A 252750-nucleotide genomic window follows, 5' to 3' on the forward strand; every position below is an offset into this window, starting at 1 on the left:
CAACAAATTTTAGCAACATTTTCACTTTTGCTCTTTTACAATGAACTAAACATTGTGAATTTTTTTTCTGTTTAAAACACCAATGTAAACCAATGAAACAACACTAGCCATGAAAGTTGACATTTTGTTTGGATTTTTGCTGGATTTTCCTGTTGCTTCATTGATGTCAAAATATCCATAGACGTGTCAAAATATAAATGGCCGACTGAAAATAAATTTGCTGATGACATTCATGCTCCTCTGGGACTTTTAGCAACCGTATGGCCTTATAACACCTGTAGCGCAACCCTCGGGACAATTTTTATTGTATCCTATATTGTAGCCTCACTGCTGTTGATGCTCTAAAAGTAGCAAAACTGTTTTTGTGTTGTGGTGCCGTTTCCATGGTCAGGAAAGAACCTTTGAGCTCAACGTGAGTGTGTCGTTTGCTCTCTTTAAGGCTGCTTTATTGGCTCTTGTTGAAACTGCAGCCTCCGTACGCCTTTAGCACGGATTTAGACATTTAATCTTGTTCTTGTGTCATGTTTTGTCTGATTTCAGTAGCAGTGTAGCTTGTAAAGCTGTCAGACACATTAAGTATTTATTTGTCTGTCAGTGCCGCAGTGAAGCAAACAGTTAGCAGTGGAAGCTGCAACCGTCAAGGCCACCAGAGAGAGCCCACCTCAGTCTTCAATACATAACTGTTTATCACATCCCCTTGTTCACGCTGTGCTATGTATGTGCATACATTTTTTTCCCCACTGGCAATAAAAATTCTTCAGCAGAAGCAGGAAAATATGGACTACAGTCGTCCCTCGTGTGTCCCCACCCCCCCAAAGCAAATCACACCCAGAACACATTATCGTAAAGCCACATGATCTGCTGCAGAATGTGAAGAAAATGGCAGAAACTTTACAGGTCAGCCATGCTATGGTGTGTGATTTTTGTCAGTCTTGAGGTTTGATCTTTATCTTTAAGGGATTTCGTTCTTACTGGTTGGATGTTTTTGTCTCTCTGCTTAAAGAAATGTGTGCCAAAAGAAACTCTTCTATAAATGTATTTCAGATATTCAAGGATTCCCCTCCCCTGAATTATCCTTGCATTATGCTTCTCCTTTATACCCATGTCTATTCATGGCAGTTAAACTGCAACACATTTTCTCAGCAGTATGTCCAACAGGTCATTTGTCCGTGTATATTGTTCTGGGTCAAGGGCTCAGTTCAGGACAATGCTGTCTTGCTCCTCTCGCATTACTGTGCTTAGTTACAAAAGAAGCTGATGGCATGGCTTTAGTCAGGGTCAAACACTGTCGTCCATCTCTGTATATCAAATTCCATGTTGACTGCAGAGAGGTATGATTTAGCTCTCATTATGGTTCAGTGCAGGTGGACAGTACATGTGCAGTACAAGGCGCTGGTCGAAAACTGCATAACAGTCAGTCAGTCAGTGGTGTGTGTGTGTGTGTGTGTGTGTGTGTGTGCCTCTACCTGACTCCTCGTGTTAGACAGAAGGACATTGTGACAAATTCAAGCTCTAATTTCACAGGTAATGGACAATAAGAGACAAGTCAAATTTTCAGGATTCGTTTTTCTATAATGAAGGAGTGCTCCTTTGGTATGGTAAGATTTAAGAAGTGGTGGTTTGGTTATTGTCAGGACTTTCTGTTTACCACATTCCCCACACTGGCAGATTATAGCCACTAGTGGCTCCGGGTGGACACTCTGTTCCTGAGACCCACTTCTTTATTAGAGTGATTGTTGGGACTGAGGCTACTGGCAGGCACTGGTGTGGTAAATGGGATAGCAAATTTGATTTGCTATGTTTGATCTTTTTAGAAAGTATTCCCATCTTCTCAAACTCTACAAAGCCGTCTAAAGCCTTGCCTTAGCTCTTGCTGAGCTCTTCTGACAAGTTACATGATAAAACTTACCTGGTGAAAATGTTTTGGTTTTTTTTCTTCCTGTTTTCTATGTTTTTTGGGGGTGATTTTTGTTATTGGTACTAAGTACTGAATAGTTTTAAACTTTTGCCATGTAAACTAAAAGATTTAGAATCTTCTTCTTCTTCTTCTTCATCAACAAAGTTGCAGTCCACAAATTATTTACTGATTATTTACCATTAACATTTGAGAAAAGTGCCTGCATAAAAACGACATCAGAGATTCTGCAATATAAACCAACTGGCTTAAATGCACCATTGTTGAAAGAGCTGCGATGAGTAAATCTCTCCAAAAAAGGGTCTCTCTTCTGGCAGCCGTTGTTTAAATGTATGGCTGATTGGTGTTAAACCTGGCGAGGTTACTGCACTTTGTTCAGTGTCATTTCTGTTTACAAATATTTTTTCATTGTTTTGAGCTCTAAGTTGAAGTCACAGAAAATGTTCCAGTTATGCAAATAGAACACAAGCTTATAAGTTCTGAGGTATAAACTGGGCTTGTTTATGGAAAGTCATCACACAGACGATGTCCTGGTAAGACCACCATAAGCTTGTCGGCAATTTTTTAAAAACATCAAGCAACTCACTAATTCAGTATGAACTTGATTTATTGGACTGGTGTATTTAAGGAAAAACTGTGCCTCTATGAAGTCTACACATTCACCCCCCTGCACATCCCACTGTAGTTTAGATATGCATTCAAATGGATGTGGAGAAATGATCATGTCAGGGACGAGGCGAGTGAGACCCACTACAGAGAAGATGAGATTTCTACAGAACTGTTACAGCCAGAGGATATTTAGAGGAGTGGGTCTCCCCACCCCTCAGCAGGTCTTTACTGCTGATGCTCCCAACAGTAGATAGTAGAGACACAAGATGAACATTGGTGTGGGCTGCCAGAACTGTAACAAAAAGCCACAAACTAGCTATAATCTAAATGAACGCCTGGAATATTCTAGATAAAGTCAAAGCATTAGTAGCATTAAATCAGAACTGAAATGTTTCACAAAATAATTTGGCATAATTAATCTGTCATGTCGATAATCGATTATCACTTAAGCCAAAAATGCAGAAAAATCTTTGACTGCAGATTGTTTAAATGTATGAATTAGCAGCTTTGTTTAGTCTTTTGTGACTTTAATAATTTTTTTGCTTTTAATGTCTTTGGTGGACATGTGGGGACAGTAGCTTGGACTTCATCGTGATTGTAAATTTTGTGACATTTTATAAATGAAACAGTTCATCTCTATGAGCAAATTAGTCAAAAATTTTTATTATGTCGCAACTTTATATCAAACTGCATTGGTCATAAAATAAATAAGGGGCCTGTTTTCCTAAAAGTGAGCTTCAAGAATGCATGTGAACAGCTGTGGACATCTTTCAACCTGAAATGTTGTGCGACCTGTGACTACTTTTAAAAAAAACATCTTCAGCAATTTAACATGAGTCACATGAAATGAGCTCAAATGCATCATATCGGTGTGTTTATTCAATACACTTCTACTGGCTTTGTAGATTTACATCTCTGAGGATCCCAGACATCTTCTCGTCAGAACTTGATTGCACACTTTATAGAGGACTTTCAGTGAGCCTGCAGACTGCTCACTGAAAGTCTCTCCTCAATCCCCTAATTCATTCTCATCACAGTAAGTGAAAGTGAGAGGACATTTGAGTCCCTTAAAGGCAAAGACAATTAAGAAATCTTGGATGATTTATTATCTGCTCCAAATACATTTTCTACTTCCCATCTGACTCCAATTTCACAACTTCTTTTAATTAAGGCTATAGGTTTTATCATAAACGCTCCTGCAGCTCCCGCTGCACTGTGCTGTTGTCAGTCTCACAGCCCTCACTTAAAGAAGCTTATGATACCATAAAACAAAGATTTATGATACCATTTCACTATCTGAAAGAAATATAAACCATCAATCTCATTTTCCTCTGGCAAAGAAAACATCTTGATCCGATCAGATCATGCCTGAATCAATTTGACAAATGAACTATAAGTAAACAAAGTATCAGACGCAAAGTAAGCTGATGTACAGCAAATAATGACTACGGTTGTATTCAGATTAATGCGACTCTTCCACAGTAGTGGTTTAAAGACAACTCACTGTTGTGCTGGCTTCTCTCTGGCCACAAATAATAAGTAAATATTTAAGGACTCTGGGTAACAACAGCAAAGGGTTGTGATCAACGGCAAACAGTTCATACCGTAACTCTCCTAAACAAAGTTCACTGAAAATTTGTTACCCAGTGACAACTGAATGACCAAACGAATGCAGAAACAACACAGAACATATTGTTATTTTAAAATGAATTTGTGAGTTGGAGATTGAATAATTGATCGATGAAATCTCTGAATAAATGTAGATCACAACGAACAATTTTGAAACACATTAATCACAATCAATCGAAAGTCGCCATGCTCCTGTAGTGTGACAAATTGATCTATGAGGTGCTAATTAGGATTAGATTAAGGTGATGGCAAGCAGTGACAGAGTGAAGGATGTACTTTCACTGTGATGAGAAACAGAGGGCATGACTAATAATGTTTTTAGCCCTTAAATCCTGCTTGTGACTGACACTTATGATAGCCTCTAGTGTTCATCATCAATAGAGATGTTTCTCGACATCCCAGAGAAGCTATTTCTCCCAAAGCTGAGAAATGATTTTCAGCTCTGAAATGGCCCCATACCGTCATGGCAGTTCTACGACGTTCTCTGCTGTCCCTCGTTTGTTTTTGCATTTCACAAATTTAATAACCGAGCAGGCTTCTGGAGCCTCAGTCTGATCTGTATCGAGAGTCCTCAGGCAGTTCTCAGGCTGACAAAACGCAGCAGCGTTGCACTCTTTATTGCACTTTTCTGTGGCTTTAGTGTTGTACTGGCAACTTCAGACTTCAGACAGACTATAGCTTCAGACTATTTGAAATAAATAAATTAAAAAAAAAAAAAACATGTGCTAAGTCATTTATTAGTTTCTGAAAAGTGGGAAAAAGTACATTTCCACCGAACTACTGTACCTCCGAGCTGTCTCTTTAACCAGATCACACACATTTAAGCTTCTGTTTGTGATCTTCTGATAATTAATGTATTTTTTCACTTTTCACTGATCCTCTGTACCTGTTTGGAGCCCCCCTAGTGAGGACTGCCCCCTACCTTGAAAACCTCTGGCCTATATTAAATACAAAGCCCGTATTGTGTGCTACTCAGTGTTGGAGCTAGATATTAAGAAGAAATGTTGAATATTAAGTAATTGAAACAGAACATTTTCCTGAAACGCATGTTTGACCTTTTTACCTCAAATTTAGTTTTGTTTTGACAAGATGACTCTGAACTCGTTTGCAGCATGGCAAAATGATATTTCCTGTTACGGTACCTGTGCCAAATGAGCCTATTCAGAAATATCTGTTGCTGAAGTGCTGCAGCTGTGCAGTGTGGTGAAGTGGCGCTTCTCTCAGAGAGCCTGCCTGCAGAAATTCATTACCTTGAAAGCAAGCGTGGCAAAGACCATGGGCAGGTGGTATGGGTGATTTCACATTTCTCCAGTGCCGGGTGAGTGAAGATGCCACTTTGTATTACCTTTCTGCAGTAGAAGAGCACACTGGCATGATCTGTCCGACTGTCAGTACACCTGAAATGAGCCAGTGTTGACAGCCAACTGATTAGATGAGGAGCTCCAAAGTCCACAGCAGTAATTTGTCTTCACTTTCTAACTGAAACTCGGATTGGAGCTTGTTTCCACTTGGTGTGAAACTGATTGGGTTTTTATAAATGATAGCCTAACAGCTGTTATCCAAATATATCTAATGTTGCAACAATAGTCACAAACATAGTAAGAGTTGTCTGGTTGAGCGTGTGAAGTGAATTGTCATCAGATCATTCAGGAATCCCAACAAAGAGAACATGGTTCATTTGAAGACGTGGAGCAAAGTGAGTCATTTTGTAACTCAGACCATTGTTTGCTATAAAACTGGGGTCATTACACATTCGTCATCAATGAGCCTCCACTCTTATGTATGTATGTATCGATGGATGAATGTAGTCAAGTCTGTTTAAAAAGAACCTTTAACATCTAACATCCTCATGTCATCTTTATCTGAAGTTGCATCTAAGCTCCTTCTCTAACACAGATACACTATATAGACAAAAGTATACAGACACACCTTTTTATGGGGCTGTTTTTCAGAGACATAGTTGGATGAGTTTGGTGTGGAAGAACTTGACTGACTCGCACAGAGCCCTGACCTCAACCCCAAAGAACACCTTTGGGATGAACAGGAATGGAGATTGTGAGCCAGGCCTTTTAGTCCAACATCAGTGTCTGACCTCACAAATGCTGTACTGCATGAATGGGCAAAAATTTCCACAGAAACACTCCAACATCTTGTGGAAAGCCTTCCTGGGTGTACCTCAGGTGTGCTTTGGAGAGACACATGCACACAGTTCATCACAGGTAGATATTTATTTCCAGCCTTCCACCATCACTCAGTCAACCCTGCTTCAAAAACACACTAACACACACTGTGCCCTCTATCCCATGGATGCAGGGTTGCCACCATTAAAATCCACTTTCCTGTCCTGGACACTTATCCTTTCCATTGTTTATACTGGGGCAACGCAGTGATTGTGCTAATCAGATGCAGTATACACCCTCACACAACCATATCTGCTGCTGAGGAGTCAGCAAAGAGATTAGAAGACAATACGTCCCAGCTCCCATTGCTCGCTATGAATGGGAATCCAATTTCATTTCAGATAAAATACATTATTTATATTGTCTCTTTTACACAAACATCAATAAAAAGTGTTACAGTGTGTAGCAGTGTTTTTAGCAATGTTTGTTACTGATGGTGTGCGATAAATGTAAATGTTCTGCAGACTGAATTTTCATTTATTCGCAGCTGGTGTCGCAAGGGCAATGAAATTAATGCTTGTGAAACACTGAAATGACCAGCCTGCCATATGCATGATGCAGCAAAGTTAGCTCACCAGCCAATATACTAGGAACTTAATTTATGCATAGGCATTGGAAAAAATGTAACTGAATGGCATTAGTGAATTAAAAATCCCAGAAAAGGATATGATGCACAAGTTGGTGATAAGGAAGTAATGATGTGGGGGAGAAAAAATAAAATTGGAAAGAAAGGGAAAGCCACAATATGTTTCCAGTACCCGGCCAATTTAAACCTGGCCTCAAGCAGTGGAGATGGAAAATGGCAAGAACTGTTTCTCATTAGCTAGGTGTCTTTTCCACACTCAGTGGATATGTAAATAAGGAGCATTGTGGAGAACAGAAATAAATAAAATAAATAATAATTTTAATCAGAGGCTGAAATTGAAATTTGTTCTCTCAATATCATATCTCGGTTTGCCAGTGCACCTCAGTGTAATATTCCAGACCATAAATTAAATACGTTTGAGACTGGCCAAGGGTCACAATCTCATCAGCTGTGTCCTAGAATAGGATTTCATTCAAATTTCATAGCCATGCAGTCATATTAAAAAAAAAAAACAGAATAAATGACAGTGTTTTTGTTCAAGGACAAACATTAAATTATTTACTTATTAATTTCTGAGCAAGTTCACCTTCGTAGCATAACTTTAGTACTTGTTTAATGTTTCTTTGCAGTAGATATTGTGAAAGTGATTTAAGTCGAGATATCTACCATTTTGAAATCCATTCTAACATGCTGATAAAGACGTTTCATTGAGGAGACACTTAATTAGAGTGAACAATTGGTGTACTGACACAGACACGATAAAGATCTGAAGGTGTTTGCATAGGAGATGCTGAGTGGGAAGCTGGATTGCTGTCCTGTACTCCTCGCATCCCCTCTGTGGTGAGCTAGTGAAGATGAGGAACTCGTTCTGACACAGGCTCAACCTCCCTCAGCACACCAGTCTTTTTTTCCTTATTATCTTAGTTTGATTCTGTACTCTCTTACCTGCACCTCTCCTGCATTTCACTCTCATTGCTGTTGCTGGTATGACACCTAAATTTCCCTTCAGGGATTAATAAAGGTTTGTCTTATCTTTACCTTATCTTTGTATCTCTGTTTCTGGTTTGTAATCATTGTCATAGAGTTTGTTGTCCAATACTATTTTTGCAGTTTCACTATTGCTTTTAGCAAAAACTTCAAAGGCCAACTGCTGTCATCAGCATTTGCTGGAAATGCGTTGAAAAGATAGAAAAACACTTTTGTGACCATCACTCCTTTGGATCCCAAATGGTGCAGTTTCTTCATTGCTCTTGTTATTTGATATATTTTTTAAACTAAAAAGAAAATTGAGGTTGACGTGGACTCTTAAATTATTTGTCTGGATCAGAATTGAGGTATCGACGTAACAGCTATAGGTTGTGATGGCAATAAATATTATATACCTTTATGTGAGAAGTAAATGACCCATGCTAATTTGACTTTCTCCCAAATGAGATCTTTATGCGAATCTATTATTAATTATCAAAGTCATTTGTCTGAAAAAAATACAGTTTTCAGTTAAAATATTCATGCAATATTCAGAGACTATTAAAAAGCCCATATTTTCCAGTGATATGGCCAAATGACATTTCCCAATTGATTTTTATGGCTGTAGTCAACACTGAAGAATTCAGCCATTACTCTGGATACCATATTTGTCAGGCATGAAACCTATAATGGCTTTTATCAAATGGACTTTAAACAGAGCACATGACGCTAGTCTGCACACATGCATCTCGCGCTGGTAATCCATAAGTGATTTATTTTACATCCCAAACAAGGACAGAATGTCAGTAGCTATTTACTTGCCAAAAACTATTCATCAAATTAAAGCCACTGTACTGCTGTGATCACAGAGGACACTTTATTAATGCTAATATTGTGAGCTTTGCCGCTTCGCCGCACAGCAATGTCTAAGGACACAGGGAGTGTTTAGATTCGTTGTTTATGCGCCAAACGTTTGCCATTAACCTGCAGTTTGTCTAATTAGCGTTACCAAGATGAACTGCTTTGGCATTGTTAAAAAATAATACATAAGCACAAAGAAGTTCGCTCCTTGTGAAACACCCTGTACATCGAGTGGATGCATTACATCCTCTCAGGGGCGACCGAGCATGTTCTCTTGTTAAGTGTGCTGAGCAATGCCAATTTTTTTTTTTTTTTTTTTTTTTTTAAATTCTCTCTGGCCAGCCAAAGCCTTGAGCGAGAGGCTGCAAAATAAGTGCATGATGGTAGACCTGTAAATGTCTGTGAGTCACTGCATCGTAAATCTCTTAACTTCAGAGGGGAGAACGAGGATGAGGTACTATCTCATGGGTGACATGTCAATTATTCCTCCCTCCCACCTCCACCCATTTTGTATGTGGCTACTTGCCATAAACGATACCAACCAACAGCTATCTCTGACATCTTGAATCTAAGCACATTTCTCATCACTGGACAGACACATGATTGATGAACTGTCCAGCTGTCGTCATCACCTGGGACCTGGATTACTCTTGATCTGAATAATTCATCCAACCTGTTTGTAATCTTCATCACTTTAACTTTGAGGCTCGGGTTGCTATTAAATTGGAAAACCTCAAGTCGCCGGCTACTCGTTTCTTCCTCTGCTTTCCCCTGACATGCAGACAGCTGCGATTACAATTAGAAGTAATTGCGTTTTTAAAATGGACGTGGAAGGCTGTGGATATTGACCAGCGGACGTTTCATCGGGCCACAGTCTGTCAGAGAGGTGACTGGTGTCATAGCAACCCACCACATCAAAACTGGCCCCCATCTGAAGGCTGTTTTAAAAGAAATTGCTGCTGTTTGCAGTTTGCTGTAGGTATGTGAGATGCTTAGCTGTCATTTTGTTTGCAATGCTGACAAGGGGAATGGAATTCACCACGGGGGAAATTTAGTGACTTAATACTTCACCTGCTCAACCTTGCCAAACAAAACTCATGGCATTTATTCGACGGTGATGCAATTACGATATAAATTTAAGCAGTGCTGTCAAGGCTACTTAGGAGCAGTGGATTCTGGAGACTTTTTATAATGTGTCACCTCCAATAGAGTTGTTGTTGTTTGCAGGAAAATGAACATTAGGAAATGTAAATCTGTGTAATGTGATCAAAATTGTTACTGCTTTGACAGTTTCTTCCCAAATTTCTTGTTGATCACACTCAGCATTAATTCCCCCTAAAGCAGCTGTTTGCTGTTATTAACCACCGGTGTGACAATGTGTATTGTCCTGTGGCTGTGATATGACTTACTGCATGAGGAGGAGGAGGAGGGCCATTTGGGTTGAAGTATAATTAATATGTTGATGATCGCATATTTTATCCCCGGACCCACAGTACTGCTGAGACTGTAATCAATATCTAAACCAGAGGAGTCATACATTACAGGACAATCGATGAGTTTGCACCCTGATTCAGTATCACTGTCATAGATGAACGTTGTAGAGGCAGCTAGATTCACAAACCGCTGTGATTTTTATGACATCTACAGCAGATCAACATATCGACGTCTCATATTTGATCACACAAATTGTTCTTCTTCTCTTCCTTTTAGAAATGTTTTTTTTTTGGTACGTATGAATAACATCCATGCGCTTTCAGGGCCTCTGAGCATCAACCTTAACCTTAGGCAGCTCCTAGTCTGTCATTCACTTAACAGATGAAACAGTGTCCAGCCCAATATCCAATACCCGGGCAAGGATATAGTCAGTATTAATCACAGGCCCAGGCTGACACAGAGAGAGTGAAGTCATCTGTATTCCCAACTGCCTTTTCAGGAGCATCACCCAATATGTAATTTAATACACAGACACTGGAGCACCTGTAACCTTGCCAAAGAGATAGGAATATGTCATCAGCTTTGACAGAATGTTTCCTGAAGTCTGTCAAATATAATCCCAGGATATAGGAGAATAAACGAAGTATAAACAGATAAACAGCCCTATTAATTTGAACACCTCTAGCGGATGAAAATTCACTTTTTATAGTGTGTTGCGATCTCTTTTATTCTCCAAAGGATGTCTTTGAGAGATTTTTTTTTTTTTCACATTTGTAGTACATTTTCCATTTGTTTGTGGAAAACTAAAAGCCGGTATCACAAACTACTGTCTTTTTGGATAATTTGCAGTATGTGGCCGTAACAGGGCAAAGCATTCCAGGTTGAAAAATAGGTGTCATGACCTGTCTTCACACCATCACACCCAACACACAAACAACCCATCTCATCAGTAATGCCTGAATGACATGTACACATGAGTGCTGCTCAGCCCCAAGGTCAGCCCTCAGCCTTGAGTTCTGCAGACCCCCCCACTTATAATTCTTCCACCAAGGGCCATGATGTAAAACCAAACTGTCACTGCAAAAGTGCCAGGAATGGTTGGGACCACAGTAGTTGCTGACCCAGTATTTGTAACCTCAGGTGTCTAGGCACAAAATTCCCAGAACAAAAATGTGTAACTAAATACAACAAATGTGAAAATGTCAGAGTCTCTTGGATTGACCTGAACTGAGATAATGACAAAAGATGGCTGGTGATGGCTTTGCAGTGTCTTGTCTTTGTGTGCATGGATACCCAAGCTTTTCAGGCAATATGGTGATAGTGGTGGGGGCTGTTAACTGCATGTCTGAGGACGTCCACAAAGATAAATTAGCAGCCTTGTAACACTGACAGCAGCCAGTCATCATCTGTTAGTGTGAAACTCATTCCTTCATACATCCGTGGGACACGGGAAATATTCTACTGAAAGTCATTCTGAGCATCAGCCGGTCATTCAGGGGGTTGTGGTCAGGAAACATTAATAGCCCACAGAAAGAATGGTCAGCATAAAAGTCTTCCCCTACAAATACGAAACAGTTACCGGATGATCAACAAACAAGGGAAAAGCAGATAGTGTGGGGTCACAGTGATGGAAATTACTGTAATTTGTTTATGAGTCAGTCTGCTTGATAAAGTGAATTACAGGACAGATGCGCATGGACATTCATGCAAGGCAGACATTAAAGATGTTTATATTATGCCATCTGCATTCATAAAGTGAATTACACTACTAAATTGGACTAAACCACCAATATTTTAGGGAAATATTACAACCTGTGGTACAAGTTCATTCACCATCTGTGATGCCAGTTTCTTTATTCAGCCATGACTATGTTTTTTGATTTTTATTTTTATTTTTTTTGACTGCTTGGGAGCTGCACAAGAAAACTGTTTACACAGCATCAAAATGTCATCAATTTCTTATTTAATAATGTGAACTTGTTTGCCTGTCTTCCCAGTAGCATTTATGTGGGGTTGTGTTTGTGCTCACCATATAAGTCCAATATTATTATACCACATTTTAGCTCAGTTTTGGTCTCCACCAGCTCTTTAGAAAAAATATCCAGCTCTTTAGCTGTTTAATGCTCAGGAATTTTCTCTAGCTTACTTTGGTTGCTGGACAGATAGCGTTCAGTGGATTTATCAGAATCAGCTGTCTGCTGTTACTGATGAGAAGAGTGATAAGATGCTGAAATGGGACATACAGTTGAAGTTGGCTGCAATTCCTACCATGGTACTGAGGGAATACCCAATGAAAAAATATTGACAATAAATATTTTGCCCATGTGCTCAGAATTAACATTTTGGCAGATAAATTGAAGAACAAAATTCTGGGTAGCATTATGTGTCTCCCAGCACATAATGTACAAATGCACTGTATGCAAGTTGCATATATTTGCAAGAGATAAGGATGCATTACAGATCTAAACCTCTTTTCTCATAACAGACAACATAAAAAAGTCACATTTGAGGTCTTTGTATTGGTCTAAATTTATTGATCAAGCACTGATTACTGATTGATCTGTTGAACTGTGCAATCAATATTTACCTCCAGCTACAGGAGGCTCCTTAAATGGCTAAGGGTACCTGAATATAAATGAAAGGCTTTTGTCAAGGTTCTGCATCAATAGCTGCTATTGATTTATTGTTTTTCCTTTCTCTTTTTGGGTCCACATCCTCTTCACTATAATAGAACCCCCCACAAATACACACACACACACACACACACACACACATTACTTAACCAGGAGCCACCATGCTGAGTCATTTGACATGGCAATCTTTCCTGAAGTCTATTAGGACTGCCAAGTCGACAATGTCAATTAGGGGAAGAAGAAGTTCCTCAAGCGTTGCATTCATTCAATCATATTATAAACAGTTTCACACTTTGCCATGTTCACTTGTTGCTGAAGAGTCTGTTTTCACTTCACTTTATTGTGGAGAGTGAATGTGCACAATGTATTCAAATATTTGAATGAAACAAATATGTTTGTGGGCTTCCCATCAGTTTTTGTTGGCTAAACTGATGTCATATGAGCTAATTTCAGATTGAATTTCAGGTGATTTTCAGTCATGACTCCTTAATAGTACAATAAGTAAGAAGTTCAAAGACACTGATCATGACTTTGAATAAAAATAACTGGAAAATCAAGGACAGTAATCAATCAGTATAAAGTACAAACAAATAAAGGATTTTTGTTCTTACTTATCAGAGAACATACATTATTTATTCAAACTCAGAACTCTCTCTATTAGGTGTGAATAATGATACCGTAAATCAAAGGAGAAACAGCCTCTCCTTCGTCCGTGCTGGCAGCCGTTCAATATCAACATCCACCGCAATGACGAGATCAGAAAGTGTCATTGTTGTTAATGGACAGCACCGATAATGGTTGTGGTTGGGAAACACCTGAAGTTGTTTCTGACCAAACTCACAATAGCATGCCGTGCAAGAAGAGGAGTCAGTGGATGAATCAGCATAGCGTGTGCACAAATACAAGCATTTCATTTTTTTTACAGATATGCTTGAAAATAACCCAGTCACCAACCTATATGTTAGCACTGTGAGGTTCTGCAAAAGATATGGTGTAACATTATGTTCTAGATTTGATTTTCTGTTTTAAGGTCACAATTCGATTTCAGTTTAATTTTCAATGTAAACATTTTTTTTCCAGCACTGACGGCTATGCCATCACATCTTGATATATAAAGATTAACAGATCACTGGTTTTGTCATAGCATAAAACCAGTGACATATAGGCTGCTTCACAATGAATGTACTACACACTACTGTAGGGGTCATCTGATATCCATCGAATCCACAGGTATATTTTCATCCACCTGCCACCCACATAAATCAGTTATTTTCTCCCACTGACAGACTTGCATTCACACGGACATTTCACTCCACCTCTACTGGTGACTCTGAGGACGGCTGCTTTACTGTGTGTGAACCCGGACCGTATTTGACCTTTTTGTATGTGCAGAAGAACACAGAACATTAATTAACGTTAGATCCTGTTGGCGTGTCAGGAGATTTATATAGACATGCTTTCTGCTGCTGGGGTATCACTGCTGCAGAAAACAATTAATATTTTCCTCCTCATTGATGTATTATTTCACCAACCTCCAACCAACTGGTTCAGACCATTTCCTGACAATTCTTCAAGAAATACAATTAGGGATCCCCTGGAAGTCTTCAGTAATGTTATGAGTTTTTGTAAAAAAAAAAACAACAACAACACTTTAAAAATGAAATTAAACTTAAGGCAATAGAACCCCTCTAAAAAATGTATTTCATGTACCTTAGTGCATGTTATAAGCAGCAGCAGAAAAGGCACAATGTATGCAGCCACCACACTTATTCTTGACGGTTCATTCTCGTTCGCTCCACCAACTTATTTGTACAGGAGAATCAATTTGAACCAGCTGTCTTCATGTTGCAGCAGACATACTGAAGTGAGAATAAATAAAAATATTCAAAGTGACAACCTGTTTGCCTCTCTGCAAATGCAGCAGCTATGCTTGGATTGAATTGGCGACTGGCAAATGAAACTGGTGCTCAAAAGGCGGAGTCCCCTGATTGGATGACAGATTGGAACTAAACCATATTTTTTTAGTTTCCCTCTTCTTGCAGAGAAGCTGTTCTATATGTCTCCAGTCTGATGCCTCATAGTATCTCCCTCCTCCCCTCCTTTTGTCCTTTTTTTCCATTTTCTATTTAAATAGAATAAAAAAGAATGAACACTTCTACAGTGATTAAAGTTGTGATTACAGGATCATATAGGCCATGTATGTATTTCCCACATGAACATATAAACTAATATACCTTTCACATCCTTTTTGCATTATTCTGTATGTCCTCTACTAGTAAAAATAGCCTGACCTTGGCACATGTCACTCAGTTTAGTGTTGCTGAAGGTAATCTATCTATTGATCTCTGTGCTACTTGATGAATGTTGTAAGCTTATACATGGATGTTCAAGGTCAATAATGACATTCGACTGAATGACTCCTTAATGGTGCAAACTTTACAGTGTTCATCTATTTACTGATTCCTTTGTTAAAACTGGAACAAGATTGGTCATGTTTTTTTCTCTGTTTCTCTGTTGTATGACCACAGCAAATTTATGAAAATGAATCATAAGTCCCTGAATGTAAAAATTAAATTAAACTCCTGGGAGGCTGCTGGGACAAAGTGATTGTTTCCTCAAGTGTTGGCTCCCAGTTTTGTCTTTATTATTTGTTGACAACTTCAGAAGAATAAATTACTATTCACACTTCAAAGCCACTGAGTTGTTAAGTGGATAGTGAATGCCAGTTTCCCAAACAAATTATGCCATATCATCCTTCCCCTGAATTTGGTAATAAGGGCATTTAATTTAAATTACATGAAATGAATTAGATTGCTACCCAGAGGATGATATAGCTTTTACTTTATCGAATGAAAACTGTTCTGCACAGCTAAAGCGAAGCCTGCTGAGCTGTAAATAATCATCATGTGCACACTCATAAAATCCACCATTACTGCAGTATTAAAGTAATTCATTTGACAAGGCTGCTCAGTACAGTTTCAAGCAATATTTCTCTGAGACAGAACATGTAAAACATACAGTCTACTGTTAGAGATGATGAGAAATTGTTTCCAGACCTGTGACAGACATTGTGTCTCTTTGCAGTTTTTAAAATGGATGGTCTGTTTTGTTTTTGCTTTGATGTATTTTAGGAAGCCATTTTAACACCTTGGCCACACATGAAAGAGTCTTTTGGCTAATTCTGGCATTTTTAACGATGTATGACCATCTGTCTGACATAAATCACACTGAAATAAACCTGATGTCACAAACAGATTTGGGACTGTGTTTGACTTAAAAGGTTTTTTTTTTGTGAATTGACTAAACATCAGCTCAAATAATTAAAATCAGTTTAGTTTGTTATAACTGTCATTGCTTTACTGCATGTAGTGCCTTTCTTTACAGAAAGTGTGGGAAGCTGATTTCATGAAAGTGAGTCTGCTTGCCATAGGAAACACCTGGTTTGCAAAGCTCATGACAGTGAAGAGACAGAAGAGACGTCGCATGGTCAAAGACAACTTGTCCTTTCACCTCTGGGTGGACACTGTGTTTATGAGAGGTGATTGCTTCAGACATTGTTTGATACAAGTACAATGAAAGGAGATTAACTAAATTCAGCACTTTCATTGCACAGCTGAGCCACCCATCCTCCATGGTTATCACACCATGCCAAAAGGATTGGCTACAGTAGGAATTCGTTCTTATTCCCATTTTGCAGCTATTTTTAGGGAATAGTGTCACTGGAGCTGTCGCTTACAAATATTGTTCCCTTAGTGGCAGCAGTGTTGTTTTCAGTGCCTTTAGCTTGGGCAGTTGTATTTAAAAACTTTATTCTAGAATGATAAGGTTGGTGACACTTAATACATGATATCTACTTTATGATTTAAGAATATATTTACTTTTACTCTAAAATTGTACACCAACATTCAGCAAAACAGTAGTCTCTGTAATATGAACAGTGCTGGAGAGCTGTGGTATGATGCAATGTCATTTTACCTTTAAGACGACGTAAAAATCCCTCAGTACAAGCCCTCTCAGAGGCTTATACCATAGACTTTATGCATTTTAGGCAAGTTAAGGTAAAGTCCACTTGCTACCCTTTTCCAGATCTTTAACTGCTGGCGACAAGAAGTATGAATCCTCCAGAGCATTGAGATTGGAAAGTTTCCACACGTAACATCTGTGTAAGTTACATACTGGACCACAAGTAGCTTCTAAAGGAGTTCTGATATCAGAAAACCTTTCTTGTACGTACATGTCTAGCTCTGATTTAAAGTGAGTACAGAACCCCCTCAGGCTCAAACATTCAACCTTTAATTATTTTATCTCATTATTATCAAATATGTGTGCAGTTGTTGCTCCCAAAGCTTTGCTCTTGTAATTTAAGTGTTGGATTTTTAGTGGCAGTGATGCCCACATAACAGGTAAAATGAACCATGCGGGATCATACATAATGAAAGAACTGCCATGGTCTTCATAGCACTTATTTAAACCAAGTGGGTCATTATGGTGATAAAGTGTCATAGCTCACTGAGGCTCTTTTATATCTCAATATCTGTAATTCTGTAATAATAAGAAGACAATGGATTTACTGGAAGTCAGCTTGTAGGTGTGACAAATGTCTTCTTTTCTGAACAATGGAAGCAGTGGACAAAACAAAACAAGCAGTTGTTTTCCCTTGATGGTAATTATGCTCCTTTCATGATCAGTCACAGCACACTGATGGCCGAACCCTCACAAACTCTGCTCAATTGATTGAGTTGAGTTGATTGAAGGACCCATTTCCCCGGGGATCTAATTATTAATTATCGTCTGTCTGGGAAACTTGGAGGGGTTCAGATTTCACGGATTCCAGTGACCTCGCAGACTGATTGGCGGCTGCCTGACAGTGGATGTTGGTGGTGCATTAAGCGTGGCCACTGTATTTCATGCCAGCTGATGTGCTTTGTGTCGGGACTTCTCACCTGCATCGACACACTGTAGAACCATTATTCAAAGCTGTCTCACTCTCACAGTCACTCTCACACAGGCAGCATTCAGAGACACTGTGAAGGTACCACAGTCACTTAGTGCACAATCTCAGCACAAGTTCAATCAATAATAGAGCCCGACTGATATATTGGCATATTGATATATATCACTATTGTTGTCCATTATGCACTTATATGGGCTGATATATGAACAAACAAAGTGTTTTGCCCTGATTAACTCACCCCTTCTCCATTTGTGTTTTCCAGCAGCAGCTACACCATCGGACATGGCAGACGTGATGAATGAGTTTTTCAGAGGTGAGTCATCATCACACTGTTGTTGGGTTAGTCAGGCGATTGATTAGGAAGATACTTTGCCTTTGATATAGTCAACAAAGACCTTTCAAGTAGAACATGACTTGGTATTAACTTTATTTTGGTACTCTGTGCCACTTGTGTATACAACTTATTGATGGAACCAGATGTTCATTTGAAAGTGGCACTGAGTTGTATCTCAGAGCAGCCGCTGTAGTGGTAATTACCATCTGTCAAGGATCGTACCAATATGTCGACTTTTAGAAAATCCATATGGGATTGCTGTATTCAACCAAATCGGTGAGACTTCCACTTTGACCCAGTGGTTTTGGGGAGAATGGAAATGTGGATGCTGGAAACGAAAAGAGGTCAATATTGTCAACCCATTTTTCCATGATTGTCCGACACAGAATTTCAAATAATCTCATGTACAGTGATACTAATTCTGTCTACATTTTAGTACTTTTGCTTTTGTTTGCCCAATTTGCAATTTGTGTGACCTTGCTGAAATCTCACCTGCACACCAGGTGCTGAGGAAACAAGGAAGACAATGTGGCATCAAGCTGAATGAGATTTTATTTTGGTATTTGTGGCACGAGGGCAGAAAACAACCTGTAATCCCCTTTTGCGTGTATTTTGTCCTCCTGGGTCTTACATCATTCTCATACACAACATTGCAGACTTTTTACAAAACTTTCTTCATCCATCAAATAATGCATAGTCTGGATTTGATGGGAGAGGTGAAGTCACAGCAATAACAAAAGCTGTTCTGCAGTATGACTTCCAATATCATGGCAGCGATCATAACGTAGGAGGCATCTCAACTCCACCTTATGACAGTCACAGACCATACTAATAATAATCATAATACAAAGTATTGTTAAAAAAAAAGGAGAAATAAATACCTACTACCTGCTTCACTGATGCGAGAGATTGGCCACAACACCTCAACAGACACCAGCACCATCCTTGCAATAATAATGGTTGGCTTTCTGCAAAGTCCCATCAGTGGATGTGCTCACACTAATAATGGGATCCAGTAACTTTCCATCCTAGTGGCTATCATGTAAGGCAGGTCTTTCTTTGATCGCTACTCAGTGTTTGCACTGGACACTCTAATTGGTCTTTGATAGGCTTTGGCTTTGATCAAGTCCAGCTGGCACAGCAGCTCCAGACTTCTCAAATACAATATCAGACTTCATCAGTGGTTTTGTCTTTTATCATGAGTGTATGTGTGCACAATCACAACCATCAGTCTTAGAAAAAAGTTTCAGACACCACACGAATTTACCGTGATTTATCCTGTGGTTAGGAGATTTGGGTGAAGGTATGTCAATGATGGCTGATTGTGGATGGCACTTCAGAGGCTCGTGTGGCTTCAGCACATCTCACTGCCCACTTCTGGAAGAAACCATCTTCATTCTTTATTGGAACCATTAAAGCAATGCATTGTCTTTGAGTGGCTCATAAACTGTAAAAAGTTTATAGATTGACTGACTTTTGGAGGCTTTGTTAAGTCATCCCCCCATCCCCAGTTGGATATAATTGATGTTAAGTGTTGAGCATTAACTTAATTAACCATGAGGCCTTTCTTTCTGGTTCCTACTGCCGGGAAGTATTCTAGACGAGCAGGAATCAGATATAGATACAGATAACCTCTCATATGGACAAAATGGCCAGACTGCCAAACTTTATCTGATTAAATGCAGATAAACAACAACAATCAGTATTAGTCAGTCATATTTTCTCTGTCAAGTACACACAGGGACAGAAATAATTGTTTTAAAAGACTAAAGCAGGTACAAGACTGAACTAAATGTCAAGCTACATTTTGTAATGAGGTTCATGTGACAAACTAGTCTCAGCAAGTCCAGAACTCACAGATGAAACTAATTAGTTCAACATTTTGGGGCATAATTGGTGCTTTTAAAATGTGGTAGTGGAGGGCGGTACACAAGAACCTTCAGTTGCAGACAGAGAGAAAGCAATTCATTTCCTGTTTGTTCTCTCAAAAATCAGCCATCTTTTTGATATAAATCACAATGGTGAGTGTGAAATCTATTTTTTGTTTTAAAAAAAAATCATTATCATTAGCTTTAATAATTATTTATTATTAATAATTATTGATATTGATAATAATTACCAATATTGGTTATATTGTAATAATTTGATCAGTGGTCTATTAAGGCTGATCAGAAGATCACACAAGAGTTTCTCTGCCAGCCATTAAAATGCTATAGTGTAATGCAGGAAATGAATACATTTATTTAGATTTATTAATTTATAATATATAAACAGATACATTTCTCGGCTCCAAAAAATACTCCAATTATTATTATTATTATTATTATTATTATGTAGCCTATAAAGTACTATTGATAAGTCAATTAGAAGTCAGTATCATTCATTAAAGAAGGTTTTAGCTTGGATGTGTTACACTTAAATAAAAGAATATTGTGGAAAATTAAACAATGACAGTTTACTTTATTCTCATCTGTTACATATGCAATCACTATGTGCTGCCTTAGACACCGCGAGATTCTCGTTTAAAGTAGATGTAAATAAAGACAAATCTAAGTCTGGGAGCAAACATACAGTATCACAATCACACACTGGCCAAAACACAACCTTGTCACAATTGGCTGATAAGATGATAAGCATTTTTCAGGTTAAAAATAGTTTTGTATGCACCCCCTAAAGCCTGTAGTAATCTGTACCCTGATATTTCTTGTGGAATAGAAGAAAAGCCCCTTTGGCTCAAAATTATGTTCTGGAATATGGTGTTCAGCATTTTGTATGATTTGCAAATCATGCACTTGCTCTCTATATAATAATGTGTATATAACTGTCATCTATGGAGGAAAGTGAGCTGTGGAGCTGTTTGATTATTCAGTGGCTTCATTTGTCTGATTTAAGATCCTCAGGATGTTTTAGTACAAGATCCAAACGTTTTATGATAGGAATTGTTTATTCACAGGCAAAGTTTTCAGTCTTTTTGGTTAAAAATCCAAAAACCTTAGTCTAATTGGCATCAAAGCCAATCATAGACAAAAAAAGCAACTTCCAACAACTCGATTTCTTTTTTTTCTTTTCTTTTTTTTTTTTTAGGTATTTTAAAACCAAAGTGTTGAATAACAATTTTATCTAAAACAACCCCTGAAACTTTTTACACTGGGAAGTGCACTTTGTCCCAAGAAGTTTACTCTCAGCCTAATATTCTCCCCAAAGTATCTACAATTAATTCTCTTAAGCAGTTTTGCTTTTACTACAACTTGAACGTCGCAAGAAATATTAAAATCCCTTTGATGTCGGGCTGATGCTGCCCACAACGTATGTTCCAGCTGAAGGAGTCAAACTGAGAACTGACTGCTGCAAACTTGCCATTGAAGTTAGACGACAGTCTCTTAGGATAGCACACTTTGAAGTTGATTCGGCACATGGGCGTTTATCACATAGTGCTGTACTTATTATTAATTAGCAAGTTTGTATGATGATCTAATCAGATATGAAATCTGTTGAACCTCGGAAGAGTGGTGTCACTATTGCTTTCGGTGCTGGGTTTTACAGCTGTTGCCAGCATGTCAGCATTGTTGTAGTTCAGTCTCAATGATGTCTGAGTTCAGATTGAGACATGCTGTCACAATTCATTGCGGTGGTATAAAGAGACCCTGGTGGTGCGCTGGGAGCACAAAACTAAAATTTGCAACACTCAAATACTTAACATTTAAATATGATGTTTAACTGAGAAGAGGAAACATGTTAAAGTATCAGTTTGTTATATTTGAGAAAATAAATATGAAGAATTTGGGATTTCCATAGCTCGTTTCCATAGCTAGTTCCAGAAGTCAGGGGATAAAATGGCTGCTTTTCCATCTCCAACACAGCATGCTGCAATACCTCAAGGCTAGAGTGTTTGGTCAGTTGACTCAAACAATATACAAAATCCCATAGAGACCCACTGTGACCAATAGATAGATCAAAACCAGAAACTAAGCCTGAGCATGTTTATCAGAGAGGCTCTTTAGATCAGTGCCCTTTCAAAGCAGCTTTAGTTTGCCCTCACTGGGCAATCGAGGGGAATTAGATGTCATTCTTTTTCTGTAAAATGAAAACCGCCTGTTTCTGAGAGTTAAGGCTTTGTGGGCTAACAGTAAAAATCAGCAGCGGCACTGAACGGAGTCCCTTTCTGCACAATGAGGATTATGGTATTAAATCTGCAATAACACACATTGTTGTTGATGTTGTGGGGGTGGATCCAACATATAACAGACTTATTAAAGTATTAATGTGATGCCACATATTTTCCTCTAAGGTTCAAGATAGAAACTTGGAGAAACTGCTTGAATAACTGACCAGATTATATTTACTTGTTGTTGGAGTAATTAGGTTGAGTCGTTTCGCAGACCTTCATTTTTTGAAAACTGTCAGGTTTCTAAGCCTCAACACTCTTAGTTAGTGTTATTATGCTTGTCAAGCTTTCTCTCAGGCACATATGCGGTATGATAACAGTAGCTAATTTGTGACTTGAAATTCTCTGTGGGTTTCAGACCAGTGGATCCTTGATTTCGGACTCAGGTAGATAAAAACCTTTGTGTGTCAAAAGCTACACAGCAGCACAACAAATGGATAATCATTTTGTCAGATAGTAGCATGCAAATCAATACTTCTTGGTCAATGCAAAGTTTGAGAACAAACTTGCTCATATTTCTGTGCAAGATAATGTTCGTTTTTTGGGGGGAGGGGGGGTTTGCCAAGAGCAAATGGACCTTTGGATTCAATTGTAGATACAGACTGAGCATTGGTTTTTCAGGTCTATATGGGACACATGCCTTTTGTATGCATTTGACGCAGCACTGAGAACAAAACCCAGGATGGTTATGATTGATGTCACCGTTCAGTATAATGGTCAAACCATGAAGCTGCCAGCTCAGATGATGAAAGTTAATTATCCAGGCATTCTGGGACATTTGTGGCTGTAGAGGATGAGACTGGACGGCAGGACCTACTGTACAGTAATAGAGACAAGAGACCGAGACCCTGACCTCCTCTGAGCCTTCCTGCACAGGCAAATAGATTATGACGCATGAGACATTATTAGATTTGTCCTTACAAAAGCAGACCTTGCCCTAGGAAACCGCCGTGTGCAAAATACTTGAGAGAACAGTCTCAAGCTCACTTTGCCAACATCCTAAAGCTTCGCTCACAGCTCAACATAGAGTCATTGCTGCTTGGATAAGACTAGAAAAATAGATGCTTGGGCTGTTTTAATAATGTCTGAGGTAAAGGTTTGACCTAATTGAGGTACCAGTGTGCAGGGTTTGAGTGTATTTATAATCATCTCTCTCACATTTTGTGGTAGCCCCCATTGGCCCATTTTAAATTATTCAGCTTTATATTAGGTTTTTGATTATCTTTTCATATGAATGTGAAGAATAATTAATAATAGTATTCAGAACTTTCTTTGGTCACTCTAGTAAAGGTATTCACTTTGCTTAATAATGAGAACTAAAGCTGCAAAGCACACAATGCCTCAGAAAGGTTGATTCTTAGTGTAAGTATTCACAAATATTTACAGAACCTTTTTAAACATTAACAGTTTCAAAAACTGTTCTCATCAATTCAATTCAGAGATACCAACACTCGCTATTTGCTGGCACATTTTACAGAAGGTGTGATGGGATGTATTTCCACTCACCTTAATAATATATTTATATAGTTAATAATTAATATATTATATTGCCAGTAGGGATTAAAGAGTGACTGCATCAGTCATTTCAGCAAGTGCCCAAAGACTATGTTATGAAGTGACAAAGCCGATTAGGAGCTGCAATAATGATGACGTGGAGCAAAGGAAGAAGTCAGGTGTTATAGAGCAGCAAGAGAGGACTTGGGTGGTTAAACACCTTGACACACATCTGACATCTGTGTCTTCAGCCATGTTGTCTTGTCTTAGTCAACACTTTCTGCTCCTGCTCCACATTTAAATACTTTTACTGTGGAGCACCCACAGGAAGTGCAGACCTTTTTAACCAACAGCTAACTGTAAAGTAATGAAAAGATCGGGGAATTTTTTCGGTGCCTTTTTGTTTAAAATATTGACGATGAGGAATGACAAGATGAATTGTAGCAACAGCTTACTGGACAGACAGGTGATACGTTGTCAGGGCGATTTGAACAAACCTCACATCTGCAACTCTACACATTTACATGGCCACACATGTCACACATACCTGCATCACAGGGTTCATTTCTGTGTGGAAGTTCATCTTCATATACCCATCCCCGAAAAAAGTGTTATTATGAGCTATCATGAATGGTGGATGACCCTGATCTTCACATGCAGACCCTCTGTAATTTCAGTTTTAGGGAGAGACATGATGAGCTTCAACACCCTTGATTTTCCTTCTGATTTCATCACACTGATTACTCAATAGTGCACAGACGCTGTTATTAGTGTAGTTAAGCCAAAAATGATTTTGTAGTCAACCAAAGAGGTTCTTAACTTTGAAGCAGCCAGGAAGTGTCTTGGCACCAGCATTACTGTCATGCAAATGTTTATGTCTCTACCAATACTGGGTACAAACTGCATCCTTAAGTTAAAGGCTATAGGACCTCACAAGTGTAGTACAGGACAGTTTATGCATTTTTATGACATATTGATCCAAAGGGGATTTCTTTAATCAGGGGTTGTTACATTACCAGTTGCACAGCATTTACAGTATAAGGAGGCGTTATGGCAATACAAGACAAGCATATGGATCTCTTAAACACCCTAACTTGGTCCACAATCGGATACCGGATTTAATATGATCCTTCAACTAATTTAACCTTACTAAAAGTAAAAATTAAGCTGCTATGTGCAGTATTTGGATTTGTGTAACATTTTGGCATCTTGTAACACCTCTTTATATTCAGGACTTGTATTCAGCTTCACACAGGCAAATGTGAGTTATTAGTGTTTCTGCTGTGACCATTGCTTTATCACTGAACTCTGCATATACAGGAACAAATAAATAGCTAATGTGTACTGAGTTCATTATTTAATGCGGCCTGTGTGAAACATGATTAATGTGCCATTCTAAGAAATATTTCTATATTAACTTGGTGCTTAGAAAGGCTGATAACATTTTGAATCAATGAGAGCCAAATGTTCACTCTTTCACAATAACAAGTTATCCTTGTGAAAATAGGAATAAATCACTGTTGGTGTAATGGATTATGCGGATACCAAGGCAACTGCACTTCTTCTATGCAGACCTGTCAGGTTAATTGAACTCCATCTCTCTGTGCCCTGTGCACATCTCCCCCTGGTCCATTCCCCACCCGGCGCAGGTTAATTGAACCACACAGACTAATGGCTGTTCTCAGATCTGCAAGTAAATGGGTCGTATTTCACGGTCACATGGCAACTTTATAAGAGCATTCATGTCACAGGTGGATGAATCCTGTTTTTTTTTATAGAGCCTTGTAATTGTGGGATAGTCAACCAGTGAAGTGACAATCTTTAACCTCGCACTCATTCAGTCATTTGCATTCATTAAGCTCTTCTGCAGGGTTTTAGAGAGCAGGTTCAATTAATATTCAGGCATATTTTCTGTAAGACACTTCAGTGGAGATGGAGAGATCACAAGCAGCTTTTTCCAAGCCTTTGAAGTGGAGCCAGAGAACAATTTAATAAGAACTAAACATTATTCTCAGCTCTCACATTTTGGAATGTCTAAATTTGTGGTTTTACGCCTATAAAGCAACAACATTTGAAGTGAACGTATAGCAGCATTGGGTGTTTTAATATCAACCAGATCCTTTTTATTTGTTTGAGTGTAAGTCACTGTTTCACAAGCTTTTCTGTGTTGTAGAAACATTACAACCAATCAAATCACTTGTCAGTCCACAGTGTAATGGGGATGAGACAAGAACAGCAAGTTCCACAAGGGACCGTTTACACGTGAACAGAATACGTGCCCTGCAAAATCAGTGTGACTCCACACGTTACATAAAGCTGTTTGTGTAAAGGGTCAGTCAGTGAGGAGTTCTGAGACTGTGTGACACATGGCATTTCAAACTGAAGGATATGAACTTGGGTGATATTGATTTTGCTGCGATGGGAAAATGTAACAGAGAGGGTGACTGTTGAGTTAAACATCAACAGTATGTCTCCACATCAATGATTAGTGCAAAGTCTATAAGATGCTGAAGTACTGAGAAATCATTTGTTTGACGATCATGTGATTGTGACAAAATCCGCACGAGCTTGTCAGACACACTGAAGGGTCTCAGTCTCCCCAGTCAGTATATTCAAACTAACAGTCTGGTCTGTCCCTTCCTGAATCAGTGTTATGTGACCAATCCAGTTTGGACCTCAAGTTCCTCTGGTAGTTGACCACCAGCTCGTTGATATTGATATTGAGCTTCAGATCATTGTTGCACAAGTTTTTTGGTATCATTATTGATAGTCTAAACCTCAAGGAGAGATTGCACGGGTGCTCAAAGGTTGCTTCAAGCTGCCCAGCACACACTTTCAGTACGATGTTGTCTGGCCAACTGGCTATGCAGTCTGGAGAGCTCTCTTCCTACCTTGCTGGCAAGGGTGGGGCATTGAATTGCGAAAGTCCTGCAGTGATTGACCTGCCATGGAAGGGAGTGGGGGGAAGGAGTGATGATGCGATGCCATCCAGTGTCAAGTTAAAGTAAATTAAAAAGAAGAAAAACAAGGAAAGTAGTGAGAAAGCTGCTGCAACAGGCTGCCAGCTGCCCGGAGCCTTCTTGAGAGGACAATAAGGCCGAATAATCATGATTTACCATCTTCACCGAGGAGCAACTATTTATGACAAGTTCAGGGGTTAAAGCTTTCATGTCACGTTGGACCAAGGAATCATCAAAGAAAAGGATTGCAAAGAAAAGTGATGAAAAGTAAAAAATGTGAGATGAGAAGAGAAGAGATTTTTAGAGCTATTACAGTAAATAAAGGGCAGAAAGGTGTGATTAGAGGTTGAGTATTGGTGCTCTTGGTACATCAAAGCTCCCTAAGATAGAAGCTATAGAAAATATAGCCAATATTGTACCTAAAGGGCACAGGAATAGTCATAATTAGTGTTCATTATCTGTCCATCAGAATCCATTGTTTGATATATTTTGAGGTTTTCAGATTTCTTCCCCACTGCTTTTAGCTTCTTTCTTTTAAACATGGTGAAATAACTAATAATAATAAAAAAAAATCACTCTTGATGGGTCATTTCCAGTGCACTGGCATGTATGTCTGTATGGCTACTTAAAGGTCCTTTTCTTCTTCAACAGCATGTTTGCCAGGCTGTAAGGAATTAGAAAGTCTATTGATAATATTGGTACATTGTGTCTTATTAGTATCAGAACCAAACAGAGGCTGTCGTATGGGATGCTTTATGATTTATTTTCAATTACTGTACTGTCAGAAGCAGAACAAAATAAGTATTTTTTCTTAGCCTCCGTGAGCTATTGTTAGACTCAACTGTCTGAAATGACTCTGCATTTAGTTTAAGCAGTGGCATTAGAACAGCAACAAATGTGCCGACACATCTTGGCACAGCAAGGAGGGAGCTCGTTTCTGCCACACCTTTGTTCATTACTGAAAACGTCCACTCTTGGCTTTTGTACCGCACCAAGCTGCCAGCCACAAGAGCTGAGTTTATTTATGCACACTAAAGAGCTTTCATTCCAGGTTTAAAGACAAAGTGTGGCCTTTTCTTCCTGCGCAGTGCTGGTGTCCATTACAGAGAGTCTACAGTATAATGACAGCATGAAAGTGTTGTGGATAACAGATGAAGCTCTTGTCAGGTGTGATGGCCGTGATATGAGTAAAACACATTTTTCTCTCTGCTATATGTCATGATAGTCAAGCTGTTTTAGCTTAGCTGAGGGGGAAATAGCAAACCTTACAAAATCTACCTGTTACTTATTACTTTTGTACTTATTATTATGTTTGTTTAATTCAAGTTTCCAGTGCACTGGCATGTATGTCTGTCCTCTATCTTTATGGCTCATCACTTTTTACTTGTTTGTTTAATTCGGTAAAAATAAAGTGCAAAAACATAATTTGTTGTCAATTTTACGGTGAATTATGTGCCAGGAAGTTTCTGCTCCAAGCCTAGAACTCAATTCTTTAGCCACAAGCACAATCCTCTCCGTAACCAAGTCATTTTTGTACCTTAAACTAAGTAAACTTTAATTGCAGTGATGTGAGATCAGAAAAGTTTCATTTTTTGCAAACAGATTTGTTATATGCTGACTAACAAACGTCAGATGAAAAAACTCCATTAGATTAAAAGATTAAAACCATCTGCTTAATATTTTGCAGGTCCCCCTTGTGCAGCAAAAACAGCTCTGACTTGTTAGGGGAACACAGAACCTCTGCGGGTATTTGTGGTCACCAGGATCAGAATGTTGGTTCCTTTGGGTCCTGTACATTGATGGTGAGAGCTCCAGGAAGGAGATGAGGTTGAGATGTGGAGAGACTGCGGGCCATTGTTGTGGTCCTTGAGACATTGCAGAGCTGATTTTGAAATGTGACGGGGTACAGTGTCCAGCTGGGGGGAAGCTGCTGCTGGCAGGATAAGCTGTTGCCATGAGGGGGGTGTATTTGGTCTGCATTGTTTAGGTGGGTGGTGCTGGTCAAAGCACATCCACATGATTGCCACAACTCAAGGTTTCCCTGCAGAACACTGCACTGTAAACAGATGATTAATGTTATTTACTTCACCTGTCAGTGGTATCAGTGTTGTGGCTGATCTGTGTACATTATTAATTCCATCCATCCATTTTCTATACCGCTTATCCGTCAGCATGGAGAACGTGGAGAATTTGTTGATATACAGTATTTTAATCCCTAAACTCACTCAGGATGCTTCCCTGAGGCTGCTCATGTCCATTTCCTAACCTTGCTGCTGGAAGACAAGTCTGCCCAGACCTTCAGAGCAGCTGCATGACCAGATATAACCCCACGCCACAGCCCAGTGTCCTGTTTCTAAGGTACTACTGCTAATGGTCAAGTGAACCGGCTGCCGTTACGCTCAAACTGGACTTTTCTTCCTCTCGGCTCACTGCGGATGGAATGACCTCCCAACTGCAGACACTTATAATTCCCTGTTATAGCATGAAAACTCATCTCTTCAGGGACAGGGAGCTGTTCACCTCCTTCTCAACCTCTCCATCCTTCTCATTCATGTATCTGCTTGCACCTATCATGCATATGAAATGAAAAACATTTTTCTTAAGTTCACTTTTCATACTTTGGACATATGTCTTCTTAATTAAACATTTATTAATATTAAATGAAAAACAGTGTCCAGAAAATGTCTAAAAAGGATGTCAATATAATGTAGATATTTTGGGTTTTAAGGGATTAATGACCTTTTTCTTTCCTAAAAGATGACCATTACTGTGAGAGCCCTACAACTTTAAAAAAAAAAATCATTTTAAAACTTGTTTGTCCAGCTTCACTTCTCCGTGGTTCATGTTAGGTCGCTCTCTCAGCACGGTGCGTGCCTGGAATAGAAGTCTTCTGGTCTGGAAGCTGCTCTTTCCAACGAGGCTTGCTTGTGTGTCTGGGGCCAAACAAATATACAAATGTCTATAGACTCCTCGGGGGAGCCACTGTAGCACGAACACAATGTGTCCTCTGGCCTGTTGTGTTTAGAAAACAAAGAGAAACCAGAATGTTTCTGCTGCCACTATGAGCAACTTTTTGTGTGCTCTTTAAAAATCCAGCAACTCTGAGAACAGAGGATCTGATCTCTCTGATGGTCGAAGCGCTCTGTCCTAAAGTTGAATACCTCAGTGACCTTTCTGCAGTCTAGATTTTTCACCAAAGGGAAATTGGACTACGTGGTAAAGCCTGTAATCGTTGGAAAAGGTCAATGACATATCTGTGAGCATAGTAGTGTGTATATTTTCCTCAACGTTTACTTTATCTTTCTTTAGGAGGATGACGTATTGGCTCCAGCATAATGGTTACTGGAATACAGAGTAGCTGGAGATGAAAAGATGAGATTTGGAGCAGATGATGTTCTGCTTCAGTGCATATTGAGATTTCAGAGAAAGGTTTTATACATTTGAGGGCTCACTGGCCACAGACCCTCCTCTCTGCCCCATCATGTGCTCACGCACTCAATAATGAAGGGATCATTTTTATTGATCCAGCAGTACAATAACTATCCCAGAGCAACGAGGGACTGAACTAAATCAGAATTTTAGAGACACACTTGAAATGCTTTGCTAACTGAGCTATGAGGGGGTGTTTTAGTTTAGGGCATTTTTAGGCATTCAGTGTCATTGATATCATGCAACTGTAACCAAACAGTTATGAGTAATGTTAGCAATTTGTTAAGTTTAATGTTAAAAACATAACCTATTTGCTGCTATTTTCATTTATATTTTAGGCATCAAAGCTAAGTATCAACTGTACCAACAGTTTTTGTTTCCTAGTTTTATTCACTAAATCTGCATCTGATCTTTACTGACAGGACAGAACATTACTTCAGCCATGTGCACAGCCTCAGATAGTGCTATGGATACATACAAATGTTAACAAAAATATTGTTATTAAATAACTGTAAATAGTGTTGTTACAATAGCTTCTAGCTGCATGGTTTTACATGGCTTGGAGCCATTCGCTCCAGCAGTAGGAGAGCACAGGTGGGCAGGAATTATCTGTTATTAACCAACACTCACACAGATGTGTTTTAACTTGAACACAACAGCTTCATGGAATCCAGGCTTTATGTGAATTAATTTGATCTTTTACATATGAATATATGAGACTTGCAGCAGTTGTTTTTTTGATTTTGCGGGTGGGTTAGTTTTTATATAACTCTTGCTGTTAACTCACCTGGTAATTGAAATGCTTCATGCCATGCTTTGCCTGTTGGTTCGGACCCTCCATGGAAGATTTCATGTATTTCATGGTGAACTCACAGTAGTTAAAACCAGACTGCAGGTAAATGATATGAACACGAACTGACTGTCATTGGTTATAGTGACTGTTCCTTTCAGACTGTTGCTGTACATCCTGTGGCTTTCCTGCTTGGGTCACTGTGATGTGCGAAGTGCAGCGAGGGTTTGTCTGATTTTCCTGATTCTGTGGGATGTTGCCCCTTCGAGTAAACACACGGTTAAACACAAAATATCAGTGCTTCATCATATGAATCGCATCCTTCTATATGTCAGCAGCGGTAAGATAGTGAATATTCACCTGTCAGGATCATGTGAATTTGATGGCTGTGTAATTCACTGTTGAAGGCAGCCAGGCAGGCACTTGGCCACAGAGTTTTAAGATTATATATTACAACATTGACATGGAAAAAATGTGCTATGACATGAGCTGTATCCGTAATATATGAGCAGTTACGGCTAGGTAAACTTCATAAATCAGTATTACAAGTCCTTGGCACATATATTTATTTATCCCCTCATACTGAAGGAGGATGCTACTCTGTTGAAGATGTCATTCTAAGTACATGTTGCCAATCACAGTTGAATGAATACTCATTCAACACATAACACAAGCACGTTTCCTTATCTGATTCTTTTGGTCTTTTCTTTTGCATACCGAATATTAAAAGTAATTTATAAAATGTTTGATATTTAGATACCTTCAATGTAATTACAAATATTTTCCTCGTGTCTAAACCTTTGTTTTGAACCACTATGTAGCTAATGTGGCCATTTTTCTTTAAATAATGTTTTTTCATAAGTACAATATGTGCAATATGTGAATCAAGGTAATATTTTAGTTGTAGTTTAGCAGAGGCAGTGGGATGATGGCTGTTAATTGACACAATCAGGTATAATAAGCACAGGTATAATACAGCATTTTCCTTAACCAAATGTCTGTTTTTAACTTGTTTTGCTCTTGCCCTGAATTCACCATATTAGTTTGCCATGAAGTCAAAGCAGAGCCATTTGGGTGATGAAATCCTAACAAGGTTAGGATGACCATCCTCTGTCGTATGACTAATTTGTTTTTGTTTTTTTCATGACTATTTAAAGATAATACATTCAGTGAGGCGAGCAGCACATTGGAAGACTGAAAAGGGGTGAGAAAAGTAAAATGTGTCAGTGAAGTCCAGTTGACAAAGGCATTTCTATCTATATTTTTTTAAATTATTGTCTAAGCACTAGTATTGATTAACTGGATGTGTAATTATGTTGCCCTAAATTAAAATACTTTAATTAAATGCGTTATATTTTAGAGCTTTATGTTCAGGACGGACAGACAGCTGTGACTGTCTAGGTTGTTAGAGTTTGAGCATCAATAAAATCTCAGTTGCAGAGACAGACGTCGGGCAATGTACTCCCCAGGACTCAGAGTTCAATATTGACTGTCAAAAATGACTCTGATTCACGAGTAATTGGACAGCAAAACACCAAAACCCATAACACCACACGCCCTCTGACCAAGCTTTTACAGTATGTGTGTGCTATGCAGGTGAAGCCTGTCAAAAACTAAACTAAAAACTAAAACCAAATTGTTTTTCACAGTTAGAAATTAACCGATTGTTTTGTCAGGCTTTTTTTTCCTGTACTTGTTTCAACAAATCAACCAGGAACAACAAGATGTGGAAAATACAAATGCTTTAAATCAACCAGTACGCTAAAATACAAAGTGACATTTTGTCCACTAATTGGCCTTTGTGAGTAATAATGTCCTTTGGAGGCAGGGGGAGTAGATATGATGTGGGTGATTTTAGTCACAGTAGTTTTGGAGTCAGGAGGTGAACACTGCTGCTCCACTGTGTGTTACTGTGGGTGCTGGAAAGACTGCTTAGCTGTTTTGCTCCTGCTGACATCCATGACAATCAGTGCAATAAGTCTGGGATGATAATTCATCCCTATTAGAATCAGTAACAGTGAGGTGTTAAAGTGAATTATTTTCACAGTCATCTAAAGCAGCCTCATTAAACTGTAAGAGAAATGTATCCCTGACATCAGACAGCATCTGTATGCTGATCTTAATGGAGAAATGTAAAAAATATTGCACTCTGGAGAAATTAGCATGCTTTAATATTCCGCCCAACATGTCTCAAATCTGCCTCTTCCCTCAGCTTATGATGTGTCATGCTTTGTTTTATAAATCAGTAATTAGCTGTAAGTTACTCTTTGCGACTTGCGATGAGATGATGTTTGTCAGTTGCAGCTTTCGTCTCAAGTCGATGCAAATTAGGTAGGTTGTGTATGAAAAAACTCACAGCTATTAAATGCAATTGTATCACAAAAGCCCAAGGGTGCACCCAATCTAGACAGAGGGGGTGAGCTCGTATATTATAATGCAATTATAATGAAAATGCTTTCTTAAAGTAACCGATATAAAGGGCTGAATATTTCATTGACTATAAAGAAATCGCAATATGGCAAAGAACAGCATTTAATCGCAGGAGCTTTGATAAAGGTGAAATGTCATTGTGGTGCTACAGATCATATTGACCAGATGTAAGGTGCTTGTTTGATTTTTTTTTTTTCTTCTATGAGAATGAAGTGCAAAATTATCATTCCCACTAAAAGCGTTGCCATATCACAAGCACAACATCTGTAAAAGTAGTGGCAATAATCACAGTTAACCAAAAAAATAAATAAATAAAATAAAAGTGCCAGCACAAACATGGCACACAATTAACGATGACAGAATGAGATAAGGTTGGTAGATTTTAAATAATACGGTAACTGCATAGTGGTAGAGAAACTGTGGTAGATTAAAAGTATTTGTCTGTCTCCCCGGTCGTCTTTCATAACCTGATAGACTTCTAGTCTGCAGTAGTGGAAAGTAACCAAGTACATTTACTCAAATCCTGTTACTTCTCAGTTAAAATTTTGCATAATGACATAGTGACTTCAAACAATGTTTGTTTGAAGACTAAACCAGGCTTTTTCACTTGTGACCAATGAATAATGTGGCTTTTTTTCATCATTTACCCTCTAAACTTCTCAAACGGTTTCATTTAGATAACTGTTCGAGGCTCAGCAGTGTCTAACCAAATATCTCAGAGAATAGCAAGGATTGGAGAAAGGTCCAAAATAAGTTAATAGAAATGTAGGTGTCAGAACTTTTGCTTTATCTTCTTTCCTCTCTCATTAACCGCCACATGACCCCTCACATTTATTTTGTCGCCCTTTGGATGGGCATGAGCTCGATGATGAGAACCACTGGACTAAACCAGCAATAAAGTAGTAAACTAGTAAACTAGTTAAAACTAACTCCGTGTTAACCAACTACAAAAGTAAAATGCCATGTTTCTGCAGCATGAGTACTTATCCTTTTATACTTTTAGTATATAAAAGTTGGAAATTTACTTTAATACTACATTAAATGCAGGACTTGTAATATATGTACAATAGTATTTTTACATGAACATATTAATACGTTTACCTGAGTAAATTATGTGAATACTTCTTCCTACACTTCAGGCCAGCAGCTTCTGTATCGTGATTCTGCATCGCCATCCTTGCTTGAGTCTTTGTCCCACCTTTGCCACATGTGTCAAAGTGATGTGGACGTGCCGACTACCCGATTTAAGTTTTAATCAATAGAGCTGACGGAATAAGAGAGTCTCCCACAACGGGGTTTGAATAAACAAGTGGCGTTCCCCTCACAAGTTCGGATTCACCCGTACAACTTTTACAAAGTTATAATCTCAAGTGAAACGAGTGAACTTTAAGAAGCATCAAGGTCTTTCATAATCAGCCGCTTTTGTATCTTTTCACAGGCCATACTGATAAGCCAGAACTGTTGAAATAAAGGTTCAGAAAGTCACTGCAGAACAGAAAAGCTGCTCTATCTGCTCTATCTCAAGTTTTGAGAAAGCAGGAGTGTGCACAGATATTCCTGAATGTGCGTTTATATATGCCAAGAAGCTATCTTCAGTAGGTAGTTTATAGATATGGCTGAGACTGAAGCCAAGTGAGCTGATTGCAGTAGATCCGGATGTTATTTAATAAGTTTGCTGAATTACCTCACGTCACGTTCTCCTTTATCACATCCACTCTCCCACATGCTCTCTCTCTACTCGCATGCTCTTGTGCTGAAATTAAAGCACAACTGAAAAATAGCTCCGTTCTAATTATGAGCTTTGCCACATGGGAATGTGCTGAGTGAAGCATGCACGGGTATTGTCCTGTCCAATAGCTGATTTGATATTGTTAAAAAAAATAGTGTTTTCATAGTTTTGCTTAAAGTAAAGTAAAATCTTAATTTCAAGTGCCCAAAATATTAAATTAGGGATGTAAAACAGGCTAGAGTTAAAAATAGATAAGCAATACTTGAATATTGTCTCAGCATAACACATGTAGTTATTATTCCTTCGATATGCCTTAGCTCAATCTGCAATCCCTGTCCTTTATTGAAAGACGAGTTTGACATCTTGGGAAATATGCTTATTTACTTTGTTGCTGAGCGTTAGATGAGGAGATTGATACAACTCTCATGAATAAAGTTTATTATGATTATTACTTTACAGTAAATATGAAGTCAGCATTTGTGGCCTGTTTGCTCAGCTTTTGCAAAATGACTGAAAACGGGGAAACAGCTAGCATGGCTCTCTCTGAAGGTAAGGAAATCCTCCTGCCAGCACATCTAAAGCTCATTGATTAATAGTATCTGATTAGTGTTTATTATATTTGGGTTTATTCTCAGCAAGGAAGCAAATATGCATATTTGTCAAAATGACAAATTATAAACATTTACCTTCTGTATAGCTAATTATTGCTAACACTTCATTTTATTGTTTATTTTTTAGAACACTGTAACATATACATCTCAATGTCCAAGGTAATTGATAACATACCTGGGACAGCTTTATGCTTAGTGGGTTTTGTATTTACAATATCTTCACTTAATTAGCTTCAAGGTGGATATACTCTAAACAGAGTGTCAATGCAAGGGCTATTGGTCCGTCACCACGGTTGTGTGCTGACAGGAACAATGACACTGATCTGACATACGTCACACCTCGTCAGGCCTCAGCTGCTTAAACACAAACCAAACCGTGTTTTGGTGTCTCTCGAGGATTCTGACAAAGCAGCGTAATTGGAAATCGAAATGTCCTACCACAAGGGGTGTGAAGATCAACAGGATGAAAGTGGAAATGGAAAAAAGAGTGGGGGAAAAAGAAAGGGACTAATAGATCAAAAAAAAAAAGAACTAGAAGTTAAAAGGGACTGAGTACTAGAGACCATCACATTGGACTGGAGAGCCTGATTGCCATGTTTCATAAATTAGGTATTCATAAAAGTTATCAGCTCACATTTGAATTGTCAAAACAACAGTGATGTTCCTGGAGCGTGAGTCGAAGAGGTTAAAGCAGGTCAGGTTTGCGTTAATTGGAACAGAATGATTGAGTTTGCTTGCATCCACAGGCTGTTAATTACTCACTTTTTGAGAGCCTGTTGCTCTTATCAGCTTTATTATTAGCTTGATGATGTTCTCAGTGTGAACTGCTGGTTCAGTAAAGGGTTGAAGAAAAGACCATAAAAGGAGCTCTAAATTATCCCGGGTTGGAAGATGATTTGCTCAGATGGTTCAGTGTGTTTTCTGCAGCAAAGCAAGTTTCCCTAAACTTTAGCTGTGGTGTGGTTTTGTGCCCTTTTTATCGTCCTTGTGTCCCAGTTAATAAAGTTCTAATGGATGTTTAGCCTTTGACTGTTTTTACTGTAACGGTATTACATATCCTTTGTTCTGACTTGGCTTGTTTCTGTTTTAAAGTTCAATCAGAACAGAGTGCTTCAACATAATTATAAAAACCCAAATCCATCAGTTCACCAATTTTTATGACAGCCTTCAAAAATCAATATTAAACTCCCTTCAGTGTGGGGAAAAGCAGCAGAGCAAAAGAAAAAAAAAAAACACTTGTAGAAACAGTTCCATTACTTTATTTGTGATGGTGAGCTGGTTCCAAAACCACTTTGAAAACCAACACAGAAAACTGAAATGGGAAAATTTTCCAAAATATGACCAAACGCCACATACACTAAAGCGTTCTTTCAGTTTGGAGCTTGTCAGCACATTTCGGTGTCAGTAGTTATACACTCAAGACTCAGAAAAAGAAGAGGGAAATGGTGACAGCTGGCCAAACTGCACAACCTACTTCTAAGCTTTCCAGAGTAGTGGAAAACTCAAATATCCCTTTGACTTTTACATTTTTGTGGTACCACTCACTTTTGACTCCGGTCACTGTTGCCCATAGTGTGAATCATGTGTGCATGTAGTGAAGCTGTGTGATGACAACAGTCTTTAACTGCTGATATGAAAAAGTTTCTGGCACTTTTGCTCAAAAATGTCAGCCACCTTTAGTGAAAACACCAGAAGTGATGCATTTTTTTGGCAGTAAACACAGTGGGCGGATGTGTCTTAGTGAACTGTGTTGTTTCTTTTCAATTCTGCTTTGTATTAAAGTCAGTCTTAACAAGATGAGACAGTGTTGCCACCAAGTGGTCTGTAAAAATAGTGGCCAAGATTTGTGGATGGGAGAAATAGCCTGCCAGGTGAATTCAATGTCGTAGACTAAATTTTATGTTGGTGACATTTTCAAGAACAGAATGATAAAATACAAGCAAGGTGTATTCCCCATGTGCCATGTCTGGTGACAACAAGTAAAATCAGAACAGGTAAAGACAAAGTCAGACTTTTGTCTGTGTAAATATTTGCCTCTGCTGCATGCTGTCCGTGCACCAATCAAGATTTAGCAACATTTGAATCTGAAGTCATTGGTTTGCGGTTTGGTTTCTGACCATCAAAAGTGATCGAACCACATTCACGCAGTCCTCATAAAGACTTTTTTGTATTTATTGCTATGGAGAAAAGTTTGAAAGTTGAATCCAGGTTTGCAAATTGCTGTACTGCTCATAGCTGAACAAAATGTGTTTGGGAAAATAATTTCTTGATTAATCATTTGGCCTATAAAGTGTCAGAGTAGTGAAAAATGTATATCCTCATTTTCCCTGAATCCAAAGTAATGGTGGGCGGGAGGGTATTTTTGCTTGACAGATTGCTTTAGATGATTTACTCAATTATCAAAATAGTTACTGATTATTTTCCTTTCTTTCGAGCGTCAAGAGGCCTGGATGGGGCACACAGGTTTCTTTACAGGAGGCAAGCAGCAGGGAGCCTTGACCCGCCAGATGACCCCGTCACTGAAGCGTTTCCATGGTTATAGAATGATGGACAGCTGAGTTCGGGGGTGAGGTCTGCAGGTCGTCCTCACTGTTCCCTCCCCCCTGGATTCCACACTGACACTAAGTACATCCTCAGCCTTGACAGACCATCCATCCTTCTCATCCCATGCTACACTTGTTTTCCCTCATCCTTCTCGTCCAGCTTTTTGTTACCACTCAAAGAAGAGGTCGCAACCTCACCAGACAAATGGAAACTGCGTCATATGTCTTTGGTAATCAGCAGGTGGTGGTGGTTGTTTTGAGAATCAGGTCAGCTTTGCAGATCATTTCCTGTATCTTACCAGCCTAATGATAAAGCTGTAGTAGGTTCATGTAGTCTCCGTGCACTTGCATTATTCTGTCATATTATTGTTATTATTAGAAAATTACCGCTGGACGTGGTCACTCATCTCTGTGAAAATCTTCACCGCACACAGCAAATACAAAACTTAAAGCTAAAGTAGAGTTTTTAAAACTCCTCCCAAACAGCTGAACCTGTGAAGGAAAAAAAGAAATGTTATCCTTATTAAAAGATGGTAAATGCTCCTAAGCATTTGTGACTGACTCTGATTAAAGCTGCAGATTTCAGTGAAATGTGCCTCTCTAATCAGTCCCAACAGACTGCTGGGTCAGATTCAACATCTGCTTTGCTGAGTCATCTAATAACTCAGTTCTCTGTTCTGCTTGATATCCTCAAATTATCATTCTCATTGCTCGCCGCATGTCCTTGCAGTGTTCCCTCGTTTGTGCTTGGCCCAGATTGTAATGTCTGATGTGCAGTTAAAAAACAGTCATGTCCAGCCTGAGGGACAGCTTTCTGAGATATTACATCACTGACTGAAGGGTAGTTGTCCGCAGAGTGACATTAAATATTGGTATATTGGTCTTTGGTTGGAAAATATTATTTCTATGGGTAATCCTTAAAGTTAAAATCCTTAATCCTTAAGAGTTTTTTTTTTAAAAAAAAAAAAAAAAAAAAAAAAAAAGTCTAAAGAGAATTAGGGTTGGATTTGGTTTGTATTTTATGTCATGGTTATAATGTGACTGTAAGGATGGTAATGATGTCAGTCAGTCTGTCTTTGGACCAAGCCGGAAATGTCTCAGCAGGTATGGATGGAGATGGATTTCCAAGAAATTTTCCATGGTGCCTTGAGAGTGAATAACAGTAAAAATTATCATTAACCAGGGAAATATCTCAACATCTTAATAACTTAATAACTTGTTCATTAGTACCTCCATGATGTTGACATTTGTATTTTTAAGAGAAATGTTTCAAAAACTATTGAATTGGGGATCGTTCTGTTAACTCTGGAGATTCCTTCTCATCTCAGTTCAAAATTTGTCCAAGACTTTGATTACTGTAATGACATTCCCATCAGCCTCACTTGTACTTTGTATTTAATGCTACTTAGCGAATGTTAGCGCACAGACACATTTAAATAGAAATGTCAGTGTTAGCATTGTTACTTTGAGCACATTAGCATGCTGACATTAGCATTTAGCTGTTAGCATGGGTGTTTTACATTTGGCATTCGCTTTTGATTTTCACTGTCAGGGTTATTACCTTGCCAAAGAGATTAGGAGCTTTTTGGTTTGTCTAACTTTGTGACAGGGTGTAGTATGGGCCAAGGAAGATACTTTGGAGGAGATCCAAATAGGTGGATGCATTAATTAATTTTTCACTTTTGGTAACATTGCAATATTGAGTGTTTGACCTGGGTAAATGCCAAATGCCATATGTGTTAAAATAATTAAAAAAAAAACGTTATGGAGCACATGGGGACAGTAATACCAGGGGAGAATTAGTACAACTGTAACACTGACATAACAACTCTTTTTTTTCTTGTAAGAATGTCTCCCATGTGAACATACAGTTTTCTGCACCAACTATTTTCTATAACAAGCTGTGATGTTCGTGATGATTTGTCATTTTAAAGATTCGATTTTTGTACATATGTGAATGATAAAGTGTTTTCTGGGTCTATAATTAAATGTATAGCTGAGATGATGAGACTTCAACTGGGGATAACCATATGTTGACATAACTGTTAATAGTTTTTGAAATAAGTCCAAACATTGAGTATATAGTGGTAGCAGGTTTGCACGTCATAGAGGAATGGACTGTTGGTCTTAGTGAAGATCTACACTCTATGAGTGTCCTTCTTGTTCTGAATGGTTAATTCATGAGCTTTTATCCTCTGAGCACAAATGATACCCGCACTGAAACATATCACTTTACATTATCTCATTACATTATATTATTGATCAAAAGTAATACCTTTCCAACAAAATAATAATTTTATTACTATCCACTTAGAGTACAATTCTTCTCAGCTGAGTAACTATTTGTCAGCATCACATACATTATCATTATCACCTGCAGTTAGGATCATCATTAAAATTAAGGCTCAAGGCAGTGGTAGTTGACATTGAAGTGATTTGTGAAACTTGATTTTGTCAGCAGGGGCATACTACTCTGCAGAGAGACATGAATCAGCAGTAGCGGCTGCCAAAATGACTGACAAAGTCACTCAATAACACAGCGAAGGCTGCTGAAAGTTGACACTTATGTCAAATTAGATAGATGTTGAGTTTGAACAGTCACAAAGAAAGTTGTCTTAATCAGCGCACACTGATATCAGGGATAGTGGTAGTGTGGTAACTGTCTCATCTCTCTTTTCTCGTCAGTTTTTCCATGCTCCCACATATGAACATGATTGCTTTAAACAATGAAAGAAGTTCTAATTTTCCAAATCACAAAATGGAAAGCCTTCTAAGTCAGACACAGTTCAACTATGTCATGATGCGTGCAGCCTTAGCTGTTTTAGGGAGTTATTTTCAAACTGTAGCCTTTAGAAACAGAGATGCATCATCTTCTACATTAAATAAACACTAAGACAAAAATTTAAAATGTATTTATGTCATTAAATTACTCAAAATCTTGCCGATGCCATCCGTGTTCAGTATGTAGTTATATACAGCAATATTGTTCAATTTCACCCAAAAATACTCACTTTCTTCACTTTCAGCTACACATAGTCATGTGAAACTTTTCTAACACCTTTACAGTTCACCTCAGCAGTAGCGATGCAGCCTACTGTGCAGTCTATAGGCATAAGCAGACCCTTTCATTTGTCTGCACTTTAAATCATTTTTGACAGTCTCATGATTAGAAGGAACATCAGTTCAGACTCATACTTACCTGACAAACGTGTCTCCAGCCTTCCTCTTAAAATCTTTTTTTTTTTTTTGACTTTCCTTGCATTTACTTCTTGTGTTTCATTAAAGCTAAATAGCTGTCTAGGTTTTGTTTTATGACATTTTCTCGTCCATAAAACACTGGAAGAAGACTTTGTGCAAGCATATGCCTGTTGTGGAGGAGTTAAACGATGCAAGACAATCACAAAAAGAGGCTTTTGTAGTATAATAACAGGAACACCTTAATCAGAGAAGGACGTGGCTTTATTTTCAGAAATCGGTTTCATTTCTAGCCCTTACCTGTGCTGTCGGTCTGAGTTGTGAGAGGCATACATCAGGCTATAAGCTGTGGATGCTCCCTGTTCCCATTACAGTGAATCAGCAGTGTATGAAACAATCCCATCTGCTGCACCGCCTGCTCCTTTTTATTGTCACACACGCTTCTGCTCCTGTAATGTGGAGTCATTTTGGTGTGTATTGATTCTATGTACGAATGGGAAGCTGTTGATTGGCGACTGGTATCTCCAGAGACAGAGAGAGAGCAGAAAGTTTTTCTCACTCTAAAATCAGGCTAATGACAAATATTATGTGAAAATCAGCAAGTGCTTACCAGTACTTAGATTAGAACAAACAAAAGTCTCCGATGACACACTGAAGTGTTGATGGCTGGTTTCCTGGCTTGGCAACAGCACTTGTAGTTTAATTACTATGACTAGATAGCGAACAGTCCGGAAATGGATTGGACTTACACTCACAGTTGTGTTGTTGTGTCCATGTATAGTTTTATGAAAAGCAATGTTTCCTATCAAAGTCACAGAAGTCATTCGACTAGAATAGACGTGCTCCGTTTAGTCCGTATCCTGTGATATCTGCATAATGGACATCACTGAACATATGACCTTTTAAAATATATTCTAATGGCAAATGAACAGCAACCTCACTTGATAAAAACTTCTATTGAACTGCTGTCACATGTTTTTCAATGAATATATCTTTGATGAACATTTTAAACAAATGAATTGAAATTGAATTCACTCATGCTGTTTGAGGACCCACATCTCATTTCATCCCTTTCTGATAAAAATAGCTAAAGTGAATCTAAATTAGCTCTGTGATTGATCTTATTGACTTTCTAAATGTCTCACTGCTCCCCTGGGGGAACATTAATATTCCTGAAAGAGCACAGAGCAACTGATTACCCAAATTATCTCATTGGCTCATTAGGCTCTGATGGCAGTTGACACTGCTGAGGCACTCAACACCAGTGGTAGAAATCATGTCACTCATGCTGTGAAATAACCGTACAGCTAATCAGAATTAGGAAATTACATCAAAACTCATTCAGTACATGCAGTATGTGTGTGTCACCATTATATCTCCACTAACAGCAAGTATTTTTGCTTTATATTACTCCCATTAAACAAATAAAGAAATTATTTTTGCAATGTCAACAAAAGCATAGGTTATAGATTATTACATCATATGACTGGTGGAAAGCTACTGGTGTTTACTTCACTGACACTGTTCATCACAGTTAATAATAATCTTGGACACATTCATGCCTGTGCATTTGTTTAAGTTACAGTCCACTGGAGTGGTGATGGCTTGTTACATCTATTGCAACCAATAAAACGAACATGTTGCCTATTACAGTGAATAGGACGTTTTCTGGTTACTAACAAATAAATATTTGTAAAAGTAACATGAAATTTTTTTCCTCACAACTCATGGCTAAATTTCCATGTCTCAGAGAAGATTTAATTCAAGTCTTTCTGTTCAACCAGTCTCAGGAAGCAAAGATCTGCAGAGATCTAATGCTTGCATCAGCATGCTAATCATGTGATTAGTACAAAAAAGTACAACTGAGTTTTGCAGATTTTTAGTCATGATAAAAAGTATTAGACAAATTCAAATTCTGACCCAATGACGGAGCTAGAAGAAAAGTTAAAGGATGACATTATTACAGTACATCAATGTGTACAATATGTGTACAAAACTTAACATCGCACCATATGGTATTTGATCAGATATTTCTCTCTGAACCAAACATTTCAAACCGGTGGTGCCACCAGAACCTCAAATTGCTGTCCAGAACCATATCCAAGTCAAGTCAATCCAAGCTGTAGATCTTCAGATATTTCAGTCTGGACCAAAGTCAACGACCCAACTGAACCACAGACGCTGTCAACTGTCTAGCCAAGCTGCCATGCTGCCGGTGTGACTTAACACTTCCCCTTGTGGCACATTTGTTAGGAAAATTTATTTTGTGACACCGGTGATTGACATTTTAAGTGGAAAAACAAATATAAATTAAGCATAGTGTTGATCCTCCAAAATTCATCACCTTCTTTAAGTCCAAACTTGGACTTCATCTCCAGCAGTCAGCATGAGTCTTCATGATAGCTTATAATTTGATGTTTATGTGAGCTCCGTCAAAGTTCCCCAAGATAATTTCCCTAAAGCCAAGAGTCTGTCCTAAGAAATTCCATGAATACTAATGCTCTGGTCTCTCGCTTCATAAGCCTCAGACTAATGCCCTTTCTGGAATATTGCTCGCCTTTGATAGGATTAGAGTTGTGTGTTTAGAAGGATAAAACCAATGAAACATATAAAGTGCGAGGGCTGCATTTATGGGCCAACCCTCACCAGAATTTTAACAGCAGAAATATCAAGAGAACGGGCTAAAGATCGATTTTAGCACTTCCCCTGATAATGTAAATGAGACTAAGTCAGCCATGGAGAATAACTTTGTTATGGTGTCAATATTAATCATTTTTTAGGTCAAACATGAATTTATCCTTTTAACGCATACTTGGGGCTCAAAGTCAGAAATTTCTGCAGCCTCCTGATGTAATTTAAAGAGATTTTAAAAAGGCTGTTTCATCAAGATGTGTTGAAATGTATTAATTTATGTTCTAAAATTAAATCTCTTTAACAGGAAGATATACTACTTAATAATGCTGTGCTATGCAGTTTCTTTTTCCAACTTCCATTAGAGTCCAGAAGAAATTCTACTTTTTAACAAAATATGTATCTGCAAGCAGACTTGTTAATCATTTCTGTGAATTGCACCATCAAAGCTCTAAAAACGTGGTCACTTAAATCTGCAAGAAAACAATATAAAAACTAAAAGTCTTAATTTTCAGTTAATGGCTGCACCTTTGTGAGCTGCTCTTGTTCCCGAAGCTTAATAAACTTAAGAGCAATAAACTCATCCACATCTTATTACCACTTCTGCCTAGTAAATACTGTTGTGTTCGGCCCCGCTTGTTTTCTTTAGGCAGTAGTAGTGCCTCTCCTTTGGAGCACTTTGCACTAATGAAAAGTTGTCATGTTAGCTCAGACCATGATGGATTGAAAGAACACAACCTCTTGAGAGATCTCTGGCACAGCACTGGGGGGAGATTACCGCTGCCAGTCCAAAGAGAGGAGGCATGTCTCTCCCAGAATAAAGGCCCCAGAGAAGTGATTGATGCCACTGAACCACAACCTCCAGGCAAAGCTCAATCTGGATAAGCCTCTCGTTGTCTCACTGGAAGCTCCAATATCAACACTTTGCTGATGGAATCAGGAAAAGTGAACACGATGATATCTCCGTATCATGTTATAGAGTATTCTCCAGGGTGCATGGCTGTGTAGAAATTTGCATTTTTGGTTAGAATTATATTATGTTCATAATTATTGTTGTATTTTTTTAATTGTAGTAATGCTGTAGCTACAACAATCACACTACCTGATACTTAAGAAATTGATAGCTAGTGATCCTTTCTAATTGGAGGTAACTTTTCTCTTTTCCAAACTCGAAACATCCTAATTAGTTTTCCAGTGCTGTAACTCGCCTGGCTGTCTGACTGAAATCCCAGTGAAAGTTTGGATTTGGCTGCTTCGCTGCTGCACATTGGCTCATTCACTTCCCCTCCTGACAGAACTTGCCAGAAAAGAGGCTCTTTTCCCTCCCGCAAAACTTTGCAAATCAGTGGAGAGTGCATATTATCCGCTATCAACCTTGACCAGCTGTTAAAAATAAAGCAGCAAATGCCAACTGGAAAACTAGTGTCTTGTTTAACACACACACACACACACACACAATAGAGAAAACATAATTCTTATCATAAGCATGAATGAATAAAATTTCTGTTTAAGAAACAGCGAGGTCATATCTCTAACATTTAACTACTCTTTATGGTCAGAGAGACACACTGACACAATGACCTTGTGTGACTTTTGAGAGATATGGGCATATAAATAAATAAGTAGTGCCTGATTTGCTATCAGGAGAGCACGTCAAGTGTCAGATCTATATACTTGAAAGATGGGTGAGAAATTAGGACCAAAAACTGTGTAATAAATTGCGGCCACTATGACATCACCCATTGGTTTGCTGTCTACTGTACTGAATCCTCAAGTTTGGTATTGTGTCTGTTGGGATCTTGGATTTTTGGAACCAAATGTGACCATATTTGAAAGGTGGAACTGCAAAGGGTACACATTGTGAACCAGTGAACGTGTCATCTTCGCAACTTGTCGACCACAAGGTAGCTAAGCCCAAAAGCATACCCTGCTTTGCATACTCTGCTCTGTGTGAAGAAGACTTGAAACATGTGACTGAGATGATGATCTCATTAGGAAAATGTTTACTGAGGTAAGAAATAAAGTGAAAAGTAGGGTCATTTTGTCGTAAGCTTACATAAAATCAGACTTCTTTTTGAAACCAATGTAGTCGCCCCCTGCTGGTCATGTAGAAGTCAGACTCCAGGAAGTCACTGCACCCAGACAAGAATTGCCTGTCTGAAGGATAAAAGTCATTTAAACCTCAAATTTCTGTTTTTATACTTTGGCTTTTGTACAGATTGAACAAACAAAAAGTATCATGTCCATTTGTCAGTTTAGAGGTGCTTGTATGCTGATTTTGTTACAGTTGGACAGCTGTCTCCCCCTGTTTTGAGTTTATGCTAATACTCTAACCTGCTGCTGGCTGTAGCTTCATATTACACTTGTGAGAGTGGTAATTTTTAATCATCTAACTGTTGCAAGGAAGCAAATTGGTCTCACCACCACCCACATGTATGTAAAACACTTTTGACACACACATTCATCATTCAAAACTCATATTTTGACTTACAGTGACTTGGACTTGCACTAAAAGACTTAAAATCACAGACTTCCTAATGCTAAAACAAACACTGTTGCATGTTAAACCTGATGCTAAGCAATCATTCAGTATAATTCAGTGGCCTACATCCTTGTTTTCAGCCGAAACCACCAAGAGCTCTCCCATGATTCACTCCAGCGCAGTGTGTGACAGCGCGCCGCATTAATCGCCGGGGTAAAGGGAAGACAGGCCTATTGACCAGAAGTCCAGCAGGATAGAGGGGCAGGACATACAAATCAAAGCTGTCCGGCCTCATATTGACCACGCTGTCCACAGAATCCGAGATTCATTTGCTGGGTGACGGGGGAAGGAGACGGGGGCTGAGTTCAGGAAGTCACAGGGATGTTACTCAGCTCATATCCTGCCAGACCTGCACGAAATCATGGCTGAGCATAAGGGCCACACTCCAATTAGAAGATAGTCCTTTTAAATAAAACCACACTGTGAACCAGGATTCAAAGCCTACATAGATGAGGCGACTGTGTTTCTACTTCTCATCTGAGTGCCTTTCGGCCCATGTGTGCAGGGTGGAGGCTCACTGGTGCAGCTCACAGGAGTGTATGACAAGTGATGAAGGTGTCGACCTGTTGATGGTTCGGGAATCAGCGAGCTTGTCTGTCTTTCTCGTCGCTCTCCATTACGGACTGTCCAGTAATGAAGACAAATGTAACGTAGAGGTCTGCGTTTACACACCGATAATCCTCAAAGCATAAGGAGACTGTCACAAGAGTTGACCATTTGTAAATCAGATTTTTGCACCTGTGTTTTGGGCAGTTTGAAAGAAGTCATGAAAAAAAGGTGTATGCGCTCGTACAAAGTGGCCATCACTATTTGACCTGGCTTAAATAGCCTGCTGTTGCCTGTTTAATCTTTCCCTCGTGTGATGGGAACAAGTGGCGAGATTCCTCATTAGTGAATCGATCTCGCAGTTGAAGCTCCGTTGTGCTTCTGTTTTTCTCTAATGTGCTTTATTGGCAGCTGATGCATCAGAACTAACTGACCTTCATTCACACGAGTAACTATATATACATACATATTTTTTTACATGTTCTCAGTTCAGTAAAGCAGGAAGAGACACGCTGTTTATTGTTTTCTACAGTTCACTGTGGAAGTCAAAATCCAAAGCTGTGATGAATTTGCACTCTGCTGCCAAGTTTGACAAGCAATCAGTGAAATGGAGTTTTAGGAAAGAATTGATGATTACGTTGAGATGTGAATATTACAATAGGAGTAGTACTGCATTAGTATTTTCAAGTGCCATTTTCACAGAACACATTCTGAAGTGTCTCGGTAGGAAAAGCACAGGTTTCGGTAATCAAAGAAAACATTGGCTGAATTTCATTTAGCTGCTTCAGCATCCTGAGCCGTCATTAATGTTATTAACACCTGCGCTTTTTCTACTTTGATAATCACTTCAATTCAATTTCAGTTCAGTTCATTTATATAGCAGCCCATGAGCAAGCACTTGGCAACAGCGGCGAGGAGAAGCTGCCAATCAGAAATGTGTCCTTATTGATTTCCAGTCCTAATGCTTAGTGCTGGTCATTTTTGCTGTTGTGCACTTTGATTTCAGGTTTTAATGTGAAAAACTTAAATCATAAAACATATAGGGCCATGGCTGTGTGACTCAAACATTCACTTGTATTTTCTTTCTGTTTTTTTCTGATTTTTTCACCCTTTGCACACATAATAAATGTATTGCTAATATAAATGTCCAATGCACTCTTTCCTGTGAAATTAGACTTTTTATTTTTGCCTACAGCCACCTGAAACTGACTGAAAACCCTGTATTAAAGAGTGCAGTCCCTGTCAGTCGTTGTGATAAAAAGGTGACAATAAATTTGAAGACTTCTTTTCATTCCTGATAGTTTTGCACCCAGTACATTCGTGACTTGTGACAGTGTGTGGCAGCTTTGTTGACGTATCAAACAATCCACCATTAATTATATATTCCCAACGTGAACATGGGAGCTACAACTGCTACCAGCGCTGTTGTTTAAGCCCAGGGGTCGGTCGTGACTGCCCCCTTGTGGGCAGAGTAGTGAATATCTTATTGGTGTTTCAGGGCCGTATATCCAGATGGTAACAGGTTCCCATTGCTGTGCCACTGTGCTTTTGAGCAAGAAAATACACACTTAATGAATCTATGGGAGAACTATTTATTTACATATTCTGAGTCTGTTAGTAATCGAATATAGCACGCGCAGTTATTCTGTTTGCGCTAAAGTGCCAAAATGCGGTTTAATTAATGGTGTTTACAAGCAGCACCACCGAGGACCACCTTATTTTAAAGCCGACGTGGTGACAGCTGACAGCTTTACACTTGAATGTGCGTCCACAGACCTCATCTTCGTGACACCTTCATCGTGCTGAAGGGGAGTGAGTGCGGGAGCGCACCGACGCACAGCCCGCTGCTCCCCACCGGGGGGGAGTTTCAGCTCTGACAGGATGTCACAGGTTTGTCTGGCAGACGACACGGAGGAGCACCGGGGGGAGACAAGAACAGGGACTGTCCATGACCAGTAAGCCTTTATCATCCTTCACTGTTTTCCCCGCACTGGCTGCATTTAACGGCCGTCGACAGCGCTTTTATTTCTATGTAACCCACGCGTTGCTATTTGCTTTCACCCATAGCGATGTGGTGCGCTTTTGCTGCACCCTTTTCATCGTTTTTACCCCCCGCCCAGGCTACACGGGCTAATGGCTGTGTATGGACATCCATTTGTATCCCCTTTAATTTATAAGACAAAAGAGTAAAAAGTGAATAAATCAGGCGATACGATGATGATGATGTTTCGGAGGCCTGACTGGGAACGGCTTCACATTCAGTGCATCAATACAATAACTTGATTAGCGTCTGATTTCAGGGGAAATCCACCTCCGTTCAGTGACATAGTGATCAATGACCAAAGCGCGGTGATCCTATAGATCTGGTTGTTCTCTAACTGTTTTACAAGATGTATTGATGAGCAGTGCAGTCATGAGATAATAGGTCTCTGGATAGATAGATAGATGGATAGATGTTTCCACACCATCGATATTGATGGTGATAATACAGTGAATTAGAGCCTTCCTATGAGCTAACAGTACAAAATACTCTTGAGAGACTGTTGACACGTAGGGACGCATCTTCTTGACCCCACCCTGTCTTCGTTTGTATAGGTGACCAACTGCTTTGGGCGATCAGTGGTCTCCTTGAGCTGATTGACCATGAGGAGATGCTGCCTTCAGGTGCTCATGGAGAAATGTGAGGGAGACTGAGCTAACACAGGAGACACCACTCAGCCTACCCTTTCAAGGACAGAAGTACTTGGCACCTCTCATCTGTAAGTATTATGTGTTTGTGTTGTGTAAGAAAGTTTCCGGTCAAATGCACAGAATTGAAAAGCGCAGTTTGTTTTAGGCCTGCGACTAAGGCTTCTTCACCTGCCAGTTACGTTTTGGATTAATTGCATATCTTCTATAAAATGTGTAAAAAAATGCTGATGAGAGTTCGCCAAAGCCCAAGCAAACGTTAAGCCAAAACCCAAAGATGTTCAGCCTGCTGTCAAATTCATCATCTAAAGACAAATGAAAGCAGGAAATCACCGCTGGACGAGGTGAAGTTTGGCATATACTTTCAAAATGACTCAACATATTTAGCACTATTTTATCAGATGGATACATCATTTATAATTCAGTGAGAAGTGACTGTATCCTCAGTGGCCTAAAGGTTACCGCATACGCCACATGGCTGCAGCATCGCCCTCTTCCTCTGTCTCGCCATACGTTTCCTGTCTTGCTCTTATATGTCAAACTGTTCAAAGGCAAAAATCCTTGAAAAGAAAAATCTCCAAAAAAAAAATAAAAAATGCCTGTAAACCCAATTTTGAGTCAATGACATGTTTTAGAGGTGTTGACTGTTGACACATGGTTAAATATCAATCAATGCATTTTCATTATTTTCTGTTATTTCTGTGATTGGTGTTGATGCTGCTTTTTACACAACACTACTCTCCTTAACCCTCCCAAATCCAATTTATTACCCATTCCAGTAGTATAGTGTCCAAATTATTGCATATCTTTCTGTCAGGGTCAGCACAAACTCAGTTCACTCAGTCGATCACACAGCTTCCAACGAGTGGAATCCAATCCGGTGTAAAGCTGTCCTGTGGTTTCTTCTTTTTGCTGTTCTGAAGAAGCATCCAGCTGTGAAGGGAAGGTGCCCTGAGGCCGAGCCATGGGCTGCGGGGGGAGCAGGACCGACGCCCTGGAGCCTCGGTACCTGGAGAGCTGGACCAAGGAGACGGAGTCGACGTGGCTCACCAGCACAGACACTGATATCCCCCTGTCGTCCATCCAGAGCATCCCCTCCGAGGGCTCTGAGGCCTGCTTCACCTCTGAGAAAACAATCACCCCTGGTAAGATGAATGAATTACTGCTGAGTGGAAGGATGAATGAATAAGTAATTGATTTCCTAGAAGGAATAGGCAGTAATTTAATTGCTGAACAAATGAATAATACATTTATATATACAGTACAATACTGAATTAGTTTCCCACTGCAGAATACAGTATATTTGCAATTTTAATGGTATTTTTTCCTTTTTTTTCTGCATCACATGTTCTGTGTTTTTATTTATAGGGTCTTTGCACCACATGTACATTCATCATTTTTAATTACCACATTATGAATATCAATTGATTAAGGAATCTCAGTTGACAATGAGTTCTCGGTTTCCAACCTGTCTAATATTGGTTATATTCACACTGCTTTGCATCACTTCAGGCTTTGAGGCATGTGCTGTATGTAATACGACAGCATTTAGCACTGAGCGCCTCTTTCTTTACACTCCTTACATCAAAGTGAACACCTATAGTCTATGTGCGATTCCCTGTGGGGGTAAAAAAAAAAAAATCCTCGAAATGTAACACGTTTTAGAGGTTTTGAGCATCTTATTCAAAGAAGAACCCATTATGCACAAGGAGAGTTGAAGCGAACATGGAAGACAAAGTGAAGGCCATCCTGCTGTTGCCAAGGGTTTTGTCTGACATAAAGAGGCATTAGAAACGATTGTTCCTCTTCTCGTGTGCAGGTAGTCACCACATACGGCTGCAAAACAGAGAGATCTGACCATAATTCTGCCATTCGTTGTGAATTCGTCTCTTGCACCGAAGTGCGGTTGTGTTTTCTTTGAAGCCAGACGGACATGAATCAGTAAATCATAACAGGCTGCACCAAAAGCCACTGCGCTCAAACGGGACTTGGCTCTCATGGCAACAGATACAGCTGTTAGTGAATACAGGAGTCGAGGAGCCTTGATGTAATTGTGAAGACGAATTCAGCGAAGCCCCACTCGGCAGAGATGAAACAGACTCACAATCGGCCAAGTGAATTGGCAGCTGGTATCACAAAGATCGCATCAAACGACGGTTCCAAAGTGATGTAGCGTGTGATGTTTTTTTTAACGCTGCAGTGCAGAATTTCCTTAAGAAATTATTTCTGCTTTTGTTGGTTCAGTCCCATTAACGGTACATGTGATCCTGGATATATCACGATTACACATTGCTAAGGAAGTATAAAATATGTGCCATCATCCAGTGCACTTAACCCCACTTAATGTGCACACCAAACACTGCTTCAGAGCAATACTCAGAGTGTTTTCTATGATTCAGCACACTTCACTGCCTCTCACTGTACGCTCTGACCTGTGACAAATGCTGTTTGAGTTACAAATCGCCCACTGCTACACTGCACAAGTCATACCTAACATATTATTAATACTGATACTAGCATGGCTGAAATTCGTATTTTTGGGTTGTTTTGACAGAACAATACTCAGAGAAGCCACAGTAATGAATAAAAGCTCTACGAATACACAAATAAGCCACTGTGTCCCCAATTTTGAATTATCCTGTCCCACAAAGCGTTTATTAAAGGTCAGCCTTTGACTTCTTTGCTTTAGAGATCCAGTCACCAATTAATCAGCTTTCATTATGTACTCCAAAAATGACACAGACGGAGCACTTGAATCAAAACTAATTCCAGTTTTTAGATGATATGGATCATCAGAATCAGAATCAGAATTCCTTTATTTATCCCTGGAGGGAAATTCTTGTTTTTACAGACATTGCACATGCAGTATTCCCGACCAAGAAAGGAGAAAAGTGCAGAGTATAAAAAATAGGATAAACTTAATAAAGATAGGATAAACAAAACTAAAATCTCAAAGTACAGGTATTTACAAAAAACTGTATTCAAATTTTTAAGAAAATTTAAAATACAGGTATGTACATGTGTAAAAAGCCAATATGTACATTGTATATATACAATGAGTGTGTCCGTCACAGTGCTGAGTTTAACAGTATCCCCAACAACATGGTTAATATGGGTAAATATCATAAGTTTCATATGTTTATTTATTCATCTTTTATCTCTGTCTTTTCTAGATAATTTCATTTAAAACATACCTTTAAAGGTTTGTTTTTCTTTTAAGATTTCTTCTTTTATTTCATTTGAATGGCGCCTGCATATTTCAACCTTGCTTGCACATGCTTCATGTGTAAATAAATGTGATAACCAGCAACCTGCGCACAGACTGCAGGTGTAAGTTATCAGGACAGACGTACGTATTTGGTGCATTAGGGATGATTCTGTGTATTTTTGTGAGCACAAACAACACAATGTAATGTGATGCTCACCGGGTCAGTAGCTTTGATTTGTTTACGGATCAGTGGCTCACACTGAGAGAGAAGGCAGCTCCCAGCGTGCACGTCTCCTCATCCTCATGGCATGGCCCAGTGCAAAGCTCACGTACAAGCTTTCTGATTTCCTGCGGTTTAGCTGCTCTGTGGTGGAGAAGCTGAGGCTTTTGCTTTGTTCCAGTTCCAGATTTCTTCGAGGACGGACTCCCTCTTCCCGCTCAGGCTTACCTGAAGGTCTGTTCGGCCGTGTCTGAAGCCAGTCTGAACGACGTGAGGCCCAGCAGCCCCCCTGCAGTACTGGGCTCACCAGCGAAGGAGGCGGTGCGGCCTTCGTCTGGCACCACAGTGCAGCGCAGAAGTGTCCTTCACACTGAAGAGATTGTAAGAGTCTCCGCTGGGGATTTCGAAATACTCCAAGTCAATTTAGAATATCACAGCTTCTTTTGTTTGTTTGTTTTAATACACTCGTTTATTGATGAGTTGTGTGAGAACTGCTTGGATAGTGAAAGGATCGACCATTGTTTTCAATTTTATGTTTAGAGCTGAAACATGCAGTCGCATAATGAGAAGTTGATTGTCAAAAAAGCAAGCAGCAAATATTTTGATGAGCCAATATTTGTTTTAGTGGATTTTTTGTTGTTGTTGTTGCTGAATGCCAAATATTTGCCTGCTCCAGCTTCTCTAACATGAACATTTGGATGCTTGTCTTTGTCACACATGATAGTAAACTGAATATATTTGGATATTTGGGCTCATGTTTGGACAAATCAACATTTAAAAAAAAAATCACCATGGTGGCAAGATAATCACCTTTTCTTGCCACCAACTGCAGTCTAACCAAACTTCATGTCAGTATTGTATTTTTCTAACTATTTAATTCTCCATTATTATCAGACAAAATGGCAGGACAACCGGATGTCGACCAAGCAGGTGACCATCACGGTCACACAGAGCATCCATCAGGTGGACAAGAACGGGAAGGTGAAGAAGTCCCTGACCACCTATGAGGTTATGAAACCTGTGGAAACGCTCAAACAGGTGGCCACACAAAACACCTGAGTGCAAGAGAGACTGGAAGAAGCCAAAGATAAAGATAACTGTGATATTAGTGAACTGACGGTATTTTTTGGGGAAAAAGTCTGATGTCTGATGAAAGCACAAGCAGGACGTGTGACTTTGCAGTGAGACTTTAAACTGGACAATCTGGTCATATTGAACAAATGGCTCCTCTTCTTCAAAATTAAGTTAATCTAGGCTGTGTTGTACTTAATACTTTAAGAAGTATTTCTGTAGTGCCTGTTGCAGTTATGTTTTCCTGTATTTTGACACACTGAAGACACGTGAAACTGTATGTTGGTCAAGACAAAACATGACATTTTACAATACGTGCAGTATCATACCCAAAATAAATGAAGCCACGGTATACCAGAGCAGAGAGCCAAATCATGAAAGCAGAATTATTACTTGGCACAACTGATTCAGAAACTAAAAGCTACTGCAGTATTATTTCACATCGCTGAATATTCACAAATTAGAAATATTTTCTAGTTTTGTCATGACACACAACACGTAGTTGCTGCTGTGCTACAATCTGTGTGGCTCAGCGAACTGATGTGATGATTGCACTAATTACAGTGGAGCCTGGACAGGAGTTTGTGATGACAATGTAAACGACTGTCTTACTACATCGTGCTGTTTTGTACAACACAGTGTTCAATTTTCTTATCTATTTGTTTGTGTTTTCCAATGACAATAAATTGAACAGAAACATTTAAAGGTCCTCGTAGTAAATTACTTCATGAAAAGCTGCATATCTATTTTAATGGGATTGTTGGCACGTTGACCAACTGTGGTGACAAAACAGGCACCTTTCTGGATGCAGCATACACAGCATGTAGCAGTGCAGCATCTTCCCTGGCAGCTTGCATTCAACAACTGATGAGGAGTTTCTAAGCTGTTCTTGGGGCTCAGTGACTGTAACAGCAGTTCTGGGGTCAGCTTTGCGCCGAAAGTGTGTGGATCTGTTTTTCATGGTCGTAATGTATTTGTCTTGATCGGAACGATGGCTCTTCCTTCTCCATCCACTCCTCCACACAGAAGTCCGGGAAGAAGTAACGGATTTCTCTTTGTGCCGACTCAACAGAATCTAGAGAGAATGGAAATCAAATTTAGGACGATTTCAAACATGTTCTCACTCGTCAGTACGCTGAGCATAAATTCTTAAGCTTAGCTGAAATGGTCGGGGGAAGTTCAGGGTTATTACGTCTTAGACTTTTGGTTTCTGACTTCTATGACAATATTCCATCATTCAAGTATTTTGCAATGCAACTTGCTTGAAGGAAAAGTTTAATTGTATCAATAGTTGAGTTTCTGTCCTATAATGACACTGTTACAGGGATTGTACGCCAAAGATCAACTTGGTGAATTTACTGTATGTTGATTTGACAGCCCATGTGTTCATGCATGGGTGTAGGACATGCTCTGAACCCGTTGGCTTACATACATAAATACATGACACTCCTACCTGAGCCATGAGTTGTATTGCGTGTGTCTGTGAGTCCAAACTGGGCCCTGATTGAAGCAGGTGAGGTGTATCTGGCTCTGAACACTTTGGTCGGTCCCATCAGTTCTCTCCAATGACGTATGGCATCCTCTCTGGCTAAAATGTAGGCCCTCATTGGACCACTGTGGCAAAGAATTCAATAACATAAGCATTCATTCCTGTCATTTTAAACACTGGATTCTTGTCTAACTCTGCTAGCATCCAGACAAAGCTTGTTGTAGCATGTACAGATTCACTACTGCGAGGAGACAAAAATGACAATGGGATTACAAGCACCTTTCGAAATCCAGTGGGGGCATGTGGTGCATATTGTGAGCAGGCTACACAGTAATTTTCAGACAGTTGCTCCAGGAGTACTGTGCTAAACACAGTACTGTTGTGACATTGTGACATTTCAGAAAATTATTTATTTGGTTCAGAGCTCCATCAGCTGAGGGGTGCTTTTTGTATGTTAGCCAGGTGGGTTATGTGTGGAGAAAATTTTCTGTTATTCCATTTTAAATGCATCAGATAGAAGTATCTTCATCATCAGTAGATAGAACAAGTATCCAAAGGCAGCAGTCATGGTTTGGGAAATATATATCTACAACTGATTACAAAAACGTTGGCTGTTTAAAACATAATGTGATAATTTGCTAATGCTTTCTGACATATAATCAGTTACAAAAAGTACAAACAAGACAAAATATTCAGAGTTTTATGTCATCAGCTTCATTAATTTTTGTAAATATGTGCTTATTCTGAATTTGATGTCAAGAACATGTTTGAAATCGGTTTGGAGAGAAACAACAACAACAGATGTGGAATGTTGTGGAGAGCTCAAAAAACACCTGTTTGGAACATCGCACAGGTAAACAGATTAACTGGTAACATAGGATATCAACAAAGGAGCTTCCTTGAAAGGATCGCACACACAGTCTCAGCATTTTTTGGAGGTGTGGGTGTATGGTGTCAGTGTGGGGGCTCACCTTGACATAAATTCAACAAGTCTTTGGAAGAAGAATCGTCCTAAGAAGCAAAACAAAAGCAATGTACACAAAGCTCAATACCTTAACATATCGGCACCATTTTTAACCACTTCGAATGCAGTTCCTCAAAGTGTGACTCAGGAAGAAACACTGCTATCAGAAATGATTTTCAATAATCCTATTTATGACAAAAGATATGGTAATATGACAGTGTGTGATGAGTTGTGTCCACACCTGAATGTTCGGCGTAAAACCTCTCAGAGTCCTGTCTCCTCCACACGAGATCTTTGCATCGAACAATCACAAAGTTGTCATCCAGGATTCTCTTGTGAAGAGCCTGAAAAAAAAATATTATTATTATTTAACCTTGTGCCATACTGCAGGCTAGAAGGAAAAGGGTAAACATTTTAATATTTTTGTGTCAACTGCTGATATTGGACCTGTCAGAAGGGTGATACTTACAAGCAATACCCTGATACAAAAGGTCATTCTCTCTATTAAGATGGCAACAGACTGGCCCAATTTATGTGGCTGTGAAAACTAATGGAACATCTCATGACTGACACAGATTTCATCACTGTGAGGCTTCGAGGCTTGTAAATCTCTCAAGACAGGATATAAATTATTCTTCACTGTTTGAATAAAACACTGAACAAGCCACTTCTTGAAATTGGTTTATTTGACAGTGTGGTTTAGAATTCAGTTTTTTAAATTGATTCCAAAGTCTAAATCTTCTAGCATAACTAAACTATGACATAACAAGGAATATTGTGGACTTAATCATCAAATACCGAATTAACTACGGATGTATAATATGGATTTCCCCCCTCGATACCAATACTGTTAATTATCTGCTTCTCCTGATAGCCATTTTCTCAAAAAAGAAGGTCATAGTCATATCAACCAGCAATATTTCACTGACTGCTGATAATAAGGCAATTTGAGATGTGAGCAATTTATGGTCCTCAGAGTTAACCTTGTTTATTTTACTGGTATTAAGGATTTTTTTACCTGCCTTTTTATTAACATTTTATATCTGAACTCTGACCTGCTTTGTACTTCAACCACTGCCTAACCCATCCTGATACACACCGTTCTGTCTTACATTAGCCTTAAATACACCACATAGAACCTCAACATGTTATTATCAACACTGCAATTCAGTATGTAAAGTCAAACTGTGACATACTTGGGGAAATGACTTTAAATGTTGTTCAGATCCATTCAAAGAAATAGTATACTGATACAACATAAATGGACAATAAAGGTAATATTTATATTTAATGGACTGCTGATGGTGTATGTGTATATTCTGCTCTTTTGCAAGATTAGATTAGTTAGTATTAGCAGACCATCCGTGTCTATCTGTGTCATCTTCTCACTGTCTGAAGGTCTGTAATCTGTTAATCCTGCCATACAGAAAGGTCAGAAAGATGCTCCACGGTGACATAACAGCCACAGACCTTCAAAATAAAAGACATAATTGAAACTGTTAAATGTGCTACTATAACACAGGTGGTGTGAGCTCACCTCTAACATCACAGGATGGGCTACAGCATCTGGTTTGATGACCGCCAGGGTGAGCTGCAGTACTTTGGACAAGCTGCGAGCTGTCAGTAACATTTTCTACAGGACAGAAATCATACTCCATAGGTCATTTGCGGTGTATCAACAGTTAGCTGCGGAAACGTGAGATGAGTCAGTTAACGGTTGATAAACAGCCTTAGCTAACTGTTTATCATGAAATCCAAACACAGCCAAATACATGCAAATACATACAATGTACGCCGAAAAAATGGGATCTTCGATACCGACGTAATTAATCTGTGAATGCTTATAAATGTTTTCTGCCGTTTTAGTTAAAGATACAAACCTCATTCAGATGTGATTTGTCTCCAAAACACAGGTCATTCTAAAGGGAGAACGACAAATGGAGCCGCCATGCTTTCGTTAATATAAAACAAATAAGTAAAAAGTCATTACAGTAACAAGTTATATTAATGAGGTTTGTGTCACTAGGCTACATACTGTAATATTAACGTAATTTTAAACGTGAATATACGTTCAATAACTGCTGGCACCGGTCAGTCCGTTAGCAAATACTGTCCCCAGAAACGAAAACGGCACATTTAGTTCCCACTGTGAGAGTGACGCCAAATTAAAATAATTATAAAAGCTCATAACAGAGTATTAGTTGTATTTTGTAAAATATTTCTTAAACTCAGACACATGAAGGTTTGACCACGTGAGGAGCTTTTTTAACATATATGCAGCTCTTGAGCCTCTGAAATGCTTCATGTATGTTTTTAGTGACCAGAATGACGCAAATGCTTGGTCCAACTCAGACTCAGATCCTTTAGGACAGCTGTCAATTCTGTTTCCATGCTCCTAAGATAACAGGTCACCAGAACACAGCACTACTGGAACTAAAGTGGAGTCAGTGAGTTGCAAAACGGCACTGCAGCGCAGTAGATTCTTTCCAGTTTAGTACTTATATTTCAATCCTCAAGTTAAATGTACTGATGTCAGATTGTCTCACTGGGGGTTTAAAGAGAAATTCCCCTGAGGTTCAGAGCTGCAAACAGGATGTCTTGTCTAAATGACAGTTCACTCCTTTAAAATATAGACCTGTAAGGCTTAGGTTATGGTGTCTCATTACCGAATAGATGCTCTGGAGTAGCTGACGTGCCAGCTACAAGCACAAACTGGAACGAGAGAGATTTTCGCCTTTGGAATTTCATCAGTGTGGGAGATCAGACATGCAGTATGAGTTACAAACACGGAGCAAATTCCAGCCATGCAAAATGGCCACACCCTTGAAAAGAAGAGGTGTGTGTGTGTGTGTGTGTGTGTCCATGTGTCTGGGGTTTGACATTCAGAGAGAGAGAGAGAGAGAGAATAGGAGTGAAGAAAAGGGGGTGGATGTCCCACATAGGTTTCTCCCACCTGCCCATGTCATGTGACTTGGGGTGACACCACAGCTGTTACCACCCATGAGGGAGATGGAGAGGACAAGAGGAGGCGTTTGGTGGGTGGGGGGTTGAATGGAGCACATTTCTGAGGATATAGCATTAAATGTACCTACAAACACTATACTTTATCTTGCATTATTATGTTTCATGCAGTTGTTATCAATGGTGGAAGAAGAACTCAGATCCTTATAAGTAAAAAGTCCTGTGGTAAAAATCATACTTAATATTATCAGCCAAATATGCATGAAATATTACAAGTAACAGTCCCTTGTGACTTAAAAGATTACATATTTGTATTGATGCATCAATGTGTAAATATCATTTTACTGTTGTTAGTTGTACATTATACAGCATGCAGTGAGGTATTTTAGTTCAGAGGTTCCCAACCTAGGGCTCTGGCCTCTCCAAAGCGTCGCAAGATAAATCTGAGGTATGATTAATAGGAGAGGAAAAAAAATTGCAAACTTTTTAGATCTTTCCTTAGTCATTCCTTTTCTGTGAAATATCAAAGAGTTTGATATTTTGGGGCCTTGATAAGTTATTTGATGAAGCCATTTGAGAAGTTTAGAAGGTAAATGTCCCTTCGGTAGAAATGCTGACAGCTCACACACATCTGATGCAAAACATGGAGCTTCTTTATGTTTTTCTTTTGTTGTCAGTGGTTACAAGTCCAAACATTTGGTAACCACTAATTTAATTTTGCAATCAATGCATTTTATGAGCTTTTTATGTAAGATCTGAAATGTAGCGACACCTGTCAGACAAATGTTGAACAGTGGAAGTATAACTTTTCCTTCTGAACTGTAGTGCAGTGAAATGATCAGGTAGCATATAAACTTCAAGTGGCTCAAAAATGTAAGTTCAGTAGATTAACGAGGGTAAATGTCTGTAGTGATGATTGACAGAGGTCACATGGGTTGACTCATTTTTGGGCCTTACTTGCATAGAGAGCTTAGAGATATTGTTTTGTGGCATTTTAATTACAGAGTTAACATTAGGGAAAATGAGATGTTGAGAGATAAGACGGACACGACATACAGCAAAGGTCCTCTGCCACATTTGAGCTGGGAATGTTGAAATTCGTGGTCAAGCACCTGAAACCTCACCTGCATTCATATAGCTCGTTACCTCATTGGTATGTATGTGTATGTATGGCTGCAGTTTCCACTTCTCAAACATTCTGATCTGACAAAGATCCATGTGTGACTGAAACACTGTCTTTACTAAACGTATGTGAATTTGCAGTACCTGAAACTCCCAGGCCACCCTAAGTCGCCCTGAGGATGTGAGAGTGCTTTTTTTTTTTTAATGCAGCAAGGGGAACGATCCATATCGTATCCATATCGAGATATTACATATCTCCGTAGATTGAGGATGAGGGAGCCAATAATGTGAGTGTATTTGGGAGCTCAAAAAGACCTTGTATGGTGTATTGTTTTCACAGGATGAACAGGTTTCAGGATGGATGGCAGGACAGAATTCACCACTGATCGTGACTGACTCTTGCCTTAAACATCCTGAAGTGGGCAGCTGATTCAGCGGACCCCCTCCCCCGCCTCTCTGTTTCATCTCGGCGTCTCTGCTGCTGCTGCTGCTGCTGCTGCTGCTGTTGTTCCTTCTGCCGCTCCTGCAGTTGTCGCTCCCTTTTGGTGTGGAGTCGGGCAGCTGACCGACGACCCCCACAGGCGCTCTGGGTGTCCATGAGCTACTCCACATTCATTCATCTAGCAGGAGCCACAGTAAAGGATCATGTGAATATATGTTGTACGTATCAGCACCATGGAGGAATGACATGGAATGTGATGGAAGACAAACTGTTGAGGTTTGGTGAGAAGTTGGATGACATTAAACAAATACATGTTGGTAATACTGAAAAATGGTATTTTTATAGTTAAAGAAAATGAGCTTGTACACAGATCTGATGTGTATTTGACACTTTGTTTAACTGCTCCCAGAGTTTCCTATACCATCCTTACAATGAGATGACATCAGATGAACTACAAATTCATAGGAACGTTTTTGGAACTAATTGTAGGGAAAAAATTGCTATTCAAAGAATTAAATGTTCACTATATTAAATAAATGATTATTGGTTTTAATGGAGCAGTTCTACCAAATTCCTCTGGAAATCAACTTTTAATAAATTACAGGAGATTTTTGCGGACCTGTAACATGAAGTGTTATCATATGTTTTTGCATACCATCTTACACTGTGAGACATTTAGATTATTTTTCCTGCACTGCATAGTTTCCTTTAAATTTCTTTTTATTGTTTGCGTGAAACCTTTTATACAATAATGCCCTGCTCTGTTTTGGTGAATCCTTTCTTTGACATGATCCAGCCTATGAGCAAGTTACATGCTGTCGTTTCTGCTTTTGTTTTCTATTAAACTTGTCCATTGTGATGTCTTGTCAACAATACTGTAAATATTATTACTGACTAGTGAGCCTTTTACGTTTTAAATAACGTTCTCAATACCAATACATTCAAATGACGTTAGAGTAAATTTCTAAGGTGTTTTCCTTTGGCAGTGTTATTGCAATTAAATAAATAACCTGGATTAATTATGACACTTGAAATCTCCTCTAATGTTCTACTGTAATATGGCCTCTAACTACCACAGTACACGCTTCAAACAGATTTTGACATTATTTGTGAGAAAATAATAAATACTCTGCTTTGACCTGTATACTGTGGTGTACACTGATCCTCCACGTCACACCTCACCTGTTACCACAGGCTGCCTGAAGATAACAACAGGGCCATTTAAAGTGTGGACACGCGACCCCGGCTCAACACCCAGACCCCTTTTATGTTCTAGTTGTTTGATTGGTGAGAAAAGTCTCAGATGCGTTTCCTGTTATGACACCTTCTGGAGCTTTTGCAACAGACCTGAGCATGATTACGGTGCCATATTTCCATCTCTTGTTCAACGCTTCCAGCAGCCATTAATGCTCTGATCTCACTTTCTGTCATTTATTCAAGTAGAGTTTTTGTGTCGTAGCTAAAAAAAAACGAATAGAGTTTCTTTATGTTAAGACGTCATCGTTTATTCACAGATCTAATGACCTCAAAGCATCCGTCTAAATCCTTTTGTGCCTTCTGTGAGTTACGGGAGTGAGTTGCCTTCACCTCTCCATCACCTGTTCACTCTTTTAGCCTAAATGGCGGTGACCTTTGACCTTTCTGCTGCATTGCTCCACCACACGGGACCAGGCTCCTTACAACAGCTGTGTCAACCTCGGCCCTGGCAACTGGTGTGCCCAGGGAAGGACAGAGAGTGGCATTAATGTCAGAGCACATAATGAGTCAGCAACACGGCGCTGTCTTATCTTTGTCAAGATCAGTTCCGTTTCACATGTTGGGTTACTCATTGAATCATTATTGTCCTTTACCAGTTTAAGATTTTCAGCTCTCACTGGCCTGTTGCTCTTTTCTTTATTTACTAAGAACTAAAACAAATACACATAGTAGCTTATAATCTCACAGCCATTTTTTTTTCATTTTTCTTTATTGTTTATTTGAGAACACAACCCCCGTCCTCCAGCATCTCAGAACTTATTCTTGCTTTTACAGAAAAATCTAGGAAAAAAGAAAAATTGAATCAAAGTTTTTTAAAGGTGATTGTAGTCACTTTCCAATTGATACATAAGGTTAGCTTTCCACCTCATACAGTGAGTTTTCTCCAAAGAACAGCGAGTTGATCTGCAAGGTTGTCTCATCCTGTGCATGTCTGGGAGCTGGTCTGGCGTCAGCTGTCGGTTTATTTATACCAGTAGAAATCTATGATATCCGCTGTTAAAGAAACTGCTCTGGGGTTAGTCAGCCTAACTCCTACCTGCCGTCCCGAGGGAAATTTTTTCCTCCTGCCAAGAAAAGAGTGTTGTGACCTCCCCACAAGCAGTGGGACATTGGCAACACGATAGATGGGTATGACAGAGGGGAACAAAGTGATTAGCAAACGGGGGCCCCGGTATGTGAACACGGGTTAAAAATAACCTCACTGACCCAATTTGTAGAAAATATGCAACACAACCACTGAGCTCCTGTGCTGTCTTCCTCCTAATCTGGTGTAATTGCTCTTAAAAAAATGACCTGATCTTATAATGAAGTGAAATTTGACATTGACCCACACTCATACCTTAGATAACAAGCATCTTTTATGGATGTTTTCATGTTATCCAATGGATGTATGAATGATCACCAGACTGATGATTGGACTTAAATAAATAAAACTGAAGAGGGGTTGACAGATGAAAAAAACAAATCACAGAGTAAGATGAGATCTTTTGCATGATTCATGACACATGATGAAAGAGAAGCAGATGATTCAACGAGAGTCTGTTGGTTGGCAAATCCTCCGCTTGTGAGCTGGTGTGCGACAGTGATCAGCTGTCCTGTTAAGAGGAACAGCAGGATTATGATTTGTGTCTTAACCATTGTGTCCGGTGTGAGCGGCCAAGAATCCCCTCAACAACAAAAGTTATCTGATATTCCTAGCACCCAGATATATCTTGCAAGACCTTGGTGCATAGCTGGCATTAGTGGAAATGTTGCATTTGTGATACGCCCTGGCTGGGGGCCATGGGAAATATTGAACAACTGTCGAATTTAGACAACATCCTGTGGCGGAGAAAAAACGGGGAGCTACAAAGATGCGATGGGGTGGCTATTTGTGGACTGCGAGTGCCTCGAAAATAGCGAGACTATTGGGTTTCAATATAAGCCCCCCTCTCTGAGCTCGAGCTTTCTGTGAATGAGGCCCGGGTTCCTATCACACCCAACCCCAGCGCTGATTTTAGAACACAGGTGTTGACCTTAGTGGAGCGACTTGTGCTTGCAGCAGAGGAAAATGAACCCCTGAGCTTGAGCCCGTTTGCCTCTACAGTGTTGGTTGCTCTCTGGTCACACAGATGCTTCAAAACAGTCATATAAGGATCTACATATTCCATATGATCACTTAATAACAGCAAGTGTAATGAAAGAACTCCGACACACCTAAATGGGTATGACAGATGAGAAATTGTTGCAACACTTTCATTACTAACTGACAGTTTAAGCTGAAAACTTTTTAAAATATATTTTCAAGAATTTCCTCTTGATTTTCTCCTTTCCACAAATGCAGTTTATGTTACATCCACTGCTGTTTTGTAAGTGTCATGGCGGCAGGATGGTCACCTTGTGGCCAGGGGAGAATTTATTGCTTAGTTTTTATGGTGCCATGAGAAGAGCCATATAACGTATTCACACTCCTCACATATCATTGAGTGTGCCTCATTAACAGAGGTTTACATCACAGTTTATCTAAGGATTTCACATGTTTGGCTGACTGTATTTTTGACATCATGTCATCTCATTAAAAAAAAATTGCTTTTGTCGGAGGCCTCTAAAGGCTTTGACAACAGTGAACGTCACTTTTTCCTATGCAGTAAATGATACAGTGAAACCGAAGTGAAGCTCGGACACCAAACGGGGATGAAACTCAACCTTGGCTTCAGCTGTGACTCGTGGCCTGCTGTAACTGCTGTTCTGACTGTACCCCAAACCCAATAAAACACGCCCATCGTGCAGTTGCTTCCTTGTTTCTTTGCCTCCCTCTTTTTCTTTCTCCCTTTTTCTTTCTTTTTTTTTTTTCTCCAAAATGGAGCCATTGACATTCAGTGTAAAAGAGAGGCAGGGTGGGGTGGGGGCTGAACAGAGGAACGGCAGGGGTGTAGGGTGTCTCAAGCCCAGTGTGAACAGCTGAGAGGTGTGATTTCACAGGCTGGCTCCCCCCTGTCAGGGCCCTGATTGGGCCGGACAGGAGGCGCAGGAGAGGCCCTGGCTTCTAAAAGACACCAACAGGTGGGAGGCCGCTTTGGAGGGGGGCGCTCCTGGCGGGATAGAAAAGGCCGATCTGCAAGGCCTGTTGTGGGCACAATCCACCGGCCAGATACGGAGGAGGATGGTTGATCGCAGGATAGCTGAGCTGAACAGAGGAGAGGGGCAGCATTAAGTTGGGAAATGGTTCCCAGGAAGCTAAGGGTTAGTTGGAGATGAGTTTTGGCTTTTAATGGGTGGAAAGGGACAGCTTCAGTGACAAGGAGTAAGACTGGTCTGAGAGTTAAGTCTTTTATGTGGTGTTTTTGGTCTTAGTGCCCCTTTTTAAATCTTCTCGTTTTGACAAACAGCTTTTTATAGGTATCTTTTCTTCTTTGGAAATGGTTAACATTTGACCTCTACAAGCAGGCTTTATAGAGACAAGCTTGTCTGTCGATTTAAAAAAGTCTTCCAGATTCAGAGGTTGCAGACTTCTGGTCCTTTGCTGATCACCATGTGTGTGAGTAAAATCGGCCATCAATCCAGGTGTTAAAAGTTTTCTGTAAGCTTTACGACAGATGCGGCACACTGTGGCAGAGCCTGACACCTCTGTCAGGTGAGGCGGGGGAGCTGAGGTGCGACACAGGAAAGAACCAGGACATTCTCACAGGAGCAATCACAGTCTAATCAAAGCAGAACTGCAAGTCTTTCTAACGGCCATTTGGTTCAGAGCTGCTTGATGTGGCAGCGGTTAGATATATCAAGGAAGTCACCAGTAGGCAGTGTAGGAGATGCTGCCTGAACCCAAAGTGGCCTCAAGCTCAACTCCAGCTACTCACCACAAGAAAACCTCAGGAGGAGATGCGGCAGAATTCAGTAAAGGTGAGTACAAACAATTACTTCGATTTCTTAATATTTCTGTTCTTAAAACTGTTTTATAAAGGAGATTTTTAGACAGTTGTTGGGGTCAAATGACTTTGCGTGGCGTAATGTTTAGGAAAGTGCACCTATGACTACTGGAAGTCAGAATTCGCCTCCTCCCTCCCTGAGTTATTTAAACACAATGGGGTTCAGCATCACCACATTGGCATGACCCATCAAAGAGCTACGTGGGCTGGTATTCAGCAGTGCTCGTCGTAAATTTCACAAATATTTTTCTTTCAGCGCTTGAAGGTCTGATTTTTTGTTTGTACTAAAAGACAACATAAGGAAAACTCAAGTAAACCACCTTTTAAAATAAAAACAAAACTGGAAATTTCCCCGTCTATCAACTGAAACCCAAATTTCTAGCAAGTCTGTGGGAGCTGCAGATGATCGAAGCCGCCATCACGTGTCCGTCTTCGCTCACTCTGTCATGGTTAACCGTTGTTAAGCCGGGTTGTTCCTGCTAAACTGCAACTGTGACTGTGAAAGGGTGCTTTGTGTCCGAGGAGTGGTGAATCCAGTTGTTGCCCCTTGTGAGGACATGCTTCCTTATATCCCCATATTAATACACCACTTATGGAATGTAAGGAAGTGTGTGGTTTCAAGGGGACTTGAGCACCAGCCGTACTGGGAAGACAAGATTTCATTCGTTGTTTAACAGTTAGAAAAGATGGGGCTTCATTCGGCACAATTGTCAGAGCAGAGCATGCCTTTGTTTTATGAGAGGGGGGATGTCAGGCTTCGTGAGTGTGTGTGTGTGCGTGCATGTGTGTGTGTGTGTGTGTGACAGGACAACAGGTGAAAGGCCTGTTCCCTCTCCGTCAGCTCAGGCACGTGTGCAGTTAGCATTACTCCCAGGGATCTGCTGATCGGGTCTCAGGGACTTCTTGAAAAATTCCTCCCCTGCCCCAATGGCTGACAGTCAAGGAGGATTGACGGACCACAGCTGTCACCCATTATAGCAACCACAGGACTCTCAAAAAAGGAAGAGGGAGGGCAGAGATGTGAAGCTGTCATTGAGGGTGAAGGTTCACTCCTGTAGGCTGGATTTGGAAGGAAACAGGGCGTTGACACTGGCTGTGTCAGGATTCCCAGCCCTCTAAATAGGAACTATCTGCTTGGTAACATGGTGACTGCTATGTTGTAACTATGCAGGATATGTCAGTAGTGATGATCTTTCTCTCTCTCTGTGTTCCATCAGGTAAGACTGAGGAGGACATGACGGCCTGACAGCTCGCAGATGATGTCCACCTTCCATTTCCACTCTTTCTCTTCTCTCACTTCTATCTTTTTCCTACCCATGTAATCCTCCTTTTCCCCCCTTGTTCTCACCGCATGCCCTCCCCTCCTTGGCTCTTTCTGGCTCTGCCTCTTGCAGCTGAAGCAACACGCCTTGCTGTGGCTGGTCAAACGGAACCAAGTCAGGTGTTTCTGTGAGGTTTGGTCCCCTTCAACCAGCTACTGCGTCGTGAATTCAGTCAGCAGACACCAGCGTGGAATCAAAGACACAGTGGCGTTGTAGCGTACGCTGCATCCTTTAGAGGTGGTAGTCTGTTGACAGTGATTATTATTATTTCTTTCCCTTAGTGGTTTTGCTGTTTCCTGTATTGCAATGGATGTTAATAAAAAATCAATGACAACATGCAGTGGTGACTTAAAATTTGCTCGAAAGGTGTTGGAATTTTAAAAAATAAGTATAATAATAAATAAATAAGTGCAAAGGACAAATTTTAGTCAAATTTCCTCATACAAGCCCTTTTTAACCTGGGCTTTTCTTGTTTTTGATTACTGTATGTCATGTGTAAGTGGCGTAATTATACTTGAGTACAAGTGTTATTCTGATAATGAGTAGTCATTTTTGAACGGTTGTGTATGATGATAATATTTCTTCTAGGTAACTCATACAAAAAAAAAAAAAGTGCTTCCACCAGAAAGTCTAGCTTGACCCAAGAGATGTGGTGTGTAGTCACGTTCCTCAATGTTGAAATGAACATTTGTGTTTTCTTTTGTCAAAAACAAACAAAAATAAGAAAAACAATTTTGTATTAATGTTTAATCTGAAGAATGAAATGTGGGTAGCCACCCACAGCGGTATATAAAGTCTAGAGCAGACACATACTTCGTTACACAACAAGCCCACACAGTCAACATACAAAAATGTTAATTTCTTTGGCTACCATTATCACCACACAAAAATGGATAACACACGAAATCTCCACTTTCCTACAACAGATATTTCACCCTCTTTTATTTGCTTGTTTGTTTGCTTGTTTTACATCAGGTTGAAAAGATCAATCTAAGATTAAACTACATACCAATCCAGAGTCTGAACTTTAAAGAGACCAACCTGTTAGTATTAAAATTGCATGTTTGATACCCATATTTCATACCCATTCCTACCACCCATCCACAAATTCATTCATTGTAAAGTGAGTTGCAAGGAAGTCAGCAAATCCACAAAAATGTAAATGAAAAGAACATAATTTAAAAAAAAAGAAGATTATGCTGCCATGTGTTACTTGTTAGGTGCAATGAACTGCATGTTGTGCCATTTGTACTTTATGTGGTAAAGTTGGCTCAAAATGGTAATCATATGGACTCTCATCACAAAAACATACTGAAATCATCCATATTTAAACTTCTTAGCTGAAGGGATGTTTGTATTTACAAAACATCCCACTGGTAAGGAGTCAGTCAGCAAAATGGGTTAAAGATGTTAAGGGGAAATCTATTCTAAAATTATGATACATATACTGTAGATGATAGAAGTAACCTCTGTGCAAAATATCACGCAGTAGAACAATATTTACTCATCAATGAATGAGGATTGTGTAGACAGCTGTACACAATTAGGTATGATTATGTGAATTGCTCAGGAACACTGTGGCTACGGAAATAAATATAAGTAGCCTAAAATCTTCCTTGGTGAGCAGAAAGCTGTTAGTGTCAGAGACAGGGATGTAATATACAACAAAAACGTTATAGCTAAGAAAGGTTTGGAAGAAAATAGTTCATGAGAAGAAACTGACTGGAAGTTAATTCATTTAATTCATAGCCCTTTAAAGCTTTGGGACCAGAGATGTTAGCAGCACCTTGTTCTTCCACAAGAGGGCAATATAGTTTTTGGGGGGCGGTAGTTTCAGCAGCAGCAGAGGAAGGGAAGCTGCTGCGTAAACATGGCTGACAGTGGGGAGACAGGTGAGTTCGGGAGTGTATAACAGCTGGCTTGTATCGCTCTGACCGGGTAATTACATTGCTTTGCTGTGGGCGCAGCGACAGAAAGTTTTGTGTTTATAATTTGTGTTTGTGGTCCTTGGCTTTGGCTTGTAGCAAAGTTAATTTTCTTATGCTAGTGCTGCTAACATTAGCACTGCTGGCAAGTCAGCGATACCACTGCGTTAGGCAGTAGTTGAACGGCAGTCCCCGCGATGTTATTGCATCATCTCTTCAAGTATTTTCTAAATCAACAAAACAATGAAAGGACCGATTGTGAGCATGGTAGTCTGGTGGTATTGTGAGATGGTAGTCGTCCAGCTCTGTGAATGGTGTCGTTAGCATGATGCAAACCCGGCATGTTCAGTGACATATGAACCAGCAAACTGCATCACCGAAATTGAGGGACTGCTGGCGAAATAAAGGGTCGCTCTGTCGTTACTGCCGGTGTAAAAAAAACAAAAAAGAAAAGTGTGTGATAACCTGGTAAAAATACAGTCATTTTTGTTGTATTACAGAAGGACCTGACAGGAAAGATGACATTGAACGATCAAAGGTTAGTATGTTGTTGAAGTTCGTCACAGTCTCATCTAAGTTCATATCAGTCAAGGCTTGTGGTATGAAGTTTGACGTTTTCGCTTGACAGAAAGAAGGCAAAGAGCTGACCAAAGAGGAGAAGCAACGGCTGAGAAAAGAGAAGAAACAGCAGAAGAAAAGCAAAGATAAAAAAGATGACAAGGCTTCACAGGACGGCGAGAAAGAAAAGAAGCCCGTCAGTACACCTTCTCTGGCTCTTCAGCCTCCAATGCAACCCTCAGCACAGAAAGGTGCGCATCATACGGACAGCGTCAGTTTGTGTTGTATTCGAACGCGTGGAAAGTGTCACATTAGACACATTTGTATTAATTTCTCATTTGGCTGGCAGATCAATTACTGGCTGCTCACCAAATATTACATCTGTGACTTTGCCATGGAAATAGTCTTTCTGTGATCTATGACTCTAATTTATTAAGTCTGTGGTGTCTCCTTCAGCTCCTTCAGCGGTACCTGCTCCGGTTCCTGCGCCTGCCTCAGAAACTCCTGCACAGGCAGACAAGCCTGCTAAGAGTAAGGCAGAGCTGAAAGCTGAGAGGAGAGCTCGCCAAGAGGCTGAAAGGGCCTCCAAGCAGGGGAAGAAGGGAGAGGTGGGGCAGCAGGCCACCACAGGCAAACCTAAAGTGCAGCCCAGTGAGCTGCAGCCAGGTACCGTAATTTCCTGGAGGTCAGCACAGTCTGAAATTATACGTTACATACTGTGGAGAAAGTCACACTTTTCATGTGTTTTCAGTGGTGAAGAGGCTCCCGGAACATATCCAGGTGGACAACCCGGAGGTTTTAAAGAAACTGGCAAAAAAATTGGAAAGACAGCAGGTTAGCTACTTTGTGTCATCTCCAAAAGCCATTATGAAACGTGCTTTGTCTGATTCAGGACATCTTGGAGTTGATGTAACAAGCATACGCTGCCCTTCAAATATTGTGAGCTCCCTGTGTGTTAGGATTTTTGGTTACATTTTTGAACACAATATCTATAAATTCATTGTAAACACATTGAAATGAGAAAATACAAGTAAGTAACAGATAAAATGACTCTTACCAATCTGAAATGGCTAAAATTAATAAGAAATTGATTCTTGGTTGTATTGCACCTGTTGCAAAGATATGTTTTAATTTAGAACTTGTTCGTTGTCCTAACTCATAACCTTGAGAAACCTTGATTCATAACAGCGTGTGATTGTACCTAACATTTCTTTCAGACACCAGAATACAGTGCTGCTACAAAGGTCAAGGTCTGACTTTCTCAAATGTGTGCCATTGACATTTTTCTTGTGTTGTTTTGTTTGCTAACCTTCGATTGTTAATGTTAACCAACACGGGTCCTTAAATGAATAGTTAGGCATGTGAACTTATTGTCCGGCCCTTTGAGGCAGAGGTGGTATGTCGGTGACGTGTTTGTTTGAGAAGATGGTAACGTGTTTATTTTGTCTTTTTCTTCCATGTCTTCACCTACAACACTGAGCTGTTTGCTGTGCCGCTTTGTGGTAGCACTCCATACTGCTCTGTTTGTGTTTGGAGAGTATTTACAACCAAATCATACACTATAAAAGTTTGGTTGTTCTTGTGCATATGAAAAAGTATCTCTAATTTTTTAGTCACAGCCCTGAAGTAAAAATTCAGTAGACTGCAGGGAGAAACAAAGATCAATATGGAGCCTACAAATGAACAAAACAACAAAAGCACCTGCTGTGAACATGGTAGGCTGGTATTAAAGCTACTCTAGTGCTTCTTTTGTCCAACCAGAAGTATAAAACCCAAAGACTCTTCATTACAAGAAAAACATCAAATATTTACATTTAAGAAGCTCGAACCTGCAATTCACTTTGAAAAAACTGATTAGAATAATTGACGAGTTATCAAAATCGTTTTACATGCAGATGCAGCCGTGTGTTGATTCATGTCGAGGCTGTGTTGTGACTGTGTGCCAACCTCAGTTCGCAGTTTTAACCTCTGAGTCGCTGAGGTCTGATGGTGGTGGACTGTGCTCTGCTTTATTTCAGATCCCACTCCGGTCAGACTACGGCCACAAAGTCAGCCTGTTTTCTCACCTCCACCAGTACAGTCGCAAAGCCCCTCTAACACAGCAACTCGGGTAAACAGACAAAATGCCAAGCAGTACATTAGGCTGTTTATGCCGTCTGAGGAGAGTTTGATTTATGTGGTTGCAATAATTGTTTTTTGTCACCTTAAATTTCACTGATTGTATTAACTGCTTTTGTCTGTTGCAGCATTCCCTCCACCGTGATTCATCCTGCTATTGTTCGATTGGGTCTCCAGTATTCACAGGGCATCGTAGCAGGGTCCAATGCTCGCTCTGTCGCCCTGCTGCATGCCTTCAAACAGGTACAGAGTACCTACTGCTACATCTCACCCCTTTAGACCAACACACCTACAAAAAAATTGTTTGATTCTGTTTCTGTTTGAGGGAAAACCTGCAAGATGTCTACAGATACTATACAGCATTTTGTGTTGATTTGAAACAGCCTCACTGTGTGACCACTAAACTGTTGTTATTTTCTCTGTTGCCTTGTGTTTTTACATACTGTCTGTGTAAACCGATGGGTTACATGTAAGCTGAAATAAGCATTGGTGTTTGGTGGTTCAACTGGGTGGACTAAGATGGATATTGAAAATTAAAGCTTCACTCAGCAACTGGAGCTTATCAGGAGACTCTGGAGTATGCAAAATTTTCAGCATTTGTATTTATGTATTTTTGTATGGTGGACAGATTTAAATTGAGCAAATGAAGATCAGTTGTTATTTTTTTTTTCCCTCCTCAGGTAATAAGCGACTATACTACACCCCCGAATGAGGAGCTATCTAGAGACTTGGTCAACAAGCTGAAGCCTTATATCAGGTACAAAAAATGTTCCAATTATAGTCATGTATCAGCACTTGTTTAGCTTTACTGAGTACTGAATGCAAGGTTTTGTTGTCACTGCACACATTAAATGAAATAACAGTTAATTTACAGTTAAACACGAAATGTTTCCTTTGGTCTCATTTTTCTTGCAGTTTTTTGAATCAGTGTCGCCCTCTGTCAGCCAGCATGGGTAATGCAATCAAATACATCAAGAAAGAGATCTCCAATATTCCAAGTCAATGCAAAGAAGAGGAGGTTATTGTCACACTTGTTTTTTCTCATAATTTAGTCAGAGATCATGAACTCAATATAATCTTATTCCATAGATACAATAGAATTAAATTTACTGATTTTCAGTTTCCATGTCTTTCTTCCCTTGTGTCCTCTGTCTAGGCAAAGAACAAACTGCTGAACTGTATCGATTGCTACATTAATGAGAAGATTATCCTTGCTGCCGAAGCGATTGCAAAGTCCTCCATAGAAAAGATCAGTGATGGAGATGTTATCCTAGTTTATGGATGGTAAGCCATGTAAAGCTGACATTCATGGACAAATAAAATCAGTCATCTGTAGAATCTGCAGTTCCCTGTTGTCAAGCTTTGCTTAATGGGATTGCTTAATATCATGATGGCAAATTAAAGCAACACTTGAACAGAGAGTTAAAATTATTATTAAGCTCAACACTTTCTCTTCCCTTTTTCTTGTCTCGCCCCTTAAACTCCCACCTTCCTTCGACATTCTCTTCTGTCATCACTGCCTCTCATTTCCAGCTCCTCGCTGGTAAACCACATCCTGTGCGAGGCTTTTGAGAAAAACAGGAAGTTCCGAGTGATTGTGGTGGACAGCAGGCCTCGACTGGAGGGCCGGGAGGCTCTGAGACGCCTCGTCCAGAGAGGCATCAGCTGCACCTATGTCCTTATCTCAGCTGTCTCCTACATCCTTCCAGAGGTAAGCACAAAACATTGACACACTTACAGTCTTACTGGCACATAAAATACTTTTACTCTGTTTTTTTTTGTTTGTTTGTTTGTCCATATCATAATAATGCCTTGACATTACAGGTATCAAAGGTTTTCCTTGGTGCTCACGCTTTGCTGGCCAACGGTTACGTCATGTCTCGTGTGGGGACATCACAGATAGCTCTGGTGGCCAAAGCCTTTAACGTGCCTGTGCTGGTGTGTTGTGAGACCTACAAGTTTTGTGAGAGGGTGCAGACAGACTCCTTCGTGTCAAATGAACTAGGTATGGTTAAAAAAAGTAAATAAATAACCGGTGGCGGATTGCTAGAGTGATTTGATATTTCATTCTTTCACTTCAGTTGCTGCTTTTGCAAGTCAACACTCATGTTTTAACTTAAATCCCTTTCAAACATCAGATGAAGGTGTCAGGATCAGTCTATCTATTTATCTATCTTCATCTGTCCTTTTCAGATGACCCCGATGACCTCATTGTGACCCGCACAGGGAAGACCCAGCTAGAGCACTGGCAGGAAGTGCCCTCTCTTGGCTTGCTTAACCTGGTGTATGATGTGACACCGCCTGATTTTGTGGACCTAGTCATCACAGATCTGGGAATGATCCCGTGCACATCGGTCCCTGTGGTGCTGCGAGTCAAGAATGTGGACCAGTGAACGACCTCCTGCTCGCATCAGCCTGAGCCCAGAGGTTTCTCTGTGTTTTGATTGGGGAGGTTTGTGTGCTCAAATGCTTGCACACAACACAGAATATCGTGCTTTTAGCATGCAATAAATATATATCTGAAATGGCATACACTTTTTAAACAGAGTCCATGTGTGTTTTTATGATAGGACTGGATAATTACAGACATTTGAGGATGGTAGTCTTTTTTAACATTGGGCATAAGCATGGACTGTTTCTTAACACCAGAACATTTAATTGCCAGTATCTAGAGCAGAACAATTCCACTGTGGTTCACAGCAGTCAGCCACAGCATGCAATTTTGAACTAGTTAGAAATTGTTCCCTAATTACAGTTGGAGCTGCAGTATCTCGGGAATTTATGTGGCTCACATAAATTTTTCACAACTAGTTTTTAACGACCTTATCAATCGGACAGGATAAAGAACAGTAAGACATTAACCAGGTAGTAAAACATTTTTTGGCAAAAGAACTCGGATCATATGTTGTTATACCCACAAAGTCAACACGTGTGCTCCAAATTTCATTTTGGCATCAAGTTTTTAACAAAAAGGAGGAAAAACTTGGAATGAGCCATAGCCATCCATAGCCTCAACACTGTTTGTTTATCAGATAACACAATAGTTGATATTAAGGTTTAATATATAACATGTAGGACTGCTTATACTGTATGTCTTTGGCAGTTAGGTGACTCTTCCATACACAAAAGGTGTCCAAATGAACAAATTTTGCATTGAGCATAATTTCATACTAACTCGAGCAAAATGCTATGTGTAGTGTGTTCTTACTTTATTAGAACCCTGAATCTCATTGGGAAGAAGCATCAACATGAAAACACTGTACAAGTTCCCCACATGAGACTGAAGGACAAACATTTTGACAGAAATGACTTGACAGGAGGCAGACAACGTTTTGAGTCTTGTTTCATTTCTGAGTCAAACATGCAAGGTAACAGCAGGTGGTGACTAAACGTACTGCAGTAGTCATAACTTGATAAAGACAAGCTTAAAGCACAAAGGTCAGTTAAAGTTTACATTTTATATCATGATTCATATCGCGAACTTGGCATTTGTTCTGAGTAAAGTACATGTTCAACATGAAGTAAACAAAACCAAAAGATCCAGATTTTCTCAAATCTGCTTTAGGACATGTAGATGCATGTTCAGTGCGTGTTTGGCACAACGAGCAAACCTTCTTCGTTAATACTTTGTGTCGGTTGACTTCCCAAAAAAAAAAAAGAATTAAAGTGACAACAGTGGTATTATTGTCTCAAATTTAAAACTTTAAGAGTTCACTCTAAAATTGCAAGGATGATGGAGTAAAATAAAAGTCAATGGCAGTTAAACTGTAGCTGCCCCACAAAGGTGCAAAATAATGTTTTAAAAAAAGCCTGGGGTCACTTCAGACTTTTGTCAGCATTTTGGTTTTCACAACAGTCCGTTTCAGCTCAGTAGATCACTGCAAATAAAGAAGTCGACTGCAGTTCAGCCTCAGAGTGCCTTAACGTTACGTCTCTGGGTGACCCACAGCAGGAAAGAGATCACAACCGTGGATGCTCCCAGAGGCCCAAACACCTGGAGGGCTGGAAACTCGCCCTAGAGACAATGAAAATAAATGCATAACTTCAATTAATCAATAAATGATTAAATGTACTCGTATTAAATTTAGTGAAGAAGTACATAAATAAATAATGATACTGTTAAAGCTGCTTGCGGAACTGACCTCCCGAAGACACTTGTATCCATGATAGTTGCCAGCACAGCTGCACTCAAAGAAGCCGGGGCCATAGGGGCCGCAGAGGGAGTTCTCTGGGCAGATAATGGCTGAGGATTGTCAATAATTATGAACAGATGTCGTGTATTATTAGAAGGCAGTTCTAGATATTTTTTTGTTTGCATCACAATAGAAGATCTAATGGGAACTTACACAGCTGTCCAGTCTGGTTGCACATATCTTTCTGGCCTTCACAACGACGATTTCCCTCTTTGACCTCGACCTTTTCCCAAGAAGTGTTGCCTCCTGGACAAAATATGTCTTGCGGCAAAATCCTATAGGGACCCAAAAATGGAGTTGTAAAGGGATAAAACTCATTTTATATTCAAGAGAACGCTGCCATAGTTTGAGTTCGGTTTTTGTAACAGTATACTTACAAGTAATTTAACTCAATAAATCCTTGAAATGCTGTGTCACTGATGTTGACAATGGGATTGAGAGAGAGGTCTCTGTAAAGGAAATGTTTATAAAATAAAAAAACGGGCAAAAACACATGTTGATATTAATAATAAAAATGAATGAGACATGTTCATACACTCTTCATGCTAGAAGTGCTAGAATTATGTTTACTCTCTGTTTCTGTCTTAGCAGTAGTTTGAAGAGTTTTGGTCCTTGCCAGTGGGAGAGATTTTTTTGCAACTCGGAATAGAAGCTTTCATAAACTGCTGTTGCTGAAGAAAGTTAGAGTTGAACTAAACAAGATTAAGATCATTCTGAGGCATCTCCCGCACATGTTTTCCTGAGTGCTGGGAAATCCACAACAGATTTTCATCTGAAATGTGCCCATATTAAAGAAAAGAAAAGAGCAGTCTTCTCTTTTGCTTTAAAAATAACTTCATTAAGCCACTGAACTATGCTTTGTGTAAAAGGCATAACGGCGTTTTCACTGCACATACATCATTAATGCTGTCGATGCTCCCTGGAGATCCTCTACGTGAGCTAGTGAGCAGTTGGACAGGTCCAACCTGACAAACACAAGGATAAAAAACTGTTGAAACATTAACAATATTTTAACATGATGTAGAGCTTACTTTTAAAAGCTACAAGGTCATACTAGTTAGTATTAAACTGTGATAAATTATACATTATCAGCACTGGCTACCTGGAATTGCCTAATGAGCATATTAACATAGTACACCAATGATTACATAACAATAATAAAAAAATACATCATTACTAAAAGTCAGGAAAACAATACATACTGACATAATTTGGGTCTAGTCTGCCAAGGAACATATTTTATTATTCACCTATTTGTGCTGGTGCTCCACACATATACGTTTAGCCTACGTTCACCACATGTTGTTATCCACAGACCATTTATGCTTCACTGTAATAAAGTGTTTATTTCCGATAGTCTTGAAGGTAACATTGAGATTCCTACCCAATGATGTGTTCAGGGTCGCTTGTGTTGTCGTTTCTCAAGCAGCAGCGCCCGTCAATCCGACCAGCGGACGAGGAACAAAACTGGCCCACTGCGGTGCCATTTAGGACTGCACCGGCGCAGAGCTTACATACCTGTGTTTACAAATTATTATGAAGGAAGAAGAAAGGTTATAAGCACGCTTATAACATTACCACTCATCGTCGCTGGCCCCATCCACCAAAACAAGCTGCTTTTCATTATGGATACGAGGTGTTATTTTCTTACTCTGGTAAACATTACAACTGTTCTATTGTCAAATCCAAATCTTACCTTCAGCTCAGTCAGCTGGTAACTTGCGTAAAAACATAAATTAAAGATAAAAATAAGCACTACAGGTTTCAGCTGGCTGCACCCAGCTTTCATTTTCATTGGCTGATGTCATATGATCCAACTGTAGAGAACATGTGACAGGAAACTGGTCCAACACTTAAGGCTGTAAGGCTAACTTGATTCTGCGCTACAGTTACGCATACACTCATATTCAGAGCATTTAATGTAGTATTATTTGCTTATGGAGTGAACGGAATAAACAACAGCACTTGAATCCACACTAAAGTATATAAATTATTTATTTTCACAATTTAGATGCTTAATGTCTATTAATTTTGCAGCTAAGTAAAGGCCTTTCGTTTAGTATAACGTTTTAATGTAAGTAATAAAACCTTATGTAATATTTTATGTAAAACCTCCAAAGTATTAGAGCATTTATTTCTAGTTTAAATTTTTTTTCCTTGTAAATGCCACCATTCAACAAGGTTGTAACAACTGACAGTCTCATTTCATCAGTTTTCTAAAATTGACAAAATCTAAACGCATCAGTACAGACTGTAACGAATTCTGACTGCGCTTTCACTGTCACTTTGGGTTGCACCAAATAAAGTGTGCACTCCAAGTTAAACTATTCTGTGACATTTTAAACAAAGCAGACAATTTGTTTTGTGAAATGTTTACATATTTGTATTATAACATTATGTTCTTACGTACAAAACATGTGACGTGAATTTTGACAATGTTCCATTTTTATTTTTACGCGTGAAGAGTGGATCACCCCTCGGCTGAAAATGAGATGGTTTAACCCAGAAGGATTGTTGCAATGCCTCTTAATGGGCCACTAGATACACTGAACACAGAATGGTCTGGCGGCCCTGGTGTAGCCGCTTTCTCACACATTTCTATCACCTTTTTATCTACCTGTGAGCTTCTTCCGTCGCCGTATAGATTTTTCGTAAGCAAATGTAGGGGACAGGAAAAAATAAGCAATAACACAACAAGTGCCACTGTCTCCCCCCACATTTCGAAAGGTTTGCCAACGGCTCTGCGACGCTGTGTTGTTTGCAGGAACCAACTGCATCTTTTTACCCGGAAACTTCATCTGGTTATGCTAACGACTTGCCTTACCTGTATGCGCTGAAACTCACATGCTACAGTAGGTGGTTTTAAGTTAACGCAAATTCCTTTAAAGTGAGTGAAAAGGATATATTCACGCCAGTTGTGAAGGTGTAATTACTTAACACTTGCAACATGGCTGCTGCGGGAGCCTCAGTGAGAAAAGTTTGACACTGACGTGGGAGAAGTTTTATGCGAATGCTAGTTGGTACATGAGTTGTTGGCCAGATATTGAAGTCGTCAGCAGACTCCTGCAGCCTGGCATCGCTTTCCCGGACTTACAAACCAGTGGATGAACCGTGCAAGAGCCCCCCTCCTCCTCTGTAGTCACCGCCGACAGTCACTGCAGTGGACTTAGTAGGGAAACTGTGGTGTCTTCCTCTCCATCGTAAGCTCTGGTGGCGTTGAAGGAGTTGTCGTCGGGCAGCAGGCTGTGATTCGAGCTGAAAATGCATTTTTCCATACCCGAAACGGAGGTTCGTTCGGGAGAAAATGGATCATCGTATGTGGTGAGCATGATAATTTTGGTGTTTTTGTTTTCCCAGCTTTTCATTTAGCCTGGGTTAAAACGCTGGGTTCGGCTGGCCACAGGTCGGTCTAATGTCAATGCAGCACGAGTTTCTGTGTTTACTGTGTGATCCGATGGCACGAGCAGTGATGTGTCACCACGAGCCAAACAACTGCTTAAATGTAAGAAAGAAAAATTAGCTATCATCTCAGTCACACCATGAAAAGGCTAATGTATATATCTCATTACTGGCTTTCGAAGGATGCTGTATACATCTGGTGAATAAACTTCATTTGGGGAATTAAAATTTGAGGAAGTTAAGTAAAAGTATTTCTGAATTCCAGTACATCCTGCCCAGACAAGCTATGGGCTGAACAAGGGTGTAACCCTGCTCTTTATCACGATTCAACGTTATATTTGGTTTTATTTGGTAGAGGCTGCTATGTGGCTGCAAAATGTTGCATGTTTATGGTATGTCTTAAGTTGGCATCAAGTGTCATTTACTGTAACAGCCACTTGAGTACAGTTGAATCACTGACTCCTTACCTCAGGCACAACAGAGTCCCTTTTGTTTTCAAGGTTTGACTCACCGCTTTGATTCTTTCTTGCCACCATGATATCACAATAATCCATGTTGGGAGAAAAATACAGCCGGTATTTCTTGAAGTGTATAGTCAAGTCCCTCAACTAAGAGTTAAATATACGGATATTAAAAATATAGCAGTCCTGGCAGCACATTAAGAGCAGCAATGACTTGAGGCCCCATCATCTTGCTTGGTTGTTGTAGAGCAAGCTTCCATAACACTGTTTGCATATTTTCTTTGATTCTAGTCTGTTTCTGTGTATTGCCATTACATGCAAAAGATGCTACACCTTGTGTCACTTTGACGCATCTCCTCATAAAGGATGAGCATCACCACATATGGCATAGGCAGTATTTTCTAAAAGTACAAATATTGTCTCCTTTTCTTGTGTTGCTTGATCATTTAGATAACGGCACTCGTGTGAACGTGTGTGTGTCTGCCCGTAGAGCAGACCTATCCTTGAACAAGAGTCGTGATGTTGCTAGGGAACAACTTGGGTTCAAGCTTATTTCCTTTCAGTTATGGTTATGATATGAACAAACACCACAAATAATCTCTGATCCTTTTTCAGTTTTAGGTCTATAGTTATCTTTTTTGTCTTTTTTAAAAAAACATGGTTTATAGAAGAGCACAAGCCACTCGAATATTCACTAGACGCTTTGAAATAACATCTGCGACATCTGATTTCCATGTGACGCGACACTGGCTGTTGTCACTGTCACACACCTGCGAATAACTATTCTCCTTCTTGATTCTATGTGCTCCAGTGAAAAAGAAAAAAATCTTGGAAATAGCTCATTAATATTTGAGCATGTCAGTGTGTTCAGTGTCCCTGTTGCCTTGAGAAATACACAGTCAGATGGATATATATATATGTGAACACAGTATTGTATGTGCAGGAATTTGATTTTGGTCTGATGTGGTTTATTTCCCATCCACATTGTTCTGCAAACACCTACTCTCGCTGCTGAAAGTCAATACGTTTCTAAATCGAGCATTTCAGGTGCCATCCCTGGCTCCTTTCCACCTGGCTGAGCACATTTTCAGCTTGTACTGCAGTGCGAACTTTAAAGTGATGGCTTTTCCACCTCTCAGCTGGCAGTCCTGTGACTGTCACTGTGACCTTCCTGTTACCAGCCCACAGGAAGGGACTTTGCTTGATTGTAATGCTGAGAGATGGGTTGTGTACTTTGGAACCAGTGGGTCACAGAATGTGCAGAGTTTGCACAGGGCTTTTTAGAATAACAAGGGCTGCAGTTTTTATTGTTTTTTTAAAAAATATGTTGTTTTTTTTTTAACTCTTTCAACAATCGTGCGATTCCTGTGCAGGCGCAGACTTTTTTTGACTGCTCACACATGTTGTCTAGTAGGCTTGTATCTTTCTCTCCGGTTCATGTTACATTTGTAGCATGTTGTTGGTTGTTTGTGGATGTCTAAAGGAGAGACATTGGTGCTCCTGTTAGTGATGATATATCATGTTAGTGACTCATTCAGTTTAACAGAGGAACATGTTAGGACTTCGAAATGAACAAGTTCATCTGTGTCTGTTTATAGTTTCGTGAACCATAGAGTCATACTGAACAGCAAGCTTTTATCAGCCTTCATCTGACAGTGAGCAGTACGTATAAACTTAGAAGCACAGATATGATTCTTAAAATGTCTTCAGATAAGCGCCTATCTTAAAATTCCTCAGACTGAAACTGATTTCTTCCTACACAGATGTCATTTTACATGTTAAGTCATAATGTGTTTGACCTGACCACGATCAAAATGTAAGGCAATAAAATACACTTTCCCTTTTCAGTTAATGTGTAGAAAAGTGTGCGGAAAAGAGCCATATATCATAATGCTCGTACTGAAGGGAATACATCCTGTACAGCTGCCCCTGAGGTGAACACACAAAAATGTAGGGTTATTTTTGTGTGTTATCAGAGCCAAGATATTCTGCACACTCACTCTTCCTTCCTGAATACTGCCTACATACACATCTTTCGGTTCATTTATTGGTCTTCCTCCAAATTCCTTTGCCTTCCTCCTTCCCTCTACAAGTTTTAATTTGTACTTACTCAGTTGGTTGCGTAGTTCAACAATGGCATTTTCAATGTTGTGGTCAGGACTGGACTCTTCAATTTCTTATATTTTTTTTTTTGGGAGGGGGTGGGGTTGTTTTGACAGATGACCCACTATGTTGACTTCCAATATTCATTGAGACCGAAGGGGAAGAAGATTAAAGCCTTGAAAGTTTGTGCTTTGACACCCAAATAGGAAATCTCTTCAACAAGCATACAGGACGCACTTCCCCTTATCTGCAGCCAGAGCTGCTCACAGACTGGTGGAGGCTGATATTACTTAGCAGATGAAGAGCAAGTATTGTATGTTGAGGGTTTTTTTTTTTTTTTAATAAATTTTTAAATTTTACAAATAATGAAAAAAAAATCTCCAATATAATTTTTGACAAGCAAGAATAAAGAAAAGGATGTCAGACATCTGGATATATTATATAGTAATTTTATTTTGTGTGTGTGTGTTTCTAATCCCAATTCTGGCCAAAACCTCTTATTGTCAGTAGATTCTGTAATGTAAATTTTGTGTCATGTTTTTGAGACATTTTTTTGAGTATGAAGTATTTAGAGGAGCTGGATTGACTGGTGCTTCAGTAGACTTGTGGTATTTTGTGAAAACACTAAATTCTTCAAGTTCAAGAGTGCTGTTCTCTAACGGAGCCTTTGTTTGGGCAGACTTAAAAGATTTTCTTTCTTTCCCTGATGGCTTAACTTAAGGATCACTTTGTTATTCTTGTGATTTAACATCACCCCCGACACTTAATGACATCTGACATGAAAAATAGAATTACTCTCTGAGATTGGCTCCAGATTGGACACCAAGCAGATATTTGGATTGCTGATTCCAAGCGGTGGTTTTTTTTATGGAGGAGTGAAGAGTGATATCTCCCTTTTCTGTCTGTCAAAACAAACAGGAGGTGTCTCATAGAAATAACTGAAGATTCCAAATGTGATCCTTGCTTTCTGTATTTGGTACGTTCTGCATAGTGCAATGAGAAGCTTTCTTATTTGAAAAATGTGCAGCAGGTTCTGTTTTTCCCTTCTGAAGTGAGTAAGATTTAATTGAATCCAAGTCACACTTCATTTGTTTGGTCCTCCTGATGAGAACAAACAGTGAGGAGCTGCTCAGCGGTGACATAAGATGAGGTCGATGGAGGCTGAGGCTGTTTTGTGGGAAATCAGTAGTGAAACTTATGCTCTTGGTGCAGCATGTTAATTAGTTGGGGTTTTATTTCTGCACTGCACCCTTGCCTTGAAAAGTACTTTATTTAATTAACCTGTGTTAGGAGGTTATTATATTTATCTTTATTTCCTTCAAGATACATGTACATATATTTAATTCTTTCACTGAGACATTTCATGTCCACCTAAAGTTTTTCAGACAGATCAGTACAACCTCTCCCATTTTAACTCTCTCCCACAGGCCTACAACATCCACGTCAATGGCGTGCTGCACTGTCGGGTCCGCTACAGTCAACTTCTTGGCCTCCATGAACAGGTAGGTCTTCCACCATCACAGTGTACCGATTACTGCCGGTTTGCTTTGAATCAGAAGTTACTGGTCTGCATGTGTGGTGCACTGAGCGCTGTTTAAATGCCACCACATCCACCCAGCGTGACCTTCTCGCTCGTCTTTGTGTCATACGGTCGATACGCCAGGCTCCCGTCACTTTGAATCATGAGCACGGCTGCTTGAAGTCTTGCGTTGTTATTCCTCTCAGAGTTCAAACCTTTGCATGTAAATAGGTGGTGTTGTGGAGGAGTTCAGAGGGGGTGGGCGACGTGGAAGGAATGTTCTTGGCCTTTCTTTCACTTCACCTGCTGGGAAAAGGAACTTAATCTGAAAAAGAAATGTTGTTGGAAAGTGTTGAGTTGCCTGGTCATAAGACATTTTTTTGGTCTTTTCCTTGGCGAAGCTTTACACAGAGCCACAGCTATTTGTTAGAGCTGTTATTAGGCAATTAGTGTATTCAGCACCTACTTGTTTTTCTACAGTGCTGTGGTTGGAAATGAACTTGTGTCTAACATTTGGAAACAAATTCTGTTGCAGAGGTTGATGCATTGCCTGTTAGAAACTGATTTATTTGCTAGATTTCTACCTGCAAGCTCTTTGTGCTATATATAAAAAAAAACCAAGAATAAAACACGGCCCTACAGAAGTGCCCAGTCTCCTGTTTTCACACATTAATAAATAAACAAGCAAGGGCCAAACTTTGCTATCTCTGTCCTCAAGTCTGTTATACAGTCTGACAGTTGCTGTTGCCTGGCAACAGGGTGTGGGGCACAGTTGAGTCTTTAAGAACCACCCCACAGGGCTTCCTGTGGCATATGCATGACCCAAAACACTCTGGTGATTGCGGGGGCACACACTCCACTCAGTTATTGCCGAGAACATTTGAATATTAATTGTTCTTCCTCTATAAAGATCACACTTGTTCTAGATCCAGAGCTTGTTAAACACAGACAGTGAAAACAAGATGAGCTTTGCTGAAAAAAGAAGCTGCATGAGCTCAGGTTGACTGTGATGAATCTGTAACTTGTGCTTAGTGTGTGTGGCTGCAAGAGCTGATTTGTATTTGGAAGCAGTGCTGGCTCTGATGTAATGAAAATACCAAAGGGCAGTGTGCTGAGGTGAAAATCACCTCTCTTCCTCTCGTGCCCGCTGGGGCTAGCATTCATCGTGCCATATGTGCTGGACCCGAGTGTTTTATAATAAAGAAAATGTGTTGGCGAATTCCAAACGATGAGTGTAATCGATGGCTTCTGCCTGTAGTAACGCTAGAATTAAAGCAAATTTGATGTTAGGACTGTGAGGGCTTGGATTAAGACTTGCACAGTTTAAAGCTACCAGCCCTCAGATGATAGAAAAAGGGAAGAAATGAGTCAAGAAGCTGGAAGACAAAGTAAACTTGGAATGACTAGACATTCAGAGCTCCAGATGTGTGATTCATCTCAAACAGCATGAATGTACCTCTTAGAAAAATGAACCCACAGCTCTTTAATTTTAAAGACTGCTGTTCTGTGCCGAAGAGAATTGGTTTATGTATAAGAAGTTATGTCTCTGGTTCAACAGATGTTCTAAATGTGAATCAAAAAAAGACGAATTAAGTCATCTGACTCTTCCAAAACTCCCTCAAAATAAGAGAAATACGAGCTGTCGAGCCTCTGTATTCTCATCTTCACAGTGTATGTGTTGTATCAACAGATAAAGAAAGAATATGGCAGCAATGTGGTGCCTGCATTCCCTCCAAAGAAGATCTTCACACTGACTCCTGCCGAGGTTGAACAGAGACGAGAACAGTTGGAGAAATACATGCAGGCTGGTAAGTTATTCATGTACAATGGACTTTTTACAGATGGCTTGTATTGCATTTCACCTTATTTCTACCTGAATTTAAATTTCAGCTAAAATATAGTTGCTTTGTCTAGATACCGGATACTGTTCTTCTCTGAATTACAGTACACAGATCCATGTCAATTTATGTTCCCTTTTTAAGTACAGGGACAGCACATATTTCCATGAAATATTTGTTTCTCCACAACAATCACAAGAATGAGTTGGCTTGGTGTCTGCGGGGAGTCCAGACATACCCTGGTCTCTTCATGCCACATCAAAGTGTTTCACGAAAAAACTGATGATCTGAGCACGCAGTGAGCTGGGACATCGATCTAAAGAGTTGTGCTGACACATCTGATGAAAAAAAAAATCCCTTAGTCAGAATGTCAAGGTTTTTAAAAGTTTTATGTGTTTGGATCCTCTAGCGATGACGTGTCACCTCCAGGAATACACTCTCTTCGCTCTTCTCTGAATTAAAAACTGAATTCCATTAGAAACAGTTCAGATTTTTCTGTTGCTTACACCAGGAGAGACACACTGGTTATTTGCTGAATAAACACTCCTCATGACAGTTTTGAAAGTTTCCGTTATTTATTTTTCAATTCTTAAACCATGTTTTAAAAACCCAAATGGTGCTTCATGTCCCAGTGTGGGAGGTTTTCAGCATATTGCCCAAATTTTGTAAACAGGTCGAGGGTGAACTTTCTGCACACACACACACACACACACACACACATGAATAAGTGGAACTGGCAGGAGCAATGCAGGGTTTGTTTTAATCCTCTCAAGCACCGGCAGTTACAGCAGAACAAGGAAGCGTTGTTCGAGTGTGTATTTGCTCATAGTCTGGGAGCATATGCACACAGGGTGTTCTTGGCTACAAGTTCACTTGGTTACATCATGGCTTTTTACATAGTTATGGAAAATGAGCCGCCACAAACACGATCTGTTCTGACGCAGATGGCTCAGAATATTGACATTTTGTCAAAGGGTTAGATTCATTTGTAAAAGGACAATAGTGCACAGGCTGTCACACACACACACACAAACACACACTTAGTCATGTTGTAGTCATATAGAGTTATCATGCAGATAATTAAATGGGCTGCTCTGCAACTGAAAACTGCCTAAGCAGAAAACCAAAGACATGAAACAGAAGCTAGCTGGTCACCTTTTCTGTTATTTACCAAACCCGCAGCCTACAACATGATGAAACTGCTTTGTAATAATTTACAGTTAAGTGAACCTAAGCCAGATAACTTTTTTTACTGGCCTCCCTTCAGAAAGTGCAGCAGTTTTTTTTTTGTCTGCACATTAAGCTAAATTGCCCTGACAAACGTCTTGAAAGGTCAAACCCATTCCACAAGGACAAAATTAAACTGTATGGTAACAGGACCCTCAAGATGTTTATGTTTTCATGACATGCAGTAAAACAACCTTAACCAATTGCTGTGTTATCAGTTCGGTCTCAAAAATTACATCCACTGCTCCTTCCATTTCACTCAGCAGTGAGATATGACTAATGTTGTTGCCATTTTGATTGCTCTAATTTCGCTCCTGATTTTTTTAATTTGTCCTACAGTGCGTCAGGATCCCTTGCTTGGTGCCAGTGAGATGTTCAACAGTTTCTTAAGAAAAGCACAACAGGTTGGTAGTGTTGTTGTTGTTTATAATCCACAGCCTAAAGCAGGTAACATTAAGCTGTTTTCTATTGTGTCAGCATGGTCGACAGACCTTTGAGAAGGCAGGACGTGCTCCTCACACCAAAAGGCTGACGCAGTAAATTCTCAGAAAGTACTTTGTTTTTGGCATTGTGGTCGGTGAGGTAACTGTACTCTTTCTGTTGTTCGCAGTTTGTGGCGGCGTGTGCTCTTATCGTGGTGTGTGTCATCGCTAAGTGTAAATAAGTTGGTCAAATATGCCGTAGCTCACATGCCAAAACATGTGAAGTGATTATGTGAGATTTTAAATTGAATAACATAGCTGCATCATGTGTGGGGGCTGGATCCTACTGAACGATTATATCATAATAAAAAGGATAAACAAGCCTATGATTCATTCCACCAGATTTGCCAAAAAGCTCTATCTGCAGAACTAAAAATGCAAACAAATATCAGCTGAAGTGAGCGATGCTGTCAGAGCGCAAACTCATGGTGTGTTGTCGCTGGCTGGCAGAAAAGGCTGTCTCAAAATGACTCTCGATGACTTATTCAGGGCAGGTAGTGAGGTTTGACTTGACGTCATTCAAGCTGTGACACGTGTCGCCAAGAGGTCTGTAAATCCAATAACCTTCATGGACATATTCATCCAACTGCAAATGCGTCACACGCCTTCTGTCTTCCTTTCTCATTAGTCTGCGTTTGCCCCCCTTCCCCCGCCCAGCACCTTCGTGTACTGCGAGGACAGCAGGTGTAGAATAGGAGATGAGTTACCACCCGGCCTTGTCATTTCATCTGCGCCTTTAGGGGTGGGTGATGGATGTGGAGACCCCTTGCTGAGGGAACAGGGAAGATAAGAGATGATACAGTAGAACTGGTGAGAGACTGCCTAGGGACCAAAGAGGCTGCGGTTATCCCGTTTAAGATTTCATTCTCCTTAATATCAGCTCAGAGGCTATTATTTAGACTTTTGAAATATTCATAGATTTTGGCAGTTCAGTTTATTTGCTTTTGTTGCTGTCGGTTGATTTTGTGAGTTGTTGTTGCATGTCTGGCTCGGTCAGTTAGTGCATAAACAGAAGCACAAACACAGTGTTATGAATGTCTGTGTGAGCTGAGAGGAGGGAAATGAGTGGGACTCTATCTGCAGCAGTTAGTCAGTCAATGAGTTAGATGATGGAAAGAAAAGGCATCCGTAACAATTCTGACAATTGATTGTTTTGATTACTTTTTTGAAGTAAAGACAAGATAATATGCTAACAGCTCCTGTAATGGGAAATTTGCAGGTTTCCCTTTTTTCTGTGATTGTAAACTGAATATCTTTGGCTTTTGGACTGGGAAGCAGGCATATGTATATAACATGGTTTAGAATCTGTTTGTTATTTATAATATATAAAACAATTGATTGGATTGGCACAGACTGATGGCGTATTTTGCTGACACATTGTGTTACCTTTTCTGTCTTTGGAGGATAGCGCGGCTTTCACTTGAAGTGTGGATGTGGATTAAGAGGGGGCAGCTATTTACTGAGCATGACCAAACATGTGGCATTTCTGTTTGTGTTCTGCTCGTTCAACGTGTGGTGTTTGATAAATCGATCATACTGTCTCCCTTTTGTTGCGCCTATGGAGTCACTGACTCAAGTAAAATATGTGTTAAAGTCTGTTTCATTATCACGTTATGTTCAGTATCTGTGCACCCTCCTCTTATCTGCTCTCTAAAGCTTATTTTCATTATTGACACACATTTTTATCAGATCCTCTATTGAGATTTTTATTTCCCCGCCTGCTGATATCGATTATTTAATAAATGTAGTAAAATCAATGAATGAGTTAGTGCCAGGGACTCCCCTATCAGTTTGTTGATATAAATGTTGCAGTTGGCTAAACATTAATGTGGCTGCAACTTTTATTTCACGTTAGGAGTTTCAGGGCTACACTTTTGTGTCTGACATGGTTATTATTTTTGTTTTGCCTGTAATCCTCAATGTCTGCCTCATCTGTCTGTGCCAACAGTCAGACTTCATTTTGTTTGTGGCACAATAGTAATAATCTTAATCAAGTTTTGTGTCCTCTCCCTTCAACTCAAATCTTAATATTTTTTTTGTTGTTCTGCCAGAATAACATTGACTTTTCCAGGCCATACTTTCACATTTTACACTGGATGAATGAATCGATGCAGCTGCACTCGTATTTGTGTTACTAGTATTTATTTGCTCTTACATGATGAGATTATTTGTGCTTCGTGAAAAGTCTAAGCATATATAAGCTATCTAGCTTTTAGATTTTGTTGTTATCTCCACTGGAAATGAAACTTCTGTCTTTTTTTTTTTTTTTTCTCAACCCATGTGAATTGTGTGTGTGTGATTTTTGTTGTTGACTGTCAGGAATGAAAACACATAGCTTACCCACGAAGCTGAAGGAAAGCCTGTTATGTTTTGTGTCCTCCCCACAGGAGACGCAGCAGATTCCCACAGAAGAGGTTGCTCTAGACATCTGCCTCTCCAACGGTCAGAAGGTCACCGTCAACATTCTGACCTCGGATCAGACGGAGGATGTCCTTGATGTAAGCGCCGCAGTGCATAAACACACTGTTCTTCAGCCAGGACTCCACCTGGTATACGACTGGTGCAGATTTCAGAATTCAATATGCTAATAAAACACAAGTTAGTGCATTGTATCGCTGCTGTACATTACAAAATAAGTTTTTTTTTTTGCCTGCGTGAATTTCATTTTTAATGAATCAAAATACAAACTCAAGTTAAAAACCAAACAAAGTCAGTCAAGGGCTTAGACGGTATGAATTTTTTAAATTACGGCCTGAAGGAAACTGTTAGGAGTAAAGAGTCGCTTGGCTGCTTTAAGTTACAATGCGGTGTGTCAGTAATGAGTAAGAGAGACGCTAAATGTTCTCTGTGATTATTTATCGACTTCTCTGTGTTGAAATTAGTTCTTGCTGTTAGCAGTCCACTTTCAATCCCACGATTCCTTTGTTGAGTCTGTTGACCAATCTGTGGCTTTGTTCCTGGATGTATGTAATGTCTCATTGTGTCGCACAGTGGAATAACATTAGGTTGATAATGAGCTCAACCCCATGGTACTGAGGGCATGTGGTTACTGTCACGGCCCCAAGTCTGTCAGCTTTGTGCTTCGTTATTCTGAAATGTTGTAGTTTGTTGTATTTAGCAAACCACAGGTTCTTGAAATTAAATCCTAACAATAAAGCAGGTAAATTACAAAATAAAGCGCATGCATGGAATATTATTCATATTACACATTTTTCACTAAACCCTCCTCCATTTCAAATCTGTCAAATCGGTTGTATAATAGAGATGGTAAAGTATGGTTGTGTTAATGAGTTGTTGTTGTTTTTAATCATACCTGTCTTCAAACAGTTTTATCTCCATTCCTCTTCACTTACTGAAAAATAAGTTTCACAATTCAATTTGATCATGAAATCTGTTTCTCATGTTTGTGCAGGCTGTTGCAACAAAGCTTGACCTTCCAGATGACCTTGTTGGTTACTTCAGTCTGTTTCTGGTCCGTGAGAGTGTGGATGGAGGTTTAACATGTAAGTCTCGACACCAATTTCCTAAATAATCAGAGGAATACGAGGAATAAAAACATCATTTCCTTGTCATTATTAATAGAAAGTATTTGGTATGATGTCCCATTTATATGATTGATTATTGCTTAATAAAAATGGGAGAGAGAAAGAAGTCTTATGATTTATTACTGCTGATTATTTAGAGTCACTCTGGAATGTGTTTTCTTAGGGTCTTTTTTTTCCCCCAAAACAGCAGCTGGAAACCTTCTGATAACCAATCTTGTTTATCGAGACAAACTAAATGCGCAGCACACTTGGTGCCTTGATAAAATAATGTAAATTTAAACCACTTTATCAGGTCAGCCCAAGGCCATTCACAGTCACACACACACACACACAACTTAGAGAACAGGTGATTCTTACAAACAGATAGACTAAAGGCAGAGAAAGAGTTGAAATTATTAAACTAGAACATTTGTGGTATTGCATTGTGAAATAACCTTGTGGGTAAGCAAAAGGAAGTATGTACTCTACTGCTCTACTCTGTCCTGCTTTTGATTCAGATCAGTTTTCTTTTTAATCTAAATTCTAAAGTCTCTGGCAACAATTCAGCAACTCAGTTAATCTGTCTCCCTGTTCAGAGATATACTGTTTTTAAATTAAAAAAGTAGAAATTTTGTGTCTCTGTTCTTGCTGCATGTTTGGCTAAAATGCATAATTCACCCGTTAGACGCTCAGGATCTCAGTGGGAGCCAGGCCTGCGTGTTTGTTGGCTGTGTCGTGCTGTTGTGCAGTGTTTAGTTTTGGCCTGAGCTTGCTCACTGGGCTACGATTTGTGCTTTCCAAAATCTGGCACTTTTGTTTGCTTTTGTGTTATGTTGAGTTGAGGCAAATGTATTTGTTTGTACCATCCAAATAAATTTTAAACATACCTGTAAATTTTCTTCTGCATGTATATTGAGCATGTATGTGCCAACACAGGCCTTCACTGTTAATGGTTAAATACATAAAATTTTGAGCATTGATATAGAAGCAAACCACTATTTCCTTGTGAAGAAGCTATATGTCCTACATTACCTCTGATTAGTTCAACTGTTGATTGCATTTGGGATTACTATAAATTGACAGTTTGAGTCACACATAGAGGCTATGTAGACAAAAATATTGGGACACCTGACCATTACACCAACAAGGAACATTGTATTTTTAAATACACAGACAGCTTTGCAGCTATAACAGCTTCAGCTTTTCTGGGAAGGCTTTCCATAAGATTTTGGAGTGTTTCTGTCGGATTTTTTTTTCCCATTCATATGGTAGAGCATTTGTATGTCTTGATGGACTTTGCTTTGTGCACTGGGACACAGTCATGCTGGAATAGAAAAGGGTCTTCAACAAACTGTTGCCACAAAGTTGGAAGCATAGCATTGTCCAAAATGTCTTGGTATGCTGAAGCATTAAGATTTTCCTTCACTGGAAGTAAAAGGACCCAGCCCAATACCTGAAAGACATGTGTGTCTGGATACTTTTGTCTGTATACTGTAGCTCTGCTTGTGTCTGTGTTTTTCTTGCAGTTAGTTTGTATAGCAAGCAGCCAGCAGTAATGCTAAAACAGAGCACTGTGATCTGTAGTTTCCACAGTAAAATTACAGGCAGATAAAGTAGATCAGTAGATGGACAGATAACTTTTATCAGTCCCATCTCGAAACTGAATCATCACAGCAGCAAAACTGCACACAAGAATCACAAGAGAAACAACATAAGGACTCTTAAAGAGTTTTTTACATAAATATCAAAATATTAACTTGGACCTGAACAAAACTAGAAAATGCTCAGCATGCTGTAACCCTCTTAGTGTGATGCACTTCATTTGGCCATGTGTTATCATGATTTTGAGCTTTTCCTGACTGTTGACCGGTGCCCAAGCAGTCATTTCCCATATTTCAAGCTCATTTGGTTGTCACATGTTCCTTTGAAAACACATTTAATTAAGTGTGGCAGCACTACCAGTACACCAGCACATACCGCCAGACATATTTATTTGTGTTCATGAGTAACAGTGTGAAGGCAAATCATAGTAGAAAATTTCCATCTGCGTGTGTTGTCTCAAGGAATACTACAGATGCTCAGGCGTGAAGCTTTCCACATCAGGGTATTTCAGTTTTCCAATCCTGTTTTTTTTTTTTTCCATTTCATCACAGCCCTGTCGGGTCTGTTCCCCCCACAGTCCCAAAGGTTCCTTCCACCTGCCAATCGCTCCCCCTCTCCTCACGCCAAATCAATTCCAGGCTGCAAATGAGGCCAGGTGAACTTGGAGGAATCAGTAAATATTACGGGCAATTTTGTATATTCTTGGCACAGTTGATATCTGAATAATCTGAGTGGTATGAAAAAGAATGTTCCATGTGTTAAATATGACTTGACTACTGGAATAAATCCGATGCAGCAGGCCTTGGATCAAACAAAACTGGTGGGAGTACCAATAGACTGGGATGGATGGAGGTATTCAGTTCATCTCTGACAGGCATTAAGTTTCCCAGAAGTCTGTGTGTAAATCAATATATGCAAAGGCAAGTTTAAAAGAAGCAGGGATTTGAAAGAGCAGTGCTGGTCTTCTCGTTCTTATTTTTTTCCCCCCACTGACAATTTAGTTTGCCTAAGAATGTTCCAAAACATCTGAAGCATTCAGTTTGTATCTGTTCTTTTTATCTTTTTTATTCCTGCAGAAATTTTCATCATCACAGTAAACAATATGTGTTTCCTCTTCCTGCGCACAACATTTCTGCTCATAAAGGAATACACACAGTTTTGCTAACCTAATGGCAAACTAAAGCGCTGTTCAATCATCGGATTTATGGTCTTGTGCACATTTATTGATGCCGGGAAACCCAGCAGTGAGCGCCTGAGATCTCCTTCACTCTCCTTTGGGAATGAGCTGCAATGAACCAGCTGCAGATTAGGCACAAAACATGCGTGCACACATTATACATACTTTTTTACATTTGGTTACTTGCATGCGCATGCACGCGCACACAGTTTTTCCCTAATGGGACCTGTCCAGATGGAGTTCTCCCATCCTTCGTTTTTTTGTTGTCACCATCATTATCCAAATGTCCTTGGGACTTGTTCCTTACTATCTCTCTGTTCTCTCTGTTTTCCGTCTGTCTATTTCAGTTGTGCGGAAGCTGCAGGAGTTTGAGCTGCCTTACGTATCCATTACGAGCTTGCGGAGCTCTGAATTTCACATACTCCTACGGAAAAGGTACCCACCACCTGCTCACATCATAATTTTGAATTTCATTGCATCCTTCCCACAGGGCTGTCCTCCACATGTAATTAGAGCTGGGACTGATTGGCCAGAGTCCTCAGCTTTATCTAATTTTTCAAAGAAGAAGGTCAGATATTTGCGGTTTGTTAAGCAATACATAAACTGTATCTGCTGTAATGATGAAAAAGCAAAGTTTGTTTCCATTCAGGGTGTTGCTCTTGTTTAATTCCTTATCTGCAGTGAAACACTTGCTCTTAATGGGCTGGTGCAGCAGTTAGCATAAACACGGGCTGCTTATCCCGCTTCAGCATCTTCCACAAAGTGGCAGTTAATTTGAAAAAAAGACCTGAGTCATTTGTTTTACAGTTTATTTTGCCAAGAACAATAATTAGGTAGGTTTAGGTGGTTTGTCAGGGATAGGATGGGGACAAGAATCTGATGTAAACTAAGACAAATTTAACAAGCAGAAGTTTAACCAACCAATAAGCCACTGGTCCAGTGTCTTTAACTGGTCATACTGTAACTAATCAGGACAAAGATGAACCAGAATGTAAGGAAAGTGTAAGTGGTAGAAACCATCAAAATGTGATCATTTATCTTACTATAGATATGAGGCCATATTGTTAAGCAAGTCATGTTCTAGCAGTTTTTAGCTGGAGTCAGAATATTAATGGATTTTTTTTTATTCAGTTAAGACATTATGTTAGAAGTTTTGTCATAGAGCTAAACTGACAGCTTTAGGACAAATGAACAGCATCGACAGTCCCCACGAAACTGAACCACCACGTCTCTCAATAAAATTGTGACAGAAAATTCACAAAAGCTGGTATTTCTTGAAGAATATTATTGAACATTGGATTGTGTGTGCGCAGTGTTTGAGAATTAATTTAAAGGTGGTTGGTGCTGGAGGGAGGGAGGGAGGGAGGCAGGGAGGAGGTGGCTTCTCTGCCTGCCTTGTTTTTAACACACCAAGAATCCTCAACTAGAAGAACCAAAACTTCAGGATAGAACAGTAACCAGTAGCAGAGCCTTAAAACACAACTACTGCCTGTCCAACAGCATTTGAGCAATATTTCCTTTGGTATTACCCAAACAAATATGGTTCATTTATCTCGATCTCTAATTGCTGTTACAGAATACAGAACTGTGGCTGTGCCTGATATGAAGGGGAACAGTCTGCATGTGCAGGGAAATGAGCATCTATCATTAAGGGCTGTGTGTCACAAAATAGTATAAAAAAAAAAAAAATAAATCTTCCTGGGTGGGCCACCCTAACAAATTATATGCATGGAAAATACTGATGTTAATTCCCCAGCAAGCCTCAAGTTAGTGATTGTTCCTCTCTTCAACATAACATTTTTCTACTTCCTCGTGTGTCTGTTCTTTCGTCACCCTGCCTCCCGCTGACCGAGGTACACAGGATGTTTACTTTCTTTCCGCCTCAAGGAAAGTCTTAGTCCTCCTGACCTAGTTTCTCTGTGGAGTGCAGAGCAGCGCGGGGAAGAATGAATGTAGAAGTAACAAGTGGAGGTGGAGAAAAAACAGACCCCCAGTGTATGAAATCCAAGGGAATGGAAAAAGCTCATAATGGCGACATAATGTCTTATTTGCATGTGGTACAGCATTCTAAGCATTCATAAAATTAATATAGGTGTATGAATGGTATTGAAGTTTCTGGTCAGTAAGCAGCAATATGCACTTATACTGTGTATTTACACTGCATACTACTTTCAGTTTAAAATAAATCCAAAACAAAGATCACCACATGTCTCAGCAGAGCCTTTCCACTGCACTTTTAATTGAAACTAAAGCAGCAAAATAAAAGTGCTCATCCTGCACACCCAGATTGCACTCCCTGCCTCTTTTCACCATCTTTTTAATCTTCTTCTCCCTTGTTAACTGCTTGAAATTGCTGATGTGGCCAGGCAGCGTCATCATCGTCAACATCTTTCTCACACTGTCAGTATCTAGCTAGTTACTGCATCTTCTTCTGCTGCAGCTTCTTTTATGGTGTTTGTTTTTTTTGGTGCATTGCAGCCAGTGCTCAGGTGCCTTCCTGCCATCTGCTATGACAAAGCGAGAACAATTATTGTATTTTTAACATTATCGTCAATATTTCATATTTCATATTCATTTTAAATAATCATCATTCGTCAATCGTGGTGTATCATGACACCTGAAGAATCCCATGTCAGTTTAACAGACATTTCACGTCTGGGGGCTAAGCTTTAAAAGCACTTTCTGTCATCCGATTTTCAGATGTAAATCCCTGATCTGATCCATCCTTAAACTGAAATCATGCAATTTTTTATTTTTTAAATTTTTTTAGCCACATGCTTCACTCCTCAGACAGCCCTTTGGCACCGACACATGTTTATGCACACAAGCGTCAGCAATAGCCTCTAACACGACTACATTGTTGCCTTAGAAACTTTGTACTACCTCAGTACATGCCTCACAAATGTCCTTCAGCCTCTGCAGGATGAATGCAGGAATTAAGGAATGCAGTCTGTCACTATCGCTCATTTCACATATTTAACAAAGTGCAGCTCTCGCGTATATCTAATGATATCACAGTTGGCTGTACATTTGTCAGTGTTGGTGCGGCTTGTCGAGCTTTGCAACCCTGCCGTCACCGTCCAAAGAAAACCATGCGTCTCCTAATTTGGTGATTAAGATCTTTGTCACTGATAAACTGAAGCGCTCCTTTATGAGCTGAGACAGTTCTAATCCTTCTTAAACCAAATGAACCATTTAAAAACGATTAACTGAAACATCCATTGTCGCAGTTGTTTGTTGAGAACCGCTGTTTTCACAGGACAGCAGCACTGTGTAGAGTTGCTTGGTGTGCAGATGGAGCCAACGGAGGTGATAGCCGTAGATATACAGATTGGTTAAGACTGACGGCGCCTTTTCTTTCTGCAGCTATTGGGACATGGCGTACGATGGTGATGTCATGGACAACCGAGTTGGCCTGAATTTGCTATATGCCCAGGTAAGCAGTTTTTTTTCATTACTTAGGCAAAGCAGACGCTGAAGATTATTTTCAGCAGCAACAGTGGTGTTAAAAATACCTTTGAAGTTAAATTCCCCTTGAGATGTGGAGCAAAGGAGAAAATCCAAATTAGATCATTGCGTTTACATTTTGCATCTGTTGTGTTTTTATTGAGCTCGACTGGTGTCGGCATCATACCAAAAACAACTAAATCATGAGCTTCGAAATCCCTTTGGCCACGCTGCCCCCCTCCGGGCCCCTCCAGGGCCCTCCTCTGATAGCTGCATCAGCTTGTTTTGACTTTGACTCCTGTACCTCTTTGTGTTCCTCTGTGATTCTGTCAGGAGCAGATTCCACTGTGTATCATCAACTGTGATCTGTTGTATTGAGCATTTTCGGGACTGTAAGTCTGATTAAAATCTGGAACTGCTGAGGGTCACCTCTGCAGAGAAGAGCTTTTAAAAGAAAAAAAGGAAAAATCAAAGAAAACTAAACAGCGTTTGCAAGCATGTGCATTTGTTCATGTTTCTGTGTAATTATTTGCAGAACTGCGCTGTTTACATTAAAGGCTTAGAGTGTGATTTCTTTTTGTACCAAAGTAAATGTGAAAGCCTGCTCTGTTTGGTTTGTCAGTGCAGAAAGATGAACTTGAGTTCTTGTTTTTGCTTCACCAGACAGTGTCTGACATCGAGCGAGGCTGGATACTCGTCAACAAAGACCAGCACCGGCAGCTCAAATCACTGCAGGAGAAAGGCTCCAAGAAAGAAGTAAGCAAGGGCATCTCTTCTAGAAGATTCTGTTGTATCTCACGTGAATCCAGCTGATACTCTGAAATGTCTGTGTCCAAGGATAAATCTGTAGACCAGAGAGAATACTGCTTCAAATACTTTATGTTGATGCTATTAGCCTAGTTTATCCCATGGTATGAATTTTTAATTAAACCAGTCCAGTAGAGAATTCAAATGTATGTTCTCCAGGGATTAGACAGAGACAGAATGTATTTATTTATTTAAGTTATTCATTAAAAAAAATGTTTTGCCATCCTTTTTATTTCCAGTTCATCCATCTAGGTCAGACTCTGAAATATTATGGCTATATCAAGTTCGACCCTTGCATCACCGACTTCCCCGAGAAGGGATGCCAAGTCATCGTCAGCGCTGGCAACAACGAGCTCAACTTCCACGTCAAACTGCCCAACGAACAGATGAAGGAGGGGAGCTTCAAGGTCACACGTATGAGGTGTTGGCGAGTCACGTCTTCTGTAAGTGTTTGCGAGTGTCGGGGGGGAGGGGGGGATTCACCTTCAAGCATGCGTGTATCTCCCAAGCTCTGAAATAATCAAATTGGGATCACTTCATATTATTAGGAGACTGTGAGCTGGCAGAGATGTAGCTGCTTTGGCCTGCTCAAGCAAACTACGGTTTCCTGCGCTTTGTAAAACATTGCCTGTTTACAAACCTCCTCTCACCACCGCACCAGAAACAAGTGTCTTTAATCTTGCCAAGCATTAGTTTTTACAGCTTGCTAAAAGTGCTGACCTCCACACCATCCGTCTTCATCAGTCCAATTACCCAAACACGCGGCCCACGCAAGGATGCTGCTGTATTGATCCAGAAGCCTCACACACAGAGCAGCATCCTGTCTTTGAATTGATAATCTGTTGGAGAGAGAGGAGTCTGATGGCACGCAGTACGAGTACTCTGCATGCGTCCTTACAGTGCTTGCAGCTCCGCTAATGTCATGAAAAATTAATAGACTTTTAAAAATGAAACCTCAGAGACTTTCAGGGAAAGGAAAGCTGCACTGCATTACACAGATCATATGTTTAACGCACAAGGCTGCCTTTTAGACTGTTGCCTAGTGGCTGAATTGATCAGTAAACATGAAACGCTATCAGAATCGGTCAGATGAAGCTCAGCTCGTGACAGTGATTGACTGATGGGGCCCAGGTTCAATTCACAGTGATTAATCAAAGCAGTGTACTGCACTGTCATGGGAAAAAAAAAGAAAAAACAAAGAACAGAAAAAATTATTTTTTTGTTATTTTCTAGGAAAATGTTACCGACAGAAGAATCAAATCAGTCACAATCAGCTGGATATTTGTTTGAAACAACCAAACAAAATTTGCAAGTGCCAAACAGATTAGATTATAAATGAATAGAAAAAAAACAATAAAATATGGAATAATTAAAACCAAAAGTGAAAGACCTTTTAAAAGGACATTCCACCAATTTTAGACTTCAGTTTACTCTTCAGTAATTCCTGTAGGTTTTTGCTGGCCACTGCTTTTCTCTGACTCCAGTGTGTGGGATGTCAGACAAAATGGGAACTGTGTAGTGGTTGTTGGTCTGAACAAGCTCCACCGGTAACAAAAAGAAGACAAATGACCTGGCATCTCACCTGATTAATTACCTCAGAAAACATTTTTCAAATGAGCTCATCGTCTCAGGCACTAGTTTCAAGTCTTCTTCAACGCGGCATGATGTTTATTTTGTATTTTATGGTCACATTTAGAGTAAAATAGATGATAAAGCAGAGTGTGCTGCTTTAGTGTTTGTGACTTAAGAGTTGCTGCCAGCATCTTCTCTGGTTTTCAGTCAGTTCCAATCAGAATAGAGGTGTAGCAATGTGTGCCCTTCCTAGCTCCGCCCCCCCCTTCCAGATATGGTCACTTCTGGCTCCAAAAAGCCAAGATCATAATACCAGACTTGAAGCTTCATAGGAGAAGTCCATAAACCAGTGCATGACATCTTCATTGTTATCTCAGCCTGGGCTTATACATTTACACAAAGTCAGCATTACAAACGAGTGTGGTTTGTGTGGTTTGAAAGATGTGTGCGTTTAGGAAGCAGGTAGGGTCTAATGAAGGTTTAGTTGTAGTACCCAGTGGTTTTGGCTTTACCCACAATAGAAATTGAAAGTCAGGGCTTGTGCTGCACAGAGTTTGACCAATCCTATTTTAATATATGTCAAAGAAGGCCCCCAAATCATTGGGAGTTTAATAGTACTTTTTTCTCTCCACGCTTAATTAACAAAATTTTCTGAAAGGAAAAGTCAGGTGATATTTTTAACTTTTAAATTCAACAAAAGTCTTAGGATTCCCTGCAGTAGTAATGGTAAGTCTTCCATATCTTTTTTCTTTCCATACTTAATTAATTAAATGCTCTTAAATGAAATGTCTGGTGATATACGTCCATTGCACGTCTGCCCGTCCTGGGTGAGGGATCCCTCCTCTGTTGCTCACCCTTAGGTTTCTCCCATTTTTCCTGTTAAAGGTTTTTCCTGGAGTTTTTCCTTAGTCGATGTGAGGGTCGAAGGGCAGAGGATGTTGCTGATGTTATGTTAAGCCCTTTGAGACAAACTGCTTGTAAAAATGGGCTATACAAGTAAAGTTGACTTGACTTGACTTATTTATTTTTCTTTTTGTTCATTTGAAACAGTAGCTGACAAAAATATATCCATCCATTTTCTATACCGCTTATCCATCAGGGTCGTGGGGGAGCTGGAGCCTATCCCAGCTGACTACAGGCGAGAGGCGGGGTACACCCTGGACTGGTCGCCAGTCAGTCGCAGGGCCAACACACAAAGACAGACAACCACACACTCTCACACTCACACCCAGGGGCAATGTAGAGTAGCCAGTTAACCTAATGTGCATTGTTTTTGGTATTGACGGAGTACCCAGAGAAAACCCACACAGGCACAGGGAGAACATGCAAACTCCACATAGAAGGGCCCAGACCGGGATTCGAACCTGGAACCCTCTTGCTATGAGGCAACAGTGCTAACCACTGCACCACCGTGCCGCCCACAAAAATATATTTCTTGTCTAAAGTATACAAATTTTTCATATCTGTCATCCAGAATCAGCTTGAACTCAAACCATCATGCACCACACAGTCAGTCTTCACTGAATCTGCATTTTCGTGTGCTTCCACCCAATTGGTCTCCTTGAAAAGAAGCAGCTCGACAGTCTGTCGCATATGAATAGCTGAGAAAAGCACTTCATGCAGCTTCTACCCACAGAACTTCGCTTAGCATTTCAAAGATGAACATTTACAGATGCAAGACCTCATTTAAATGGAAAACAGTTCACTTTTGCATTGTGTTGGTGTCGGCACAGTCATTATGTGTATCATAGAAGCTTTTATGTTTCTCATAAAGTTAATTTGCACAGAAAATCTGGACACATGGCAACACATCTAAAATTAATATGCACGTTGGCTCGTCTGACTCCCCACGCTGTCCAGCTGGGTGGTTAATTCCTCAGCTCATTCTGAGAGGTCAAAGTCATTTTAATGAGCTCTTTCCTTCCCACGAAACTATTGAAAATGACTCATTTTGTGCAACACTGCAACAACACCCCCCCCCCCAACCACACACAAACAAACACACACACACACACACACACATAGTCAAATCTCAAATCGCATCCCAAATTAAACAGGGTGTTTTTATGCTTGAGGCATTTTGGTTCTGCCTGTATTTCTTCTAAATGTTAACTTTGTGTATATGGTTAGCATGGGAGGTAGAGACAGTCTCTGGCCCAGAGGAAATATTCTCAGTAAGGAGCAGAGGCTCCATTAAAGAGGAATGAGGGCTCGTCTCCAGGGAGCTGTGTCTGAGCTGCACATATTCTGGAAGGCTTTTGAAATCCTGTATCTGTACATATTTCTGTCCTTTCTTCTCATCCGCGCTAATCTTTTAGCATGTGTCTTCTTAAGATTTGTCTGCCTGTCTTTGTTGATGCAGCAGCTCAAGAATGACTAGAGAATGTGATTTAACCGCTTTACACGACCCTCCAGTCACGAATTGCAAGCTCATCCTCGACTCGAACGCAAGCTGGATGTTGGTTAGGGAATACGAAAATGTACTTGAACGCCAGAAACGCTGAATGCTGATGGAGGAAAATGTAAAACAGAATAAACTTAGATCATAAGTGGTTGATGATAACAGCTCCAAATTTCTGTCTCGCTCTGCAGCAAGTCCCAGTAGTCAACGGCACCACCAATCCCTGCAGCTCATCCAAATGCGACGTCAAACTGGAGCTGGCCTTTGAGTATCTCATGAGCAAGGACCGCCTCCAGTGGGTCACCATCACCAGTCAACAGGTAAGAAGCCGCCGTCAGGGTCTGTGTGGGGGCGACGGGCATTCGGCTAAGTAGAGCATTAAATTGCTGTGATTGTTACGCTTGGAGCATTTTGTTCCTGCAGTTCTTCTTCACTCTAATCACTCCAGTTCGTTACTCCAGATTTTACTGACATTCAGTGTGTGATTTCAGGCAATCATGATGAGCATCTGCCTTCAGTCTATGGTGGATGAATTAATGGTGAAGAAGTCAGGCGGCAGCATAAAAAAGGTTTGTGTCAAGAAAAATAAAATACTTCATAACTGCAGTCAAGAAAGTAGACACATCCTTTTGAACATGTTTAACATTTGCAAAGAATGTTAACTCGACTTTCCCTCATTTAATGTGACATCTTATGTTACAAATATACACATTATAGCATCTTACAGCATCTTTTTTTGAACATCAATTAGTCTTCTATCCCTGTTTGGTTTTATTTTGAAGGACAGTGGAGATATATTGTACACATTTAATTATTTTCCATATTTCTATATTTTTCTGTGCTTATTCTGTCATTGGACTGCTGTAAAACCTGAATTTCCCCTTAAGGAAATCAATAAGGAGTTATCTTTTCTTAATAGGCTATTGGATTGCTGTGCTGAAATCATAGCCTAATGTAAATGCAAAGCAGACCCCCATAATTCATAGAATTCCTGCTTAATAACAAGTATTGTATTCCTCATTTCTTCTGCTGTCCTCCGTCAACCTTCTAGATGCTGAGGAAACGACACAACGGCTCCATCCACAGGCCCGACAGTCAGCAAACTGTGAAATCTCCCCCTCTGCTGGTGAGAAATATGTGTCACCCATGAAGTCGATTTGGACTCTGTAAATTTCAGCATTCATTTGACTGTGTTTGACTGTTTGTTTTTGGCTGCAGGACTCCCCTGACCCGAACCGTGAACAAATCGTCAAACTCTCAGTGAGTATATTTTCTGACTTTTTAAAATCTGCTGTGAACTATAGAATTTCTATGAGAAACAGTGCATTTAAAAAAAATTAGCAATGCAACATACAGCTGAGCGATGGGGTCACATAATATGTTCCCAGACCTTTAAACACGTTCTAATAAATCGATGTCAGTCTAGAGTTAATTATACTATTGATTATTCCATGTAGACCAAGCTGAGCTCCGTGTCCCTCCGAGGGATCAGCACCTCCAGCTCAGCAAATGACATCAGTGGCAATGATTTCCATGGCAACTACGCTTTCGAGGGAATTGGGGATGATGATCTGTAACCGCTGACATGCCCTCTCCCCCTCTTCATTCCACTGTCAACAACCGGGACAACAAAGATTACAAGTTGAGCTGAGCTGAGCCGAGCGGACCACACGTGGCGTCCGATTCTGCAAGATTGTAGCTTCTTCCTGCCTTAAGCTCTCATTTAATCTTTGACAGTGTCCGCTTTTTTTTTTTTTTTTTTTTTTAAGACTCTTAAATGCTCACCTTGATTTGTACTCTCAGTTACAATCATCATATTCAATTCAAATTTCGTCCCCTAAGTTATTAACGTTGTGACGACATACGGTAAATAGCACGTGAAGCTACAGGTGGTTAAATAGGGAGGCTTTCCGTATGTTCCTGTTTGACAAATTCTGACTTCAGTTTCACATGGATCACTGGTTCATATGTGAAGTTCTACAATGCAGTTAAGTTCTTAAGGTACAAACTAAATTAATATATTATAAACTACACAAAGAAAACCTGCTATATCCTACAATGTTCCCTCAGTGGCTGCATGTTCCTTCCCAACCAGGAAGCCGAATGTTTAGTTAGACCTGGCACTAGTGACAATACGGCAGAACTGGACATGGATAGTTCTCAAAATGACCCAGAGTCGGGCGAATGTGTTGAAATCGATCTCTAAAAACTATAGACTATCGAAAGCAACTGCTTACTTAAATGGATTATCAATGTCTGGCTTGGCTTTATACCAAAATGTCATGTTTTTATACTGTTAGTTGTACTCTGTGTGTCATGCTATTCATGTGTCAGTAAATATGTTAGCAGGATAAGAGTGGTGTTTTCAGCTTACATTTGAGGCACAGTCACTCATATTGCCTTCAGAAATAGTCAGATGCCTTAACTTTTACTTTTTATCCTTGTGGGTTGTCATTTAACTGGACATTGGTTGAAACTTAAACGTCAGCGTCAGCTGGTTAGCCTAGAATCTTGCAGAACTTGATAGATGGTTTATTCGGCCGAGCTGCTTGCACTTGCTGAATCCATCATTTTGCACAGTATTACAGGTGGAGATGAATGTTTGAGTGGAAGCTCGAGCATGACTTTTAACATTGTGTGGAGATTTTTTTTTTTCCCCAGCAGGCTCTGTAAATCCATCTATGACTTTTTTTTTAAACCAATTTTTTAAAGGTTTCTCATAAATGCCAAATTATAGTTTACTAAAGCATTTTGCACAAAATAAACAAAAATTATGACAATGTCACTTTTTATATTATGTACATGCAATTAAGTATTCTGAACATTTACTAATATCTATATAACATCAATAGCTTATTGTAATCAAATAGATCAAATGTAATCTAAGCTGTATAGAACAAAAAGTTTAAGTGGACTAACATTTATCATTGTTTACATAATGTTTAGAGGACTTATTAGTTAAATGGAAAGTGTTTACAAATTTTTCATCTGATTTTCTTTGTCTTGTTCTTTTTGGGGCGAGTAATAGAATTGTGGAGAGCACTCTTCGGCGCTTCAGTTCATTGTAATTTGTAATATGTACATTGTGCCAATCATCTCAGAGGATTTAGCTGAAAAGGTGCTTTGGTGAAGCAGTGAATGTGATCACAATTGCTGGAGTGGACAAAGTTCGTGGAGAGCAGGCAACAAAATGAACATATCCCATTGTTTTATAAGACTCGTCATTCCATTTTAATCAATGTTGGCGTCTGGCAGCGTCTTTTGAAGCCTCTCGATGTAAATCGGTGCCAACCTATCAACAGCTTTACTCTCACTGGTAGCCAGAACTGTAAACAAAATGTTCTCAATGTAAATGTTTTGTTCTATCACTGCTGTGCTTCTTCTCTCTTCTCAGTTGCATTTACAGTAGCGGTATGTGGAGGCCACCATTCATTTTTGTTTTCTATTCGTGTCAGTGCAAGGTACATGGAAGCTGTAAGGCCGTGGGTGTTAATAAATGCGTAGGTGCCAAATTACACTTTTAAAGTGCATTTATCATCAGCAACACTTTTACAGGAAATGTCAAATTTAATGAAGTTTGTATGGGCTTGATTGATTCCACTAGTTTTCATTTTGATTTTGGTGGTGAGGTCAGTGACAGCTGTCATAATGCTACAATAAACTCTGAAATTAGGTGATTCTGTGCTTCTCTGTTGTCTGTTAATGCACCACTTTACTCATGTCTTTATAATCACTTGGTATTCTTCATGAGCAGCAGTTTGGTTTCCAGACATGTGATGTGCCAAGAATCTTATTCATTACAGAGCAACCAAGTGATAACCATTACAACATCACAGTCATTTTAAATTAGTGTGGAAGAAGGTAGCTTCTCATGAAGGTATTCAGCACTGAGAAGAAAGAAATTTGATTACCTCTCTTTTTATACCCCGATCAGCCGTGACATTGTTACCACTGACAGGTGAAGTGAATAACATCGATTATCTCTTTACAGTGGCACCTGGCAGTGGGTGGGATATATTTGGCAGCATTTTGTCCTTGAAGTTCATTTGTTGGAAGCAGCAAAAATTAGGCAAGTATAAAGATTTCATGCCAAATTGTGATGACTAGATGACTGGGTCAGAGCATCTGCAAAACCGCAGCTCTTGTGGGATGTTCTGGTCTGCAGTGGTTAGTACCTACCAAAAGTGGGCCAAGAAAGCAAAACTGGTGAACTGGGGACAGTCATGGAGGGGCAAGGCACACTGATCCACGTGGGGAGTGAAGGCCAGCCTGTGCTGTCAGATCCATTAGAAGAGCTACTGTAGCTCAAATTGCTAAAGTTAATGTAAAGTTAATGCCAGTTCTGCTGACCAATGGGCACCTTGCTTTGCAGGACTACAGAGCAATGGAATTAGCTGGGCTGCTCTGATGAGTCACATTTTTTGTTCCATCATGTGCATGGTCGTGTGTGTGTGCATCACTTACCTGAGGAAGACATGGCACCAGGATGCACTATGGGAAGGCAAAAGGGGATATCAATATTAGGTGGGTAGTAATAGTGTTATGACTGATCACAAGAAAAAAACATTAGACTGTTGACAAAACTCATCAATGTGGACAAATCATATAATGGCATCTCAGTTTCTACATCATATCAAATATAACTTTGGTACTTCTCTACTACAATTTTTTGTTTCTTATTAACCGACATGTAAGCCACATTTGATCGATCAGTCTGGCTCTGCATCCCTTCATTTGTTCTGCAATATCACGTTCAGTTACATGACTGAGTCGACAGACACAGTGGGCGCAGTGACAATGCAAACGTGCTGATGTTTCACAGGTGTATTGATTGCTTATCATGTTCACCATCTAGTGTAGCGTGATAAATGCTAATATTTGCGAAGTAGCACTAATTATAAAGCTGAAGCTGAGGTTCAGCAGGTTTTTGGGCATAAACAGACATTAAAATTAAGACTAGACCTAACGATGATGCTCAAGGAAAAGTTCAGGGGTCATCAAGTCAGGATTACAATTCATCCTGTGGGGGCCAAAACTGCCTGTACCAAACATTGTACTGACTGACCAATCAACAGAGTGAGCTGTACTGTATGTGAAAACGCAACTCTGGGGAGGAAAAAAACAAAAGAGGGCGAGAGATCCAGTCTGTTGTCTGACATTCAATGAAATGAATTCCACGTTTATTTCAAAATCCTCACTTAAGGCATTTATGAGACACTGCATAAAGACAAAAATGGACACTTTAAGGGATGTCAGTACTAATCAATGGGTTCAATGCTCCATTGTGACATGGCAAGTCGGCAACCTGAAAAATGTCTCACTTGCATATTGTAGTAATTCTTAAAGAGAGTAAACTTAAATCACAGTCCCTATTCTTCCCGTGGTAACGAAATGACACATCAAACATTCAAAATAAAAAAAAAAACAATCTCTATATATTAAAGTATATATTTCTAGTAGTGTGTTACAGCCACATTAGAAAAATAAAACCTATTACACTCACATGCTTACTAATAATGTCATCTTTTTTTCAAGTAAAAAGACACAAGAATGGGCTAATTTCACAGTCAACAGTAAACAGTCATCAAAAAAAGGGGGGTTAATCAGTCACAATCAAAAAAAAAAAAAGATCCAAAACAAGACAAGACAAATTTAAGTTCTAGTAATTTTACCATTCATGATATGTAGCAAGTAAAAGTTTGGGGGGGAAAAAATCCTTTGAACAACATGCTCGTTTAAACCTTCCAAATGTGTCAGTAATTGTGCTTCTTCTTTGATCATACAACTGAGTCAAGGCAGATCAGGATCTTACAAAATGCTTGTGCATGCAATTTTAGCGTTAAAGTAACTAGAAATAAAGTCGTTGCCAACATGTAGGTCTTTCGGATAACATTTTATAATCCTGAGGGGTTCAGCAAAAAAAATCACAATTGAGTTCAAGACACTGGAGATTATTTAGTTAGGTTAACACAAACCTAATTAATCATTTTAGGTCATCAAGGATAAAACAATTTCAGTGCTACCAAACAGCACTTTACTTGTAGTTGATACATTAGTAAATTAAACTGAAGGCATGCCGTCATTAGAGCTTGTGCCCAAATGCAAACAAAGCACAATATCGGCCCTTTGAAGGAGCCATTTTTACTTAAAGCTGCACTGTGTAGGCCAAGTATAAGCTTAGCACGTTTCAAAAGTTATTCCTCGTGAAGGCAAGTCAGGCAAATGTAGTAGGAGGACAAGAAAAAAAAATCTGCAACATTCACGTTATTTCATTAGGTTTTTGTTACAAAAAGAAAAGGTTTGACCAAAACTTGTAATGCCAGCTATTTTGCTAAATATAACAATTATCCCTTATTTAAATAACTGTATACAGACTACACAGTGCAGCTAAACAGTTCAGGCAAAAATGTGCACAAGTTCTATGTACTGAAGGATATTTGGTAGTGTTCTCTGTCCGTTAGAGATGAACTAGATATGAGACGTAATATGAGAGGGAAATGTTAGAATTAGCCAAGTGTGGTTTGACATACACAACGAGTCAGAGAAAGTCCATTCGTCTGGACACAAAAACAGAGTAGACAAAGACAAACTTTGAACAGACTCATCCACCTTACTTAATCAAAACAAAAAGGAGGATCAAAACATTCGGAACAGTTGAGTTTCATAATTGTGCGAGATTCTACAAATAAACAATTAGCAGCCTCTGAAGACATCTGACAAAACACTGAAAGACAGATACACATTAAAACAATATAAAGGCTCTGTGAAAAACAAAAACAAGTTGCTGGTAGCTTAGTTTTGCTGAGTTATGTTTTATACAATCTCAAGTTTGTAGCATGAGTGTATTGTCTGACCTCCCTCCCTCGACATATACTGCATATCGACACCTGTTTCCTTTCTGTGAGTCTGACCACCGACTCCCAGCCCTTTCCTCACTTCCTCTTCTTCATCGTTGCCAGTCATGGGAACTTTGACCCAGCCGTCTGTAGCCAGGCCGTGTTTCTTCTGATGCCTCTTGTAATTGTCCCAGTGGCCGGTGGTGTAGCCGCACTCCTGACATTTGTACGGCTTCTCTCCTGTGTGCCGAAGCATGTGCCGTTTCAGGTTCATGCTTTGGTTGCAGCTGTAACTGCACACGGCGCACTGGAACGGCTTGGCGCCCGAGTGCACCCGCTGGTGGCGCTTCAGGTTGGCCAGGTTGCCACAGGCGTAATCGCACAAATGGCACTTGTAAGGTTTCTCGCCCGTGTGCACTCTGTGGTGGCGCTTGAGATTGTCAAAGTGCGCTGAGGCATAGTCGCACTGTGGGCACTTGTACGGCTTCTCGCCGCTGTGAGTTTTCATGTGGCGTGCCAAGTGGTTTGGGTAGTGTGTGAGGAAGGGGCAGGCGGCGCAGGTGTACACCTTTTCACTGCGTTCACCAGGGCTGTTGGGAGATGATGAGGAGTCCTTGGTCAGCATCTCAAGGGTACACTTGGCACAAATCTGGGCTGAGGAGCCATCCTCATCCTCCAGGACAATGCCACACAAACGGCAAGTGAAAGGGAAAAGTGAAGGTGGGAGGGCAGCACCGTCTGCTACGCTGCCTCTGGTTGCTCTGGTGCCACCGCCTCCTGTGGTCTCCAGCAAGGGGGGAGCCTGGTGGCCAGGAGCTGGGTTAGAGACTGGCACAGGTGGGGGTGACGCCCCCTTTAAACCGTCAAAGGCTGATAGGTAGTCATTGTTCTGGGCTCCCAAAGTCAGGTTTGAAGTCGACCTTGTGACTTCTGAAACTTCCCAAAAAGATTAGAGTGAGTTATTATATATTGAATGATTGATCAAAGCTATTAAAAACTTTAAATTCATCAGCTTTCAGGATTGTGTATCATCAAGTAATTATGGAGATGATTAAATGATTAATAAAGGAAATGATGCATACCCTTGGTTGAAGCACTGGATATTTCCTCACTGGGTCTTTGTGCAGACACATGCCTCTTCAAGCTGATTTGGCCATTGGCAGGTCGTGAAGTGGCGTCCTGCCCCACTCCTGCAGAGGGCACATGCATGCGCTGGTGCCTTTTGAGGTTGCCAAGGGAACTGCAGGCAAAAGTGCAACTATCACATTTGTAAGGTTTTTCCCCTGTGTGAATGCGCAGGTGTCTCTGCAGGTTCACCAGCTGGGCTGAGGCGTAAGTGCACAGGGGGCAGTTGAAGGGCTTCTCCCCGTTGTGCGTCTTCATGTGACGCTTCACGTGGTTGGCGTAACGCGAGGAAAAGCCACAGAGGTGACACGAGTGCAGTTTGGGCAGTCTGTCCTCGGCTGTCAGTGCTTTGTCACCCATCCCATTGCCCAACCCTTCACCGTCAAGATGCATATGGGAACCTGAGCGAATTCCGCTGATGCTTCCGAAAGGTGAGCAGAAGTCCGTATTTTTGGCTTCCCTGGAGGCTTTGCAGCACCTAAGGCAGTAAGGACCAACTAGGTCTATGCCAGGTCCCAGAGGTTCATCACGAAGCTGTCCGCAGCCCCTACAGGACAGGTAGGGAGGAAAGCTAGGCTCGGACTGGGCCGCTCTGCCCTCGTCTTCCCTACCATTGTTAGTAGTGCCGTGTGAGTTGCCTGTTTCACTTTCCATGCTGAGCTGGCTGTAGGCAGGGCTCTCCTCATCACCCAGAGGATACACAGAAAAACCAATCTCAGCAGCTACTTCTGAACAAGAAGACAAACAGAAAGAAAAGTTTTTAAACACTGCATATTTACAGCACCAACACCTTCACATTCCAGTCTCGAAATCATTACAACACTTTACAATGAATCCACAAAATTTCACAGGAAGGTTTATGTCTGTAACTGTCTCTTTCTCAGTCTCTCTATCTGGAATGCCAGATTCTGTATTAAACATTATGCAGCCTTTATTTATTCAGGAAACGTCACTGAGATTCAGATTTCTTTCGCAAGACAGACAGAGTACAGGAAAAGAGATAAGTACAGAGAGAAGACAAACAACTTAGCCTGTCACACAAAAGCACAAACAGTTTCGGAGACATTTGCAGACATCTCTATTGATATACTGCATTACTGTTTTTATGATTCAGTTAAACTGAACGGAACAAGTTCAACAAATGCATCAATTCTGACTTGATTAATCAGACTTTTTGAAATAAGCATGAGAATACATACAGTAAAACATATAACTTAACCAATTAGAGACCTGAGGCATGTGGATGAAGGTTGGTGACAACAAGCCCCACTGAAATTTTGACATGATGGAATAAAAGGACTGGATTTGAAGAACCAGAAATTATAGTAGCTGAAATAATAGCTATATTTACATAAAAAAAACCTCCACTGAGAAGCTCTCCCTCAAAAATTAACTCAAGTCATACTGTGTATATTACAAATTATATACAAATTAAGAGACAGAGACCTGATGACACACAGTCAGTTCAAATGGTATCGTCCAACAAATCTCACTGAAGGATTCAAAATGGACTAACAAAGAAATCAATCCTTAGTAAGTTAAATATAGTACAAAGAGAATTACTCTTCTTAAGAGACAAACAGAGAAAAGTGAATTTTAGAGATTCATTTCATACTCACAATGCTACCAGCAAGGTCAACGACATTTTAGTTGTTGGTATGCCATCTGAGGATTCATGCCAATAAAAAGACAGATCGTTTTCCCAGAAGATAGAAAGACAAGCCTCGAGACTCCACAGCACTATTGGGCTTCAACGTGTGCTTTTGAAAGCCAGAAGAAAATCACCTCCCTCCACAGATGCCGAGGCAGGATGTAAGGAGGGTGAGAGTGAAGACTGCCCTTTTATCCTGCCCCATGGAACCCCCTCGTGGATGATTACCGAGCCTAATGATAATGATGATGACTGTAATGGTGAAGCTGCTGCTGCTGCTGCTGCTGATGATGATGATAATGATGATGAGGGTAGATGATGATGATGATGATGATGATGATGATGATGATGAGGGGGGAACGATAATGGTAGTGGGGCAGTGGGAGCAGAGGCAGATGATGATGATGATGATGATGATGATGATGATAAATAAATGCCCTCTTATAATGGTGTCCTTGATGGTAATGGACCTATTTTTACAGCCATTATATAATAATGGTGTCTCAGCTCTCTTTTCTACTTTTCCATTTTTCAGATCACTCTCTCTGACAAAGAGCCATGCTGCGAAATATAAGATGATACTTCCATTTCTCTTACTGTTGCACAGAGGGGCAACACTTCATCGCAGAGAAGCAAACAGTAAAAACCTACGAGTGCTCTTGGTGGTGCAGCCACCGCGACATTTCCTTTAGAGGTAAAACTGTGAATTTACATCACAGATTCATTCCATGTTTTTTTCCAGACAAAATACTATCCTCCTTTCACTAATGTAGTTCAAACTGTGGCATAAATTGAAATATTCTACAATGACCAGGTTCGTTCCATTCCCTGTGTTGTACAATCAACAGACACATTAAATATGAAATACGCTAATACAGGGCAAACAGGCAGGAAGGTGAACATACAACATGTGAAAACAGTAAGGCATTAAAACAGAATAGACTCGGTTTCATAGACTTGCCCTACCTACCACAATGGATGGCTGCAGTATAAAGACAGACAGACAAGTTGACAGCAGACATCATCAGCACACTCCGCCTTTTAAAGCTACAATCCTTAAACACTCTAATTAAATTAAACCCCATTCTTGGCACTAATTATTCTCTGCAATAGCCATTTAATGTATTTACAATCTGCAATTATGTCTCTATATAGCAGTTTTCATTGTTTGTGGCGGGGTCTGCCATTTCTGCACCGGATTGAAGTTGCCTACCTACAGACCAGGGAAGCATGTAATGCAGCATTATGGTACTAGATTTTAGCGAAACGATCTTACCGTTTACTGCTCACTCTCTGCGTCTCAACTCTGCATCAGAGCTGAATCACAGGGCAAATCCGCCCTAAAATTCTGCCAGGACCCGCTTGACTGACATACTTAAAAAATGAAGAGTGAGGAAGCAAGGACAGTCATAGCGAGGGAGGGGCGATAGAATTAAGCTGAACCAAACTTTCAAACCCCAGCAGACACATACAGGCTAACTTTGCTACTGCTAATGCAAACCAACCATAAAAGCATTCAATGGCTAAACAGGTGGTGCATTTTCTTGTGAAGCTATCACAGAAAATGCAATGTATTTTATCATGAAGTTAGAACTGATCACAGTCGATCATTAAAAATGCATGTACAAGAAAAGACAATGATTATTTTTGTCATTTCTTGTCAACATACAAGTTTTAAATATTGCAGTGAGAAATCCACCTACACTGGGCTGTTAGATAAAGAGCTGCAGTTGACCGGCTGTACAAGGGCTGTGCACATCATGAAAGTCAGACCACAGTTGCAACTGTTTTTGAATCTTGCTCTTCTGTTGTATTTCCAACAAAGTGACTTCTCACCAAAACCCTGACTGAAATCTTGATTACAACTTCAGAAACGTAATTAGTATAAAAAGTGGATTACAAACCTGAGAACTTTTCCAGGCCTAGAATCTTGCCGTCATGATCAGGATCACCAAACTCAAGGTCTTGTCCCAGAAGGAAGTCCGTGTCTAAGGTGAGGTTTCCTGGAGCTTCAATGGCTACACCATCTTCAGAATCCACTGCGATCACAGAAGTGAGCAAACAACAACAACACCTGATGACTGAAATCATTTGACTAAAGGATTCAGTTTGCGATTCAATTTGCATAGATATTTCACAGTCACTGGCAAACACTCAAGGAACTGACACATAAAGCAGAGAGCAACATTTCAGTCAATCACTGGCAGCAAATAACTGTTGCAAATATGTGAAAAACAAAAATGTTATTAGCTCCACTCATTTTCCAACAAAAGCTTTTGGCATCCCTTGCCAAGCAATATCATCTACTGTTCATGTAATCTTTGCTCTTGGTGGTCCACCCCACTAACATAAAACTATGCAAAGGTATACTCGAATTAATTTAAGTTAGTCAAGCACACAAATATGAGTGTATGGTGAAATGAGCCAGGTCATCAGTAATTGCCCTGTATTTCTGCTGGTGAAAAATCTTTCAATACTACTGAGGCATATTATTATATATATTATTATTGTTGTTATTAGTTGAAAGATGGAGCTCTTTTACTGCAGTTACAGCCAGTGATGCTTGAAATTCTAACTTTGTTTCTCAAGCTTGAAGCTGACATCCAAACAGCTGTCAACCAGCTGCCACTATTCAGAAAATTGCTACCAGGCCAATTCAAGGGCATTGTGCTCAGCAGCCTTTTTTGGTAAATCCTTCCAAAGCAGCATCATACTACCATCTGCTGGTTGCCTTAGTGTTTGACAGTCTATCCATACTGTGTGAGAGGTTTCTCTTTTTCACAGTGTCGCATTTCAAATAAATTAACAGGTGGCTATTAAATAGATCAAACAAAATATTGAAATGTAATACTGTAATGCAAATCCTGTGTTATCACTGCATAACATTATTTTGGTGTCTTAAGTGCATACTGCTCAGTTAAGGTTCTGAGTTCACAGTGTTGACATTTCCTATTGACCACCACTCAAATAACTGGAGCTAATCATACAAAAAAAAATATCACAAAATCCCATCCTACATAACAGGCGGTAAGATCAATTAGACTATTACTTTACACTTTCTCTTCAGATGTGTATGTTAATAATACTATGCATGTGTCAAATTAATATCATTATACCATAGTGAGAAGCACACAATTCAAAAAATGAGTTAAGGCTATGCTTTGATAGCATATATGGCACACGCTGGATATGAACAGTACAGTACATGCAGCAACTGAAGCAGCTTATTACTAGCATGATATCAGTCATCTCATTCTAAAATCACACACTGGACAGAATACAACAAAATAAAGAAGAAACTGACCGCACATTTCACATTTATACTAATGAACACATAATGTGACATTGGATTTAACTGCACTACTAGTTACAGCACAGCGAGTCAGTATGACTGATGTGAAACATTTCAAGGACTCAAATAGCAACGCCTGATGTCCAGATGTGAGTAATGAAACTGGACCCACATTCTAGACTACCAGGCCAAATACACACAGGGATTTCATTTCCCACATGTAGGTCAGCTATTTATCTGTGTAAGTTCTCAACATTAAAAAGACCTCTGAATACCTACACTTGACAGGCTGTGGATTCTGTTGTTTTTTTCTTGGCATCTTCCAGTCAGCCTCTCTCTTTTTTGCAATGTCTTCTTGCAGACTTCCACAACCATCAGCTCATTCTCATCTGTTTGGAAGATATGCCTCAGAATTTCTGTAGATGTGAAACAGAACAAATTCAAATCAATTGGTATGTCATTACTACCATTATTAATGATGATGATAATAAGAACAACAATAAGAATAATAACAATAAGAATAATAGTTTAAATACTCTATCAACGTGTCCTAAATCCCAAGGTGATATCTTCAAATTGCATGTCTCGTCAACAGACATTCAGAGATATATTTTATCATCACAGAGGTGACAGAAAACATTAACTTTGGGAAGTAATTTTGTGGCATGTTTGCTTAAAATTGACATAAAGGATAAACTAATTATTAAAACTGATATTTACTGATGAACAGCTAACCAATTAATCAACAAAGACCACAGCATCTACCAACAAACTGAATATTCAGTTACAATGAATCACTCAGTAGCTTACTGGTGAATTTATGAAGTCACTTCTTGAGGTGAGCGAATGACAAGTCTGTAGTAAACAGTGATGGTGTCATAAAAACACTAAGACTGTTCATACACAGTACACATAAGATGTCTTTATCATTTTAGTGATTCTATTTACTTCATATCTGATCATCCCTGTTTCATTTTCAGCAAATGTATTATATTCTATGGAAGCCAGCTAAGCGACAGTGTAATTCATAAACAAGCGGCTTACTCATTTCTTAAAGGTAACTAATATTACACGACACATACACATTTGAGTATCTAACAGTATCTGGATGTAGGCTGGTGTATTTTACACTGCAAACAAACACAAAATTCACTATTAGTAGCAAGACATCAAGCCACTTTAACAAAATGGCTAACACATTTGCTCTGTTACTGCCATCCGACAGAGAGCATTCAACCGAGTCAGCTAGCAATTTAAACTAAAATATGTCCTCAAAGAGAACACAGCTAGCTAACGTTGTAACTGCACAACAAGAAATGCCAATAGTATTCGGGAAAAGCAATGGTACGCAACCCAGTAGATAGCTAAACAAAACGCGTCCTCATCAGGAGGTTTTAATGACTGACAAGTGTCATCTTCAATAAGTATTTAGCCGTGGCTAAACATGTTAACGTACCGTTAAATTAGCTGAGCAGCTAACAAGCTAACTTACCTAGAAAACGTAAATATTCCTGTCGACTGAGGTGGTTTTTATCGTCGGTATAGACGCCATTAGATGTGAAGTGTTTTTCCTCAAATGTACAACGTCTGGAGATCCGCCATTTCTTCATGAGCTGCGGTGACAAAGAAAGGCAATTAATGGTATTTTTCATAACTTAATTGATTTTCTGATTCGCCTGTGATCCAGCAGCAGCAACAACAATCAAACTTCCGGCCTGCTTCCTTCAGAATAAAAGCGACATCTGCGCCTATGCTAATCTAAAACTTAAAGCACACTGAATAGCCTACTTTATTCTTAGACAGTCATTTAATCTGTTGATGACAAATACAGATATTCAGTATGACATTATGGGCTACTGCGTTACAAAATAATTGGACTCTTCTTGCTTATTTTTATTTTCATTTATTTGATTTCAGAATTGTATGCAAACCAGTACCCTCAAGGTTAAAACTACCCTTATTTGACTATCGACGGTTTTTGGTATTGATTTAATTAGTGTGACAACTGATTAGAAAATTACAGTATTTGAAGCTGTTTTTTTTCATAGTTTGCATTGTTGTTTTTTATTCTGAAGCCCCAGGGCCCACACCGGACTTGTTACTGTTGCTGGTGGGGTGCATCTTGATTCTATTGTATGCATCTCGCTTCCGTTTAGTGAGGTGTTTCCCTTTCCGAAAATAATTTCCGGTTTCTGCACTTCACAGAATCATTGTAGTTGTAGTTCTCATGTTTTTAGTAGCTGAACTGTATTATGACGGTCTTAACTGAATTATAGTTTGTCATTCCTACAATAATACAGTGCTCTCATCTAATGAAAGGGAAATTCACTACCCCAAACAGTTTTTTTGCATAGCAAAATACAAATATCATCCACTTCCAAAAAATGTCTTTTCAAGTCTCGAAAATACCTTCTCACTCTTAATGAGAAAAATGTACAAATTTACAAAGGTTGCATCATACAGCCTTGTCTTGTCACATTTTAGGTCATTGTCTTCGTTTTACAAGAGCATCAAATGTTTTGATGAGAGAGAGAAACTTGTCTGTTAAGACTTTCAAATGTTCCAAAATCGCTTAAAATATATTCTCTTAACTCTCAATACAAAGAATACACGAAGCCTCAACTGTCAAATTTTGCTTCTCAATGATAATTATGTACCTAATTTTACAACATATGTGGGAAAAGCTGCTAGTGATTTTCTTTAACAACATGACATAGAAAACATAAAGCATTACCTTAGAAGTTCCTTTTCCACCTACTGTTAAGTAATACAGACCCACTTTGTTCTGCGATGTGATTGTCCTCCTAAAACTTTCCACAGGATTATATTTCACACATATGTGTTTTGTGTGTGTTATTTTTTTTTTTTTGGACCCCTTAGGAATAAATACCCTTTATTTTACTGGATAATATCTTATATGATAGTTCCAGAACGGAGAAAACCCCTCTCATCTTTCACTACTGTGAGTAAGATGCCCCTTTTACACATGATCGACAATAAATCCTGCCATATCTGATTGACTGGGGCAAAATCTGAAAAGAGATTGCGTGTGTGTGTGTATTTGAGAGTGAAAACACCTGACAACCTCTGTTTTATTTTATTTTATTTTAGGATTGGGCATTTATCAATAGGAGATCCTGGGTTTCTGAGTCATCCCATTGGTTCATGTCACTGCAGTGTGCCTCCCCTCAGGCCGCCGCACAGGAAAGCCTTCGGTCCTGCTGTTGTAGCGGAGGGAGGGAGGGCATCTCTGCTGTCTCCTCGGCCTCGTCCTGCTGCACCGGAGCGGACCTGGACGGCGCACCCGCCCTCTCTGCAAGCTTTGGCGGTTCGATATGTTTTCTGTGCAGCAGTAAGGAGGAGGAGGAGGAGGAGGAGGAGACGGTGTGTGTGTGTGTGTGTGATTTCTGAGCTACTGTTTGGTCCTCAAGGGGAGGAGCCAGTTGTTGATTCTACGCTGCAAAGAGAAGGCGCCGTGCAGAGAGGTAAGAGACCGTTTACGTAATAGAAATTATTGTGTGTTTTATCTGCAGACTTTCAAACGCGCATTTATTCCGCGGCTTCATCTTCGCTATCACTCGTGTCCGTGAGGGACATGTGGAGGTGGAGGTGAATGCGAATACGTAGCCTATTAAATATGCCACTCCCTGCAATAGCATACTGATGCCCTGCACAAGACCTCTTGAATGGTAAAATGGAAGTGTGAAAATTATTATTATTATCACTAGTAATAAAGGTTGAGATTATGCAAGACTGCTTTTGATAAGCCCGCTTTTGTGTCTTTTTGTGACATCTTTAACTTATAAAGCCTGATATGCCTGTTCTAATACATATCCAATAGGCCTGCTCCCCTGGAAACCTGATTAAATATCACTTCTTTTATTTATCCTGCACTGCAGAGTTAAAACAGTGAGCTATAATACAAACAGAAGACAGACAGCACTATTATGACATTCCACACTATTATATGATATCATGTAAAACCTAATCCTTTAGGCCTATACTGTGGTTATTCAATATTATAAGCAGCCTACAGACGGCTGGAGGTCACTAAGACTCAGTGTTGAGCACCACATGGTGCAGAAATGCAAGACTTCAGTCGGGGATGCCATGGATAGGCTAGACTACAGTGTGTGTGTGTGTGTGTGTGTGTGTGTGTGTGTGTGTGGGCAGGCTGAGGTCACTCTCATGCCTCTAAAACCCGCATTGCTGATGTGGGCTTGTGTCCAGTGAAAGGATATTTAGTAGGGTGTATCATCAGGTTCCCCTCCGCTTCGGCAGAACTCTACATCAGACTGAAAACCGACCTTCGTCCTGTCTTATAAAAGTGTCCTCCAGGTGATAACTTGGTTCATTCAAAGGGCAAATTCAGAAAAAAGGTGTCCTGTTTTGTTTTTTTTGGTATTTCGGGGCAAATGCTGGTTGTGTAATAGTCCCATCTGTCATTATAATTTTTATCTGCCATCAAGAGTCGAAGTACATCACTGTGGACTACCTATAGGCAGTCATGTATAATCAAGGAGGTTAGAAAGTCCAGAGTAACTTGTAAATGTGTAGGATTCCTTAGCATACATTTTGTCCGGATTTTAGGAATGCGGGAAAGACTTGATTTGACAGCTGTTTTAAATGTTAAAAATTTTAGATCAAGTGTGATTTTTATACTTTCATTTCCATCACTTTCCATCATCTGTATAGGTCAAATGTCACAGTAATGGGTAATCAAGAGTTTTACTAGTTGTTTACATTTGTCTGATGTGAGTGTCTTCATCTACATGAATTAATGACAGTACACGTTTAGGAGAAAAATCAGTACAAGCTGCTTCCTTATCAATAGTGCCTTCAGTATCCTACATAGGTATCCTTATGTGATTTAGCATTGCACTTGTAGTGATACACTTTGTGTGGGGCAATTTGAGCATCTTAAGCAAAAAAACTTTTTGATTGTTTGATATTTACAGTAGAACTGTGCTTGTGTGTGTGTGTGTTGCTTTTGTTGTCAGATTGAAATTGGCGTGAATCTTCAGCTTGCTGAATCATGTCTGTAGATAAGAAAACAAGACTCTAACCAAAACCTTTTTATATTATGTAATGATGTCCGGTGATGGGGTTTGCCAAGGGAACAGTTTTCTTTTGCCTATTGAAAATAAATTAAAAATGAGGATTTGCAGCTGTAAGTTAAGACTGAGGTGTGTGTGTGTGTGTGCTGGTGTAGCTACATGGAAAAGTGAGGGAGGGATTTGAGCAGGTCACAAGGTCAAACAGATGTCGTGTTAAAGTGGCCTCACACTGGTGAGACATACACATTTATAGCTGCTTTTCTTATTAAATTGTGAATGATATGCTTGACAGTGATAACTAGTCCAGAGTATTATCTATAAATTATTATCAAATTATATAATGAGTGGACAAGTTAAGTAGTCTGGATAAGTATGTTTTGTAGCACATTTGTCTTTTATAAATGATACTCCAGTAACAGCACAGATAGAGAGGACTAGAATGAGTTTCTTGCATGGGACTCAGTTCAGCATAATTGATTTTTGCCATCCCCACCGAAGAGCTGCGACGATTAGTCGATTCATCCGTTATTTGAATAGATGGTTGAAAGAAAGAAGAAAGAAACTATTTTGGGATTTGATGAACCATTTCAGTGATTTTCAAACGTTTGTTGGTTCCAGCAGGATTGGACAGTGTATTGATATTATCTATCATATCTCTACCGTGATATGAGACTTGATGTTGGATATTGTTATATCATTATGTGTTGTAACTGTTGTCTTTTCCTGGTTTTTAAAGCTGAATTACAGTCAAGTTTTCAACACACTGTAGCTGTTCTAATATTTGCCACTTATTCCACATTACTGGTGACTATTTATCAAAAATGTCACTGTGTTAATATTTTGTGAAAGCACCATTAGTCACCCCTACAGTATTGTCCCAATATTGTTATAGATTTGGTTTATAGTCAAAAATATATAGATATTTACTTTACTATATTGATTTTTCCAGCTTTTTAAATATAAATATTTGCTGCTTTTCTTTGTCACATACATACAGTGTACAAATACAACGCAACAACTTGATGAATGCTTGTTGTTGTATTCAAAGTCATTAAATCTGATATTTAGATTGGAATTTTCACACAAGTGGATGGTGAAAAAGAACTTAGTGATTAAGCTCTTTGTGCTTTGGCACAGAAAATAAAGTTCTAGGACAGATTTTGTACTTGTCCTTTAATTCTCTGTAATCCCCCTGAGACACCTGAAGAATGTGAATTCTTGTAGGGTCTGTGTTACCAGATTGTTCGTTCACTGTGGTCAAGAGTTGTCTCGAAAGCGAGTGAAACATGAAAGGAGCACCAGCGTTCCGTAGAGTGAAGATGGGAGATCACATCTGTAAGTGTGTCTTCAGCCTCAGGAGCAGTTTACTGTATGCTGCTCACGCACACACACACACACACACACACACCCATTCAAGAGAAAAGAAAACCATTAAGCTGGAAGCAGAAGATGTACTCCCCCTTTCTAAGCATCAGCTGCGTCCATCTTTTGAATTAACTTTGTTGTCCTTTGAGCCTTCTGAGGGACCACATTAGAGGCAGCATGACTGAATATATTCAAAAAAGGGTCACTGTTTAACAATAATTTCAAACTAATGTTATCGGGCATCAGATGTAAGAGTATGTTTAATTATTTGCTCAGGTGGTGACTGACCCCAAAATATTTCTGGCCATTTTTAAGCGTTGTGTCTCAATGTAGTTAAACTTTGTTCCTCTTTTCTCTTATCTCTTTATGCATTTGAAATACTGAATGCAGTTGACTTTTCAACTCGGGTTAATTCATGTTTTCCCTGTAAATGGAGGGGAAACCTTTGTCATCCATCCAGTAACACTCATCTGCTTGTTGCTGATCTTTGAAGCTAAATCTGAATAACATTAAAAATCAAAGCTCTTTCACCACGACTTCCATCAGAATTATACCTAATATTTTGTTGTGTAACATTTTATACGTATTTCCAAATACTTAGGGAACCACAGTGACAAACTCAACAAGAAGGTCTTTGTCCACAAATGTGTTTATGATGACTGACCTTTCTGTGAGTGTGTGATGTAAGATAAATGATGCAAGTTTTGCTTGTGACTATTCAGTGCTTTGAGTTTGACTTTGAATCAGCCTAAACAGTAACGTTCATTGTGTTTGGGCCATAGCCACTGGTCTTAGAGTAGAAGACAGTTGGCATCTCATCAGGAGAACCTTCTGTACATAATTCATATGTTTATGCGTGCTGATGTTAGCGGTCTTCGGTTCTGCAGTTTTTGATGGATGGGTGATCTGATTCAAGATGATGATGATGATGATCTATAATACTGCAAGGATGCTCTGCACGGATTGTGAATAGGATGTTTGGGGTGAAAGATCATTATGTGTGATGAATGGAAGACTGTTGAAGAGAAAAAAAGGAAAAAGCTGAAGTTTTCCTAAGTAACCAAAAGTGCTCGGCCCAGCAATGGCCTTACTTGGGTACACCGTTCTTAAAAGTAATCTCAGACTGTCTTGCCAGAATACTTGAGCCAATTCTAAGGGCCTTAACTGGGCCAAAGCTAGAGTCCTATTGCTTACCAGAGTAATACAATAGAAATATGTTTGGACCAGAGCCAGCTCACATTTGGTACTTTGGTATCAAAACACAGCAAACACTTGAAATTCAATGTTTGTACTAACTCAGTACAAAGTCCTTCATTGTTTGTATTGTGTGTGTGGTTTTCATCATTTGGTTTTGAAGATGTTTTATATGATTTCATATGAACGGCCTGTACAAAGTTACCACCCACTCATCTTGAAATGTTTGCTCTGCTGTGTAAGAGCAGCAAGGTTTGTGCAAGAGTTTGAATTCTGAACACACTGACGGAAAACTTTCCCCCACAGTGACAACATGTCTAAGTTGTTAGGCAGCGAATTGTGCTGTCTGATTACTTGGCTATTCAGCTCGTCAGTGTGGAGCAATAATCCCCGGCTGGAGCCCACTCAGCTATGGTTTATAAACACTCAGTTCCTTGTGTGTGTGTGTGTGTGTGTGTGTCTCTCTCTCTTTTTGTACATGTATCAGTGTGCCTGTGTGTGTTTGAGCATGTATGTGCGTATTCTGAGCTCTTTCGAATGTTATGTGTGTGCTTTTGATGTCATCATATGTGGGAATTTGTTCTGTAAATAAGCTGCAGCACAGCGATGTGTTCATGGCATAGGTCGGTGCTTTGGACCTCTGTGCTTCTTGCTGAGAAAGTCGGTCCCTGTGGAGTAGGGTGAGGAGGAAAATTCAGTGCACAACACAGTTACTGGGAAGTGGATGCAGAAAAGCTTTGCTTGGTGAAAATAAAAGGCACATATATACATACAGAGAGAGAGAGAGAATTGAATGCTTTCACGTTGTGAAGTTTTTTTTTTTATTAGGGATGACTTTACTCAACACAGAATGCATCCACTGCTTTATTTCTTTATTTCTTTATTTTCAAGCCTGCAAACAAAGATCTCAATGAGAAGTTGGAGCCTGAAATATTAGTCACTACTGGAGAATAGTTTGCACTCACTGAAGCCTTGGAAATGTGAAGTGTTTCCAGCGATTTAAACGCTTGTAACTGATGATTCTTGAAACTCACGATGAATTGCACAACTTTCCAAATGAACGTTTTGTTGAAAGAGATTTTTCAAAAACTGACTTTAAATGGATGAATCTACTACTTTTACCATCACTGTTTGGTCATGAAGTTAATTTTTCAGTTTGTAAGAGTTGTATGGATGCTGCAGCTGTGAATCCTCTGTGTTGTCTGCATGTGTGAAACAGCTTCACTAGACCCTCTCATCTCGCCAGTTCATATTCCTCTAGTTTCCTGGAAGAAAATCAGGACCAGTTTTAATACATCTTTTTTTAGGCTTTGCCAGCGTTTAAACTATAGACTGGTGCTTTCAAATCAAAAGTGTCCTTTCATTTTTGTTTCACCTCTGAAGGTGTAGTTATGTTAAAGACCTTTGCACATTTGATCGTTTTCCAACAACCTATTGAATCTGCTCTTTCATCTTATCTAATATTCAAAAGCTGCATCTGTTAACGTCTTTAAATATATAGTTAGTACGTTTTAAAAGACATTTAAGACGATATTTTCAAAGAGAATCTTTAGATTTTGCTCACACAGATGTCAAGGCTTTTTTAATAGATAATTCCAGTAAAAATATATTCACTCCTGACAATAAACAGCACTTTGCAGTATGCCTTTGCTTTCAGTTGTTTTGTTGAATTATGGTGTATTCGCTCAAGTGTATCTCAGCAAAATCCAGAGATGCAGTGTGTCCAGCGGCATCTAAAATATCGACACTAATCATCAGTTTATGGTGCCAACTTTTCAAAGAGCAAGAATGTCTTTTCTTTGCTCTTAAATTATCATATATAATGATGTGCTGCTGCAAGAAGAGCCTGCTATTCATGTCGATTTTAACGTATCCACAGGGCTGGAGTATAAATACAACTCGACGTCTCAGTCTCTATGCAAGGACGCAGTCTAGGCACTCCAGTGTTACATGGTGTGCCCCTGTTAAAAGCTCCTGTTGTCTTTCTCTGCCTCTGGTGTGAAAGTGGATCACTTTTAAAAAGATCGTAGATTCAACTCTTTCTTCAATTTTAGAACGCAAAACCGTTCTGATGATAATCTCTCATCGTATCGTATATCATGGCCTGTTTTGTGGTCTGATTTGATTTAGTGCCAGTATGGAGACATATTTTAATTGGTCTGGGGTTTGCATGAATCACCTCATGCTGTCTTTGCTCTCTGGGCCTGATTATGAGAGCTTGCTGCTGCCTAATGGAAACAGAATGAGTTGTCTGTGCTGTCCATCACTGCTTCTCCTCCACCTCAGCCTCCATCTCCCTCAATCCTTTGTGTCAAACCAGTCACAACTCTCTCATCCATCTGCTCTGTGTGTCTCATGGCTGTGACCTTATTGCTTGTGTCTGAGACTGTATGGCCGGCAGGTTGCACCACTTTCGTGTGTTTTTAGTTGAAATTTTGTTTTACAGAAATGATAATTTTGTCACATTAAAATTATTTCCTGGTATTGTATCTCAGGCTCAGGAGACAAAGCACACTATTTAATATGTCATATATCTTGTGGTTACATGGGGTAGATTTGCAGCAATTAAATATTAATGGCTTGCTAATGATGATGAAGATGTAGCAAATGAAGCATTAAGTGAGTGAGCCGTCCATGTTTCTGTGCAAAAGGCGGGTTTGCTGTTGTTGCTCTGTTTAACAGGACTCTGAATTTTCAGCCAGAGGGGAAAAAATTTCATAGACAACATTTTATATTCAAGTAGCTACACTGGGTTCAGTGAGAGGTTTTTCTGCATCAAAAATGTTCAAAAGGGAATGAAAGTTCACAAGGGAACAAGACTGCAAATTATGAACTGAAGCAAGAGATTGCCAGTCGGTTGCTATATTTTATTACATTTTGATACCCAGTTCTCAATAAATGCTGTTAGATTATGGATATGGTGTTGATAAGATTTAGCTCATTAGTTCCCAAACCTTTTGGATTGTGACCCCCTAAAATAGACCACTTTTGGAGGTCTTGACCCACAGGTTTGAGTCCATTGGTTTAGATAATCACTAATTTAAATCAACACACAATTCCAAAATAATTTAAATATATTCTCACTGATATAAAAATCAGATGTTGACATACAGTCTACACAGATTAGCCACAACGTTAACGTTCTGACAGGTGACGTGAATCACATTAATCATCTGTTAACAATGCAAAAATACAAATTCACCCCTTCCCACCTGGAAGCCCCATCAAAACTCTCTAAATCTATAAGAAAAACACTTCAACTTTTTACATAGGACTTTTATCATTTGGACAAAAATAATCAAATCAATTGTAATCAAATCATCACAACGTTATCCCACTAATTACCCTGAACTAATTATACTGAATTAATGCCCATAATGCATCTAGCAGCTCCACTTTTCATGAAGGGACTTTTATATCCAACAAAATATTTTTTGACAAAAGCACATCCCGTCAATTCCGATTCACTGTCATTTAGTTGTGTTTGTGATGTCTGTTTCCAGGTTACCGGTGAAGAGGAGGCCTGAAACGATGAGGGACAGCCAGCCAGTTCAGGACTAGCTCAGATCGAGGGAACTGCATTGGAGGTACAGGAGGACGAGGAGGAGGAGGAAGAGGGAAAGAAGCCCGAAGACAGACAAAAGAAAATCACATGACCAAGGCCTCGGAAAGGTTCCAAATTAGTGATGCTCCCCTTGGGCTGGGATTACCTCCTCCCCATCGTCTACCTCCCCTTCACTCCTGCTCTTCCTCCCACATACAGCAGAGCAGCAGTCCAGCTCCAAGACTCTGAGCCGTAAGAGCTCACTGCGCTCATCCACCCACGCACGCACACACACACACACACACACGCACACACACACACGCACACACACACACACACACACGCGCACACACACACACGTCTGCATCCTGCTCATGGTCGTTGGCCTGCCCTCCTCAGCTGCTGCTCCCGCTTCAGTTGTAGACCATGAAGAGGCCCAAGCAGCAGACGGGGCCGCTGAGTTTCCTGAACTTTTTCAGCAGAAAGCCCAAATCGGAGCCGAGGCCCGTGGAAGCCTGGCCCAAAGAGGAGGTAGCCATCACCCTGACCCCAAGCGAGCAGCCGGAGCAGGTGAGACAGAGAGGTCGATACTGTTATGTCCTGTTTTTGTTGTGGTTTCAGATACATTTGTTGAGTGAAGTAGTTCTTGTTTTCTGATTTTTGTTTCTGTTCTGTTCTATGTTCTAGTGTGAGCTCTATGACGTATAAAACTGCACTAGGTCATTACTAGGTTATTATCCATCCATATGCACATGGGGAAAGTTCACATCAGATGTCTACTTCTCATGCGTTGTTCTAAAAAGAAAGGAGAACCTGAAGAGAGGCTGTAGATCATTAACTTTGGATGTATTAGCTTTTGCTTGCCTCCTTCCACCTCCACTCTGTTATAGCCCAAATCCATTAGAGTGAAATTATGTTGCCAAGACACCGAGTACGCCAAATACAAGACGTATACACCCACCTGCACACTCACCTGTGCTGATTTTCCCCTAGAAATGCTCAGATCTTCCTTTTTCTTGCTCATTACAAAAAGACCAAAAAAGCCTCACCAGTCTCTCAGCTTCGCCCTGTGCTTGAGAGAACATTTTTTTGAATGTAGGCTTATGTGATTGAATTTAGTAAATCAGCACTTCTGTAACTGTTCACAGGACCTCAGCCTCACAGCGGAAAAGGCTGGAGAATCAAGAGTTTCTGGGGGAGAAAGAGGAGAAGGAGGAGGAGGAGGTCCGGCAGCGGCGGCTGAGGCGGGCGAGGACTGTGTCGCCACAGCTGAGTGCGTGGGTGGGGTCAGCAGCGTCTCCACCGGCGTCCTGTCCCTCTCCTCCTGCAGCCAAGAGCAGCTTTTGGATGAACACCTGGAGGAGTGCCCACTGTGTCTGCTCAGTCAGCCCCGTTGCCATTTCCCACGACTCACCTCCTGTTCTCACCGAACCTGCTCCGACTGCCTCCGCCAGTACCTGCGCATTGAGATATCAGAGAGCCGGGTGAGCATCGCGTGCCCGCAGTGCTCCGAAACACTGGCGCCGCTGGATGTCCGTGCCATCCTGGATGACCGGGCGCTGCTGGAGCGGTTTGAGGAATACCACCTAAGACGTTACCTGGCTGCTGATCCAGATACACGTTGGTGCCCTGCGCCTGACTGCAGGTGAGAATCAGCCCACCAAAACTTGGAAAGGTTTTGCCTGAATATTTTTCCCACAACTGTTTTGTGCATATTTACACTAGAAAATGTTTCAAAATCATGAAGGATAAATACTGCTACCTTTGATATCCAGATGTTCAAACAGTGGGAGAACGCAAATAAGTACATTTACTGAAGTACTTTACTTAAACCTGCACTGAAAAACTTTTGTCTCCCCCTTCTGGCAGTGAAAGTAAGTACACAAACACTATCAACATGCTGTTTGCTGTATCCTACTTTAGTCTTTGCTGGCTGGCTTATGGTATTAAAGATTTGATTGCTGTTTAGTGTTTGTAAACAGAACAGTAAGTGATTCTAGGTAAAGATATTTGATTGTTGACTCCCATTCCCATGTCGTCAAATGCTGACATTTGCATTGGTGGTGATTTGGCGGCCTGAGACTCAACAATCAAATATATTTCTCTTGAAAGGTCTCAAATTCAGCGAAAATAATGAGAAAACAAGAAAATACAGACTTGTAGAGGGCCATATGTGATGATTGAGAGGGGTTATATTGTTAGAGGTTATACGCTGTTATTTTAGGAAAGTTCTGCGTATTATGTCATAGATTTAAAATGTAAGGATTTTGCTTGTCACAGAGTATCTCTGCACTGTAGTACAGCAAGAGAGAAAGCTAAAATAAATAAAGGCCTCTCTAGATTGCCTGAAGTCGTAGAAAAATGTAGAATGTAGAAAACCTTTTTATTTATCTTGAGTCACAGTAGCAAACGGCTGTAATTACCATGCAAAATATGACTGCCCGAACTCAGTGTTTCGATATGGCAGCTATTGTCAAACTGCTGTCATCCCACCACCGGATTTATGTTGTAAAACACAAGAGTGGAGCGTCTTTTTTTCAGTGTCAGAATGATTGACTGAGCTTTGAAAAGATGAACTGTCAGCCTGTGAGAGCTCATTTTGAGCTTTGCATGCATCCTTAGACTGTTTGATCCAGCCAAATTATTTTGCAGATCCCGAAACAGAACGTACTGTTTGTGCACGATGAAGCAAACCTCTTTGCTTTGGAGACAACAGCTCTTTGAGAATCTAATCTCAATACGGGACCACATACAGAAGCAGCAAATACATGTTGCACTGGGAGTTAGCAGAACAAATCAAATAGTTATCTGTCTGGCATTTTCTGGGAACATTTCACAGTTTTTCATGCTTCCTGAGGATAGCTGACTGAAATATGGATCACCTTATATTACTTATAGATCTTTAAAGCTCACCTACAATGATTTACTATCAACATCTGCCCATGTTGTTCTTCTATGTAGTGCTAATACAACTAACTTGAACAACATCAGCTAAAAAACAAATACATACAATACATAGTCTTCAGAATTCCAATTATAACAACCTGTCATGTTTGTCCCTTGTAATCTATGATGTTTATTGCTTGTATGTTTCTCTCTCTCTCTCTCTCTCTCTCTCTTTTATCCTCTCTGTCCTGTCTACCTCTTCTCCCACCCCTTCACCCGGCCAACTATCAGCAGGATGGTTCTCCCTTGCAAGCCGGGTCCTGCTCAAGGTTTCTTCCTGTTAAAAGGGAGTTTTTCCTTGTCACTGTCTGCTTGCTCAGGGTTTCAGTCTCTGGGTCTCTGTAAAGCACCTAGAGACAATTTTGATTGTATAAGGTGCAATATAAATAAATAAATTGAAATTGAATTGAATTTCAATGTAGAATCAATCTCAGCATCATTATAAATCATATGGAATGAAACCCACTGTGGAGGAGTCAGAAATATGTTCTCCCCCACTGACAGCAGCCTCTATAGACCACAATACAAGGCAACCACACGACATGTTCTCAGTTAACCATCATCCGTTCTTGTGCAGACTCTGATCTGTCTTCATGTGCACGGATGGGTAACAGGATAAGGCTGCTGATGGGAAATCAGAATGTGTGCGTGCATGTTGTGTGTGGGTGTTTGGTGAATATTTGTGGTCAAATGCACGTATGCACCAGGGTTCAGGACTCAGTGGTAGACTGCCTGTCTCCCTGACTGTCAGTGCTCACACTGTGGTTGTGATGAATGAGTGGAGCAAAAATCAATACGCCAATCTGTCTGATGCTGTGGTGAATTAAATATAACACAGAGAAACAGGAGATCGGATTTATCTACAACACAAGTATAGAATTTTGAGTTTCACATGTTAAATAAGACTAGTGGGGTTTTAAACTTTAAACGACAAATAGTTTTCATGTACTGTAGAGGAGCCGCATTATGTAAACTGGTCATTATGGTTTGTGTGTTCCCAACGTACACACATTCCTAGAGGTCTTAGTGACAGAAGCTTAGCTGGAGATTATGTGCTTAGTATATGTGACTACACTTGTATCTATCTATGTGTGCACATTTTGACATGTTTTGATGCACATGCGATTTGACTGTAGGTGGGTTCAAATGAGAAGCTGCTGGGATTTTTTCAGGGCACACAAACAGAATAGGCAGTACAGAAAGTATTTCATGTGGAAGTTTGATATTTCAGAAAGGATTTTTGTATATGGCTCAAAAAGAAGCAGCTGACCTTTGTTTGTCTGAGCATGAAAATCAGTTTATGCTGTTTGCTGTCTGATAATCAGACTAAATAAAAGAACCTTTTTAAGGTATGATAAGATTTATTGTTTCCCAAGAGGAAATTTTGCTCGCAATACACTTAAAAACAATAGAGAAGTGACAAGATACTACAGTTGCGCAATGGTACCAAAACCACAATAATGAATAGAGATGTAATATTGCACATGCCTTGTCGGACAAAAAATACACTGACTTTTAAATATAATAGGTTAGTAATCATAAAAACAATAAAAAACATGCAGCAGTTCATCATGAATCATGAATGGCATAAGTAAGGTTTAATCCGTTGGTGGTATGGATGTAGGGAGGGAAAAAAGTGGTTGTTTTTGCATTTGCTGGCTGTCCAAGTTTGTATTCAGAATATAGAACAGATATGACAGGTCCTCCAGGATTGTTTCTCATCGACAACATGAAGGGACGAATATTTTTTCCTTCCAATCACTTTGATTGCTGTTTTCACCGCGCTGTTAATTCTTGCACTTCTCTGGACTGTAAGGGTGCCATACCATATCTGATGATGCTTTCCAGCACAGTGTTGGTAACATGAACTTGCATAGCTGGATTTGAAATAATTTGAGACTTTAATTACATCTTCTTCTTCTTCCTTACATTTTACTGTTGTACTGCTATGTTTCTTGGCACATTATTGCCACCAAATCCATCAGTGGAAAATGTGAAGCCACTGGCAGATTTGTGTGTTGTGCGCATCCTTTTGGAAGAGATACTGATAAAACAGGGACCTGCTCAGTGAAAACATGGCTCCAAAGTGCAAACTTTAAAATCCCCCTCCACATAACTTTGTTTTGCTTAAAATACTTCACTTGAGCTTCATTATTCAGAATGATGCATGTACAGAGGTTGACACTAGAAGGCTGCTTTTCCATTTATCTGCTGCAGGTAGAAAGTTTCTCTGTGCTCACTCTAAGTCAGAATACAAGGCGTGTATGTACAGGCAAAGTTTTATGACACATAACAACTAGTCTGCAATCCAGTCGTTGCCCATGTGGAAACTTGAAACCTCCATTCCACATGCACTGAGAATGCACTTTTGTGTATTCCAAAGGCTTTGGTCAAACTTTATTCTGTTTATCTATCTGTTGCATGGACAAGAAATAAAAGTGCAGCTTTGTCTATCAAAATTAGACCAATTTTAATAAAGCCTGCAGCCTGTGGCGTTTCTGTTGTTACTGTATGCTTTGTCATGACTTTAGTGTAGAAAGGTGTTTTAAGAGCTAAATAATCCAATTATTCCTAGTTTCTTTGTTAAAGATATCCACTGATACCTGGAAATGTTTCTGTCCATGAGCAGGTCTACACTGCCTTTGTTTTTCAGCCAGAAAGTGTTTGATCTGAGAAACAGACACAGTCAACTTAAATCCAGTCTGACACCAAAGTAGGACCCAAGCAGCGGTCTAATTATCCTCTTACATGTGTGTGGCCTTCAGTCTGTTTGATTTATCTGTCTTTCTTACAAAGCTGCAAACTACATAAGGCTGGAGGTGCCAAAGGAAAAAAAAAAAAAAAAAGCCTGAAGGAGCTTTTCAAGTACTTCACAGCACAGCAGCACTGCCTCTGTGAATCACTCATGGCTACTTTTGCTTGTATTTGATCATTAATCACATGATCGTTTGAATATTAAAATTTATGTTAATGTCCTCTCTGAGGAGTGAGATTAGGTCCACAGGCTTCAAGCTCCTTGGTTTTATCATAATGACTGCTCAAGATCTAAGGATGGAGTTATTTTGGGTTCAGGTGTTGAACTCTGGAAACCAGCCCCACAGATATTTGTATCTCTCTTTGAATTGTGATTCACAGATTACAAAAGTACTGTTTGTGAGCAGAGACAACAATGAACAATTCAGTGTGCTTCACCAGGCTGAACAATTGAACAATACAAAGAGATCGAGCATTTGATGAGAAACTTTAGTTTTTCATGCAGACATTCCAGCTAACCAACCACTGATATTCAAATGAAAACGGGACGCAGCTAAACATGTGCAACAGGGTGCAACAGTGAGTGAAGAGAGGATCTGGATTTAAACCTTCATGATGCCTTCATGATTGTCTTACCTGCAGTTTCTCTCTCTCTCCTCAGCTACGCAGTGATAGCTTACGGCTGTGCAGAGTGTCCCAAGCTGAGCTGTGGGCGTGAGGGATGTGACACGGAGTTCTGCTACCACTGTCGACAACTGTGGCACCCCAACCAGACGTGTGACCAGGCCCGGCGCCAGCGAGCCCGCCACACCTCAGGTGGCAACGATGCCTCCACGCTGTACGTCTTCAATGAAGAACCCGGAGGAGGTGAGACGACCGTTAACCTCTTTTGTTTTGTCTTTGTTCCAAACCTTTTTTTTTTCATTGCGCCAGAAATCAGAGGTTTTTTTTCATGTTATTTTCCCTGGCTCCCTATCACAAGTGCTAAATAAATATTACAGAACGTGTGGTCACCCCTAACACATTGACTCTGTTGCTGAAGATGCAGAGGAGATCAAAGCCTGCCCTCGCTGTGGTGCCTACATCATGAAGACCAACGACGGCAGCTGTAACCGCATGAACTGCACTGTGTGTGCCTGTCAGTTCTGCTGGCTGTGTATGCAGGAGATCACCGACGTGCACTACCTCAGGTACTCGGCTCATGACCGTGTCTCACCAAGTCATGTAATTTTGTTCATGCTGAGAACAGGTAATGAAAGGATTAGACAGTTGACAAATAATCAGCACCAAATATAATAATCTATTAATTATCAGTCATTTATCAAGTAAAAATGCTTAACACATACCGGTTTCAACTAATTAAGTGTGAAGATATGCTCTTTCTTTCCAGTTGTAAATTGAATGTAGTTTGTTTTGGAACTGTCAAAACAAGCTATTTGAAGATATCACTTCAAAACCAAGGGAACTGATGGCCATTTTTGACTAGTTTCACATTTTAGAGACCAAACTCAAATTGGAAAAATAATTAATAGAACAATTGATAATAAAACTATTAGTGAACTATATTTGTGTTGGGGAAATATGCAGTGAAACTTCTACATAAAAACACATGAGACAAAACAGCAGAATTTGATCCTGGTCTCACAGCAGCAAGAGGTGAGAAAATGCCTGGTGGCACAAGTCCAGCTTTGGCAAATGTAAGATACTCAACAGTCTCTTCAGTTCTTCCTAAAGGACAGAAACTTAATAACCACCTTCACTAAAATTAAAATACCTGTGTTCACACTCTGTTCAATCGGCATGTTTTAAAGTAATACCCATTTGCACAGGGACGGTGTGTCTCTGATGAGCTGCCTGCGCTGCTTCAAACTGTTCGTCCAGGCTTCCATTGATTTTTCTTTTTTCTGCTCCTGGAAGGGAGTCACTGCTGACTTGTCATCAGTTAACCGGCTCTATCTTCCCCCATGTTTCCATGCGGTAGAATGTAACTCGAGCTTTCAGAACAGCTTGAAGCTCATTTGAAGTCCTGAGCTTCTCATGTATCGACCATTTTCATGTCCTGGGTTCTGTTGCCTGACCCATGTGTCGATGTGTCAGATGAGAAACAGAGTTTTGGCCTATCCACATGAGCTGCACTGTCTTTTACCTGTCCTTCTCCCCTCCTCCCTACCTCTTTCACCCGGCCAATTACAGTGAATGTCCTGTAAAAGAGCAACGCTTTTAGCATCTCATTACCAGTCTGCCAGTTCAACCTTAATATATCACTATGATTCCCCCCCGACTCAGGCGTTTGCTGCTGGGATACAAATGCAGCCTTTGAGCAACAGCGTGGCCCTAAGGTGCTGTTTGTGTTGCTCTCACTGCTGCTCCTTGCAAGTTAATTGCTGCCTCATTGAGACCATACAGCATCAGTCAGCACCTGATGTCATATCAAGACAAAGAAATTGACTTTTCGTAAATAGACTGAAATAACTCAACTTTTCCATTTATCTAGCAGCGGTATGTGAGATAAATTGTGTAGCTGTAAATGAGTGCAATTGAGGGAGAGAGAGCAACGGCTAATGACAGAAGAATACAGGCAGTTAATGATATTTATCTCAGTTGTTTCCTAAGAAATAATCATCCAGAGTGGTGTTATGTTTGTGTCAGAGTGAGATGTGGCTTGAGCGAAAGGTCATGTCTCGATGATGGTGATGCAGCATTTGTATGTAACAATGTAGTTTGCATAAAACCAAAAATCTGCTCTAATGATGTGATGAAAAGTCTACAGCTGTGCTTGTGGTCCTGTGTCTCAGCCCCTCAGGATGTACATTCTGGGGGAAGAAGCCATGGTCTCAAACCCGCAAGGTTCTGTGGCAGGTGGGCATGTTGCTCGGAGCACCGGTGGTCATCTCCCTCATAGCGGGCATCGCCATCCCAGTAATCATTGTGGGCATACCAATCTACATGGGCCGCAAGGTACAAAACAGTCAGTGCTGTGTTATGCCAAATAACTGGTTTGAATGGATATATGTACTTACTTTCTGAGCGACTGGTCGAATCCGTGCAGCAAAGACAGCAGACATCCTGAAACATGCAACCTGCTACCACACAGCTCACTTTCCATTCTGTGGTATCTAACATATCATGTTAATTTTGTATGTACTCAGCAGATGTAAAATCAGCTTTTGAACACATCATCGTGGAAATCATGCAGATCAGGTGCATTGGAAGCTAGTAGCACATCTAAGGACGACTTAATCGTGTACTTACTATTCATTAAGTGTGAACATTATTGTCTCTTTGTCTTTGTGTTAGAGCTAAGTGGGAGGAATAAGTGGTTGCAGAGAATGAGCAACAACAAGGGGCAAATTAAATTTCTGCTATCTACGTGATGTTTTATTTATTATGTTCCAGGTCCATGGTCGCTGTAAGAAAAACAATATCTCAGGAAGTAAGCACTACTTGACTGTGGCGAGTGGGGTGATGATGTCAGTGTTTGTGTCGCCGGTCATAGCAGCTGTCACTGTGGGTAAGGAACAAACAACAGCATGGCCACTTTCTGTCCTGTACACTGAGGAGAGTCCTTAAAATGAGCTTGTCTTGCAAGATTAGTTGTAAATTAGTTATAAAATGTTTTTGTAAAGTCAGTAAAATTGCACAATATCCTGAAACACAGCAGTCTAAAAATTAAAAAAAAAAAAAAAGTCTGACATTTTGGAAAATACGCATATATGCTTCCCTGCTGAGAGTTAGATAAGAAAATGAATGCCACTCTCATATATGTATGCTAAATATGATGCTAACTAAAGACCTAAAAAAGACACATTTTGCTCTCCATAAAACCACAAATTAACATTTTTTACACTTCAAATGGCAAACAAACATTATAATAATAGGTTTATATACCTACTTCCTCTTATTTCCAGTCTCTGTGCTAAGCTAAGCTAACCAGCTGCTGGCTGGACCATCATATTTATCAAGCAGACATGAATCTGGTGAGGATCTTCTTAGTGAGAGAGCAAATAAGCAAATTTCCCAAAATGTCAAACTATTCCTTTAAGAAATCATAAGGATGAAATGTATGTAAACAACTGCTTTATGTCATTACCACACACACAGACAGTGCAGAGTAGCCTTTTGATGACTCATGCCACTTTTGCTGTAGATAACATTCATGGCTGTTAGGGAGATCCTTAAGGCTTTTGCAGCCTCTCAGCTTCCCTCTGAAGTGTCACATCCATCACTGTACTGCTCGCTGATGGGCCCTCCCTTTGCACACACGCTCCAACACATTTAACCACACTGTACTCTTCACCTTCACCTCCTGTCCCCATGAATCCCTCCCTGCTTGCATCACTGTCCCCGTTTCATTTTTTGCTCTGTTTTCACCTCACTTTCTCTCTGCCATACGTTTTGTCATATCTCGTTTGTTTTCTGCTCTCACACTGCACCAAAAAAAAAAAAAAAGTTATTTAGTTTCTCATATTTCATTCACAGCTCCCCCTCTTGTCGTTTCTCTCTTTGTGACTCTCTCTCACACACATTGCCTCTCGCATTTTCCTCTCTTTCTGTCAACTGTTTGGCTGGCAGGCTCATCCTCTTGCCCTGGTTTCACCCTGTTGCTGAGTCAATAGCATCCCAGTGTTCCCGCTGGGCTAATGATGTCCCTTTGTTTGGTGGGCACTCTGCTTTGTTTTCCCAAATTCCTATCACAATCACAGGTTGCATAATCACACAGCAGAGTGCTGCTCATCAAGTTTTGGGGCTTCCTGAATGTACTTTTATAAGGGTTATGAAGCAGAGTGGGGATAATTTGAACTTTTAAAATAAAATTGGCTTTGCTACTTATGCACTGCTATTTTTATTTTGACTTAATGCTTAGACAGGTGATCCATTGTTGTCAACACTTCATCTGCCATTTTATTGTTGTTTTATTGTTGTTGATAATTGTGTTGAAATTGCTTTTATTATTAGAAAAAATATATATAACTCAACATGAAGCGGCATATAAATTCTGTAATATTTTGCATTGAACAAGTACTTTTTAAGTGCTCATCAAAATAAATGCATATTTACATTTAATTTTAACTATTAATTGATTTTAGCATAAAAAGGAATGTATGCCTTTATAGATCAGTGTGTTGCAGTGGCTTTGCTCAGTATGCAGTCCACAGTGAAGCCGGAGTAGCTCTCCCCTGTGTTTGTTTCAGGTATTGCAGTAATGACAAGATGAGCAAACAGTTTAAAGGAGTATTCCATTACTACTCATTCAAACCTTGTCTTAAAACTTAAACTGTGTACGTACTAGTTACAGTTAGTATTGTTCAGTGAGCGAGACCAGCTGCATAAAGTCCTCTGTGAGAGAACTTTGACAAGTAAGAACATTGCTCAAGTTATTAGGTGAAGAGCTGGTGCACTGTAGCATTATAGGAGGGCTTGAATCCAGTATCTTTTGAGTATGACCTCAGGATATTTTGCCAGGATATTTTGGCCTCTTTTGCTTTAATTTGTACCAGTCTGTCTTGAAAAGAAAAACCCTTTTAATAGCCTTTGGCAAGTAAGATTCAACAGTGATCTAATTGTATAATTGTACCACACAGCAAAAAGTTTGTACAACGAAACTCTACAGTATAAACTAACGCATAAATAATCACGTCACAAAACTCTTCAGACGTTTTGGTTTCTCATACTTTTCTGTTTTCCTGCAGGTGTGGGTGTGCCGTTAATGCTGACTTATGTCTATGGGGTTGTCCCCATGTCACTCTGTAGGAATGGTTGGTGTCGACCACAAAGTGAGCCCCCCGAAACACACAAAATCCAACTGGAGGATTTAGCCAGCTGTGAGTACAGTATTTAAAGTAATAGTCTAACATTTTGGGAAACTTGTAAGTTAATTTTTCTTGAGAGTGTGATTAAAAATTGCTAGCAATCTAATTTTTCTACATAAGTTAAGGCAATTGACTTAACTTAAGCATAAAGACAGGAAGCAGAGTGAACCAGCTAGACTAGCTTTGGTCAGTACTCAACAATGTACCTCTCAAAGCATATGTTTCACTGTGTTTGCATAAACCATACACACAGTAATATAAAATAATAAACTGTGGATTTATGGGAAGTTATGTGCTACAATATGTCCGTACCGGTCTGTATGTTTAGCTGAGCAAGTCATCTCCTCGCTTCATACAATGAACAAAATACCCAAGCAAACAGGTATATGTGCTAAGTTGTGTGGTTAACTAACTCTTATGGGTGAGTTGTAATTTTGCTCCAAAGCACGGCCTGATCTGATGAAGTTTCAACTTCTCTTATAGATCTTCTATTCTCTCATGTAGTCAGTGACCACTGGACGGGTCAGAACAACCCAACTCTCAGCGACACCAGCGTCCAGGAAGTCAGAGTCAGTGTACAGGAAGTGGGCGTTCTCCCCACTACAAGCACTACGCCCACGGGGCTAGATAGTTATGTGGAACTGGATGAAGCCACAACACACCATGGATACACCCAGCAGGACAACCAGTCAGACTGCGAGGTGGTTACTGTGCCTGACAGTAAGCTTGATGACACACAAGCGCTTCCTTTGAGGTGAATGTTGCCTCTGCCTGCCTGTTACTACCATCTCTTTATGTTTTTAGATTAGGTATTTAGGGATCCAGGGATGATGTTCATTTTGTATTGGTCCACCTCTTTAGTCCACACTGAAATGGCTTGACTGCTATTGCATAGACTGAAATGAAATTTGGCACCAACACCCATATTCCCGTCAGGATGATTTGTGATAACTTTGGTGATCCTTTAACTTTTCAGTTGCAGCACTATCAGGTCAAAAGTCTAGCTAATTTGTAAAAATTGTTGGTTTATGACCAAACAACGGTAAAATGAATGACATTTCCATCAGCTTTTGCTGTGATTTGGGTTTAGTGCTAATTAGCAAATGAGTGAACTAAGATGGTGAACATGGTAAACAATATATGTGCTAAGCGTTAGCATGTTAGCATTGTCGTTTTGAGCATTTTGGCATTTAGCACAAAAGGTCACTGTGCCTAAGTATAGCACACTTCCTCAAGTCTGACACATTTTGATTGCCTGGCAACTCTATATTGATTTCTATGTGTGTTTCTACTGCACAGAGAAGGAACCAATATTGAGGTCCGTGTGGAAATTGAGACCCATCCGAGAGGCGCCCGCCAGTCCAGCCTAAGTAGCATCCTTTCTAGCCGAAGCTTGTCAGTGGAGTCCCTGGGACACTCAAAGTCCCAGTCCCAAGAATACCTGTGTGCCTCAGAACTGGAAGAGAAACAAGAGGGGGGAGGAGGAGGAGGAGAAGGAGAGGAACAGGAGGGAAGAGAGAAACCAGGAGGGGAAGCAGGAGGAGACGAAGGGACAGTTTTCCCAGTCTTTGAAATAGACGGTGTATGAGGTCCTCCAATGCAGGCTTTGTATTTGGTTGAAGATTAGTCAGGTTTATAGACACAAACAAATCCATGAGCCGACGTGTCACCGGACTGACCCGAAAACTGTTATCCAAGGCCACCTCCTGCTTTTAAGACAGGCCCTCCCACCAGTTGCCTTGTAGCTCCAGCCTCTAAGGAAGACGCGGGTTCAGAGAGAGCAAATGAAAAACATGAGAGTGTGTGTACGAGTGTGTGTATGAGACAAATAGCATGAGACTATGACATGAAAATTAGAGAGGTATAAACTGTAAAGCAGACAGGATAGCATCCGTCAGCGAATCCAAAACAGAAGTGACTGAGAGCATGTTAGCTGACTAATTCAGTCTGTTTTTTTCTGTGTTGTCCTTTCTGAAAGAGACTACCTTACTTCCCCTCTATGATAAATCTATTTCATGAAGCCCTTTCTTTGTCTGGCTGTATATTTACACTTCTTGTAGTGACCCCAACTCCCTCTCCCTTTACAAATAAAGAGACCCCCCACAAGCATGATTTGTTTTACGGGGAATTAAGAATCTTACAACTTTCCTGTCACCAAGTAAATATCAAATACTTCTCAAGCCAAATTGACATCAGGGGTGATTTTTTTTCTCCCTTCAAAGATATTTGAGATGCAGTGGTCCCACTTGAATTGGGCAGCCTTAAACAGACGTCGCATGCTTCACTGTTAGTCTTTTGCAAAAGAGGTCCAGTTGGAAATGACATCTTAAAACTGCTAAAGCCTGTAACTGTTGCTCTCTATTGGAGTCAAAAGTGCTCTGTGACATTATGGCTGGTGATCGAATTGACTGGAGGTCTTATAAATACCATAAATTATCACAATTAATCTCAAATCCACAGTCTTCCATGGAAGCAGACATGGGCTAATGTCACTTTTGCTTTGTTTCTGTGCAGCTTTTAGCCTTTAAGAGGCTATTTCCTCTTAAACTATTGAGGGAGCCACGGCTTCTCTTTGTAAAAATGCTCATTCTAATGCAGATACTAATGTGCATTAGTGACAACAACGTGGCAGCAACACTGCAGTCCTTTTCTGAAGAGGTCTGAATTTAAAAGTAGCTGCATGATCCTACTACTTGCTGTGTATCCAGGATAACACATGAACACAAAAGCAGATTCACATGCACTCTTGCTCTCTCTCTCTCTCTCTCTTTCTCTCTCACACACAGACACACACACACACACTTATGCTCACACGCGAAGAAGTGAAGAGTAACTGCAATAGTGTGTGCTGCTGAGAGCATTAAATATAATCTAAAGACCCTCTCAAATGATCACAGAGCACTAAAGTTACAACAGCATGCCACCTCAGGCTAAACTCTAATAACCCCGTCTAGACAATTTCTGAGAAATACATGACTATACACGCTCTACTTATCTTCCTGAGTGTGAAATACCTGTGAGAGTTGAACTCGAAATGATAACCTGTGCTGGGTTGTGGAAAGAAATTCAATAAAGATTTCACCATGAAGGACGCAATGCATGTTTTGTATCTGTCATAGATTTCCCTTTTTTGGGGCACTTTGCTTTTACTGTATAGCTTCTGTGTAGAAGCACCAACAAGAAACTGACAGATTTAAGTAATCATCTTAGACCAGTGGTTCCCAAACGTTAAATATTTTCTTGTAACTGCCTGTAAGTCGAGTTCAGCGCATTTTTTGTGTTATTTGAATATTTTTCTTAAGCAAAATGATGCAGCAAAAACAAGAAAGAAAAAAAATAGAGGAAAGTCTGAAAAGATGAGTCTAACTTTGTGCTGCTGAAATGTGCTTTTTCCTTTTTTCTGCTTTCCTCTACTGTTTTATCATCTTGTGGCCCAACCAATACATCTCACGACCCCTTGTGGGTGTCCTGATCCCTGCAAGATCACCAGGATGTTGGTATTTATTTTAACTAATTATTTTTATAAAACAATTTACAGTTTATTTTGTTAAATAAAACTTGTTGCTACTGGTAGTGCAACTGATTTCTCCAAATATCATGGAATGAAGAGTGGAAACAGCAATGCTTTAATAACTAGTTGCTACCAATAGAGGGCGCCAACATACAAAAAAGAAAACTAAAAGTATTTCTTTCAAATGAAGCCTAGTCTTGACAGTTGATCATCTATGTTCAACAGTGGAAGAAGCACTGAGACGTTTTTACTTCAGTGAAAGCAGCAATACCACAGTGTAAAAATGTTAAATATACTTGCAAAGTACCAAAATTAAAAGTAGTAAAAAGTAAAAGTAGCAGAATAGACCATTTCTGAATATATTATTATTATTGGATGTATTAATGTGTACGTTACTATAATGTTGCAGATGGTAAAAGTGTGGCTTATTTTAATAGTATAGAATAAAATGAAAATACTCATGTAAAGTAAATATAGGAATAATAAGGAGTAAATATACTTAGTTACTTTTGACTACTTTTTATTTTAGCAGTCAGGAAATAATGGGAGAAAATACCAGTGAAGAATAAAACCACAACAGAGCTTGTTGTCTCTGATCTCTATTTAAGAATGAAACTTGGCAACAGCGTGCGCCGGAGGTCAATAAACCACAGAAACTCAGCTGAGATTAAAAGCTCATTAAACTCATTAGTGAGTATACTGCCGTAATACTGTCACGGTTTTTCATGAAGATCGCTCCTTCTGACTGGAGCGCTTTAGGAAGAAGCTGTTAGCCTATCAAGGTTGGGAGGACACGCCCTTAACTTTGGGAGCGGTGTGGTAGGTGCTGGTCTTCAGCTGGCTGCCAGGCTCTGTCGGGAGAGCAGAAACGAGAGGCACGAAGGGGTGGGAACTTGAGGACTCTTCCTCTTTTTCCCCTCTTTGGCAACATCCGCCGTCGAGCTCAGCCTGCTGTATTTACCGTCCCTGTGGTCCCGGAGACTGGAGGGGTGGGGGGCGGGGATTCCACCTGCCGGAGAGCGGACACACCTCGGGATGGATGCCCTCAAATCTGCCGGCAGAGCGATTATCAAGAGCCCCGGAGTTCCGCGGCACACATGGGGAACTTCAAAGCACGAAAGTGAGTGAGAAAATGTGTGTGTTTAAAATGTTTGGATTTGGCACAGTGTCGTAAAGATTTTTTTGGCGATGTAGCAAAGGCGTTAAAATCTCCACCAAGAGAGAGAGAGAGGAAGACGGACAGTATGTGCCTCTGGCTGTTCGTAGTAAGCTAACGGAGCTTTTGTTTGTGTTGCTGCCAAATGTAGCTGAGCTGCATGTCCTGTGGTGTGAAAAGCTGTACACTTACAAGCTGTAGCCTGTTATGTAGTTCAATCTCAGTTGTAATAGCTTTACTTTACTTCGTTCTGCGTGACCTGACTGGTCCCTGTGCCAGTTGTCCTTTACCTGAACAACTGTCGTGTAAGTCAAAACTAGCTTATTCAATCTTACACCGGAAATTAGTCGAATAATCAAGTAGTCGATCCACCAAATGTGTATGTGTGTGTGTGTGTATGTAACGTTTTTCAAATTGATTAATTGTGTAGGGTGATGAAACACCATTGCGAGTATTTGTAGGTCCCAGCTTATTAAGCATGGAGATTTGCTGTTTTTTTTTGTTTGTTTGTTTGTTTGTTAACAGTATTTTGTATTTTAGATTGTTTCAGGTAGAATATCTTGGTTGGATAAGACAAGACATTTGAAGACATCATCTTAGGCTTTTAGATATGATTGTGATGGGGAATTTTGAATGAAGAGCAACAATCAGTACAGCAATCAGTTAAATTAATTTGCAGATGACCCGATAATGATAGTAAGTTAAATATTATGGAATTATTTCATTTTGGACCCAAAGCTGAATAACATGTTTGGCTTATTTTTCTGTCTTTCTTGTCAGTTTTGTGACTTTTCTATCTCCCTAAGGCACATTTTTGAGGCAGTTTATAGTATAATGCTGTACCTAAAGATCCTCTACATGCATTTTTTTTTTCAACAAAACATTCAAGACATTATTGTGCAACCTGTTATTGAAGTAAAGTTGCTTTTTATGGTTTAAAAGGCTTTTTAGGCCCACCCTTATCTGTAGAAGTCAAGTAAGAGCGACCTGAGAAAAACAGACCACAGCCATACAACAGATATGTAGTACTCGAATATGCTGTATTTTTCAAATTATTCAGAAAATGTGCAAGGTTGCCCCTGGGTGTGAAGTACAAGAGGTTGTGAGTTTCTGAGTGAAGGGTCAGAGCAACAAGCCTGGTCACACCATCAGTGTCAGGCAGAGAATGAGGGGCTGCCCTGCTGCCTGCAGCTCTGCTGTCTCGCTGATGTGTGAAGTGTTGTCTTGAACGCTCCCTCCTTGCAGCTACATCGCCTGTGAGCTTCTCACAGCCATAAATGCTAGCATGCTGGTTTTGCCTCATCCGGGATTCCTGTTTAGTGAATAATCAGCCGCTCATGCTGGCTGCTATTAAACAAGACTGATTAATTTCACAGCAAGGAAACTGTGCTTAGTTTCTTCGCTCTCTCTAGGAAATGTTCTACATACATTATTAAATGTTGAGTATTGACTCAATGGGATTTCAGTTTTCTCATTGGACTGGGGCTTTCGTGAGTCTCTAATGGCTTTTACATTTTTAAATTTCAAGATGCCAGCATTAAGTGTCTGGCTGTCTGAATGCTTTATTTTGTCAATGGCTGCAGGACTAAAACTTCTCCTCTTGGAATTTTGTGCAGACATTGATAGATGGGAGTAGTTATTGTTTTCCTCAACAACGGCAACATCACTGTATTCTCTGTCATCACCATGGTGACTGTATGATAACAAAAGCTGACAAACAAACTATCCACATGTTGTATTGAAAGAGACTTTCCGTGTCACATTGCCTCCGCATTGTGCTGGTCTTCTCTTACCAGATTAGAGAGAGAAAGAGAGGGAGGAAAGAGCAGAATGATATCGTCGGAGGAAAATCTAACTGGATTTCTGCACCTGATGACAGAAGCAGTTTGTGTCTGGGAGCCACCAGAGGAATCAAACTGAAAAAATTGTGAAAGCAGCAGTCACAAACAGCACCCACAGACAGGGTGAATGCCGATGTCCAGAAGCTACTTAGCAGGCAATTTGGAGAGGGGACAGCGTCTGTATGCCAGCATGTGGCAATGCGTCAAAGCTGGCTGTCGGAATGCAAATAAGGCAACATTGCAGATGCTCGGTACATTCACACAGATTAGGTGTGAGTAAAGTTAAAATGAAGAGATGAATCTTTCTGGTCCTGTCAACTGGTTTCATACAGAACGTGGACGCAAAGTAAAAGCAACCTGAGTCATAACATAATGTGAGGACTTGGTCATATAATGGAAAAATCTATATCACAGTTAATTTTGACTTCCATTGGCACAGTTGAGTTTCTGTCGTAAGTGCAAATATAAGCCTCTCAGCTTTAGTACTGTTTGTATATGAGACTGTAATATGAGAGTGAAGTGAGACAGAAGCATTTGACTGCATGATGGCTTCAGTGTTGTGTTTTTAGGGCCACTTCAAGGTGGTTTCTGCTAACACCACCGTAAGGTCAAACTTTTCCCTCGGCCAACACTTTGTTCAGTCAGACACCTTATTATGATAATGACAATTTTACATGTCGGCCTAATCTCTGAATAATATCTGAACGACCGACTGTGTCACTTATATGAGAGTCATGATAGTATGGGTCAGACATTTTCTGCACCACATCCAGCACAGCACAAGTCAGAAGTGAATGCTGTTAAGCTAACCTAAAGGTTGCAGCAAGGTAAAATGGATAGAAGTTAGAGGTACAACCCTAATAAATCCCTCCATTAACTGTCACCTCTTATGCACAAAGAAAATAAAAGTCAGTTAACAAATGTAAACACTGCAAAGTAGTCATTTTTAAGTTCTCAAGGCAGATCAGTCTAAATGAAAATTGAGGCTTCATCGCATCACTGTAATAATCAAACCAGCATTCCCTTCTTACATAGGCAGCAGTGTTACTGTTTTCTTGTGTACCTTGTGCCATTTCACAAGCATTGGTGCTGTCATGTTGGAATAAAGCCATAATGAATATTTATGTAATTGCCACCTATATCTAAACAATGTGGGAAAAACCAGCCAAAGCGAGGCTGGTAGCTGGAAAAAAAAATTCGCTGGCCAAGCCAAAATATATGCAGCCCGAAAAAAACAGGCAGGATACTTTAATTTTCACTGTACCTTACTAAGATAAAAAGATCTGTTTCTGAACATGTATGAAGTCAGCTTTTAGTTCCGTGGCCAGCAGAAAACTGACATGTACAACACTTTCCCATTGCTCCTCGTGGCTGTCTGTTGTCATCTGTTGAGGTCAAAGCCACTGGCAGGACGGAAGAGGACACAGCATGAGCCTGGAGTGCGAGCCATCCCTTTGGATCTCATCACATGGAAGCAGTGCAGACTTCTCTGTGTCTCAGAAGTCACACACACACACACTTGCCCTTGGCACCAAGGATGTCCATGCTGTACAGTCTGCATCGGTTTTAAATCATGTAGCTTTTGGGGCAGATTGAGTTGAATCCCAGTAAGAATGCATCCTTGGGTTTAGGATTGTTTTTTAATGTAATTATTTTAGTGGTGTAAATATCGTAGCCTGCTTCTGCTGTACAGCTGTGTGATTCCTGTCAAAGAAAAAAACCTGAAAATTGCTTCTTTATAGCTCTTGAATGCACATCTCAGGTGTACTTCTGTTAGGTTCTTAAGCTTGAAGGAAGCTGTGAGGAATACGTCAGAATGAGCTGTTTGTATTGCTGTGCTTCGCCATCCAGAGAAGAGCTTGATCTGAAATTAGTTTACTCCAAAGTCATTAGGTTTTGACTGGTTGGAAACTCTGGCACTGAACACAGCCTGCAGTATCATTAAACCTTACGGGGGTTGACTGGATGACATGCAGGAGGCAGTGGTGTCAGTTAGCACTGACCCTCGAGGAGCAATTATCTCTCAATGGCTCGTTAAGACTCGCATGTTAGGGACATACCGATGAGGAGGAGGAACAGCAATGAAGAAGCAATGGCAGGCCATGCTTGAATATACAGGATAATGATAGAGTGACTGTCAGCAATACATGGGAAGAAGAGGTGGATGAAGGCTGGGATTAGTGTGGAGCAAATTACAGGCAGGGTCCTTTGCATTTAGTGTGCTTTCAAAAAAGACGAGGAGCTGATAACTGGGAACTGATGGAGGATTTGGATTCATGTTTTGATACTGAATTTAAGTGTCAACAATGCTGCTTCCAGTACCAAACGCAGTACAGTGATGTGGCTGGGACTCATTTGAAGAGAGCTTTTATCCTAGTTACAGAAAATTTTCCCACCAGCCCTAGTGATAACCAGCCAAGCACATAGTTTTGTTTTTGTCTCAGATTTGAATATCTGAGTTGTCTGCTGTCACCACAATACAATAAAAAAGATGTCTTGTTCTGTCCAACCAGTGGCCCAAAACCCAATATTTAGTTTACATATTTGCTTGAAAAATGACTTAAACAGTTAATTTGTTTATCAGGATAGTTGATCATTTTTATTGTTGAACAGCTGTCAGCTCTGGCTGTTTATCACTGATTCAGTGTTTTGGTTTACCTGAATGGTCTTCAAATTTTACTATGAGAAAGTTCATAGTGGTTCATAGTTTGCATTCCATTTGCATTGCCTGAATGCTTTCATTGGTTAGGCCAAGGATTTATTTAATGCGATGTCTACCGGAAAGGTTGAATTTGCATACAGTACATGACGCACACTTAATGTACCAAGAACAAACAGGCTGAAACAAAAAGCAGGGTTTGAAGTTATATTATTCCTTTTTCTTTGTTAGTTTTAGTGTGAGGTTTCTGAAGCATCAGCCAGTCGGTGTGTGTACTCACACACACTTGTCTGTTTGATAAATAGTTTTGACACCAAAGCCAACAAGATAATCTTTGTGAAAGTAAAACCTTGTCAAACATGTTATCACATTAAAAAGCCATTAGGTGGATGGCACAGTGTGCTTTCTAACCGTGAATTAAATAAAGAGATTTGTGTTGGTTTTATAAAGTGATGGTCCGGCATTTCCATGTAACGCAAGAAGAGGAAACACTCAGTTGTTGCATCTGCACTCACTAGGATTTTTGTAGAATATGTGCAGTTATTTATAAGACCCGATTAAGCCAATATATGCTCTTAGCTGAGTTTCAGTGCATCAGCCGATGGTTTAACTGAGCAGATTTCCCACCTATACTCTGCATAATTCATGCTCACACACTCATCAGTCTCACCAGTCACAGTCTGAGGATAGATTAGATGAAGTGTTGCTAATGAGTCTTCATGGAACAAGGTTTAAGGAAAATAAATTGTCTAATGAATATCTTATTTCAAAGATCAGCAACTGCCAATGTTGCTCAAAAAAACATTGGTTAATATTATTAGACAATCAGAATTTCTGCTGTCTTATGTAGACAAGAGGAACAACATTAACATGGTGACAAACTGTGAATTTTCTTTAAACAGATTTAACAAACATTGTGGGGTTTTTTTTTTCTACCAAAAGTGCTTCATTGCATTGTTAAGTAAAATGTCTCATGTTACTGAAATGCAGTTTTATTCAGTTGTATGAATAATAGTGAGAGGATTTTGTGCGCGTGCATGACCTTTCCACTTTGGCCAGAGGAGAACTACATGAGCTAACCCCCTCCAACAGTCTGATTAGTTTGATTATTGTCAAAAGAGCAGCGACCTCAGTGACAGCTCCGCACAGAGTTTGTATTTGTGTGTTTTCCTTCCTACCCGACTCTTTGTTTTTTAATTTCTGCTTAACTTTGTGCACATTTTGTCAGTCTCTTTTTTCACTACAGTGCCAAAGTACAGCCTCACACAAGTGCCAAAATATCTGTCGATTCAGTTTGAAAGCCTGTAATCTTGTTTATTCCCAGTTATCCCAGTAATTATGCAAACTGACAGGTAACTCACTGTTTGCACGGGTTCATCGGCGCATCACCAGGACTCATAGGTCCATAGGTCAAGTTTATGTTGCACTTTAATGTTTCTGATGTGTGTGTTTATGTTTATGAAGCAATAAAGAGGCATCTTGTACAGCAAATGTTCTACACAAAGCAAAAACAGCATAAACAGCGTTTAACCGGTTAATCGCAGAGCAGACATGCTTACCTGTTCCCCTGATTACCAAATGCTCTGCATGAACATTGCTTAGGCAGTTTGATTCCTGAACAGATTGCACAGATGGCTTTCTTAGTAGTTTAACTTTTAAAGTCATGCTAAAATCACATGATCTACCCTCAGAAATTATGTGCTTGGTCCGCTTACTTTCACATCACAACCAAACCGCTTCAGAGTCTGCTTAGCAGTGGACTGAGACCCACCTTTTCCAGCGTTCCGTTCAGGATCCAGCTGACGGCCGTCGCACCAACCTAAACGAACCGCACTTACTGGTCAAATGGACCCGAGTTTGTTTTAACCAAGCCACACAGGTTTGGTGAGAAAGCACCCTGAAGCTTGTATCTTGTGTTAAAATAATGAATACCAGTCTTTGTGTTTGATTTCCATCATCCTCTTGTGAATCCAGTTCAGGTGGTGAATGTTCTGTTTTGGGTTGCATTTTCCTCTGAAGAGGAGTTACAGCTTTAAATGAATTTAGCATATTGATACACTCAACTTGCTTTGAGCAGGATAAATGAAGCTCTGCAGTGTTTTTGTTTGTTTGGACAGGTGAGAACAAGGCCATTGAATCTCACACTGGGTTGACAAGTGCTGCACCACGCCAAATGCTCCTCTTGTCGCACTTGTCTTTTTGTGCTTTAATCCTGTGGGTGACTTTAATAATGCCTCATTCTTTTGCTGTCATAGGTCTGGGTTTAGTCAAAGCTTAGTGGGAGCCCTTCTGTCCTTTATTCCACAGCTATCATTTCTGTATTAATGCCTCAAAATCCTCAGTGTGCCAGGGAGATTCGCTTTAATTCTTCCTTGTGGTTTAAGGATAACAGAGGACGCTTTTGCTGAAGATAACAACTTCCTCTGTGGTCAAAAACAAAGGCGTTAGTGTGAATTCGTCAGGGTAAGGATGTGTGGAGGTTCTAACAAGGTGTGTGTTTGTGCTACTACATATCGGGGCATTTTGGTTGATTCTATTAAATTCTATTTTCCATTTTGTTGAAGGTTGGTGTTACTTAGAATTTCCCTAAAGGAACAACAGCTAACTTAATATATTGTTTTATATTGTGTCCTGGGCTGAAGATATGGTGACTCAATTCCAACTCTCTCTCTCTATATATATACTGAATCAAATTTTTGTTTTATCATGGCGATTTTTTTTTTGTAGTCTTTGGCGTGCTGTGTTGTGCCTTACATTGGAAGCTGCAAGTTTATTTCCTTCACAGTTGCACTCCACAAATATCGATTTTGAAGCTTCGGCCTCATGTTATTAAAAAGTGCTCCACATCATATTCTATATTGATTTCCTTTGTGAGACCTCTGAGACTTGCGTTATGGCAAGTGTATAACATGACCCACACTATGTGCTGTAAACGGTTATATTTGGTAACTCATATGTTCTTTTAAAGCCTTCTGTGTTATTTAAGCTTAGGTTTTAACGCTGTTTAACATTAACAGCTATGAGTGCACCCTTTACTCCTACAGTCTAACATGGGCTCACTTTCAGTTTCATAAACACCATAAACACCAGCACGTGTAATCAAGCTACAGCTTCAGTCTCTCACATGCAGCTCATTATTATGCTGCTCTTTGCAGTCTCTCTGGGGCATTTTTAGCTCCAGCATGGTTCCCTGGCCTGAAGTAAAGTGAATTATGCAATAAAAGGAAACCGAGAGACCCTATCTTTGGAGAGTTTCCTGTTCACCCAGCTGCAGTGATGCACACACGCACAGACACACAAAGCTTCCTGTTTATTGTTTACGGTGAAGTCCAAACGTTTGAGTCCTCTTTCAGAAAGCCATCCAGCAGGTCTGTGACAGCTGTCTGTGAAACAGGATATGCTGCCACTCCAGGATAAGAGTCTTTTTGAGAATGTTTCCGATTGTTGTTCTACCTGTGTGTGTGTGTGTGTGTGAGTGTTTCTGACACATCATGTCCCGGTGTGAGCTTGGCACCGAGAGCCGAAGAACCCACTCCTAAAAATAACTTTTTTGTCGTCAAAGTGAAAATGGAAAACTACAGTGCTGTATAGATACACAGTGTGCTTGCTGCTACAGTTAAAACAAAACACAAAAAAGCCCTGTGGAAGTTTGGAAGTTATCTTGATGTTGTGGTTGTCAAAAAAATTAGATGAGCTTTTGATGTTCAAACCAACTAAAATTAGTAAAGCAGCTTTTATCTGTTTTCTCTGATCATTTCGATATTAATTATGAAGTCAGATGGTGATCATCGACTTTGAAAGCTGCTGAAAATGTAAGAAAATTGCTGCTGCTCTTTAGTTATCTTGATTAATTTTGGATTCCTTTTTTTGTCTTAAATTATTCATGTGTTTTACATAGAAATGATTTTTGGGTGTCCTTGGCTAAGTAAGATAAGGTCGTGCTATGAATTTGTGGGCCTAATTTCCACTGGGAATGTTGGGAACATGTTCAACTCACTTAAAAATCCTATTTGTCACATAGTATCTGTTTTACTTAGTACAAGCTCTAAGCAGAGTCCTCTCAATGTCCATCTGCTAAAATCTAGGTGAGAAAAGCTCTAAATTCATAAAAATGTTGATGGGTTCATCTCAGCTGCCTCCAGTTACAGTGTAATCACAGCAATATGCATTAAGAGCAGCAGTGTGATTTGCAGACTTATTTTCGCCCTGAGTATCACCTGTCAGGCGCTGACAGGCTGAAAAGCCCGTAAAAGCACTTCTACCTCTTGCATATGTTTTTTTTTAGCTTTTCTCAAGAGGGCAGTGCTCTTTGTGAGCAAGATGGAAATCGAGTCCCTGTCAAAGAGCATCAGTTTATTTAGTTTAGCCACACTTGTGATATGACTCATAAATACTGGTGCCATTTTTTTTGGTTTTCCACCACTTTGATTCAGACAGAATGTCTCAACAGCTGTCAGAGGCATCCCCATTAAATTTGGTGCAAAAATTTATGTCCGCAACTCAGGATGAACTGTAGCCAATTTAACTTTTCAATTTTCAACTTTCCTTTTAAGCACTCACATGTAAAACAGATGACATTCTATCTGTCAACATAGAAAATCATAGCTTATCTCTTAAAATCAGCATGTTGGCATTGTCATTGTGAGCATGTTAGCATACTAGTAACCTCACAAAGCCAGTGGTATAGCTATATGTGTGTATGCATATATGTTTTTTTTCTACTACAGTTAAAGCACAATAGCAATTTTGTTATAATGTCAATTGCCAGATAGATATAAAAGCAATAACATTACACTATTCTTTGCTCTTGATTAAAATACCCCTGACTTCACTGTGTACCCCTCAGATCTGAAACCAAACCTATTGTGCATCCTTCTGTACCTGCAACCGTATGGAGTCAAATCCACCTTGGGATCTTTTAGCTTAGAGAAAATGTATAATTTTCTTTGAATGAAAAATTTTCAAATTGTACAGCTCAGCTCAAGCACTCACATTGATTACCCCTTTAATACGCCCTGATACTCGGGAGACGTGAGACCTGAGAAGGGAAGGTATCCGGCTGTGTCAGACCGGAGCATCCATCACTCAGCTGGAAGGGTCTAAAGTGTTCCACTGCATTAGTGGGGGGATTCCTATGGGAAGCCCTCATCTATTAAAGGGGCGCAGAGATACACTGTCTCAAATGAGATCAGCAGCTCTCAAAGGTGACTTGTTTTGCTTTGGTGTGATAATGGATGGGAGAGCTAATGATTGCTCAAGCCAAGTATTGTTTTGATAGCACTCTGCTTGAGATGGGGGTTGGGAATTTTTTTTTTTTCTTTTACGAGTCACAGCTTTAACCTTGAATAGGAAACAAAATATTCAATATAAACTTATTTCATGAATGGGTTTCTGTTGAGGGAGTTATTTATAGTTGATAAAGATGTTGAAATGGGAGCCGCTATACTCCAGGGGGAAAAGATCTGTATCAGCAAAGAGAAAATCATGCCCTGTTTGAATTGCTAATGAAAACAATCCTTCCACGGTGCTGAGCAATTATGCTTTATGCATAAATAGCTGCGAGGAAAGATTTCCTTCAGTATGGAAGTGTCTACATTGTTAATTTTGTGTTATTTTGGCGTGACTTTCTCGACGTGAGCTTTACCCTACCTCGTAATAAAGGAGAGAGAGAGAGAGCTTTCAAAAATATTTAAATAATAGCTGTAGCATGAAATATTCACACAGCCCATTGAGTAGAAAAACGGGAGTCGGTGCTTCAGATCTATATCGATTAATCTTAGAAGTTTTAATTACGGTCGGTTGAGGTCTGCATGTCAGGCACAAACAATGGTCGGTCAGTCACTCAATGAAAATGATACCAGGCACTTTCATTAGATATTTACCATGGAAGTCACCTTCATATTTATTGCCCTTTAGTCAGTGATAAACTATAACTGTCAGGAGATTGCAAACATTCTGCATAACAAACAATCTCTCCTCTCACAGTGTTGTTTTTGATTAATTAGTGCGCTGGATAGTGAAGCAGATAAATGGGTATTTGAATGGCTTTACACAATCTGTGTTGAATAAAGCCATTATTTAACAGAGGCCGACAAGTCCTCGTACCCAAACAGGCAAAGAGGTTGTTTGTCAGCGCCTTCGCAAATGACCCACACGACTCCTCCACAAATTATTCAGGTGAGCTTTCTCTCATCTACGCCTCTAAGTTTTTAGGCAACTAAAACCACTTGGTTAAAAGAAACCGATGTTGTCTGTTTAAAGACACAGGCTGCAATCTGTGGTTGGTGGTCTCCCATGGCAAAGTACCTAACACAGGCCCAGCAATGTCGCACAACTCACGCTTTTGCCTTTAAGAGCAGTAATCAATTGAGAACACAAACTTGTAATTTTGAGCCTGCATTGATTTATTTGGGTTATTTTTGTTTGGTTGGTTGTTTTTTTTTTTTTTGGCAAATTTGGGGCAGCGCTACAAGCTGTAAACATTGACATATTTATAACCTTATGAAGTTCACTGTGGTATACATGTTAGCAAAGAGTTGCCTATTGGCACATCCAGCACATTCAGAGCAACATCACTGCAATCATTCATTTGGAGTTGTGCTTCAGGCATCCTGACAAATTTAAGTCCAATATTCACATTTTTGTAACTTGTTACCCTCTTAAAGTTCCTCTCTGTTCACCAGCTAGCTGCTCTCTTTGTGCGCCTGTCATTTAGTGCTTGAAAGAATGAACTACTGGGTGTGTATTGTATTTTTTTGTTTGTGACTGGAAGCAAGGTTGATGAGCGTGAGCCAGTGAAGCCATAAAAACCAAAACAGAAACATTTAAGAAGCAGAGGTAATTCCTCAGTAATGCTAAGGAAAACTGCAGCATCTGAGGATTATTCTCGGTGGGATTGTCACTTCAAGTGACCTGGTTCACATACTCATGGTCATTTGATTCACTGTTAATGGAAAAAATCACCATTTTTTTTGTTCTGCTTTAACCAAATGACTGATTCTACTTTGAACAAATGATCAATGTTTCAGTATTTCTGGTTAGGATAGTCTTGGATAGGTTATCATGTAATTTTTCAAGCCATTTAAAAAAATAAAAGTTAAAGGTCTCTTTGTGAATTTTGGAAGATATATGGGGTGTTAAACTCTTCACCTCCACTTTCATGGAAAAATATTGATGCAGTTGTCACCCCAGTCTACTTAAAATACCATTTGACATCAGCCAGACATATAATACACATCACCACTATTTTACCTCGATCGTCTGTTACTGGATTATACTGTATGTTATTTGCAGTTATTGTGATGAATTCTGCATCCAGGAAATGCTGCTTTAAAAACAATCATTGTGTGCTTATCTGGCTCAGCCCTCCTACCCAGCATCGTGCCAACCAACTGTCACTGTCTGTGGAGCAAATATTAGCACAATTTTCACAGTGGGACGCTGGCTATAAATAGAGTACAGGAAGTCATTCAGGAGCAAAACTCAGACATCTGTGTTGAATTTTAATTTGAAGCATGTAGTTGTAATAATGCCTGCCCGCAAAATAACCCCAGTGCTAATCCCATTTCATTCTCTGGACACTCCTGAGGACAAAACATGCTTCTTAGAGTAGAGAAGATAAGGCTGTTTTATTGCTGTGTGTGAGAACGCTGGTTTGATCATTTTTAATTAGTGATTCAGAGAGCCTTTGGAGGACAGTTCCTGATGTTGGAGGGGGGTCAGTGGGAGGGGTTTGAGGCCTATCTTTTGCATAGTAAGTGCAGCCAAAGGCAATTAGCATTCAGGATATTATAGGAAAGTCTTTCTTTAGTTGTGCATCTCTTTCTGGTTATCATTTTTAATAAAAGCTTATCAGTCATACTGCACCTTTCATGCCCCTCAGCACACTTAACTGGAGAAAGATCGTTCAAAAGTGGTGCTCAGAAAAGATGCTGAGCCTAACAACGGCAGGATAATGTGAACAAGACAGCGTGTGATTTTTAGATAGCTTGCTGGTGCTCTGGAAGAAGAGGCATCAGCATCTAGTGTGATGCATTGGGCAGCGTTCTAAACAATAACAATAGCAGGACATGGAAATAACAATCATTTACGTTCCTCTGTGGTTGATCTCATTCTCCAGTTTGCAGACATTTTCAGTAGTTGTTCGTCTTTGAGTTAGCTCCTAACTGCTGCTAGCTGCTTTTTAAATCCCCTTGTGGTGGGTTACAACAAACACATTATCAACATGTCAGACTCCTGTCCAGCCGTGCCGGCTCACTCAGCTGTCGATTTAACTGCACGTAGTTGACGGAATAGTTTGTCATTTTGGAAAATACTTTACACTTTTTGCTGAGAGTTAAATAACTCTCATCTCTGTACACTAAATATTAGGCCAAATATTAAGCAGCTGGTTAGCTTACCTTCTTAGGAAACCATTACTGATTGTTTTTTTGTTTTTTTTCACACATAATTCTCATGTTAACCATTGAGATTTAGAAGTGCTGTTAAGATGTACTTTGCTGCCTTTTAACAGACCAAAAAAACTATATTTGTCTGTTTCTGTCAGTTTCAGCTAAACTAAGCTGGTTTATTTACTTTACAGACATGAGAGAGGTAATAATCTTCTCATCTAACTTTTAGCATTAAATTGAAGACATGTATGTCACAAAATTGAACTATCCTTAAAAACATTTAACATTGAGATATTTATTTCATCCTATAACTTGGTAAAACAGTTCCAGTTATTTATGCCAGGTCATGTTTTAAATATCCATTTATTTCTCAGTTACAAACCTACCTGATGACTGACACAGAACAAATGCACTTTTCTTTCTTGGTATTCCCAGACTGTCCTAACAGCTCCCATTTTGTTGTAGCTCTGTTTGCTCAGCCATGCATTTACTAGATAACTCACATCATCATTATGATTAACAGCAGATATGGTTTTTGAAGTGAAAGCAATTAATGAGGGGCTTTGGCGAGAAGAGAATTATGTTGAAAGATCCACACCAGCACTGATTCATCCAAGGACCTCCAGGGCAAATACTTGATTCATGAACCTGAATTATTTTACTCTGGAGATATTTCTCATGTCAGTGAAACTGAACTGAAAGCTGAAAGGAAATTGTTTATCTAAGTACAGAAGCTTGATGACTCCACAGTGCTAGAGTATAGCTGTTTTTTACAAGTAGACACAAACCAAATTGAATCACTTTATAGTCCTCGAGGATTTCAGCCATTTTATTGTTTTTTTCTTACCTTTGTTTTTCTCTGGTGGTTTTTGTCAGCAAAAAATGATCACATCGAAATGACTTCAGTGAAACCTAACTCTATTGAAAAAAGAAAAGTTGTAATTAAACTGTGATGTAGTGGCAAATAAAAAGTTGGCTTCACTTAAATTAGTGATCATAATGAATATACAAGGGATTTTAGACCAAAATCCAGCATATTTTCAGAGGATTTGTGGTTTCATCTCCTCACCCTAAACGCCATATTGTCATCTTATTTTCATTATCCAATGCTGAATATTACTCAGTTCCAGCTTGTCATTTTTGAGACTTTGCTTCTATTAGTTTAAAGTGCTAGTAAATGATGAATGAAAAGACAGTAATGTCCTTCGGAGCATTTAAGTTTGTGTCAGGGTGAGGACAGGAAATGAAGGGAGTCAAAGTTGAGTTTGCAGCATTTTGAAATAGCATGATGTGATTCTTTGTGTTTGGGCCCATCAGATGTGTAATATTCAGTTCCAGACGTGGGAGTTTTGTGTGCTCCAGTTCAGAGCGCAGGCTGATTCCTCCGTTATGTGAGCGTCTACTTTACTGTACACTTCTTTTGATGCCTAGCCAAGGTGTTTGGTAATGTAATTGGCAGACACCGCCTTCTTGCTGCCGTTGCTGTTTAGGCTGTTTGATCCCATGGCTCCGTATTTGTTATTGTTGATGTTGTCAACGTTTGATGAGTAGCTTCCTCTGATTGAGAGGTACCTCATATCCCAGTGGCCCACTAATAAGCTTGTCACTTAGATATATACGAGGAGGGGGATTTACTTTCATTTCAGAGCCAGAGAAAGTGAAGATACAGCAGGTGAAAAAGGTGAGCGGAGGGATAGAATTAAGAAAAAAGTGAGAGCCTGAAAGGAAGGACTTAGCTTTACTTGGTTCCCCCTCAAGGCAGAATCAGAAAACCAGTTATAACCCCCCTCACACACACACACACACACACACACACACACACACACACACACACACACACACTATCCCAGCCCACCATCTTCCCTGAATGTGCGGCCTATTTTCCCTGTCAAGGTGGTGTCCTAGATTCAAAGTTTCATCAGATGAGTAAAACAGTAAGGCACAGAGATTATATCTGGAGGATGGGGATGTCAGTTGGGTCTAAAAAGCAAGCAGAATGTTTCCTTATTCATAAATCGACGTTGTACTTATTCCATTGGATTTGGACCATGGTGGTGTGTGAAACATGGCCTGCAGTTTTTTTTTTACAATTTACTCAGATGATTGTATCCTGGGAAAACCAAAGCTCTTGCATATGCTCTTATGTCTTATACTGTGCCAGTGTGCATATCTGTGCGCTCCTGTTTGTGTTATTAATTAACAGTCACTGGAGGTGTTCATCCGGGGCAGAATTCACCCGGGTGCGATTTTGACTTCTCATTCGAAATTAAATTACTCGGTGCGGAGCTCTAAGAGACAGCTGGTGATCGCATGCATGTAGCCGAAGGCATGCAGAGCACATGGTGCCGGTTATACAGTAAAATCAGCTACTGTGAAACACTGCACTTGGCGGTAGTTCATTCAACAGTGTTGAATATGTTACTGTGCTCAACATCTCCGGGCAACAGTATAACTTATAACCTGAGGTTCAGTGCAGCACAATGTCATCGCTCCATGCCTTCATTGTAATACATTGATTTCTTTTGGGTGTGTGTGTCCCAGCTGTTAGGCTTCTGTGTGAACATAATGGAATCAGTGCACTTGCTGCAACAGCCTGGGTGTGAAAGTATTGCCAGGCATCAGCTTAATACTGACGCAAACGTCACCAGTGCACCACCACCACTGCTGCCTCACCCTCCCTAATCTTGTTTTGTGCTGTTTTATATTGGATCACCTGGACTCACACACACACACACACACACACACACACACACACACACACACAAAAACACATGACAAATGTACAGTGTATAAAAGAAATTAAAGTTCAAATTTTAAACTTCGGTCTTATTCTGTTCAACCAATTAGCCGGCATTTGTTCCTGTCACTCTTATCAGTCTCTCAATAGGCTCTCACACAGGATTTATTAAAAATTTAAGCGTTTCTCTTTTGGGGGGATAATATGTTGGAAACCCTGCAGCATCAACATGAAGCTTTTTAATAATTCATGGGTGCAGCCTGGTGATGGCACAGTATGGACTGTGGTGCTTTAGCTTTGTAGTGCTGTGACATTTGAAAGAAAGAATTGAACCATGCAGCAAATCTTTTGACCAGGAGTTGTTGTGTCTGAGCTTGTGATGACCCAAACTATACTGAAGGGCTGATGTTAGAGTTGATTTAGGTTGAGTTTATTTTAATTGCTTGGCATTGACCCATCGCTAAGCCCCCCCCCCCCCCCAAAGGAAGAGTTCACCCCAAAATCAAAGTGCATGTTTTTCTTATTATCTGTAATATAAAAAAAATTCAAAATAGTCCAAAGACCTTGTTGTGCGCAGAGGAAAGTGTACAAAACTAACTAAGCTAGCTAAGCTTACAGCTCAGCTGAGGAAGACACCATTAACATTACATCCTGTCCTGTCACAAGCATGAGCCCTTCATCCATGAGCAAAAGCGTGTTTCCTTCTGAGAGGTGATTTGGTGTAGTTTAGTCGAAAGAAAATAGCTCCTCCATAAAATGGCTCACAACAAGGTCTGTGGATTATCTTGAGTAACCAGGTTGTGATTTCTGGAAATAGACATTGCTGCAGTAAAATATTTTCTTTCTTTCTTTATTTTGTGCTGCTTTGAGCAGTACAAGTGAAATGCCTCCAGTTCCATTTTATTAGAGAGAAAGTATACATCACATCATTTAGGTGAAGGGTCCCTTTAATTACTGCTGCGACACTGGCCCTGCTTTCCTTTCCATCATGGTGTATACAGTTTACAATGATGATGATGATGGTGAAAGATTTATCACTTTATCACTAAAAAGTTAACCAATTATTCGTCACGAGTGGTGCAGGCCCATGCAGGTAGTATCAGACGTGCCTGCGATACTGCCCAAAAGGCTGGAATTGGTATGAGCAAGTACATGAGTCTAGATCGAAACCTTTTGTGCTGTTCTATAGCTGAACCTGACCTCTGACCTCTTTGGAGGGGGGGATGAATGTCTCCCTCATGGATCAATAGAGCATTAAAGAACCTCTCTTAAATGGTTGTGACCCTGCTGGCTCAGAACAGTGAAAGCAGCACATTTACTGTTTGAGATGCTTTAAGTGGGAAAGGCACAACTTCGACTCTCATCGGTCAAAAACAATAAACCATATTCACTGTCCACCATGTACCCAAGCAGTCACATTGAATAACATCAAATATGCTCTCTGGTTTTGAAGCAGCCTCCATAGTGTGATTGAAGATTAGTTAATAATTCAGAGTTGTTGGAAACGTTGTTAGGCGATGCTGTTCGCTTTCACAGCTGCATGGGGCCTGCCAGTGACAGATGGCTCAGCCCATGTGGAGAATCTGGTGCCAGTGTAGCCCAGCAAAGTGTGTGTGTTTGTGCGAGTTTATCGTTCTTTTTTTTCCTCTACATGCTCTTTTTGATAGTCTGTTAAGTGAAGGAAAGCAAAGACATTTTAAACTTCGTGCCTACTTATCAGTTTGTTACGCATGTATCATGTGGCTGTCTTCATCAAATCCACTTTGGTGTTTAAAGAATGCTTTGACATGCCATGACATGGGGTCTGTTGCAGCGTTTTGTAAGTTATTCTTCTCTCCTGATGCTACACTGAAACACTGCAGGATGTCCAGGTGTTGTTAAGAGATATTTTAAATTCTCTGCATGGGCGCAGTAGCCTCAGCCTGCCTACAGTCGTCAGCTATAGGACAGCGTGGTGCTACCTGTTGGAAATCACAGCAACAGCAGGACACTGCAGCGCTTCTGTGGAGTCTATCAGAGCATAGCTCATAATGGAATTGCGAGGACTGTGCTGCAGTTTCTGTCTTTCTCTCTACTACAGAAACTTTAGCTTCTTATTCACTTGGAAATGGTAACATATCTCGGTTGATTGGATATAAAATACATTCAAAGCAGTGTGTGAAATGTAAGAATCAATTATGGATTTTAATTATATTATATTTTACCTTGTGTTTATTCTCTCACTAAAGTTGCATGCGCAAACTAAAAATTGAAAGTCCATTACATGCAGTTTTCAGTTTTTCCCTTTACATAACTGCGGTAAAAACATAGAAACAGTGAAACATTTTAAGCACTCCAACAAAACATAATTTTATATTAAAAGTTTTGTGTAATCATTATACAACATGTGATTTGTGCAAAGTCTGACTGCATATCCACAACAATATCTGCTCAGCTGTGACGTTATTCTGCCAACTCTCATGCTGTCTGTGCTTAGTACCGTAAACAGTCTGCTCGACAAAACTTCGCAATGAAGACATTCCCTTGAAAAGACAGATTTAAATTTATATTTTAAGAGTTGTGAAACATTTCTATCAAGATGATCTTCCTGACAAATGAATACTCTTTAAAAAAAAAAAAAAGTTGACTATTTAACTGGTTTATGTGATGTTTATTCATGATTTGCAAGCATCCATCCACAAGTGTTCGAAAAGACGATAGTTGTGTGTTTCTGGACCCGTATTTTGTGAAGCACGTTTAAAGTTTTTTGACTGTCATTCCCTGATTGTCTGTATTTGACAACCTGTGAATAAGACCCAAACAATCGAGTATCTTACTCCAGAATCACCTCTAGCTGCTAAATTCTTCCAATTATGTGGACTTGTTCGGCCACAACAGAACTTGTTGATAATTTCCTGTGTCCTTTTCCTTTTGTCCAACCAGAGCTGCCAGAGAACTGGACGGACACCAAGGAGACTCTGCTCGAGGGGATGGTATTCAATGTGAAGTACCTGGGTATGACTCTGGTGGGCCAGCCCAAAGGAGAGGACATGGCCTCAGCGGCCATTCGCAGAATTGTTGCTATGGTGAGTCATACAACCTTATAATGGAAGCTCTGACACATACAGTCACTGTTTGACAAATCCTGCATACTAGACCTGGATTTTGTTGTAAGTACTGAATATAGTACATATGACTGCACTGATATTTGCAAACAATGTTGTATAAAATTCTTTAGGCAAGGTCAGGATCTGGTGCCAGTGTAGCCCAGTAAAGTGTGTGTGCTTGTGCGTGTTTCTCATTCTTTTTTTTCTTTACATGGTCTACTTCATACTCTTTGTCAGTCTCACTCTCTCTGTGTGTGTGTGTGTGTGTGTGTGTGTGTTCTGTTAAGTGAAGGAAAACAAAGACATTTTAAGCTCCGTGCCTGCTTATCAGTTTGTTATGCATGTATCATGTGGCTGTCCTCATCAAAACCACTTTGGTTTGAATGCTTTGACAAGCTGGGGTTTAATGGATCATGTTTCAGTTTAACGACCCATTAAGAATGTGGTCTGTTGCAGCGTTTTTTCTTTATGTAGGCAAGGTCAGCACCTTTGACAGATGCCTGAAATTTCAAGAGTGACATTGTGAAGATTTCAATCACAGCGATGCTTTTTATAGAAATTCTCTTGTGGTTTTGTGAAATTACAGCCTCAGACTGCAACACATATTATCCGAGAGACTTAAAAGGGGAATGCTCAACTAATTTAGTTTTTAATCCATGTTATTCCGAGGACCCAGGGCAGTATTTTGTCAGACTGGTAATTTATGATAAAATTCTAAACTGTTGCATCACAACTGAAGTACAGTACAATGAATACAACTAAATTTAAAATGTCCTCTGTAATTCAATCTGTCACAGCTCAGCATTTGTATTCCCTTTAGCCAGAAAACTGTCATGGATTGTGGTCACAGTCACCTGATTCAGTTTTCCTGGATTAGTGTGGCATGTACGACAAACTGTCCACACCTGGTAAAAAGTTAATTGAAGTGTTTCATAAAATATTTAACTATGCACCAGAATAACTTTTAAAGTGAGTAAACCATCTGTATCATCATGGAAACTGCTAATCCAAGATTATCAAGGTCGGCACATGTGCAGCAGTCAAATCAGTGTGATGTTTACTTACACAGGGGATTTCTGAACATGCTTTTCTATATCAGTTAAGAATCCTGTCAGTTTTCACATGCCTGTTTTGAATATTGTGAAAAGATTGTTGTGTGAGTTTGGAGATTTACAAATACCCCATTTATCTGCATGTTTTAATGCAAACTTATACATTATATTCATATTTCCTACTCTCATTTTTAGTTCATGCTCACGCGCTTGCAAACCTTTTCACCAACATTAAGAATGTCCTATGGGTTGAAGGGGCTTTCTCTGCAGAAACAAAAGCCAGGAAGCACAGGAAGCCAAATCATAAAGCTCCCAGTTCTCATTTGGAGACAGAACCCAACCTAATGACATGATTAAGATTCAATTGATTTACACCAGGACAGAAAAAGGCAACTCAGTTGTCTCTGTCTGTTCCCTTGGAAACCAGTCAACCTGAATGGGATTACTGAATGCATTTGTGACATTTCCATTTGCTACATGCTTCAGTCAGGAATGATAAGACAAGACAGAGGAACCAAACGTATGGAGAAAGGCTGAACTTGGCGTATCTCAAGCTGACAGATTGGTTTTCGCCTTGTGGCATGACTTGAGTAACATGACAGAAGAAAATGTGGTTATTAGCACTTCCTACATGAAAGAACTGCCGCAGTCAGCCACAGAACCCTTTCCCTCCCTGTTGTAATGCCAGTTTCCTACATTGTAAGAGCAGTGGATTTAAGCAGGATATGCTGTTGTAGCCATCATCTCCAGGGCATTTATGCTCCTACAGCAAGCCACGACACCATTCCTGTTGTCCTTCACAAGACCTAGTTTTTGTTTGAGCAAAGACTCCACTCCTTTTTATCCTCAGCTTCTCCTCAGTGTTGGACTTTCTTTCACCTCATGCAAAGATGAAAAGAGTCCTTGTGTAGGGTGAGGGTAGAAATGTGCAATAAATGATGAAATTGTTTCCTGTAATTTCCCCTCTTTCTCCGTATTCCCTCATAGACACTCCACTGATTCTTAATCTGATATCATTTGGGTGTTGAAACTAAACTGTTCTCATTTGCTATCTAATTGCATGGTAAGGAGGTCATTGTCATTGTCAACAGGCGCTCTCACAGACCACAAGCTCAGCACTATGGCCGTATTTTCTGAAACTCCAGATGGAGCAGAGCAGCAGGGGGATTCGGTGGCTGCCAGCCCAACCTCGAGTTCTCATTCTGGGCTCCACATTGCAGCTTTCCTCCCCCCCTGTTCTGTCACCTTTTATAAATTCTCCACATTTCTGGGACATTTTCATGCATGCTGCTTAATTTTGCTCAGCAGCTACTGTCACATTTCAGGGTTGTTGCTTGCTGTTTAATCAGAAGTAAGGTCATTTCATGTTTATGTCAGAGTGACAGGCTCACTCTGTCTGTAAGCTCTGATTTCCTCGGCCTGATTTTAATGTGCACATGTGTTTTTATGCTTCAAATCCTCAGGCCAGAGCCAGTGCTAAGAAGTTTCGGAAAGTGACATTGACAGTCTCACCAAAAGGCATCATCATCACAGACACAGAGACTACAGACCTCATAGAAGATGTCTCCATATACAGGTAAATAAACAACTACTGAATTCAAGTTAAACAGAACTGTGAACTGTTGTTTAGCTGACTGAGACAAGCACTGCAGATTCCCATTCAAGTACTCAGGTATTTTTAGCCTTGCTAGCTGCATGGCTGTCTGTAAGCCAGTCCACCCATTTGGTCCAGACTGAAACTTTTCAATAAACTCTGGATAGATTGCCATGAAATTGTATAGACATTCATGTTTCCCAGATCATAAAAATCTCTGACTTTGGTTATTCCCTGACTTCAGCTCTAATTCTAGTGCCATCAGGAGGTTGATATTTGTAGTTTTGAGTGAAATATCTGAGCTATTAGATGGATTGAAAATAGCCTTTAGTACAAACATTCATATCCCTTAGGATGAATTGTAGTCACTTTGGTAACTTCATTAAGCACCACCATCAGGTAGAAATTATTATCATCCAATACTTTTGTTTAAGACTTAATTGCATTCAAATCAAACTCAACTGCACTTTCTGTAAAGCACTAATTGCTGATTACCATTTTTTAGCATGCTAACACACTAACCTAGCAGTTTGAACACTATACCTGCTAAACATAGACACGTTAGCAAGCATTGTCAATGTGAGCATGTGCTTAAGTACCACCTCACACGGGTGGTAGCGTGACTGAAGATTTACTTGAAAAACACTGAAGTAATATCGGTTTATACAGAGAGGCATGCTGAGTGATGAGTCAGATTCAAAACTCAAAACTTGCTATTCAGTACGTGTATTTTTATGCTGTCACTGTGCTGAACTATTACCTGTTCAATAGAAAGCTTATTTCATGTTTTGTGCTTTTACATGTTACAAGTAGCAGTGACCTCATTCAGGACTACTGGCTTCATGAAACAACTGAACACATCATGCAAAAACAATAAGGAATGCGACTTAAAATATTCATATAAGCACTTAACATGGGTTTATTAAATGAATGTTCATGAAATAAATTCTTGTTATTCCTTTTATTTCTTCTTATCAAAGGGTTCATTGCCAAAGCTGGTACTCCTCCAAGTTGAGTCGTAAAAACAAAGACCCGGCTTCGTCTAATAAACACAGAAACCGATATCCTCTATGTAGGTCACTTTCCACTGCCCAGTGCTTGGGCTCCTTTTGCAGTTTTTTTTTCTCAGAGCTTGTTGTTAGGCTCATGCTCAATCAATTCACTCAGAAACCAATAATGGGAGGGCAGGAGGGGGTCGCTGAGGGGGGTGTCTGTTGCTGTTTCTCTGTGTCAATGAAGGTAAAGCTTTTACAGCACCATGCTAGGTTTCATTCTACTGAATCAGTGAAGTAAACATGTCTGTGTGTGGACTGTGATATGTTTGGCTGGCTTCCGCTCCCCGACAAACATCCTGTAAATTTGGCCTGAGCCTCATGTCATTGAGGATTACTGCCTAAATATCATATGGTTGGACTGTGATACAGACAAAGACAGTGTGTGTGTGTGTGTGTGTGTGCTGGGATGGTCGATATGACCTAAAATTAATATCACAGTGTATTTCACTTGTAGGTGGTCAATAGAGGACAGAGGAGCCTGACATGTCCCTTTATGTAAATAAGTTGATATTTGAATAAAATAAGTAAGCAATATGTATCCTTATCAGAGACATGGGAGAGTATTCTGCATTTATTTTGCAAAAAAGCCAAAATATATTACAGTACAGTGTGGTATAGATGGGTTCTTCTTCTTCTTTGCCACTGAAGTGATTGGCAAGCCTTGAGTCCAGAGTTCGAACCAAATACCTGAATCCATCTCTCCCTAGTTTGCATGGGCACCATTGTCTTTGTGATGTATAGCATGATTGTCCAAGTAACAATTTTCCATCTTTTGTCGTAAGAAGTAGCAGCAGTGGTTTTGGGACGTGCTCTGCTGGCGCTTCTGGTCCCACTTGTGCTCATTATAGATTACCTCTTCGTGTTCTCAAGCATGCATATTTTTTAAATAACAATACAGATTTCAGTGTGTTTCCGTCTTCTGCTTCCACGAAAGGCTGGACATTGTTGTAGTTTGCTTCGTGTTGGATGATTTTTTTTTAATTGAACAAGATATGAGTAAGTGAAGTAAGCTGCCACATCTTTTTGAAACAAGGGTTTGCTCTGTTGTGGCTGTAGCTTCCTTGTGTCTGGACAAGGATAAGAATTCAGACCAGAACTGAACTTCTGCATAAAGTGAAAATTAAAGAAAAAAAAAAAAATTAAAATTAAAATCTGTGTTGTAGCACAACATCACACCATTGATGACTGTGACACCAGCGTACCACCCAGCCCTAGAGTGTTTATGTATGTATGTATGTGTGTGTGTGTGTGTGTGCGCGTGCACACAGGTCTTCATCCCTTTCTGATCCACCTTATCAGTGGTAACAGACCACAGACCAGGGGAATCAGCCTGGTCTTTGATCTCTTTCTCTTCTCTCCTTATCTTACCCTCCCCTCCTCCCCCTTTCCTTTTTAATGTCTAGAAAGAAATTTTTCTTTCCTGCTCATATTAACATAAACAGAGCTCCGAACGCAGGAATACCCACGGCCAATAGCGCACTTTGAAACTCATGCTGCCAGTCTTTGCCAGTATTCCCAGGTAATGACACAGGAGAGATTTGAGGGGCCACATGCAGCACTTGAGTTGACTGAGGGTTGATGTATCCCCTTTATGCGGCCCCACCCCCCACTTCCACCTTCTTACATCCCCTCTCCCCACTTGCTCCTACTCTCTTGTGTCTTATTTTAGTTGCACATAATCCATTTATTGGCCAGAAAAGCAAGCGAAGGGTGAAAGAAAGTGGAGTGGGTATAAGAGAATGGATCAAATCAGACTGTTTGTTGTGCATAATAAATAAGGGAGAAAGAGTTAGATACACAAGGGGTGTGTGTGTGTATGTGGGCACATACTGTATGCCCATGCATGGGTGGACATGTGAGCATTTAGGTATGAACTTGACACAGTCAGTGTGTTTGGAAATGTGTGCGTGTTTGTGGAGTTAATTGTGTATTCAGACTTAGTGGAAGTGGGGCTGTATCCCTCAGGGGGGAGCTTAGTGGGGGATAGAAAACAAGACAGAAAGACATTATGCATCGTGTTGGAAATAGGATCCTCACAGCCATGACCCTCCCACCCCATCCACCCACACACATACCATCATGCCACCCTGCATCCCTGGCATTAAAGTTTTTACAATAGAACAGACTGATGAATGAGTGATGAATTCAGCAGCTTTGACAGAACACTTTACAGCACATCTAATTTGCAGCATCAGACACTCAGATGTTATCATCAGCTGTCATCTCATGCTGCTGTAGGTATAACTGCTGGCCGAGAGCTAAACCACACTGTGAGACTCTTTAACCCATGCTTAACAATCATGCTATATAATCACCATTTTTTTCTTGTGTGTTATAAAGGGACTTGCTCTTCATTTTGCAGCGGTCTGTTGTAGAATGATTAATACATGAAACTTGAAGGGTTGTTGAGCCTGCAGCTGATTAGCTTAGCTTAGCATGATGATGGAAAGCAATGGGAAACAGCTAGCCTGGCTCTGTTGAAAAGTATATGTGAATAAGCTCATAAAAACCCATTGCGATGATGTGACACTTCAGTTTTTGTAGATTTTAGACAGACAATAAACAACATATAACATGTTAACTTGTGAGTTTGGGGTTTTAAAAGTTCTGGTAGGGTGGCTTTTTAGAATTTGGACAGAACCAGGCTAAATCGGGTATCAAAACTAATACAGTCTTGCTGTCTTATTTGCCCTTGGTATTTTTATTTCCAGTTTATGAACAAACATGCAGACAGTGATGCATCTCCCAATGAGCAGCACATTGTGAGGTGTTGTGAGCTTCCATCTGGACTGATTCATATTCTGACAAGAGCTCTCAGAGACCGACCAGCATATCAATCAGCAAAAACACACAGGTCAAAAAAAGTAGAACCGTAGCTGTAACTGACACAGCCCGCTAATGATGCATGTCGCTCTGAGTTGTCTGCAGGATTCCTGAACAGTGCAATATGCACATATATGTGCTGGTGTTTATTTTGCCATTTTTCAAATTTGTTTGCGCACTCTCTCCCCCCCAGCCCTCCTCACCATTTATGCAAAAGTGTTTTGTCGACTGCTTTCATGCAGCAAACGCAAAGTGCTGTTTCTCATTATTGCTCTCATGTTTGGTAAAAAAAAAGTTGAACCAAAGTAGTTCATTGTGTTAAAAAGCATACCTGTTTTAATCACTGTTTATAGAGAATTTGAGGCTTTGATGTTTGAAGTCCCTATTCAGGCTTTGTACTGTAAATATTGAAATATTTCCATTGATCTGCCTCACAAACACCGGTGCTCTACGCAGTGAGGGGATCAAAGGCTTGCGGTCCACAGAGCCCCTCTGGAGATGTGATGCAGACTGACAGCTCAGCTTCTGTTGTTCGAGCTTAGTGAAAACTCTGCGATGCTGTCAGTTAATTATTTCTTTTCTTTTGTTGTTTCAAGCTGAAGGCTTGTTTTGTGATCCATTGTGTGGCACAGCGGTGACACTGGTGACAGTAATTGACTGTTTTTTTGTTTTATTTTGTTTTTTTTTTTAATACCAATTGTCTTCTAATGAGTGAAATCTGCATGCACAAAGATTTTTAAGGGACCTTTGTGCATTCACATGTTCATCACACTCCATATGTAAATAGAGAAGGAAGCTTGTGTGTCTTTGCCACAAGATAAAATCTCATGTGTATTCCCTCCAGTGAAATGGCTTTGTTTATAGATTCAGATTACTGTCACATGGATGCCATATTATAATGAAGAGTTTTCTGTGTTATACTGTGATTCATTCATATTTATAAAACCACTGTTGATAACAGCATGGGATGCACATTTCATGATATCCATATTGTTCACCATCGCATCATGTAATTTTGTGCTCTCTTATAGATTCTTGTTGATACATATTAGGGAGCATAGACTAGTCACACTGTATGTGCACTGGCCTGTTTGTTCATTTTGCTTACAGCTGAATGTTCGGGGAAGTCTGACAACATATTGTGGACAATGAACAGCTCTTCTTGTTGTAATGCATTTGTAAAACTCAGAACCTCTGGGTATCTCTCTAGTGCAATATGTGATAAGAAAAAGGAGCGTGCTGAGTTCCAGGCTTTGCTGGTGATTGCAGACTTTGTATCTTCAGGCTGCAGTCTTTGTCTGTCCGTTGTTATTTGGACCTTTTGTTGAACCTTTGTTTAACTTTGTTGAACATTTTCAAAGTGGGACCTTTTTTTAAAATGTATTTTTAATGTTAATGTTATAAATCTAACCTATTGTAATACATTAACATTAAAAATAAATCTGATAGTTACTGATTTGATAACTATTGGCTGTGCTGTTACTGTCAGCCATCAATAATTTATACAGTAATTAATATTACTGGAAAACAAATTAAAAGTCAATGAACACATACACACACACACACACACACAAAGCAAGTCCACACAAATAAATTGTGCAAAATATTATACTGTAACTAGAAAGTCAATTGTATGGCAACAAGATGATAATTAGTTTATATCGAGCAGTTAGAGTATTTTGGTTGAATCACACTTGTTTTTCAAACTTAAATAGGTCAATTCTTTCAACTTTCTCTCTGCTCATTTTTCTGCAATTAAAGTCCAAATATAAGTTAGAGCACAGGCAGAGAAGGGGGAAAATACAGAGCAGAGTGTCCTGGGCATTGCAATGTGGGTCATGTACCAACGGAGCAAGCCAGCAAACAATCTGAGAGGGAAATCTCAAGACTGGTGATTCTCTGATTTTCTTCTTGTTGTTTGTTTGATCAGGAAAATTACTTCATTTTTAGTGCCTCTATTGAAGAGGGGGCAGCAAATGATTGGCTGCCAGGTGCAGATCCTTTTGTATACAGTGTGTAAGTTTGTGTAACGATGGCAGATTATGTGGGGATCCACACTCTACTCACCGCAGTCCTATGGTGTCTTCATTCACTAATGATGATGGTATGCATGCAGAGACCCTGAGCATGTAAGTCTAATTGAGATAGGATGATTTGATGTGTTCTAGCGAGAAGAAAAACAATTTCAACCCCTTGGGTTTTATACCTGGTGTGATGAGAGTAAAAGCATCAATCCTTCTGCTGCTTATATTAAAGGTTGTTAATTATAGCAACAAAGGTCGAGTGCATCGCTCACAAGCCTGCCGTGTGCAGCTGGTTCAGGTGGCAAACTCGCATAGACATGCAGGGTGACTTGAGATCGATGCGGTTTCTAATAGCCTGCATAAAATCCAAAAGCCAAACAAATCCGTCGGGTTTGTGTGCTTCGCTTCAGTGAACCCCTGCAGTGTGTTGTGGGGGGAGGTGAATGGTTGGTGGACTTTGTCTAGATTGCTTTTAGATAACCATTGAAAATAATGGGCCATGGCCATCAGTGAATTTGCAGACTTTCAGATATCTCGAACAGATATTAGATTCAGGAGAGATCTGCCGTGACTGTTGGGGATGAGGTCTCAAGTGCAATATAGTCACAGCAGAGATCATTTTTGTAATCCAAGGCTTTCCATTTCCCACCGACAGCAGAAATTCAGATATTTCAAAAGAAGTTGCACTGTATTATGTAACGTTCAGTGAGGTTACTTCAGAAAAGAACAGCAACATCTCATTTCCAGCAGTTTCACATTCCTTTCTGTAGTGGTTCATGTTCTCAAGCGATAAATAGCACAAAACACTGAGGGAGAGTATAAAGTGCAGTATAAATACAACAAAATCCTGTACTTTTAAGCAGACGTTGTCATAAGATTCAACCAACACACCTGTGCCTTGCATGAAAAACCTCAATCCAGAGTATGTTATATCAGCATGAGTTGATTTTTTGCATAAAACACATGCTTTATCCAAGAATATAAAGTACGGAAGAGCTCACCTCAGCTTTGAGCATCTCTTATGTATGTCACTGTTGCTCGTTTGTCTCCTGTCTCTGCCATTCCCAGCTGTGGGACTTAAATCAGCATAATATTCATAACCACTGCTCTCATACCGCTATGATTGGTTTGCTTATGCATATGTAAAAGGTTGAGCGCAAAAGAAAAGTCACGGCCCAAATTGACGCGTATGCAGTATTGTTTACTTTGATGTAGGAGGTTTGGTTAGCAGGGCTGCAGCTAATTCGGTGTACATGTTGTCCTTATACTGTATATGTGTCCCGTGATTAAAAAGGATGTTTGCCCTAAGACATTCATGTCATAAATTGGTTCCTGTCAGCTGCAATTGCTCGTGTATCATTTTAAGTGCACTTATGTACGGTGGGTTGAAAGTGTTGGCAAACTGGGATAATGTTTATGTTTTCCTGTCTTTTCTCTCCCAGAATCTCATACTGTACAGCCGACAAAACTCAGGATAAGGTCTTCGCATATGTCTCTCAGAGTCAGTTCAATGAGACCCTGGAGTGCCATGCATTTCTCTGCCAAAAGAAGAAGATTGTAAGTGATTTCGTTGTCTATACTCTACCTGTAATTCTCTGTATGTATCGGATACATGCTGTTGGTCTGTAGCATGCAGTGAACTGCTCCTTAGGCAGCAAGTAGCATAGGTGTACATGGTGTGTGGCTCCATCTTGTGGCAGTTCAAGTTTACACTTACTGTATGTCTCCCATTATGTGAAGTCAGTAAGATTAGAAATGTTAATGGTTTAGTATATAAAATAAGTTTTTGCATTTGTAAATCTATGTATTACTACAGAAGGATAAATAGTCAGGCTTAAGTTTAAGAAATTTTCTTGACCACTAAAGTGAATCCAAACTATTCATTATGATTTCAGTTTTTATGTTTAACTCCTGTCTTATTCTTTCCCTCTTTTTTTTATTTCTTTTGTCTGCAGGCTCAGGCTGTGACATTAACGGTAGCTCAGGCCTTTAAAGTAGCCCTCGATCTTTGGGAGATTGCTCAGGAAGGTGAGTCTACAGAACAAAGGAAAGGCGACATCAAGACAGTTCAATACAGGCTTCTCCTCTTGAAAGGTTTAGAAAAAATACAATTAAGGAAGGGACATTATCCTTTCTATTGAACTTACAACAAAAGGAATTGAGGTAAAAGGCTTCATCCTGACCCCCGCAATCTCCACTGCATTATATGACTGACACACTCCTGCAATTCTTGAATTTAAAAGTGCCACTTAGCTTGAGTTGTTAACAACCAAATGTTCACATGCTGACATAGTTCAATCACAGATGCTATAAATTTCTTCAGGTTCAGTTTTTATTACCAGTTTTTTCTGTCTGCAGACAAAAGCAAGAAGACCAGAACCTGCAGTTCTTGTGCTGCAAGCAGTGGGCAGACAGAGACAACAGACACTCAGTGTGTTCCATCAGGTAAGTTCACTTTATGTTGTCCTCATCCAAAGTGTGTCTGCACATCAAATTGAGCTCAACAGTGATGACAAGGAATTTGATTTCATTCGTATTAGGCTGCACTGTAAATTATATGCGTATTTGCTTTCTTGCACAGATTCAGGTGAGAAGACTGAAACTTGTCTGTCTGTGAAATTGTCTCTACAACTAACTTAAAGCTTACTAATAAAGATGTTATGTCTGCTTTGCTTAATCCAAGCAAACATTTGTACAGGCTTTACATGCCAGGAAGTTACCATGCTTGGCCAAAAAAACTGTAAAACTGTAAAATTATGCAGGCTGTCAGAAGCAGTATTGATCTTGACGTCAACCTGTATGTCTATCTGAGATTTTCACCTGAAACAGACAGACAACAGCACAGCTGCGGCATTCATCTCACTTCAGAGCGTAGAGCTAGTGCAGCTTGCTGGTAAACACCACCCAAGCTTTTTAGAGCTAAATTTGTATGCAACACTCGTCCTCACATTTTCAAGACAAATTTCCTGTGTGTCCTAACCCATCAACAGACAGAATAGGTTAAAGTCAACCCATCCTTCTAATACTCACATTAAGAAATAAAAAAATAACTTGACTGCTTGCACAAACACACTCATTCTGATTATTCTGGTCATCTCTGCTGTTACCTCACTCTATACTGGACACATGATTCGTACTGATTTTCATGATGACTACAGTGTATACAGACAAAGCATGACTCACAGGAACCGGATGTCAGTGCGTGTTTGTTAAGTCTTCTGTTGATTATCATCTTAACAACATGATGCAGTTTCCACGCAAATCATGGACTGAAACTGTAAATGCAAACTGATCTTCAAAGCACTTGATAACAGAGCCTGTTCAATTAGCAGTTAGTGAGAGACCATATTAAACTAATGGCACTGACTGTATCACTCGAGCTGACAGCTAATTATCCATGCTGAACTAACTGGGAGGTTTACTTTTGGGATAATGGATATTTTCTATCAATTACTTTTTTGAATTGTGTCGTTTAAGGCGCAAAAACAACTTGGCACGTTGACCTCCTGTTAAGTTGTCAGTTACTCAGGTTTGTTTTCTATTCTACCCCTCCACTGTAATTAAAAATGTGAACTTTAACTTTGAATAGCACTCATTTAGTTCTTAACATTTAGTGTGAGAAATTCCACCAAGTTGTCAGAAGCTTCACTATTTAGTATCAGGTTTTTTTGTTGCTGCAGAGGTTGATGTTACAGCTGTAACCACACTGAAAGAATTCTGGTGTTGTCATTCTAGTATGAGCAAGAGGGTTAAGATTATGTAATCTCAGTTTACTACATGAGGCTGGAGACAAAGAAACTCACTCACTGACAAGGTTAGTACTGATTAGTACTGTAAAAATGGCAACTGCGTGAGACAGTATAAGCAGAAAGTGCTTGAATTCCTCACAGGACCAGATTCCTCCAGACGTGAAATTTCATAATCTCACAAACCCAAAATCATCTGCTAGCATGCACAGGACACTGAGTTAGTAGTAGTTTGCCCCCCTTTCACATTAATTTAACTGATATAACGCTGTTCATTAGTCATGCAGAGGTGCAGTAAATTTTAAGTACTTTTCCAGTTGCCATGACATTTATAGGTCAGAATGTTCTCCACTCCTTTGGGGGGTCAGAAGGTCGTCAAATTGAGACTTAATCATCCATTTAGTTTGCCGTTAGTTAAGAGCCGGCCTTTCCAGCTTCTTTCAATTAAAATGCTGCCAGGGTAAGCAGCTGAGGACAGACAGAAAATGTGATGTGAAAACCTCAAAGAGCCTCTGGAGTAACTCGAGCGTAGGGAGACCATGAAAAGTTTTACAGGGTTGATTTGAATTCTGCCTGTTGCAGAGAAACCTGCAGGCACCACATGCTGGAGATGATGGTTCAGTTCTGTGCTGCAGAAAAAAACAAAGAAGTGACTCAGTGTATCCCTGTCTTTTTGTTTTGCTCTCTCTGTTTCCCCTCCTTTGTCCTCCATGGTCATTTGTCACTGCTCCTCCACCTTTTTGCCCCGTCAACGTCTCATCCACACCTGTCGTCTCCCTCAGATCCAGAGGCACAAAGGCCCGTTGGGATGGAGGAGAAGCTCCGGAGGCCCTTCTTCTCTGCTTTGCTCAGCTCGCCTCGTAGTAACCCTACTCGAAGGCGACCCATCAAACATGACTCTTGGGTAGGTCAAATCATCTGCCTCCAAACTGCGGCTGAATGGTCTGATTGGGCCAAAATTATGCTTAAATCAGTCATGTTTATCAGATTGTCTGGGATAAGCTGTATTTTTAGGGAGGCACCGAGTTAATTTCTTCCCTCTGGAAGTTCGAAGACAGCAACACAGTGCACACAAAAAGCATCTTAAAACTGGGTATTAAGTGAGGTTTTAAATTACATGTTATACTTTAAATTACATAAATAAATTACATGTCCTTTTACTGGGTTTGTGGAATGAATACCAAAGTAGGGGCAAACAAAACATTGATGAATTAACAGTCAAACCTTAACAATTATTTTCAGAAATGTTCCTCTAAATTTCATTTTCCGCCACACAATCCAAGCAGGAATTCAGCAAAACAAAGGTTCAGTGTTTTTTTTTTTTTTTCCTGGCAGGTGATTTAAGTAGTCAGAAGAAGCCACTGCAAAGTAATTTTGATTTAGTTTTTTAAATTTTCTTCATGAAGTTCATTTTCAGATTGTGACAAATGGGGACAGTGAATGATAACAGCAAGCTCAGTTTTCCTCTGTAGTTTCCTTTCTAATTGAAAATGTGATTCATTTCTAAGTGCTCCTGTAGTATTTATTGTTTGATTATTTATCTATAATTGGAGCACTTACTCGTGGCTGTTAATTCTAAATGTTCATGTTCATGTTCATCCTGGTGTTCACTTGCAGATTCTTAACACTAGATGACACCATATTCATGAGATTATCTCTTCTACAGACTGATCTCACACAAATTCATGCATTCGCTGTCACATATTTTTCCTGATAGCATGAGAAATTTTTCTGTAATGAAATTTATTCTTTCATTCTTTAATTCTGTTCCTCCATCTTGATCATTTAATACCTACTTCTCTTACTTGTGCACTCAGGTGTGTAGTTTCAAATCCTTAGACCTTTGCCTTACGTGAGGTTAAAGGTATATGATTTTCAGTGTAAATTGGACAGAATGATATTTATGTTAACATATCTATGAGTATCTCGTTAATTAAAACAATGCATGGCCATTTGCTTTCACATAAACTAGTGCAGAAAAAGAGCACAAATATATGGTGTTCCTTATTCATACATCATATAGACAAAAGTACCCTGACACACCTCTTTATGGGGCTGTTCTTCAGGAGTTGGGCTCGCCCTCTTACTCCCAGTGAAGGGAAATAATGTTTCAGCATACCAAGCCATTTTGGACAATGCTACGCTTCCAACTTTGTGGCAACAGTTTGGGGAAGAACGTTTTCTATTCCAGCATGACTGTGTCCCAGTGCACAAAGCAAAGTCCATAAAGACATGGTTGGATGAGTTTGGTTGAGTGGTTGACTTGACTGGCCCACAGAGAATCCTGACATCCCTGACCTCATCAAACACCTTTGGGATGAACTTGAGCGGAGACTGTGAGCCAGGCCTTTTGGTCCAACATCAGTGTCTGACCTCACAAATGCTCTACTGCATAAATGGACAAAACTTCCTACAGAAACACGCCAAAATCTGTCTATGTATTTAGAATGTGATGTCATTAAAGTGCCTGTTGGTATAATGGCCATGTGTCCTAATACTTTTGTCTATATAGTTCATGTTTCCATACTTCTCCATTATGGAAGTTATGCAGTATTTTCATATGAATATTGTTATACAGTCACAGTGACTGGAACAGAAAGTACACATCAAAATGATGCATTAAATTATTTGTGTATCACTTGGATAAAACAAGTTATGACAGACAGCTGACTCAGTGAGGAGCCACAGGGGCATTAAAGCACAGAAGAAGCAGAATTGTAATTTGTGTGTGTGTGTGTATTGATTCATATTGTTTACATCTCAACAGGACGTGGAGGATGGACTCGATGATGCATTCTCAAGGTAACCTTTGCGTATGACTGCAAGTCTGCAGAACACTGGGGCCATATTCTTTAATTTATGAAAGGAGATGTGATTGTTCATGCACACTAAATACTTAAATATTGATGCCAATACCAAACAGAGACAGATCATCTTTTGAATGCTGACTACTGTAATTTTAAAGAACAGTAGTTGCACTAAGGGTGATGGTCAACTGTCAGCTGCCTTTCAGACTCTTTCAGATAAGAAAACCTTCATCTGACACGTTGACTGACACAGATTTTTATTGAAATTCACACACATGGACAGACTCAGAGATGCAATAGTCTCCTTTTCTCGGGAAACGCCATGCAAAAATATGGCATCACATCCATCCCAGTGACCTGATGGAGAGAGGATGTATGAAAATAACTGTCTCTAGGTGACAGATTAGGGCCATATTGATTGTGTGGTAGTCATTTAGTGTTCGGTTTCCAAATTATCATTTTTTAGACATTTGGAAAGATATTAGAAGAGCAATGTGTACAATTCCTCCGCTATTAGCAGTAGAAAGAAAAAAGTTTAAAATGCTATCTCAGCGTACTGTCTGTAAGTTGGCCTGGAGTTGCTTCCTTCTGAGTTAAGACAACAAAACAACTGCAGTTAATGTAAGTGTTGTAAAGCAGAGCTGAATAAAACGAGACAGTTTTAGAGTAAAGCTGCTGTCTGCTCTGATTAAAGCAAAATAAGTGGCCGTTTTAAGTAGCTGGATCTGACTTGAGCCATTGCTTTGCACGACACGACAAATGTGCTGTTTGACACTCCTACTCCTACTTTGACATCGCAGAAGTAAATATTGTGCGTTTTATTCCACTACATTTGTCTGACAGCACCAAAATTTGCTACTTTTGCCTCTCAAGGCTAATAATATTTTCTGCAACATCTTATTATATATCTTATTAATACTGTACCGTTCTTCTGATGTGATCTCGTGTTCGTCTTTATGTGAACTCTCCATCATAGTCTACATTTAGGTCATAAGTTAGGTCCCATTCCTGTGTGTTTTCACCCTCCTTAGCAATAAGGAAAATAGCTGCCTTTTTTTTTATACCCAATTATAGATCTTCATTAATATTGGTGCTAATTTATACCTCCCCACCTTGTACCATTCACGCCTGGGGAGCTACCTACTTTTAGTCTTGTAATTGCCAATTTAATTTCTTCAAGAGTCACTTCAGCCCTAAAAATATGACTTTGGGCTTCTGTAATTGCTGGTAGGTAGAGTGAGTGTAACAAGTCGTCCATCTGTAAGTCATTTGTCTGGTGAAGAATGTTAAGAGGATACCAGACACAATTTAAGCTCAGTTTCCTTCCGTCTCAGATACAAATTGATGCAAGACAGATTAAATGTGTTGTTATGTTACATTCAACAAAATAATTTTACAAAAATATGTAAGACAGTATTCCTTTTATTTGTAGCTGTTTCAGTTAGCAGTCATTTGTGTAGCATTAGCCTGGAGCTAAAGAAGCTTCCGTGTTTGTTATGATGGAGGGCCATTTACCTTTAACTGATAGTTGCCAAGTTATATGTGTATCGCTGTAAAACGCTACGTGTGAACAGGCCATTGTGAGCAATAAGTCAAATGAATAAAGAAATTCATGTTTGGGAGCAGACTTGCGCCACTCTTGAACCATTGCGAACAACAGAAATGACACTTCCTTTTTTAACTGCCAATTTGTTGACCACCTCTCCTGACAGAGCTGTCAGGACGAGAGTGACCGAATCCAGGAAGTGCACTCCACAGTTCATCAGCCCTGTATCAGTGAACTGCAACTACAGTCCAGCACTTTTTATTTTATTTGAAAGTATGAGGGTTGGTGAAACAGTCATTTCATGGCTGTGAGATGCCTGCAAGAGAGGGTAAAATGTGACTCTCAGGGATAAAACGTGAGACCTGACAGGTTTGAAATCCTCACACATGGACATGCACACTCACCGGGTGTGAGTCGTGTGCGCCAGCTCATAATAATGTGATAGACAGTAAGTGCAGCCTACTGCATGGAAATACAAACATGATATACTTTTATGCTTACAACTCTGATATAACTCTCAGCACACTCTTCCTCAAAGTCAGAACCCATTGAAACTCTTTAATAAAGCCCCAGCATGCTCGGCAGACTGTCAGAATGTAGGCCAGGCAGTCCAGTGCGTGTCTCACTGCCCGGCATGCCTTTTCATTTCATCATACAACCCGCCGATATGTGCGCACTTGTCCTGCAGTGCTGCACTGTTCCATAAAGAGAGAAGAGCATCTCATTAAGTTGCATCGCCTGCGGCCAGTAGATCTGTTTGTTTTGTTTTTAGTATGAAACGCTTTGGTTAAAGCAAATAGCTAAATGAGGAGCAGAGATTTGACAAACTAAAGATACAGGAGCTGGCTGGGAGAGGAGGGAGATCAGAAGAGGAGGGTATCAAGGAGGCTGATCTCAGCAGGGACTCACCTCAAGTTGTCAAATGGAGGGAGGTGAAACACTTAGAGAAGCATCTAAATCTGACATCCTAGAGAAAACGCTAGAGGATTTGTGAGTTTTAGAGCCGACATCCTTTGCAGAGGTCAGTAAGTATCTCAAGTTCTGCTGTGGTGGTACTGGAATGGTGGATAAGGATCTGTCCTGAAACATGCAAAACTCTGGATCGCATTGAGCCATCATGGCTGTTGAATCTCTTCAGTGTTTACTGTGACTGTGGGAGTGCTTTTAGATCAGCAGGGGAGGGTCATTTTACAACACATGAGAAACATTTAGAAAAAATTGCTGAAAAATGAGCAAACGCATCCAAAATATGATACATTATCATCCTGTGCGATTTGCAGTTTTGGGACCTCTGCTGACCCCCAGTCTGTTGTTCTGTTGACAAATCATTAAGGGAGCAGGTCTCCTTTTTCCCCCTGACCTCAGATAATACTTATAATAAAGACTTTTTGAATAGGAATCAGTTGTCAACACACATGCATTGGGAAGTTCTTCAAAAAGGCATTGCTTCTCTGCTATAGCTGTGGAGTTTGCAGGCTGTCTCTTCTGTATAGAAAACTACTATCCCCACTCCTCATAACCTATTTTTCTTGCCGAGTTTAGCCTCATTTAATAGAGCGTATTAAGGGGTCATTCTGCTGGCCTGTGGGAAGTTGGTTCACTTTAAGCCGGTTTATTCTACTTGTGTATACAGTAAGTTGTGGTGCAGCCTCTAGGGGTCACTAGCAGCGCTTTATAGTCCTCAGGCTTGTGTTAAAAAAAAAATAAATAAATAAATAAAAAAAAAAAGCTAAACTGTTGGAATGGTAGATTGTTATTCAAGTGGAAGCTCAGGGTTTCCATCCAGGGCATTTGGGACTGACATCTACTGAGGTCAGCTGCAGTTCAGAATTAATTAAATGTTTTGATTTGTATTTAAGACTTCTTAAGTGAATGGTGACCTTTGAGCTGACATGATTATTATGCAACTGATACTGAGGTGCTTGAATACTTCAACCTCATCCAATTATTATTATTATTATTATCATCATTTTTTTAATTTTAAACTTCTTTGAGTGTTTCTTTACTTTATGCATGGTGGGGCAGGGACAGCACATGCACCTCTGCACGTGCACTCGTTACAGCCTTGGTGCTCTTTCTGTGAACAGTCTTTAGCAAGAGTTGAACGTGTCTTAACACATTTTAGTCTTTTCTCTTGAGTCACATAGTCACAATTTCCTCTGTCTTCCACCTGGCATGCAGCAACATAGAGGTAGAGGAGATGGACACCGGTAAGTGATATAACCAGTTATCGGTTACGTGCTCGGTACTGCATGTTGCGTTAGGCCTTTCATTCAAAGTACCGCCATTCCATTTTTACACCGAGCCAGACTGTATAGGAATAAGCACTAACTAACTGGTTACCATTCTTGGACCTTTTGCCTCAAGGACCTTCTGCATGAGGGAACACTATCATCATCAACTCATCTGACACTCCACCTGTGCAGGAAAAATGCACATAGAATACAAAACCACTTTCAAGTTATTTAGCCAGCAGAATCTTGAATTTGAGCAAAGCAGGCAAGATATCGTAGTTGCCCTGAGGAGGACTTTTTTCTCTGTAGACTTTTCTGTAAATTTATTGATAGTGGGTGACTTGTGGAGGGCTTTGAGTTAAACTAAATTATTTCTTAAAATATCTTCTTTTATCCAAAAATGATGACTGATTTTAGACAAAACTGTATATACAACACTGTATATACAATATAGGCACATTAATCATCTTTTTTTTTTTTTTATTCTTGCTTTTGTCCAAAGTTAAAAACAAAATGGCTTGCCTTTATTCAGTCAGCTCCACAGCATAGACATGATAGTCTGTTTTACTGTGTGTGTGTTAACATTACACTCTGTACATTTGCCTTCCCATTCATCCATTCTGACATCCTCTTCGTGCCCTTCGTACATTTTATCCTCTCTCCTCCTGTCACTTTAAACCTTTGTATATCCTATGAACCCATTTTGACAAATAAATATTTACTGCCTCTGACCTCTGTAGCAGTATTACTTCTCTCTCTTCCTCTCTTTCTGTCTCTGTCAGACTGGCCGAGTCCCGCTCCGAACCCGTCTCTGACGATGCAGCTCTGAGTCCCCAGAAGGTCAAGGAGAATCTGCAACAATGTGTTTGAATAAAACATGCAGGAAATTGCTGAGAAACTTGGGGCACCACAAAAATTTGGGCCCAAGACCTAAAAAGAAAACAAACAACAAAAACAAAGTGGCATTCATCACTTGAACAGACAGCAAAGCACATCACGCTTCACAGTGCACAACCTGATTCAGAGAGCCCCTGTTTGATATTCTGCGGCTGCTGCAGAGCCAAAATGAATACCCTGATATTATAAATTGCTATTTCTGTGAATGCCTGCCAGTCAACACACACTCCGCTCAGTGTAAACCGCCATCTCCTGCCATATTCAAATTCCCCCAGACTGCCACATGAGAGACGGTGCACACACTGGGCAACACAGCACTGCAAGTTGAGCAGTAATTACACATTAATTACAACTAAGAATTTCCTGTGGACGATCATACGACTGTCTCTTTCTAGTAATTTGAATTTGTAGAAATGTAAAAACTACTTTCAGATGTGAATTCGACTTGTGAATTCTGATTTCCCCAGCATCAAGAAGTTCAGAAATGTGTGTGACACTAAGTTGTGTCACGGAAAAGATGCGTAGAAGTTCCAAAAACGCTGGAGCCTATATTTCCCATTCCACTCAACAGTGTCTTGTCTTAGGCTCTAGGCCTGCACGATATGAGGAAAATATAATATTATTCAATATCGCGTTATGACCTTCCATAAATAAACAGATGTTGAAATGCCCATATTAGCTCCTCTGTCCTTTCTCAGCCATCGTGGAAGCTACCCTCGCAGTCAGCACCAACTTAATCTGAAGGTATACTGAGGGCTCGCTGGTGCTTCGTTTGATTGGTCAGATGGTGTGAATGCATGGCCCACGTTTCCAGTGCTTCTACTGATAGGTCAAATGTTCACATGCTAGGTGTGACTGCATGCTGCTTGTCAGTACAGTGATTTTTCTTCTCCTGTTTGAGGCAGTCTTTTTGCCATGTGTTCACTGTGCAAGTTCACAACCTGACGATGGTGAAAATACTTTTTATCGATCAGCTCCACTGCTCACGTATGTCAAAGTCCACACTCACAGCTCGTCAGGCGGCCTTTGTGCTAAAAAATTGTCTCCAAGGCCAAGTCAAGACATCGTCATGATTAGTACAACTCAGCCTGTGGACACAGGTGTGAACACAGGTGGCTCTGAAGGGAGTGATAACATCAGCGTGATTCAATCAGGGTTATTCTACAGACATTATACGCCTGTTTTTACAGGCTTAGTAGTGCTGATGATGAGCAAACTGAACTTCATGTGGAAAATCAGTAAATGCCTCTTTATTAAAAAAAACAAAAAACAAAACACCTTTCTGACTGATTCAGAAATCAGATTTAATAATCCATTGATACCCCTTCCTTTGTTTTAACATCAATAAGATCCATCCAAGATCCGTTGTTGTAAAGAGCTTTTGTGTTTGTGATGTAAAAATGCAAACAGGCTGACATTCCTGCAACAATCAGTTTCAGTGCCGTCTTACTTGAACATGGCTTATGTAACCAAAATGTAATGACAACATTCTTTTGTCTCCTCTTTCAGTCAGCTGTACATAAAGATGTTGTTTCTGTTGAAGAATAGTGACGATGTAAGCCAGTGAGGACTAAGTGTACGGCAAGGCCAAACTATTAGAGTAAAGAAACCTATTTCCATATTCTGTATTTTTTCATTGTAAAAGCTGTGTAATTTATGCATATTGTATCCTTATAAATGATGTAGGATGAATAGAATCAGGGCTTCACACAGGTTGTCTTTTTTAAAATAATTATCACTCTTGTTGAGATGTGAATGTGTAGATGCTTGTCTCTTTTGCATTAGGTTAGGCTCTTTGTACAAATGTAAATGTATGTGTTTTGTGTTATTACTGCAGAAATTGCTTCATTTATTTGTTGTTGGTTTTTCTCCCAAATATCCATTAGTAAGACACATATGGTATACAATTCTAAGGTCTCCTATTCTCAAGTCTCATTGATCGACGGAGTTTCTCTCCTGTCTGCAGTCTGTGCCACAAAGCATGTCGTTCGTCCCCTTTGTCCTCTGCTCAGATTCAACAAATTATTTTTATCCACTGCTCAAAAGACTATCACTGTCGAGAGGATATTATATTGTGCCCCAGTATGGCTGAAGTGGTCTGTCTCTCTGTATTAATGGCATCATGAGAATCATTGTGACGGTGGAGGGTAGCAGGGAATGGGGTGGTGTTGGAGGTGGCGGCTCTGTGTTGTTGTCATGACACCCGCTGCCGAATAATTGGAGGGCTTATCAGGTTACACCGCAAAGCTTAATTGCATTGTTTCGTTCCTGACTTGCAGAAATACTAGCTCCAATGCATATATGAAAGATAGCTTTACACTGTTTGGTGATCACAAATAGCCCCCCAGTGTTGTCCATGTTTGCATTTTAGTATTGACTGCGTAGGTCAAGGTCAAAATGCATTGTTGTCATTTTACCTTATCTTTTTCCCACAAGTAGAAACGATTTTTTTCAACACTTTCTCACCTTTTCCGCTTGTCTTCATCTGACCGATTGATTCGTGTGTGGACGTTTCACTATCCGCTGATTCAGTGATATTTGGAGATGGGCTGCTGTCCAGGAGCTGCCGGGCTCAGAATTGGTTGTCAATAATAGCAGCCAACAGATAGTTGTTCTATTTGACTCTACACAGCTTCACCACAAGCTGCACTATTATGTGTTATACCTGGATATGGTCCTCGATCAGTCTTGGCCCTTCTCGATTGATTTTTAAGCTAAAAAAATTAAAAGTCAGTGTAAAATAATTTGATTTTGCTTGCCGATCCGTGTATAAACTATACGATGAAACAAATTGATCTGCTGGACTGTACAGGCTCCTGAAAGGTTGTGTGTTTTGTAGCCAGTATGCTGTATACAGCACACTGGTGTTGCCAGCAAATTTTCAATGTATGTGGCTCTTGGCATCGCTGACAATTTTCTGTGTGTGTGTGTGTGTGTGTGTGTGTGAGAGAGAGAGAGAGAGAGAGGAGGGGGAGGGGCAGCACTTGGAGGTATAACATGCCAATTTCAGTCTGAAGTGCACTGAATACAAATCAGCCCGTGAAGGTTTCAAGCCAGAAGACATTTGAGGCTTGTAAAAATGAAAACTGAAAAGGCGGAGAATTGTCAGATAAGCTCTTATTGCCTGAGTTAAACACTGACGTTTACAGTATTGGTTTACTTTTTCCAAGAAGGTGCTTATTTACTATCTATGCAATCAGTGGGTTTCCAACAGTGTTGTGATATTATGATAATAGCAGTTTGTGTATAAACCACAAGCAGTTGTCCTGAGCTGTGTGAAAAAATGTAGAGAATTTGGAAACTGTTATGGTTTGTTACATATTTATGCATAATAAAAGACTTTGTACAAAACTGTCATTGCACCCAGCTGAGACTTTTTATTGTAGAACACAGAAGGCCACCTGCAAAGTCCTTCGAAAAGCTTTTTCTCTCATACTCAGTCTGCAGAGATACAGTTTGGTCAGCAGTGCCAAGCAATATGATTGCGTTTAGTCTTTTTATAGCAAATCTGTTTGATTCCAGAGTTGCTCTGTAATTTGATCAATAATGAGTTCCAACAAATCATCTTTGAGAAGGACTTGTTATACAACCACTGCTCCCTGTGCAGACAAACAGACCAAAACCAAACATGCATGTCTGTGGGGTTTTTTTTTATTATTATTTATCGTGAACTTCCTTTCCCTGAACATTTGGCTCAGAATGTGAAATTTAATCCATAATGTTATTTCCTCAAACAGCTGAATCTGGTCTATCCAAAGCAAGAACATCCTCTTGTCTGGCTGTCTGTCTCACTCAGCCCACTGATGACTGAAGACTTGAAAGAATGCATAGCAGGTGCATTCATCAGTTTCTTGTATATGAGATCTGAGGTCAGAATTTACATATTCATGCACCATAAGATGATGTGATCATACATTTTTCATTTGCATTCTAAGTAAAAAAAAAAATTCTATTAGCATATTAAGCAGAAGTTCATTCTGTGGCCAAGGCTGTTCAATTTTAGGGACGGTTAATATTTGCATAGCTGCACTTGTAACTTGTAAGAAACATTTGTCACTCTGCTAAACCTAAAATTAAGGCTGAACAAAACATCATACCATCACATTCATGAGAAAGTGAGGAAAGGTGTCTGACATTCAGATAAGAGTGTTAATCCTTCATATTTTGTCGATATAAAACCCAGTCTAATAAAATGTGTGTGTTCCTGTCAGATGGTACCACACTCTGCGACTGTTTGTTTAGTCTGATGAATGTTTATAGAGGTATGCAAATATTTTAATTTCTGAAGACGTGGAAGCTGCATCACGGCAGGGTGCCTCCTCCCTCTTTATCAGACTGCAGCACCAACAGAGAGTCTGAAAAGTAGATTCTGTATCAGTCCGCTCAGTGATTCTTTCATACAGAGCATAGACTTTTCTTGATTTTCTTGAAATATAAATGACTAATCAAATAACCATTCATTTAAGAGGAAATTATTTTAAAAACATGCCCACTATTATCAGTTTGGAGGGGGAAATATATTGAGTTGGAGCCGCCCTCCGCCCTCAAAACTTTGTTTTCTAATCCTGGAGGACTTGACTGTCCAGAATACTTGATGTGAGCAACCTGTCTTGAATCAAAGACTCTGTGGAGTCGTAAGCCCGTCTTCAGGAAGGAGATCAAAAAGCCCACTTTGATATTCTTCAGAGAACTCACTGGAGACTCAGAAGCTATTTTACTTCATGTGCTGTACTGGCAAACACAGCTACATGTGTGTACTGTGTCTGCATGCTGCAGTGACAACAATTCAGCGTTTTAGGTTTAGAAATGTTCAATTTAAACCAGACTGACTGGAGGTGCTGAGCCCTTCTGTTTCTCTCCACTTTGACTGCTTTACATTTTTTGGTCTGGTGTAAAAGAACAAAACAATTAAGAAAGAAAAAACAATCTCCAAACATAAGTCACTAAATTCTAATTCAGGACTTGTTCAGCTTTGGGGTAATATGTTTATTACAGATGTCTAATTTGTCCGTGGCATCCTGGGATCTCCCAGTGAGCAGCTCTTTTAGTATTCGTAACTGCATAATTACTTGCTAATTGTCTATTTAACGCAATTTTGAAATGGCTAATTAGCTACTGATAAGGTGTTCCACGCTGCCCAAATGGCTTAATGCTGTGTTAGTAATGGTTGTACTGTTTGATATTTAGAATCTATTGAGATTGGCTTGTGGAGGTCAGATATGAAGATGTTTCACCTACAGGAACTGAGACAGTTGCTCATGGAAGACGGTAACCTGCAAATACTGTGTGCAAGTAGTCGGAGGTATGATTGTGCAGGTTGAAGCTGGATGATATATTTGCAGTGTAAAAGTGCTATGAAATATTTTCTTGTGCAACAGGAGGGGCCATTTTCAACTTTAACAACCTCAATAAACATAACCAGCAGTGGCTTATTTTTAAATGAATTTCAACACGTACATTTTTACTTCTATTTGAGTGTCAGATGTTTTCGTCCATCTATTTCTGCTCCATTACTCACGTAGCAATACACGACACACAGATGGAGAACGGACGAGGTTCCTTGTATTACTGCACGGGGGAACAGGGGACCAAACACTGCAATAATCAAAGCAGACTCGGAGGCAAACTCTATATGTATGAATGTATTTGTTTGTAGATGCAGCATATATCTGGACCTCTGAATCACATCTAGAATCTAACCATCTCGGCCTTAACAACAGCCCATAACTCATCTGAACAACTAATGGAAAGAAGTCGGCAGCACTGCACTGAGACAGAAATAAAAGATGGAAGGTGGTGTTAAATATTATTTATTAATCCCCGGGACACTATAATCACTTTCTATTTTTAAGATGAGCTGTATTCTTAGACACTTCAGTGTAATTACTTTTTAGATTAGGAACATTGTGGTTTAAAGGCCAGGTATAATGGCTTATTGAATTTGTTCTGTGAAGTACTGCAGCAGCACTTGTCTCATAACTTCTGGTTAAACGTAGCAGTTGTTGGTTGATTTGAAGACAACCATTTAGTTATTAATAGAGGTGGCATTAATGCATAGACAGAGCTTTTAAACTCTTCACTATGTCAAATACACAGATGTCACTTACTGCAATACTGGTATTGTACATACATATTCTACTGCACAGGCTCCACCTGCTTACTTACCTGGCTAATAACTGTTTAGAATCTGTTTGCCAGTATTGGGCCCCCTGACCATTACTCCAACAGGATCTTTAATGACATTGCATTCTAAATACACAGACAGCTTTGCAGCTATAACAGCTTCCACTCTTCCACAAGATTTTGTTTCTTTTGCCCTTTCATGCAGTAGAGCATTTGTGAGGTCAGACACTGATGTTGGACCAAAGGACTTGGCTCACAATCTCTGTTCCAGTTCATCCCAAAGATGTTCATTGGGGTTGAGGTCAGGACTCTGTGTGGGCCAGTCAAGTTCTTCTACCCCAAACTCATCCAACCGTGTCTTTATGGACTTTGCTTTGTGTACTGGGACACAGTCATGCTGGAATAGAAAAGGGTCTTTCCCAAACTGTTGCCACAAAGTTGAAAGCATAGCATTGTCCAAAATGTCTTGGTACGCTGAAACATTAAGATTTCCCCGACCCCACACCTGAATTCAATGATAGAGAAGTGTGTCCTAATACTTTTGTTTATATAGTGTATTTATTATTACCTGATATTGTTGCACTTGTGTGCTTTTTTTCCCCTCATGCATATTTTTTATACATATCTGTAAGAGCAAGCACAGAGAGAGGGAACCTGAAATTTAAGAATTTCACTGCCAGCGGCAGCATCACAGTATTTGCTGTATACATGACAATAAAATAACTTGAGCTTAACTTTGGTAGCATGACAAATGTGAGTCCTGCTCACATGGAATATTTTGAGCTTAACTTTGTCCTGGTCAAATCATGTTCACGAACAGCATCACTGCGAGCATCTCCTCAAACTGACTCGAGAGCCAGGTCTTAAACTGAAGAGCTTTAACACGACACGGTCTTATAAAAATCCCTGCCTGTTATCCCTTAATCACATCACATCACATCACATCATCTCGGTCATTCCAGGCAGTTTTCTCTCTGGTCTCAAACCTCAGAGTTTTCAAAAACAGCACAGTTGTTTGTAGATGTACCGTTATTAATCTGACCCAAGTAAGCTACTAATATGATATATAAACCATGGTGTGTTTCTGACTTTTACTTTGGAAATAAAAATCCACCAATCCCTCGTCTGCTGTAATGCAGACATTTAAAGGTTTTGTCTCAGTGACAAAATGCTTGCTGTGTAAACGCCAGGATTTAATGTGTCACCTTTCATGCACTATAGGCATTTTGTACAAGTGAAAGGAGTGAGTTTACAATAATTTAATGATATCATTGCCTAATTAATTTGTAGCACTTGTTAAGTATTACTTGCATTAAAGCACTTTTTTTTATGACGCGACTTGCCAGCCTGTTTGTGCATGAAGTGCAGTGCTGTTCTGTACTGTAAGTGTTGGCCAGCTTAATGCACAGAATGTGCAGAAGAGCAGTTTGTCCTGAGCAAAGCATGGCTGATTTATGCCTTACAGTGAGAGACACTCCATTACATTATACAGTGCTGCAACTTTTGTAATGAGACATCCAAAAGAAGGTTTATTTTACACTGTAGGAATACAGTTGGCAGGAAATGTACAAGTTCTACAGGATGATAAAAGATGGTGTCAGGTGAAATAGAAAAAAAAACATTTAAAAAAAACAAAACAACAACAAACAGCTTCACAGTACGGCAATCATGTTTATTTCTCCGCTTTTGGCATCTAACTTAGAATGCACATCGAATGCTATTCTACAGGCAAATGACCTGCATGCAACTTCATTTAGTAAATGCATGAAATATGTACAATGTTTGTTATGTATGAAATGTGAAAAAATACAACCTTATCCAGAAAATGGTATTTTAGCTTGAATAATTAGAAAATATTTAGACATGTTGTTGTGGTGGCTCTTACAAATGCATTTAGGACACGTGTACTATTTGCTTTCTCTCCTTGTTAGTGATCTACCCACAGCACTCAGATAATATATTGTGATCAGACAATATATGAACACTATTTGCAGTGAAGAATGCAGGTTTATTTAAAGCTGAGATGCCTATAGCAGGTGAACTTGGTCTCAAATCACACATGCCAATATCAAAAATACACTGCGTATTTAAAGTCACGAAGAGAGGCCTCCCAGAGATGAAAAGTAGTATTTTGTGTTTTGTATTGCAATTACATACCAAGCACCTGGCAAAGACATCAATGTTAACTGCAACATGGGTTAACATTAATTTATGTTCTATCACACCTGGAGGAGAAGGTTTCTGTCAGCTAACGGTGTGTGTGTGTGTGTGTGTGTGTGTGTGTGTGTGTGTGTGCGTGTGTGCGTGTGTAGTTTAATATTTTTCTACAAATACTGTGTACATGCATACGTGTCTTTTGCAAGACAGCCTTGGCCATCCTTAATCACTGATGCTGACCCACAGAAACTAAACATATTTTCAGCTTTGTTTTTTTTTCCCCATCAGTGAGAAAGGTCAAAAATGCATTGATGGTAGAAGAGAGAGGAATTTAACTTCAGCTTCCTTCTTCTCAAACTTCAATGATATTGATGGATGGCACAGAAGGATGAAACTGCAAAGGACAAGAGGAATAAAAACCACAATTACTTTTTTACTTTCTCCTCTGCAATAGAGAAACACGTTGACCATGAAGAGAAATACTCGGTATCTAGATGAAGAAATAGGAGCCATGAACCTGAACTGAGGACTGTCTGAAAAGAAAAGCACTTTTCAAAAATTTTAATTGAGAGGCTTTTAAAACATATTTCTTAGTTAAATAATTTTTAAAGCACTGACAATCAATCCCACATTCATTTATAGTTTTTAAGAAAAATGTTTTTATTATAATTGACCAAAATGTGGTCCTCACCTGTTTCCTTACAACCACTCTGAGACATTGTTGACTTTTGTGGTCGTTCTGTCATCAGTAATGAATAAAGCACCTTAAGGACTTTTGCTTGGTTGAAAATGAAGAGAGAATATTCTTGACTCAAGCTAGCGAGAGTTTGCCAAATCCTCATCAGAACCTCTCTAACGGAAGCCATCCGAACACCTAGTGACGAGTGGCGGGAGAGATAAGACAATGTAATGAGGAATCCTACAACGATCGCCCCTTCCGCTAATCCAAACAAGAGAACTCAATATGTTGCTATGTTGAGTTCTCGCCCAAGGTCACAAATTACCTCAATTGTTGATTTGGTCATGTTATCTGTTGCCTTTCCCACATATTCAAAGCTCCGTCAGTGACTTTATTTTGTCTCATTTAAGGTGTGATATTTTTTTTTTAAATTATTATTATTATTTATTTAATTTTTAACCACTGGGCAGGAGAGTTACCATTTCTGTTTAGTGCCTTTTTTTTACTGCAAAGTGAATTTTTCCTTCAGAGTTGCAGCAGTATAGAGGCAAAAAAAGGATAAAAGGAATCACCACTGGGTAAATGTTGTCAGGATGGGTTACAGCAACAGTGCTGCCTATGTAAAAATACATTTAAGCATTTATTTGGTAAACTTTACTGTGATCTTTACATATATGTTACTGTAACGTAAATTAATTAAATCGTCCAAAAAATATTATTATAAAACATATAATTATTATAAAACATATTAACCATTGTACATTCCAAAATGCGCTATTTATCGTCCTTGTTTTGAAATAAGAACGTTTACTTAAAATAAAAAAAAGCTTTCTCTCTTATTGGCCTCCATGTTGAAGTTGCATTTCAGCGTGCTACATTTTAATCATGGGAATACGAGAATGTGTAGAAAACTAAAGCCATACCACATAGACCGTCACTGTGCAGTTTTTTAGTCACTGATCAAACATCATCTCATAATGAATCCATCATCATCATCAAGCAGAGCTGGATGTACTGTATTCTGCAAAACTACAGTGATTGTATTAATATCCAGCCTAACGAAGTTTGCAGTTGTGCCAAAGAGCTGGTGTGTACCGCATGGCACTTGGCTGAGCTCACTGATTAGATTACATTAATTTTATTATTCACTGGGGGAAAGTGTTTCTGCAGTGAGGTGCAGAATTCAAAGAAAAACATCAGCTGTACACATCCTTCAACACATCGGACACCTTAAACACATCAATCTTACTTTTTAAGTAGGAGAAGCACAGTTTTAAGTAATAAAATGCATGGAGGTTTAATTCCATTTAGCTGTGCCTCACTGTCAAAGCTTAATGGGACACTTGAATCGTAAATGTTATTAGTAACACTTTTCCTGCTATGACAAGTCTACCGTGAAGGGGGCCTGTGTTGTCAGTATAGTACAACACAGTGATTTATATAAACAGTGACATGGGCCTGTATTCATCCGGAGGAGCCGTGCTCACCTTGCTCCTCAGCAGCCCTCCGCTGTGGTGCTCCGGCGTGCTCCTCTCAGATGACGGCTTGGCCTTCTCCTTATTGTTGCTGGAGTCGTTGTCCTTGATGATGTCATACTGCCGGCAGAAGAGGGCAATAACAGCTGCCGAGCGGTGAGAGATGGACAACACACACACACACACACACACGAAAGAGAATAGGAATTCAGTCGTGAGGCTGTCACTCACACACATCGCCACTTCCTCTAACTGAGCACGTTGGTAGGCCATGTGGATAATGGAATTCTGCTCCTGAGGGAGGGCGATGGCTGTGCCTTTATCTGAAGGCTTGGAAGACAGGAATTCTCCACAGACTTGGATTTCTTACATTTTGCACTCTGCTAGATGCTCTTCTGCCTCCAGTTTGGATAAGTACTGTATGCACACAATTAACTTCCTCACTTGACTGAACCTCTATGAGAATCATTAAGTATTCACAAAGTGATCTGCAGTTGTGTTAATTACAACTGGAGAGCTGTGAGGAATATGCAGAAACATGGTGTAATTCATTTAATTGGCAAATTATTATTCATGCATCATTTAAGTGCTCTGCAACATTGCAGCTACATGTCATTGTCTCAGTAGCAGAGAGACATTCATGGTAGACATTTTCACATTTACACTGTTTCATGGGTGAATTGTATTTGGGTGACGTATTTGTGTAATTAGAGGAGTGATCTGTCTGCTTTTAAATGGCTTTTAAACGACTTATTGTAATGCTGTTTAAATGTGGAAATAAAATGACACTTTCCCGAGGATATCAGCAAAAACTACACAACTAGAAAAGTTTTATGAAGGTCTTCACTATATATTAAACTCTAAACAGCAGTCACTGCGACATACAATACTATATAGCAGATGGGACCATATCAAAGTTGTTACCTGATTACCAATAAAAAATTTTAAAAAATCTGACTTAAATGGAGCAGCAGAAAATAACAAAGATAAATGAACAAATGTGAAAAATAACAAAAGAAGAACAAATACAGATATAAGCAAAATATGTCAGTTATGAACTTCAGACAGCTTGATGTGTTGCAAAATGAGGGAATGATGTAAATCTGTCTGGCTTTAAATGAGCATGTGGCATTTTATTCTTTGACTCCCACTCTTCACAGCCTCCGTGTTACTTTGATTTTTCTCATTAGTATTATTTAACACCTCACTCTGGTATTCGGGGGCGGGAAACCCTGCTCCTGGCAGCCTATCGGATATGGCACTTCTCACTTCTCAACACTTCATTAAACAGCACTCTTCCTCAAAGGGGCAGAAAATCACACTGGGATGCAGAGCTCAGATGCGCAGAATGCTCAGAGGAGCGTGATGTTGCTTTGACGTCGCTGTTGTGAAAAAGCCTTAACGGGACGGGATGTTCGGACTTGTTACATTTATTTGTGTTGCTTTAGTTTTTTAGACCCTAACTTCCACCAAATAGGGACGCTGTAGGTGTTTTACTGGATGGCTTATTGACTGGTGTATCAATTTATTGATGTAGCTACAAGATAATCTATAGTGTGAAACCCATCTCAGAAGTACACCATTAGTCTCCATAATTGAGGCTGAGAATAAAGATCCATTGGAAAAGTCCAATTATCTTTTAGCTTATTAGGCAGGATTTCAATGTCATTTCTTTATTTATAACAACTGCTCAATAACATCTGGTGCTTGGCATTGGATTTATGGATATTAGACTTTATTGGATCTGTAATCAGCCTATTAATAACCCTTAAAAGATCAAAGACCCAACTGTGTTACTGTGTCACCCTGGAGGACTAGAGACAATTTCACCACTCTTTTAGTTCAAAATCTACTCATGTAATACTTGTAGATTTAGATTTCCTTAAATGTTTTGGTTCTTTATGGCAGCTAAATCCCTTGAAAACTTTTCCCTGTCGTGTTAGATATTCAGGAATAAATATTCAACAATTAAGTTTCAAGTTTGGGGGGAGGAAACAATTTATTGAGTTTTACACGCAAAAATTTGGCAAATTGGTTTGGTCAGGTTTGGTTTGGTTTGGATTTGATTCGCAGCAGCTCAGAAACACAAGCAAACAATCCGAATGTTGTTGCAATTTGGAAATATAGGATATCCCCTTTTTCCAAATGACCCCAAGGTAATAAGTCTTTAAAATATTTTTTCTTTTCTCTGGTTGTGATTTCTTTCTTCAATACTGTCAACCACACACACAGTCTACAAACCTACCTGCCCACATGACCAAAACCACCACAATTATGATCATCTCTCCTGTTTGCAGATGCCGGGACTTGTCCAGGCCCTGCACAGTGGGGTCATCTAGGAAAGAGGACAAACAGGACAGTTGCTGTACTGTAAATACGAAGTGAACACAACATACTGAATACAGTGTGCTGAATACTTTATCCTTGTAGGAAAGGACAAAATATGAGAAACATCTAAATGTAATAGAATAACATCACAACAATGGCCAACTATGTGTCTTAATAAAAGCTACTTGCAGAACAATCTTATTGGTTATCTTTACAATGTAAGATGTTCAACTTAGATTCCGTCAGTGAGGGCTGGTAAAATGGACACTGTTTATGTCATGTGACTGTTATGCCATTCAACAAAAAACTGTAGTAGTCAGAAAATGTAGGTGAGCATAGCTACCACATTGCATTCCTGTAGCATTAATCCTCCTTTAAGTGGATTGACTATGGACCTGTTCCACTCGCTAAACTTATCTCTTTATTCACATGGATGGAACTCTTCCAGAGCACCACTCATCCTGATTGCCCCTTTTAGTGAATCAGGTTGTCATGAAAGTGGACCCAAATGCCAGATGATCAACTCTGCTCACATGATAGCAATTAGGGAGTGGGGTCAGTTATACTGCCATGTTTTTAGTCTTGGTAGTTGTGCATATGGGCATCTAGGTGGAGAAGGGGGTATATAACGGTGGGGAATAAAAATTAATACCAACCAATATGTATAGTAAAACCTGTAATATAAAGCTAACTGCCTGTTAGCTTTTATACTAACTTGGTACTTGCTAACTTGCGTCCTCTGTAGTAAAGATCCAAGATACAGACTCTACAGAAATGTAGACATTTGTCAGATGAAAACCTTGAGTGAAGAAAAGTCGGACATTAACTCCCCCCACCCATAAAAGTGATTTTGTGACAGTCATCAATGCTGATACTCACATCATTTGGGCAAAAACATAAATCGGCATCTTTAAAGTCTTTAAACCTAAGATTAAGTTCACTCACATATGACATGTGAGTGAACCTAATCTTAGATTCCTGTGTCTGCCCATTGCACAGTGAACTCTAGAGTTGATATCAGACTGCATTACACTCAAATGCCAGGTCAGGACTCAGGTCATTGCTCCTGTGAGTTGTTCTCCAGTTTATTATTCCCGCATCTGTCTGAACCCAGCCACTCAATGATATGGTTCTCCTGAATATATGAAAACTTAGGCAGAGGTATGTCTATATTCAGAGAAACTACTGTTAGAAATGTTGGGCACATGAAAGTTTTTTTTAGTTGTGAATAAATCTTTGGGGCTTTTGTACTCCGCAAACTTTTTCTTCTTATTTACAGTTTTGTAGTTGATCTAATGACCCTACTTAACTTGAAAGACATGCAAACTGTGCAGCATGCTGACACAGGGCCTAAAATATGAACAGTATGTCTGTATTCGATGCAGTATGGTTCATACCACAGAGTGAATGGAGAATGGAATTTCCAGATGACCTGAATAGCATGCCATGCTGCTATTTCATACATATTTCATGTAATATGCCGTGTGATGCTCTGCTAGCGGAGATTGTGCCGCCTCTGGTGCACCAGAGAGTTTGTTTTGAGATAATTAGTGACCTATGTTCTGCTCACCCCAAATCCCATGAAGTTATTTGTAGCTGTGAACTGTGTCAGGAAGCTGTGTAACAACACACCAGGGGTGCTGTACTGTTGTTGTGAAGATGCATCTTGTGGTTTAATCTTGCATTATCTCCTTGAGACTGAATTATTGTGTTTTTTTAAGGTTTTATTACACTGGAAGCGATTTTAAACTGGTTCAGCTTCAGAAACACAAGGTTCCCTGCTGCTGAACTGAACTGAACTGAACTAAAAAAAAAAGTAAGTTAAATCAACAACTGTTTAGTCACACTGATGAACATTAGACCTCAAATATGTCATTAGCATTTTCTTAGTTTGAAGAATCAGGGAGCCAGAGTTTATGCAAAGACAACACAAATTCATTGCTAACTTTCAACAAAACAATAGAAAAACTGTTGGTCATATGTGGAAGTTGTACTTGAAAAATGATTTGAACTATTCATTATCAGAATAGTTGGAGATCACTTTTTGTTAATCTACCAATCGATTCATCAGTAAATTCATGAACTAACTGTTTCAGATCGAATACCACCCTCTGTCCACTAAAAACCTGCATGTTATTAACTTATGCACACGAAACATGAACTAAAGTTGGAAAGTTGTGAAATTGTGTACCAGCTGAAGTCAAAAGGAAGGAAACAGTGTGTATCATACCTTTGTCTTGGTGCTGTGAGAGAGTCAAGGTGTAGCTTCTGACTCAGCAAAGACAGCTTGACATCTCTTTGAAGTATCACACAGTAATTGTGTCTAAGGGGACCACCTACCTAGTTAGGTTTGACTGCTCAAGGCATTCATCCTTTGAAAATATTCTTTTTGCTCTCTTGTGTGAAACAGCCTGACAGCTTAGTGGCAGCAAGTAACATTTTTAGCGGTTTCATGTCTTTTGGTGGGAATGGTTTACAGAAAATATTTAGAGATATTTATACTGACTGTGGCATCACTATTCATTCTAGCAAATGGAATATGTCAATTTTACCAGCTTTATCATATGTCTCTAAAACATTTGAGATTGTAAACATATTTCCAAAGGTCCATTCATTATGTTTTAAATGTACCTTTGTGAAATTTATTCTTATTCTTTATTCTCTCTCCTTCAAAAATTGTCTTGAAGCCAGAACCCTGCTCCTCTGACCACAGCACAACACATTTAATGGAACTGAAATAGAAACATATATTGATCCTGCAGAAAGAAAAATCCACAGTAGCCTATTTAAATTCAGTTTCTCCAGCAACACATGTTGTGTATCTTGCCAGGAAGAGCTTTATATGAAGTGGATGGATTTTGAATCTGGTCAGGCCAGGTGCATTCAGTGGTATATGCAGTAATATGTAATTACATTATCAAAGACAATTGCATTGAGGAAAAAAAAATAAAAGCATTATTGATTCATGTGTATCATAGCTCTGGCTCTTGGGGGTGCCTGGTATATACCACAAATCAATTTAGTTTCAATAGGGGGCACTTGGCTGTGACGAAGGATTTCTGAAATGGCTCTGGGATGCTGGAGCCAGCTAGATTAAAAGAGCTTTTGAGGAACAATGGCCAGAAGCAAGACGCTTCTGTCACATTAAATTAAGGTGCATTAAGTTTTTTCAAGAAGACAAGTTTATCAGTTTATACAGGACAAACATTCAGCTTGTATATTTTACATGTTTTCTATCCTACTCAAGGCTCATCTGAATTTTCTTGTTCGTAGTGGAGAAGTCGAAACATGTAAGTGTTACCTAATGTATATATACTGAACTTTATTAAGATATGTAGCTTCAGCTTGTACTGTTACAAATGTGTTGTAGTGACTATTGTTGTATTGCTTTACTGATTGTAAAAGTTGTATAATCTTCCATCACATCAGTAGAGTTAATTAGCTTGATTCTGAAGTCATTCAGTGAGGGTTTTATCTGAAACTGCGATACAAATATCACAATATTAATAGACTGTGTATTAAGGGAGCATTAGTCACAGCTGCTATGTGTGGATTGTTCCCAAGTGTATGTTGCGCGCATCACTCTGTCCACAATAAATTAGCCACCAGAGTAAAATATACAATATACAACAGTGCCAAACATGAAAAGTCAAGCCAAGCAATAAATCTGACAAGAGCTAAATAACATTTGATGTGATTGGAATTTGAAACTGGGGCATGAGAAGTCAGCAGTGCTGGCATTAGATTTATGGAAAGCTGACACTGATTGCTTCTACACTTACAAAAACAAACTCCCACAAACAAAACTCATCCACTGAATGGGCTGTTTTTCTGACCCACTTGGAAGACTTGGGCGGCCTACAAATCCTGATTAATGTTGCATAGTGAATCTTTTCCAAGACTCTTGAAAAAGTAGCCAGGCACTGGCTGTAAGTCATGCTCAGCATTTTTTCAGATATTGATGCTAGTTGGCTTTCTAAAATCCATTGCTTTTAACTTCAAATGAGCACAGAAAATCAGTGTTTGATGTAAAGGAACAAGAAATGAGTATAATGCCGGCGCCTTGATTAGCTAAATGGAGATCATAGAGGCTTTTGCCTTAAACTTAAGCCTGAGCTCATCTCCTTCTTTTTTGCCCATCTTGCCAGCTTAACAAATGGTACCAAACCTGAGTCAGCTAAAGACTGTATCCTGTAACACAATGCGTAGGGAGCAGCATGCATGCACACAGCGGAAAAGATGAAAATCATCAACCTCGGCCGAAGTAAATCTGTTGGAGATTGTAGGTAACACATTGTTAAGCTGTAGCCTACATCTCCTCCAGCACTGATGTGCAACAGTGTGCGTTTGCGCAGTAATGACTGAGCAGCGGAGTTGGCTCATCCCATAATCATGGCTGAACTAATTAGCAAAGGAATTTTTTATGATATGTAGACTCTCAGTAAATTCTCAACAGAAAGAAAAAAGCTTTTTTCACTCTTTAGTCATCTGTGCTTTTAGAAATTGAGAGCCATTGAACTTATTTTCTATTGGTCACGGTCTCAATATTTCCTCCAGTCCACAAGGCAAATCCAGACATTGAGTCTGAAGTGTTTTATCGTGTGTGTCAGAATACTGATTAGTCACCCAGAGTGATATAGAGTTGCATAAATTCAGAGGAGCACGTCTACAGCCGTGCCCGAAGAGTCTGTCAATAATGAATTGGTGTCTAGGAGAAAATAAACCTCCAAGAAGCACATAGAGCTCCCTCAGAGAGGCGCTGTGAGAGGAGGCTTCAGGTTACTTACACTTATGTCGACACTCCACTTTCCTGTAACTCATTTTCAGTGCCAGGGTGCTTAAAAGCATTCAGCATCCAGAAGTGGCTTTAGTGCAAGAGTGCAGGAAAAGCACCTATAATCGGTTGCTCCTGTCTGCGCCTCGGGAAAAAGGCTGTACTGTGTACTTATTAAAAGCAAAGCACTGTGTTATGTAACGGAGTAAAAATTGTTCGCTGAAAAAAAATATGGTGCAGTGACTTTTTTTTTGACCTTCTCAATTACACTGCAGATTGACACAATTCATAGCATCTTTTTGACTTTTTGATCAAATAACTTCACAACTAATTAAATTCCCATCAGTGTCAGCTTTGCTTTTAGTTTGGTGGTTATTACCAAATGTTAGCATGCCAACACGCTAAACTAAGATGGAGAAACTGGTATATAATACCTGCTAAACATTAATATGTTGACCTTGTTGTTGTATGTGGCTCAAAATGTTGCTGAGTTTGGCCTCACCAAGCTGCTTTCACGGCTGTAGACTCTTAGTTTTGTCAGTATTTTTTTACAACAATGGAGCTGTACCTTATCAGTGGGTACATAAACAATACTTGTTAGCAGGATTTGTTGATTGCCGGTTTTCATGTTTTTAATAAAAAGATAATGTCGGCCTTGTTTTTATGTGTAAATTAATTTTAAAAAGTCTTAGTAGTATTTGAGGAAACACAATCCTCTCAATGATACTATTTTTAAATGAACTTTGCCACAGGTAATTATTAATTAATTATATCTCAGAGCTGCTTACCTTGATTGGAGCTGTTGGAGGGAAAGCGGTCTGTTTTCTTGAGGGTGCGAAAATGGACTTTCTTGCTGGCTTGGCTTTCCCCGTAGAGGCCAATTGACTGGACCTGGATGATGTAGTCTGTCTCCTCTTCCAGGTCCCAGAGAACACAGGAGCGGCTGGTAGTGTTGACTTCCCGAATGAATCGCTGCATGTGTCCCTCCTGCCTCTAGGGATTGGAAAGGGAATAGAGAACAACACAGTGGATTGATCTTTAGCATAAATACAGTAATCAATACCGTGGGCAATTAGTTGACCACACAGTAATGACAGTCCTACAAATGTGTCCCTAAGGAAGACGCTTTCTCCTGTAAAAAGTCTTTTTGCTTTAAAGAATTTCATCCTTACAGGGCAAAATTGCCTTAGTGATGTCTCACCCTCCAACATCATAAAGAAAGAAAAAACAATCATGAACCTTTAATGGGTTGTGACAATGTGAGACGGAGGTGACCAACCAGAAAATATTCAAGGTGCAGGAGAACAACATGCTGAGTACTTTATTATGTTAGCAGTTGGCACTTAATTTGCCATATGGAGTATTGACTGGAAATTGAAAAGTTGTGGAGTCAATATTCTGATTAATTTAGACTGCAAGTACTTTCAGTCACAAGCTTTCAAAGTCTCAGACTTTGTCTTTGACCTTTAAGAATGTTATTGGAGCAATCACAACCCAAAGCTGTGAGAATTATTCCTCCTGCTTGCATGCAGAGTTCTTTTCTTAGTGTGCTCTCCAGCCCATCTGCCCTTCAAGTGGCTTTGCGCCAGATGTCTTCTTCTTATGCGTTTTTTATGGCCGTACTTGACTGAGAGATCTGATTAAAAAAAAAAGCAATGAGCAATGAATAATGTAATGATTGAACAGCCATATACACTCATGGCAATTACCAGACGTGTTCAAATTCAGCTGCACTACATGATGAACAGACCTAGGGAGACACATTTGGCTGTTACATACAGCCCGTCAGCCACATAAGTGAATAGCAAAGTTAAGTGGCTGCATAATGTTTTGGGTTGCACAAAGCACAAACATTATTATAGCAGCATAAAGCATTCTAGCATTAATTGGCTTTCCTATTTTAAGCCTTTGAGATCTTTTCATGCTAAAAAATGCAGTTTGGCAGCTTCACATACTTCTTTGCATTCTCCCTGCAGCCTTGTTTTCTCTTGATAAATCAACCATGCCACGTAATATTCGAACTCCACGCTTGAAGGCAAGATTTAGTCAGCATTTCTGCACACTAAGCAAAGCTATAAGGGGCTCCTAAGAATATATATCCAGATTAAAACACATCTTTATTCAGCAAGATTTATGCATATGTTCTATTTCCTCAGTATGCTGGATACACTCATGATACATAGTGGATCGTTTTCTGAGATCACAAAAGCTTCTCTCTGGACTTCAGTTATATTTTATCATTTAAGTGTCCAAAAAATTTTGGTCACCCATAACGATTTAATCCCAATATGTTTCACACACTGTCAAAAACTGTGACATGGGTGAAAATGATTTCCAGGTGCACCTCTTCATTCTACATACTGGCTGGATGCCGTGACAACAAAATTTCAACAGGATATGATGAAGGCTCAATGCCAAACCAAAAATGGCTGTGGGAAAGATTAAAACAAAAGTAATTTTCTCTTTTTTGGGGGGAAATGCGAACCCCATCCACACTCTCCCTGATTTTAGAAGTTAGAAGTTTAAGACTTACCTGTTGGGAAATAGAGAAGCCGATTATGACATCTCCCTCTGGAACCTCCCAGGAGACAGTTGCCGAGTCGGCCCGCAGGTGCATGACGGACACGTTGACAGGAGCCGGTGGCCGGTCTGGAGGAAAATAAACAGAAACAGAGGGGTCTGTTAATCCACCCACTTCTCAAGATATTAGATTATCCATGCCATCTGTGTCCACACTGCGTCTGGAAAGTCATCACTCTGAATGTACCACAAGTGTTTGCTTTGAATTAAATGTGAATAAACAGGCTGTTTGGTTGGATGTGATCAAGCAGTGAACTAAACCAGGGACCAAACTGTTAAAAGTGTTAAAAGTGCCACTCTGCATGCAGTGCTCAGATTATGAAAATAATAATTGGGTATCCTACAAGTTTATAAAGAGCTTTTCCCCCCAGAAAGAATAAAACAACATGAACAGCAATTCATATTATAATTTATTTTCTCTTCATTTATTTATTTTTCACTAGAAACATCTAGTCGGCCAAAGTTCACCTTATGGCGAGCCAAAGTTGGCCCCATTTTTTATAGCCCTGGACTAGACTGTAAATGGCATTTTTAATTTCTGCCTGTGTTCAACTGTAGTTTTTTAGCACCTGGCTAAAGTGGATTTTCTATTGGTTTGGAGTTCAGTTTCAATAGTACAATCCGGACCTCGATATACCATGAGGTTGCCATTTCAACTCCTATATCACACAGCTGCAGCAGTATTCTTTTGTTTAGTTGAATTGCTGATCCCTACTGAATTACTTAATTCAATGCTAATCATATTTAAAGAAACTCTTTGGATTAAGCAGGAATGTTGATTGGGTGTCCGCAGGTGCAGGACATATTGACTTGCTTACAGCTGTTTCCAAAGGCAGCCTCAGTGAAATTATTAGAACTTTCTGGAGTTAGTGCAACATTTATAACTTGTGTTTGTGAGGGGAGACCACTGATAACAACACAACTGTTGTGACCAAACAATTAAACTACAAAGCAAAGTAAACCCCTTAAGTAACCTCTTAATTAACAATTTAAATAAACTAATTGTTTGCATATTCTTATGAACCTTCTCAAATAATAAAAATCACATGAATTTGTCACACTTTTTCTCCTTCCCCCTAAACAGCCATGTCTGTAAACCTGACAGACAGGCCTTTTTAAAGTAACCACGGTGTCTGTCTCATGTCTACCTCCCACAGATGGGGTTACGTTTCTTCACCCAGTCACTTCGCAGCCATCTATCATGATTTGGTGGCCAGTAGACACATTGATTGCGATGTGGGACAAAAGCCTGGGAAAGCTAAAGTCAGGTGAAACAGAGGGTGACAGATCTAATAGAGGACACCATGCAGCTTTACAGTCCTCAAGAAATCGCTCGGGTCAGATGGGTAGGGTAGATGGGATTGGTTGGGCAGATGGGGACCTGGAGGCCATCTTCAGGACTTTTGTGCTTAATGCAGGTCTAATGGACTTTGTGTGTTGTCACAGAACGTTAGTGATGCTATGATAAGAGAGTCTGAGTGGATATTTCTCAAGCTGTCATATATGAGCAAAGAAAAAAATGATGGTAAAAAGAGGAGTTTCTTATTGGGTTCACAAGACAACAGATATATAATACACTTGGCCTAAACTACAGTATCACAGCTGCTCTTCGAGTACCGGTAAGATTTCTAGTTACAGCTTTCTGTAGTACTACAAAGCAAGTGTTAATTGACAATTGTACAGTCAATTTGTATTTCAAACGCTTTTATTAACTCAAGGGGCACAGCTGAGTTGTCTCAAGATGACAGCCAAAGGCATGTGCAGTATGAGGACAATAATTCATCCAAAAAGTGCACTCGAGAGAGAAAGATGAAAGACAAAATGCCAAAACTGGGAGCTATTTCAAATGATTTGCCATTTTCTATATGCCAGTCCCTCTCACATCCCTGCCCTCTTATCTCCCCACGTCTCCCCTTTTATCTCTCCCTCTCTTACTCTTTGCTACTTGCACTTCTGGCTGTTTATCTCAGAGACAATCAGTGATGGCCTCTGTGTTCAGTGCAAACGGTGACATTGAGGCAAATCTCCAGACCTTTGGGTCAGACGAGGCTATCATTCTCCTTCTCCCAGCCCTTGTGGTGTTGTGAACCACAGTGGGGTGAAGGTCAAACACAAGCACAGCGCTTGTTTCCTCAGGCTCATGACATGCTCAGAGTTTGGTTTGCAGAGGGCAGCGAAGGAGATGAACGAGAGGACCGACTGCTTGCTTTGCCTGCTTTGGGATCTACTGATATGTTTCAGGGTAGATATGATTCTGATCATTAGTAATTAAAGAGACCAGTGCTCAGTATCTGGAAGCAAAACATTTGTAAAAAATATAAAAATTTAGAACTGGATGTAACTGTAGAATTTAGTGAAAGCACTGTACTTAGGTACAGTTTTAAGATACTTATTTTTGTAGGCTTCTACATGATTCTTTTACTCCACTACATTTTGGAAGTAAATATTGCACTTTTTACAGGAGCATATTTGATAACTTTAATTACCCATTATTTTTTCTGAAGACAAACACACATACTGATAATTGGAAAAATCCTGAACATGGGCCCTGATAATTGGCCAGGCCTCAGGGAGAAGAAGAGCCGTCTCGGCTGTTGGTTTCACTGGTATCAAGAGGTTAAGAGGTTTCATCCTTCTTCTTCTATCCATTTAATGAGAATCTTATTTTATGGAAGCCAGTCCTGTAATATGTTAGGATACAGTAGATTTACAGTAGGTTAAGATGAGGGCAAGTCACATATAGTATGTATTGTCCTTGCTCTTTGGGGAGCTGCAGTAAATGAATCATCTTTACAATAATGGTTCCTGTGTCCTTGTGCCTTCACAGTGTCTAAATGACTGCTAATTTTGTGTCATGAACATTTGATGGTCATGCTAATGAACTTATAATTGAATCTGTTATCAGTCGGTAAGCTTACATCACGGCATACTGGAACAGTAATTGGCTGAAATCTAAGCATCATGGACTTTACAAATCTCTCCTCAGATTTTGCATATGACTTTGATACCAGTATTATAGTTTTTTAATTTGTCATTACAAAACCAAGAATTAACAGTCTTGCATTTCTAAAAGCCACACGGAGGCTTTGATTCATGCAACTGCATCATCCCCAACACACACTTTGCCAAAGTAATAAGGATATTCATCTGTAAGGATAAATCTGACTAGTTAACAGGCAAACAATATCAAATCTAGACTGACAGGAGCTTGTGTCTTACAGTGTACACACTCTTCAGAATCAACTGCAACATTTATCTAAGACAGGACACATTCATTTCTCTTGAAGCTCATTGTCCTCTATGAGGGTAATGGGGGTTACAGACAGCCAAGCATGGACAAAAAAAGCAGCCAGTAAGCATGATGCATTGTCTGCAGGTCATTTGCTGGTGATAAACGAGTGACGGTTCAGTTGGAGCAGGCCATGAATCATTACTAATGTTTAAGTGCAGTCTATACAAGTAAGGTGACTTTTTGTACTATAGAACATGAAGAACTAAAACCACAGTGACACTTTTGTAATGCTACTACCTAATGTATTTATTCATTTATATATATACATATATATATATATAGGAAGCTCATGATAAATAAGTCAATGTCTGTTTTAACATTGTTTTAAAACAGCTAAGGAGTTTTTAACTTACTGTGAAACATTCTTGATTTAATACAGATGACTCAATATGACCCACATAAGCAAATGAGACCATCAGCAACATAATATGTTATCGTTATGTCTGGATGTTTGTCACAGAGTTGGATTCCCCACAAAATTAGACGAAACACTTTACAGCACCATTGTACACATTTTGCCTGGCAAAGTTTAGCAATGAGTAGTATGTTAGCTTGTTGAACGGAAACAGGGGCAGATTTTTCTTTGGAGAATTTTATTGCCAATGTTGAATCAGCAATGGGAAAAAGAAAACAACTGCAGAGAAAATAAAGGGACAATGAAAACATGAGTCAGTCTTGGTCTGACATTTAACAGATGGATAAGGAAGGGGGCTATCTAATGCTTTGGCTGTAATACAACGGGCATATAGCTTGACATTTTATGCTGACCTTGCTATCGAGCTTATCTTGTTGTTAGTTTATTACATCCAATCACGTCATTCAGTCCTGCCTGTAATCTTCAACATAACTTCCCAGTACTAACATGCTAACTGGCCAGCTCTGAGCACTAACAATAGCCACGTCTGTGGTTGTCATCATGACATCGTTAGGTGTTTTCTTGACAACAGTGTGCAGACTCCAGAGTGAACGTCAGACAAATACACAGCTTAACAGCAGAGAGTAGCAAGTGGTAGGCCTGGAAGCCTTTTCGGACTGAGCTACATTTTTGATTATGGCATTTAACAGAGATGTTTCCTTTTTTTTTTTAAGTTTACTGGAGACTAGACATGCTAACAGAGCTTGTCGAACGTGGTGAACTCGTTGTCACACTCATCTCTCAGCCAGTCCTCGTTGCCAGGTTTTGCACCTCCATGTGTTTCAGAAGAGGGTTTTGAAGGGAGTCCTGAAGGAGGAGTTTGGGATTTTTTCAGTTGAATACATTCAAAATTTAGCTGCTCTTGCTGATTTCAACAATTTTACCAACCCCAGCTTTAATGTCTCCAATATTTAATCACTTTTTGCTCATGAGAAGATCAACAGAAGATGTGATTTTCTAATGCAAATGTATTCATTGATGTTAAGTTCAATAGTCCAGTCCTCTTCCAAATGTTCCCTTCCAGCTTGTTTGATGTTCCCTCCTGCAGTATAAAGTATCATTGTGGATACTTCAATATTTGTTGTTGGCCACGTGTTTCTGAGTAAGCCCCACTCTACAGATTGCGTTATGTAAGATCTGAAATTAAACAGCAATAGGTCACAGCGGCCGAGGCGTGTGTCAGTGCAAACAAATTGTAAGACCCTCTTGGGATGTGGGCGTGCTGCCAGGATGAATCATAGTGTATATAGCCAAAGCCCAGCACATCAGCTACTCCCCATCTAACCAAAGTGCACTGAGAGATAGCAAAAGTGCAGGAGGATCTCTGAATGGCTGACAAGCCACGTGGAAAGGAGCCCAGTTAGAAATTGTCAGAGTGAGGTACGGCTGTGGCACCTTATATTTTGTCCTCTATATTTGCTTGCGAAGCACAGTTGCATAGTGTGTCTTGATTTATGCGTACCAGTAGTTAGTTTATTGACTGCTTATGCTGTGTTTTCACAGCATCACAGGGAAGAGATTCATTGGTGATGTTTTTTTATAGTCAAACATTAAGATATTAGATTTTTCACGATAAATCAGCCTGTGCAGCTTTTGATCGCAGGCCACCTTGGCAGACACACCGATTAAAGGGAAATAGAAAAATCAAATGTGAGTAGAAAATTTGAGATAACGTCACCTGTCGGATTAACCAGGAACACAATTTGACAGATGACATGTCATCTTCATTTTATTTTTTCCAGGAGCCACTTCTGTGTTTTCTTTGATGCAGCCAGAAGAAAAGCACAAAGATTGAAATGCATAGCCGGTGCAAAACGTAATATATTTGCCTTTTTGTGTTTGCTTTTTGCAGCTGATGTGGGTGACTGAATGATAACATTCATGAGCAGATGAAAATATCACCTGGGCATCTCCAATTTAAGTTACCGTTTAAATGCCATACATCTCATAAGGGGATGTAAATAGATACTGCACGTGGATACCAAGCAGACATCATAATTCTTGGTATTTCTTTTAAGAGGTGTGGTAGCATACTCAGTGGCCTATTCTAATAAGCTCCTGTTCACATCCTAATCAGAGGTCCTCTGCAGGTTTTTAAATCTTTTTGTTCTTTCTTTTGAATGATGTTAAATCATGCACTCATTTACAGTTAGTAGTATGACAAAGTGAGGCTTGCTCTGCGATTCACTAAAAGTGTCAGATAGAGACAGAAGCTGCAACTACTTAATTGTACAAACAATATCTGGTCTGACATGAATGAGTGCTCCACTCATTATATGTTTGAAAATGTTCCAAACAGCTGATCAGTTTACTACAATAAAACTCATAAAGCAGCGTGGTTTACTGAGACTGTATTATCAAGCATATTTCAGTCTCAATTAGCTTGAAGCTCGTGACAGTTTGAAGGGCTGCTTGTGATGTAATCCTTCTCTAATACTAATACTGCCTCAGTCCCTTGTGAGACAATGTATTCATCTTAAAAATAGATTTTAAAAAAAATATATCATCTTGGAAAAATAAAGGCAGTAATTCATAACAGGTGCCTCGAATTTTGATGTGTTGCCCAGTCTGTCTTAAAACAGCTTCATCGGGATGTGTTTCAAATCCAGTCGTGGGAAGTCTAAATGTTCTCCACTGCACAGCAGGAGGCTGTCACACAGCTGCTTGCAGGCAAATTGCCTGGTATGAGCTCTTAAGCAATGTCATGCTGGTTTAACTCAGTCGCAGCACTCTCTGCCCCCACACATTACCAGTATTTTTTTTTTTTTTTTTTTTGCAGACCATTTTCTTGTCTCATCTCTTGACTTCCATTACCTTCTGAGAACCTGTCTTTCCTTCACATTTGAAGCCATGTGGGAGCAGTGACTTTATGTGATCTCTGCTCAAATCTCTAGCACACTCCGGTGCATCAACAACAGTATTAAAAGGGTTTATAGAGGGGATACAGATGGAAGGTCCAGCCAGGCATAGCTAAGTCCTATGCTTTTACCTATACATTTCAGAGGCACTTACTGTCTCTTCCTTTATGTACATTCTGTCTTCTTTCTCACAGACTCAGAGGCTGTGAAATGGCAGTGGGACCAGATGGGATAGTGTGACAGTCTAAGGTTAATGTAATCACTAGCCAGACCCTGAGGCTTTCCAGCCACAAGCTACCATTACTTCATCATCCCAAATCTGTATGCAGTGACGTGCAGGAGCAGATTTATGAACAAGGTGTTTACAGTCAGTTTGTGACGTTAATCCGGCTGCAGTGGGTGTTCACTGGTGCCACAGACATCTAAATCAACAAGTGTGAGCTACGAAACTTAAAACCCTAAGATAAAACCTGGGATTGAATAAAATCCTGGGGTTTCTTTTCCACATACAGCTCTTATTTCCCTGTGTATTTTTTTAAAAATGTCTGCCATATGAATGCACATTAAATTATGACAACAGGAGCACATTTTGGCCTTCACTCTGATTCAGCTCCAATATCAAATTTATCAAGAATGTGTCACCAGGTTTTATGAACAGCAGATTGCCAATTTAAAGAATGATATGAGCCTGGCCATCCAAATCAATCCAATAAATTCTAATTCATATTTGCTTACTGCATACAGATCTGGTAAGGCCTCACGTAGGATTCATTTTCTAGTGTTTCTTTTCAGATGGTGTAAATCTATATATGGACACACACATTGAATGTTTCTTCTTGTGAGTTTGGACCAAGACAAACATCTTTTTTGAATTCTGATCATAAAATCTGAGGAATTTGAAGACCTTTGCCGTGTGCCTTCTTGTGTAATCTTGACTGACTTGACGAGTGAGAAGCTTTTCAGCATTTGAGATATGATAAATTTATATGCTAGCATTCACCAGCCAAGATTCCATCATTTTAGCATCACTTGCAATGTGGACTTCACTGAAATGTTCACTTTTTAATGCTTTGTTGGATGGTTGAAAATTTAATGGACAACCTCACCATGAACCAAAGAGGCTTACAATTAATTTAAACCTTCCTATGAATGGTGTGTCACTGTGAATGGTCTCATAGCATGCACTGGTCTGCCGGTAATGAATTCACCCTTTATTTTCATCACAACAGCCAAAGTCACATCTGTGAGTGCCACGTTCATTATTCTGATTGCAGCTTTTCCTGCTCTTGACAGCCTGCGTGCACAACTCCACCGAGATCAGAGACGCCGTTGCGCTTCACATGTCAGCGCAGAACATGACAAAAACTCTGAATATCTTTATCGGGCACAACAGAAACAGAGAAGTGCTGGACTGATTCTCAAAAGGAGCTATCGCATGCAGGACTCAGATCTCTTGAGAGGCGAGGGAGGAAGTGATAGATGTAGACAGGTAGATAAAGAGAGAGAGATAACGTAGATACGCGCATGCAGACGCAGATAGAGAAGATGTCTGTGACGGAAAGGGAAAAGGTTCTGAAACAGTAAGTCTGAGCCTGCAATGGAAAAAAAAATTATCTCGTAAATGAGGACACATGCAGTTAAACCACAGGTGATCTCACTCATGCTTGATCACACTGAAGGTAATGTTGGCTCTGCAGCTGGTGTTCCTCCTGTGGCACATTATTTAAGAGAAGTTAATGGCTGAATGTGTATTTTGCCCACCCCTCGGTGAGAGTTTTAATAATTCACATTGTTCAGTAGGGTCATGATTTGAGAAGAAGATTGAGAGGAGGTGACTTCAAAGTGAGCAGACGCGATGGGGAAAGGTTGGATGTGGCTGTAGTGCAGATTCTCTCTTTCGGAAATTATTTGCAGGTTTCTTGTTGTAAATATTTCTTATTAGGTGTTGAAGTAGGGCAAACTACCAGGTTATCATTAATGTTTTTGTACAAATATGAATTTCAATGTAAAAGCCAAAGAATATTTTAAAATAGACACCATCTCTTCTTTTTATAAAAGACTCAAAGATAGTAAAGACATTTATGATAACCCATCTTATGCTTAAATATGCTGAGAAACTGGTGTTACTGGTGGAGCATTACGATAAAAAAAATATATATATACAGTAAGGCAGAAGACCTGAGCATAAAAACAACGTTGCAGGTGTTGTTTGGTGAGCGTGTGAATGAAAGGTGGAATTAAAGGTGCAGAAAACAACGTGTTGTTCATGTTTTGTAACACTTAAAATGGCTAACGGCGCATTTTACAAGGCTGCAAAGTGCACAACAATTGATTTGACTCCGCTGCTACACAGGCTTATACTTACTTGCTCCTACCAAGAACATGTCGCTGCCAAAAAGCAACAGGACCGCGGAGTTGACCAAAACAAGCAGACGAGCCATGTCTCGGTGGGTTTCGTCGCTCTTCTCCGATTAAAACGCAGTCGTCCTATGCTTGAAGGGCAATTACTAAATTACAGCAGTTCATTTTTTTGACAACATGTTGGAATTCCTGTCATGAATGAGTGAATGGATGAATGAATGGCCGCTGCTTACTGGCTCAATCGGGCAGGTCAGTAAATAGATAACCAGTGAAAGTACGTAAGAAAGGACGTCTTCAGAAACATTTTGCCGTGCAGATACCGAGTCCTGCTTGAGGGTTTAAATCCACAAGTCCTTCGCTCACGTCCTCACGCAGACTAAATCTGGTGGCAGAAACTGTTGACTTCCCATCGTCCCTGGGTTTACACGAGACGGGCATGAGGAGGTGGAAAAGATGACGCTCGCAGGCTGGTCGGGTTCCTCACACGTTTAGGAGGGGTGTGGGGTTTGTGAGGAGGAGGGTGGGCGTGGGGGGACGCAGCGGGACGATCCAGCACCACGGACAGCGCCGTAAGTTTTCCGACTGCGCTCCGTATAAAGCTCACTGCTTACGGCTCGAGACCTAAATGTTTCGCCCCCCTCCCCCCGTTTAGTCACTCTGCAGTCGTTTCCGGTAGACACACACACACACACACACCACCACCCCACACACAAAGTAGCCTATGAGACGGCATGTAACAGGTTTTTAGCACTTCGTTTTGAACTCAAGAGCACGTGCAGAATGCCATGTTTAATCTTCCACGTGCCGTTAGAGCAGCTGAGCGGGCATCTATACGCCCACCTGCGCCTACAGCCACCACTCACACTGTAGCCTGCTCTCCCAGCTGCTTTAATATTTCAGTAGCAATGGCAGAAGCTCATGCAGACCGCAACAGAAGTGATGTACATTCGAGTGTTTGCAAGTTGCGTTAAATGACAGTGAGGAAATGTTTTCTGCGGCTCTCGTCACAAAAGGTGCTGTATGGCTTCTGCTTCATTCACTAAGCTTGAAATGTCATAAGCGTGTGTTTTGCGCACAACCCCAGCAGCAGCAGGTCCACGGTACTTCTCGCCCATCATACAGTGCGCAGCCCCCCCCCATAAGACACAGCATGTTATCAGGAAGATGAATCACGTTGATAAGCTGAGTGCATTGCCTCGTGGGACCAGCGTCTATGGAATGTGCCAGCACATGACTGTCATCCATATAGTGAAGAAGAAGTAGTCATCAGATATGTGGGAGGCTGGTTAGCATATTAAACAGCTTCTCGCAATGAATCAGAAGACAAGCGCATGTGGAAATCGCTCACATCATAAAAGGATGAGTTTAATCACAACCAAAACAGCAATAGCAAACTCCTATGAGACAGGAGACCGTTGGCCAGCTTTCAAAACTTTATTTTCACATCTTTTTTTAGTTCAGTGAAACACTCAAAAGCTTCTTGTGGTCAAGAGAAAATTGCCCACCTCCCCTCCCATTGTCACACTTGTGTTGCTATGGTTTCTATGTGCTTACCAGTCCTGTGTGAGTCAGAGCAGACAGACAGAGGCTTTCGGAAAATAAAAAAGGAAAGGAGATTTTTAAGTGAGATATTAGATCTTGCAGTTATCACGACGAGCTGTCTATTTCCAGCTGACATTTCCCTGACATTTATCTCAATAACATTTTTTACGTTTTCTTCAGCGGAAGCACTGAGATGTTATTATTATTGTGGTTAGCGCTCACTGCACTGACTGTATCTCTTTGTGCTACAGTTCTTTGATAGATGTAAAGTTTATGTTAAATGACAGTGAGGAAAATAAATAGATGTAAAGTCAGTGTATTATAAAGACTGTGTGACAGTGAGTTTAGTTAGTAGACTGTTTTATGTTGCTTTTGAACGGGTCTATCAAACTTTATTTCCTTAAGCTCATCTGTACAGTATTCTCTTTTTCCAGTTTAGAGGCTTTCAGTCAGAGCTACGTGATGGCTCGCTTCACTGCGAAATAACTTGTTGCTCAAATAAAGATAATCATGATAATCCCTCGGTGTCAGACACGAAATCAGGATAAAATGAGTTATTTTGTTGTGGCATTTCATTGGTGAACAAGGAGATTGAGTCTAACTACTTTCTCTCCAGTAGGTTGTCATGATTTTCAATGGAGAGCGGATTCTTGCCTCACACACAGCTATATACCCAAGACTCTAATGTGCTGGGGATTTATGTTCTTTGCAGCAAAGAAAAAAATCCTTTTGCAGTCTCTTTTCAGTGCTGTAAGATATTAGCCATCCTTGGATCCCACATTAAAGAGAAATACCACAGAATGATGTAGCACTACCCTCACAATCTTTCCACACAAGCCAGAATTTTTGCACAGCCTGGCAGCATTACTTCCTTCCCTATTTTCATAAATTACTTTAATCATTGATTCACATGGGAAAAGTACTAGAGGACATAAGTCTTTCATAACAGGTAGTTTCTGACTTGCTAGAAAGGCAAGAAAAAGCAACAGATTCAAACCTTGTTTCACATTAATCAAGACTATCAAAATTGAGAGTGATGGAAACATCTTCGTTTGCATCTTTTTTATTGATCAAAAAGAAATATTTCAGTCATTGCATGACTTTCTCTGCAGTTACACCTTAAATACAAAGGCAGCAGTAAAGCTCAAAGTACCTCAGAATAGTTGTCATTTTCGAAAGGCATATATGGTAGATACACTGTGTACACTAAACGTGACAAAATCTTCAGTCACACTAGAAAAGACACTATAAGGAATTAAATGGAATTATAGTGGAGCTGAAATGGCTCATACAAGCAGCACTCTGACTTATGGCTTTTTAATTCGACACAGAAGCACTCAGCATGTCCACCACTTCACTTCTGCTTTGTTCTAATTTTGGACTGAGTTTTTTTGTTTTTGCCATAATTGCTTGACTGCACCAGTGGCCCCTGTAGCCCAGCTGCTGTTCAGAGTGGTCTTTCATTTTGTGTGCTGCGTTGTTAGAACATGGAGTCCTCATGCAGATGGATTTTCCCTCTCGGTGTTGGGGCACCATTTGGGACTGATGATTAGTGTGAATTACACATATACCCCTGCAGGGTTTGGAATACTGAAACAGTGAAACAGGCTGATGGTGAATAGCGTGGCGGCTGTAGAGCTGTTGCTCCTGCCCTTCCTCTACAGCGTGGCGGCTGTAGAGCAAGATTCAGATTTTTTCAGAATCTTTTCATTCAGAGTCAAATGTCAACTTCCTGTCTTCAGAAATTTTGTATTTTTTTATTTATTTACAGAATGCATACAGAAACGGTTACTGGATTAGATGTTGGTTGCTGAGAGGTACTCTAAAAGATGCTATCAGCTTGCCATCACCTAAGCATCAGAGGACATTTATTGTACTTGATAAGTGCAGGCGCATGACTGACGGGGACGTTAATCACATCTTTTAATATTTAGCTTTCATTTCCTGTAAGATGGTGGTTCCCAACTCGTTTTTGTCTGACATGTCTCCACAGCTCGTCCTGTCGGATTAATCTCAAAATGTTAACATGGAAATAATTGTGATTGATAATTTTGGAATTTGTTCTTAACGAATAAGTTAAGCAAGTAAAAGTGCAAGGGACCTTTTTAAAAGGCACAGGGTCAAACCTACCCCTGCTTTTTACTTCACATTATTCTCCATATTGCTTAGTCATCATTTCAGTTTGAAATCTTTCAAACAAGATCCTGTGAGGATGGGGTTAATACCAAAAATTACTTCACCTGGCAGGAGGAAAGACTCAGAATGTTAATTGCTTGGTGTTCAGTGCCCAATAAAATAACTTTATAAGTAATGAGAAGGCAGAAAGATGGCAGGGATTTAATAAGTGACTGCAGACCATTTCTGTTCATTTTGTCCATTCACTTAATGACTCCCAGGTGCTTGAGGTGTAAGTTCAGAGACAGTCGGCTGAATGAGACCTTCCAAAGTCCAAATAGTTTTCTGGCTAAAGATGAATATAAGACAACCATCATATTCAACTGCCATTAGGTTAAATGACATAACTGGAAACACCTCGTGTATACCTCCCACTATATACTGCACATCTTATAGTAAACAAATTTTAAACACAAAAGACGTAAACTGTATTAACTTTTAGTCCTTTTTTTCACTCCAGATCACATGCTGACAAACCACCTCACCTCCACCCTTATGTTGTATTCTTTGTGGTTTTCCTTTTTCTCAACATTGAAGGAAAGGAGAGAAAGTGTGGTGAAAGAGGCAGCCATCCAAGGTCAAAGCCACATATATGAATATTTACATTGACATTTGGTGCACAAACCACTAGGAGAAGGGAGATGGTGACAGCAGGATGGCAAGGAGCACACCGCTGCATACTGATCAGAGATGATGAGCTGTCTTGTTGGTGGGCTCACAAAAGACTCATATGTCTCAGACGCAATATAGTCTGAAAGTCTGCGGCTGTGTGACGCGTAGCTGTAATGTAACTCAGTGTCCAGTGAAAGGTTTTATAGGACTATATAGATAATTTAGTCCTCTGATTCTTAATTAGTGACTGTTCTCTTAAAACTGATCAGCTCATTTTGTCCTTTAACTCTTAACAGTGGCGACTGAAGGTCTAACAGAACACTGAATGTTCACATTTCAGCCCACATTGAGTAGGCCAGCAGTATCCTTCAGTAGTTTTACTGCCCCAGCGCACATATAATTAAATTTCCCTGTAGTTACCGGTGCCCTTGACTCATCATTGAGCTCAACCATGGTGGTCAGTCACGAGATACATTTGTTGGGGGTTGGTAGGGTTTCTGCTACCTCATGGCTTTAAGGCTTCCTACAGTAAATGAATTGACAAGGACTCATATATCAAGAGAAAGTATCAATCTGCAGATGGTTTCCTAAATCCTTCCCAATCAGCCCGAGGGAAGGTAGCATAAATTATGCCCCCGTTTGCAGATTTCTTTAGCATTGGCTTCATCAAAGAAAATTCCATTAGCACAAATGCCCTTCCCATAAGACTTCATTTTGGTCAGAAAATTCAATCAGTCTACTGTATAGATCTATACAACATAAGCCAAGAAAGAAATTGCCTTCCTCACTTTTCCTTTTGTTTCATATTTGGTATTAAAAAAATCAATTGATTTGCTTAGGTAAAACATTAAATGTATGCATGTGTTTTCTGTTGAGTATATGTTAAAAAAAAAAAGGATTAACAAAATATCACAAGCAGTTTTTTGAATTAGGGCTTGTAAATCCTTTGGATGTATGTAGAGGACCGTACTGTCGGTTGTAAATGACTTCACATAAATATGAGAGCGTTTTAGTAACTCTTACCATTTAAATCTGTCAAACACAAAATGTAGCCTTTTTGCAGACTTTAAGAGACCAATTTTCATGTTTGAAGCTAGTCTTGACTTTCTTATATGACATAAGTATTGACAGATTGAGGTACAAAGTAGATATGTAGAACAGATTAATTAATTGGCTTTTGAAAGTCATAAGTTAAATCTGTGGATGGTGTGAAACTTTGACATGAGTTTATAAAACCCACAGTCATTTCCCGCTGAAAAAAACCCCCACCTTTATTCTGTTGTGTGCTCATTTATATTGCAAATGCTCATTTAGCAGGATGTTTTGTTGACTTCTTCTGTCATTGTTTTAAGAGCCCTCACATCTATTGGACCAAACACTCTTGATTGATGGACTCCATTAATTTAATGACATCAAAGCCCAGGAGAGAAAACATGTTTATGAGGAGCATAATCCCAATTGAACACCAACGAAAACAAGAACATTATTGGAAGATGAAAGCCCATCTCTTTTCATCTGTGGCGATGCGCTTTTTTTTTTTTTTATTCCATCCCAGAGGACAGCACAGGGTTATCCTCACAAGATGCTAATGATGTGCTGCCTTCTGCAGGGATCAGTCATCAGTCTGTGTACGAGCCACCGTTTCCCATCATTATGCGTCTAAGGCAGCGGCGACGAACAGGAAGAGGGGAGAGGGTGATTAGGCCTCCTAACGTTTGCCCCACACGTCTTGTCATCTTTTGTTAACATCACGCCTCATTTCGAGGTGATTCTGCTTATCAATCACGTTACACTGTGAGACTTGTTAATGGTAGTTCTCTCCATTCATCAGCTAACTGACTGAAGCCGTTGTGATCAGAGCCTGTGGGTGTAGCTTTTGAAAACAGTGAGCAAATATTAGCTGCTTCCTATAACATCTACAGCGTCTTGTGTGCTGAATGAAAATATTTCAACAGTTAGGTCCTTAAGATATTTGATAGATAAGCAATAATATTCTGTGATGGTGCTAGACGTAAACAGCAGGATTAGCAAAGAACAGTTGTGATGAGGACAGTATATAAGCAGGGTAATGCAATTGTTGAAGCTGTTGTTTTATATTATAGCAATTGTTCCTTGTGAGCCTCCCAGGTAATCAAATTTTTAATCAAACACTATATGCTTTTCTTAAATGTCTTCCAGCACACTTACTGGTGCTTTCATGTGAAAAGAAAGTAGTTAGACAGATAAAGCTCAGTTAAATACAGATAACTGACAAGGAGAACCCGTGGTTGACTGTTAGGACATGCAGACCAGACCACCAGGAAAATTAGGTGAGGCCGCACATATGTGGACATTTTAACACCTAGTGGTTAGTTTGAATATGTGTTTGAATTTGTGACCCCAGCTGTGACATTGAAATATGTACATAATGACATATGGATGACAAGTAACATGTTTTTCATATGTATTCTTCTGCCATCAAGGTTAATGTTGGATCTCGACTCAACAGTACTCACTAAAAATACTTCATATGTATCTTGTCAATCCCGTTCCTGTCATTAAAAGGCAAAAATGAGAAAAACAACCCCCCCCCCCACACACACACACAATATAAAAAAATACGAGACACACAGTCGGTATTGTGGTAATATATAATTTGAAGTATCTTAAGGAAATTTGACGCTTCTATTAATGTCTCTGTCCAGCTTCCAGCAGCATAGTAACGTGAAACTGTGTGACACTGACCTCTGCAGGATGACAGGAGTATAGTAATGAATGTGACTCTTTCAGTTCTCTGCATTTGAAACTTTTTCACCTTTATGTAAACACTTTTTCTTACATTTTCAATTAGTGTTGTCAAGAAAGGAAAATCAACCACGTGGCTATGAGGAATTTGTTATTTTCCATTATTCATAAAAGTAGACATCCAAGTTGTCCCAGACATTATATTCATCTTATTCAGAGTGCATATTGTGTGACATTACATAAAGAGTAAAAGTCTATCTCACCCAGTTCAAAGGTGCCTTACTGACACACTTTTCTCAAAATGTCTCTCAGTCACCAAGTATCAAAAGGATGTTTCATAGGGGAATAAAAAGTCCTTAACCGGTTTGGCGTGTGAGGACATTCTTGCTGTGTGGCATCTGAGGAATGCTGACGCACACTTCCTGTTTCCTGTCCATTCAGGAAGCAGCAGTTTAACCCCTGGCTGCCACGGCCATTCCAGTCTGTTATCTTCAAGATGCTGTCTTAGACCCCCAGGGATGGTTTAGCTAGAGGATCAAACTCAGTGTAATTTCGTTTGGGCCAGATGCTTTTTTAAGGGCTTCCTGCCAGCTACTGTTGTCTCTCATTTTTATGCCATGTGAAGTTTTATGTCATAAATTTAGTAGTTTACACTTGGGTTGTTAACACTTATCACTGTTGTACTTTCCTCCATTCATCTATGACATGATTCAAAACACCCCAGACCTTCATTTGGTCTTTAAATGTTATTGTGTGTAGTTATTATGGGACATCCTGTTCTTTATTCTTGTTTCTGTATGAAGTCACACTGCTGCCGAACAGCTCAGAAAAGCAGCTAAGCATAAAAGCTTTTTCTCTTTAAAGTAATTTTCCACTTCCCAGCGAACTGATTTATCCTTTGCAACAAATACTTCAATCACTATTTCAAACAACAAAATATAAAAAATTATTGTTGCCACTACACCGCTGATTTCAATTTTTTTGACACCGTAAATAAACTGCTACGAACAAGAACAAACTAAAGTTCTAAATAATGTAAATATTTTATTTACAAAAATATGTAGGAAAGTACATTTTTTTTCAGAAAGCCCTTTTCTTTTCTAAATGTCCACTGAATGACTGAAAGGATAAAAAAAAAGTGCAAAGTATTGTGCATGTAATCTCAGGCTGCTTTTTTCTGTACCATGCAAATGTTCAATCTGTAACTTTAGCCGTGCCAACTTTCTCTTTTTTTTTTTACATCATACATGTACTGTATTTCTATTTTCATATCCCTCGTATTTCCATATTCCATCAATAACAGGAGAACAGTCAGGATAATAAAACTTTGCATTGAAGTTGTTTCCTTTCTGATATTAACATGGTTTCAGCCGCTCTTAGCTTAGCTGCTAGAGACAGAAGAAGCTATTAACTAGCTTTTACATTCATTCAGAAGGAAGTTGTTAAAAATGTGCCTGTTTTGAAACGTTTTAAAAAAATTAACTGTAGCAGTTGTAAAAAAAAAAACAAACAAAAAAAGGTGTTCCTCTTCGATCCTTTCCTTAGTCTCACATCTTGCTTAATGGCTTTTTGTTGTCTTCGGGTTACCTAGAGGAAACATTTCCTTTTCCTTTAATCATGGCTGCATCTCATATTGTCCTTCTGTGGCGATAAAGAAATCATTCAAAGTGTTCTGCAGAAATTCAAAAGTTGGCCGGTCGTCAGGCCTCTGCCTCCAGCACATCATCATAATGTCATAGAGTTCCTCAGGGCAGCCTTCAGGCTGTGGCATCCTGTACGACCTGTCCAAGCTCCTGATCACCTCGGGGTTGGTCATTCCTGATTCGGAAAAACAAAATGCAGTGAGATTTTGATGGAATTTTAGTAATATTTTGCAGTTTACTTATAACATTGGAATTTAATTGTTAACAGTATATTAAAACATGATTTGTGCTCAAAGGTCCAGTGCATTGCATGATTTAGGGGCATCTAGCAGTGAAGCTGCACATTACAACCAAAATACCCCATCTCTCACTCCTCACTTTCTCAGCACGAAGGAGAACCCACACTGGCCTTCAGGTAACATCAAAATATGAAAAGCCCTCTCTAGAGCAACTTGGTTTGTCCATTCTGAGCTACCGTACAAATATAGAGATGCAACATAGCAGACTCCGTGGAAGAGGACCCGCTACCTCACTCTGTCTAGGATCACACAAGATTCTTACTTTTAGATGATTATAAACTAATGAAAATATACTTATGAATATTTCATTTCTGCCAATAGATCCCCCTAAACCCTACACACTGAACCTTTAAGTAGTAGTTTATTTGTCAGTTCTCGTACCTGGGTAGGGTATTCTTCCATAGGTGACGATCTCTGTGAGGAGGATCCCGTAGGACCATACGTCCGATTTGATGCTGAATGTGCCAAAATTGATGGCCTCTGGAGCCGTCCATTTAATGGGAAATTTAGCACCTGGTTGTAAGAAAGAGGTTGAGAACTAGTTAGTGTTACCGGAAGATGACTGCAGTGAATATGTAGGTGTGTGTGGGTGTTATTCTTCTTACTGTGAGGTAACACACTGAGATATGATCACCGGTAGAGATTTTGCTATTTATTTCACTATGTAGTTTTAACATGTATATATCTTTGTTAGCGGTATATAGTTTCCTGTATATAATATTAGATATTTAAGGGGTTTTTTTATGCACCTATGTGATTGATTGATGTGATTTTTAAGATCTCTGATTGACTGGATCAGCCAAAAACAACATTGTGGACATTCATCCACAATCATTATATCTAAAAAAATTTTCAATTTAAATTCTATAAATCTTACTGTATCACAATATTTATTGCTCTCACAAAATAAAATGATGTTTGAGAACAACACATTTTGTCAAAATACTGGCTGAGATAATGTGCATCTAAGTAAGATTTGAATGATGCTTTCAGAACCGCAGTCGCCTTAGGGGACACTGAGCTCTCTGTCTCTGGAATTAGGAGGTTTTACATTCTCCACTTAAAAAGAACACACAGTGGGTGTTTTATAGCTTGATTGCAGCATTTATAGACTGTGTATTTATTCCAGAAAGTTTATAGAGAAGTCACTGAAACCGCATTACAGTACTTCACCTTTGTAACTGTTTCTTTGAGAGGATTACACTTTCCAACATATATGTCTTGTTCCTTTTTACTTTGAATGCATTTATTAGAAGTCACTTTGGACGAAATTGTCTGCCAAATGAATGTAATGTAACGTGAAAATGTGATTTTCAATGTGATTTAGACCTTCATATTGTCTGGTCAAAATTTAAAGAGATGGAGGATGCACTTTTAACTCCTGACCTCATTATTTCTAACATCCTGGCTACGGCCCTGGATGCATTTATTGTCCAACATGGGGGAAACACTCATACTTGGGGCGGGCAGCCGTGGCCTAGAGGTTGGAGAAGCGGTTGCTGTGTGTTCACTGCATGTAATTTGCTGGGTGTTGCATGTGTGTTCAACCAAGGATGGGTTAAATGCAGAGCAAAAATTCAGTGTAAGTAGAAATATATATATTTCCAATAAAAGTTGATTCTTCTTGCATACTGCACCTTCTTGAGCTGTGTACTCCGACTCGATGATCCTCGCCAGGCCAAAGTCTGCTATCTTGCAGTGCAGGGTTTCACTGACTAGAATGTTGGCTGCACGCACGTCTCGGTGGATGTAGTTCTTCCTCTCGATGTACGCCATGCCTTCAGCTATCTGCCGCGCAGGAAGGAAAAGAGGAATATTGGAAACAGTCTCTTGAGGGAATTATCAGATCAAACGCAAAGACAAAAAATGAAGCTGGTAATTCAGTAATTCATACCAGGAAATGAGACGATTGTTTTACAGGACCCTGAATCCATAGAATAAATGGAGAGTTTGTTCACATACTGCCTGTATTTGTTTCCCTAGGTCAGTGTGTACAGTAGTCACAGCTGAGCATGTGTATTTGTGCAGTATGCGTGTATACTCATGTTTATGTGTCTGATAATGGAAGCAAAGTGGGTTTAACAGGGTGTGCCAACTCTGAGGAACTGAAAACACATTTTTGGAGGGGCAAAACAGTTCTGGGGGAGCTCTCTGTGGGTGGAAAAAAGCATGACTTCCTGTCCGGATGTTAATAATTGACGTAGGGTGAGGCTTTCAAGCCAGACGAGCAAAAGCCCCACCACAGAAACCACACAGCTACTGCTGACAGTTTCCATGTGTACTCACATCATGTCTGGTGTCAGAGCACATACTACAATAAGCGTTCAAAGCAGTACTGTATCGGCTAGTATGTATAAATAGAATTTGAGGTCAGCAAGAAGGCTAATGCTTTTGTCAAAGTATGCAAAGAATTGCGATTTAAATATTAATCCAAGGTTCAGTTCAGTTCAATTCAATTCAGTTTATTTGTATTCACAACAAACTTCATGACCTATCTCATGACACTTTCCAATTAGAGCAGGTCTAGACCAAACTCTTTAATTGAATTTTTTAATACAGAGAACCCAACATTTCCCCGTGAGCAAGCACTTGGTGACAGTGGCGAGGAAAAACTACCTTGTTGTCACAAAGAAAAGCAATGGAAGTGGAAAAAATGCTGAGAAATAACAAGAATTAAAAAAGTGCTTGTTGCCGCAAAGGGAAACCAAAGGAGATAAAGCTTTCAATATTTTATTGAGCGCTGTGTCCTCATCGTGACGAAAATGTCACACACAAGACAGGATTGTATACATTCGAAGAGAGCATGTTGTCAGTACTGTGTGATTAGAGTTAAAGATTACCCACCTGTGCTGCCATGTCTATCAGTTTATTTATCTTCAGCTTTTTTCCTTCGTCTGTTTTTAGAAAGTCCAGAAGACATCCTGCAGTAGAGAAAAGGAGAAGCATGGCTGTATCATCATGAGAAATGACAGATAAAGACCACATTATTTCATAGAAACTTCTTTCAACTAAACGGGTTATACAGAAAAACATGATTCATCTTTTACTGGAAACAACCAGACATACATGCAGTAGTATGACTGCATAATAAGGGTACAGTTGCACTCTTAAGCTTCACATATGTAGCGTTTAATTCCTTGGATTTGATTGCATTAAATTCTACAAGCGTGTAAAAATGAACTACAAATGGTTTGCTCAGCTTCATCAACTGGATGAACTACAGAAAGCAAAAGTAATTTCTCAAGTAAATATGCCAAACCTCCTCTGATTCCAACTTCTGTAATATCAAGTGTTTCCTGCTTTTCTGTTTTATGAAGCTGTAAATACTATATATTTAAGTTTGGTTGGATTAAACAAGACATTTAAATGTATCAATTTGGACAAAAAAAACAAGATGAACTTTTTCACTGTTTTCTGATATTTTTTTACACCAAAGTATTAATTCTGAGAATTATTGCCTAATCTGTAATAATGAAAATACTATTTGTGGTACACTTCATCACCGCCTCATTGGGGAGACTTTAATCATCAAAAATCTCCCCTTCTCCCCTCTTGCTCTTTGTCTTACCATTGACCATGAACTCGGTTACAATAAGAATGGGCTCCTTCGTGACCACAGCATGGAGGCGCACCAGTCGTTCATGCTGCAGCTGCTTCATCAGGTTGGCCTCCTGGAGGAAGGCCTCAGGCTCCATTGTTCCCTCCTTTAAGGTCTTTATAGCAACCTTCTGGGAGTTCTTATAGTAACCTGCAGTGGGAATTAAAACAAGGTGCTTAACTCACTGCACTCTACTGTCTTGGTTTATAAAATATTGCCAATGATAGTATAAGTTGTTAGTTGTTAGCTCACCCATCCACACTTCCCCAAACTGCCCGGCCCCCAGTTTCTTCACCATCTTCAAGGTCTCTCTTGGAATCTCCCATTCGTCTTGTGCCCACGGCTGCTGGGGTGCCTTCGACTTACAAGGGGCATACAGCCGCTGGCACAAACCGTCCGCTGTTCCTGCGCACAAACATGATACACGCGACAACACAAACAGTACATATTATCTTACTTTCTTTTCCGTTGTGTTAAATTTAGGTACTGAGCTCTTGTTTCTGTAAATAATTTTGAAAACCCATCTGTGTATGCTTGTGCACAGTACTTCTTGATCAGTTGTTGTTGTTGTTCTACAGATTTGCCCTTTTTATCTTGTGGTTCAGTCACAGGAGTGGAAAGACTATTGCTCCTCTCACACAGGAAATGCACAACACATCACAAGGGTCTGACTTCTAGTCAGTGCAGACATTTCACAGCTGTCAACTGAATCTGAATCCAAATCAGCAGTTGGTTGAGTTATGATTAGAAAACTTTTGAAAAGCCGAACACAGACCTTTTTAATGTAGCTCTAAATAATTAATTTTATTAATGAATATTTTTTAAAAGATTGTGGATTGTTGAACCATATTCTTTTTATTACTTACGACTGTAGTATTTAACCAGTTCCTGTAGGGTTGGGAATGAGTTGGAGGGGGAGATATAGAAGCCACCTTTGTCCAGACAGCGGATCTTGTAGTGTTTTACCACATCTCCTTGATCTGGTGCATAATCTCTGACTGACAATGAGAAGGATCCTGAGGGTGAAAACACACAACAGAGTACGGTTGCAAGTAGAGTATATTTCTTAACTGACTGGAAATTGGACACATTCACATGTTGTTGAATGTCTTCCTGAGATGTATTGCCATCGGAATTCTGATAAGTTGCTTGATCACAAAAAGAGTTTGATGGTTGTCACCTTGACAGGTCTCACTCTCTCGGACCAGAAAGGCACCTGGTTTATTTCCAGGTGCTAAAAGCAGTCGTTCAGTCTCTCTCCTGCTGATGTCCTTGAAAAACCATCTGCAGAAGAGCGAACCACAAAACACACTTCATCGAACTGTTTGAAAACGCTAATTAACCATCCAAAAAAGTTTTCCAGTGCTAAACTGTACATATTAACCAACACATATGGAATCGTTTCTTACTTTTCGATGTCCAGTGTATCTGCCCTGGCCACATAATTACATGGTATGAAGCCCTCCTGTCCACTCACCAACAATTTAGCCAGCCACCATTCTCCGTTTCTACAAACAGAGGCAGAATTTTTATTTCTTCAGATTAAAAGTCATTTGTTTCGCTACTGCTGGATGCGTACTATATATAGGGGACTAGAGAGGCTACTTACTCTTGTAAAACCTTAAGTTTATCTCCCTTTTTGAAAGATATCTCACTGTCATTGGTTGCTTTGAAGTCATGTTGCGCCACAAATACGATGTCATCTGAAAACAAGAAGAGAGTTATTTGAGGTTGTGATCTGCCAATAACAACATCAACTTCATTTTTTTCAGACAGTTTGGCCGCTACTCTGACGTTTAATGTAGTGGAAGTATATTATGTATACAGCTAAAGTTTCAAAGTACAACACAGTAAAGGCTGTTCTTCCTGAAGAGATGAGCATTCTGCAGTTTTTATGCAGTCTGTGACTTGAAAATGACTTTCTTTCGCGAATAATCTCATCTTGTCCCCAGTAGAGAACAGAGGAAGTCCAACCAAGATTTCAATCATTAAATGTTGCCTCCTCTCACCGCCACTAATGTCTCTCTGAAAAGTGGCAGTCAACTGCAGGCTCCGTTATTTTTAGTAGGAAGTTTGTTATATGTGTTGTAGTCAGTGGTTACCGTTATCCGAATAGGTGTTTCCACTTCGTGCCTGAAAAACAGAAAAATATATGTGTTTAAAATGTGCAGCGAGTCAGTGAAAAACAATGGGAAATAATTTCAATAATTTAAATTTACAGTAAATTACTGTACTTTGCACAAGCTTTTTCCTGTAAGTGTTCTACTCACAATGTGATTTGGCGAGTTGTGTTTTCCTTTGTAGAAATTGTCGTCTTTTATTTGTTTCTGGTCACTGCAAGTGCAGCCCATCCTGCATGTATGATGGAAATGTTAGATGTTAGACCGCCTAGCGCTAACAAGAGTTGCTCTTTACGATTGTAATGGTGCAATACACGGTACAGAATGTTCTGCAGTTTTTTATAAATGATCAAATATCACCATGTGAACGAAGTTCCTGCTAAGAGCCTTAGATAGTTACAGCAAGTTTATAAATGTGCTCTTACCTGATAATGCAGATGAGCTTCACTGAAGCCGTTTTCAGTCTCCACTCCTCCCACTGCAGGGCCTTGGAGTCTGTGAGTTCATGCCCGTTGCTGAGAAATGAATTATACTCACTCAAAACTGCAAAATCATCAGTGGAGACTCTTTTTTTTGCAATTTATGTCTTGATCACAAGGGCTCATATGATGCATTGCTGCTCATAAGAGGAAGTAAAAAATGTTTTCATCTTTGAACAGCAACATTTGCATGTACTGTTTAAGATGCTAAGATGCTTATTGATGCGCGAGAGTTAAAAACATCACATCAACATTGTGCAAGTTGAAACTTTTAAATAGATGAGGCATTAAAGAAAAACTTCATGCATCACATGAGCCAAACAGGCATAAGAATAGTTGTATGAATAGGTGTAAGTCACATTACCAACATCTGAATAACCTAAACGGATTAATGTTTATCCTAGAAGTTAAGGTTTACGGCTGTACATTCAAATTATTATGTTAAAATGTCAACACAGTGACAATGTCTATATTGTCAGACATTTTTTATCTGGCTGCTGACTAAATAACAGCATGTTTGTGTCTGCACTGTAATAGAAATATTGAAAAAGAATTCAATTGTGCCATAAAATCACATATAAAGCCTACTTTCAGTCTGTCTGATGGTCTGTAATTAAAACTGTGATATATTATGAAGAAATTCACAGAGCCTTTGAAAAGCGACAGACTTTTATAGCAATTATTTAGATTCGAGTGTAGCTTTGTAACCTTAATTAAGGGCTACATCCCATATTGTTTTCACGTGGAGAAACGGGTAATTTAAAGAAAGCTTGAAATTGAAACCTTTGTTTCCGCCTTTATTTTAATGTATAATTTCACATAACCGCCTGTGGGATGAATTTCATGTTAACGCATGTTTTTTGTCTCCAGACGATTGCTGTAAATATTCTATTACTATTGTCATTAATTATGTGACTTTACAACACAGCGATACAACTGTTGAAAAAACTGTTGATAAAAGTGTTCAACTGTTCTGTTTTGTTTTTTCATTTGAAACATTACATCAAATCACTCTTTTTATTCTGAGCTTGTTCATTTTACCATCACAATAGTAGAGCAGCTGAACTTCTATAAGCAAGTGAGTAAAGTGAGATAAACATACCTTGAACTTGTCCCACAGCTTGTGTCTTTCAAAGTGTTTCAGATGCAAAATGTCTGCAGTTTCCTTATTGACAACCAACTGTTTGTCAGTGTGTCACTCTCACTCTTATTTTGTTTCTGAGACTCTCTCTCTCTCTCTCTCTCTCTCTCTCTCTCTCTCTCTCTCTCTCTCTCTCTCTCTCTCACTCACTCTCAGTGAAGACCAGGGCCTCCCATGGGGCAACCACATTTAGTTTACTGTAAATAGATAGTAGATATAGATATTTACTTTTGTGCATGCCTCTATTTCCTCTGTGGTAGAAAAAACTGTACAAAATTCACCTCACCTGCTGATTAAATTTAAATTAATTAACTTCAATCAAATCTTCAACTATGTAATGAGTGAATGAGAGAAGAAAGTTCAGTATGGACAGTTGTATTTTAAAATGTGTTGGTGGACAGCATATTAACATTTAACTGGTGATATTTTACACATTGCAAATGTCTTCCCATATCAAATGAGGCCTACAGTGGAAAAGCAGATGTATTGTAGCCCACCGTAGGTATCTGTACGGGTACTTGTGTGCAACAGAGGGAGTGAGATTTCCATTACATGTTTCTCAGTGGTTTGAACCACTGTTAGCAAACTGTAATGCACTTTCAGTAAAGCAGTACACATTCTTACCACAAGGTGGTAGAAAACTGGTGAACTGGTGTGGAAACCAGTAAGTATATGTACACATCACCCACAGGAAGACTGGTAATGGGTTCCTCGTTTACCTGTGCAAGGATGAAATTAAGTTTAAAGAAGTATAAAGTGAAAAAACATAAATCGCCCAGTCTTTTTAATGGTGCAGCTTTTTCTGTCAGTGTCAGGGACAGTATTATTACAGTGTTAATTATTCATAATTTTCCTAATCTGCAAATGATATTTCTCCCCATTTTTTTGTGTTTTGTAAAACATACAGTATTTTTGACTGAGGATGTTCCTTTTGCTTCCTTATCCTCGTCTGCTTGCAGCTGCCCTTTTATCTTTATAGCCTGACCAGAAACAGGAAAGTAGTATAAATAGGACTGCACATTGCACACGCACTTTTGGCCCGCTGCAAACTTATAGAAGGGTCAGAATCCACAAAATACACAGATACTTTTAAGCCTACCTTTAATATTAAGAGCAGATGATGGATTATAACATAGCTGGTAGCCATCATAGGGTGATTAACAAGCTACTCCTGAATATATTTTATTACCACATCAAGGAATATTTTTATTACTTTGTTAGTTACTTTGTTATTTAAATGCATATTAAATAACAAATGTTCATAATGTGAGATGGAACCATTTTGCTTTTGGTATCAATGTAATTAGCACTACTAGTAACACTTTTAATAAATATATGAACAATTAAAAAAATGGTACTGATTGTAAAATGTATATAATGTATAGGTAGTGGTTATGGTTATGCATTGACATCCGGGAACATTTAGCTGTCCTTGGCTGAGGTTTACAGCACTGTAGGGTGTCTGCTCGTTGATGTCCCCCAGTTTTGACACTAGAGGGTGTAAACATCATGTTTTGAACCCTGACTCTGCTAAAGTAGGTCCATTTCAAACCACTTTTCCAGCTATTCCCTAAATTCATGTCATAGCTATTAATAGATAACCCTTGCATTGACCTGCTGTATAAAAATGATTCAAAGAAATGTTCAGCTTTGGGGACTTTCCTTGCGTAAAGCTTGTACATCTGCGTCTGACGCAGAGGACAGTGTGGGGGTTTGAATACAGTCTGTCATGCTGGGGAAATAGAATTGTGAGGTGATGTGTGGTCGATCTATCAAAGTGTAACAATGCTTTGGTTTTTCACACCATACTGCACAGTTAACCAGGCCTTTCCTATTCTCACCACACAATGCTCTGAAGAGGGAATTCACCCCTCTTCTTCAGTGATGGAAACGGTAAACACTGAACAATGTGTCCTTGAGTTATCTAGCAGTGATTATGACCCTTTTGTTTCTGCTTTGCATGTTAAATTTCTATTACCTGTTAAGAATGAATCAAAGAACCCTGTAAGGAAGATATCATTCAGAGTATGTTGTAACCTATAAGGGCAGAGAACAATAAATCTTACTGCACCGGAAGTGTTTGTTTCCTATGCGGGGTGGGGGGGGGGTTCTTTATACAACATGTAACATGGGGATATTACTCTCTGGGCAACACTTCACAGGTTTTTTTTTTGTTTGGACCACCTGTGCTGTGTGTGGGGACAGCGCTGTGCTGTGGTTCTCTGAATGAACAACCTCACTTCACTGTGCACACAAATATATATGTACACACACACACACACACACAGGCTGCAGGTGCATGGTGAGTGTTATTGAGTGCGTCCTGGTTACTAACTGCCGTTTCTCTTTATACTCCCTTCTTCTGGTTTTCCATCAGCCCTTGTTTTCTTCCCAGGGCCTTGGCGGATGCTTGTGTACAACTCTGTCGGGGTCCCCAGACATTGCATCCTGCCTGCAGAAGGGTCATAAGTGGCCCCACAGGATAACCTGAACAACGGTGGGAAAGAGAGGGAGCGTGGGTCTCCTTTACTAATGCAGTCCTGGCCATCTCTGTGCCAAAAGCAAACACGCTGCCAACAAGCGCTTTCAATTCCCATTATCAGTGTGAGTGTGCATTGCATGTGACAGAAATGTCTGCACATGTGCTTATGTGTGTGTGCTTCAGAATTATGTATGTGAGAGTGTGGCCACACAGGACATTCATTATATAAAATACACATTATAAACAAAAGATCTACTAGAAGCTGCACTGTAAATGCTCAGTCAGTGTTTATCAAAGCTTTGATTTATTCACACACACACACACCCACACACTTTCCTCAATTTTGATCCCCCTCTACATCACAAGAGGCCCCTTTTTGACTTCCTGTCTGTGTGGGAACCATTTCTATCCTCTGTCACACATGGAGTGAGAGAAGGTCTCGCTCCTGTATTTTCCTTAAAAAGACAAAGTGATTGTCAATAAACAAGGAACAATTGAACTCCATGCATTCAACAGGCACTTCTGCTGTCCCTCTGGGATGTTCATGAGTTTTGAGGGACCTTCGCTTTTCCTACTGGCTTTCCTCCATTAGACAGCAAAACCGTATTTGTAGTTTTATTTGTAGTTTAACATAAAGACAGCATTCCCTGCATCTTAAAAAGCATTTTAGTGCATATATAGTAAAATGAAAGCCTTCATAGTGAGTTAATTTGTTTAATTATTCTTTTAGTGTTCTTATTTGTCTTTCTCAACTCTCATATGCACAGTAAAATAATTACATTAGGAAAACATTTTAAGTACCAAAAACTGCATTTTCCTCAGTACCTGTCACAGTCTTTGTACGACACATCTGCAGTAAATGCATTTGGGAGCAAGTCTTTGCAGCTGTTTCAGAGGCAGGTTGCTCTGAGGTAAACACGGCTGGGGGAAAGCCCCTTATTATTGTGCTCCGGAAGGCGTTGCTCACTCTTCCAGTGTTTACCGTGGAAATATCTCTGTGCCAGCAAGCAGGTGCTTCCTCAAAAACTCTTTGCTATTCCAGAAGATCTGAGGATTGAAATCAACTCTAACATGAGTGCAGTGCAGCATTATTATGAAAGGCACTGATTAGAGAAGTATTATCATTATATTTCACTAAACTTTCTCAGACTGGTTTTGATTTCAGCGGTCGTCTTAAGTCATGTTGACACATGCTTACATTGCATTATGCTTACAGAAGTTCACACGTTCACACATTCACATGAATGTGGTCAACTGACATCTTGAACTTGAACTTGTTGACAACTTTATTTACTTAGTGTTTTTCAAGACATGTTAAGAAAGAGGATGAGTGAAAACAGTTGTTTTAGAGCAGACATGGACCAACACTGGAGTGTCTGGAGCAGGGTGTAAGTCCCATAGTCACTTGCTTTTTAGCTGTTCAGAGTCCACCCACTCACACTGAAAAACAATCTATGTGATATATTTCCTAGGTGTTTTCTCTTATTTCTGTGTTGTAGCTCTCAGGTGTGACTTTGACTAGCAGCTAGTCTCTAAATGCTTCTGTTGACCATTTGTTGGTGAAAACACCTGCCTGCTGACGTTATGTCGTCAGCAGCAAATTGGCCATTTTTGGCTTTTCTTGCTTGCTGACAGAATGAACGAAGCTTCATTAAAATTCACAGTGACTATTTTCACTTTAGCGTTGGTGCCAAGCTAAGCCAAATACAACATTATTGATGATTGATTTTTTTCCTCTTTAACACTGCTGTGCTAGGAAATTAGCATACTTCTCAAAGTGTTACACATAGAAGACTGTTGCAGGCAGCAAATGTCTTAAATAGGACTTAAGAGAAGCTGCATGCCTTGTTCTGGTCTTAATAAGGAAGTGCTCTGCCCCTCACTGTGGTGTTATGCAGTCAGTCAGAGTGACATCAATTACGTGTGTCACATGACCACAAGAGACTGTAAAAGGAAGCTCTGAGAGAGGCACATCCATCAGCTCCATCTTACGGGGCTCACAGTTGGAGATTGAATGAATTCTCAATAGGTGCTCATTTGCCATGCCTTTCCACAGAAGTTGATTATACTGATGGGATATCTGTTCAAAATGTTCTTGAACAATTCAGTAAATTGTAAATACTTATGTGAAAAGTATTCATTTGTTGTGCTAATGGATGTGCTCCCCAGATTAACCCACCATTGCCTACAAATTTAATTCATCTCTGACTCTGATTTTGCGTAGAGTTTCTCTGGATGCCACTTTGGATCAGCAGTAATATGACGGGTGGATGAAGATGAGCAGGTGAAGATGAGTTATACGGCTCCCATTCCATTCAAATGCAGTCCAACTCTTTGAATGACTAACTGAAAACTTCAAGTCAGCATTGGTCTGAGAAAATGGACGAAATCGCACTTTGTGCAGTCCAGTCTGAGGGAAGTCCATGAGGACATGGTGGCAGCACTAAGGGGTACCGCTCCCACTCTTGGACTGTGAAAATGGCAACTCTCAGTGGTCACCACTTTGATGACATTATAGCTCTCCGTATACTTCATGAACCCTGGACTAAGCGTTTAAATGTAGGAGGGGATTATGTTAAAAATAAATGTGCTAGGTTTTCTCAAACTGACTCCTTCTGTCTTAGGCCAAGAACTCAACAACTCAACAACTCTTCAGTGTTCAATGTCAACTCCTATACCACTTATTGATCTTCCTTTTTTTGGACATTTTATGCAATTTTACACAATTTTATTTTATATGGAAATATTTGGTTGTGATTCTATTCATCATTCACTATAATGTACTGAGTTGTTTGTTTACAGTATTTTTAATTGGCATTCAAAATTATCTTTCTGTTTACTGAAACTTCATGTGGTACTTTCCGAGTGACTCTAAATATGTTTTTTGAAGAGGCAGTATGTGATGTGAAATGGTTTGGGTTTTTGTTTTGAGTTTGAAGTGTATGTCTCACCAGAAATTTACAAAAATTATTTTATAGTACATTTAATTTCAGAGACAATAAGTACAGTACATTCAGCAAAGTTAACAACCTCTTAATGATAACAACCCTTCTTAATGATAAACACTGCTGAATGGTCTAAAATGCAGAACAATAGTCAACAAATGTCATGATACAGAAAAACCTGTCATGACCTTTGCTGCTTTCCAGAGATGTTTGTGTTCAACTGGTACAGAAATCAATTAAAGCTATAATTCAGTTATCTGCTGGAATTGTAGAGATGCTTACACTGATGTTTGTCATCATCCAGCTGTGCTCTTTAGAGCCAGCACGACAATACTTCCGTGAACGTGATTGTGTCTGCACAGTATATGTTAAGCATTTTCTGGCTTTCCAGGGAAAGTATAACATTAACTAGAAAAATATATTACTTTGTACTGGTTTGAATTTTAACTTTAGAACCAAAAGTCATGAAAGAATGCTTTTGAGTAGATAAAATACATTCAGAGACTTGCTTAATCCTGCAACCAAATAGTTAGCAGCGTAAATGATGTGAATATCTTTAGGTAATTTGAAGACAAACTACAGTTTATGTGCATGCATGACATTTCATTAATTAATGTAACAGTTGTATGAATAGAGTATAGTTCATGCTCTGTCCAAGGTTCAGACAGAGCAGATAACATGCAACAAATTCTCTATTACTCACAGTGCATAAGAATAAGTACCATTTAGCTTTACATAACAAGTCTGCAAACCACCTACGTATGGTATATACATTCAAGTTTTAAAGATTCCTTTATCATATAACCATATGATCAGTAGCTGATGTGCACGAGTTAACTCTCAGCATCACAAATGCTAGAACAAAGTGCTTGTATCTCTTTAGTGCTTGTTTGACAAGAAACTAAAAATTTCATTAGAGATGGGAATAATCTAGATCAGTCCCTTTTTTCAGTATACAGTTCTTGATAGGTCTGTGCTGGTGGACCAGACTGTATGACTTAACATGGCAAAAATGGTTTCATACTGCTCATTGCATGTAGTATCAATATTGTTAGTCTCCTTTTTCTTTTCAACTATAGACTCCTCAACTTACTCCTCTATCTCATGCTGTGTCAGTTCCCTCAAGCCTCCCGAGAATCACAGTCAATTTAGAATTATTTCTCCCTTTCACTCAAGTCTTTGACTTAAGGATTGCAACTTCTTCTTGGCTGTTTTTTTCAGTCTCAGAGTCTTCAGCATCAGCATAAGCACCATCTTCAGATTCCGCACTCACTTTGATCAAATGATCGAGTGGAACTAATGTTTCCTGAGCTGCTGTTTTAGCTTCCTCTTGATTGTCTGTCTTGCTTAGAACAAAATCTTCATCATCTCCATCGTCAGTTTGTTCCCCTGGTCCGTCTGAATCTTCCTCTGCCTCATCTTCTCCATCAGCTGAATCTCCTTGGTTTCCATTCCAGTCTTCATTGGCTGTCTCGTTTTCCTCCTCCCCATCATCATCACGGCTTCCATTTGGGATGTTAATACATTTGCACTGTGTTACATTTGTTCTCATCTGTTCATCAGCATCTTCATCCACATTGTCCACTGGTTTGCTTTCTTCCTCTTCCTCATCCTCATCCTCATCAGGCTTCAGCTCCACCACATCATCAGGGCCTCCTGTTTCATTGTTTGTCTCAGTTAAAACATCTTCTTGATCATCCTCGGTCATGCTACTTTGTACGTGCGCCCTTTCAGCTTTGTCAGTCTCAGATTTACTGATGGTGTCGTCAGCAGCCTCTTCATCGGCTCCTGTAAGTTGCTGTCTGTTATCGTCTGCAGATTCATCTTCTGTGTTATCAGCAGACACTTCCCTCTCAGTAATCTCGTTCTCTGTCATTTCGTGCTCTCCTGATTCTTCTACTCCTGTTTCATCTTCTTCAATCTCATCTCCTGATGTTGCAGCTTCTGTGGAATCTTCACCTGCTGCTGTAGATTCCCTAACACTTTGATTGCCAGCAGATTCTTTCCCATCATCTGATTCCTCTCCAGTTGTTTCACCTTCTACTGGTTCATCTTCATGTGATGTATTGCATTCATCTTCATCCTTTTTAGCAAAACCTTTAATGGAACTGCTTTCTGCTAGGTTTTCAAATGATTCTGTCTCTTGAAGCTCTTCAGCTGATGCCACTTCAGCATTTTCTGCCTCACTTACAGTCTCATTTTCTTCAGAGATCATTTTATCCTCTTCTGTATTTTCATCTTCTCCTGCACTCCCATCTGCTGTCTCATTCTCCGGATTGGTTTCTGAAAGGTCTTCTCCTACTTCATTATCATGTGCAGCTTTTGAAGAATCCTCTTCTCCTGCACTCTTGTTTACACCTGCTGTTGCAATCTTTACTGATTCATTTTCATCAGTGGCAGATTCACTTCTTTCTTCCTCTGATTCATTTTCAGTAACAGCTTTGGAGCTTTCTTCTCTTGCAGATTCAGAAACAGGTTCTTCTCCATCTGTGGTTTCTTCCATCTCATCATCTGATTCCTTATCAGCTTTGCGGATTTCCTCTTCACCTGAATATTCTTTTTCTGTGGCTGAGCCTACCTCATCAGTCTCTTCGTTGGTATCATCTTCATTTGTGGTAACACTTTCTCTTTCCATAACGGCCACTTCTTCACATGCTTCGACTGCCACCTCTTTCTCAGACTCATGTCCAGTTGAGTCTGCAACATCTTCTGCTGCATTTTCTTCTTCAGCTGCGGTGGTTTCACCAGTTTCTTCCCTAATTTCATCTTCTTTTGGTACAGTAATGTCCTTATCTTCAGCAATCTCATCTTCGGTTGTTGCTTTTTCAGTTGTCTCCTTCTCATCTGCCTCAGACTCTTCTGCACTGGTGGTTTCCACAGCTGCATCTTCATCAGATTCTTGTTCAGTTGTGGCTCCAATATCAGCCTCTTCTGCTGTACCTTCAGCTTCATCTTCACTTGTGACCGCATTATCTTTTTCCACGGCACTTTCAGTTTCAGCTGTTGTTGCATTATCATTATCTGCTGTGTCAGCTTCATAGTTTGTAACAGCGGTCACTTCTCCATCTTCAAATATCCCTGTTTCCACAGCCTTGTCCATGTCAGATTCATCCTGAGTTATGGGTGCCACATCAGACTCTTCTGCAGTATTTTCATCTTCAACTTCTGTGGCTTCTGCAGGTTTTTCCTCTGATTCATACTCACTTAGGACATCTTGTTCTACAGCAGTCTCAGTCTCTTCTGTAGCTGCTGCTTCACCTGGTTCTTTTGAGAGTTTGTCACATGTGGTACCATTCTCCTCTTCATCATTTGCGGTAGAATCTTCCACTGAATCATCATCACTGTTGACACCAGTCTCTTCTCCTTCATCAGTGGTCCCTGCTTGCACAGCTTCTTCTTTCTCAGTTGCAGCAACCACATTGGTCTCTTCTTCTGCAAATTCATCTTCAGATTCTGCTTCTTCAGGCAGTTCTTTTGATTCATCAGCTGTGGCTGTGTCATTGTTGTCGTCTGAGCTGGGCGATTCAGGATTTTGCTCATCATGGCTTGTCTCTTCTTCCACAGCTTCATCTCTGTCAGATTCATTTTCCATTGAGGCTGTCATGGAGGTGGTCTCTTCAGCACTTTCATCTTCAGCTGTGATGGCTTCAGCAGCCTCTTCCTGAAGTTCATCCTCACTTGTAACAGCTGTCTCCTTTTCTACAACAAGCTCATCTTCAGTTGTTGCTTCGCCAGTGGGTTCTTTTGACGATTCATTGCCTGTGGTAACATTCTCATCTGCGGTGTCATCTTCATTTGTGGTGGCATCTTCCGCTGAATCATCATCGCTGGTGACTGCAGTCTCCTCCATGTCTTCAGATGCCAGTGATACCACAGCCACATTTTTATCAGACTCATGTTCAGATTCATGTTCAGTTGTCTCTGCCAAATATTCTGCATCATTTTCATCTTCAGTTTCGGCAGGCTCTGCTTTCAATTTATCTTCACTGGTGACTGCACTCTCTTCATCTTCAGCAACCACATCTTCAGCTTCTGCTTTTCCAGCTATTCCCTTTGATGATTCGTCAGCTGTGGCTGTTTCATCTGCAGACTCTACTGCAGTGGTGGCCAGAATCTCTTTTTTCGCAGCTTCCTCATTCTCAGATTCATTTTCAGTCTCTTCCTTTGATTCATCTTCACTCGTGAGAGCAACTTCTTTTTCTACAACTGTGTTGTCTTCCGACGTTGCTTCCTCAGTGGGTTCCTTTGACTGTTCATCACCCTGTTCATACTCCTCTGCAGTGTCATCTTCTTCATTATCGCTGGTGGCAGCAGTATCTTCCATGTCTTCGCCTGCCCCTGATACCACAGCCACCTCTTTGTCAGATTCATATTCAGATTCATGTTCACTTGTCACAGCCATCTCTTTTTCTAAATCCATCTCATCTTCAGTTGTTGCTTCTTCAGATAGTTTCTTTGATGATTCATCAGCTGTGGCAGTGTCATCATTCTCATCTGCAGAATCATCAGCACTAGTGGAAGTAAGATCTTCATCCTCAGTGGTCCCATTTTCTACAGCCACCTCTTTATCAGATTCATGTTTACTTATGGATGCTACATCAGCCACTTGTACAGTATTTTTGTCTTCAGCTGTGCTAGATTCAGCAGCCTCATCCTTGAGTTCATCTTCACTGGTAGCAGCAATCTCATGTTCTTCATCATCTGTTCCTGCTTCCACAGAATCATCTTTGTCTGATTCATGTTCAGTCAAAACTGCCACAGCTGTCTCTTCTGCTTCAATTTCAAATTCAGTCACATCCTTTGATTCACTTTCTGCAGCCATCTCATCTTCAGTTGTTCCTTGTTCAGCAAGTTCTTTTGATAATTCTTCAGCTATTACTGTGTCATTGTCCTCATCAACAGACTCATCTGCAGCATTCTCCTCTTCATCATCAGCTGCCCCATCTTCCACAGCCTCTTCTTTGTCAGATTCATGTTCATTTGTGGTTGCCATAGTGGTCTCTATTTGTGCATTCTCATCCTCAGTGGTGGTCAGTTCACAAGCCTCTTCCTTAATTTCAGCTTCACTTGTGACAGCAGTCCTTACATTAATCTTATGTTCAGGTGTTGGTGGCTCAGTTGGTTCCTTTGACAATTCATCAGGTGTGACTATGCCTTCAGTCTCATCTACAGAGTTATCTTCACAGGTGACAGGAATCTTTTCGTCACTGTCAACCATCTCTGTTTCCATAGCATCGTCTTTGTCAGTTTCATCTTCATTTGTAGCTGTCACATCAATCTCTGCCACATTATCAGCTTCAGTGGTTATGGCTTCAGCAGTCTCTTCCTTAAAACTGTCATTCATGACTGTATTCTCTCTTTCTACATCAGTCTCACCTTCAGTTTCTGCTTTATCTGCTGCTTCTTTTGACAATTCATCAGCTGTGACTGCGGAGTCATTTTGCTGGTGTGTCTTCAATCTCCTCTGCAGAATCATCTTCATTGGTGGGAGCAACTTTGTCTTTATGGTCAACCAACCCCTCTTTGCCCCCTCATTGTCAGGTTTGTGTTTAGTTGTTGCTGCCACAACAGACTCCTCTGAATCATCTTCACTGGTCCCATCTCTCTCACCTGCCTCCACTTCTCCAGCCTCCTCTCTGTCAGAGTGGTCTTCAGTGGGCATAACACCACCAGTCTCATCTGCTGCTTTTTCATCCTCAGCTGTGGTGGATTCTGCAGCAGTTGTATCTACTTTTTGCATCTCTTCCATAGATTCATCTTCAACTGTGCCGATGTCTATGCTATCATTTTCTTCCCTTCCATCTTCTGTTACTTTTACTGCTTCTTCAGCAACAGTCAGGTCTTTGATGATGTCCACTTCTTCTCCTTCACTGTTTTCAGACCTCAGGTCTTCTTGACCTGCATCTTGACACACGTGATTTAGTTCCTTTTCATCTGCTGCAACTGCAAAGTCATTCTCAGTATCATTGAACACTTCGTCCCCTTCCACTTGTCTTACAGCACTGACAATAACATTTTGTACAATTGTTTCTGCTGCATTGTTTTCAGTAACGTTGTGAGATGTGCAGTTGATTGTCTGTGTTTTGCCAGGGGCACAGCTCTTCATCATCAGAATATTCTTCAGGTCAAAGTCTGTGGCAATGGGTGCAGGATTCAGAACTCCCGCAGGAAGTGGTGGTCTAGATGTCATTTTTTTCTTAACGCATGTTTCACATGGACAGTATTCGTCGTCATTTTCACTGCGTTGGTCACTGTAAGACGTGCCTGTTGCAGAATCATCGCTTTTTTCCGCTTGGTGATCAACTGATTGGTTTAGTATCATCTTCAGCCTCCGTCTTCTCTCTTCAGTTCGTGTTGTCGAAGAACGGGACATCACTTCTTTAGGCGGTCTTGGTAGGCCAGCTCGACCTTGAATTTTCCTCCGTTCTCTGTCTATGCTGGCTTGGATTCTTTTGTGCACCTCAGTTTTAAGTTCACTTATCATCATATCTAGCTGCTCATTGTCATCTAGGTTCCATCGGAGTTTAAACTCTCTCATTGCATTGATATAATGTGTCATGAACTGCTTTTCTATTTTAGTTAATAAGGTCAAGACCCAAACAGGATCAGGATCTTGAGAAATCCTTTTGGCTAACTGTACTCTTTGAACAAAGGGAGGTCTTTCAGAACTAGAGTCCTCTTGACATTCTGTTTCAACCTCCTCTGGAAGTTTTTGGCCATTGCTCTCATTTTCTGAACTCTTGTTAGAGGACAGTGGTGTTTCAGGTAGTTCTCTTGGACTATCATTGCTTCTGATGGTCTCATCTGTTGCTGGGTCATCTTCCTTTTGTTTATCCTCATATATTCCTTCCAGTTGCCTCTCACATTTCCATTGAGCATCTGTTTCTGCTTCACCTTCACAGACTTCTTGTATATTTTTTAGCATATCTGTGCTGGCATGAGGTTGAGATGCCACAACATTCACACCATCGCTACTCTTCCCAGAGCCTGTGGAGCCACTGCTGACATCCACACCAGAGGATGACGTATGAATGAATTCTTCGTCCACAAAACGGTGGTCATCCTTCTTCAACACCTGTTCATTTTCTGGAGGAACACAAAGCCAAAGAGACTGAAGAATGTTCATTAGCTCTTGGTATCTTTCATCCTTTTCGTTTGCATCGTTAGGATTATTATCTATTAGTTGCAACTTCACAAGGCAGTCCAGAAGACCTTTGGCTGAAGTACTTAGTTTACGTCCATACACTGGAGAAATTTCTGGTAAACTGTTACATCTGTCAAGCTTTGGATTTAAAAGCACTTTCATCACCTGGATGGAGGAGTTAAATATTTTTGAGGCATCATCTCTCTGTGTAGTATTATCAGCATTTGGTGCCTCTGGGCTTGTTTGACAGTCATTATTAGGCACAGTGTCCGTTTCAACTCTTTCATTTGTGTCTTTTTTATTTTCAGCTGCAGTGTCATCATTGTTTTCATTATCCTCCACTCTATTAATTTCCTCTGTCATGTGGCTAGTTTTTTGTCCATGGCAATTTTCATTAAATTCCTCCATGTCATACATATCGCTGTCTGCTGGTATTGTTTTCAGCCACTCATTCACAACCTCAGTGGGGGATGCGTTTGGTAGGTTAGATGGGACTAGTTTAAAGTCATCAGCATTTCTTTTCTCACGTCTGCATTTGCTGCTTTTGTCACTTTTGTTGTCAGTGACACTCTGACCAACGTCAGTAGCTTCCAATGGACCATTTGTTTTCTTTTTAGACACATTGGATTTTGATTCTTCAGCAGCTGGGGTCTCATCTGTCTCTTTGACAAAATCTGAAGTGGACAGAGCTTGTGACAAATCACTTTCACTCGACTCTGTGCGACAAATCACATGATGTCTTTTTCCTTTTGGTTGTTGTGTATTCTGGCAGGTTTCTGACACCGCAGAATTTGCTACAGACTTTGGTTTGGCAATAACCTGTGAATTTGCATTTTTGGTGCCTTGCCTGCTTGACTTGCTCATCTTTGAATGACAACTCTTCTTATCAACTTTATCTTGTTGTTTCTCTTCCTCATGAAAAGTATATAAGGATTTACTCTTGTCTTCAGGATTCACAACTTCTCCTGCATTTACTAGAGAAGCGCTGGTCTTTTCCTCAGCGGGAACATTGGTGTCTGTAGACAACTTCTGTTCCTCCTTATTTTCCACATTTTCAGCTGTCAAAATATCAGATACTTTGGATTTTCGAGACTTTATAGACAAGTTTGACTTGACAGATAAAGAACTTTGTGGCCGCCCTTCACCTTTATTTTCTCTACCCTTAGATTTTGTCGACTTTGAATGTGCCGAACCTTTTGACTTTGATGACATGGCTGTAGGTGCTCTGTCTTCACTTTCCTCAACTGTCACAGCAGGGACTTCAGATCTGCCTTTCAGTGCTTCAGACTGATTTGATTTTGTTGACACAGGGCTAAGTGGTCTTTCCTTCATTTCACAAGTATTTTCATCAGCAGGAAAATCAGATACTTTTGATTTCTTTGATGTGACTGACATGTTTGATTTGGCTGACATGGCACTTGGTGATCTGTCAGATTTCTCCTGAACATTTCCTTCATCAGGAATGTATGAACTTTCAATAGTAGGAATTTCACTACATGCCCTTGTATCAGTTTTATCATCATGTCCAGTTCCAGATACACTGGACTTCATGGTTCTTGCAGAAACATTTGTCTTCACTGACAAAACACTTGGAATCCTCTCTGTTTGATCTGCCTCTTCAGTAGGCATTTCAGCTGTCTGTTCAGAAAGTTTTGATTTCCCTGACCTCAGAGACAAATCTGACTTAACTGATTTAATTGACATAGTACTTGGTGTTCTTTCTTCAGTTTCCTCACAATCCGCCATGTTTTCTTCAGCTGACATTGCAGTGGTTTTTGAAGGACTTGACTTTCCAGTAGACTTAAATGATTTATTTGACATGGCACTTTGAGCTCTCTTTTCAGTGCTATTTCCAACATCCTCTTCACTGTTTGCATTTTCAGAAATGTGAGAAACTTTTGATTTTGTAGATATTGATGTTACATTTGACCTTCCTGATCTGGCAGACACTGAGCTTGTTGCTCTCATCTCAGTGTCTTCTTCTGTGGTTTTATCAGTAATGTTATCACCATCTTCAGCAGGTACCTCAGAAACTTTTGACTTCTTTGATACTGCTGAAGCATTTGACTTTGTTGATTTTGCTGATATGATGGAGGTACTGCTTGGTGCTCGCTCTGTAGCCTCCTCATGATTGTCTTCAATTGGAGTATTAGTGGCTTTTGAGCTACTAGTCCTTGCAGAAATAGCTGATTTTGCAGATCTGGCTGATTTAGCTGACAGTGTGCTCGGTGGCCTTTGTACTGTTTCCCCATCATTTTCAGTGTGTAGTTCTGAGGGAGCTTTACTTGTTGTTGTACTCCTCGATGAAACAGAAATATTTGATCTGGTTGATTTGGCTGACAAGTTGCTTGGTGATCTCTCCTCAGTCTCTTCTACTTCGACATTTTCTTCAGCAGGATTGCCAGAAAATTTAGCTGATTTAACAGACATGCAACTTTGTGGTCTCTCTTTGTTTTTCTCTGATCTTTGAGATACTGTTGAGACAGCTGACTTTTCAGATACGTTTGATGCAGCACTCACTGCTCTCTCTTTTTCATGCTTTGCAACATATTCTTCAGCTGAAACATCTGAGATTTTTGACTCATTTGATTTTACAGACATGGCTGACTGAGTGGATTTTGCTGACATTGCACTTTGCACTCTTTCTTCACCATTCCCGTCATCAGAAATGCCAGTAGTTTTGCCAGAACAAACTTCAGAAGCATCTGATTTAGTAGATTTTGCTGAAGCATGTGACTTTGCTGATTTACCTGACAAGGCACTAGGCACTCTCTCTTTAGTTTCCTCATGTTCAGCAACACCATCAATATTAACCCCAGAGTTTTGTGACATAATAGATCTTTCAGAGAGCTGAGACTGAATTGATATGGCTGATACACGGCTTGCTGCTCTTTCTTCAGTTTGTTCTGTGTCATTTTCTTCATGGGGACTCTCAAAGCATTCTTCATTTGGAGCATCAGAACATTTTGAATTATCCAATTTAACAGAAATATTTGACATAACTGACATTGAACTCTCTCTGCCTTGCTTCTCTGCATCAACAAGTTCATTGTTGTGTTCAGAGGCAACGTCAGAAGCAGATTTCTCAGATTTTTGAGAAACGTTTGACTTTGCTGGTTTTGCTGAATTGACTGACATATTACTTGCAGCTCTTTCCACGTGATCAGCATTTTCATCGGCCTGGGCTTCTGAATTATTTGATTTTGCAGAAATAGTTGATAATGCACTCTCTGCTCTGTCTTGACTTTCTTCTTTATCACATCTGGCCTCAGCTGTATTCATATCAGGAGGAACTTGGGAAGCATTTGAAGTCATAGATGCTGCAGAAGCGTGTGACTTTGGTCTAGTGTTGCTTTCTTTAACTGGAACATCAGATGAACATTTTGACCTACTTGATCTTGCAGAAACGCTTGACTTGACAGAATGGACTGACAGTGAACTTGCTGATCTGCAATCATTGTGCTCCTCCTCATTTGCCTCTTTGGGAAAATCAGCAATTTGATCGGAAGGAATGTCAGAAGCTTTTGATTTCTTAGATACTGTTGAAATATCTGAATTTTCAGATTTTGCTGATCTGACAGATATACTACTTGGAGCTCTATCTACATGTTCCTCGTGATGTGTATTTTCTTCGTTTGACCCGTCAAGACCCTTTGACTTTGTAGATTTGGCAGAAATAGTCGATTTTGCAGTCTTGTCTGACATGGCAGTCTGTGCTCTCTCTTGAATTTCATCTCCACCATCTCCTCCATCAGGAGTGCCAGTAATTTTGCTAGAATGTCCTCGAGAAGCATTTGATTTGATTGATTTTGTAGATGCATGTGACTTTGCTGATTTAGCTGACAAAGCACTAGGTGCCCTCTCTCTAGCCTTGGTGGATCTCTCAGAAACATGTGACTGGACTGATTTAGCTGACATGCAGCTTGGTGATCTGTCTTCAGTTTGCTCTTTGCTGCTCTCTTCATCAGGGCTCTCAAAGCTTTCTTCGGTTGGAACATGAGCAGAACATTTTGACTTATTTGATCTCATAGAAATATTTGACTTAACTGACTGAGCAGACATTGAACTCACTGGTCTCCCTTCACTCTCACCTTCAACTATTCTTTCCTCTGGATTGTCAGTGCCTTCTTCCAAGGGAACTTCAGAAACTTTCGATCTTCTAGATGTTGTGGAAGCATTTGACTTTGCTGATTTTTCTGATTTGACTGATGTACTGCTTGGAGCTCTCTCTGTATATTCCTCATCATCGGATATATTTCCTTCAGCTGGACCATTGAGTTCTTTTGACTTTGTAGATTTGACAGAAATAGCTGACTTTGCAGTCTTGGCTGACATGGCACTTTGTGCTCTCTCTTGGGATTCATCTCCACCATCTCCTCCATCAGGAGTGCCAGTAATTTTGCTAGAATGTCCTCGAGAAGCATTTGATTTGATTGATTTTGTAGATGCATGTGACTTTGCTGATTTAGCTGACAAAGCACTAGGTGCCCTCTCTCTAGACTTGGTGGATCTCTCAGAAACATGTGACTGGACTGATTTAGCTGACATGCAGCTTGGTGATCTGTCTTCAGTTTGCTCTTTGCTGCTCTCTTCATCAGGGCTCTCAAAGCTTCCTTCGGTTGGAACATGAGCAGAACATTTTGACTTATTTGATCTCATAGAAATATTTGACTTAACTGACTGAGCAGACATTGAACTCACTGGTCTCCCTTCACTCTCACCTTCAACTATTCTTTCCTCTGGATTGTCAGTGCCTTCTTCCAAGGGAACTTCAGAACCTTTCGATCTTCTAGATGTTGTGGAAACATTTGACTTTGCTGATTTTCCCGATCTGACTGACAGACTGCTTGGCGCTCTGTCTGTTTGTTCCTCATGATCAGATAGATTTTTTTCAACTGGATAATCAACACCTTTTGACTTTGTGGATTTGGCAGAAATTGTTGACTTTGCAGTTTTGGTTGACAGGGCGCTCTGTGCTCTCTCTACAGACTTAATTGATATTTCAGAAACGCGTGACTGGACTGATTTTGTTGACATGCCACTTGGTGCTCTTTCTTCAGGTTGCTCTTGTGCTGATGTTTCTTCATCAGGGATCTCACAGCCTTCTTCATTTGTAACATGAACAGAACATTTTGACTTGCTTGACTCAACTGACTGTACTGACATTGAGCTCACTGATCCCCCATCAGCCTCCCCTTCAATAGCAATTTCTTCAGAGGCATCATCACAGCTTTCAAAATGAACTGCAGAACCTCTTGATTTCTTAGATACTGCTGAGGTATTTGACTTTGCAGATGTAGTTGACATATTACTTGGAGCTCGTTCTCTTTCTTCTGTGTACTTGGTGATATTTTCTTCAGCTGAGACATCACTGTGTTTTGACATTTTAGATTTGGCAGAAATATTTGATTGTGTTGATTTTGCTGATTTGGCTGACACATTTGACTGTGCTGATTTCAGTGACAGTGCACTAGGCCCCCTCTCTTCCTCAGTAATACTTTCTCTATCTGAACCATCACAGCATTTGGACTTGCTTGATCTCACTGTAATGCTGGACGTGCAGGATTTATCTGACATGCAGCTTGGTGACCTTTCACTGGTTTCATCACAAATATCATCATCATGTTTTGGAAGAACTTGAGAAGCTTTTGATTTTGCTGACACTACAGAGGCGTTTGACTTTCCAGATTTTGCTGACATTGCACTTAGTGCTCTTTCTGCAGTTTCTCCATCATTGTTGTTTTCCCCAGACCTCCGTTCAGGGGCTTTTGATTTACTGGATATTGCAGATGATTTTGACTTGACTGATTCTTCTGATATAATACTCGATGGTCTTTCTGCTCCTTCTTCAGTTTGCTCTCCCTCATTTCCATCCTCATGATTGTCTTCATTTTCTTTATTAGCAACTTCAGATGACTTAGATCTGCTAGATTTTGTAGAAATATTTGACTTCACAGACTTTGCTGATTTGACTGACATTGTGCTTTGTGGTCTTCCTTCACTTTCTCCTTCAACATTTCCATCATCTGAAATGGCAACCTGCTCTGTACCATAGTTAGACCTCTTTGACTCTTTAGATCTTGCAGATGTAGTGGACTTAGCTGACAGAGAACTAGTTGCTCTCTCTATTGGTTCTTCTACATCTTGAGCATTTATTTTATTCATGTCTTCACAGCATTTTGACTTTCTTGATAACGCAGATGCATCCGACTTGATAGACCCAGCTGACATTGCACTAGATGCTCTTTCACTTTCTTTATTTTCAGCCTGTTTTATATCTGCTGAAAGATCAGACACTGTGGATTGTTCAGTTACTTTGTCTGATTTTCTGGACCTTGTAGATGCATCAGACTTTATGGATTTTCCTGATATGGTACTTGGAGCTCTCTCCACGATTTCCACCATCTCCTCCTCGCTGTCAGCTTTATTTAATAACATTTCATCTCGAAGCTTAGATGCTTTTGAATTTCTAGATACTGCAGAGGTATTTGATTTGGACGACATGACACTTGGCACTCTCTCTGGACCTTCTTCAGCCTCTTCAGCTTCCTCTTCCTCCTTAAAATTTTCATCTGCAATTTGTGACACAGGGGTGCGTTCACTCCCCTCAGATTTGTCCTCTGAATTTTCTTCAGGGGGAGCTTCAGAAGTTCTTGACTTTTTAGATTTTGCAGAAACATTTGAGTTCACTGACATTGCACTTTGTGCTCTCTGTTCTGTTGTCTTCTCACTTTCCTCACAAGGGTTTTGAATGCTTTCCTCTGCAGGTGCTTCAGATTTATATTCTGTGGAGGCGTTTGATGTAGCTGACATGACACTGGGTGTTCTCTGCTCAGTTTCCTCCTCAGCTTGTTCATTGTCTGGTTGAGCAGAGACTCTTGATCCCTTTGATTTAATAGAGGCTTTGGATTTTGATGACATCGAACTTAATGCTCGTTCTTCATCAGCATCCTCCTCTGGTTTATGTTCTTCAGCTGCCATTTCTGATTTCACAGATTTAGAGGATTTAGAGGATTTAACAGACGTGCTACTTAATGGTCTTTCTTCTGTTTCTTTGTCATCCTGTGTTTGTATTCCTTCAGCTGTAACATCTAAAACATTGGATTTGGATGTTGTCGAGGCATTTGAATGAACTGACATGGCACTTTTGGATCTTTTCTCCTCTACATCTTCAGCCTTTGTGTTCTGTGTTTCTTCAGACTTATTTGATCTGCCAGAGGCATTTGATTTAACAGACATGGCACTTGATTGATCTCTTTGTATATCACCTTCTTCTTCAGCTTGGGCCTGAATTTGTCCACAATTGCAAATGTATGATTTTTTGGATTTTCTTGGCTTGCTTGAGTGCCCTGAAGCATTGAATGCTCTGTCTGGGGGGCTCAGAGGTAAATGTTGCATAGGTGGTCCTGTTTCTAACACTGCACTTGAAGCACTCAGTGAGACATCATCCTCCTCATCATTATGATCCTCCTCAAGATTTGTTAATACTTCAGAAGAAGCACTAGGAGCAGATCCTGTTCGTTCTGCTTTCTCTGATGTTTGAGCAGTTTTGACATTGACCTCATCATTTGGGGAACCGTGGGCACCCGCTTCACAGTTGTCCACTGTGGAGGATTGCGCCTTGCACTTCGGAGAGCAAGACTCACTCCTGATGATGCAGTACTCCACAGTTTCAGCTGCCTCAACAGACTGCTTCACACAAGTTTCTCTCTCCACCACTTGGTCTGCATGCTCCTCGCTTGATCTTGAAATAGTTTTCCTTTCTACCACTGTCTTTCTAGAGACCACTGTATGTGAGGATGCACTTGAGCTAGAAGTTTGAATGCAGCGACTTGCTCCATCTGTCCCTGGGACATTTTTCCAGATGTCATAGTCCTGGCAGTAACTGCAGCAGTGGGGGCAGTGAGGCTCCTCTGTATGTCTTTGGTATTGCCTAGTGATGTAAGCCTCATCTTGTTCACCAGCAGAGATGTTTTCAGATTCTGAATAGCTTATATCGCTAACTTGTGCAAAATAGGGATTATCAAGTCCTTGGACATACTCACTGGTCTTGCCTGTTGTCTTTCTTACTTGTGTCGACCAGTGTAATGTTTCATCATTTTGTAGCCGGAAGCGCACTTTCATTTCCATAGACAAACTGCCATCTTTATTTACACGAACCCGTTTCTCTATATCATCATCTCTCATTCCATCACCAGTGTGTGGGCAGGAATCCACATTATCTGGAGAGTCGGTTCCATCTGGTAATGACTTGTCAGATGACACTGACTGCCTGGTGGGTCTGGTTTCAGATTCCAGTTTTGGACTGATGACACTTTTCTTTGTTTCTGGTCCTTGATTTCCCATCAGGACATAAAAAGAATAAAGGGGGGAAAAAAAGATGACATTAGCTCAGAATCTAAATAATTATTACTTTTATAAATATAATTCAGAAATGAAAGTTTCAGTAAACTGTCTCATACCCTCGTGTCCTTCATTGCGGCCACTGGAGCGTGACCTCACACTCAGCTTTGGAAGTTTGTCATCAGATGTTTTCTGAAAATTCTCCACGAAGGATGGGTGAGAGGGCTCACGTCCCACACAGACAAGAACACTGGGGCACTGAATAAGACTCTGAACGCTGTCAATCTGAAACAGAGGAACAGAAAGTACTAGTTGGTAGTGGTTAGTGAATCTGTTTTTACTGAGGCATTGCAAGCATGTTTGATTTGAAACAGTCTGTGCTAAATGCCATAGACATGCCATCATTTGAAGTGGGAAATTGGGAAATTTGATCAGGTAGATTTCCAGCTTATGTTGTTTTGATATAAAATTGCGATTTGAATAAAAGAAAACAATAAGAGGAAATAAATCATTTATTTCTTGGTGGCTATCAGTCCTTCTCAGTCTCTTTGGGCATTTTAGCTGTGAGTGAACTGAATGCAGAGCAATGAAGGACACAGAATGAGGTGCATATGATGCAGAGTTTCATAACCTTAACATCTGTACTTGTATTGTTCCTAATCCTAAGTCTTCTGGCCTACCCACCAATCAGCAGTGAGAATGGTACAAGTTGCAAAGTTTTCAAAAACTTGTCCAACTGCATTTACTGCAGGTCAACATATTTATTGTTGCCTTGTGTATCCTACATACCAATAACATAAGATATGTCATCAAGTGGATTTATGACCTTACAGATGAGTGCATATTCATTAAAAGGGGATTAAACACCACAGTCTTCTGTCAGCTAAGCTCCATGACCTGACCTTGAATGCAGATCTTGTTTGACCAAGAGTGAAGTTTTTGTAGCAGAGTTTCATATTACTATTTGAAGTGTTATGATGAAAATATTTTAACTGGGTTTAAGCACCAGCCCCTATTTTGTGCAGCTGAATGCTGTAAGTCCCTGCAAAAGAAGGATGTGAGTCAAGCAGTGAGATAAGACAAGTTAAACATCCTAATCTAGAATGATCTCTGTGAAACTTCATCAAATGACGGTACTGGCACGCAAACACAGTGGTCTGAGCATTGTAATCCATGAACACAGCATCACTGCTGTGGTTAATTTTTGTAGTACACATTCTGCTAAAATATTGTAATGTACCGTAAATAGCAAGTCTCTCTTTATACTTGTTAGTAAGGTGCTTAACACAAGTGGACAAGTAATATTAGTTATCATCATCATCATCATAGTCCTCTGTCTCATAGGTGATTAGCCTAAATGCTAATCTAGGAGGGTGAGTGTACACTGACCTGTTTTCCTGAGCATCTCCTTACAAAGTCCTACTGTATTTTGCTTCCATACTAATAAATACATATTGGATCACATATTGGGTTTTCCGGGTATGATTTTTTTTTATTTCTAATTATGAGCCATTGAACATTTTGAAACTGTGCTGAGTTGAAATGCACTTTCACTAAGGTTAAACATCTACGTCTTAGAATCAGAAAGAGACACAGTTAATACTATCAAATCGATGTTCAAGTATCATTTCTGTTGCATGTTTTTATTTTTTATACAATGAAATAATCTGTACAGCAAATACTGCTGTTCCTGTTTTTTTTCAGTTATTTATGTGTGCATTTCTATTTTCATGACACTTATGCGTCTCTTAACTGCTGACAGCTATGAAACTAAAACACAAAGACTAAAATACTGAGAGTTTCGTTGATTTTATTTTGCTCAAAAGCAGTCGGTTTTGATGAACGTGCAGTTTTGAATTTTAAATCCACTGTTGGTAAAAGCAGATGAATGGCTTCATCCGTGGTCACACAAAGCCACGGTGAAGATAATTAATTGCCACTGTGGAAGACGCATTTCTCAGACAGCTCAGTACAGGTAGTGGAGTTTCAACATTGACCTGTTTTTCCTCCTTCTCAAAAATAGCTCTGATTTGACCAAGATTAATGGGGTTTGGAGAGATACTCACAGTTGAAACGTGTGTGTGAGGGAAGATCCCTGTTTCAGTCCCTCATGCATGCACTCTAAATATTTATCTCATTAGATTTTAGATTGTAACAAACTAATCGCTGCAAACTAAATTAAAGTGATGTTGTATGAGGGTATTTGTTCTGTACATGTTGACAAGTTGCACATATGCAGTTACAGTGTGCCTTCCAAGTGCATTTCCTCCTTGATGAAATTACATACCAGTGAAAGAAACTGGCCAGTCAGACTTACTTAACACAGATTATGTTGTGGATGCTAAATGATAAAAAAATTATATATATATATAAACATATATTGGATGTTTCTGTACATCTCAGTGGTGTTTTAGGACACAAGCTAAACTGTATCAGAAATGCTATGGCACTGTATGCGATAGTTATAGATGAAAGGATTAAGCCATAAGTAGCCATAAGTAGCCATAAGTCATCATCCCATTGTGAGAGTACAGAGTGCATGTTTTAGGGTTTTAACTATTAGACTTATTTATTTTCATGACAAAAGATGCAATAATCAGATTAAAGTACATTTTTTAACTAAAGTATATGGTATGTTCACTTTCAAAATCATCAGTACAGGACACAATATGATATACTAAAGATCATAATCCAATGATGTCTATTGAAATGATTACTAGTAATATTTTGATCCTGTCATCCTGATAATTAATTTAAAAGTTGTGGGTTTTTTGCATAGAAGTTCTGCATTCCATATTGCTGTTCAATGAGCTTCAATACCACACACTAAGGTTCAAAAATCCATTGGAAATTATGTGCTTACAGTAAACTCAAATAAGATTTAGCAGAGAATCAGTCCTGTCACTAGAGGCCTCTCTTACACTCTGGTTCTCAAACATGAATAACAGCAATGTGTAATAACATTTCACACCAGCATACTTTTTGAGTACAGCCAAATTAATGTAGAGTAATGCAGCTCATGCTACTACTGTAAATTTCTCTCTTTTCAACTCAGTGAAACATTAGGGAAGGTATTTACTTGGGGTGAAACAGAGAAACTTCCTCTTGGAAAAAGAAGTTTCCTGAACATAATCCATGCACTCCTAAACTCTCTTTACAAGTTATGTAAGAGAAAACTATATATTTTTCTTGTTCCAGTTGTTTTTTGACCTCACCTTGCGGCCTTCCGGTGTGTACAGCTTCCTAATGTGGTATTGCATGAGCTCAGAAACTTCCTCTAAAAAAAGCCCCAAACTGCGTAGACTCCTACGGTGCAAGACGATGGTCTTCCTGAACGAGGGGTCGCTGTTCTTCACCAGCACCACCCTCTTATTGTATCTGTGGTGATGAATGTGGTGGTTGTGACCTGAATGTGCCACAGGGTGCTCCTCAGGCCTGGTAGGTTTCCTGAGAACATACTGGTGTGGATGATGGTGGTGATATGGCATATGAGAGTGATACAAAGGTGTGGGCTGAGTTTCTAGTGCTTCCAGGGCCTGGGCATGTCTGTACTCAGAACAAAGGTAGCATTCCTCCGGAGGTTCATGGTGGGCCACCATGCCATGTTGGGGGATCCTTGGGAGCCGGCTGATGTGATGCTTGAAGAGGGGAGAAGACTTGTGGGAGCCTTCACCACCTATAGCATTGAAGCACTGGAAGTTGCGTTTATGGGACGACATTGCGGGTGGTAGAATCCCTGTTCCAAAAGGATGGTCTCAGGTGAAGAGAAGAAGAGGGCAGGCCAGCACAGTCAAACTGTTAGAGGGGGCTGTCATGTTCCTCCTATGCTGCCTACGGGAAGGTGTTACACCACACGTCTGCATGGCTCCCACTCATCCCAGGCTGAAAGAGAAGATAAAACAAGGTGAAAAACAGCACAGGTTGAAGAACAAGCTAGAGTGCAGCTTAAAGAGATTAGTTAAATGTTCAAGGCAAGCAAAAGAAAGAAAAACATGACAGAAATTCCTCTTTTCTATACATGAACCTCAGCTAACTTGTGTGCTGATAGTGAACTTGTATTTGCACTTGTATGCCCATTTTAGCTTTTCCAGGTAATGTATCATGGCTCCTTGGCAACTCCTCTAAAGTACTTAAGTCTAAAGTAGCACCTAAACATGTTTGATGAGGGCTGATTTAAGGCTCACCTGAAAAAGAAAATCCTTACGAAGAGACACCTTTAAGGCTGTGGGTGTAAACAGCATAATACTGTGCTACATTTTTCTAAAAGTACTAAAGTACTGAAAGTACTACATCGAATGCAGCTCCAGCTTATGTTTTTTTCTTGAACAATATTATGCTGCTGATCTATAGATCTGATGGAAGATTTAGTCCCTCTAGATATTTTACAATTTGGATGATAACCTTTATAGATGTTGACTATTTGGATGAATATTTTGTTGGCAAAATAATACTTTTTCATATATTTTTCATCCTTATTACACCCTTTTTTCTGTACGCCATGCTATTATATTGGATGACACAAAACAGACAAATATATCCAGACTAAGAATAGATTTATTCACATTTTAGCAGCTGTTGAAATCACTCAACATTGCAAATATTGGCCACATTTTCTAAGCAGGATGCACATGACATGGTTCTTAGATGCTATAATGTTCAGACTGCTGAGAAGATCAAAGAGTAAATGAAGATAAGGATAATGAGGATGTAGCCACAAATAAATCCTCCAAGTGACTTTAAATAACAAGCTTAAGGCTCCGCTAGCAGCGAAAGTGGACATTACCTCAGTCATTGTCACTTACAGAAAAGACCAGCTTTTCCTGTGATCAGTAAGGCATGGATTACCTATAAAAAGCACCAATTTCTGCAATAAGCACAACGCATTCTTATTGTGACAATACGAGGAGATAAATAATTTATTGTTGCCTGATGGAATGGGATGCAAGCCCACCATGAAATGCAAATAAAAATGAGTGAAATTCTGTGACTCAAAAATAGGCCAAGCTTGACTGACATATATAAAGAACAGGTTTGGCTGTTGTCCTTGTCTTTGTATTACCAGTGCTAACAGACGGGCGAGTAAGGCAGCGAGTGTTTTCCCTTGCTGAACATTTTGGCAGTGGAAAAAAAATCCCTGATGGCTGTAAATACTCTTACATGTCACGTTGCCAACCTCAGCCGTTAAGTCTGAAGGCTGAAACTGAAGTCTACCCCTTTATAGCCTACAAAGGTATTTTGACTGGCTATGACTTGAGTAGAAAAGGTTATTCTGTCCTCCATAATCCAGGATTATGAAAGTGAGTTCTGTTTCAATTAACTGCATTCAGAATTTTGAATACATCAGTGATACTATAACCTCAATCATATTATCTGTGTCCTGCAGTAAAACAGGCATGTATAGCTGACATCCATCATATGTTTCATGACGTAAGGAGCAAGTTGAAGCATATATAATATATATATAAAACTAGAAAATTGTATCTACTGTATTGTAGACTGTAAGTTGTATCTAATTGTATCTACTGCAGAAAATGCGATGTGGTTGCTGACAGCTCAAATGA

General features: G+C 39.8%; 10 protein-coding genes and 1 long non-coding RNA gene across 27 annotated transcripts; 6 read left to right on the top strand and 5 right to left on the bottom strand.

The window, feature by feature from the left end:
• The first annotated feature begins 18027 nt into the window (after nucleotides 1-18027).
• On the top strand, nucleotides 18028-55058 carry baalcb (BAALC binder of MAP3K1 and KLF4 b). 5 transcript variants are annotated; one of them, XM_046373721.1, is made up of 6 exons: nucleotides 18028-18080; nucleotides 48941-49121; nucleotides 49762-49925; nucleotides 50778-50999; nucleotides 53464-53663; nucleotides 54177-55058. In XM_046373721.1, the coding sequence occupies exons 4-6, from the start codon at nucleotides 50819-50821 to the stop codon at nucleotides 54339-54341; spliced, it is 546 nt and encodes a 181-aa protein (XP_046229677.1). In that variant the 5' UTR covers nucleotides 18028-18080; nucleotides 48941-49121; nucleotides 49762-49925; nucleotides 50778-50818; the 3' UTR covers nucleotides 54342-55058. The 5 variants fall into 5 exon arrangements, with proteins under 5 accessions (XP_046229677.1, XP_046229680.1, XP_046229678.1 ...); XM_046373724.1 differs by having other exon boundaries at nucleotides 48941-49056; XM_046373722.1 differs by lacking the exon at nucleotides 18028-18080 and having other exon boundaries at nucleotides 48653-49121; nucleotides 50781-50999.
• On the bottom strand, nucleotides 54634-58928 carry nme6 (NME/NM23 nucleoside diphosphate kinase 6). Of its 2 annotated transcripts, none has more exons than XM_046373718.1 (6): nucleotides 58687-58928; nucleotides 58344-58439; nucleotides 57048-57150; nucleotides 56814-56853; nucleotides 55807-55967; nucleotides 54634-55428 (listed from the first exon to the last, which is right to left on the bottom strand). In XM_046373718.1, exons 2-6 carry the CDS (start codon nucleotides 58434-58436, stop codon nucleotides 55277-55279), a joined length of 549 nt encoding a protein of 182 aa, XP_046229674.1. In that variant the 5' UTR covers nucleotides 58437-58439; nucleotides 58687-58928; the 3' UTR covers nucleotides 54634-55276. The 2 variants fall into 2 exon arrangements, with proteins under 2 accessions (XP_046229674.1, XP_046229675.1); XM_046373719.1 differs by having other exon boundaries at nucleotides 58344-58492.
• A 6600-nt stretch (nucleotides 58929-65528) lies between these two features.
• LOC124050837 lies at nucleotides 65529-68155 on the top strand. The gene is made up of 2 exons (XR_006841696.1): nucleotides 65529-66467; nucleotides 67888-68155. It is a non-coding gene; the product is annotated as an uncharacterized LOC124050837 (long non-coding RNA).
• A 1439-nt stretch (nucleotides 68156-69594) lies between these two features.
• eif2b4 (eukaryotic translation initiation factor 2B, subunit 4 delta) lies at nucleotides 69595-74959 on the top strand. Its single transcript, XM_046373732.1, has 13 exons — nucleotides 69595-69707; nucleotides 70241-70278; nucleotides 70369-70549; nucleotides 70755-70964; nucleotides 71050-71132; nucleotides 72317-72408; nucleotides 72545-72659; nucleotides 73097-73173; nucleotides 73332-73434; nucleotides 73573-73700; nucleotides 73950-74127; nucleotides 74241-74421; nucleotides 74610-74959. The coding sequence occupies exons 1-13, from the start codon at nucleotides 69686-69688 to the stop codon at nucleotides 74807-74809; spliced, it is 1608 nt and encodes a 535-aa protein (XP_046229688.1). The 5' UTR covers nucleotides 69595-69685; the 3' UTR covers nucleotides 74810-74959.
• Nucleotides 74960-75742: 783 nt separating this feature from the next.
• atraid (all-trans retinoic acid-induced differentiation factor) lies at nucleotides 75743-78642 on the bottom strand. Its single transcript, XM_046373734.1, has 7 exons — nucleotides 78306-78642; nucleotides 77994-78127; nucleotides 77506-77574; nucleotides 76987-77058; nucleotides 76763-76884; nucleotides 76559-76659; nucleotides 75743-76431 (listed from the first exon to the last, which is right to left on the bottom strand). Exons 1-7 carry the CDS (start codon nucleotides 78402-78404, stop codon nucleotides 76327-76329), a joined length of 702 nt encoding a protein of 233 aa, XP_046229690.1. The 5' UTR covers nucleotides 78405-78642; the 3' UTR covers nucleotides 75743-76326.
• Nucleotides 78643-79123: 481 nt separating this feature from the next.
• Nucleotides 79124-105845, top strand: snx17 (sorting nexin 17). Its single transcript, XM_046373733.1, has 15 exons — nucleotides 79124-79930; nucleotides 84000-84074; nucleotides 85782-85899; nucleotides 87496-87560; nucleotides 90026-90136; nucleotides 91051-91141; nucleotides 94289-94376; nucleotides 97308-97377; nucleotides 98052-98144; nucleotides 98435-98638; nucleotides 102360-102488; nucleotides 102660-102737; nucleotides 103220-103294; nucleotides 103387-103428; nucleotides 103626-105845. The coding sequence occupies exons 1-15, from the start codon at nucleotides 79871-79873 to the stop codon at nucleotides 103743-103745; spliced, it is 1419 nt and encodes a 472-aa protein (XP_046229689.1). The 5' UTR covers nucleotides 79124-79870; the 3' UTR covers nucleotides 103746-105845.
• A 1469-nt stretch (nucleotides 105846-107314) lies between these two features.
• znf513a (zinc finger protein 513a) lies at nucleotides 107315-116790 on the bottom strand. Of its 5 annotated transcripts, none has more exons than XM_046373727.1 (5): nucleotides 116565-116790; nucleotides 115352-115488; nucleotides 113685-113819; nucleotides 110087-110857; nucleotides 107315-109934 (listed from the first exon to the last, which is right to left on the bottom strand). In XM_046373727.1, the coding sequence occupies exons 2-5, from the start codon at nucleotides 115389-115391 to the stop codon at nucleotides 108982-108984; spliced, it is 1899 nt and encodes a 632-aa protein (XP_046229683.1). In that variant the 5' UTR covers nucleotides 115392-115488; nucleotides 116565-116790; the 3' UTR covers nucleotides 107315-108981. The 5 variants fall into 5 exon arrangements, with proteins under 5 accessions (XP_046229683.1, XP_046229682.1, XP_046229687.1 ...); XM_046373726.1 differs by having other exon boundaries at nucleotides 107315-109940; XM_046373731.1 differs by lacking the exons at nucleotides 115352-115488; nucleotides 116565-116790 and adding an exon at nucleotides 113057-113154 and having other exon boundaries at nucleotides 107315-109940.
• Nucleotides 116791-118222: 1432 nt separating this feature from the next.
• Nucleotides 118223-140838, top strand: si:ch211-278j3.3 (E3 ubiquitin-protein ligase RNF19B). Of its 3 annotated transcripts, XM_046373906.1 has the most exons (11): nucleotides 118224-118557; nucleotides 126192-126484; nucleotides 126632-126802; nucleotides 127381-127877; nucleotides 132594-132799; nucleotides 132975-133122; nucleotides 134728-134890; nucleotides 135329-135443; nucleotides 137623-137754; nucleotides 138226-138496; nucleotides 139042-140838. In XM_046373906.1, exons 3-11 carry the CDS (start codon nucleotides 126659-126661, stop codon nucleotides 139328-139330), a joined length of 1965 nt encoding a protein of 654 aa, XP_046229862.1. In that variant the 5' UTR covers nucleotides 118224-118557; nucleotides 126192-126484; nucleotides 126632-126658; the 3' UTR covers nucleotides 139331-140838. The 3 variants fall into 3 exon arrangements, with proteins under 3 accessions (XP_046229864.1, XP_046229862.1, XP_046229863.1); XM_046373908.1 differs by having other exon boundaries at nucleotides 118223-118557; nucleotides 126192-126802; nucleotides 138247-138496; XM_046373907.1 differs by having other exon boundaries at nucleotides 118225-118557; nucleotides 126192-126802; nucleotides 132981-133122.
• A 1180-nt stretch (nucleotides 140839-142018) lies between these two features.
• si:dkey-71h2.2 (low density lipoprotein receptor adapter protein 1) lies at nucleotides 142019-218233 on the top strand. Of its 6 annotated transcripts, none has more exons than XM_046372467.1 (9): nucleotides 142019-142373; nucleotides 160959-161101; nucleotides 163638-163750; nucleotides 171113-171227; nucleotides 171626-171698; nucleotides 172029-172115; nucleotides 174199-174320; nucleotides 176184-176218; nucleotides 177936-179459. In XM_046372467.1, the coding sequence occupies exons 1-9, from the start codon at nucleotides 142289-142291 to the stop codon at nucleotides 178078-178080; spliced, it is 918 nt and encodes a 305-aa protein (XP_046228423.1). In that variant the 5' UTR covers nucleotides 142019-142288; the 3' UTR covers nucleotides 178081-179459. The 6 variants fall into 6 exon arrangements, with proteins under 6 accessions (XP_046228423.1, XP_046228426.1, XP_046228425.1 ...); XM_046372470.1 differs by lacking the exon at nucleotides 177936-179459 and adding an exon at nucleotides 217437-218233 and having other exon boundaries at nucleotides 142023-142373; XM_046372469.1 differs by lacking the exon at nucleotides 177936-179459 and adding an exon at nucleotides 193632-193794 and having other exon boundaries at nucleotides 142023-142373.
• On the bottom strand, nucleotides 188675-210531 carry fndc4a (fibronectin type III domain containing 4a). Its single transcript, XM_046372473.1, has 6 exons — nucleotides 209947-210531; nucleotides 200970-201085; nucleotides 199225-199429; nucleotides 193580-193669; nucleotides 191347-191480; nucleotides 188675-189574 (listed from the first exon to the last, which is right to left on the bottom strand). Exons 1-6 carry the CDS (start codon nucleotides 210020-210022, stop codon nucleotides 189533-189535), a joined length of 663 nt encoding a protein of 220 aa, XP_046228429.1. The 5' UTR covers nucleotides 210023-210531; the 3' UTR covers nucleotides 188675-189532.
• Nucleotides 218217-226349, bottom strand: blk (BLK proto-oncogene, Src family tyrosine kinase). Its single transcript, XM_046372466.1, has 14 exons — nucleotides 226237-226349; nucleotides 225081-225170; nucleotides 224806-224887; nucleotides 224638-224668; nucleotides 224145-224238; nucleotides 223945-224043; nucleotides 223716-223819; nucleotides 223402-223551; nucleotides 222788-222940; nucleotides 222506-222685; nucleotides 221782-221858; nucleotides 220575-220725; nucleotides 219319-219450; nucleotides 218217-218813 (listed from the first exon to the last, which is right to left on the bottom strand). Exons 3-14 carry the CDS (start codon nucleotides 224884-224886, stop codon nucleotides 218611-218613), a joined length of 1455 nt encoding a protein of 484 aa, XP_046228422.1. The 5' UTR covers nucleotide 224887; nucleotides 225081-225170; nucleotides 226237-226349; the 3' UTR covers nucleotides 218217-218610.
• Nucleotides 226350-252750: the final 26401 nt, after the last annotated feature.

This window comes from Scatophagus argus, chromosome 19 (genome assembly GCF_020382885.2).
Source record: "Scatophagus argus isolate fScaArg1 chromosome 19, fScaArg1.pri, whole genome shotgun sequence".
NCBI lineage: Eukaryota > Metazoa > Chordata > Actinopteri > Scatophagidae > Scatophagus > Scatophagus argus.

What these genes read in the sequence shown, in the direction of transcription:
- si:ch211-278j3.3 (XM_046373906.1), top strand. Translation starts at nt 126,659, where the DNA reads ATGAAGAGGCCCAAGCAGCAGACGGGGCCGCTGAGTTTCCTGAACTTT. An exon ending in ACCGACGTGCACTACCTCAG is followed by an intron (nt 133,123 to 134,727) that starts GTACTCGGCTCA and finishes CCTGTGTCTCAG; the next exon opens with CCCCTCAGGATGTACATTCT. An exon ending in CATAGCAGCTGTCACTGTGG is followed by an intron (nt 135,444 to 137,622) that starts GTAAGGAACAAA and finishes GTTTTCCTGCAG; the next exon opens with GTGTGGGTGTGCCGTTAATG.
- blk (XM_046372466.1), bottom strand. Translation starts at nt 224,886, where the DNA reads ATGGGCTGCACTTGCAGTGACCAGAAACAAATAAAAGACGACAATTTC. An exon ending in ACAACTCGCCAAATCACATT is followed by an intron (nt 224,669 to 224,805) that starts GTGAGTAGAACA and finishes TCTGTTTTTCAG; the next exon opens with GCACGAAGTGGAAACACCTA. An exon ending in GATACACTGGACATCGAAAA is followed by an intron (nt 223,820 to 223,944) that starts GTAAGAAACGAT and finishes GCTCTTCTGCAG; the next exon opens with ATGGTTTTTCAAGGACATCA.
- fndc4a (XM_046372473.1), bottom strand. Translation starts at nt 210,022, where the DNA reads ATGGCTCGTCTGCTTGTTTTGGTCAACTCCGCGGTCCTGTTGCTTTTT. An exon ending in CATGTTCTTGGTAGGAGCAA is followed by an intron (nt 201,086 to 209,946) that starts GTAAGTATAAGC and finishes ATTTTCCTCCAG; the next exon opens with ACCGGCCACCGGCTCCTGTC. An exon ending in CTCCAACAGCTCCAATCAAG is followed by an intron (nt 193,670 to 199,224) that starts GTAAGCAGCTCT and finishes CCTCTTTCCTAG; the next exon opens with ATGACCCCACTGTGCAGGGC.
- si:dkey-71h2.2 (XM_046372467.1), top strand. Translation starts at nt 142,289, where the DNA reads ATGGATGCCCTCAAATCTGCCGGCAGAGCGATTATCAAGAGCCCCGGA. An exon ending in CCATCAAACATGACTCTTGG is followed by an intron (nt 174,321 to 176,183) that starts GTAGGTCAAATC and finishes ACATCTCAACAG; the next exon opens with GACGTGGAGGATGGACTCGA. An exon ending in CTCGATGATGCATTCTCAAG is followed by an intron (nt 176,219 to 177,935) that starts GTAACCTTTGCG and finishes CTCTCCTGACAG; the next exon opens with AGCTGTCAGGACGAGAGTGA.
- znf513a (XM_046373726.1), bottom strand. Translation starts at nt 115,391, where the DNA reads ATGCCAAGAAAAAAACAACAGAATCCACAGCCTGTCAAGT. An exon ending in GAATCCACAGCCTGTCAAGT is followed by an intron (nt 113,820 to 115,351) that starts GTAGGTATTCAG and finishes CTGTGATCGCAG; the next exon opens with TGGATTCTGAAGATGGTGTA. An exon ending in ATCCAGTGCTTCAACCAAGG is followed by an intron (nt 109,941 to 110,086) that starts GTATGCATCATT and finishes CTTTTTGGGAAG; the next exon opens with TTTCAGAAGTCACAAGGTCG.
- snx17 (XM_046373733.1), top strand. Translation starts at nt 79,871, where the DNA reads ATGCATTTTTCCATACCCGAAACGGAGGTTCGTTCGGGAGAAAATGGA. An exon ending in TCTTAAGAAAAGCACAACAG is followed by an intron (nt 87,561 to 90,025) that starts GTTGGTAGTGTT and finishes TCCTCCCCACAG; the next exon opens with GAGACGCAGCAGATTCCCAC. An exon ending in AACAAATCGTCAAACTCTCA is followed by an intron (nt 103,429 to 103,625) that starts GTGAGTATATTT and finishes TATTCCATGTAG; the next exon opens with ACCAAGCTGAGCTCCGTGTC.
- baalcb (XM_046373721.1), top strand. Translation starts at nt 50,819, where the DNA reads ATGGGCTGCGGGGGGAGCAGGACCGACGCCCTGGAGCCTCGGTACCTG. An exon ending in TGAGAAAACAATCACCCCTG is followed by an intron (nt 51,000 to 53,463) that starts GTAAGATGAATG and finishes GCTTTGTTCCAG; the next exon opens with TTCCAGATTTCTTCGAGGAC. An exon ending in TCCTTCACACTGAAGAGATT is followed by an intron (nt 53,664 to 54,176) that starts GTAAGAGTCTCC and finishes CATTATTATCAG; the next exon opens with ACAAAATGGCAGGACAACCG.
- nme6 (XM_046373718.1), bottom strand. Translation starts at nt 58,436, where the DNA reads ATGTTACTGACAGCTCGCAGCTTGTCCAAAGTACTGCAGCTCACCCTG. An exon ending in CCCATCCTGTGATGTTAGAG is followed by an intron (nt 57,151 to 58,343) that starts GTGAGCTCACAC and finishes TTTTTTTTTCAG; the next exon opens with GCTCTTCACAAGAGAATCCT. An exon ending in CTTGTTGAATTTATGTCAAG is followed by an intron (nt 55,968 to 56,813) that starts GTGAGCCCCCAC and finishes TCTTTGCCACAG; the next exon opens with TGGTCCAATGAGGGCCTACA.
- atraid (XM_046373734.1), bottom strand. Translation starts at nt 78,404, where the DNA reads ATGAAAATGAAAGCTGGGTGCAGCCAGCTGAAACCTGTAGTGCTTATT. An exon ending in ACCAGCTGACTGAGCTGAAG is followed by an intron (nt 78,128 to 78,305) that starts GTAAGATTTGGA and finishes TTGTAAACACAG; the next exon opens with GTATGTAAGCTCTGCGCCGG. An exon ending in TTTATTGAGTTAAATTACTT is followed by an intron (nt 76,885 to 76,986) that starts GTAAGTATACTG and finishes GGGTCCCTATAG; the next exon opens with GATTTTGCCGCAAGACATAT.
- eif2b4 (XM_046373732.1), top strand. Translation starts at nt 69,686, where the DNA reads ATGGCTGACAGTGGGGAGACAG. An exon ending in AAGCTGAAGCCTTATATCAG is followed by an intron (nt 73,174 to 73,331) that starts GTACAAAAAATG and finishes TTTTTCTTGCAG; the next exon opens with TTTTTTGAATCAGTGTCGCC. An exon ending in TCTCCTACATCCTTCCAGAG is followed by an intron (nt 74,128 to 74,240) that starts GTAAGCACAAAA and finishes TTGACATTACAG; the next exon opens with GTATCAAAGGTTTTCCTTGG.